This window comes from Trachypithecus francoisi, unplaced genomic scaffold, assembly GCF_009764315.1.
Source record: "Trachypithecus francoisi isolate TF-2019V2 unplaced genomic scaffold, Tfra_2.0 Lachesis_group16, whole genome shotgun sequence".
NCBI lineage: Eukaryota > Metazoa > Chordata > Mammalia > Primates > Cercopithecidae > Trachypithecus > Trachypithecus francoisi.
This window is the reverse complement of record NW_022681461.1, coordinates 22,720,621-22,964,413: the sequence shown is the minus strand read 5'-3', so window position 1 is coordinate 22,964,413 and position 243,793 is coordinate 22,720,621. Positions and strand designations below refer to the sequence as shown.

Below are 243,793 nucleotides of genomic sequence, written 5' to 3'. Positions count from 1 at the left end.
TAAAATATATACTCCATGTATATTGTATATATTATATATGGAAGGGTATTTGTTTTAAATTTCCCTTTCCTTTACAGAAACCTGAAATATCCAGGCATTATATGATTAACTGACAATATCTGAAACCCATCTAGATTTTGCCAGTATACTTGGTAGTTTGTGCAGGAATGTGCTCCAATCTGTGCAAATCCACCCTCATTCCACTGTTTTTCCTATCACTGCTATTCCAAGTCCTGTGCCGTCGAAAAGACAGAGGAGGAAATCACACAACTTTTTATGAACACATATATAGACATAAATACAATCTGTGGGTGAGGTGACAAAGAGCAGTAGGGGGTCCGGTCTGCACACATAGTAAGAAAATAAAATAAATGTATCTCCCCCTCACCCCATCCTTTAATGTGCAGGATTCTGCTCCAAGGTTCCAAGTGACCAGCTAAAGCAATGAGGTATACAAGAACAATATTCCCAGCTGACTCATCCAAGCGTCTTCATGTGGAACTTGAGGATGGAGCTGCAAAGTGCCCTGGACAGAGGTCAGTGTCTAGGAGAACCCATTGATCATATACCAATGAGGCCTTTGGACAGAAGGAGATGTGAGGCTCAGAAGGCGTGTTCCAAGGAGATGCTGCTGTAATCAATGTCACATCAATCAATCTATGTTATCACAGAGTTCCTGGCAGGCAGGGCAAGCACTGGGATCTTCTTGCTCCTCCCTTTTTATAGTTGCATATCATCTTCTGGGGAATTTGTACCCCTCTCCCTTGCTGGAGGCTCCTCAGCTGATTCTATTTTTATCTCAAGTCCAAAGGTGGAATTAATCCTTTCAGGGGAATAGTCATTTCTTTTTAAATCTGAAAGGAGGACAAGTAAAAAGGTTATAGTGGAACTCCAATAACCCACTGCTCATGAAGACAAATGGGACTTTAGGCTTTGCCAAGTGTTCAGAGAGATCTCCTCTTCCTCAGACCATAGATATGTGGAACTCAAACCCTCGACCATGTCTAAATTAAGCCTCCTTTCCCACCCCAATGTCCCCTCTCCCTTCCCTATGCTGTTTGGGCACTGTTTATGGGGGCAGGGAAGATAGACTTGGTTGCTTGCTTCAATACACAGTGCCCTATAAGGCATAATCCGGCCAGAGTTAAGTGAGACCAAATGGGAAACGGGGCATTTTACTGTTGAATGACAGGCAGAGGCAGAGAGGTCAGCCAAGAAGGCTGACTCCTCATCTCAGTGGTCAGTTTTCTGTGACAAAACCTGCACCTCAGATTTGGTACAGCCAATAAAAGTTCCATCCAGTTATCAGATCCTATGCTTCCTAAGCCCTCCTTCCATCTGAAAAGAAAAAAGTTAAAAGAAAATATTAAGAGGCATAACCTTTGTAAGATAGGTATGGAGGAAAACGGGGTTAAAATGTTTGTGACCTTTTTGTGCTATACTGATTGTATTTGCTAGCCTAGAACATGTATTTCTTGTATTATTTTTAATGCTAAATGAGGATTATGTGGACATAAAACTAATACATATTATGTATTAATAATAAAACAATCAACATTTATTGAACATGTATGTTGATATGGTTTGGCTGTGTCCCCTCCCCAGATTTCATCTTGACTTGTAACTCCCACAATTCCCACATGTCATGGGGGAATCCAGTGGGAGGTGATTGAATTATGGGGATGGATCTTTCCGGCACTCTTTTCGTGATAGTGAATGAGTCTCACAAGATCTGATAGTTTTAAAAGCGAGAGTTTCCCTACACAAGCTCTCTCTTTGCCTGCTGCCATCCATGTGAGAAGAGACTTGTTCCTCCTTGTCTTCTGCCATGATTGTGAGGCCTCCCCAGCCATGTGAAACTGTAAGCTCATTAAACCTTTCTCTTATAAATTGCCCAGTCTCACGTATTTTCTTTATCAACAGCATAAAAACAGACTAATACGTATACTACATAATTCAATCTTCACACAAACTTTATGAAACAGGTGCTATTATGCCTGTTTTACAGATGAGGAAACTGAAGCCCAAGGTCATACAGCTGGTAAAAAACAGAACTGAAATGTGAGTTCAGCCTCTCTGGCTACAGGGCCTATGCCCTTTATACTATCCTAAACTGCCTCTCATATAAAAAAATATGAAGGGAAATGTAATCAAACAAAAATGAAAAATCACCTCTAATCCTATTTTCCAGACAAAACTCTTTTTTATTTAGATTACCAAGTGTCTGAATAAACAAGGATATTTCTTATTTCCACTTAAATGTCGGTCAAAAACTAAGGTTTTGAAAGAAAAGATGAATTAGGACTAGAGATGGTGGAATTGCTGAATTACTCAAAACCTACCAGTCTATCATGCTTGTAATCCCAGCACTTTGGGAGGCCAAGGCAGGTGGATAACCTGATGTCAAGAGTTCGAGACCAGCCTGGCCAACATGGTGAAACCCCATCTCTACTAAAAATACAAAAATTAACTGGGCGTGGCAGCAGGCACCTGTAATCCCAGCTACTCGGGAGGCTGAGCCAGGAGAATCACTTGAACCCGGGAGGCGGAGGTTGCAGTGAGCCGAGATTGCCCCACTACACTCCAGCCTGGGCGACAAGAGCAAAACTCTGTCTCAAACAAATAAACAAAACACCTACCAGTGTAATGTAAAAAAATTATCTCAAGTTTAATCCTACAGGACTACTAACTGAGCTCAAGGAATGAGCCGGACTCCAGCCTGCCATCAAGGAATGACTCTGATCATTGTCAGCTCCTGCCTTCCAGAGGGCCCTCACCTGGAGGTCCTGATGACTCTCAGTCCAGTCCCAGCCCCTTCCTGAGCTCCTTTTGACCACAGAAGTCAGCGGGCAGCTCAGTTGTGCACAATCTCTTTGCCACGTCAGGTACGTGATTTGTGAGAGTGAGTCCTGGCCAGTTGTGAGAGTTATGGCCCTCCCCTCTCTGACTGCTGCATTTTGATCTCCCCACCACTGACTGACCACTATATTCCCAGTGGAACTGGAAGCCTGCTCCAGCTCTGTCTCTCTATGCCTTTACCACAGGAGCTCCCCCTACCTCTAACTCCAACAAGATTAGAAATCACCCTCGTGGCTGGGCGCAGTGGCTCATACCTGTAATCCCAGCACTTTGGGGGAGGCTGAGGTGGGCGGATCACGAGGTCAGGAGTTTGAGACCATCCTGGCCAACATGGTGAAACCCTGTCTCTACCAAAAATACAAAAAATTAGCTGGGCGTGGTAGTGAGCGTCTGTAGTCCCAGCTACTCAGGAAGCTGAGGCAGGAGAATCGTTTGAACCTGGGAGGCGGAGGTTGCAGTGAGCCGATACTGCGATACTGCACTCCAGCCTGGGCGACATAGTGAGACTCCATCTCAAAAAAAAAAAAATCACCTTTGTTTGTTGTAAATTTACACCTGCCCCATCCCAGGTTACGATGGATGGTGCTCTTTCACTGACTTCAAATTCAGGGTATGATCATTTATTATAAGGCAAAAGAGCTACTTGCTTAAGATATGTGAAATCCCACTGTAAGGACAAGTTTGGTGTGACCAAAAGTAGTGGGCAAGGTGAGGCACACATGACGCTTCCCTTCTGGGACAAAAGAAAGGAATGCAACAGGGCTGGGACTGCCCATTTGGAGGGCACAGACCTCCAGCTGCTTGCTTTTATAGTAGGAATTTTTAAGTATGTCATGTTATCAAATCAGATTTTTAAAAATACATGTTGCAATGCGTGTTTAAAGTAGCAGATTTTTACAGTAAAAAGCACTACTTTGATTGAGGGTGTCATTTCCCTCCATACCACACCCTCCCAAGTACCCAATGGGTAAGTTAGAATAGAATAGAAATAGAAATGCTGTGGACAACACCCTGAGGCCACCGGCAGCTGGCAGGACCCAAAGTTGGGGGTGGGGAGGACAAAGACCTGCCTCGGTCAGATTTCATCCCATTTAAAGTCAGTGGAACTTTTCCTTTGGAGTGACTGTGACAACTATTGGGCCCCATGTTGTTTTATCACATTTTGGCAGAACCCAAAGTAAATCCCTGTCCTTTTAATCCCTTTAGATACTTGAAAATTTTGCAGTCAGAAAGTCAGGCCCTGCGAATGACTGTGAATGAGATAAAAATGTGATTACAATTTTCTACTTTATCCCAGGTTACAAAGGATGTTGTTCTACGAGAGATTTACTTAGAGAAAAACAGAACTGTTAGTGGCATACCCGGGAGTTTGAGCTTCCGGCAGCAGGAGTTACAATTATGTTTTGCAATGAAGTTTCTAATTGCATCTTCCCCCAAATTGGCCGGTCCAAACACCATTCCTCTTGATCTAGAGGAAATATCAGAATATCAATTAGATCACAGCTAAGAAAAAGGAGCTCAACTAGGATTCTCTGAGATACCGAACAGTATCCCATAGTAACCCAGTAAACTTAAAGGAGCCAACAAAGAACAGAGCACTTTGGGGAAACAACAATGTTAGGTTTGCAAATTTAAAATTCAAATGCACTTAAATCTTTGTTCCCAACTCCAAGACCTACTGTGAAACACATTTCAACACTAATCTGATAGAAGAGTGAATTTTCTATGTACCACATTAAAACAAAATACAGTGAAATCCTTTTTAATGTACATGGGGTGAAAGAGTAACATTCATTATCAAATGTTTTACCAGAATACCCCAAAGGTAAGATATAAAGTAAAATATATTTGCTTTTGGGACACGCGTCTAAAACGATGCATAGACATTGCTTCCAACCCAAATACTTTTCCGAAAATAACCATCCTCAAAAACAAATACCCTACTAAACCCTAGATCCGTACTCATGGCTTTTTCAAAGCCACTTGCTCTCCGGCAAACTGCTCTAGCTGGGCTTTTTGTGGAAAGACAAGACTATGACACAATGTGTTGGTGGAAGTAAAGTACATATGCTCGATGTAGGTGACAGAGTTACAAATAGAATCAGTATATATAAGGCACCTTTTGAATACTCTATAATCATAACAAATTCCCAGCAGATTCTAAGATCAGTGTTCATCCGTTATCATATCAAAGGCGACCATCAATCTTTGGATGTTGACACAGCACACCACAGAGCAGAGCACACCAGAAACATTTCCCAAGAAACTTTATGAAAGCTAATATTTTATTTTAATGACAAGCAGAGTGGAAACAGCACATTTTAAAATCTGAACTCAATTACCGCTCTTAAATACCACGTCTTAAGAAAAAAGAAAAGCAAACTATCACAAAAGGAAACAATAAACTTCGCTTCTAAGGAATGCGGTTTTTCAAAAGGGACGTGGTGTAAAAATGGACTTTTTTCCATCCAAGGATTGAAACATTTATCTCAATTTCCACTTCCTTTTGGCAGAATAACAGTAGCTGCTCTGAAGATGTGCCAAGCTCAGAATGAGGGCTGATGTCAGTTTGATCTCAGATTGCCTCTTTGCTCCGAGGCGAGTAGGTGGAGGAACTCTCTCGGGAAGACCAAGTGAATAGACACCCAGGATTAACTTTCCTGGTCACTCAATCGCTCTTACAGAGCACAGCTCTGGTGGTATTTACCCGGCTGCATAAGCTGCCTCTTGTTAACTATTCCTCTCTCTCTGTCCATCTGGCAAGGTACCACTTCAATAAGGTGAAACTGAAGGTGGCAAAAAAGTCAAAGCACTCAGCATTTAGACTGGGATTCTACGATGCCAATAAAGTGAAACACAGTGTTATTTTAGTTGTTTAAATTGAAGAATGCCTTTTCATAGTCTCTCCAACATGACCCTGTTAGAATATTTCATTCATTTGCTTTCAATACCTGCCATTTCTTTCTCCCAGTAAAACACAAAAATCCCCAACTCAGAGATGCAACACTAAATCTCAGATAAAAGCTGTAAGTTAAATGATTTCCCTCTATGAGCTCTGGGAAAGTTAAGACAAAAGAATCAAAATTACTACAAAATGCATATAGCAGGAGTTCGACCACTCCCAGTGCAGGGGAGAATGAAGGGGAGTTGTAGGGAAATTCATTTACATCTACCCGCTACAGCACGCCTAGAGCCTTGCAGTCTTAGACAACCAGGTTTTAAAAAAAATACAAGTAGCTGTTTTCCAGATTTTTCACAACACAGGAAAAGCAGGTGGTAGCTTGGTTCCACATGCGAGGAAACGCTAATTAGTGCCATCTATACATAGATTTACTAAAGAACATCTCATCATCGTTTCATACTTGTCAAATGCCCAAAACTATCAAAGCAGTAAGCTAAAAAACTGTAATCCCAAATGACCAATAACCAAGGCAGAAGGTTAGGGAAAGTTAAGAGACAACAAGCATTTGAAATGATATGAGAATTTACACCACAAGAATATCTTCTCTTTTGGTAGAGGGTTGTCCTCTCATTGACCCCTTCTCCTCATAGGAAAGTTACCATCTTCACTGAGCCTAAGTTTTCTCATTTGTGAACTGGGATTGAAAATGGTTCCTTTCATTGTTGTTGCAAAGGTTAAAATAAATAACCTGAAAGCACTTGCTTAAATCAGTGCTTCCCAAACTTTAATTCACATCGGATCACCTGAGGATCTTGTGGAAATTCAGATTTTGATTCAGTATGTCTGGGCAGGGTCCTGAGATTCTGCATGTCTAACCCTCTTCCTGATGATGCTGACCTTGTTGGTCCATGTCCCCTGCTTCGTGTAGCAAGTGCTTCAGACACATAAGGCATTCGAAATGTGAGCCCCATGGAACTAATCGGACATAATTCCTCATGAGCAGGAGAAAATAGTAGTTCTTGTTATCTTGACCATGAAGGCCAACTGCATCCAAAATTGGGTCACCCCACAAAACCGGGCAAAAAAAAAAAACGAAGCCGTCCTATCAGTTTCCAGAGTTACTATCCTTAAGTCATAAAAAAATAAAGTTGCCATAAGACAGAGTTTCTCAACCCTGGTTGCCCATAGAATCACATGAGGAACTTTAAAAAAATACAGATATCAGGGCCCTATCTCCAGAGATTCTAATTTGATGCCAATCCTTGGCAATTTTTTTTAAGTTCCCCAGGTGACTTTAACAGAAATTGAGGCCCACTGGCCTATAGCATGCAATTAAATACCTACCTGTCAAGGGGGATAATATAATCTTAGAATTCTAAATGATAGCATATTCAGGTCATATTAAGTGACATATGACAAGGTCAAAATTTAATAAATGATAGATGGGGTATACATAAACTTGGTTCATTATATATGCAAAAAATTTCCCCTGCAAAATTATAAAGTACTTTCAGTATAAGATTCTTACTACTAACCCTTAGGCATACAGGGCTACTGAAGAAATAATATTCTTAGCTAAAAACACCTTAGCAGAGCGTAAGTGAAAAATAATAAAGTCTTTATGTACGTAGCGTGGTAACATGGATGCCACAGTCAAATAAATATCATAGGAATTAAATGTGTATGTTCAATACGGATCACCTTTATGTTCTCTAGTTCACCTAGTCCAATTAAATATCTAATACACTTTTAGATGGGCCTCTTTGCATAGAAGCCTACATATTTAGATTAAATCACTCAGTAAAATAACAGAGCACTAAAGCAGTGAATATTTATGAGTTCTTGGGGAGGGAAAGTAAAAATTTCAGATTTTATTGATTGCCCACTTTTGTAGTTATATACATATACCTACTACCCAGGGGCCAAGTGTACACAATTATGACAACTAAGAAGTAAAAATGTATGCTGGCAGTTCTCAAGAGTGGTCTCTGGACCAGCAGCATCATAATTCCCTGGGAGCTTGTAAGAAATGCAGATTATTTGGCCCTACCCCAAACCTACTGAAGCAGAAACTCTGGGAGTGAGGCCCAGCAATCTGTGTTTTCACAGGCTCTCCTGGTGATTGTGATGTAAGCTCTTATTTGAGAACCATTGTTGCCTGCCATATTGATCAGTGTTTAAACCTCACCATCACTTCTTTCTACCCCACCTTTAATACAAGAATACAACCTGAGATCCTTTACTGCCAAGTCTTCCCAAAAGCCTGCTTCTGGGATAAAATACCCATGGGAATTCAAGGGACAAGTTGAGTCATCTCTCTATAGAATTTAAAATTCAGCTCTTAATTAAGTCAGATTATCTGATGGTTCATATTTAAACTACATTGTTTTGTCCTCTCATAAGATTTGCTGTTACTAAATAGCACACTTTATGCCCTCAGCTTTCATTTTATAAGCATATGAATGAAGATGCTGCCCATGATAAGATGCAATGACTCCATTGTGAAGACAACAAAGGAAACTGTGCTTCCACTATGACATTGTTCTCATATCAAACCCTCAGAAGCTAAACTTGCACATTGGAAACCCAGTCGAATTTGCATTAATCCTTATAATTTCCATTTATGTGTACAAATCTAACTGCAGATTTAATATCATTTTACATATTTCTGTATTTTCTTTTTGCCCCCATTTCCTAACCTATGCTTTTTTATAATCATATTGTTTTTGGTCTATATACATAAGCTACCTAAAAACCTTTCTAGAATCTAGGCAGGGAACATATATGTTTGCAAATTATTTTTAAAACCATTTACTATGTGTTAAATGCAATTTTCTAAATGATAACATATAAATTAACTTACTGTTTGACTTCAGGTTTTATAACAGATGGATCTGTCAAATTTTCTCCAACACCTCAAAAGAAGAAACAAAATTCGTTTAGCAAATGGAGATTTCATTTTCTTAGAAATTCAAGAAAATAATAATTAAATTCTAATTTCTTAATTTAAAACTCACAGTCACTCTGTAGTAAATCAAACATCATGAGCCCATACTTCACCACTAAGCAACACTGGCATGTAAGAAATTTGGCTGGGCACGGTGGCTCACGCCTGTAATCCCAGCTCTTTGGGAGGTGCAGGCGGGGAGATGACCTGAGATTAAGAGTTTGAGATCAGCCTGGCCAACAAGGTGAAACCCCATCTCTACTAAAAGTACAAAAATTAGCCGGGTTTGATGGCGCTTGCCTGTAATCTCAGCTACTTGGGAGGCTGAGGCAGAAGAATCATTTGAACCAGAGAGGCAGAGGTTGCAGTGAGTTGAGATCACGCCACTGCACTCAAGCCTGGGCAGCAGAGCTTAACTCCACCTCAAAGAAAAAAAAAAAAAAAAGCATGTAAAAAAAAATTTGTACTTGTACCCCCTAAATATATAAAGATATATAAAAACTAAATATAAAAAAATTAAATATTTTAATTCTCAAAAAAATCATGTAAATTAAATGCACTATAAAAATTGTTCAGAAATGTTTGAAAATTTTAGTTAATGCGCTGTTTCCCACAAACCCTCTGTTATAATAAACTTCTAGGCCATAAATGATTGTTTTAGTGGTGTGTTCACAGTTACTGATAGTGGCATCTGTCATTCATTCACCACTTGCATATATCAGATATTCTAATTTTATTTTCTCTAATTCTCAGCAATTATAAAAGAAAAGTGTTCTCCTCATAGCCTCATTTTACATTTTATCTTCATTTACATCAATGAGTACACCGATGTTCAAACCAATTATGTTATCTGTCAGAGGTTGCACAGTCCATACATGGTCATAACAGGATTAACGCTGAGCCAAAGTTTGTGTTCCTAACATTGGTCTCTGGTCTCCTTGGATGGATACCATCAGTGCTCAGCAAGGTGCATGGTGCTGCATGGTTTTGCAGGTACAGCCTCTGCTCCATCAAAGAGACACATACTTATACTTTTTTTTTTTTTTGAGACGGAGTTTTGATCTTGTTGCCCAGGCTGGAGTGCAGTGGCACGATCTCGGCTCACCACAACCTCCGCCTCCCGGGTTCAAGCGATTCTCCTGCCTCAGCCTCCTGAGTAGCTGGACTACAGGCATGCGCCACCATGCCCAGCTAATATTGCATTTTTAGTAGAGACAGGGCTTCTCCATGTTGGTCAAGCTGGTCTCGATCTCCCGACCTTAGATGATCTGCCCACCTCGACCTTCCAAAGTGCTGGGATTACAAGCCTGAGCCACCACACCTGGTCACATACTTATACTTTTATTCTACTTATAAACAGTAGAATAGAAACCACTAAATTATTGATCTCAGTGATGGTTACAACTGTGTATTCAGTTGTGAAAATTCTTTGAGATGTATGCTTATGCTATGTGAATTTTCTAAATGTATATAAGTCTTCAATAAAATTTACCTTTGAAAAAAAGATGACACTAAAGCCTAAAAAGGTAACATAGGTGCAATGTAAAGTTAAAATTTATCAAAACAGGAATCAGCACCTAAAGTGAATCTCTTATAAAATACTAGTGGTGAGGAGGCTGATTTCCACTGGTGGAAATATTCCAAGCCAGCCAGTAAGATTTGGGCACAATCCAGTGATTTCTGAGATCATTCTCTAGTCAGCTCTGCTTCTCTTTGCTTGAAAGCAACTAACCTTGTGGGAAGATTATTTTAACATTATATAAAATTCGTAAATTTTAGTGTATTTCTACTTGTTGAGAAAACTCATGTTTTCTAGCCAATGTTTTAAAAAGATTTTTGCTATTGTCTGTATGTTTTACAATACACTAAACCTTTCATAAGAAAATGTAATCCTTATAGACTTTTACCCTATGAAACTGACTTCCTTAGAAAAATAACCTAGAGCTTGAAATTGGGTGACCTGGATAGCTCCCTTAATCTCTCTGAACCTCAGTTTTGTCATCTGAAATTGTGAATAATAATGGGCCTTATCTTAAAGGGTTACTGAGAGGATTAAATGAACTATTGGACACAAACTGCTTAGCAAAGTGTCTGCCCCCTAGAAAGCTGAAAAATGTTCACTGTTACTTGTATCATTCTTCTACTATCAAGAACTTCTTGTGAAGTGAAATTTTATTTCCTTACCACTAGTAAAATCATGTTTCTGATTGATTATCTCATTTCCCTAAAGTACTATGTTCCCTAAGGAACAGAACTCCTTGTAAGAACGAGGGTAAAGAGTATCCACAAACCTTTATACCCCTAAACCCAATCTGACAGTCCAAAGATTAATATAGACATATTTTGGGGCACACAAATGGCAGAAGGACCTTTCAATGTGTGAAAATAGACAATTGGCCAGGCACGGTGGCTCATACCTGTAATCCCAGCACTTGGGGAGGCAGAGGCAGGCAGATCTCTTGAGCCCAGGAGTTTGAGACTGGCCTGGCCAACATAGTGAAACCCCATCACTACACATACAAAAATTGGCCAGGTATGGCAGCACGCGCCTATGGTCCCAGCTATTCGGGAAGCTGAGGTGGAGTATTGTTTGAGCCCAGGAAGGCTGAAGCTGCAGTGAGCCATGATCGTCCGACTGCACTCCAGCCAGCCTTGGCTACGCAGGGAGACCTTGTCCCCCCACCAAAAAAAAAGAAAGAAAGAAAAAAGAAAAGAAAAGAAAAGAAGGTAAGGAAAGAGAAGAGAAGAGAAAAAAGAAAAGAAGAAAAAAAGAAAAAAGAAAAGAAAAGAAAAAGAGCAGCCTCAAATACCAATCTGACTTAAAGAGAGTAAATGCTCATGTCAGGTAATATGCGGCATGCCTTTATGAGGAACTCAGAGATTGACATTCTGATCCCAACCACTTTTGAGTACATCAATGAACTTGTACATTGGTGGAAAGGAGCTACCTTTTTTGTAGTAGCAGAATTTATGATGATGATGACGTCGATGCCAATGCTGCCATTCTGGAAACTGCTTTGTTGAATAAAAAATTAATAACTCTAAAACTTATATCTCCAAATTAATGTTGAAAAATACAATGAGCTAAAAAATACTATAAACCACTGGAATTTGAAATACAATTGTTTTCAATTTCTGTTGCTGGGAACTAAATGTTGGATTTTAATTATGATGATTCAGGCCCTCACATGTAGGGTTTTTTTAAGTGGAAAGAGACCAAAAACCTTCAGCGTAATTACAAGTGATTGGAAATTGGTCAAGTCTCTCCTTAGAGTACAGTTTCTGGCCTGGTGTGGCAGCTTCTGGGGTTAGTTATTGGTACTCCCTTGGAAGAAAGCAAAGAGGAGAAGAAAAGAAACTGAAAGAATAAACTCCTCGAGTGTTTTACACTCCTTCTCTCTCTCAAAGCAGTAGGGAACCACAGCACACCGAGCAGAGCCTTCTATAGAAGCAGAGGCTGCAGTCTCTGCAGCACCAACAGGACCACAGACTGCTGCAACTGCAGATTAACCTCCATATTAAAGAGTCACACAGAGATCAATGCTAACAGCAACAATTACTAACATTTACTGAAGGCTGTGGATCAGGAACCTGTCTCAATTCTTGCCCTTAACAACTCTATGGCTTAAGTGCCTAATATTATTTTCCCCATTTACAAATGAGGGAAGTGGGACTCAAAGTGGTTGCTCCTCCGTGTTATGCAGCTAATTCACAGTGGAGCCAGAAGTCAGACTCCGGCATTGCAACTCTAGAGCTCCTCCTCCTAACTGCTGCTGGTGAGCCTCTGTCTCCACTTACACCACCCAGACAAGACAAGGTGCATCATCTCTCCAAAGACTAGAAATACAAATAAATTAAAGATAATATAAAACTGAACCAAAAACCATTAAGAGATTTTTAAATTACATTCTATTTTCCCTTTCCAACCTAGTTTGGATTAAATATAATAATGCACATAAGCCTTTAGCCAAGTGCCTGGCACAAACATAGTAAATGTTAGCTAGTAGTAGTAGTGTAACTGTTCATAATTACTATTATAGGATTCACATTCTTCCATAAATCCAGGTCTAACCAATTGACCAAAACTCTCCGATAAGTATCTCAAATTTCATCACACTCATTCTATGATGTCCACTCCTCCCTTCTTTGAAGGTCAATGTTTTGACATTGTTTATTTGGAGTGGCCTATTTCTGCAATTCACATAATTGCCCAGTAAAAGAATAAAGTTAATTCTCTTTTTCCCTCAAGACTGTCAACACAGCATTTGTTCTGTTTAATGTTACTTCAGATTACTAAGAGACATAAAAATTCCCAAACATAAACATCATTAAACAAAAACCTATTCAAGTGGAATACAAAACACACTGAAGAGTCATCATTAATTCCTTAAAGTTTTTCTTTGGTTGTTTTGTTTCGTGTTTCTGTTTTTCTTTTTTAAACAACTCCACCCAAAACTCAAAGCACAGTCAAATACAGATGAAAACAATCAACCTCTCTCCAATTTGAGCTACAAAAATAGATGCCTTGGGCATCAATGCTCTGGGTTTATATGGATCAAGTACTTGCTGGTTTAAAAGCTGAATCAACTTGGTCATTTTAACTTTGTTTATATTACTTCCTAAAATATTGGGTTTGAATTGAATTAGAAATATAATTCAACTCTGTGAACAGCATCAGTCTGAAAGGACAGAAGCACTTATATGTCATTTAAAAAATGCACTTATATGTAGTTTAAAAATTTGTGTCACATCCTTGAGCATGTGACAGAAGTTTCAAAGTGACTTTGCAGTCTTAACAGACATGGCTCACGATGCCCCAGGACTGTCTGCTTATCTCTACATTCTCCAACCTCCAAACCCAGCTTTCAGCATAGAATCCCAGAACCAGAGGCTGGGAAAGTCAGACAGGACAAGAAAAAGGCCCAAGTTGTTCAAACAAACCGTAAGATGGTTATACCCTCTACATATGAAACTCTTAAAAGAAATAAAAGAGCAGTGAAAAGAAAAGAACAGGGATGTGTTAAGAATAGCTTAAGTCTGCATCCTGGCTCCCCCTTAAGTAGCTGTGCAACTCTGGGCAAGTCATTAAACTTTCTGGGCCTAAATTCCCATAATATTTACCTCAAGGTGCTGCTTCTAGGATTAAAATGAGGTAACTTCTAGGAAACTTCCTGGACTACATATCTTATTTAAAACCAAAGCCCCAGTCAGTGAGCCTAAGGACTAAACTTTGACCTCAATACATATTTTGTTCTGTCCCTGCTAGGCAAGCCTGCTGGAGACACTCTGTTTTGTGCCGCAGGATTATAAGTCACATGTGAGGTGTTGATATCAGATGTGCTGATCAAAGGCTTCCATTAAATAAGAGTATGCTGCATTGCCTCTCTCAGTCTGTGTATTTTCATGAACTGTTATAACAAGGGACACAGCAAAGAGAGCAAGCTAAATTATAAATTGCTAAAGCAATGAGCTCAAAATCATGAAAAACACTCAGAATTTAAATGTTCCTATGCGTATAAATGCATGCCTAAATATTAACATAAGACTAAGGTGAGGTCATAAAACTGAAAAATTTGTTACAAAAATCATTTCTCATTTTGCTCAAAAATTTAGATGTCTTTACATTTTAAACAGATAATCATCTGCCTACATTTTCCCCTCTACCTAAGTGGGAAATAACACAGCAGATTCCACGATTATCACTTTACAATGTCTCGAAATAAATGTGCCCACCTCCCTTCAAAGCTAAACAGAGCAACTCCATATATTACCCATCCTTGCTCTTGCAAGATCTCTTTACACTTTGCCTCATGCTTGTTGTATCAAATCCTACATCATCAATCACCTTGCAAATCTAAAACCAGCAGCTCTCCCCGAGTGTACTCATAGGTCCAGTGAGAGAAAGCCAACATCAGCTCCTCCAGGGTGTTGGTGGGGGTGATTTCATCACCGTTGTTGTTGTTGTACTTCCGGAACTCCCCTGTCATATACTTCTCAATGGTCAACCACTGATTGGCTGAATGGCAGTAGATTAAGAAAACTTCCAGGAACCTGTCAGGGAAAAAGAGGCCACTGATCCCCGACAATACAGCAAAAGTGGGACTTACTTTACTGAACAGTCATCAGCAGGAAAGATTACCTAACTCTGGTATGATGCAGCCTCAATGCACATGCCCTTGCCCTTTCTATGGAAGGGATAGGATGCAAATATTGTTAATTTTTCTTTCCATGCTTACCCACCTCCCTTCGCTTTGAGGCAACTTTCCAACTCTTTCATGAGTACCAGACCCAACTTTTCTTGCTGTGCTCTATAAAGTTCCTTGTAAATGAAAGAATGAAGCTTTACTCTAAGTCCAGCACCAAATTATGATCTCTGTCTCAATAAATGAATCCAAGTGTATGAAGACACTCAAGTGAAAGTAACAAGAGTTTATTCTTACAAAATTCTTACTTTCTATAAGACATTGGGGGAAGAGACCGTGCTTACAATAAGAATAATTTTTCTGCCATAATGCCCCTGCATATTAATAATAACACCCAAGATCTGTCTGTTTCCCATAACTGAAATCTTAGTTATAGCCTCTGAATCTCTTTTTTCCACTCATGTTTAAGTCCAATGATCAACACCAAGGTATCTCTGGGGTCTCTAATTCTCCTTTTGCCAGTCTCTGAAATTACAGAAGGAAGAATCCAAAAATAAGATCATGGGGAATTTCCCGATGGATAAGATTTCTCATAAGTAATGGGCTGAGATGAGATACATAGAAATTCCTACTTAAAATAAAGGGCCAAGATGCCCAGATTTTCTTACCTTGGTGTGTAGGGAATGGTTTGTGGTTTCACTTGGTTGAAGATATAGATCAATTTTTGAGCAGCTCTTTGTTGTTGAATTTCCTACAAAATAGGGAGCACTGATAAAAATATTGGTTTACTGTTGTACAGCTATGATCATGAAATTACGATAGGCTACCCAAATGTGATTTTTAGCCTTATTCAACTCCCACCACTGCCTGTCCCAAAAGCAAAAGTCCTACAAAACAATACTACCTCCAAAAAATAATAGGCTCCCTTTTGGGTTGAAGATAATAGCCTCAGATAAGGATGTAACCAGATCTCTTTTCTTTGACCTGTCCCTCTGGGCTATGGGTCTCCGAGTTTCAGACTTACCCTGAGGCAAAGATGAAGCACAGTGCTCTCCTGGAAGATTTTATGCCATGTCCGCACAACCTCAGGAAGAAAGGACTTGACAATGAAAACCTGTCCCGGCTTGAGAATGTCATCCTCAGACCAAGTGCTGATGACTCTCATAGCTTTACGGAGGCCCCCATCCATCTCTTCTCGGGACAACACCTGTATCATTGCAGCCCTCCCACGCTGAGACCAAGAGGACATGCTTTTATCAAGGTTTAAAGGGGAACTCTCCTCCAACCTGTAGACAGTTATTTCTTCCCCTGCTGCAAAGAGAAGTGAAGGCAAGGAATTCAGTAAGATCGCCATGTCTGTGACATGGATAGTATCCTAAATATCAATGCAGAATCAGTTCAGTTACCCAAACGACCAGAGGAGGATGGGACTAGCAGGGAACAGAACAGAATAAGGACATGGATCTGGCCATGTTTCGATGTTATTTATTGTCTAATAGATGTGGGGAAGGGGAGAAGGGACAAGTATCAGAGGATACAAAAGAATTAAGCTGTTCATACTGCAGACTATAACTGGACAAAAGCAAAGTAGTAAGGATATGCTTCTTCTGTTAAAGATAAATCCTTCTAAAGAGACGGTTTAACCTGATGGTGTTGCTCATTATCATCCCCCTAAGGAGTCTAATTAGACATTCTTTTCTAATTGTTCTTCTCACGACCTATTAATACAGGTTGCATATCCTTTATCCAAAATGCTTAGGACCAGAAGTGTTTCAAATTTCAGGTTCTTTCAGATTTTTGGAATATGTGTGTATATATAATGACATATCTTGGGGATGGGGCCCAAGCCCAAACACAAAATTCGTTTGTTTCACATACACCTTATACATATAGCCTCATAGTAATGGTATACAGTATTTTTAATAATCTTGTGCACGAAACAAAGTTTTGAAAGTGTCTTGACTCTGACCTGTCACAGGAGGTCAGGTGTGGGAGTTTTCCACTTGTGGCATCACATTAGCACTCAAAAAGTTTCAGACTTTGGAGCATTTTAGATTTCAGATGCATTTCAGCTTGAATTTAATACAAGCTCAACTTGTATTTAAAAATTCTGTATATCTGCTTATGTGTACTCTATGTAGATCTGTGCTTTATATCATTAAAAAAAAAAACTTATTTTTTTCTAGGGGTGATAATACTCCATTGAAAATGCATAGTGTAACTCAGCTGGAGTCAAATAGTATCAATGTCATATCCTAGAGCCTCTCCTTCCTTCCTTTGTGCCTTTGGACAAGTTACTTAAAACCTCAATTTCCCCATCAGAAAAATGGGGATGAAAATACTGTTTTCATTGGGCTGTTGTAAAGGTTAAATAGGCTACCATGGCCAAAGTGAATTACAACCTCAGATACAAACTCAGTCCCACTTAAAGGATTTTAGACACAAAATATTACTTAACTGCTACATAGCTTCCACTTTTAGGCTGTTGAAGAGGGAAAATTTCCTATTGAACCTAAACGCTACCAAGTCAGTGTTTAATGTTTCTTAACAGAGCAACATACTCTATACACAACTTCTGTCCAGTTTCAGCTGGTGTTTCATTTCCCCCTTACACCTTTGCTTCATTTTTTTTTTTTTTTTTTTTTTTAATGAACACGGTACTGGTTTACCAAGAAAGGAATCCAATCCCTCACTCTTGCATCTAATTCCTCACCAATAAACACATCTAGGTAATGCTCAGTAACAACTTTTCAAACCTTTCAAATATTTATTCTTGGTGCCCAGATAAATGCCACTGAAGATCTCTTTGAAGTTCTAAATCCTTAGAGGTTTTAGAGCAGAGCTATTGATTTGCAAAGCCAGTCAGGGGGCCAAATGGAAGGGGAAGGTATCTGCATTAACAGTCAGAAGCCAGGCCGAGTGTGGTGGCTCACGCCTGTAATCCCAGCACTTTGGGAGGCTGGGCCGGGTGGATCACCTGAGGTTAGGAGTTTGAGACCAGCCTGACTAACATGGTGAAACCCCGTCTCTACTAAAAATACAAAAATTAGCTGGGCATGGTGGTGCATGCCTGTAATCCCAGCTGCATGGGAGGCTGAGGCAGGAGAATCACTTGAACCCAGGAGGCAGAGGTTGCAGTGAGCCGAGATCCCACCATTGCACTCCAGCCTGGGCAACGAGAGCAAAACTCCATCTCAAAAAAAATATTAAAATAAAAATAAATAAATAAATACAAACAATCAAAAGTCAACCCAGTCTGTGCCCATGTGAACAGTGTGAGAAGAATCAAGCTCAAGGACACTTTGGGGACCCTTGCTATACTGTCAACTTGCTCATGCCTTATCCTGCCAGACAGAGAAATTTTGGTAGGCTTCGCCAGTGTGAGCTTGTTTTTCTTTACTACTCTAGACTTTTAAAACGACATTTGCAGTCTGAGGTAAGAGCAATTAGTGTACACAAAACAAAATAAACAAAAAACAATACACAAAACATTTCTCTTCAGATGCCTGTTGGCTTTCACCATATTGACATTTATCGCTTTCTCCTGTGCTTATTATAAATGGTTGGTTTGTTCTTTTCTTTCCTACTTACTTCCAGTCTTGAGTCAGTGAATGCCAGGTGCAATATTATTGCTTTCCTCCCAACTGCTGCTCATTATAGGTCTTCTTCCCATAGTATTAGATTTTGTCCCTGAATGCTGGCCATGACAGTTAACAAGAGTTTCCATTTTAGGAAATGAATCTCACTAAACTACAACCATCGACAAAACGAAATGTTCAACTAAAATAATGCAATGTGGTTTCTCCTGTGATTCACTCAGATTTAATGCCTCTGTCCTGGCATAACCTCAAGAAGGTAGAAATGCTACTCACCAAACAGTTGGATTGGTGTAAATGGTATGGTCTGAGAAAGCCTCATTAAATTATTCCTTTCAATGGCTGCAAACAAAAACAGATTTTCCATTTTAAGTATGCATCAATGGGCTGAATTTACAGAAAGCCTCTCCACATCAATATATTCATATAATGCTATTTAATTTCAAAGACCTCTTATTTCTGCCATTATCAAAAATATAATCTATAATATAGTATAAAAAATAAACTATGCCTTAAACAGGAAAGAAATCCCAATTTTAGAGGCATTTAATGTGAGATTATGTCACATGATCTGAGGTAGGACTGTCACCTCCACTCTCCTGAATACCAAATCACATACTAATCCATACATATGTGGAACTTTCTTTTAAATGGCATTTTAATCTGTGAACTTTGGTTTTCCTTTCCAAAGCAAATCCAAAGCACAGTGGACTGTGGGGACACCTATTGTTCACTTTGCACAGTTCATCTTCTTTTTCCAGAGAGAGCTGAAGACCGATTTTAATTAGAAGCGAGTGATCTGCATTTTCCTGTTAAGAGCTATAGCCTAACAGATCAGAGTCAACATGAGTTACAGTATTCCTCACTAGAGACTTTCTTAAGTTGACGGCTGGAGTCAAAATAATAGATTACTGCAGAGCTGAAAGACTCAGTTGTAAGAGCCCGGATTGAGGAGTCTGGAATCCACTGCAACTCCATTCACTACAAAGGAGAATTCAGGATAAGGCAATCTATTACTAGACCCTGAACAAACAACCTCATATAATTATAACAGTAATTATCACACCAATAAGTTCTTACTCATGTATTGAGCTTTAGATTTGTAAAAGGCTTACCCATGTATTATCTCGTCCAACGCTGAGAGCAATGACTCCCAAGAAACCACCCAATGGCACCAGTCCAGTTGGTTTTTATATTGCTTTGCATTTCAAAGTGTTTTCCTCTTAATTCTCAACTAGCCCTTTGGCAGACTGTTCCTCAGGAAGGGCAAGTACAATTATTCCCACTTTGAAAGAAAGACAACTGAAGCACTGTGAAGTGATGTTGCTTAAGAGAGTCAAGACCCTTGACATCTTTGTTTAATAACATCTTTGTTGAACTCACTCCGTGGGGTTGGCATTCATTCAGTGATCATACTCACTGAGGCCCCATTGAGGTTACAAAACCCTCCCTCAAGGAACTACTTTCAGGTCTGCCTTTTCCCCAGTCCAAAACATTGAGATCTCTGGTTTGGGGCTGGCTTTGAGCTTGCAAAGAATTTTTAGATCTCAAGGTCATCTTTCTACTTCGCAATCTGGGACTTGAGAATGCAAACATTTTGCAAAAATCCAAATTCTCTTAAATTCTGAAAACTTGTTTTCCCAAGTCAATGGCAAAGTTAGACATTGGAATGTTCTTCCCATCAAAGCAAACAATAACTTTTCAAGTTGGGAGCCATGTCAGTAACATGGAATTTGTCAATGTTTCTGTTTACAAATGCAGAAGCACAGATGTTTAGCTCAGCTGACATGTCTACGTGCACGTGCATCCTACCTGAATAATGATGGTGAGGCTCTTGAGGGCTTTTTAAGGAGGCTGAGATCTCTGAAATTAGAGAGAAGATTGGCATTTTAATTATGTGGCTGGAGATAAATACATGCTTATGAATATACTGCCTTCAAAGTTATTATTGAACAGGTTAATCAGAATGGCTTCTCAGTATTAGAAAAAGCTTGCCTAATATCTTTTAACCACATTATTGCGCATGGTACCCTGACAGCTTCCAATCATCAATGTAATATCTCCAAACATATTTATATAGGGAATTGAAGAAAGACAGGTAATATTAGCCTCAAAGATGTATTTCCTCTGAACCAATTACACCTCTGGGTTGCAGAAGGCACTCAGCTGCCCATCATACTTCACGACATCCCAGAAGCATGATTCTCTGAGCTCCCTACCAAGATGCAGTACCCGTAGAAAGACAGTATTAATACCAAGTTATTAACAGACTACTTCACTGACCTAAAATAACAACAAAATGCTGAAAACACATTAAGAGCTATATACTGGAAACAAAGAAGAGGGTGGATAATATAGCACCAAGAGATTTGTTTGGTTACACAAAGACTATGTGTTGGGAACACCTCTTCCAAGTTTAACTCATTCTCTTCTGTCTGCTTCAGTCCTAAATTACAAGGCTCTAGAGAAATCCCTTGCAACAGTTTTGCTATTTCATAAAATCAAAATTAAAGTGGAGAACTTTGGTCTCATGATGGCAACTGCTTTATACCTAGTAGAGTAAGCAGCATAATGAGCCCAATTTTGCACATCTCTCTGGGTTTTTGTTGCTGCATAAGGAAAGGAACGAAAATCACTTCCTTTGGGGAGTGTTGGCAAAAAGTAAGATCAGCAGGAAAGATGGCTCCTTTCTGAAGTCATCACTAAAAACAAAAAGTATTCCACTCCCACTATGGATCATATTAGGTGTGAGAGATATGGGTAAGATGTGGTTCCCACCTTACAGAAAAGCAAATGTATTAAGACAGAGAGACAGGTAACTATAATCACAACACAGTTAAAGTAACATATGTAATAAAGGTATATACAGAGGTTTATGGAACACATTAATTCCACCTGGAAGGTAGGGCCTTCATAAACAGTGTGAAATGCTTAAAGTGTATGGGCATCTGAGTCTGATAAAACTGAGTTTCAGTCTTGGCTTCACTACTTCAGGAGTTGTGAGACTATATTCATATTTACTCATTATACATTTATTGAGTACCTACTATGTGCCAGGCACTGGTCTATGCTCAAGAGGAAGAGCGGTAATCAAAACAGATAAAGTTTCTAGTTACATTCTAGTAAAAGGAAATAGAAAATAAATATATAGTACATATAGTATAGTGTGGGTGTGTGTATGTGTGTGTGTGTGTGTGTGTGTACGCATCAACTTAAGAGTTAGAAAGCACTGGGAATAGGAAAGTTCCTGTTTTATATAGGATGGTTAGGCAAAGTCTCTCTCATAAGGTGAAATTTGAGCACAGAGTTGAAGGAAGAGGGGCAGCAATATGAATAAATGAAGAGTATTCCAGTGATAGGTAACAGCAAGTGCCAATGTCCTGGGGCAGGTCCATGCTTGTCATGTTTAAGGAGGAGGGTGTAGCCACATTGAAATGCACTGAGAGAAATGAGGTTGGGGGGTGGCTGGAAAGCAGAACAGGGTGTTGTAGACTCTGTTGGACTTTGCTTTTGCAAAGTGAGGAGGAATGCCATTTAAGCAAGAGTGACTCAGTTCAACTTTCAGTTTAAAAGGATTATTCTGGCTGTTTCTGGAAAAAGACTACTAGAGAGCAATAGTTTGGAGGCCATACTATAATCCAAGGAAGAGATTATGATTGCTTAAAAACGGTGTTATGTGGAAGTAGCAGAACATGATCAGAGTCTTGATATATTTTGAAAGATTTACTGATAGATGGGATGTAGGGATGTGAAAAAACGGAGGACAAGTATTGCAAAACTTTAGCCTCAGGCACTGCGAGGACAGAGTTGCCATTTCCTGAGATGAGAGAGGACAGTGTTGGAACATTTTGTTTGAGACACCTTTTAGACCTCCACAGGGAGGTGTTACTATGTGGTCAGTCATATTCTGCAAGGCAGAAATAGTGAATGAAAGAGATCATGCTTATGGGCCTGGAAATCTGAATTGAGATCCAGCTTTCAAGAGCATTGAGGAAAAACTCAGGGGGTTTGCAGTCTGTCTTTGGGTAACAGGAAGTCATTGAAGGCTTCTACCTGAGTGACAATTCAGCATTCATAAAGATATTCTGATAGAAACATAGGAAAGTTTAAAAGGAGACAACCCAATCAGAATGCTAAGACAAACTCAAGGGCAAATGAAAGTATACACTTTTGTTTTGGGAAATAAATAATGGTGGTTTTAAGGTAGGAGCAGTAGGGTAGACCAAACAGATCGCTTTGAAGATGTAGGGGTGGGGAATGGCTGGGGAGGGACGGAGTTAGAAGTCAAGGTTAATAGCTAAGAGCAATGGGGTGGGAAGGAGATTGTAAATGACTAAGATTTCCAGCTTGCATGAAGGAACAAGAGGCTCTCAGAAAGACCAAAAGTAAGTCGACAAAGAAGTAGAACAGCCAAAGAAGAAGAGCCTTAAGGAAACATAGAAAAGAGAGGGTGCCATGAAGGAAAAATGGTCAATATCAACTGCCACGAGTTCAGCGAGAACTGAGAAGAGTCAAGCGAGTTGGTAGTCGTAGTAGAGTTTCAGGAAAGTGATGGGGCATACTCCATGGGCTGAAGATCAAATGTTAATTGCTCTTTCAATTAATCTGGAGGTGAAGGGTTACAGTGGCAGCTTGAAAGCTAGGTAAATCAAGAAAAAGACTATTTGTTTCTTTTGTATAGAAAACAACCTAAATTTGTTAGTAGGCTGAGGAGAAGGAATCAACTGCAAAGCAGGTGGGGGAGTACTAGAAACCCAAGAAAGTGTGATGGAACAAGAATACAGAAGATGAAGGTGCCTTTACATCAAGGAGTCAAGAATATGGAAAGGAGTTTGTAAATTGTAGTCAAGTTTGAGAGTAACTATAGTGGCTTCACCAGGCAGCTATCTCACATGACCTAGTTCTATTTAGCCATGTGGGGCCCCAGATTCTACTAAAACCCTATAGGAAAAGGCACCCATGTAACAATCTTATAAATGGCTCTGAATGAGTAATGTGTGAAAAAACAAAAGGACAGTAAGAGTTGGTGAGCAAAATGAGCTCAGTGGTTATACTCTCATTCACACAGAAAATGGGGAAATGACAGTCAGAAACAGGTCATTCAAAAAGTTTTAAACCAGACATCAATCCCAATTTGTCTGAAGAAAGATATTCAAATTTCTACTCTTCTACTGAACTTTCTACATTGCATAGTGGACAAAAATCATAAACAAAATTTCAAGAATGACAAAAATATCAGCAGGACAGTGAAACCCAGCATTAAAAATATGAAAAAATAAAAAATAAAATGTTTAAATAGAAAAACTTACTGTCAACTCCATTTGAACTTTTCAGCCTGTTTGGGAAAAAAAATGAAGTTGTTTAGATAATGCTGCCTTAAATCTTACGATTATCAAAAAAAAAAGAAGAAAACAGCACATGAAACAGAAACAACACAGAGTGTATATTTTATATAAGTGTAAAATACATATACAGTCAAGCACTGCATAATGATATTTTGGTCAATGACAGACAGCATATATTACAATGGTCCCACAGATTATAATGGAGCTGAAAAATTCCCAACACCTAGTGACATCTTAGCCATTGTAATGTCACAGTGCAATGCATTACTTATGTGTTTGTGATTATGCTGGTGTAAATAAGCCTGCTGTGCTGCCAGTCATATAAAAATAAGTACATGCAACTGTGTACAGCACATAATACTTGATGATCATGATGGATGACTATGTTACTGGTTTATGTATTTATTGTATTATGCTCTTTTTCATTCTTTTAGCATGTATTCCTTCTACTTGTGTGTGTTTTTTTTTAAGTTAACTGTAAACAGCTTCTGGCAGGTCCTTCAGGAGGTATCCAGAAAAGGTATTGTTATCATAGAAGGTGATAGCTCCGGCCGGGCGCCGTGGCTCAACCCTGTAATCCCAGCACTTTGGGAGGCCGAGACGGGCGGATCACGAGGTCAGGAGATCGAGACCATCCTGGCTAACATGGTGAAACCCCGTCTCTACTAAAAATACAAAAAACTAGCCGGGCGAGGTGGCGGCGCCTGTAGTCCCAGCTACTCGGGAGGCTGAGGCAGGAGAATGGCATGAACCCGGGAGGCGGAGCTTGCAGTGAGCTGAGATCTGGCCACTGCACTCCAGCCTGGGTGACAAAGCGAGACTCCACCTCAAAAAAAAAAAAAAAAAAAAAAAAGAAGGTGATAGCTCCATGCATGTTATTGCCCCTGAAGACCTTCCAGTGGGACAAGATGAGGAGGTAGGAGACACTGACATTGATGATCCTAATCCTGTGTGTGTAGGTCTAGGCTAATGTGTGTATTTGTGTCTTCATATTTTTTAAAAGTTTAAGAAGTAAAAATAAATAAATAAATAATTTAAAAACAGAAAATGGCTTCTAGAATAAGGATATAAAAAAAGATATTTTTGTACAGCCATACAATGTATTCGTGTTTTAAGCTAAATGTTATTGTAAAAGAGTCAAAAAGATTTTTAAATTTTTTAAAGTTATAAAGATACAGTAAAGCTAAGGTTAATTATTTAAAAAAGAAAAAAAATTGTATAAATTTAGTGTAGCCTACACTATGTAGTGTATGCATAAAGTCTCCGGTCATGTAGAGTAATGTCCGAGGCCTTCACATTCTTCCACCACTCATTCACTCTGACACCCAGAGCAAGCTTCCAGTCCTGCAAGCTCCATTCATTGTAAGCGTCCTATACAGGTGTACCATTTTCTATATTCTATACTGTATTTTTACTGTACCTTTTTTGTGTTTAGATACACAAATACCATAATTTACAGTAGTCAGTATGGTAACACACTGTACAGGTTTGTAGCCTAGGAACAATAAGCTAGACCATATTATAGCCTAGGTGTGTAGTAGGCTAGACCATCTAGGTTTGTGTAAATGCACTCTATGATGTTTGTACAAGGATGAAATCACCTAATGACACATTTCTCAGGATGTATCCTGTCGTTAATTGATGCATGACTGTATATATATTTGAAAGAGAAGTATTAGTTACATCTAATCCTTATTGTATCAGTAAAGAAGTACGTTTTCAGCCCTGCAAGTGTTTTTATAGAAAAATGAGCACCAGATCTGTATGTAAGTCATTTACTGTGTACACCCTAAGCTAATTGAAAAGCAGTTGTTTTTTAATTAGCTTTGTGATCACACAATATATATAAGATGTAACTGTGTTTGTATTCTTCTGGATCAATTAAACTAAAAGGTTCCTGAACTATGCAAAGCAGATGCCTACAAATGAGTCTGTGAATGTCTCTGGACAAGCCTACAAATCAGTTTCATTAGCCCACGTGGCCCCTAAATGTTCACAGGCTGAAATTAGTTCTCTTTAAATTGTTACTTGCCCTGCTCAAATGCACAAGTGGCCACAGGCGAGTCTGAATAAATACATTCAAATAATATCTTCAGTATTTAAGGTCCTTAAGAAAGAAAGTACAATTACGATTATTGTTCAATTTCATGCTGCAATAACCCACTACTCCGCATGAGCACAAACTACTGAACCTTTGGGAGAAGAAAGTCATGTGTCCTTTAAGTCTGGAGGCAGGCTTGCACAGGGTCCATGATGGGAGGCCTAGAGAAAGACCATCTCTAAACAGAGCTGACTGCAAACTGAAAGTCACCTTCTACCTGCTGGGTATCAATTGGCACTTCCATAGAGTAGATGGTTTTGAATTCTACCTGTATGAACAGTTAATTTGATGATGCAACTAGGAAAGTCCAGAAAATACTACAAATAAAATAGGATAATGTTTGCTTGGTTGGTTTACAACTTTCATTTCTCTAAATATATACTAATAAAATTCCAGGAAGATACTCAAGTCTACAACCACGTGAGTTCTCTATATTCTTTCTCCCTCCATCCTGACTTCCTCTCCCTCTCTGTCTCAATCTTTCTCAGAGTTATTGCTTTGGTGATTAGGATGTTACTGAGAAACCAAAAACAAAAAAGACATATTTATTTCTACTCTTTTATGCAAATTCACAATCTTAGCTATCCAAAAAGATATGGTAATCATTATTCCATGCGTGTTTTGACACTGAAAAGGCAAATGTTTAATTTGTTATAGGAGTATGTGTTTCGTTATATTGTTAAAAGGCACTCAGGTGAGATCTTGTTGCCAGAAACAGGAAAACTTGGAGAAGAAATCATTTTCATTCTGCTAACAAAAGAACAATATTGTCATTTGACACACACTTCTTTTTTCTCCCTTTCTGACTAAATTAAACCTTTGTTTCTAACCAAGTTAAAAAAAAAAAAAAATAGAAGCCAAAGACTCTTAACGATAAACATTTAGAAATACTCACAGGGAGTTCCTATTGAGGTTGATACTCCTGGAATTCCACAAAGAGTTTTTGCTGAGATCCTAAGCAGAAGGGAAAGGTCATTACGTGTGTGCTCAACATAATCCCACCCCAAGTTTTTAGGAATGATCTGCCAAACACACTCCTTGGAGAACCTTTCTTTTTTCGTCATCTACCTGAATATTCTTCTTTTAAAAAACATACTAAACCCAAGCTAGAAAGATGCATAATGTTAGGGCAATGTCAGAGAACTCAGTGTGTTGATGGACTTTAACAGAATGAAATTAGCTTTAAGGAGATATCAAACAGAAAACGTAATATATGAAATTTTTTACAGACCAAACATAGAAAATCAGGACTAAACATACACAGTTAATGTGGATTGAACATACACAATCAGCTAATGACATGGAGACAAATGAAAGTACAAGTTGACAGACAACACGGATCGTCACATTGTTATGTCTTATGAAAAGATTCTCATCTCAGGTCATGATGATTGTTCACAATAACATTACCTTGGATTTATCTCATCTGATTTCCTACTCAAATTCAATTATTTCCCGAGACCTAGTATACTCCAGGCATTACTCTAGGTAGGCCTTTTCATAGTCGTTATTTTTGCTGTCCATTAGCAATAATCTCATAAGGATGGCATTAGTCCCACTTTAGAGATACAGCCAATGAAGCTTGTAGGTTAACCGACTTTGAAACGTAGAAAGTGGCAGAGCCAGAATTCGAACACAGGTCCCTGCTTCCAATTATCCTCAAGTATTCTGACATTTTACTTTGAAAATCTTTCACAGATCCTATTCCTACAAGAATATCTAAGGTTGTTAGTATACAGTCATGTCCCAACAGTTCTCAAGTTCAAACAGGTAATATTCAAAGACTTAAAATTAGGTTTCTTGGGTTAAGCTAATTATTCACACTTCCCACATGGCGGATGGCACAAAACAAGGCCCATATTTTTAGACAGCAAGAAAAACAGACTGCAAAACCAGAGAATCTCAGCACTGAAGAAACACTAAGGGTCCTTTACCCTGCAAGGCTTGAATCCCCTCCATCATGCCTGCGAAGAGGTTTGTTCAGCCTATGCTTGACTGATCGCACTAGTGAGGGACTCACTACTTCCAGAAATAAATCATTCCATGCTTGGAAAGCTCCAATTGCTAAAAATTTCTCCTCAGATTGGGCTGAAATCTGTCTCCCAGTAGCTTCTATATGTTGATTCTAGATCTACCTCTTAAAAGAGTATAGAAAATAGCTTATTTTTCTTCCACATGACAACTTTCATATATTTGAAAACAGTTTCAAAAACTCCTGAATTCTTTCTCTCTCATGCTAAACATCCCCAGGATAAGTTACTGAGCGGATAGGTAAATTGCATAAAGAAGAATGTCAAAGAAAGAATAACATGGAGGGGATTGAAAAAATAGAACAGGAATTCAACTGAGCATAGCTTCAAAACAAAGATTAAACAGACTGTCAATAAAAAGCAGGAGCCAATTAAGGGACATAAAGGTAAACTGGGCGTAGTCAAGAGAAGCACTGCATGTTCGAATGTGTTTTTTTAATTCCTAAAACATTTTTTACCTCTTGAGACTGCTTTAGGTAATCACTGATTTGTACAGCATATTGCCCAATGTCTTTAGTTTTCGTTTTCTGATGTATGTAAGGTTTAACTCCTTGTAAAGAGGAAGAGAAAGATTAGAAAATACATGAAAATGTGTTACATTCAAATCACAGTTCCCAAATAGAAAAATCTGAACACAGTACATTCATTTAAACTTGGATATAGTTTTCTCTTTCTGTTTTTAGCAAGTTTTACCAAGTTTCCTTTATCCTTTTTTTCCTCAAGAGGTTGAAAACCATATATTCTACTTCTATTCTTCTATAGTTACTTTCACATTTATAACAACTTACACTTCTCTATCGAAGCCGAGAATTAAACGATCCATAAACTGACCTCTTATAAGACAACACCTTTAGTAATTTTTTATATCTACCTTCTCCCTGCACACTATTGCACATGCTTTATTTAAAATATATGAAATTTAATTCCTTTCCTAGTCTAATTAGGAGCCCTTCCTTAGCAACTGCATCAAACATCATAGTAGGCTACTTAAAAAGAACAACAACAAAAGAATGATAGAGGCCAGGTGCCGTGCCTCATGCCTGTAATCCCAACACTTTGGGAGGCCAAGGCAGATGGATCACCTGAGGTCAGGAGTTTAAGACCAGCCTGACCAACATGGAGAAACTCTGTCTCTACTAAAAATATAAAAATGAGCCAGGTGTGGTGGCGCATAACTGTAATCCTAGCTACTCAGGAGGCTGAGGCAAGAGAATCTCTTGAATCCGGGAGGCAGAGGTTGCAGTGAGCCAAGATTGTACCACTGCTCTTCAGCCTGGGCAACAGAGTGAGACTGTCTCAAAAAAAAAAAAAAAAAAAAAAAAAGAAAGGAATGCTATCAAATAGATTTAATTTTTAGTCTTTTATTAAAAAGGATGATGAGGATGATTACTGTTATTATTTTTGTAGCTGGTACCTACAGAGTTACTACATATAGTAGATGCATAATAAATATTTAATGAATACTTGGTTGGATTAATTCTGAGAATAATACTTACTAGGAGTCCTGACTAAAAATAGGAGATAACGGTTGCATTTTTCCCTAATGATTTTGTGCTGGGGGAAAAAAAAAGTATACAAGAAGTGTAAAAAATACTATTTGAAGGCCAAGTGTAGTAACTGGCACATGCCTGTAATCCTAGCACTTTAGGAAGCCAAGACAGGAGCATTGCTTGAGGACAGGAGTTTGAGACCTGCCTGGGTGACATAGCGAGACCCCCATCTCTACAAAAAATAAACAAAATTAGCCAAGCATGGTGGTACACACTATAGTCCCAGCTACTCGGGAGGCTGAGGTGGAAGGATCACTTGAGCCCAGGAGGTCAAGGCTGCAGTGAGCTGTGATCACGTAACTATACTCCAGCTTGGGTGATGGAGCCAGAACCTGTCTTTAAAAAAAAAAAAAAAAACAGAGAGAGAGAGAATGCTACCTGACAGGGCATCTGCCTATCCACAAACTTTTATTTTTTAAATTCTTTTTCAATTAATTATTAAGCCAGACACGTTTCAAAAAAATAAGGTTCCCAACTGCGAATGTGGTTCAAGGAAGACAGTGGGCCTCAATACTCACTCAGATTAGCCAGGCACTCGGATCAACCTATTTCCCTAGCCTTACCTCCCCATCTGATCATCTGACTTAATGAGATTCTTTCCCAGAAACCTCCTGTCATTTGCATCTCTCTATGTTTGAAATTCATTGGAAAGAACTTAAATGATTTAAGAATGATATATAACATCCTAAACATAAATTATACTATTTATAAAAAATATAATACCTAATATATATAATATAAATGTATGACATTTATAAATAAAATGAATCTATTTATAATTGGTACTGGAGTCATGTCTTTAGGTGTGGGATTTGATTTATTCAAATTTATGGTCTCTAGTAAACGGTATGATTAAAGTCAAGGCAAATTAAGCTCTCAAGCTAATCTATAAATTGAAGGGGTGCTGACTAATTTAATTTCTAAATGTCTCTTTCAGCTTAGAGTCCACTTGATTCTCAGTGATTTAACAGACAAGTGAGTATTTTTAAACCAAAAATCAAGGTTTCTCCACCTTAGCAATGACATTTTGGGCTGGATAATTGTCACGAGGACTTATCTCTCCAGTTCATTGTAAGACGTTTAACAGTATCCCTGTCCTCTACTCACTGGATGGCAAGAGCATTCCCCCCATTTTAGTTATGAAACAAAAATATCTCCAGACATTCCCAAGTGTCCCATGGGGAAAGTGAGGGGAACGTGTAAAATTACCCCTTGGTTGAGAACCATTTACCATACGAACAAGCAGATTTTTAGAAAAGTCTGACAGCATAAATTTCAATACAATGTCTACTTATACCTTAAGGTTAGTATTTTAAATATTTTTAAAACCTATGACTCCTTAATCACTTAGTCCTTTCTGTTTAAAAACTGGTAAAGGTCTCTTATCTAATGCAAGAAGTCCAAAGTTCTGATCATTGCTATCTTTTCTGTTCACAATCTGCCCTCATCTTACCTGTCTAGACTTATTTCACTGTCCAGGCCTAGCCCACAGTATTCATTCTTGGCTGGTTGATCCATCTTCTCTCCTCTACAAGCACCATTATTAAGCTTAAGAGATAATTTCAGTGTCACATGTACTTTAAGAATTTATAAAATTAGACAATCCCCTATCTATAAATCAGACTAAATGAATGCTGTCTGGATAAAACACTCTGAGTAAGGTTCAACAGCTTTGAATACAAGAGACTATCTAAATCTTAATTTTTCTTTTCTGGAGTCCTTTAGGCAAATAAAATTTTGTCCCTTTCATAAAAATCAAAAGCAAAAAAATGCTATTTTCCTTACAGAGTGTAACTACCTTCTCTTTCCCTCATCTCCATGTGAAAGAACAGGAGGGACCGCCAATGGTCTAAAGACTGTACCCTGAGAAAATTCCACCAGGTATTTTGGGATCCAAGAGTGTAGATGTTACATACTTGTCTGACTGCATTTGGACACTGTGAACCAGTTCTTGCTGTACTCCTCAGAGATGCTGTTTTCTCCTGGCTCTGGATTCAATTGTTCACTCTGAGAGCAGGCATTAACTGTTATGATCTGGAGATAAAGACACTTGTTGGAACACAGTGACATTAATTCAAAAGCACAGTGAGTCACACTAATAGAAGAACCATGGTGAAGGGCAGTGTCTGTTAACACTGGCTGCATATTACAATTGCCTGGGAAGTGCTGACAAATCCCATCACTTAGGCTAGCAGGACACAAGCATCCACGTGATTTCTCTTTGCAGTCATGACTGAGAACCCCTGCTCCACACCTTAGTTCTTAATCTTGAGTGCACATCAGAATCACCCAGGGCTTAGGGGCTGGTTTAAGCTACAGGTCACTGGATCCCACCCCTGGAATCTCTAATGCAACAGGTCTGGAAGGAGGGAGAATTTGAATCTCTAATTCCCAGGTGATGCTCATGCTGCTAATAGGATATCATATTTTCAGAAAATATTTGAATCCAAAGAATTTGTGTTGGAATTCTAGCTCTGTCATTTAGAAGCCATGTGAATTTGGGAAAATCACGTAATGTCTCTAGCCCCTTTTCCTTCATTACTAAAACAATAGATAGCCAATAATATGACTGTCCCACATATTTCCGAGCTGCAGAACAAACAGGGTAAATTGGTAACTCAAAAGCAATAAATAAATAAATGCAAGCTTGAATTACTGAACTCAGTTGCAATTTCTAGTTGAACACTGGACATTTGAACTATTCCAAAAATAAATCTGCTTAAGTGCATATTTCTTGGGATTGCAGAAACTCACGGTATTTTCCCTGAAAGAATAGCCTTCCTTATCTCTCCCCTAAAAGGTGCTTTTACATAATTGTCTCAATACTAATCTCTTTGTTTCTGCTTCTCATTCTAAAAAAAAGGCTAAGGTATTTTTTTAATGCATCCAGATTATTATTTAGAAAAATAAGTGTAAAAGTTTTTAAAATTAGGCAGAGCATTAAGATCATGAAAGGTGAATTCTTACAGAATTGCTACTTGAGATCTAAAATTTCCTAATGATATATAAAAAGACTCACTGAATGAAAATAAAAACAACACATCAAAATTTGTAGGAAAGAGCTCAAACAGTGCTTAGAGGGAATTTTATAGCACTAAATGACTACATTAGAAAAGAAGGCCGGGCACAGTGGCTCACACCTATAATCCCAGCACTTTGGGAGGCTGAGGCAGGTGAATAGCTTGAGTTTAGGAGTTTAAGAAACAGTCTGGGCAACATGAAGAAATCCCATCTCTACAAAAAAAAAAAATTAGCCGAATGTGGTGGCACACCTGGGGGCCCAGGTGCTCAAGGGGCTGGGGTGAGGGGATCACTTGAGACTGGGAGACAGAGGTTGCAATGAGCCGAAATGACAACTGCACTCCAGCCTGTGTCAAGAGTGAAACCCTGTCTCGAAAAAAAAATTTAAGAAGGAAGTCTCAAATCAATGACCAAAGTTTCTACCTCAACAAACTAGAGGCCAGGCGTGGTGTCTCACACCTGTAATCTCAGTACTTTGGGAGGCCGAGGCAGGCAGATCACCCGAGGTCAGGAGTTCGAGACTAACCTGGCCAAAATGGCAAAACCCCGTCTCTACTGAAAATACAAAAGCTAGCCAAGCGTGGTGGTGTGTGCCTATAGTCCCAGCTACTTGGGAGGCTGAGGCAGGAGAATCACTTGAACCCGGGAGGTGGAGGATGCAGTGAGCCAATATCGTGCCACTGCATTCCAGCCTGCGCTACAGAGAGAGACTTTGTCTGAAAAACAAACAAACAAACAAACCTAGAAAGAGAAGAGCAAAGTTAAACCCAAAGTAAATAGAACAAAAGAAATAACAAAGATAAGAGCAAGCATGAATGAAACAGAAATCAGAGGCTGGGCGTGGTGGCTCATGCCTGTAATCCCAGCAATTTGGGAGGCTGAGGCAGGCGGATCAACTGAGGCCAGCCTGGCCAACGTGTCAAAAACCTGTCTCTACTAAAAATACAAACATCAGCTGGGCATGGTGGCACAGGCCTGTAATCCCAGCTACTCAGGAGGCTGAGGCAAGAGAATTGCTTGACCCTGGGAGACAGAGTTTGCAGTGAGCCGAGATTGTACCACTGCACTCCAGCCTGGGCGACAGAGAAAGACCCTGTCTCAAAAAAAAAAGGAGGGGGGGTGGCGTGCAGGGAAGGGAATCAAAGAAAAATCATTGAAAACAAGAGCTGGTTCTTTGAGATGATCAATAAAACAGATAAACCTGTAGCCAGACTGATTATGAAACAATGAGAGAAAATCCAAATTTAAAATGTTAGGAACGGGCCGGCCAGCATGGTGGCTCGCCCCTGTAATCCCAGCACTTGGGAAACCAAGGTGGGCAGGTCACCTGAGGTCAGGAGTTCGAGACCAGGCTGGTCAATATGCAGGCTGGTCAATATGGTCAAACTCCATCTCTACTAAAAATACAAAAATTAGCCAGGTGTGGTGGTAGGCACCTGTAATCCCAGCTACTTGGGAGGCTGAAGTGGAAGAATCGCTTGAACCTGAGGCAGAGGATGCAGTGAGCCAAGATCAAGCCATTGCACTCCAGCCTGGGCGACAGAGCAAGATTCCATCTCAAAAATAAATAAATGACTAAACGAAATAAAATGTTAGGAACAAAACAAGTGATGTCACTACCCACAGATCTCAAAGGCAATAAATGAATAATGAGATAAAATTATGAACATTATGCCAATAAAGTAAACAACTTAAACAAAATGGATAAATTCTTTGACACACACAAAAAAAGCTCATTCAAGAAGAATTACATAACCTAAATAGCTCTATATCTATTACAGAAACTGAATTTGTAGTTAAAAGCTTTCCCACAAAGATGGTTTCATTGGTTAATTCTACCGAATACTTCAGACTGAAATAATATCAATTCCTTACAAATTCACCCAGAAAACTGAAGAGGAGGGAATACTTTCCAACTCACTAAATAAACCAAGCATCATCCTGATACCAAAACCAGACAAAGATATTACAATAAAAGTGAACTAAAGACAACTATCCCTCAATAATTGATGCAAAAATACTAATGAAAATTTTAGCAAAATGAAACAATATGAAAAAAAAAATCATGACCAAGTGGGATTCATCCCAGCAAGGTAATTTAATATTCTAAGAATTCTAACATTATAAAATTAATTAATGAAATTCACTATAAAATAACACAATCAAAAGGAGAAATATCTGATCACCTAAGTAGATACAGAAAAAGCATTTGACAAAGGCTTATATCCATGAATGATAAAAATTCTCTGAAAACTAAAAACAGAAGGAAAGTTTTCAGCCTGATAAAGCGCATCTATAGAAAAACCTATAACTCACCTCATTCTTAATAGTAAAGGATTAAATGCTTTTCCCCGAAGAACAGATACAGGAAAAGATATCTGCTTTTATCACTTCTAGTCACTATCATACCAGAGGTTCTGGTCAGTGTAATCAGGCAAGAAAAAGAAATACAACGTGTCCAGATTGAAAGGAAGAAGTAAAACTATCTATGTTTGTACATGACATGGTCATGTATATAGAAAATTCTTAAAAAGTTACACAAAAACTACTCAAGTAAGGAAGCTTATCAAGGTTGCAAAATATAAGACCAGTATCAAAAAACTTCCATATACCATAAACAAATAATCAGATATTAAAATTGTTAACTAATTACAGTTATAATAAAATCAAAAATATGAAATAGGGATGCATTTAACAAAACATGTGCAAGATCTGTACTCTAAAAACTATAAAATATTACTTCAAGAAATCAAAGAAGACCTAAATGGAGAAATACATCATGTTCGTGAATCAGAAGATTCATTATTGTTAAGATGTCAACTTTCCCGACATTGACATACACATTTATGGCAATTCCATTCATAATCCTAGCCCACTTCTCTATAAAAATTGACAAGCTGATTCTAAATTTATAAGGAAATGCAAAGAACACAAAATAGCCAAACTTCTTGAAAAAGAAAAAAATTGACCTTTAATATATGACTCAAAAATTATCATAAACTTGTATTCAAAATAGGATAATACTGGCATAGAGATAGAAATTGATCCATACATATTGTGATCTATATGGTCAACTAATTTTTGACAAAGATGTCAAGGCAACTCAATAGAGGAAAAGATATCTTCTATTATTGTTAATATGGTCAAGAACAGAATTGAAAAAGATATCTTTCTACCAAAAAGTAGTAGAAAATTTTGATATTCATATTCAAGAAAGAAAGAGGACAGAAGAAACTCAACTCTTAGCTATCTTCATATACAAAAATTACCTCAAAATAGACTATAGACCTACATGCAAGAGCTAAAACTATAAAATTCCTAGAAGAAAACATGAGAATATGTCTTAGTGATCCTGGCAAAAATATTTTAAATGTGATACAAAAATCACAGACTATAACAGAAAAGAATCAAACACTTCATCAAAAAAAATATATGGCTTCAAAGGACATTTACGAAAATTAAAAGGCAAACCACTGAGACAAAATATTTGCAAAAACATCTACTCAAAAAAGGATTTGAACATATATTTTTAAATGCTCACAACTTTATAATAAGACAACAACCCAATTTTTTAAATGGGCAAAGATCTGAACAAACATGTCACCAAAAAAGATATACTGCCATGCCCCTCATAACAGTACTTCAGCCAATGACAGACCACTAATACAATGGTGGTCCTTTAAGATTATAACGGAACTGAAAAATGCCTGTCACCTAGTGACACTACAGCTGTGATAACATCGTAGCACATTTTGTTTTTTTATAAATTTAGTGTAGCCTAAGTGTACAGTGTTTATAAAGTCTACAGTAGTGTACAGTAATGTCCTAGGCCTTTGCATTCACTCACCGCTCACTCACTGACACTCCTAGAGCAACCTTCAAGTCCTGCAAGTAAGTGCCCTATACAGGTGCACCAATTTTTATATTTTATACTGTACTTTTACTGACTTTCTATGTTTAGATACGCTTAGATACACAAATATCATTGCGTTACAATTACCTAAAGTGTTCAGTACAGTAACATGCTGTACAAGTTAATAACCTAGGAGCAACAGGCTACATGGTACAGCCTAGGCATGTGGTAGCTTAGACCATCTAGGTTTGTGTAAGTACATTCCATGATGTTTGTGCCATGATGAAATCACCTAATGACACCTTTCTTAGAAAGTATCCCCATCATTAAGCATGCAAGACTGTACAGAAAGCAAATAAACACATGAAAAGATGTCTAGTAGCATTCGTCACTATGGAAATACAAATGAAATCGTACCATGAGATACCACTACACATTCATTAATATGGCTAAAATTTAAAAGATTGAGTATGCTGAATTGGTGACTGCCATGATTTGAATGTTTTTTCCTTCCAAAACTCATGTTAAAACTTAATTCCCAGTGTAATCATATTAAGAGACGGAGCCTTTAAGAGGTGACTGGATCATGAGGGCTCTGGCTCACGAATAGATTAATTCATTCATGAGTTAATGGATTATGGAGGGGATGGGTTATTTATCATGACAATGGATCTGTTATAAAAGCCTGTTTGGCTCTCTCAGGAGCCCCCCTCGCCATGTGCCACCTAGGATTCTGCAGAGAGTCTCTATCAGCAAGAAGTCCCTACCAGATGTGTTCCCTCCACCTTGGACTACCCAGCCTCCAGAACTGTAAGAAATAAACTTCTTTTCTTTATTAACCATGCAGCCTTCGGTTTCTATTATAGCAACACAAAACAAACTAAGACAGTGAGGATCTGGAACAGCTGAAATGCTCACAAATTACTGGTGGGCATGTAAAATATTATGATTACCTTGGAAAGCAGTTTGGAAGTTTCTTCAAAAATTAAAAAACACTTACCATATGACTCTGACATTCCATTCCTAAGTATTTTACCAAGGAGAAATTAAAACATATGTCCACAAAAAGACTTGTACACAAATGTTCATGATAGTTTTTTTGGAAGAGCCAAAAATTGAAAACAACCCAAATGTCCTTCAACATGTTAGCAGATAAATAAATTGCAGTATATCCACTCTAATGACTCTTAAATTTATATCTGGGTGTGATTGTGTACACCTGTAGTCCCAGTTACTTGGAAGGCTGAGGTGGAAGGATTAATTGTGCCCAGATGTTCAAGATCAGCCTGGACAACATAGCAAGACCCCATCTCTTAAAAAGAGGAACAAATTATATTTTCAAACCTTTCAATACAATGTTATTTTGTGTAGATGACACTTTACAATAAAGATAAATCAAACTAAGACCACTACCTTGACTGCTCAAAACCTAAAAGATGGAATAACAGTACACTTACTGGCACCCGGAGTCCTTGAGTATTCTTCTTTTTCTTTGACAGTCTCCTGTCTTTGGTTAGCATTTTTGCTTTGACCCATGCTCCCTGCCCTATTTCTGAAGAGCTTGAAAGATCTGTAAGGGAAATGGTCTACATGAGAAAGTTGACAACAGTAAGGAGGGGCCATTTTGTTTTACAGAAAAAGCTGACAGAACAGGGAGAATGACAATGTGGTTAAGAGTCATAGATTTAAAAAAAAAAAAAAAAACTGGTAGCAATGCAAAGGACTTAACGCTGTTTTTTTAATGTTTATTCCTTACTTTTAATCTTACAGATCTTCAACAATTTCTTCTCCTTATGGAATCTAAAACTATGACTCCTAGCGAAGGGCCTGTCTCTGCGGAGAAGATTGATCCAAAAGGATGTGTTTGGCTGAAGCCATGGTCCCACCTCTGAGCATTCACTATTCTGGGCCAATCTCATTGAGTTATCAGATAGGGAGTTGCCCTGGGTCTGCTTCTGGTGCTGTTCACTCCAAGCGGAATCACTGTCACAAGTGGAGGGCAAGGAGGTTTGCCATTTTTTCTTGATGCTAAACACACCAGTTTCATCGCCTTCTGAAAATGCCCAGTTTACATATCCACCTCCAGTTTGCATGATCTTGGCTTGGGAAAGAGGGGAGGTTACTGTCATGGGTTCAGGTGTGCAACTCAAAGTGGGTAGCACTTGCTCCGACTTGTCTTGTCCATCCACTAAGTGAGCAATTGGCTCGTGCTGTTCCTTGGGTTCATCCACTGATGCCTGGTCAGAGACAACTTGGGTCTGCCCAGTCAGATGAACAAGAACCTCAGTATGGATGTCCTGTTCATTTGCCAGCACATCTGCATCTGCTTCCACAGAGGGTCTGGATAGAGGCAAGACAGTTTCTGCTAAAAAAGGAACTCGCTTTAGATTAGAAGGGACCAGAAGAAATTGGCCATACTTTGAGTGTGCTTGCTTGTTAGGAGACACCCCAGAAGCCACTATAATACTTTCTGTTTTTTGCTTTTCCTGGTCATTTCTTACATTTGCAGCCTCTCTTTTACTGTCTGTAATCTCAAGAAGTGCCCCACTCTGCACTCTTGGGGGATGCCGGCCTCCAGCCAGGCTCCTCAGCAAAGAAGAGGGCATGCTATAATACTGGTATTTCTTCTCTCCAGCGATCTCCATGCTGCCTAGAACCTCTGCACAGATGACATTGCTCCAGCTGTGGGGAAGTTTTTTGCAAGTGGAATGCTTTCTCTTGGCCAGGAGAGCCTCATCCTCTTGCAAGGTGTCAACAGCAGAAAGGACTTTTAGGGTATCCACAGTCAGGGCAGAGAGATCCTGCAGGTGTCCCACCTGGCTATCCAAAGACAGTAAGGAGTCCTTTATAAAAGACACCTTTTCATTCATTTCTTTCAGTTGGAAGTACATCTCTGTAACCCTAGTGGTGAAGGGAGGGAGAAAACCAACAAGCACATTAAGCCAGTGGGAATTTGCTCTCTTCCTACCCTACTTCCATCCTTAAATGGTTCCTGAGTCTCAGCTGCTTCCCTAGGTTAAGTCTGTCTTTTGCCTTCTTCTTCCCCTAATACATAACTCTCATCTCAGGTGATCTCATCCACTCCTATAATGCCCACTACTACCCATAGGAGAGGACAAATCACAAATCTACATTTCTAGTCCTTCTTTCTTTTTAATATTTCAGAACCACATTTCCAGTTCCAGCTAATGATTCCTTCAATTGTGATCAATCATCCCATTTTTATTCATTAACATATTTATTCATTTACATAACAAACACTTGAATACTTCCTAATAGCAAGCATTGTACAATTTTAATGTGTACAGGAGATCCTGAGGAAGAAAGAAGAATGATAGAAACAGAATCAATAATCAAATATGTAATTAAGAAGAAAAAAACACGGATCTTTAAAATTAAAAAAAAAAAAATCTCTAACTCTACTGTTCAAACAGGCTTCCCAAGTTTCAAACAAAATCCGTTTTAGAAGACCTATATTCAGAAAAAGCCTAATGCAAATTTTTAAAGTTGTTTGAATACTTTAACCGAAGTTTATGATGTTCAGTCACTGATTCATGTAAAAGCAGCACAAGGCATCTTCACCTATTCAAATGTAAATATAAGTTGCAAGCAAATTGAATTAAATGTAACAATTAGTCCAGGTGCAATGGCTCAGGCCTATAATCCCAGCACTGTGGGAGGCGGGTGGATCACTTGAAGTCAAGAGTTTGTGACCAGCCTGGCCAACATGGTGAAACCCCATCTCTACTAAAAATACAAAAATTAGCTTGGCATGGTGGCGGGCACCTATAATCCCTGCTACTCAGGAGACTGAGGCGGAGGTTGCAGTGAGCCCAGATCATGCCACTGCACTCCAGCCTGAGTGACAGAAAAAGACTCCATCTCAAAAAAAAAAAAAAAAAAAGTAAAAATTAATTTAATTGAGAGATGGTTACTATATGTCTGTACATTTCCTTGTAATTATCTCTGTATATGGATGAGGTTGGTTTTGTATCCCCCAAAAAGGATATGTTGAAGCCTTAACCCCAGAACCATAGAATGTGACCTTATTTGGAAATCAGATATTGATAGAGTAATCAAGTTAAAATATGATAATCAGGCTGAACCCTAATCCAGTTTGACTAGTGTCCTTATAATGTGAAATTCTGACATGGACACACACAGAAGGAAGACGATGTGAAGACACACAGGGATAAAATGGCCATATGACTGGAGTGATGCATCTACAAGCCAAGGAACACCCATGGTTGCCAGCAAACACCAGAAGCTAGAAGAGGCAAGGAAGGATAGCGACACCTTGAATTTGGACTTCTAGCTTCCAGAAGTATGAGACAATAAAGTCCTGTTATTCTAAGACACCCAGTTTTTGGTATTTTGCTGCAGCAGCCCTGGGAAACTAATGCAGCTATCTAAACTTCACTAGCAACAGAATAAATTACAACATGTATGAGTTGATTACATAAAAAGAAACTTGTATGCAAAAATAGAATACAAAAGTTTAAAACACAAATAAATTGGAAAACTAGTATTCTAATAAATTTGATGAGGCATTGATATCCCTTGATTAAGCAAAAACTTCCATATTTATTGAGGGAAAAAAAATTACCAAGACTCCCAAGGACACGAACAGATGAAAAGATAAAATACAAAAGGTAAGGAAACCCAGTAAAATAGTCAACCTCATTAGGCAATCAGAGATGAAAATTAAGATAATAATGAGTTCATCTATATCATAACAGCATTCATTTTATTTAAAAAAGAAGAAGTGAAACAACTCTGTGATAGCAAGGATGGAACACAGGGACACAATAAATATAAAGGAAATGTAATCTTACCATGCTAAAACAGACAGATATTTGTTATATTATGAGACAGAATATTATGTAGCCTTTAAAAATCATACTCACATTGTTGATAATTATTTTATAAGGCTATTTCTGGTGGTAGAGGCAGGGCTGGGGATGTCTACTATGTTCGGCATTATGTTTTTAAAATTGGTATAAAACGTTTAATTCAGAAACAACAGTTAAAATATATTTACAAAGTATATATAATTAATTGGAGAAAATATTTTTGATGTGTAAGAGCGGGAAAAAAAACAGGATACAAAATAGTATCATTTAAATGGAAATATGTAAAAGACTACATTTTAAAAAGCCAAAATTTTCACAGTGAACTCTGGCATATCACATTCCTTTTTTCTTTCTTTTCTTCCCTTGTTCTATTGTTTGGGGGAGAGGAGGTATAGTTTCAGTTTCTCAATAATGAAAATCTTCGATAAACAAGATTAAAGTAAAAAACAGCGTGGGAAGGAACGTAACCAACTGTGTCATGGCTGACATGACCATTGCAGAAATGAAAAATGATTCCCGCTCTTATGTGAGGGCAGGGAGAAGTCGTGATTATGCCATGAAGAGTTTAACACTCAGCTGTAACAAGCACTTCCCAAAATAGTGTTAGACTTCCCATCTTTAGAACACATCTCAAGTCACAGGGATTGAAAGATTTTCCACTTCCTCTTTCTGGGACCTTTGTAAATAGAAATTAAAGAATAAAAAGAGTGGTATCTTCCATGTTTATTATATTCTATGTGAGTAGAACCCTCTGTTTCTTGCTTCTGCTATAGAATTCAACTTCTGTAACTCAATAGAGGCTTAACAAATGCTTCCTGACCTTCTGGAATCTGCAAAATTAGAACTGGCAAGGATGATGTGGGAAACAGCACAAAATATATGTATACTCCCTTCCAAATATGCTTAATTAGAGCCTCTCCATCCAGTGCACTGTTTCATCTAATTCAAAAACAGTACAATCTGAACACCAGTAATGGAGACTCATTAAGTTCCATTAGCAGCAGTCACATCGAATGATACAATAGAAACCAGCAACTATTCACAGCCACAGGTAACACGCTACAATAGAAACCTGTTAGACAAATAACCTGGTCACCCTCAAATCAGGTCCCTTGCTTTTATAGGTACTTAATTTCTAAAACTTGATGTCCTGTGAAACATATTTTGATTATATTGCTGGACCACTAGTGACATTAATTTAATCTAGTCTTTCAGTCATTCTGACACATAAAATTTATAATTTTAGTTTCTCCCATGCAAGGTACGAGGAGGACGGAAGAAAGATGAGAATGGTAATTGTTTTATTACAGGCCTTTAGGCAAGATGCCTTAAAATGAGATAACAGCAAGTACAATTACAGTCATCATGAAAATCACCATATTCACTGAGTGCTCACTATGAGCCAAGCATTTTATAAAGATCTACCTGCACTATTTTATTTAATCCATGTAACAAATCTATAAGGTAGGCATTACTATTATCCTTTCATAGAAAAGAGCTTGGGTCGGCCAGGCACGGTGGCTCACGCCTGTAATCCCAGCACTTTGGGAGGCTGAGGCAGGTGGATCATCTAAGGTCAGGAGTTCAAGACCAGCCTGGCCAATATGGTGAAACCTCGTCTCTACAAAAAAAAAAAAAAATTAGCCGGGCATGGTGCCAGGCACCTGTAATCCCAGCTACAGGGGAGGCTGAGGCAGAAGAATCATTTGAACCCAGGGGGCAGAGGTTGCAGTGAGCTGAGATCATGCCATTTGCACTCCAGCCTGGGCAACAAGAGCGAAACTCTGTCTAAAAAAAAAAAAAAGGGTTAGGTCACATAGCCAGAGTCACATGGCCCATGAAAACATCAGGCATCAAACCCAGACAGGCCGACTCCATATTCAGTGGCATTGACCACCGCCTTCTGGTACCTCTCAGCAACTCACCTAGGATCTAGTCAAAATCTTTTGGGGATTCCGAGAGTACCATGAAGTACTACATGAACTACACCAACAATTCCCATGCTGGGAGGTGTCACAGATGTTCCTCAGTAAGGTTTCATGGTCATATAGTGGTAGGACCTGCTTAAGCTATAACTCTGTACTGACAAATTACAATGCACATTATGTTACAGTGTTTATACTTTTTAAAATCACAGTATTTCCCAAATATAATGTACCAAGACATGCTTAATGTGGAAAAATACCTAAAAGCATCTTACTCCACAGAACAGAGAAAGGGAAAAGCTGACTTACACTACTAGGATCAAAAAAGAAGTTAGAGTCCCAAATAGGGAAAGTAAGATTTAAAACAGCCTCATTATGTTCTCTTTTTCCACTGCCACAACTCACTTGATTCTAGGAGGATATAGCAATCTCTTCTTCAGAGGTAGGCTAACATGCAAAATCCACCGAATCTTCTTCCCCTCGCTCTTCACACCATTGCTCAGTTACCTCAGGAAATATTCTCCCCTCTTTCCCATACCTCATTTATGAGGTCCCCACAAATGACCTCAACAAATATGACAGTATAAAAACAGTGCCACTGAGATAGCTCCATCAAGAGGGAAAATGGATTGCATTTTGAAGTTTAATTAGAGCTGCAGGCTCAGATGCAGTAACTCATGCCTGTAATCCCAGCACTTTGGGAGACTGAGGCAGATGGGTTGCTTGAGGCCAGGAGTTCAAGACCAGCCTGGGCAGCATTAGCAAGACCCTGCCTCTACAAAAAAATTAGCTCAGTGTGGTAGCATGTGCCTATAGTCCTAGCTACTTGGAAGGCTGAGGCAGGAGGATCGTTTGAGCCCAGGAGTTCAAGACTGCATGAGCTCTGATCACTCCACTGTATATCAGCCTGGGCGACAGAGCAAGACTCTACCTAAAATAATAATAATAATAATAATAATAATAATAATAATAATAAATTAGAGCTTCATAACCAAATTCTAAACCTCTTGGAAGTACCCATAATTTTCAGAAGGTACATATCCATTTAACTTCTAACCCTCTACTCAAATCCCAAGAAAAGAATCCAAGAGAAATACAATGCTTTATGATGGTTAATGTTTTTAGGATTTTATCATTGAATTACTGGTTTATAAAAGTCTGGTTCTCAATTTTCACTCTGTGCTCGCTTAGCTTGTGATACCACCTTCTTCTAGTTCTCTTTATACTCCTCTGAATGGTTATTTATGGTCTTCTTCATGAGTTTCTCTTTCTTTGCCCATTACAGGTGTTGGCGCCTCCCAGGATTTAACTCTCAGCTCACTAGGTTCCCTCACTCTTACTTCCTGGGCATAATCGCTTCCTCTGTCATACTTTTAGTTTCCTACAGAAGGCAGGTGACTCCTACAGTTGACTGTCCCAATAAGCAGATGAGCTCCTCCACTAGCGCAAATGCTCCCCAGGGCCTTCAGATGCACACATCCAAAGCCTCCTGAACATCTCTGGCTAAATATACTACAAGAATCTCAGCTCAAGAAATCTAAACCTCATTGCTTTCTCCTCATACCTCCTGTGCCTTCTTTATCTCGGTGGTGCCAGCTTTTACCTGATTACCCCACTCTGGTCTGAAAGTCGTTGTGGACTCTATGCTCTCCCTTAGCTCCACATCTGATCTGTAACATGCCTAATGAATTGTTCTTTCTAAATGTCATATCCACCCCTTCCTTTCAATCCCACCACCACCAACCTTGGCAAGGCTGTGGACACATCAGTGTGCTGCACTGTTCTCTCAAATGGTCTTCCTGGTTCCCATTCTGACCCCTCAAATCCACATCATTATTGAAGGTAAATCCGTCCGTATCTCTGACCACCTAAAATCCTTCCTTATAGTTTAGAGTAACCAGCTCTCCATAAACTTATCCCAGTTCATAATCTTATCTGTTCATTCCCCTTTCCTTAAGGGTTGGAGGGGAAGTTGTATTTAAAAAGAAATTATACTCACAATTTTGAGAGGCCCATTTTTACTTAATAACAGATAACTTTCATTGTACCCTTTCTATGAGTCAGCATTCTGCCACACAGTTCATCTATATTAGCTCATTTAATCATCACAACATTTCTAAGAGGTAGGGCTATTTCCATGGTTTCTTTGTTTGTTTGAGACACAGTCTCGTTCTCTTGCCCAGGCTGGAGTACAGTGGTGCGATTTCAGCTCACTGCAACCTCCGCCTCCCGGGTTCAAGCGATTGTCCTGCCTCAGCCTCCTGAGTAGCTGGGACTACAGGCATGTGCCACCACACCCAGCTACTTTTCTTTGTATTTTTAGTAGAGACGGGGTTTTGCCACGTTGGCCAGACTAGTTTTGAGCTCCTGATGTCAAGGGATTCACCTGCCTTGGCCTCCAAAAGTGTTGGGATTACAGGAGTGGGCCACCTTGCCAGGCCTCCATGTCTATTTTATAAATAAGAAAACAGCCCAGCACGGTGGATTACGCCTGTAATCCCAGCATTTGGGAGGCTGAGATGGGCGGGTCAGGAGATAGAGAGCATCCTGGCTAACACTGTGAAACCCCGTCTCTACTAAAAATGCAAAAAATTAGCCGGGTGTGGTGGCGCACACCTGTAATCCCAGTTACTCGGGAGGCTGAGGCAGGAGACTCACTTGAACCTGGGAGGCAGAGGTTGCAGTGAGCCAAGATCACACCACTGCACTCCAGCCTGGCGACAGAGTGAGACTCCGTCTCAAAAAAGAAAGTAAAGAAAAAAGAAAACCAAGACTCAAAGGGGTTCAGTAAATTTGCCCATGTCCACATAACTAGTAAGTGCCTGAAGTAGGACTTCATCCCAGCTCCGTAAGTGCCTAATATGGGTCTATGCTTCACACAAAATGGAGAACCAAGCTTGCCTGTTGCAATCAGTGAGCATAGCTATAAAGGGGGCAGAACGTATAGAAGAAGGAAAGAGAAATTCATATAACTATGGACTAAAGATATTATGTAGGTGAAATCAAATTTTGTGGGCTCAAACTTTGATACTCAATTTTTTCTCAATATTAAATTTGATCTGAAATTCAATCAGGCACAGAAACACAGATTTATATAAATATGGTACCAAGAGAGAAGTCCAGGTTTATATAAACACGACTTATGCCCATCGTGAACCATTTAGAAAGTTCTTCATGTGATTCAGTTTAAGTAAAGCCATATTTAAGGATTCACATCTCTCTATCTGACATACGCACATCAGAAAAAAACATGTATAATTAGGTATAATACGTCATAGTCAGTTCCATGTATGTTCAAAAATGAAGGAACACATTTAACTTCTGTCAATTTGCTTCCATTTACAAGAACAATTCTGTGTTTTAAAAAAGTGCATTTCATCTCATGTAGCCTTCCGTATTTTCACACAATGCCATGCACCCACAATTCGTCATAAATCCACAGTAACTCAGATCACATTATAGCTTCCTAATATGTTCACTCTCTCCAATACATCTCCTCTTCTTTCCTCAAACCTCTGAATGCCCCTCATACCGCCTGCCCCCCTCAAAATCCCACCCACAGGCACACCCAGTCGACGACTTTGCCTCAAGACCTGGGTGCCCCCCAACCCTGTCTGCATTCCCATCTATTCTGGCCATATCGCGTCCCATTCCCCAGCTTCAGGGCAAAGCCGAGACCCTCCATTTTCCCAGTTTCTTAGGGACGTCTCTTCAGCACATGGCCTCCTCCCTCGTGCTCCTGAGTTTCTCCCTTGCTGGTGGATCATTTCCAGGACCATGCTGTTTCATTTATCGCCACATGAAACAAAATCCAACAAAAAAAAACCTCACCAGGTCCCCATACCTCATTATGCTTCCCTGCACAGTAACACTTCTCCCAAAAGCCACCTGTAATTGCAGTCTCTGCTTCTCTTATTCTCTCTTCACCCACTTCAGTGAAGCAGCCGCCAACTCCACTGTACACCCACCTCCGGTCAGACACCCTAAGAACCCCACGACTCCCCATCCAACCAGCACCCTCCATCTACCTCCTCCTCCTCCCCTCTGGCTGCGTGCGGCCAGACACAACGTGCTGCCTCAGGCGGCTGCGCTTGCTGTTCCTTCCGCCAGAGGCGCTATTCCACCAGACGCCCCCGCCTGGCCCACTGCCTCACGTCCTTCAGGCCTCTACTCCAATCCATCAGAGCGGCCTTCTAGGACCAGATCATCTAAACAGTCCACTGAACCCCCAACTCCGCTAGATTTCACACCACCATCATCTCCTATTCTCTCCAACCACTTTATTTTTCTTCATAGCTCTTTTACTGCCTGATATTAAATTACAAATTTATTTTTGTGTTTCCTTGCTTAGGTTTTGTTCTCCACTCACTTCATTTCTCTCACCACCTACACACATGCACGCACACACACACGCACGCATGAAGGTAAGTCCCATGAGGACAAGGATTATTGTGTCTTATTAACCGCTTACTCTTAGTAACCAAAAGAGTGCCTGGAATATAGTAGATGCTCAATAAATATACTTTGATTACATGAATATTCTATGTTATTAAATATTTCAAATTATAAAGAACTCAAACCTCTGGGATTTGAAAGTATGTCTTTCTACTCCTTTAGATATTCTAGTGGAATCACGTTTTGGTAGTGGTTTCAGAATGGAAAAGATTTATATATTTTACCTTTCTGATGTCACTCGGATTCGTTCCTCACAGCTACAGTTCACAACTTCCATCTTCTCATGGAAGTATTTTTCCACACACTGCTCCTCAAAATCATGCAGTTTTTTCAGATCCTCCTTACTCAGGTAGAGTTCTATAGAAATAAGTATGAAACACAGAAAGAATCATTATTCATCTCAGGGCATGAGTGGCTTTTCTTCCACTTGTATTGAAAATGAGAAACGGTAGCCTGTTGTGATAAAAGTTTGTCACCTTGTCAAACTATTTCTAATATTAATGCAGAAACAGCACCAATAAACAACTGGAAGCCGGGCGCAGTGGCTCACACCTATAATCCCAACACTTTAGGAGGCTGAGGGGGGCGGATCCCTTGAGCTCAGGAATTAGAAACCAGCCTGGACAACATAGGCAGACTCTCTCTCTACAAAATAATTTAAAAATTAGCTAGGCGCCTGTGGTCCCAGCTACGCAGGAAGTTGAGGAAGGAGGACGGCTTGAGCCTCGGAGGTCAAGGCTGCAGGAGCCGTGATCACGCCACTATACTCCAGCATGGGCTACAAAGCGAGACCCCGTCTCAAAAAAGGAAAAGAAAAGAAAGAACTGGAAACACTAGCCTGGGTCTCTCCTATTCATTCTTTGAAAATGACTCATATGTAGAATTCTTTCTCTTCAATATTTTCACAGGTAGGAATGTTTCGCATTTAACAAAAATTCACCGCATTTATATGAAAATGGGGAATCTGTCTTCTTTTCTCTCTGCCAACACTTTCTAAAATTAATTAAATTTTAATTGATTCATATTAGACGTACATATTTTCGAGATACATGTGATAATTTGATACATTCATATAATCAAATCAGGGTAATTGGTGGCATAAGCCTGTAGTCACTGTTAGGAGGCTGAAGTAGATCACCTTAGATATTTACCTGTCCTTTAAGATAGAAACATTTGAATTATTCTCTTCTAGCTATTTTGAAATGTATAATCAATTAATTTTAACTGTAGTCAAACTACTGATGGCAGGGCATGGTGGCTCATGCCTGTAATCCCAGCACTTTGGGAGGCCGAAGCAGGTGGATCACTTGAGACCAGGAATTCAATCACACCAGTCTGGCCAACATGGTGAAACCCCACCTCGATCAAAAATACAAAAATTGGGGGTTTCCTTTCTCGGCTTTGGAGTCCCCCTCCCTCTGTCTCTGTATGGGGGAGCTTCCTCCTTCTTATTTGCCTATTAAACTCTCCGCTCCTTAAAACAAATAAACAAACAAAAAAAATTAGCTGGGTGTGGTGGTCCATGCCTATAATCCCAGCTATTCAGGAGGCTGAGGTGGGAGAAACATTTGAACCCATGAGGCAGAGGTTACAGTGAGCTGAGATCGCTCCACTGCACTCCAGCCTGGGCAACAGAGATTGCAACCCCATCTCTAAAAACAACAACAACAACAACAACAACAACAAAAACCCTACCAAACTATTGAACACTAGGTCTTATTTCTTCTATCAAAGTGCATATTTGTACTCACTAATTAACCTCTTTTCCAACTCTTTTAGCTATTACAATGACAGTAAATAACCAATAGGTTAAATGCAAGATTAGAAGGCAGCCTGTTGAAATTAATCCAGTAAGTATAAGAAAGTTTTACCTTGTTACACAGAGTTTGTGCATACTAAGTCCTTCTACTGAAGAATGGGATGTTATTATTACCATTCAATGGCCAATCACGGCTGTATACCTTCTCTGACACAATCATAAATAACTCATTAAAAAGACACATTACTAAGTGATATTATAAGGCTAACGCAATTCTTCATCAAACTCCAGCATTCACATTTGGTCTATTACCTTGGCTTTCACTCCTGCCTAATAGAATAATACACCATCTTTTAAGTAAGTTTATAATGCTTAGAAAATATATAAATGAAATGATGCTGCTAAATGGATTAAATTGGAAAGTTCTCTTTCTTGAATGGTTTTGCTTACATTAGGACAAAAAGAACTAACATGGTTCTCCAGAATTTATTTAAAATGCAATTGTTACATTATTTTCTGAAAAAAATGACAAAAAATCTTAATTCTAAATTGAAAACATGGCTAAAAGTATTATTCAGCTGTAAAATGTATTCACAACTCAGATATGCAGTGCTTTCTGATTTAAATGGCAGGAAAAATTTTTTCAGACACTGAAAAGATTTGGTATCTCCCACCCCCTACCCAACTCTAAAGTCTTCTTTCATTGACGAATCTCCCATGAGCAAGAAACTTAACAGGTGTCATGATGTGAACCTTATGTGGGTCCCTGAGAGCAAACAATCCAGAGTAATTCCAATGACAGGTGCACCTTGCAGTATGTGGCGCTTTCCTGTAATTGTCCGCAAGGTGGCACTGCTGCCCCTTGTGTAAATGTCTTTATCCTCAATATAAAGGATCAGAAGCAATGTTACGAAAATTCAAGAATGTTCCAGAAAGCTCAGGGTGAATTCATTGTAAACTTTACTCGAGTTTTTATGAAATCATCCTATAAGCACAGACCAAGGTGAACCCAGGAAACGTTCTTTCATGTGGTACTAGGAAGTCTGGGCAAATCCTAGTCAATTCCAGGATTTATCAAGCAATTCACACTCTGCTATTAGGTTGCAATGGTTCTGCAGCCAAAGCCTGGGACGTCTCTCTACTAGCAGCCTGAAATTTACAGTATAATTATAAGCCTTCAAGTTAACTTCAGTTATGCTTTGGCTTTCGTACAAAGGCTGAATCTCTTTTTTTTTTTTTTTTTGAGACGGAGTCTCGCTCTGTCGCCCAGGCTGGAGTGCAGTGGCCGGATCTCAGCTCACTGCAAGCTCCGCCTCCCGGGTTCGCGCCATTCTCCTGCCTCAGCCTCGGAGTAGCTGGGACTACAGGCGCCCGCCACCGCGCCCGGCTAGTTTTTTTTTTTTTGTATTTTTTTAGTAGAGACGGGGTTTCACCGTATTAGCCAGGATGGTCTCCATCTCCTGACCTCGTGATCCGCCCGTCTCGGCCTCCCAAAGTGCTGCGATTACAGGCTTGAGCCACCGCGCCCGGCCAAGGCTGAATCTCTTGATCAGGGAGTGGGGTATGAAAAAGAAAAGAAAAAATCTTCAAAGTGACTTAGGAGGAGAAAAAATACGTCACAGAGTCACCTACCATCAGCAAAAGCATATCACCCTGTCAACCCCATAATATACTGCAGGGGATGACCTGTCCCCCTAAGGACCCACCTAAACACATAAACAGCCCACTGTCCCTTAGCTGAAACTCCTGGAATCCAGAGTATTTTATAATTCAGAACTGTTCTTTTCTAGTTTCAGAAAGTTAATATAGTGAATATATCATAAATGAAGTGAAATCCCTAGTTAAGGTTAAAGCAATCCCTAAAATCAAACATATTACTATTTTCTTCAGCAACATCAATGAATATTCATACTCCAAGAAATAAAGAAAATAAATGGCTTCACATCAATTCTTATCAGCCTTTTTTTTTTTGCCAAATAAGTATTTCCTCAATTTATGAAGAAAAAAGGCTTTCAGTTTTCAGAGGTATTTCAGATTTAGGAATTGGGAAAAGGATTGTGTATTTATGCCACCTGCTTCCTGTATTTCTGGGAACTATCTAGAAATGGGCCTGGTACCAACTGTGGAATTGCTTGATAGGAACTACAGAAGATTTGTAAAACCACCAAACGCAATGTTCTCTGACAACAATTAGTATGATAGTCATATCACACAGTGAAGATCTGGCTAAACAAGATGAATTAGGAAAACCTCAAAATATATAGGCTTATGCTTTGAAAAAACAGAAGTCAGAATCTCTATTTCCGCATCCTGACTCACAATGTTGCCCAGGCTGAAGTGCAGTGGCTATTCACAGGCGCGATCATGGCGCACCCCAGCTTTAAACTTCTGAGCTCAAGCAATTCTTGTGCCTCAGCCTCCTGAGTAGCTAGGACTACAGGCATGCACTACCGCATTCTGAGTTGAGGTTCTTGAAAATAAGAAACATCCATTTCAGAATCACCTCCATGCTCAGTAGATTAGAGAATCAGAGGACCATGACTCCGGTTAATAAGTTAAGCCCAGCTTTGCTTATCTTTTCTCTCAGACCCCAAGGCTTTCTGTAACTCCATTCTGTCTGAATTCCATCTTCCACAACAAGGAGAACAGTACAGGACACATGACTACTCTCTAGGAGTTATTCTGATGAGTTCTCTGGTCAGCAGAGAAAATACAGGTTTTCCATGTAACCTAAAGCCTTTACACAATCGAGCAGAGATTCTCCTCCTACCTATTCCTTTCTAAGTATCCGTTCATCTTGGCAAAAGGCACTGCGACCTCATAATGAGGTCAATATATTTACTTAGACCCAGGGCATCAGCTGATATTCTATTGTCAGGGAACTCCCAGAGCCCCCCAGTGCCCTGAACTTAACTTATAATACTCCGGTGCATCTTCGCCTTGAATCTCTACTTTTTGCTCTCTTCCTCCTGCCTCACACAGAACAACTTACTTAATCCAACGTCACCTTCTTCTTGGTCGTGAGGAGCTCGATGAGAGCACAGGCGGCGGAGGAGAAGGCCCACGTGGCTCAGCAGGATGAGAGGTGGGGGCAGCCAGGGCTTCTCCAGATACGTCATGATATAGCGATAGCGGTTGTATTTCCACAGGTTATTTGAAATGGATTCCATATCTAAGTAAACGTTGCTGTAAGATGAAGTAAGGGAGGGACAATGTTTTAATATGAAGTCTTGAAAGGTAACAGATTCTATATTTTCCAGCATTTATGATTGGTTCACCTGACATTACTGGCAGTTACCCAATACAAATACTATCCACTGTGTTTACGATTCTTCTTCCACCAAACAAAATATATTAGCTACCTTCTACAATCAAACATGCTAATCAGAATAACAGGCAAAAGGCAGACATTACAATCAGAGAAAAGAAAATGTCAACATTTTCAGTGTAATGAACAGAAAATCCGTTCTGGAACTCAACACTATTCTCAAGTCACCATCTCTTCTCACATAAAAGCTCTTTTTCAGTCCATAATTCATCGTTTATGGGAAACAGATTTAATGTTCCTCTGTATCATCTATCTAATGTCAAATGTGAGAACTGCTAGGAAAATCCCAGTTAAAACACTCAAACAGAATACTGTAAATGAAGAAATGGAAGAAGAATCAATTCATCTTAAATCAAAAAGCAGAGCTTCTATGAAAATCCAGACAAATTATTTAGATTAACTTTACAATAAAAGTAACTCCTTATTGGTAGGTCACTTTGTAGCTGTAACATGGAGATAGAACGGTGAATATTGATATTATAGAACTTGTCATGGGGGTAATGATTGGGGCTACAGTTATTCTGAAACAATAGATCATCCTTAACTACTTAAGTATATAATATGATATAAGAGGAACACAGTAAAATGTCCATCTTAATATTGTGCATAGACTAACAAAATTTAGTTTCTTTTTTAAAAAATTCTTCTTGCAATGTCAAAATTTTAGTTTCTTTAGAGAAAGATAGCAGAGTAGAACTTGAGGAAGGTAGCCAAATTTAGCAAATAAAAACACAGATAACCCTAAACTTGAACAGTGATAAAGGAAAGGAACCAGGATTATCCTAGAGAACGCCATCTTTGGGTAAGAATAGAAGTTTCTCAGAATCCATACAGAAGGTGATTGAAACATAGATGACTGGGTTATCTCAGTAGTTCTCAAGCATGTTCTCTGAACCAGCAGCGTCAGCATCACCTGAGAACATGTCAGAAATGCACATTTTGGGGTCCAGGTCAATGAGTGAGAAACTCTAGGGTTGCACATGCTATTAATAGTTGTTTCACTCCAACATGACAACAGCCTTCTACCAGCAGGTGGCGAACTTCACAGTGTATTTAATTTTGTTTGTTTGTTTTTGTTTTTTTCAATTATTTTATAAAGAATTGTCTGTAACCGGCTCCTGGAGAAGTAGTCAGATCTGGGGTTGGTCAGTTTGTATGGTCTTCAGTGTGTTCATCTCTAACATGAGAAATTTGTCCTATGCGAGGATTTCTCAACTTCTTTTTCGACACTGGACGTTTGTTTTTGTTGTTGTTGCTGGCCAGGAGGCTCAAAAAGAGGCCTTTGTTTATCTAGCTCAAAGTATACACTATCAGAGTCTTGTTTGGTACTCCTTCTACTAAAATAATTCAAATCAATGTTTCTACCACTCTATCAAAAAGTTCTATTTCTTTTTGTCTCCCCACATCAGACTGGTTGAATAGAAGGGAGAAACAGGCCGAGAGTCCATAGGCTCCCAGCTCTAAACAGCGCCAGGGCAGGAAGGGGTGGCTCCGGGTCTCACTGTGGCATCTTCTACAGAAAATAGACATAGCTGCCGGGCCGGGGGACAGAAACCAGACATTCCAGTCCATCTCCAAAAAGCAGCACAAATACTTTCCCCCCACTGTATGAAAAATACACACCTCTAGCACTCTGCAGTTATGCATTTAGTTTTCTTTAAGAAAAAAATAAATCAGTAGTATGTATCCTGTTTCCTCAAGTTTCAAGAAAAAAAAGTGAAAGGTCACTTTTTTCTCTTTAAACATTGATGTGTAGCTAGTAACTTGGATAAAAAGGTGCCACCCTACAAAATGTGCTCAGCATGTTCTGATGCCAGGATAGGTTTGGCTGCCTGGGCTAGGGCTAGAAAGGAGACCTCCATCCATCCCAGTGGAAACGGAAATCAAGTGTCCGTGCTGCATTTGGTTTCAAGATCGAGAATCAGAGCCTTTGAAATGGAGAGGGGCCATCTGAAAGGGCACCCCCACTGGGGGCTTTCAGAGCTAAGGCTCCAGAATGAAGGGGTCGCCCTGCCAGTGACAGAGCTGGGAGTCACTCTGAGCTGCAGCGCCCCCAGGATCCCCCTGTGGGAGGCCCCATCTGACCCTCTCCAGCCCATGGCTCTCTGCAACTGCCACCTGTACTCAGGTATATGGCTTCGCTGCTGCTGGCTTTTAAAATCAGCTATTATATTTGAGATGTGACTGTCACCAACAGAGTTCTCTCCTAAAAAGCCATTCCAGTGCCATGTTGGCTCAGGGGGCACCGGCTTTGTGCTGCCTCTGTAACAGGCAGGAGAGTTCTCAAAGCAATGTTCCCCTGATCCCTGGACGCCACTGCAGCGTTAGGGACAGGATCAGTCCCCTGGAGGGGAAAGGTGGCTTCAAGGCTGTTCTCTGGGCCATTTGCAGGAGAATTGCAGGTACCAGGAGCCCGTACTTATTGCTTCTTTCAGTGGTGGCCAAGTCAACCAGACCCGAACATGAGGCACACGGGCTCCCTGACTTGGCCGCCACTCAAAATTGACCCACACCCCTTGGGCTGCTCTGCAGTTCTTTGGACTCCAAGACCCAGAGGGGCCTCTGTTCAGCTGCCCACTTGGGCAAGACTCACTGGGTACCATGACCAGCAGGTGTTCACCCAACCTCGAGTGTACACCCCTAGTGACTGAGAGCACACCACCTGACCAGGTGACACTCCTTCCCAAAGAGTCCAAAGAGCCTCCTGGTGACACTCATAGCAGGATCGTCACGCCATCCCATCACCAGCACCCACTTACCTTCCTGGGGCTAAGATGGGGGGGGTGTGAGCCTTTCCCCTGAGAGCAAATGGGCGATGAGACACTGGACATTTTTAATAAATAAAAATCTCAGACTACCAGCCTGGGCAACATGGCGAAACCCCGTCTCTACCAAAAATACGAAATTCAGCTGGGCATGATGGCACGCACCTGTGGCCCCAGCTACTCGGGAGGCTGAGGTGGGAGGATCGCTTGAACCAGGGAGGTGGAGGTTACAGTGAACTGAGATCACACCATTGTACCACTCCAGCCTGAGTGACAGAGTGAGACCCTGTCTCCCCTCACGCCCCCCCAAAAAACTCAGACCCTTTTATTATTTGATATATAAAAGTAGCTATTATAACTAAACACCAGCAAATATTCTAAGTTCCTAAAATGGTTGGGCTAAGAGAACTGATGACTATCATATAACAAGCAGGAAGGTATGTCTTCCCCATGTATAGGTAACAACACAGCAGTCACTTTTTTTTTTTTAAGAATTCTGATTTACTTTGCCTAACTCTCAACCCGTGTCTTCCCTACTTTCGTTACTTATACTGCATAAACTGATTTTCTCTTTTCTTATCTTTTTCTCTTCGGTAAGGTAAACAAGGAATCAAATACCTAGCACAGTGTCTGACATTTAAGAGGCATCTAGAAAATAGGAGTTTCTTCCCATTGCTTCACTTGGTTTCTTTTGTCTACAAAACAAATACGTGTCAGGCACTCTTTTCAGTGTCTGAGATAAATTGCTTGCTTCTGAGCAAGACGAGAAGAGGTGAGGAAGTGGGCCACACCGGTAGCTGCAGGAAGAGCATTCTAGGCAGAGGGAACAGCAAGCACAAAGGCACCTGTGTGGTCTGGAAACCTGAGGGCCAATGTGGTCTGGAAACCTGAGGGCCAATGTGGTCTGGAAACCTGAGGGCCAATGTGGTCTGGAAACCTGAGGGCCAATGTGGTCTGGAAAACTGAGGGGCCAATGTGGTCTGGAAACCTGAGGGCCAATGTGGTCTGGAAGACTGAGGGCCAATGTGGTCTGGAAACCTGAGGGCCAATGTGGTCTGGAAGACTGAGGGGCCAATGTGGTCTGGAAACCTGAGGGCCAATGTGGTCTGGAAAACTGAGGGGCCAATGTGGTCTGGAAACCTGAGGGCCAATGTGGTCTGGAAAACTGAGGGGCCAATGTGGTCTGGAAAACTGAGGGGCCAATGTGGTCTGGAAACCTGAGGGCCAATGTGGTCTGGAAACCTGAGGGCCAATGTGGTCTGGAAAACTGAGGGGCCAATGTGGTCTGGAAACCTGAGGGCCATGTGGTCTGGAAAACTGAGGGGCCAATGTGGTCTGGAAACCTGAGGGCCAATGTGGTCTGGAAAACTGAGGGGCCAATGTAGTCTGGAAAACTGAGGGGCCAATGTGGTCTGGAAAACTGAGGGGCCAATGTGGTCTGGAAACCTGAGGGCCAGTGTGGTCTGGAAACCTGAGGGCCAATGTGGTTGGAGAGGAATGGGTCAGGGGAAGAGTAGCGTGATGCATGATTTAGGAAGTGACAGCCGGGCGCGATGGCTCATGCCTGTAAGCCCAACACTTTGGGAGGCCAAGGCAGGTGGATCATGAGGTCAGGAGTTCGAGACCAGCCTGGCCAACATGGTGAAACCCTGTCTCTGCTAAAAATACAAAAAGTAGCCGGGTGTGGTGGCGTGCACCTGTAGTCCCAGCTACTGAGGAGGCTGAGGCAGAAGAATCACTTGAACTCGGGAGGCAAAGGTTGCAGTGAGCCAAGATCACACCTCTGCAGTCCAGCCTGGGCAACAGAGAGACTCTATCAAAAAAAAAAAAAAAAAAGAGAAGTGACAGGGGTCATGCGTGGTGGCTCACGCCTGTAATCCCAGCACTTTGGGAGGCTGAGGCGGGTGGAGGAATTCAAGACCAGCCTGGCCAGCAGGGTGAAACCTTGTTTGTACTAAAAGTACAAAAATTAGCCAGGTGTGTGGCACACACCTGCAATCCCAGCTACTCAGGAGACTGAGGTAGGAGACCTGCTTGAACCTAGGAGGCAGAGGTTGCAGCGAGCTGAGATCACACCATTGCACTCCAGCTTGGATGACAAAAGTGAAACTCCATCTCAAAAAAAAAAAAAAAGAAGAAGAAGAAGAAGTGACAGGAAAGCCAACTCCCATGGGGCCATATAAGTCATTGTAGTGACTTAAACTTTTACCCAGAAGTAAAATGGGAGGCATTGAAGAGTTTGGAGCAGAAGAGTAATATCCTCTGATGTCTGCTTTTAAAGGGTCATTTGGACTACTGTGTTGAGAAAAGAATATAGGGTGTCAAAGACAGAAGCAGAGAGATAAATTAGAAACTCTGTGATAACAGTGGGGTAGTGAAAGGTAATTAAATCAGTTACCTACTTGAAGGCTGAGTTAACAGAAGTTCCTGAGAGTTTAGAGGGAGAGGTTCAAGAGAAATTAAGAATGACTCCATGTACAGAATCATGGTGTGGAGTAGAGAAAAATTAAGAATAACTACTCAGTTTTCGGTGTAAACGACTGAAAAGTTGGAACATCAACATAAACTCATGTTCTTCCTCGCAGATTTGGGAAAGACTACATTAAATAGTATAAATAAAAGTATGTTGGGAAAGAGGGGAGATAAAGAGTTTGGGTATTTTAAATTTTAGAAATCTATTAAATTTCTAACTGGTGAAGGAAGGGGCCAGTTGGATCTCCATGGCTGGAGTTTAAGAAAGCGAGCTGGGCTGGAGATATTAATTGGATGTGCTCAGGATATACAGGAAACTGAAAGAGATCACAAAAAGCATAAATAAAGGAAGAGGCAGGTCCGGGCTCAGGGACATTCCAATGTTAAAAGGTTGAGGAGAAGATGATCCAGAACAGAAGACTGAGAAGCAGTGAGAAGTGACAGAGAAGAAAACAGAGGGCCTGGTGCAGTGGCTCACTCCTGTAATCCCAGCACTTAGGGAGGCAGAGGCAGGTGGATCACTTGAGGTCAGGAGTTTGAGACCAGCCTGGTCAACATGGTGAAACCCCATCTCTACTAAAAAAGCAAAAATTAGCCAGGTGTGGTGGCAGGCACCTGTAATCCCAGCTACTTGGGAGGCTGAGGCAGGAGAATTGCTTGAACCCAGGAGGCAGAGGTTGTGGTGAGTTGGGGTCACACCACTGCACTCCAGCCTGAGCAACAGAGCAAGACTCCATCTCAAAAAGAAAAAACAAAGAAAGGAAAAGGAAAAGGAAAGGAAAGGAAAGGAAAAGAAGAAAGGAAGAGAGAGAGAGAAAGAGAAAACAGAGAATAGGGGAAGCTGGGAGCAAGTGAAGAAAGCATATCAAGAACTCCTTTGCCAACCTGCAATTCCATCACTTGCTATCCTTTCATAATTCGAACTTACTGCCTAATCACAACTCAAGATCTCCTTGCATTTTGATGTTGTTACATTGTACTTTCCCTCCACAGTCAGTCCTTCATATCTGTGGGTTCTGCATCTGTGGATTCAAACAACCACAGATTGAAAATATTTGGGGAAAAGAAAAGGATGATTGTGTCTGTGCTGAACATGCAGAGACATTTTATCTTTGTCATTATTCCCTCAACAATACAATACAGCAACCATTTGCGTTGAGTTTACACTATATTAGGTATCATAGATAATTTAGAGATGTTTTAAAGTATACAGGAGGATATGTGTAGGTTATATGAAACACTACACCATTTTCTATAAGGGACTGGAGCATCCATAGAATTTAGTATCCGCAGGGGGTCCTGGAACCAGACCTCCACAGATAACGATGGATGACTGCATTTATTATTTCACCATTTCCCACGCTCTGCATCCTTCTTACCAGTAGTTTTATGCACATATTTCAAAACAATAATAATAAAACATAGAACACACAAAAATCAAAGGTTACATACTCAAAGTACATGTGAATCTACTCAACATATCTGCCCACATTTCTTATTTAAATAAAATAATCATATTTAATAGAAATAACCTACTTGAAGAAAGCAATCAACAGGTTCACCATGATGATGTATTGCACGAAGAGGTAGACAGCTTGCAAGAATGGAGTAAGAAAAGAACCAGGAGGGCAGGATGGCTGGCTTGAACAAACTACAAACAAAGAATTTTAAAAGAATGAGAGATAAGATGAATCACAGTCCTGCCACTCTAGACAAACATTTAGCACATTAACTGCACAGAATACCATACATTCAAACATTTTTAGATTTAGATGATTGTTTTTCAGATTTATTTTACTCTTGTTAACTATGAAGGCACAATTTCTGCATGATGGCAAAATCCCGTACATACCATCTATGTCTCCAGCATAGACTTCTCCATATATCATCCAGTATGGCTCAAATACAATATCTCGAGCTAGGCTCCAAGATGGTGGCTCCTTTGGTGAAAGGATGGCCTTGCGTGCCACTCCAAAGCTCAGCAAGACTATGGCCATGATGATCACAATATAGAACATGTTTGCTGTCTGCAAAAGAGCAACCAGAATTTTACCATAGATTTGAAGTTCAAAGGAAACCAAACACCAGCAACCATCACAATTATACCTGCAAATAATAAGATTGTCTAGTCATTGACTAGAACACCCTTGCCCACGAACAGCTAGACTTTCTTTGGCTAAACTCTTTTGTTTTCTCACACAGCATATATTTCAAGACAATGTGGTCTATGGAATAACATAAATGTGCTGAGAGGAGAGAATCTGTTCTTCTTTGTTTAAGCAGTAATGAATTGTGAACACTTTTTGATTAGCTAATATCCAACTTTGCCCCCACTTGGACCAGAGGTTAGGAAAATAAATGAAAAAAAAAAGGGTATTGTTGAATTCATCCAAAGGCTCCTTATTCCCAGAATTGTCTTCAGGAATTGATTAGGGTCTAAGAAACTGATCAAGCCAGTTTAATTCCATCTATTAAATGTACATCAATTCAATCCATTAGTTTACTGTAACAGAGAGAGCATTCACCACAATTCCCATCAGTATTGCAAGAGGTGCTCTACGTCTCTTAGCTTCCCTTCCATTAGGCTGGGGCTGTGAAACCTGTTCCAACCAGTGGGCTGTGGTCTGATGGTGACTTGGGCACTTCTTATCCAGAGCAGTTAAAAGCCATTAGACTTTCTCCATCTCTCTCACTCCCTGCCATAGACCTCAGGAGCCAAATGTTCACATAGCTATGTCACAAGACAAAGGGATCCCAGATTCCTGAGTCACTGCATAGAAGACAGCCCCCAGGAACTCTCACCAAACCTTGCATTAGGGAGAAATACCTTTGTGCTAAGTCACTGAAATATATTGGTTATCTCGGCATAGCCTGTCTCATAAATACTAATGTCACCAAGACAAGAGAAAACCTTTCTGGTCTAAGAGAAAAATGTCAAATACGAAAAATCTTTGGAGTTCTGGAGGTTGTCTCTTTTCTGTCTTCTTTGTTTGTCTTAGCACTACCCTTCATTCTCCAGAACTTGCTCCTTCCCTGCCAGTAAGTATTCTAGAAGGAAAAGCCAAAGCTGATCTTGAGACACTGTACTTATTAAAGGGTAGGTCTTAGGTCCTTGTGAATAGCCAGATGGAAAAAGTCAGCCAGGCTCAGTAGCTCACGCCTGTAATCCCAGCACTTTGGGAGGTGGAGGTAAGCGGATCACTTGAGGTCAAGAGTTTGAGACTAGCCTGGCCAACATGGTGAAACCTCGTTTCTACTAAAAAATAAAAAATTAACTGGGCATGGTGGCAAGCACCTGTGGTCCCTACTATAGGCTACTCGGGAGGTTGAGGCAGGAGAATCACTTGAACGCAGGAGGCGGAGGTTGCAGTGAGCGGAGATCACACCACTGCACTCTATCCTGGACAACAGAGCAAGACTCCATCTCAGAAAAAAAAAATAAAGAAAAAAGAAAAAGTTGACACAACTGTACGGCAAGCTCAGATGACAGACTGGAGCTAGGTGGCCCAATTTTGAATCTCGGCTCCCCATATATTCCTTTGAGGAATTTACTTAACCTCCATTACCTTGTATGTAAATGTGTGTAATAATACTACCTGTCTCCTAAAGTTGTTGCTAAGATGAAATGAGTTAATATACACTGAGTACCTAGAACAGTGTGTGGCCTATAGTAAGCACAATTTAAGAGCGTGATGGTAGGGGAGAGTCAGTGAGCGATACAAGAATAAACGGATATTGTAGCAGAAAATATCATTGGTAGTAGCCTCACATGAATCTGGTCCTCAGGAATTACTGTGCTCAGAGACAGATTTGACTCAATGTCATACCATCTGGCCCTAATCAAAAGGGTAAGCTGAGTGTCCCAATCAACTAACTATGCAATACACTATCCAAGGTCGTTTGCTAAATACTAGTTTGTGGTTACATGGAAGGCAGTGGTGACATGATCTTGCTCGCTGTGCTTCTATAAATAATTCCAAAATGGCCAGGCACAATGGCTCATGCCTGTAATCCCAGCACTTCAGGAGGCTGAGGCAGGAGGATCATTTGAGCTCAGGAGTTTGAAACCAGCCTGGGCAACATAGTGAGACCCTCTCTATATAAATAACAAAAAAGAATTAGCTTGGCACGATGGTGTGTGCCTCTGGTCCCAGCTACTCAGGAGGTTGAGGATTTCTTGAGCCCGGGAGGGTGAGGCTGCAGTGACCCGTGATCACACCACTGCACTCCAGTCTAGGTGACAGAGCAAGACCCTGTCTCAAATAATGATGATAATAATAATAATAATTTCAAAAGTTAAACTATTGGATATAAACCATGAAGAACCATTAAAAAGAAGCCAGGCATGGTGGTGTATGCCTATAGTCTCAGGTACTCAGGAGGCTGAGATGGGAGGATCCCTTGAGCCCAGCAGTACAAATCTAGCCTGCACAACATAGCATGTTTACAAAGAACACTAGAACAACAGGGTGACTATAGCTAATAATTAATTGTACATTTAAAAATAACTGAAAGAGTATATGTGAGTTGTTTGCAACACAAAGGATTAACGCTCGAGGTGATGAAAACCCCATTTACCCTGATGTGATTATTATGCATTGTATGCCTGTATCAAAATATTCCATATACCTCATAAATACATACAGCTACTTATGTACCCATAAGAATTCTTTTAAAAACAATTTTAAAAAAGAATACCAGGATATAAAACTAGACTGTACTCACCATTTTTGCAATCATGGTCACATATGGACCTGCATGTTGATTCACAGCAAAGAAGTCCAGGAGCCGTGAGAACCAGAATATGATGTCTATGCAGTAGATCAGTCTTCCCGCTGTGTGAAAAGGAGGGTCACCCCATCGAAGGGCGAAGCCAACTGAAAACAGGCCAATGGCCACAGTTTCTGTTAAGTTCCAGTACTCACTAATCCATACCTTCACCTTTTGAGTAAACTTCCCAGGCTCTGAAATACAGATCTAAAAGAAGGAAGAAGGAAACTTAAAAAAGGAGGTATAACCAAAGAACCCCGTTAATATGATCTTCTTAAATACACAAACTATTCATTTAAAGAGTAATCTAAACCATGCCAAATCTTAAATCACTCGGGAATTTCAGAGACTTAAGTTATCAGTAATGATTTAAACAATGCTATAAAGATATAATTTAATGCATTCGATAATGCTAGATTGTCACTTGAAACCCCAACTGGAACTAAAAAAAAAATAGAAAGCACTTTCTCTGGCTTTCAATAATCCTGAAATAGCATGAGGAAACACCAAGACATTTTAAAACTCAATATTGCAGTAGATCTGTATAGCTACGATTTCATTTCAGGAGGCACAGCAGGGTGCAAAGAACACTGGATGGAGCAAGGAATCCTGTAATCCAGTCCGACTACTGCTATTTAGTGAGATTCTGCTAAGAATGTGATATTGGGCTGGGTGCAGTGGCATACGCCTGTCATCCCAACACTTTGGGAGGCCGAGCCAGGAGGATCACTTGAGGTCAGGAGTTCGAGACCATTCTGGTCAACATGGTGAAACCCTGTCTCTGCTAAAAATACAAAAATTAGCCAGGTGTGGTGGCAGGCACCTGTAATCCCAGCTACTCTGGAGGCTGAAGCAGGAGAATTGCCTGAACCTGGGAGGCACAGGTTGCAGTGAGCCAAGATCTCACCACTGCACTCCATGCACTCCAGCCTGGGTGACAGAGCAAGATTCCATCTCAAAAAAAAAAAAAAAAAGAATGTGACATTGGAACTCACTAAGAAAAGAAAATACTCCTGAAACACCATATCAGATAAACGGAAATGTAAAATAGTACACCTATTTTCCCTGAAGCATTAAAAAAGTAGTACAATTCAGATAACTATCTGTTTCTCTCTTGACTTATTTTCTATAATCTATAAACTCCACATAGGAATTAGCAGGCAACATAGGTATAATTACAAAGAATATAACTATATAATGTTGGTTATATTAACTCCAGGACAAAATAAATATAGGTAAATACACAGACACAGAGACATATATTGACATCTAAAACAGTCTAAGTCATAAATATTTATGATTGCAGTTATAACTTACAGGAATGTTAGTTTTTGGTTTTGGTTTTGTTTTTGTTTGAGACGGAGTCTTGCTCTGTCACCCAGGCTGGAGGGCAGTGGCGCGATCTCGGCTCACTGCAACCTCCACTTCCTGGATTCAAGCAATTCTCCTGCCTTAGCCTCCCAAGTAGCTGGGATTACAGGTGCATGCCACCATGCTCGGCTAATTTTTTGTATTTTTAGTAGAGATGGGGTTTCACCATGTAGCCAAGATAGTCTTGATCTCCTGACCTCATGATCTGCCTGCCTCAGCCTCCCAAAGTGCTGGGATTACAAGCATGAGCCACCACACCCGGACCCCCCCCCTTTTTTTTTAAGTAAGTCATTACAAACTAGAAATTTTTACAAGTTTTGGTTTTTTGCTTCTTGGATTATCTGCCTCAGAGAGATTTCCAGCTTCAATGTTCAAAGTGCTTGGTAGGAGCTTTCAAAAGCTATAAACATATTCCTTACACATTGCACAACTTCAGCCATTATGCCACTCATTAGATGAAATTGATCATATGAAAGTAATGTAAGGCAATAAAAATCAACCCCACCAAAAAAAAAAAAAACCTTGGGGAAATCAAATAGTTGGAGGGTTTAATACAATTCCAAGGCATCATCTATCCTTTAGGATTGGTAAACACACCAAGATATCTGCTTCAAAGATAACTGCTTCCAAAGTGCACCAACGAACAGAAAGCAGCTGACAAGATAAAGGGCTGGAATCAAGGATTCTCCCCCAAATAAACTTCGTGCAGCATGTAAGTCAAGGTCAGTGTTTCCTGTCTTCCCCCATTCTTGACATGTCCATTTTCATCACCAGAGCCAAGGAGTCTTTTAGTGGACACCTACAGAAGCCGAGGACATATGTGGAAGATAAAGGTAGATGGCAGAACTCACCTCCCTGACCGCCTCAATAGCATTGGTGAAGATGTAAATGCTAATAAGCCACTCCTGCACGCTGGGCTGGGGCTGCATCTCCACCAACACGGTGTAAGTGAACAGCATGAGGAATGCCAAATACGCCATCTGTGAGGAGGACACACATTCCCCAGACGTGAGTGAGAGCAAGCACAGAGCACGCCAAGCAGACGCAAATGGAGCAGAAACCCAGGCATGAACTTCAACACGATAACACGAACACATAACTAGGACCACCCTTTGGGTTATCGATGACCTAGTATCAAGGAAAGCACAACAATCCATAGTCTTCTAGTCTAGGGTTTAGAGGCAGGAATGAAATCACTGTTCTCAGATGCATGGAAGGACACATTGTATTGTTCTGCTGGCTCGTGACTGGCATTTCCAGGACCCTGCATGTCCAACAGGGGTGCTGGCAAGGTAACAGCAAGCCCAGGAGGAATCACAGGCCTTCCCCTTCATCTCAAACATAGAAAGAAAACGTGTGTGAAGCATGCCAGATCTGCAGTGGCAATAGATGCTTATTTTCAAATACAATGAACTGTGGCATTTACCACTGCTGGGAGTTCTATTTTATGTTGATTAAAATGCTGTTTAATAGAAAAGTTGTATCCAACTGTGAGCCCTTTTAATTAAGGACTGTTTGTCAATATTTATATCTTCAGCACTCAGCACTCAGCACTCTGACACATGGTAGACATTCAATAAATGTTTGTCTAATTACTGTGTATATATATGTATGTCTAGATTTCCAAAGTCTTGAAAGAATTAAGACATAGTGATCACACATATAGATACATAGTGATTAATAGCTTTGTAATCTTATCTAATATTCTTATCTTCTTAAGATATATTCCCAGAAGCAGAATATCTATCCATGCACATTGAAAACTGTGACAAATATTACTAAATTTTCTGGCAGAAAGGCTTTACCAAAGTCCATGCACATTGAAAACTGTGACAAATATTACTAAATTTTCTGACAGAAAGGCTTTACCAATTTACACTATTATCAACAATGTATGAGACTGCAGTCCTCTAAATAGCCTCAGAGACAACACACAGTGCTCACTGATCAATACTTGCATTTAAAAACCTTGTATCGGCTGGACACGGTGGCTCACGCCTATAATTCCAGCCCTTTGGGAGGCCAAGGTGGGTGGATCACCTGAGGTTAGGACTTCAAGACCGGCCTGGCCAACATGGTGAAACCCCGTCTCTACTAAAAATACAAAAATTTAGCTGGGCATGGTGGTGTGCACCTGAAACCCCAGCCACTCAGGAGGCTGAGGCAAGAGAATCTTTTGAACCCAGAAGACCAAGGTTGCAGTGAGCTGAGATCGCGCCATTGCACTCCAGCCTGGGTGACAGAGAGAGACTCCATCTCAAAAAAAAAAAAAAAAAATCAGTTGAGAGAAAAATGTGTGTGTGTGTGTGTTCATTCTCATAAAAGCGTATTATTTTAACCTTGATCCCTATTTCTCATATATTTTTATCTACCTACATGGGTAAGTCTGCTTCTAACTTTAGTTCTGCACAGATAACATAGAGAATAGCTTAAACCATTTCTAATTATATAAGAATGGTATTATTGACAATAGGTGGTCTTTCAGGTAGTCATAATGGATATTAGTGCCTATCATTTAAGGAGGTGTAGAAGAGAAGCATATAAGAAAGTAAAGGTAAATTTCAACAATTCTATACTTCTCTTGATCTATATCTCAAAGTCTGAGTATTTTTGATGACTCCTTAAGGACATACTTTAAGTTAATTTGTTCTATCAAGCATTTAAGCTTTTTTGTCATTGGTTTCAGCATGGCTAGACAATTGACTCCTTAACTTTTACTCTGAGGTTCAGACCTTAGCCCATTTGTCTGTATATATTTTATTATTTGTATTTTACTATCTCCATATACTGATTCCTTATACTGGACTCATTTACATACATAAATATTCTCCCCTACATAACTGTAAGCTGCTTGAAGTCAGCATTGATGTTTGGCAATGTCTTCTTCTCACCGCCCCCTCTGCTGCCTAGTATACTATGTCTTAAAGACAGCAGTCAGCTCTCCGTAAAATCAAATTGAATGTCCTGAACCTTAGGTTACCCTCAGCCATAACTTTCTTTCTAATATGTATAGTGTAAGACTATCTGAATCCGGAAGATTTATAAGCAAAAGACTACAAACAAATTCGATAAGTAGATATTCAGATTGAGAAAGTAGCCCACAATTCCTCTACTTGAGAACAGGTTGGATTCCTAAAGGCTATGTTAAGTCCACTTACTCGTTAGTCCAAAGTGGCATTACACAAAGGCTACAAGCAACCAACGCACTCACACCTCGGTAAAATTAAGCACTAAACACTCTGGACATTGGCAGTATTGCTTTTGACTCTTTTTGTTTCGTTCCAATTATTACACCATGGTGAGCAGATCTGGCTGGTTTTGCGCTATTGCTTAGCTTTGTTCCTGTTTCTTAAAGCTCCTGAGCTAGAAATTTCCAAGGGAAGAAATGCCTGAATACGCTTTTCCCAATGGTATGACGATGGTAAAAACTCTCCCAGCACTCCTGTCAGAGTCTTTCGTATATGTTGTTGCATGTTACAAAAATAGCAAAACCTCATTGTTTGAAAGCAGATGTGATTTTTGGAAACAGATAAAAATCATACACAGCTATGTACTTATTCAATAAGTATAGGAAATAAGTGTGTGGTTGGCCAGGTAAATATTTGGAAATACAACACATTTAGATAAATATCCTTTTATAGTCACACTTCAAATGTTTTAGATGTACAAACTCTTGGCCATGAGCTATTTATAGAGAAGCATTAGAAAAATAAATGCTATGGGAGCACATGTTCTCAGGATCTCCAGAGGGCTGTGTCATGGAAAAAAATACTTAAAAGAAAAGAAAATTCTATGAAATAAATGTGAAAAGCACTCAACACATCTAAAGCATAAGAAAGTTCATGCTTTCTCTGTCACTCTACTATCCATAATAGATTTAGTATTTGTTCACACAGTTCAGCTTCTAAAATATTTCATTTTCTCTATATATTTATAAGCATATACTACTGAAGGCAAAAAAACAAACACTTGCATCATTTTCTATCTATATAACACATTCCTATGAAGAAAATGCGGATTCAATTGCTGATTTTCTAAGAATTCACCCACCTATTGCTTAATTCTACAAACACTGCTGTTAATTTGGTTGTTCTACAGATCTTTGAATGCTCAGTCTCCCTTCAAACGGTGAGGTTTTACCATTTTGTGAATGTGCAACAACATATTTGAGGGACTCTGATAGGAGCGCCAAGAGGGTTTTAACCACACTTACATTGTTAAGAAAAGAATATTCCAGTGTTTCTTTCCATGGAAATTCCTAGCTTAGGAGTTTTTAGAGACAGAAGCAACACTAACCAGTAGGGCAAAGGCAGCTAGATCTTCCCACAATAACAGTGCTAACTCTTAGCACTCAAAGAGAGAAGAAAATGCTTGTTCTCAAACTCCAAAAGGTAGGCAAGCTCTACCCTAACCTCTCCCTGCCTTCCTCCAGTCTTTTTTGCTACCTCCTTTGTCATGCCCTCACTTTTTTTTAACTAGGTTTCTACATTTTTATTGCAAAGTGGCAAATCAGGCATATTATCAATTTCATCATTAGCTATCAACCATCATTCATCCGACATATATTGTTGTAATGAGACCAACCGTATAAAACCAAAACTTGACAATTGGAGCACTGTAGAACTCATAGACTTTCCTGCTCCATGGAAGGTGCTGGAGCCCACTTTCCAAACCAAAATGCTGATTTTCATCCAGTTTCTCATCATGGCCCCTTTCCAAATCATACTCTTTCTATAAAATAAACAAACAATCATTTTCTTGTCAGCAGCTTAACTAAAATAGTGACAAGCATGAACATCCAAAAAATAGCATAGATAATATATTAGAAATTAATTGGCTGGGCACAGTGGCTCACACCTGTAATCCCAGCACTTCGGGAGGCCGAAGTGGGCAGATCACCTGAGGTCAGGAGTTCGAGACCAGCCTGGCCAACATGGAGAAACCCTGCCTCTACTAAAAATATAAAAATGAGTCGAGTGTGGTGGCACATATCTATAATCCCAGCTACTTGGGAGGTTGAGGCAGGAGAATCGCTTGAACCTGGGAGGCAGAGGTTGCAGTGAGCTGAGATCATGCCACCGCACTCCAGCCTGAGTGACAGAATGAGACTCTGTCTCAAAATAATAATAATAATAATAATTGGGCACCCACATGCCAAATTATAATCTTACCTTTGAAGGGAGAGAAAACTGTATGTATTGTATAAATTATTGACCAGGTAAAACATATGAGGTATTTCTGAAACGCAAGCTGACTCTGTAGTAATTAAATTCAAAGTAAGAGTAGTTCTAAGGATTTAAAAATTGGTCCCTGTTCTCAATCTCCCTTTTTTTTTTTTTTTTTTTTTGAGATGAAGTCTTGCTCTTGTCACCCAGGCTGGAGTGCAATGGCGCGGTCTCAGTTCACTGCAACCTCCACCTCCCAGGTTCAAGAGATTCTCGTACGTCAGCCTCCCAAGTAACTGGACTTACAGTCACCTGCCACCACACCTGGCTAAATTTTGTATGTTTTTAAATTTTGGAACCTAAGGATACTCATAAAATCCCTGTGAAATAAGTAATGAACAATACAGTGATTTCCTTAACACATAAGAACAAATTGAGCATACATTGATGATGCATGGCCATTCCTTGTCATAGGAAATTCACGCACTGCGTTAGTTTTAGGATTCTGACCTTCTATAGCTTCCCCACTGATTTATAGCAGAGGGTCTGTTTGCCTGCAGTTCACGTGCTTTCTGAGCTTCTAGAGTTCCTTGAACACCCTGCAACCATGTGCAAGTATTTGTGTTGTACATGCATTTTTCTGGGGAAAGAATCAGATTTTTCATCAACTACCCAAAAGGTATGTGTCAGTCCAAGGGAATTAACTCATGTACAGAATTAGCAATGAGTATATGTAAGGCAGAGCAGGAGATGACTGAATGTGACTACACAAACACCCACATAGAATGAGCTTTCAAAAGAGGAAGGAAAAGAAAAGAGAAGAGAGGAAAAGAAAAGAAAAGAAAAAAAAAGAAAAGAAAAGAAAAAAGAAAAAAAGAAAAGAAGCAATTACAGGCTGGCTACCTTAGAGAAGCAGCAATATAAGGGTAGCAAAAAGGAAGCAAAAGCAACATCACTCTACTGTATAGATTTCTAGGTGATTTTAGTTTTTTAATAGGAAACGTGTACTTTTTAATTTTTTAAAGTAATATTAAAAGAAAGGAATGTTCTCTGCTGCCTCTCAAACTAGTCCATTCTTGCAACCTAGCCACAAAAGTTATCTCTTTAATGTCAGACCTGCAAGATTAGCAAAATTTTTTAAGCCAAGGAATGAATCAAATTTTGCTTGAGCTGTCCATATAATTGCAGAAAAATGTGATGTTTAAGGCCTCGGGCATCTAGATGGGTTATCATCAGTGCCTGATTAATTATTCAGTCATTTATTTCACTTTGGGCAGTGGGGTTGGGATTGTGACTTAGAAATGTAGGAATCGGCCCAGTTCCTAGCAGGTTTGAACCAGCCTAGAATTAAAATGGCGTAAAACCAATTAGAAAAGTCATCACTTATGAGCTTTTAATGACATCAATACCACATCAGAAAGACCCCAGAAAGCAATTTAAGTAATGACTTTATTATTAAATAACTTCTCTTATTATTTCTCTAGGAGTGTTTCATTAGCTCTTAATTGCTTTTGACAGTTTGGAGTGGATTATAAAGTGCTGATGGGGCCTGTCTCTGAGTTGAATTCAAAGACACCAGTTGCTATGATGAAGAAAACCTGAGAATATAACAGATATTTTTTTTACTGAGAAGAAGGTAAAGACAAAAACATTTGGCTTGAATAACTTTTATTATATATATATATATATATATATGGCTCCCCTTACCCCCACACCCCCTGACCACCCCACACTCTTTTTTTCTAATTGTAATCTGATACCAGCAGGTACACAGATTAAAGTTGTAACTACAACAATAAGTCTACTATAATCCATATCTGTTTTGCATTGCATTGCAGTCATCTTTCCCACTTAATGATGCTCTGATAGAACAGATTTTGTTATACAGCTTTCTTAGTATTTCACTGTGATTTATTAACCTGTCTAAGACCGAGCTCATCTTTCCCCTTCTGAACCCACTCCCTCTCCAATTATCCTCGTGTCCCTTCAAGACAGCCTTGTATAAAAGACCCTCTTCCTCTCCATGTCCATTGCTACTGACTCTGGTTAAAGGACTTATTGTTTCTTACCTGGATGGCTACCCTGGCCTATGATGTTCCCCCTGCTTCCAGCCAGTCTTCTTGCTAAACCATCCTATGCCCTGGAGGCAGAATAATTTCTCTAATAGTCAGATCATCTCACTACTCTGGCATACACATTCACTGGCTCTCCATAACTTACAGAATAAAAATCATACTCCTTTACAGGATATACAAGAGTCTACATGATCTAGCCTTAGTCTACTTTCGTCATTCCTACAAGTACTCCCAGCTTGTTACATAACCCTCCTAACCTAGATTCCAGCTGAACCATACCACTTGTGATGCTTTACATATGCCTTGCCACTTCCCAACTCCATGACCCTGCTTATAGTCTCCTTCCCACTGACATGCTCTTTTCCCTCTCCACATCCTCAAGTCAAGCTCAAACACCACCTCAGTCATAAAACTGTCACCAAGCCCTAATCCTCATCTACTGACTCCTAATGGGAAGAGTCTTCTTCTGCTGTTGATTAACCCATTCTGCCATCTTACTATAATTTAGTCCTAAGAAAACTCATGTCATCAAAGGTCATGTTTTCAAGAGGTTATCAGCTAAAAAGATCTAAATTTCACATGGCATAGTTATTCTGCGTGTAGAAATTTCAATAAGGAGTTTTATAAAACCTCAGTGAGCAAATGCAGTATTTGATGCTATACAGCTTCAGCTCCAGAATAATGGCTTTGCTTCTCCAATTACCAGAAGTGCCTTCTTTATATTCATTGTTACCCACTATTACCACAAGAAGACAACACAGTGACACTCTAAAGAGCATCTATGCATCACCTGCCTTCAGTTTCCTGCCACAATACACAATGCAAATTACACTCCTCAGCTAATAAATTGCATGACTTAATTAGTATTATGAAATCTTATCTATCCCATCAAAAGTGCTGCCTCCACCCCTTACACCATGCCTAGAAAAATTCTAAAAACAGCAGCTTATTAATAATTACTGCTTAAGTTAAATTTAAAGGCAAAAGGAAGATTGTTGTTATGATTATAAGCCATTTATAATGAACAAACTTGAAACACTATTTTTTTTTTTTTTGAGACGGAGTCTCACTCTGTCACCCAGGCTGGAGTGCAGTGGCGTGATCTCGGCTCACTGCAAGCTCCACCTCCCGGGTTCACGCCACTCTCCTGCCTCAGCCTCCCAAGTAGCTGGGACTACAGGCGCCCACCACTACGCCCGGTTAATTTTTGTATTTTTAGTAGAGACGGGGTTTCACCGTGTTAGCCAGGATGGTCTCGATCTCCTGACCTCGTGATCCGCCCACCTCGGCCTCCCAAACTGCTGGGATTACAGGTGTGAGCCACCGTGCCCGGCCGAAACACTTTTTCAACACCTGTTTTAATTGAACAATGGTGACATACTGTGGATACTCTGTCTGATTATAAGCCCCGCAGTGGAAGAGGTTGCATCTGCCTTAATTAATTCAGTGTCCACAGAACGTCTAGCACATGTAAAGTGGCCACTAACAAGTCATTGAATTAATAAATTGGTATACAGCTATGTCCAAACCACATCTTTGATTTTGGCTTTGAAGTAGAAATAAGATATTTTGCTTAATCGTATATGGGGGTTAATTAGGTCTATTGTACATAATAAACCTGACCATAGCATAATATTATTAAGATTATACAAGAGAACTAAATGCTTGATTGGTTAGTCAGAGGCATTTTAAAATAACGTATAACCCCAGGACCATCTGTCATCGCTGGCCTGAAATAGAGGCAATGTAACTTTTGTTTAAAAGATGGCTATATAAGTAAACTTTAAGGATGTGTATGTTTGCGTGCAGTCAATACAGTAAAATTCAGTTCATGATGATTTTGCACTAACCACAGAAGCACTTTCTTTGGAACTGCTGGCATTCTGGTCACTGTAATACCACATAAATTGGAAGTCCTGGGACTGGGGAACATGTGACATCTCAGCTTTGCTTTTAAATTCCAACGTCAAAATGGTGGGTGGTAAAATAATGCTTATAATAATCTGTAAAAGAAAAAAAAGCAAAACAAAGTAGTAGGGACTACAAAAGCACATACTAGACAAATAATGAAATTAAGAATTTCAGTGTATAGAAAATGCCAGACTCATCCCAGTTCAATTTTCATCCCGTTTCTACAAATAATTTTTTGACTCAGCAACTTCAGTTTTAGTGTCTCCCTCAGAAATACTCATGAGTACAAGCGTTTGAGGATAAGAGTGTTCACTGCAGGACTATTTGTAAAAGCAAAACACTGGTGTCAACCTAAATGTCTATCTAGAGAGGGACAGCTGGTCTGGAATAACCTTTCCTCCTGTGCAACCATTAAAAAGACAAAGGCAATATTGAATATAATGAAAAGGTAGCCATGCTATATTGTTAAGTGAAAAAATCAAATTACAGTTATCTCTTGGTATCCAAGGCGGATTGGTGCCAGGACACCCCTGACCTCCGACCCCAAGGATACCAAAATCCAAGGCTGCTCAAGTCCCTGGTATAAAACAGTGTTGTATTTCCATATAACCTGTGCACATCCTACCCTATACTTTAAACCATCTCTAGATTACTTATAATACCTAATACAGTGTAAATGCTATATAAATAGTTGTTATACTGTATTGACTTTTCATTTGTATAACTTTTAATGTATTGTTATTTATTTGGGGGTGTTTTTCCAAATATTTTTTATCTGAAGTTGATTAAATCTGCAGATGTGGAACCCATGGATATGAAGAGCCAACTGTATAGAAGAACATAGAGTGATCCCATTTTTGTTAAAAAATAAAAGTAAAAACCTTAGCTATTTATATGCATATATATATGCATTTAAAAGTTTAAAAATATGTATACTACACTGTAATTATTTACCTCTAGCAGCAGCAGGACAGGGCAGTGACAAGTATTATTTTTCAATGAGCACACTGCTTAAAAATATTTTAAAGCCATTAAGTACATATTACCACATAAAACACATTAAAATTTGTTGATATTATAAAATCAAGAATCTAAAACTATACCATCACCTTCTGTTAGATCCATCTCCCATCCCTCACGCGTCTTTTCCCTACTAGTAAAACCCAAGGAAGGTATAGATCCAGATATACACAAGTTATTTTCATTATATTGCTATTATTCATGAATTACTAACAGTCTTTTCAAAAAAAATTTTTTAAGTTCAACTTGTATGGTCTTCCAAGGTAAAGAGTTTAAAAGATTTAATAAATGCTCTGATATCAACCTGATGAACACTACCTCTTTCAAGCTAAAAGTAGGCCTTAGTATTCTGGTATTCAGTGACCAAAAAGAAGATTTAACCTATTTGACATTCATCAAGTATGGTAAACTGAAGTCATATCCTTGTCGACCTTTTTTTTTTCATGATGAAATTATCTTTTGTCATCCTGTTTTAAAGCTTGATCTCCTGTGAAGATTCTCTGGACTTTCTCCAGTTCTAATAGGATTTTATTTGTGTGTTTGTTTTTTGTCCAGATGTAGAACCCAAAATACATGCAATCTTCTAGGTCTGGAAAAATTGCAGTTACCATGCCCAGTGGTAATACTGTACTAATTAATCTCTAGTCAACTTCCTGAAGAGGCCCCACATTCTGTTGCCTTTGTCCATTGCAGAACAACTGGCTTATGAGATAGTATTCAACAACATTGGTATCCCATCTCTAAGGGATAATATGGAGATGAGTTTTCCCATCCACATCTCTCTACATGGCTTTTCTTTTTTTTTTGAGACGGAGTCTTGCTCTGCCGCCCAGGCTGGAGTGCAGTGGCCGGGTCTCAGCTCACTGCAAGCTCCGCCTCCTGGGTTTACGCCATTCTCCTGCCTCAGCCTCCCAAGCAGCTGGGACTACAGGCGCCCGCCATGTCGCCCGGCTAGTTTTTTGTATTTTTTAGTAGAGACGGGGTTTCACCATGTTAGCCAGGATGGTCTCGATCTCCTGACCTCGTGATCCGCCCGTCTCATGGCTTTTCTACAGTCTTTTTCTACTTGGAATTAGCCTAGCCAGGACATCTTACAATTATTTGCAAATCTGTTTCTAAAATTCACCAACCAAGCACTGACAGAGTAGGATCTAGACACTGCAGAAGAACATTTACTGCAGCTTACAGACTTTAAGTAGATAACTCAACCTTTTTTATTAACTCACTCTATGTTTTGGGGTAAAACATTTAGTCTTACATCACTTAAGTCTTCTTTTTGGTATGAAGTATATGAAGAACAAGAATTCATTAAGTTCTCAAAAATAAGGATTTCTAGTAAACTGGAGTATATACAGGACACAAACATGAGGAAAATTATTTCTCAAACTACCAGCTCTCTATATCTTATCTCACTCCCTGAACGTTGAACTTATGTAGCTAGAGGTGAACCCATTCACATCTCTAGTTCCTCAGTTCCAAGGGTGCAATCAAAGCAGATCATTGGAGAACTTCTGAAAACAATTATTGTTTCTGATAGTTTCTTTAAAAGGATTTATGTTGAGATCCTTTTTGGTTGACATTTCTCTTATTTCTACAATTTCATCAGTGGAAAAATAGTCATTATGTTTGGGACACATCATATTTTTAAGAACTCTAGGAAAAATAAAATTAAAATATAAAATACAGACTTATGTAGCTCTTAATACTCACTCTTTGTCTCATTTTATTTGGTTTCATAAGTATGTGTACTCCTTAAGCTTGGCCATAACCTAAAGCCTTTAGACTTAGGTTTGATGTCAAAGGTAAATGTCCTTAGCAGTCAACTAAATTATTATTGATAATTTAAGATAACAGATGAGGCTGAGAATTTTGAGATGGTTAGTCATGTGAACAAATGTATTGGAGGGCAGCCTTATGAAACAGTCACTTATTTTCTCAAAAAAAGAAAAGAAAAGAAAACCACACACACACCCACACACACACACACACACACACACACACACACACACTGGGTGAGCAGAACAACAGAAGTTATTAATTTTATTTAGTTTATTATCTGTTAGTATTCTTACACTGAAAAAAAATTCACTAAAAAGTCTAATTTACTTTTGTTGTAATTATTAGAGGCAATAGCAACTAGTAATAATGAAATCTTACATATGTTTGTCTATGCTTTTAACTTCTTCTAACCACCCTCATCTTTGTGGTGGACAGGGCAGGTACAATTATATCCATTATTCAAAAGGAAACTGTGGCCACGGGAGATAAAAGTCATCTTCACAGATTCCTCTGGGAAGACCCCAGATCTTCTGTGAGAATTAAAGATATTAACTGGGATGTGAGGCCGATCTGGCTGTGCCATCTGTCACCCCATTGATCGCCAGGGTTGATTCGGCTGATCTGGCCGGCTAGGCAGGTATCCCCTTCCTGTCTCACCACTCCATGTTCATCCCTCCCAAAGCTGCGCGCTCCGGCAGTCGCTCAGTCGCAAAAGACGACCATCCTCGACAGAGGACCAATCTTCCGTCAAGTGTATAGGAGTAGCTGCGCTCCCCTGCTAGAACCTCCAAACGAGCTCTCAAAGATACTAACTGGTTCTCCTGAAGACACACTTCTGGAAGAAAATGTAACTCGAGTACAGAATTTTATACAAAACTAACATTAAACTCCATAAAGCAAGTAAAGTAAATTTACCTTTAACCAAGAGTTTTTCCTCATTTTCAGGCGCCCCATCCACATGTCCGTCAGTAGCATTTGGGTACAAGTATGTGAAACAAAGGGTCGTAATCCTCCCGAAACGGCCAGTTTCAGGCAGGTCGAATTGCTCCAGTTCCCGAGTTCATATGTCAACAGCGTCATGGCCATGCGCTCATTCTGCTTGAATGCCTTCTCCAACAAGTCCAGAGCCAGCTGGCCAAACTGTCTGCCATGAAGGTGGCAAATGAAGAAAACAAAGGCAGGTGAGAGAGCTGCATTATTAGAAACATTTTAGAACATTTAGAAACATTGTAAAAGATTAGATGTGAGGCTCAGAAAATATCAATCATAAGGCTTCCTTCAAAAAAAAAAAAAAAAGCCAACAACACCAAACAGCAGATTAATAATCTTAGTTTCCAGAAACTATTTGAAAGGAATTACTACTCAGGAATGGGATTTTTCTCCCTTTCCTGTAGGAACAGAACTAGGAGGTTTACATTGTAGCATACAGAATTTAATTTACACCTGAGCTATTCATGGGGAGTAGCCACTCCACATTATTGGACATAGCTTGGTTTGGGACTTATACATAGGCTTATACATAGCTTGGTTGGGACTCCCTCATAAGACCTAATAAAGTTTTGTTTTTGTTTGTTTTGTTTTGTTTTGTTGTTTTTTTGGACAAAAAAGACCATTCAGAACCCAACTAGCAAGTAAGGAAAGCTATGGAATCACTTTTTTAAAAAAAGATTTTATAAAATACCTACATGACTTAAGAAAGCTATAGACCTAGACCTAGAGACACCCTCATGTGATTTTCAAGGAGAATGTTTCCTCTGAAAGGTAGACATTGTCATTCTCTGGAATTTGGGTTTTTTTTTTTTGGTAGAGACAGGGTCTTCCTATGTTGCCCAGGCTGGTCTTGAACTCCCAAAGTACTGAGATTACAGGTGTGAGCCACTACACCCAGCCTGGGAATTTTTTCTTTTTTTTTTTTTTGATGGAGTCTTGCTCTGTCGCCAGGCTGGAGTACAGTGGCACAATCTCAGCTCACTGCAACCTCTGCCTCCAGCCTGGGAATTTTTTAAATTAAAATTATAAATTAGTTTCCATTGATTCTAGTTTTCATTCTTTCTTCACTACTGTAACACTTTAGTAACTTAAAAACCGAAAGCATTTTTAACTTCTATTTTCCACCATTACTCTCTGGTTCTTTAATAAAATGCATTTATTTGTTTTTCCTCCTGAGAGATACTTAATGAAAACAATGTCTTACTTTAATTTAGCATCAGAGTTCTGAGTTAGGGGGAGCTTTCAAAATCATTAATTGAACATTTCATAGTTAGGAGACTAAAGCCCTGAAATCTGGTCAACTGACTTGTCTAATTAGTCAACAGCTGGACTAGAACTCAAGTCCCCTGACTTGAAGGCCACCTCTCCTTCCTTTACTTCACAAAGCTCCTTAGAATACTTGAAGATCCTTTTAATAGGAGAGTCCATAAAATGCATGGCAGTAAGTCCATTTGTCCTACAAGTTTAAAGATGAGAGAGATAAAAGTGTCTAACCATTCTAAGAAGTGTTGATGTTTAGTATGAAGTGAGAGAACACTTACTTTGAGTAATTCTTCAACTCTTCTGAGGCATCAGCCACCATGTGACTCTCCTTAGCTTCATGGGCCATTGCCCGGTAGAGGATACATGCAATCACTGCTTTAACCGTGGCCTCCTCTCCATGCTGCCAGAAGAACATGGCCATCTTCTGCCTTTTCATAAGCACAGCCCAAACCAGCAGGTCACTGTAAGGGTAAATAAAGCCAGTAGACTCAGGGTCATCTGATACATTTTGTTCTTTTGACTTCTTCCTTGATTTATGAAGGACTACAGACTTTTCCTGTTGGAAAATAAAATAGGAATGAGTTTTCAAATACTCAGATGCATGATGTTTTACCTAATTCAACACAGCAGGTGTCCGACAGATTTGTTTTAAATCACTACTGAAAAAGAGATGGAAATAATAATAAGATTCTATAAGCCAGCAAGCAAAATTTAGACCATAAAAGGTAATCTATTTCTTGTTGCATTTAACAGATCCAGAGTCGCTTGAACTGATATATCTTAAGGTCATTTAGCATAACTTAACCCAGTACCTCTTTAGGATATACCCAGAGTGCTTAATATGAATTTGAAAGATGGGTGGATAGGGGGAGATATAACAATACCTGAGAAATGGTTCCATCTTACTCAAAATAATAACCACAGTGCAGTACGATGAGTGCTGAATTAGAGACTACATGATAACTTTTAATTTCTCAAGGAAATGGGTCAAAATAACATATTGGATACATGAGAATGATGTATTTTTAAAAAGCTCTAACCTCACTTAGCAAATAGATTCATTATCTTTCCTTTGGGAAAACATCCCTAGTGTAGCCAACATGTATTCAAATAGATTGATTTGAAGTTTCTTTCCCTTTAATTCTGATTATATTTATCAGCAATGGTAACAGATGATCATGAAATACCATTCTCCACCTGATAAATCCCCACTCACCATGCCACTCTACCTCCTCACGTACTCCTATATCATTTTGTGTGTCTCTATCTCTGGGCTCATCATACTGCACTATGGTTATGACTTTGAGGGAGATGAGACCATTTCTCAGACACTGTTATATCCTCCCCTCCCCACCTACCTTCCAAGTTCAACCAAGCACTCAGTATAATACCTGGCAAATACTAAAGATTCAATCATTATTCTTTTTAATTTGAGAGACCATAGCAAAAAATGATAATCCATTTCCTCTATTTCTTTTTTTTTTTTTTTTTTTTGAGACGGAGTCTCGCAGTCGCCCAGGCTGGAGTGCAGTGGCCGGATCTCAGCTCACTGCAAGCTCCGCCTCCCGGGTTTACGCCATTCTCCTGCCTCAGCCTCCGGAGTAGCTGGGACTACAGGCGCCCGCCACCTCGCCCGGCTAGTTTTTTCTATTTTTTAGTAGAGACGGGGTTTCACCGTGTTAGCCAGGATGGTCTCGATCTCCTGACCTCGCGATCCACCCGTCTCAGCCTCCCAAAGTGCTGGGATTACAGGCTTGAGCCACCGCGCCCGGCCAATCCATTTCCTCTATTTCTATAAATAAAAGGAATTCATGTTCACTGATGATGACCAGTGGTAATTTTATGAAATACCTTTTCATACCAGGGACTATGGAAAGCAAACCTCTTTCAGCTAACATAATAACCATTTGCATGGAAATTCTTGAGCAAAAGCATTTATTCTTAGAGTAAAGTGGGATTGGAGGAGTTTGAGACTAGGAGGAATAACAATGTTGTACACACACACACACTCATCATCATCATCATTATCATATTGTAATATTAGATTTATGTTAATTTCAAGAAAGCCTCAAAAAGGAAAAAATTTAAAAATGAAGATGCAAAAGGTCAGTGCAACAGAGAAGTGAAGGAAAAGAAGGAAACAGACTTCACATCCAACTGGCCTTGGGGAACAGGACATCAGAGTATGGTGTTGGGTTAATGATCACATTTTTAAAGTACCATCCCATAGATTACCTGACTGAGTCACTGTCTAGACACAGCAGGGATGGCAACACGGAAGAGAGGCTAAAGTGCAAGTCCAGAGCATCACTGTGCCTCTGCTCACTGTTGGTACTGGACAGCTGTGTTATGCTTTTGACTTGCACCATCTGTTTATGGCACTTATAAATGGTCCCTCTATTTACACCTCCCTTTCTTTGACGTAAATGAAGAAACAGTCTCGAGTTGTAAAAAACATTTTTTTTGCAAGTCAAAAAACAAGTAAATGGTACCGTGAATTTGTATGGCTGTGCAGTTCTAATGAACTGGGAGTGCGGCGTGCTTTCTGCAGACTCATTTCTATTTCCTGAGGAGCGTCTCCGGTGCTGGGAAAGGTTTGGAACAAAGCTGGTCACTCTCTGGCACATGTTATTATTTCATTTTTAAAATAAGACAAAATGAGGGGAGAAGATTATAGTGGTCACAATATTTTATTTCTAGACAATAATAAAAAACAAATATAATGTTGTGTCCTACCAAATATCCATGCCTCTGTCTCTCATCCATGATTAGCACCCAACAAGAGCCTCTAATGATCTCATTGTGCATTTTGTTATTTCCTAACATCTTAGAGAACACACTCTTTTGTTCCCTATTATATATCTGCATTCCTTCACTATGTGGAAATTCCATTAGAATGAATGGATGTTCTCTCCCTGGAACTAGTTCAGAATAGGCAATAAAGATTTACAGTTCTGATAAGAAAAAATTCCCATTCACAAGCAGCTCCAAGGTTAAGGTTAAGACAGGAAGTTATGGAATTTCTCAGGTATTATATAATATCTCCACCAGAACTCCAGTGGCCACGCCCAACAACAACACAACTCATTGCCATTAGTATGAAATTTTCATCAACAAGAAACAAAAACAAAAGAAACATTCTTAAAGGGACTAACATAAAATATGATAAAAACCATAGGCTTTGTTTTTTAAAATGTATTTATTTATTTATTTAGAGACTGTGTCTCACTGTGTTGCCCAGGCTGGTCTCGAATTCCTGGGCTCAAGCAATCCTCCTGCCTTGGCCTCCCAAAGTCTTGGGATTATAGGCGTGAGCCACCATGCCCAACCCAAACTATAGGCTTTGAACTGCTTTATTTCAGTTTCTGATTTGTTGAAAAAATCGAGCATAGAAATGATGAGGTGAAGACTTTTTAAAGGCAACACCCAAATTATTATTACTATTGTAATATAGAATTAATAGTGTCATTATAGTAATTATCATAATGACCATTATTATTAACGATGACTCTGCACCCTCTGTGTACCAGGAGCATGGATTTTTCATGTATTATTTTATGTAATCCTTCTGACAAATTTATAAAAGGAGTATTACTATTCCCATTTATAGATGAGGAAACATGCACAGAGAAGTTGAGCTTATTGTTCAAGATTACTCAGCAACTAAAGAGCAAAACTAGGAGGCAATCCTAGCCAGATGTCTCTGACTCCAAAATCATGTGCTTGTAACTACTACAATCTCGTTTAATATGACACACAATCAACTCTGCACTCCACTGGAAGACAATCCAAGAAACAGGTGACTTAATACTGGCAGGCCATTTGAAGAAAGGGCACTAAGGGATCTTCCCTAGCAAGCTCCACACTGAGCTGCACCAACGCCACAGTCAGTCCTCCTACTTGCCACTGGAGATCTCACAGCAATGTCTATTATAGTTAAATGAAGTAGCTGATACCTCCTTAAGTGTATCCTTATGCCTTTGAAATCTTAATAATTTTTCTGTGTCAGATTTGGGTTTCCTGTTTTGCTTTTTCATTTCTGAAAGCTAAGCTGGGCTTTCACGTCACTTGACTCTTTATAAAGGAACTCAAGTAGCTTGATATTCTATGCTCTTTATGGGATCTTACCCCAAACTGCCTTTCCAGTCTCCTTCCTTAAAACCATATGACACTGATTCTCCAGCAACGAAGGTCTCCTTGTCACAGTGGAAACATACCTGAATATCCAAAGGCTGTGCCCTTTACTGCTCCTTCTCTTCTCTCAACAAAAATACCCAAAACTACATTTTCTAATCTTCCCCTCATCTTCTAATAAGAATGAGTTTCCTCAGGTTGCTAATCCATAGTGGCAATTTCAAGAAATAGGCAATGTTTCCTCTGCTAATTACTAACCAACAACTCTAATTTTACATTCCTAGACTCTTCAAACTATCATGGAAAATAAAATATGTATCACTTGTGTTTTTAAGGACAGTCTACACACATCTGTCATATAATCACTACAGGCTTATACCAAGTTTGTTATCTCCAGATTATGGACTGTGATGAGTTTACATATCTAATCTGATTAAGCTTTTGATATCAGTATTTTCAGAAGAAAAAGAAAGAAAAGGAAAAAAAAAGAACTGGTCATCTCTCCCTCTAACCTGCCTCATCACATCCCTTCTAAGTCACTCTAGCATGTATTATATACTGTTTTATATTATGGCTAGTTATTCATAAATCTGTTGAAGAGTTTCTAAACTTCTGATCCTTATGCATCCCAGGCCAACACTGCAACACTTAGTACAGTATACTTCACATACAGCAGATAACAAATGTCCATAAATAAAACGACCATTTTAGGAGCTATTTTTGTCTGAACTTCCCAGGCCATTTTTCTAAAACAATTCCTAACCATTCTCAATTTTACTTAGGCACTTTTCAATTACTCTACCTTTTGATTTCTGTAGAGGTTGTTGTAGAGGGCTCTGAAATGTTTTCTAGTGTAGCTGCTGCGATATGCTCTACCAATGAGGTATTCTACTACCAATCCAATGTCAATCAAGGTTATTCGGTAGCCTGAGAGAAGAGTATGCTGCAACAAAAACATGCGACGACTTTTAACGTTTAGTTATCTTCTTCCATTTCTCTTGCCATGCCATTAGAACATAATCAAATTAATTGCAAAGAGGTAGACATATCTTTTAAATATCTTTACAAACTGATTAATTTAAGTGACCAGCTATTGATGCAATCTGCCAGTTCAGAAGGAAAAATATCTTAGCCTTAATATGCTTTCTCATTTCATAGACATTAAATGTGTGCTTCCATCTATGCATGCTCTCTCTCTCTAACTCTTGCTCTCACTCTACTTATGCACACAAACATATATACACACACGTTTGAGTAAAATACATTTAAATTTTTTTATTCCATATGGAGTTCCTAATTGGAAGTAAGAGAAAAACATTAAACAAGTAGAAACAAACAAATATGTATATAGAGAGTTTTTTTAACTAGAAATAATATAGCTACTCCAACAGAAGTAAAAATCATAAAGTCTACACTGAATGTGTGTGATCCAAAATCAACATTGGATTAGCTTTTCAGCTTCTCTCTTTGTTGAAACGGATATAACACTTTGCACTGCACTGAGTATATCATATGTAAAACAAGAATATGGGAGGAAGTAGAACAAATGAAAACAAGGAATATAGAACGACAGAGTCAAATTCGATATTAAAACATAAGGCTTAGGCAGCCAGGTTCTTCTTTGAATTGAACTTAATCCAGTATAGACAGTATAGTGTTTTCTACATTTCAGGACATATTTGGGGGTCTTTGTGTCTATAATCTACTTTCCCTATGATCCAAAATCCCACAGGATATATTACAAGGATATTGAAGTTGTCAGCTTACATGTCTGTCCTCCTTTACAGACTGTGTGGAAGGGTCTGTCTTTGTCTACCCAGAGTTTAGCATATGCGCTTGGCTGAGCTGAGCAACTATCTGAAACTCTATACAGGCATACCTTAGAGACATTGTGGGTGCAGTTTGATACCACCACAATAAAGAGAATATTGCAATAAAGCAAAACAAACAAACAAACGAACAAACAAAACCGTGAGGCTGTACCAAGACAAGTGTTATGGTTGGTTGGCAGGAGGGCTGAGTGGTAGATTTCCATGTATGTGGGTCTTAGTCTAAATAAAAATTATTTTGACTCCTTAAATCGCACTTTACTACCTCTTCACTTTTGAACTGCCCATTTATAGTAAATTTTTAAAGGCACACAGAGTGTTGAACAAGGTCTCTGAAATGAAGATTGCGACTAATGTTCACAAAGCTTGGAACAAGAAATAAGGCTATATACATCTGAATGTAAATAATTTAATTTTTCTTTTTTACATTCATAATTTACTTTTTTCAAGGAATGCCAAAAGTAATGCTCTTATTGCTGCTAGTTAGAACATATTTAACCTAGTTCATCACTTTTTTTCAGTTTTCTGTGGCAGAGTTTAAGAAAAAAATTAAAGAAAATCATTTTCATATTGCATAAATCAATACAAACTAAATTTACATGAGTATGGACACTTTTGCTTACTGCTAATTTGCCAAGGAATAGGTGGGACACGGTGGCTCACGCCTGTAATCGCAGCACTTTGGGAGGCCAAGGCGGGTGGATCACCTGAGGTCAGGAGTTTCAGACCACCCTGGCCAACATGGTGAAACCCCATCTCTACTAAAAATACAAAAAAGTAGCTGGGCACGGTGGCAGGCGCCTATAGTCCCAGCTACTCGGGAGGCTGAGGCAGGAGAATCGCTTGAACCTGAGAGGTGGAGGTTGCAGTGAGCTGAGATTGTGCCATTGCACTCCAGCCTGGGCAACAAGAGCAAAACTCCATATCAAAAAAAAAAATTACCAAGGAAATGTCTTCCTTTCACTCTGACTCTCCCGCCACATCAACATAACCTGAAAGCTCACACTCTTTCGAACAAAATATCAGACTTTGGAAAAATAAGAGAATTTTTAAAATGTACCTTGGATTTTAACCATAGTGACAAATAAAAAGTACTCCCAGTGTTCAGGGGATGTGGATAAAAGTCATTGGTAATGGAAAGACAAGAAACTGAGGTATAAAAGTTTGTTAAAGTTGGCCGGGCGCGGTGGCTCAAGCCTGTAATCCCAGCACTTTGGGAGGCTGAGACGGGCGGATCACGAGGTCAGGAGATCGAGACCATCCTGGCTAACACGGTGAAACCCCATCTCTACTAAAAATACAAAAACTAGCCGGGCGAGGTGGCGGACGCCTGTAGTCCCTACTCGGGAGGCTGAGGCAGGAGAATGGCGTAAACCCGGGAGGCGGAGCTTGCAGTGAGCTGAGATCCGGCCACTGCACTCCAGTCCCGGCGACAGAGCGAGACTCCGCCTCAAAAAAAAAAAAAAAAAGTTTGGTAAAGTTGGCAGGTTTTGGTAACTAATGGGGAATCAAATACTTTAAGTTTGACCTAAATCACAGTTCATTGAGAACACCATAAGCAAAACGTGACCAAGAGTATAGAATAGGGAGGGGAGCCACCTGACTGCCTAGAACAATGCAGACTCACAAAAGCAGCAAGAGAGGGCTGGAACTATCACTGATATCAAAAAACAATGGAAATCACATATTAGTCCTCCAATAAGGATAACGCAACCACAAAGTTCTTTATTTCCAGCTGGTATCATCATCATAGGCACCATCATAGTATCGTGGTAGCTGAAGTCTGGTTAGAAGCATTGCATGTCTCTGATTCATGGCTTTTTATTAGCAAATATCACCTAACTGGTGGATCAAGTCTTTTAAAACATAAAGCAAATTAAGGAAAAAAGTGTAAGAGTGTGGTTTGTTGATGAAATTGTTCAAATCAAGGTAAAGAAGATAGGTAATTAACAAAACCATCCAAATCTGCATTTTACAAAGCAAAATTCAGTGACTCCTCCAACACAAAGCTAAGGCAATATACAAAGACATGTTCACGCCTTCTTAATTAGGTTACCTGTTTCACATCTTGGACAAGATGGTGCAAGAGTGTGTTAGTAGGTCCTTGTTTCTGAAATAAAGAACAAAAGGAAGAATTATTCACTTTAATTACCATGTGCTGGGGGGTAAAACCTTTATTTCAGAATGCATAAGTAACTCAGAATACTGAAAGTTTTGTTCAACATTTTTAGTAACGAAGCTTAAGCCAATTAATTCTAAAGGTATTTTCCAAGAGAAGATGTAATTATATGAAATATTTTTCAAAGCAAGATGCAAATATGTAGATAGTAAAGACTTCATGTGATAAGAGACAGAAATGAATCTTAGGTAATTTATTACCATCCTTTAACATACAATTACAAATCCTATCACACAAGCACATTCTATCAATAAATATTTATTGAAAACTTACTACATTCAATCAGGGATTCAGACAAATATAAGCACTATTTTCCTGGAGTGTTTATAATAATAGAAAAGAGTGGCTACTTATACTAAAAAATAACCAACAATATATGTGTGGGTTCAAAAAGAGTTACAAATAATTGGTACTCTAGGAACAAATCATTGTGAACTAACTGTAGTAATCAAGAAGACAAGACTTGAATAAATCATTGAAGAAAGAATAAGATTTAAAGGACAAGGAAGGCTATTTCGAGAAGTGTGCACGGCTTGAGCAATTGGTATTTTCACAGTGTGTGAGCCAGGCTAGTTTCAACAAAGGGTTTACATGGGAAAGGTACAGGAACAGTATTTTAATAGTAGCCTTAGGTTGGGATACTTCCAATAACTCAATAAAAGGCAATTTGTTCTTATTCACATTTTAGTCTTTATGTTTTTACTAGGATAAAACAGAATTGGTAAGAATGTTTCTCATTTGGTTGAAGAGTCTATCTATAAACTATCTTTGTACAAGAACATTCAAGGAGGTAAACAAGTCTTAAGCTGATCAATAAATAATTACCAGGCAAGGTGTCAGATCCCTGGCAACAGGAAGTCACTGGTTCACAGGTAGTAGGAAGAATTTACTGACAACAGTATAGGTTTTGAATAAGAAGTTTTATTACAAAGAAAGCTAGAGAAGAGTGCAGAAGGGAGCTTCAGCAAGACAGAACTGAGCTCACAGCAGTGAATTTTCCTCAGGAGTATTTATGGACCTTAAAGTGGGAGTTTAATGGTAACTGGAACCATGTTAGCCATGTAGGTAATGATAAATGATTGCATTTGTAGACATGTGCCTTCATGTCAGGAAGGGTTGCACGACGAGTTTTAACATGCACGCAGTTTGAGGATGTATAGAAATTCTAGTTACTTATAAATGTTGGGGAAAGAAGCCTGGAACTAGATCCAGCTTCAGATAATAGGGAAGTCCAATTACTTCTCACTTCCTCAGATAAGGAGTTTTGCCTTGATGGTCTGCTTGATGATCATTGCTCTTCTCGAATCTGGAGGGAAATGATTGATGAAATGCTCCATACTCACCGTATTATAGAGCTCTTCCAGTCGAGGGATGGTAAGAAAGCAATGGAGGTTCACTCCATATTCTATTAAGAGCTTCACAAAATCCACTCGATCCATCACTAAAGCATCTAACATTGCTTGTTCCAGGGCATCAGGCTTCAGAAAGTACAAATAAGAAATGTAAAGACAATTAAGAAAGTAGAAATAACTAAAGAATTACATGTTTTTGAACTCAAAATTACACAAACACAACAATTTTAAAATAAAGTCCTGCCATCAGTGGGTACAGAAAAAAAAAGGAAAAAAAAATTAATTACAGTATTACTAGGCCAGACTCAGGGGCACACACCTGTAATCATAGCACTCTTGGAGGCTGAGGCAGGTGGATTGCTTGAGTTTAGGTGTTCCAAACCAGCCTTGTCAACACAGCAAAACCATGTCTCTACCAAAAATACAAAAATTATCCAGGCATAGTGGAATGCACCAGTGGTCCCAACTAATTGGGAGGCTGATGTGGGAGGAACAATTGAGCCCAAGGGGTCAAGGCTGCAGTGAGCCATGAATGCACCACTACACTTCAACCTGGGCAACAGGGCGATACCCTGTCTTGAATGGATGAGTGAATGGATGAATGAGTGAATGAATGAATGAATGAAGGAAGGAATGAATAGTCTTACTAAGAACTGTGCAGGACTTAAGTGAAGACATCTTGAATAAATAAAAAAGTCCCATGTAGTTGGATGGGAAAACTGATTATTGTAAAGATTTCAAAGCTTCCCAAATGAACGTACAGGCTTAATGCAATTCTGATAGATATTCAAGGTTTCTTCTTCTTCTTTTGTTTTTGTTATTTGTCATGTGTCCATTTAAACTCTACCTGGCTTCTGGGTACAAATGGCAAGTTGAACACGCTCATCTAATTTTTCTCCCACTCAAAACTTCATTAAAACCACAGTAAAGATTTTTGTTATGAAATAAATCTACAAGGACAAGGAGGACAAGAGTGGAGACAAGAATGCAACATTTTGGAAGCTGGAAAGCAATGGTCAAGTCATAATTGACTGAGCAGTCACCAAAAAGCCAAATAGTAGAAGTGGAAAATGTCAAGAGACAAACAGATACTTACTACAGAATTCCAGCAGCAACAAAATACATGCATACATGCTGAATCCCTAATGGTGGGGTCTCTCCAGTCATCTTTCCCCTTTAATTCCCATAACACTAGCAACAAGGCTTACACCTTCCAGTCAGGGAATTAGAGGATTCTTTTCTGGTGGTAATGTCACCAATACAAGAGAAAAGACATGAATATGTTGGTATCTGGGGGCCCCTAAACTAAGGGCAGTCAGAACACCCTACTGTGAAACTCAAACCTATAAGCAAGCTCCAACTGCAGGCTCGGAATTTCCAAAGAGCTTTTGATCCACTACACTTAAACAAAAAGACCAAAACAAACAGATCAAAAAACATCAACTAGCAGGAAGCAGACAATGCAAGAAGAAGAAAACTTCAAAAGAGCTCTCATTAATATCCTCAAAAAGATAAAAGAAGATATTGTATTCTGGGCTGGGCACAGGGGCTCATGCCTGTAATCCCAGCACTTTGGGAGGCTGAGGAGGGCAGATCACCTGAGGTCAGGAGTTTGAAACCAGCCTGGCCAACATGGTGAAACCCCATCTCTACTAAAAATACAAAAATTAGCCGGTTGTGGTGGCAGGAACCTGTAATCTCAGCTACTTGGGAAGCTGAGGCAGGAGAATTGCTTGAATCTGGGAGGTGGACATTGCAGTAAGCCAAGATTGCACCACTGCACTCCAGCCTGGGCCACAGAGCAAGACTCCATCTGGAAAAGAAAATATTGGATTCTGGATGCTAATGAAAAACACAGGGGAGGGTGCTAACAGGAAGTAAATTTGCTCTCACAAATTAATAGACTGCCAGGCACAGAAAGACAAATTTACATGTGCTCACTCATTTGTGGGAGCTGAAAATTAAAACAATTGAATCCATGGAGATGGAGAGCAGAAGGATGGTTACCAGAAGCTAGGAAGAATACTGAGGGGGATAAGGGGGATGATTAATGGGTACCAAAAAATAGGAAGAATGAATAAGATCTAGTATTTGATAGCACAACAGAATGACTATAGTCAATAATAACTTAATTGTACATTTTAAAATAATTAAGGATTATAATTGGATTGTTTGTAACACAAAGGATAAATGCTCGAGGGGATGGATACCTCATTTATCTTGATGTGATTATTATACATTGTATGCCTGTATCAAAATATCCCAGATACCCCATAAATATATACACCCACTATGAACCCACAAAAACTAAAAACTAAAAAAAAAAAGAAATTAATAGATTCATAGTACGCTACCAGAAAAAGAGAAGCTTAATAGAAGCCTTAAAAATTAAAGTTAAGGCTCAGACCTGTAATCCCAGAACTCTGGGAGGCTGAGGCAGGTGGACTGCTTGAGCCCAGGAGTTCAAGACCAGCCTAGTCAACATGGCAAACCCCCATCTCTACTAAAAATACAAAAACTAGCCTGGCGTAGTGGCACACACCTGTGGTCCCAGCTACTCAGGAGGCTGAGGTGGAAGGATTGCTTGTGTGTGGGAGGTGGAGGTTGCAGTGAGCCGAGATCATGCCACTGCACTTCAGTCTAGGTAACAGAGTGAGACCCTATCTCAAAAATAAATAAATAAATAAATTATTAAAATTAAAATAAAAAAATAAAGTCGAGCAAAGTTACCAAAGTAAAGATAGGAAACATGGGAGGAAAAAGATAAGAATATTAGAGGAGCAGTCCATAAGGTCCAATATTCAAATAATAGGAATTACAAAAGAGAACAACAGCGGGGTGTTACGGGACAGAATGGAATGGAATGCAATGAAAACATATGATTGGCAGGTTGAAATCATGTGCCCAAGAAAATGGATACACAGACTCACAACAACACACATCATAACACTGGAAAAGAAAGACTTTTTTTTTTTTTTTTAATTTCCAGAGAGGAAAAAAAAATGGTGGCAAAGAATCTGGAAAACAAAAACAAAAACAAAAACGTGTTTACTTCTCAATAGAAATTCTGGGTGCTGCAAGCTAGGCATTCAAATTTCTGTAGTAAAAAATAGTTTAAATCATGAATTAAAATACAGTCAAACAGGTAAGTCCTCAAAATATGTATCTCTCATACTCCCTTTCTCAGGAACTTACTGAAACATGTATACCATCAAAATAAATGAGTAAACAAAGAGGAAGACAAGGGACATAGAAGACATGCCATCTAACATGGGAAAGAGGCAAGGGAATCCTCAAGATGATGAGGGTGCATCCCGGGATGACAGCTGCGCACCAGGAGGAGAGGCAACCGGTCCACATTGCAGCCGTGAGGCCCACAAGACAGAAGTGTTGAAAAATTTCTAAAACTGATGAACCAAAATACAGCAATATGACATTATTTAGAAATATGGAGATTTATAAGCGTTAGAAAAATCAAAAATGTCCTAGGTACTAGCTCTTGTGATTAACAGGGCAGAGAACTACCATCTTTTAAAATTGCCTTTTAATATCATTTTATATTTTAAACAATGTGCATGTATTAATTAGCTTGACCCAAAAATAATATACCTGTATTATAGCCACAACTATCATTTTTTAAAATGAAATATTAATAGTGATTATCATTAGCATTATGGGTAATCTTTCTTCTTTTTTATGTTTTCACTAATTTCTAATGTGAACACTTACTACATTTTAAAGCAGAAAGTAAACTTTGAGTTTTAAATAACAAGATAGAAATCTATCCAAAAATCAATTAAAAATCGTACGCCAGGCACAGTGGCTCATGCCTGTAATCCTGGTACTTTGGGAGACCAAGGTAGCAAGATCATTTGAGGCCAGGAGTTCAAGACCAGTCTGGGCAATATAGCAAATCATTGTCTCAATAAAATAAAATACATTTTACAAAGAAATTAATTGGGCATGATGGCATGCGCCTGTGGTTCCGGTTACAGTGAGCTATGATCATACCATTGCATGACATTCTGGGCAACAGAGTAAGCCCTTGTGTCTAAAAGTAAAATAACATAAATAAAATAAAATTAAAACCTTTCATTCTGTCTTTCCCTCAACTTCCCTTTTCAGCTTCAGCTAGATTGCAGAGCCAGGAAAAAAAAAAGAAGGTTTTCAGGAAGGCAAAGTCGATGGGAGAAGTGTCTTAGCTATCCCACCTACAGAGATGCTACCCCACACTTCTATCAAACCAATCAGTATCTCCTCTCATTTTCTCTTTTGCCTCTTCCTAACAGATCATCACACAAAATATTTTTTCCAAATAACTTCATTTTCACTATACCTTCCAGTGTTGTTCATAAATTAGGATATGTTTCTTGGCAATGTCCACCCTGTCCCAAGCCATTGCCAGATTTAATTGCTCTGATGCTGATAAATTTGTGCCTAGGGTAAAAGAAAGGAACAATCATATATTCTTTTGAAGATATCTACGCAAGAAGCACAGAGTACTGTGGAACATGAGAAGCGTAAGTGAGGAACAATTGCAACCCCATCCAGATACTCACCCTTCAGCAAAGCTGTTAGGATTGCTAAGTCAAGGTCTTGCTGCTCTTCAGAGTCAGCATCAAATATGGTAATCTACAACAGTGAAAAACAGAGAGCCATACATTTGGGGAACTAACAAATAAATGCTTTCAAAGAGTACCTGCAGAATTCAGAGTGGAGCTAGTGAATTGAGGAAAACATTCTTCTTTAAAACCTTTTTTTACTTATAGGAGAGAAAACTTTTAAACAGAGTAACAAAGAATTATGGGCACTTGGGGGAAAAAAACTAAAAATTCCACATGTACAGAGGAAACATTTATGAAGGAATGTTATTACATTAATTTACTATGTACATGCTACAACAAAAAGAACCTCAATGTTAATTTCCGATATAAATAAAACCACGTCTCCTTTCAAAGAGATAATAAATGAAATCCTCCATTCACCTAGCCTTGGAAACTAAGACTTTTGCTTTTTTTTTTCTCTTTTCTTAATTTTTATAGAGACAAGGTCTCACTATATTGCCCAGGCTGGTCTGGAATTCCTGGGCTCAGGCGATCCTCCGGTCTCAGCCTCCCAAAGTGCTGGGATTACAGGCGAGTCACCACGCCCAGCCAGACTTGTTTTTTTATGAGAAATGAATCCTCAAGGGTCTCTCATAAAATAATTAAGGTAATTACAGTGTACCCAATGAGCAAGTACCCTGGGCAACACAGACAGTCTTTGACTCTTTTAAAAACAAGTAAGTTCGTGACTTAGGTTCCAAAGGGTCACCTGCGGGCGCTTAAGGCTTAATTAAGTTCCACCCTGTGGAGCATGCTTTCACTTTCAATAAATCTCTGCTTTTGTTGCTTCAAAAAAAAGTGGGGGGGAGTCACCTGATATTAATGACTATATCTCAGTCTTTTTAAATTAAAGTACATTTCATACAGTAGAAGTAGCTGTTTTAATGCAAAAGCCAAGACCGGCAAGACCTGGTTCCAAGTATGCCACTAACAAGCTAGTCCTAGGTAAATATCGTGAGGCTACTGAATCTCAGGCTCCTCATCCATAAAATAAGAGGAACCTGCTGAATAATTTCTAAGGTATCATCAAGATAAAAAACTATGCATCTGTAACTTCACACATTGTTTCCTTTCACCTGACACGCCCTCTATGTGCATGAATAAAATCAACCCTCAATTGTACCACCCAATTCCTATCATCTACAAGCCTTTTGCTGCCTTCTCTTGCCCTCATTGGTCATTACATTGCTTATTAATTATTCTGCTTGATGGCAGGAAGAGGCAAACACAAGGGCAATCTCTTTAACACGTCCTTTTCTTAACTTACTGATTATTGTGGCAAATAGAAAGTGTAGTAGATTAAGAAGATTTCAACTCTTCTGAAACTCAAGTTTCAGATCTATCTTTTTTTTTTTTTTCTTTCACTCTTGTTGCCCAGGCTGGAGTGCAATGGTGCAATCTGGGCTCACTGCAACTTCCGCCTCCTGGGTTCAAGCGATTCTCCTGCCTAAGCCTCCCAAGTAGCTGGGATTATAGGCACCCACCACCATGCCCAGTTAATTTTTGCATTTTTGGTAGAAACAGGGTTTCACCATGTTGGCCAGGCTGGTCTCAAACTTCTGATCTCAGGTGATCCACCCGCCTCGGCCTCCCAAAGTGCTGGGATTACAGGCATGAGCCACCACGCCCAGGCAGATCTGTCATTTCTTAGCTGCATGACTGCAAATCCCTTAAATTCTCTAGCCTTCTGCTTCATCATTTCCAAAATGGAAATAAACAACCACTGCCATATTGAAGTTGCTCACAGGGCTATTTCAAATGAAAAGAATATATTTAGAGGCATGCTGCTAATTATAAACATGGTTGCTATTATTGTTGTTATTGGGCCAACTAAAACCCCAAACAGTTTTCCACATAGATTTTGTCATGCTTCGTCTAGCCAGAACATTTCAGTTGGTTTTCCTGAGGCCAGGTACTTAAATATTACCAAAAATCTTATACAATTTGGTCCAGCCCTCAGATTCTAGAAAGATCACCTTGAATCATGACATATCTGCATATTTACTGTAACTGTCAGCTTCATTTCATCTGAGTCATTGATATGAATTGATAATCCAGGCTGTGCACAGTGGCTTCAGCCTGTAATCCCAGCACTTTGGGAGGCCGAGACAGGCGGATCCCTTGAGGCCAGGAATTCAAGACCAGCTTGGCCAACACAGTGAAACCCCATCTCTACCAAAACATGCAAAACTTAGCCAGGCATGGTGGCATGCACCTGTAGTCCCAGCTACTCAGGAGGCTGAGGCATGAGAATCACTTGAGCCTAGGAGGTGGAGGTTGCAGCAAGCCAAAATCTCGCCACTGCACTCCAGCCTGGGTGACAGAGTGAGGCCCTGTCTCAAAAATAAAAAAAATTTAAAAAAAAAAGAATTGATAATTCATATCATCCAAGTCATTTTGTTCATTGGCTGGGCATGGTAGCTTATCCCTATAATCCCAGCATTTTGGGAGGCCAAGGCAAGAGGATCACTTGAGTCCAGGAATTCAAGGCTGCAGTGAGCTATGGCTGCACCACTGCACTCCAGCCTGGGCAAAAGAGCAAGACCCTGTCTTTACCAAATAAATTAATTAATCAAATAAATTAATCTTTTTATCACAGTACCCTAAAACACTAAAACACTAAAAACTTTTCCTGAGTCTACATTATGGCAATAGCCCGTAGTTTGTGGGCTCCATTTTTTAGCCCAGAGTTTATTCTCACTTTTCCCATTGTCCTATACATTCCCAATGATTTCCTGCAGGATTTGCTCAGGATGCTGTGAGGCCGTCATATAACTCAGTGCCATGAAGCTGTGTTCATTGAAGACACGGAGCTGTTCCTTTACCCTCTGAAAATACGTCTGTGTAATTTTCACTAAATCTGATAACTTTTCCGGAACATTGTTATACTTAGTGCTTTTTCTGTAGTAGAGTCCAGAATCTGAAGCACGGGGAGTACAGACAGCAATGACCATAAGAAGCCAAGTTTACTCAACTAAGAATCAAATTCTGTAGAGTTAGATATACCCAAAATCAAAATGAAAAAAATCCATATTTTTTATTTTTAATTAATTTAATTTAAAAAATTTTTACTTTAAGTTCTGGGATACATGTGCAGGATGTGCAGGTTTGTTACATAGGTAAATGTGTGCCATGGTGGTTTGCTGCACAGATCAACCCATCACCTAGGTATTAAGGCCTGCATGCATTAGCTATTTATCCTGATTCTCTCCCTCCCTGCTCCTTCCCCGACAGGCCCCTGTGTGTTGTTCCCCTTCCTGTGTCCATCATATTTTTTTTAATTGTGAAAATAAATACTACAATATTTATAAATTAGCAGTTCTTAAGTCAGTTGAATCATCAACTCGTCATACTCACACAATCCCTGTGAACCATACACTCCATTAGAATTTGGAAAAGGTGCTTGGACTGTTTAAGACTAAAGTTGAAAGTGTTCTGAATCATGCAGATGATCTCCTCTTTCACCTGAGGTCGCAGCATCCTGGAAGAGAAATAAATGGTCTTGACACAACCCAGAGAGGGGAATGAGCCGGTAACATCAGTACAAGAAAACACCCCACAAGCTCCCCAGACTGAAAAGGTGTCTATGGTCAGTTCTGCCAGGAGAGCAAATGAGGGGGAGCAAATGGAAGCAGGAGCTCAAGAAGAAGGCTGAATTTGAAAGTGAGAATGGAGCCGGGCATGGTGGCTCACACCTGTAATCCCAGCACTTTGGGAGGCCCAGGTGGAGGATCACCTGAGGCCAGGAGTTCGAGGCCAGCTTGGGCAACATAGCAAGACTCTGCCTCTATTTTCACATTTATAAAATAAAGAAAGAAAGTGATAATGGGTTGATCTGCCACATCCTGAAAAGAATATACCCTGAAGTGGAGTTCTGAAGCTGGTAGATTTCCAGCGGCCTGGGAATCTCCAGAAATTATAGGTATTATGTTCTCTAAAGGATCTGAAACCCTAAAAGGTTTAATAACCACACATCCAGGGTGATTTTAGAAAAGGCAGAGGAGTGAAAGCAGAGGAAGATGGTAGAGGCGGAAGTGGAGGCAGGAGGGATGAACAGGGAGAGCAACCGTAAGCAAAGGCACTCCGGAGAGCTGTTACAGCATAAGCAGCGGATAACTGTTTACTAAATTAAATTAGGAGGGTCAACATTTTAGTTCTTAGGCACCGTACTTATTTATACAGTATAAATATCATGCTTTTGAAATTGAAAGAATCACACTGGATAGAGGGATGGCAAGAGAAAAAGTTATCTTCTTATTTGAAAAGGTGAAAGAATTAAAGCCTGAAATAAGCACGACATATGCTATGAAAATGTCAGGATATAGATCTCCCCAGTTTCTGCTATTTCCATCAAGGGCAAATGAACTTGAAGGTGCTCTGGGCCCAACACTGGCCACCTCCCTTACAGAAAGGTCCTTACGGCTGTAATGGCCAATTGCTAGAGCCACACCTCCCTCACTCCCCCTGCAAACACCTTTTCCCAAAGTTCAAGCAAGACTCAAGCTTTCCTTTAAAGGCAGGCCATTCTTCAGCTAAGAAAATAACAACTGTTATCGTTGAAGGGCATTTTGTTGTTGAACAACAAACAAGTCACTGAGAAATAAAATCCAGTCTCAACTTCTATAATCCAAGAATATCTGGCCCACATAAATGCACAGCCAAAAGAACTAAAATGGAGGAATAAATAGCCCCTATAGTTTCAAAAAGGAAGAACCAACAACTCACCCTTCATCTGCCAGGTGTTTGTGTGTGAAGGCCAGGAGGTCTGCTGCCCTGCCTGTGCCCTCACACACCACCACCGGGTCCTTGTCCTTGACAGTCTCCCACACTGACAGGATGACGTTGGGACCGCCTTCCACCACCAGCCCCACCACGGGCACTCCTTGTCTTGAGCCTATTCCAGACCACAAACAATACCACACTGTTAGAGAATCCCTATCTCAGCCAGTCGACCATTTTGACTTCCAGACACAAGTCTCTCAATTACCATCTATGTTCATTCCTCGCACTGGTGCCTCTCTCATTTAACCCTGGTTTGCTTAGATCAAGACCAAGCCGGAAACTTGGACTTCAAATAAAATGTGGCATAAATATGGTGAAAGCATCTTCAAGCTTTATCAGGTAAAAAGGTTTTCAATAATTTTTTTAAAAATTGGTATTCCTTAAGAAATTGTAACTTTCCATTATGGGAAACTCTGAAAGTATCTAAAAGTAAACAGAACAATATAATAGATCCCAATGTGTTCATCACTCATCTCCAAAAATGAGCAACCTTAACCAGTTCAATAAACATTTTAATTACTACTTATTTATTTATTTTATATAAGACTAGGTCTCACTCTGTCACCTAGGCTGGAATGCAGTGCTGTGATCACAACTCACTGCAGCCTCGACTTTCTGGGCTCAGGCAATCCTCCTGTCTCAGCATTCTGAGTAGATGGGACCACAGGTGTGTACCACCACACCTAGCTCTTTTTTTTTTTTTTTTTTAGTTATTTGTACAAATGCGGTCTCCCTATGTTGCTCAGGCTGATCTCAAGCTCCTGGTCTCAAGTGATCTTCCTGCCTCAGACTTTCAAAGTCTTGGAATTACAGGCGTGAGCCACCACAGCCAGACTCTATAAACTTTTAATGGTGGTTATTTCTATGAACAAGGTAGGACGACAACCCTCAAAGACTTTTGCATTTCCATTTATTTCATTTTTTATTATTTGAATTTTTTATCATGACTATATATTACCTTTTCTTTTTGCAGACTACGTGACCCAAGGCAGTCTCTCTCTCTCTATATATATACACACATATATATTACTTTATTCAAGTGAGAGAAAGAACAAAAAGGAATAACTGCAGAGTCATTCTTTTAAAAAAGATGTAAACAAAAAAGCTTACAGAATAATATGCACAGTATTATCCTATGTATATTTTTAAAACAATATACAGACACATATTTTATATGTATATGTGCACATACCTATATGTATAGCATGTTATATAAATGACCAGAAAATTCTGGAAGGATACACATCACACTATGAACAATGGAAAAGAGAGGGGAAGGTTTAGGAAAATGTTGAAAAGGGACCTTGACTATTTATTCTATAGATTTCTTATTTGCTTTATGTTTCCACACCACACATATATTGATATACTACATTTAAATAACTATATTTTATTTACTTTCCAAAAGAAGAAAATTTGGCAAGCAATGCCACACTCATCCCTGAGCAAAAGAGGACTATACTCTGGGTCCCATGTTTTCGGGGGCCCACACTGGCCTTCCTCTGGCCACACCCCTGCCCTCATGGTGAGGCATCTACAGGGTCAAGGGTCAAGGGAAACCTGTGCTCTCTCTCCAGCTTACTAGGATGTCCAAAAAACACCATGTTGCTCAGTACTTCCAAAAATCCAAAGTTTCCAAACTCAAGTCTGGCCTTCCAGCTATATGTGTCAAGATAAAAGTCTAGGACATATTTTATACAGTAAGCTAGATTTAAGGCATTTAAATCTCTAGATATATAGTATGTGGCCTTCTACGTGTATCCTGTGTCAGGCTCTCACATGTTAGGGATGGGTCGGTTAGCAACCATCAACCATCCAAAAACTTCATTCCATCGATTTAGTAGCTTTGACATTCTACTCTTTTTCCATACACCTCCACCTCATTATTTTCTCCATATCACTAAAAAGCATATCTATGATGTACCAACTAATAGACATAGGGTTTCTCTAAATAGATAGTCTTACAAAAGCCAAATGAAGTGGCAAAAATAGTATGAGGCACAAAAGTAATGGAAGAAAATTTCGATTAATATTGTATTGATTTTGGAATTAAAACACCTGTAAGGGAATTTTTTGTATCTTGTGTAATAAAATGTCATTCAGCCATTAAAATGTACTAAATTATACTCATTGACATAGAAATATGACCATGCTTAGTAGGAACAACTACAAAAGAAGCATTATGAAATCATCCCAGTTTTTGCTTAAAAGATGTTGCTTGTGTGTGTGTGTGTCTGCATGTGTGTGTAAAAAATTTGTGAAAATATACATATGAAAAGGGTAAGAATGGTTAGTTTTGATGGTGAGATTATGGAAAACCGTCCCTTTCTTCTGTTACATTCTTTCTTTGCGTTACCTGAATGTGGAAGTATATAATACTTTTACCATTTGAAAAAGAAAAAGAAATCAATATGGGCATTTTTGTGGAAGAGGAAGAGAATTCAATTTCTGTTAGGTACACTTTTAAAAAATTTTTTATGGAATCTCACTCTGTTGCCCAGGCTGGAGTGCAGTGGCACTATCTTAGCTCACTGCAACCTCCGCCTCCTGGGTTCTAGTGATTCTCCTGCCTCAGCCTCCTGAGTATCTGGGATTACAGCCACGTGCCACTACGCCCGGCTACTTTTTTGTATTTGTAGTAGAGACAGGGTGTCACCATGTTGGTCAGGCTGGTCTTGAACTCCTGACCTCAGGTGATCCATCTGCCTCGGCCTCCCAAAGTGCTGGAATTACAGGTGTGAGCCACCATGCCTGGCCCACTTTTCTTGAAGTAATAACTTATTCCTACAAAATCAAATATATTTATGGCTTTTTCTGAAAAAAAAAAAAAATCTTACTGATGTGCTAGTAAAAATTGGTTTGAAAAGAAAAAAAATGTAAAATTCTTGCTGAGAAATCTCGCTAGACAGCTGCCTTTACTGTAAGGTCCCAGGGTGAGGCAGGAATACAATATTAGACTCCAAATTAAAAGTTCCTAGAACAGACATTCCAGGAAAGGGCACTCTTCTCCCTTGAGACTTGCATTACTAAAAGATACAGAGGCATCAGAGCCTAGGTTTCCTATCTTGAAATTACATCCTTAGAGTCTTACAAAACAGAAGCTGACATTGGCCACATTTCAAATGGCTGAAAGCCAGCAACTTTATAATGTGAGTCTTTTTTTTTTTTTTTTCTTTTTAAAGTATTCTCTGCCAACAACAAGGGTTTGCCAGGGATGCCAAGAAGAGACTGGCTGAAAAGCAATAAAATAAATCAAACACAGGTTGGGCACGGTGGCTCACACCTGTAATTCCAGCACTTTGGGAGGCCAAGGTAGGCGGATCACTTGAGGTCAGGAGTTCGAGACCAGCCTGGCCAACATGGTGAAATCCTGTCACTACTAAAAACATAAAAAAATTAGCCAGGCATAGTGGCAGGCGCCTGTAATCCCAGCTACTCAGGAGGCTGGGGCAGGAGAATTGCTTGAACCAGGGAGGCAGAGGTTGCAGTGAACTGAGATCACACCACTGCACTCTAGCCTGGGTGGCAGAGCAAGACTCAGTCTCCAGAAAAAACAAAAACGTCAAATAAATCAACCACATATTTAAGTATTTTCATGCCATCAAAAATAAATCCCTTTTTGATCATATCAACAACAAACACAAACATGGTAGCCAACTTCCCTCATAAATATGTTAGGTATGAAGATCAGCTTGATACATAAGAATTTTGAGTTTCTTGAGGGCATGTCTTCTCTTTCTTCCGTGTGTGTGTGTGTGTGTGTGTGTGTGTGTATGTGTGTGTGTGTATAGGTGGCTTCTTGTTTTTGCTGTTTTTATATGGGTTCTCCTTAGAATAATAAATGTTACTAGTTCACTGGAATTGATTCCAAAGTCAGCAAAAGCCTCCAGATAAATCCTAAGTTTCAAGGTCTTTGAAAGTGGAAATGTCATCTGCTACTATAAGCACACTCAGGGTTGTTGCATTCATACTAAAATGGGCAATCAACAGGGAATAAGGAAGACAAAGACTCTTACACCTTTCATGGGGCATACATTATAGCACTGCACAGAACCCCACAAAGTAAGTGGTGGGCAAAGGTCAACAGAGGCAACGGGACATTTCCGGTAATATTTCAGGCCCCCAGTGGATCCTTCTTTATATGGATTCTTCTTCAAGGCCCTTCTCTGACCTCTCTTTCTTCCCTCTGCTCTGCTGGTCTCCCTTCTCCCAGCCATCCCTTCCCCGCAGAAAACCACATACCTGATCCTCTCTCCCCTTTTCCTGACTGCATAAGCCTCAGAACCCTTATTCACACTAAGAGTTAAGTGAATGACCACAAATCCCGGAGTCCCTCCTCTCCTTCTACCCCACAACCAGGAGATGACCACTGTACCAAAGGAGGGAGAAAGGAAGGAAAGAAATAGACAATTATTAAAGACACACCGTGCACCCAACATAATTCTAGACATCCCTAATACACATCTTCTCAATTGTCACAACAAACATTAGAAGTAGATAGTTCTTTCCATTTTATAATAAGAAAATAGTTTGACAGATGTTAATGCCATTGGCCAAGGTCACAGGCACAAAATGACAGAGCTTCAATCTGTCTGATTTCACTACATTCTGCTGCCTCCAGGGATCAAGGCCAAAACGAAATGGACTTCCAGTCTTTCATTTTTTCAGCCAATGATCAAAGGCTGAAGAGGACTTGAGCCTCCTAAAGGCATTCCCGCTCCCTGGCCCTTTGTCCCAAAGAAGTATTTTGTGGAAGATTTAATTCGGCACAAGAGGCAGGGGTTCACTTTCTGGTGCCTTGAACCAAAAGTCTCCAATTTTCCAGGCAGCACTCAGCCCCCCTGCCCTCTGTAAAGAATTTACACTTCCCTGCCCACTGGTGCATGCTGATTCTGGCACTCCCTTCTCCTCTCCCTCTTCGAGATAAAACTACCAAAATGTCCCTCTTGAAGCACCATTGTGAGCATGACACAAACTTGACACTTTCCAAGGTCCTATTTCTTTCTTTCTTTCTTTTTTTTGAGACAGTCTCTGTCACCCAGGCTGAAGTGCAGTGGTGTGATCTTAGCTCACTATAACCTCTGCCTCCCAGGTTCAAGCGATTCTCCTGCCTCAGCCTCCTGAATAGCTGGGATTACAGGCATGCACCACCACACCTGGCTAACTTTTGTATTTTTGGCAGAGATGGGGTTTCACCATGTTAGCCAGGCTGGTCTCCACTCCTGACCTCAGGTGATCCGCCCGCCTCAGCCTCCCAAAGCGCTGAGATTACAGGCGTGAGCCACCACACCCGGCCCCAAGGTCCCTATTTCTAAAAATCTTGTCAGGTCTTAACCTCTTCCCTGCCTAGGGCCACCCCACCCACACATGGAATGTCATCTTCCCTGACCATCAAAGCTCACACCCCTAGTACCCTCAAGCTAGTCTCTTTCATGCTCTTCAGCCACCCCCCTTCTCACAGGGGTATCTCCCCTGCTCTCTCCCTCCATCTGTCCAACCCAAATGACTCTTCAAGGATCCACTAAAGTCTTCATCCCTCCAACATCCCCCAAACACTTCTTCTCTCTCAACTGTCACCTACAAGTCTGCACTGTCTTATGTTCTGCTTTCTTCTGGCTGTGGGTTCACTATGTTTACTTAATCCCTCTGGCTGCTCTAAGGCAGGGGCCAACTTGGACTTCTCTACTCTGTGCAGGTGGTAAGTGAGCACCTTGACCACAGTGAACCCACAGCCGGAAGAATGCAGGAATCAGATGGTAGAGACTTGTGGGTGACAGCTAAGAGAGAGGAAGACATTTTTGGGGGGATCATGGAAGGATAAAGACTTTAGTGGATCCTCGAAGAGTCACTCGGTTTGGAGAGATGGAGGGAGAGGAGGGGAGATACTCATGGGGGAAGGGGGGTGGCTAAAAAGCATTAAGGAGACTAGCTGGAGGGGACTAGGGGTGTGAGCTTTGATGGTCATGGAAGACCATGAAAGACCTCAGCAGACTTGCAACCAGACCAGTTGACTGAGCCCCTGTGATACTCACGGCAGTGTATTTTCTGCAGAGAGAGGTACTTCTCCAGGTTCCTTCTGAGCTTCATTTCATTTCCATACTTGCCCACAGTCCCATCATCAGACAGGATGAAGTGCGAGTGCATGCTGTTGAGTGTTGTGAGCTTGCTGAGGGGGTTACCCAGAGTCTGGTACAGGCACACCACCTGAGAGACAGCAAGGACAAGGGAGGGTCAGAGCTCTAGATCTATCCCCAGGCTCACCTGCTCCAAAGGCCTATCTTTATGTGCTAACAGAATTCCTATCTAGTTCAAAAAGCATTACTTGTGGCCAGGCATGGTGGCTCACGCCTGTAATCCCAGCACTTTGGGAAGCCGAGGTGGGAAGATCACAAGGTCAGGAGATCGAGACCATCCTGGCTAACACGGTGAAACCCCGTCTCTACTAAATATACAAAAAATTGGCCAGGCATGGTGGCGGGTGCCTGTAGTCCCAGCTACTTGGGGGGCTGAAGCAGGAGAATTGCTTGAACCCCAGGAAGCGGAAGTTGCCATGAGCCGAGATCGTGCCATTGCACTCCAGCCTGAGCAACAGAGTGAGGCTCCATCTCAAAAAGAAAAAAAAAAGTATTACTTGCAATTTAGAGCAGTGCTTCTCAAACTATCTGTGGTATCAATTTTTTAGACTTCCCATGTTTTAATGGACCAATATGTGATCCTACTATGAATAATTAGTAGACAGCTTGTGGTACATGAGAGTCACAACACAAGTTCAACAATATTGAAACATACCCTGTTCAGCAAGATTAGCCTGCTTTCCAGGTGTTTGAATGACCACAGCATGGTCACATTGCTGACAGTGGTTCTAAATATTTTTTTCTTTTTTATTTATTTATATTTTTTTGAGGCGGAGTCTTGCTCTGTCACCCAGGCTGGATTGCATCTCGGCTCACTGCAAACTCTGCCTTGTGGGTTCAAGCGATTCTCCTGTCACAGCCTCCCAAGTAGCATATGCACACCTCCATGCCTGGCTAATTTTTGTATTTTTAGTAGAGACGGGGTTTCAATCCTGGTCTTCTTTTTCATTTCTGTGCTTACCTTGTTTCAACCCATTAAAAAACAGTTCAAGAACTGGCACCGGTACATAGACCACACCATTATTCAAAACTACTGTCTTTTAATAGATTTATTCCAGAATAATATTTTGACACTGACTTTTCTCTAGTATTCCAAACAAAATAAAGACTAACAGCCGGCCAGGTGCAGTGGTTCATGCCTATAACACCAGCACTTTCGGAGGCCGAGGCTGGCGGATCAATTGAGGTTAGGAGTTCAACACCAGCCTGGCCAACATGGTAAAACCCTGTCTCTACTAAAAATACAAAAATTAGCCAGGCATGGTGGCATGTGCCTGTAGTCCCAGCTACTTGGGAGGCTGAAGCACAAAGAATCATTCGAACCTAAGAAGCAGAGCTTGCAGTGAGCTGAGATCTCGCCACTGCACTCCAGCCTGGGCTACATAGTGAGACTCCATCTCAAAAAAATAAATAAAACAGTAGAACAGCCAACCAGCCAAATAGCATTTCATTCATTATAAAACATCAAAATCTTTATTACATTAATGGACACTTTCTTAAGCTGCTCCACTTAGTATTTGCTGTTAGAGGCAAGAGCACAGTATATAGAGTAAGAAAGCCCAAGTTTAAGTCAAGGCTCTTCTACTTACTAACCTTAACTCTGAGTAATTCTTGCCTTCTTTCTCAGGCCTATTTTCCTCAGCTATAGGTAAGGATGATAATAATGATAATTTTTATTCAGAGGGTTGTTGTGAGGCTTCAAAGAAATAATGGATGCAAAAAGCACTGTGAACTTTATAAACATTAGACTTTAAATGCTACCTTTATAATTTTGAAGCATGACACTGAGGCAAGAAACCAAAAGGAAAATGATTGAGAGATTTAATACATATTTTGTATTTATTTTAAAAAGATTAAAAATAATATAAAATAAAAACTATGAGAAATGCAGCATACTTGACAAACAAAATTGTTAGTAGGCTGAATAGGCACAGAGAAAGGCTCACGCCTGTAATCCCAACACTTTGGGAGGCCAAGGCAGGAGGATCACTTGAGGCCAAGGGTTCAAGACCAGTCTGAGCAACATAGCAAGGCCCCATCTCTAAAAAAAAAAAAATTTTAAGAATTAGTTGGGTGTGGTGGTGCATGCATGTAGTACCAAGTACTCTGGAGGCTGAGATGGCAGGATCACTTGAGCCCAAGAGTTCAAGGCTGCAGTAAGCTATGATCGTGCCATTGTACTCTAGTCTTGGTAAGAGAGCAGATTTTGTCTTAAAAAAAAAAAAAAAAAAAATTGAAGGTTAAGAAGTCTAAAACCCCTGCTTGAAAATGTACAAAAACCATGTGAAGAGACGTTGAACCTCACTAGCAATCATGGAAATGTAAATAAGAAAAATTAGGTATTATTGTATACCTTAACCGAATGGCATCGCTTGAAGAAAACAGAATACTCAGAACTCAGTGGGCATCCACATACCCTGTTGATAAGAATATGAATTGTTTTGTTTTCGGGGTTTTTTTGTTTTTTTGGGGGGTGGTTTTTGTTTTTTGGTTTTGTTGTTGTTGTTGTCGTTGTTGTTGTTGTTTTTAGACAGGTTCTAATTCTGTCACCCAGGCTGGAGTGCAGTAGTGCCAATCTGGGCTCACTGCAACCTCTGCCTCCCAGGCTCAAGCAATCCTCCCACCTCAGCCTCCTGAGTAGCTAAGATCAGAGGCACACACTGCCATGCTGGCTATTTTTGTTGTTGTTGTTGCTGCTGTTATTGTTGTTGTTTGTTTGTTTGAGAAAGGGTCTCACTCTGTTGCCCAGGCTGGAGTGCAGTGGTGCGATCACGGCTCACTGCAGCTTCAACTTCCCAGGTTCAAGCGATCCTTCCACCTCAGTCCCCTAAGTAGCTGAGACTATAGGCGCGTACCACCATGCCCAGCTAATTTTTGCATTTTTTTTTTTTGTAGAGACAGGGTTTCACCATGTTCCTCAGGCAAGTCTCAAACTCCTGGGCTCAAGCAATCTGCCAGCCTCGGCCTCGGCCTCCCAAAGTGTTGGGATTATAGGCATGAGCCACCATGCCCGGCAAGAATGTGAATTTTTACCACCTTTCCAGAAGGCAATGTGTCACATTTTAAATGGTTATACAGACTGGTCCAAGCATTCCACTTTGAGAATTACTTCTAGGGAAATAAGCAAGCTAGTATCAAAGATTTACATATCTTATCACAATATTATTATTATTATCCTCAAAACTGAAAAACAGAACATGACCTAAATGGACAATAATAGAGGAAACATTGATTCAATACAGTACAGTATGATACTAGCCGACATGAAAAATCAAAATGTTTCCTTGGCCTCCAGATGTGCTCTGCTAATACTGGGTCCCACTGGCCGGTCACAGTGGCCCGCGCCTGTAATCCCAACACTTTGGGAGGCTGAGGTGAGTGGATCACGAGGTCATGAATTCGAGACCAGCCTGGCCAACATGGTGAAACCCCTTCTCTACCAAAATTACAAAAATTAGCTGGGCATGGTGGCAAGTGCCTGTAATCCCAGCTACCTGGGAGGCTGAGGCAGGAGAATTGCTTGAACCTGGGAGGTGGAGGTTGCAGTGAGCCGAGATCGTGCCACCGCACTCCAGCCTGGGTGACAGAGCAAGACTCCATCTCGGGCGAGGCAGGGGGAAAATACTATGTCCCGGCCGGGCGCGGTGGCTCAAGCCTGTAATCCCAGCACTTTGGGAGGCCGAGACGGGCGGATCACGAGGTCAGGAGATCGAGACCATCCTGGCTAACACGGCGAAACCCCGTCTCTACTAAAAAAACACAAAAAACTAGCCGGGCGAGGTGGCGGGCGCCTGTAGTCCTAGCTACTCGGGAGGCTGAGGCAGGAAAATGGCGTGAACCCGGGAGGCGGAGCTTGCAGTGAGCTGAGATCCGGCCACTGCACTCCAGTTCGGGCGACAGAGCAAGACTCCGTCTCAAAAAAAAAAAAAAAAGAAAAGAAAATACTATGTCCCACTAAAAGCAAGCAGCCTTTTCTCTAGGGAACAAAAAATGAGCCTGGAATATTTTTTCCATACTAAAAAGCAAGGAAGTCATGATAGATAATAGAATTGTGTGAAAGGACTGAGGAGACAACTTGGAAACACTCCCCTGGCCAAAATGGGACAATTTGAACATTATTAAGAATAATAACTGTATTGATTAATGGATTGAAATATGACAAATATGTTTAAATTTATGAGTTAAGAAAACTCATCATTCACCTTTCATTATTTTGAAAACTGGCAAATAAAAAGAAAGAGTCAAGCATTTATTCAGCCCTTCCTATACAACTGTACCACAAGGTGATTGGTGAGAAAACATTTATCTATATGGAATATTTAAGTATTAGAGTGTTAAGTACATACAGCAGGTAAGCTAATAAACAAAGAAGGACATTATCATTAAATGTCAGCATGTTGGAACTCTGTTGAAATAATGAATCTATGCAATGACTGCTAACATTATAAAAAGAGAGACCACCATATATTACAAGGGAAAGACATACATCCTCCTATGGTATAAACTTACACAGAAAACCTGAACCTGATCATACCTCTCGATCAAACTACCAATTTACAGAAAAGAAGCAAAGAAACATGCTAAACCCTACTACAAAAGATAAAATCTGGAAAATCCAAGCTGTAGGAAACTCTTCAGAACAAATGACCCAGTTTCCTCAATAAATAAATTATACACACATAAAAAAATGAGATGGAGGTAAAATCCACAGATTAAAAGTGACAAAAATAAAAAGCAAGTCAAGAGACATATCAACCCATCACAATGTATGAAACTTTTTTGGATAATGAAATCACATCATTAAATAATGAAGACTTAAGAAATCATGTTTTTGAAAAAAACACTATGAAGCAACGAAAATTTTGACTAGACTGGATAGTGAGTGATACTCAGACATTCCTGCTAATTTTTTAGATATAATAACTTCATTGTGATTATATATTTTTCATTGTCCATATATTTTAGAAATAACTACTGAAATATTTATAGATGAAATTATTTGATATCTCAAATTTGCTTCAAAATAACAAGGGTGTCAGCTGAATGGATGAGGGAAGAGGGGAAACAAAACTGGCTATGAGCTGGTAACTGTTGAAGCTGGAGATAAATACACAGGAAAGAGTTCATTTTTTAAATTTCTCTACTGCCTAATATGTTTGAAGTTTTCCAAAATAAAAGTTAAAACACGCTGGGTGCGGTGGTTCACACCTGTAATCCCAACACTTTGGGAGGCCGAGGCAGGAGATCATCCAGGGTCAGGAGTTCGAGACCAGCCTGGCCAACATGATGAAACCCCATCTCTACTAAAAATACAAAAATTAGCCAGGCCTGGTGGTGGGCGCTTGTAATCCCAGCTACTCGGGAGGCTGAGGCAAGAGAATTGCTTGAATCCAGGAGGTGGAGGTTGCAGTGAGCCGAGACTGTGCCGCTGCACTCCAGCCTGGGCAACAGAGCCAGACTCCATCTCAGAAAAAAAAAAAAAGTTAAAAAACCCATAAGCATGTCTGTATTAACCGATATGGAGAAACAACTATGGCAAATAGGTAAGCTAAAAAAAAAAGCAGATTTATAGCAGTCAGTTCTGTTGTTACTATTTTTAAATATACACTTTTTTTACTGCACATATACACACATACATAGAAAAAATTCTGAAATAATCCTCACAGAAATATTAACAGTAGTCATCTTTCTTCTTTAGAACATTTTCTTATATCTGATATTTTACCGAAAAATTATATTAGTCTTACAAAGAGACTGAGACAAGACCATTCCCTTTAAAAGAATACATAGGATCAAAGAATCAATACACAAGAAGGAACGAAGCAGAGTAATACAAGATAACAGATGAGAACTAGGAGGGCCAAATTAAGAATGCCCCTTGTTTCGCTATGGGCAAACCACTTCAAGAACCTTGACTACGACCTTAAGTGAGACAGAAGTCCTTGAAGGGTTTTGCACAGAGGAATAGCATGATTTGACTTGTATATTTTAAAAGAATCATTCTGGCTACTATGTTGAGACTACGCTGTTAGGAGACAAAAGTAAGAGTAAAGATGGCTATTGCAATCATTCAGGAGACAGATAATGGTGGCTCAGATTCACTCAGTAACAGCAAAGGTAGTGAGAAGAAGAAATCAGATTTTAGATATATTTTTAAAGTGGAACTGATGGATCAAGTTTGAGTTTAAGAGAAAGATCACTCCAGGATTAGTCCAAGGCTTTTGACTTGAGCAACTGCAAGGGTGGGACTGTCATCTTCTAAGATAGGGTGAGGGAAGCAGCAGAAAGTCAGGACTTGGTTGTGAATATATTACATCTGTGATGTTCATTCATTAGACATCCAGGTACAGTGTTAAGCTGGCAATTTGCACACGTGTTCATTTGCTTTTGTTATGAAAGGATTGTCTACTTACATCTTTTCCAATAAGGTCTCTCTGGTTCTCAATGATACCCCAAGGAGGGATTCCAACTGTCCAGATTTTTCTCAAGGAATGAGAGGAATGGGATTTCAAGGCATCCCCAACATGCTTGGACACTCCTATGAACAACCAGTTTAGAAGTCAAACTTTAAGTCACAAATCGTGTAAAACAAAGAGACTGCCAGAAAGAGACAAATAAATAGGCAAGCATATGTAAGGGGCTATTCTTAGGGCGAGTTGCTGGCACAGTGGAATTAGTTTCTGATACTTTGGCTTCCTCTATTCTTTCTGGACACCTCTTCCTCTTATCATTACCCCTCTCTACCTGAACAATGTTCCTCTGAGCACTTTGGGCAATTTCCGCCTACAACTTCAGATCCGACCCTACTCTTGCCTAAGCAAAATGCTGTGCACTGTCCTTCCTCAGCAAGCCCAGCCCTAACATTATGAATGGTTTATTATTATTATTATTATTATTATTATTATTATTGTTGTACTTTAAGCTCTGGGGTACCTGTGCACAACAAGCAGGTTTGTTACATACGTATACATGTTCCACGTTGGTTTGCTGCACCCTTTAGCTCATCCTTTACATTAGGTATTTCTCCTAATGCTATCCTTCTCCCAGTATCCCATCATCCCCTGACAGGCCCCAGTGTGTGATGTTCCCTGCCCTGTGTCCAAGTAATCTCATCGTTCAATTCCCACCTATGAGTGAGAACATGCGGTGTTTGGTTTTCTGTTCTTGTGATAGTTTGCTCAGAATGATGTTTTCCAGCTTCTTCCATGTCCCTACAAAGGACATGAACTCATCTCTTTTTATGGCTGCATAGTATTCCAAGGTGTATATGTGCCACATTTTCTTAATCCAGTCTATTATTGATGGACATTTGGGTTGGTTCCAAGTCTTTGCTATTGTGAATAGTGCCACAATAAACATACGTGTGCATGTGTCTTTATAATAGCATGATTTATAATCCTTTGGGTATATACCCAGTAATGGAATTGCTGGATCAAATGGTATTTCTAGTTCTAGATCCTTAAGGAATTGCCACACTGTCTTCCACAATGGTTGAACCAGTTTACAGTCCCACCAACAGTGTAAATGTGTTCCTATTTCTCCACATCCTCTCCAGCACCTGTTGTTTCCTGACTTTTTAAATAATCACCATTCTAACTGGTGTGAGATGGTATCTCATTGTGGTTTTGATTTGCATTTCTCTGATGGCCAGTGATGATGAGCTTTTTTTTATGTGTCTGTTGGCTGCATAAATGTCTTCTTTTGAAAAGTGTCTGTTCATAACCTTTGCCCACTTTTTGATGGGGTTGATTTTTTCTTGTAAATTTGTTTAAGTTCTTTGTAGATTTTGGATATTAGCCCTTTGTCAGATGGGTAGATTGCAAAGATTTTCTCCTATTAAGAATGGTGTTTTTTAATCCCTAATCTTACCCAATGTTCCAGCAAAACATCCTGCAGATATGTCCCTTGCTCATTAAGGCAAACTAATTTAATAGTTTTATATACACAAATATTTCAAAGCTCATACATTGAGGAGTAATACGTTAATGTTTTCCCTTCTGGAATTAATACTAGTAATTAGTACAGTAACCAACACTTACTGACACACAGTAAGATTTCAGTAAGTGTTGGCTACCTTTGTATGTATTCACACTTTAAGTAGGAACTTTTTAAATCCACTTTATAGGCAAAAATTGTGGCAATGAGAGTTTAAATAAATTGTCCAAGGTTGTAGAGCTTTGGACAATTTATTTAGAGCTTGGATTTTGTAGAGATTGGATTCCAATTTAGGCAATCTGACCCTTTTTAAGAATAGACTTTATTTTTTAGAGTAGTTTTGGGTTCACAGCAAAACTGAATGAAAAGTATAGAGAAGTCCCATGCCACACCCTGCTCCCACACAAACACAGCCTCCCCGACTATCAGCATCCCCCATGAGACTGGTACATCTGTTACAATTGATGACCCTACATTATAGGGTCATGACTAATAGAATATGACTATTCTCCATAGTCCACAGTTTACATTAGGGTTCACTCTTGCTGCTGTACATTCTATGAGTTTTGACAAAGAGATAATGATGTATATCCACCATGTTAGTATCACTGCCCTGAAAATATTCTGTGCTCTGCCTACTCATCCCTCTCTCCCCTCAGCTTTTGGCAGCTGCTAATCTTTCTACTGTCTCCATAGATTTGCCTTTTCCAGAATGTCATATACTGTAGTTGGAATCATACAGTAAGTAGCCTTTGAGATTGGCTTGATCGGACCTTTAAATAACTATACTGCATTGTAAGAGTTATTCTTCCTATGTGTGGTACTGACCCTATATGTGTCATTAGCACAGAAGGAAAAGTAACCTGCATATGGCATGGATCTGATGCTTAGCAGCTAAATCACTTCCTCTTTCCTGGCATCTTCCCTTCCAACTCATTTTTTGAACCTCTCCCAGAGCCATCTCTAGAATCTAGGATCTGGATCACAGGCACACATCAGTATCAAGCGTGAAGCCATCCACCCCAGTAGAGATTCCGATTCCATGGATTGGCATGGTGTGCCAACATTGTTGTTATTGTTTTAAGCTAACCTTATATGTGATCCTAATACATGTCATTGGTTGAGACTCTCCATAAAACCCAATCTGACCATGTTATCCCCCTATTCATCCTGCTGTTTAAATTCCTTTCAGGGCTCCTTGCTATGTAGAGAATAAGACTTCAGAATGGCACCCAAACTGGCTCCAGTCTCCTGTGCAGTCCCTGTCCCCTGCCACATGGCACACACTCCAGCCAGGAGTTTTATCACTTCTTTCTACACATGCCTTCATCTCTAGCTGTGTCCTAACCCTGAGCTGCCACATCTTACTAATGCCACTTCCTACCGTTCCCCACAAGACCAATGCAAAGTGCTGTATCCTTCCCAAGACTTCCAAGGTGCCCTCAGTTGACACTAGAATTCATCTCCCTCTTCCTTGTATTCTCAAAACACTTCCTTTGAATCTCAACTATAACCCAGTCAGCATCAATTTCTCACTAGTTGCTTTTTGTCTGTTACAGCCCAACCCATCACTAAATCTGGGGTCCACGTTACTCCTCTTTCATTCCTAACACCTATCCAAATGCTTTTCACATAGTAGATTCTTAAGGCTTGTGGCATTCAATTTAAGTAAATGTCAAAGATTCATGCGAAATTATGTTCAACTATGGTTGAGAAGCCTGTCAAGAATAGACAGAAGCTCATAAACAGAGTTCAAATTTAAACGTGCACGGGAATCATCTGGGTATGTTGTTAAAATGCAGGTTCTGATTCTGCAGGTCTGGGGTGGGGCCTGAAATAGGCACTTTCAGCAAGCTCTCAGTCCATGGTGATGCTGCTGGTCCAGGGACTAATCCTTAAGCAGCCAGGCCACAGAGGAGCTGTGGTTGAATCAGGTCAGACTGATTGTTTTATGTTGTTGTTGTTTTCTTTTTTTGTTTGTTTTTAAGGCAGAGTCTCACTCTGTCACCCAGGCTGGAGTGCAGTGGCATTATCTCGGCTCACTGCAAGCTCTGCCTCCCGGGTTCACACCATTCTCCTGCCTCAGTCTCCCGAGTAGCTGGGACTACAGGCGCCTGCCACCACGCCCAGCTAATTTTTTGTATTTTTAGTAGAAACAGGGTTTCACCATGTTAGCTAAGATGGTCTCAATCTCCTGACCTTGTGATCCACCTGCCTCAGCCTCCCAAAGTGCCGGGATTACAGGTGTGAGCCACCATGCCCGGCCCTTTTTTTTTTTTTTTTTTTTGGACAAGGTCTTGCTTTGCCACCCAGGCTGGGTGCAGTGACATGATCATAACTCACTGCAGCCTTGACCTCCCAGGTTCAAGAAAGCCTCCCACCTCAGCCTCCCCAGTAGCTGGGTCTACAGGTGCACACCACCATGTCCAGCTAATTTCTGTAATTTTTTAAAGATGGGGTTTTGCCATGTTGCCCAGGCTGGTCTCGAACTCCCAAGCCCAGGTAACTCACTAGCTCTCAGTTTCCCAAAAGGCTGGGAATGAACCACTGCATCTGGCCTGACTATTGTTTAGCGGAGATCCAAGTATTTCTCATTTCCCATTTCTTTTATTTATATGAAGTATTCCAATCATCTTCACACTACTCTATTTGCGTTCCTTTAGGTTAGCTGGCCATAAACTCAATGATCTTTTTAAGGCATTAAGTAAAATGAAGCATGACATCCAGTTAGTTATTCAAAGAAAAAGCCTTGCCCAAGCCTGTCTGTTTAATGACTGATGTGAAACTTCCCTACCCACCCACTTTTTTACTGGAAATCAAATAAGGACTATACAATGGACTTAGAATTCTGCCAACTTCAGTTTCTTCCAAGAATGTGAAACAAGCTCTATAAAACAGGTACAATAAACTATGCGTTACCTATTTGTGACGGGCCAAATCCCTTGGTTTTATTTTGCTTTGTTTTTTCAGTTATTCACTTCCTTCATTCCTTTTCAGCCAAAAGAAACTTTGTTACCTCAGTACAAGGTGCTAAATACTTAGGCAGATAGATGTTCAGGCCCTGGCCTCTAGTACACAACCAGAAGGAGAGCTAACACATTGACTCATCCTAGCCTGTAAGGCAAAATATCAACATTCTACAAGTGCTACAGGCAGTAAATGCTGTAGAAATTAAAAGACAAAAGTGAGTAGCTCTAGTGGAGATATTCAGGAGGCTGTTTCATGGGTGTGTTGGCATCTCGTGTAGATCTTAAAACATGGGCAAAATTTGATAGGAGACGCTGGGCAGGCCATGCCAAACCAAAAGAGAAAAAAGTAAAGGGAAGATAGAAAACCACAGGTTAGGCTGGACACGGTGGCTCATGCCTGTAACCCCAGCACTTTGGGAGGCCAAGGTGGGCAGATCGCCTGAGGTTAGGAGTTCGAGGCCAGCCTGGCCAATATGGCTTCTCTACTACAAATACAAAAATTAGCCGGGCATGGTGACAGGTGACTGTAATCCCAGCTACTCGGGAGGCTGAGGCAGGAGAATCGCTTGAACCCGGGAGGTGGAGGTTACAGTGAGTCAACATTGCATCATTGCACTCCAGCCTGGGTGACAAGAGCGAGACTTCATTTCAAAAAAAAAAGAAAGAAAACCACAGGTTAGTAATAAATTGGTAAGAGACACGAGTTTATGGAATCACTAGTTCTCAATCCTGGCTGACATGCTTCAGTAGCTCTGGACAAAAGCCTCTAATTCATCTGGGGAAGAGCCTGTACGTCAGTATTTTAAAAGCTCCCCAGGTTGTCCTTACGTGCAGACAGTTCACACACACTGAATCAAAGAAATATGGTCAGAGCCCACCGGATAAAGTTCTTGAATTTCAGATTTCAAGGAATGTAAAAGAGTCAGTGATTGAGATGGTGAGTGTTTTGGCAATCATGCAGTTAAAAAGAAAAAGTATTTACTCATGCCCAAAACACACAATGCAAATTTTACCCACATCACTGATTTCCCAAATCTGAGAAACTGACAATGATTACAAGAGTTAGCGAAAGTCCAGGCCCACACACACTATGCACTTGCATGGATTCATGTCCCTTCTAGCCTTACTGTAGTTGGGAGCTCAGGAAAGACTATTTTCTTTTCCAGAGGTTTATCTGAAGTTACATTAAAATAGTATATTCTGGCAAAGGTAAAAACACATTCCAGGAAAAACCTACGATTCTTCTGGTTTATTTTCTAGTCACTAGGATCTTTCTTCCTCACCACCCCACATATCCTAGGAATGAATGCTACAGAGCAGAGATTATGTGGCACACTACGTGATTCACAGTTAGAAAGGAGAAAAAAAAGAGAAGAAAGAAAAGAAAGAAAGAAGAAAGAAAGAAAGAAAGAAAGAAAGAAAGAAAGAAGAAAAAGAAAGAAAGAAAAGGAAGGAAGGAGAGAGAAAGAAAAGAAAGAAAGAAAAAGAGAAAGAAAGAAAAAGAAAGAAAGAAAGAAGGAAAGAAAGAAGGAAGGAAGGAAGGAAGGAAGGAAGGAGGGAGGGAGGGAGGGAGGGAATGAGGGAGGGAGGAAGGGAGGGAAGGAGAAAGGGAGGGTGGAAGAGAGGGAGGGAGGGAGGTGGGAGAAAGGGAGGGAGGGAGCTTTACCTGTATTGATGCCTTCAGTTATTATCCATGCTCCTGTTGTCTCTGCAGCTTTAACCAAACCTTGGTTGAAAATCTCTCTAAATTTAGAGGGCATAGTAAAGTTCTGGATGCCCCCATGGACTGAGATCACCAGCTTGGGCAGTTCCATTTTCCACTCTTTCAACATTAAATGTAACAGATGATCCAATTTAGTATCATAAGAAGTTCTAATATACTGCAAGAAAAGCACATGTAGGTGAACAGAACATTGTAAAAAAGATAGGCCAGACACAGAAACAATGAGCACCCAGCAGGGCAACTGAAATGCCCAAAATCTAAAAGGAAGTATGTGGGATCTCTTTAAAGTTCATCTTCATATAATGGAAATATTTACTTTTAAAAGATCCCACACTCCCATTAAGTTCCTTCTGGGAATTACAAGTCACTGTAGGAAAGCTTCCTTTGGTTTTCAGGGCTGGCCCTCCAATGCTCTCCAAAGAACCTGGGGTGAGGCAGAAATACTTCAAACAGGCAGGGTGCAGTGGCTCACGCCTGTAATTCTGGCACTTTGGGAGGCCGAGGTGGGTGGATCACCTGAGGTCAGGAGTTCAAGACCAGCCTGGCCAACATGGTGAAACCCCGTTTCTACTAAAAATACAAAAAATTAGCCAGGCATGGTGGCACATGCCTGTAATCCCAGCTACCTGGGAGACAGAAGCAGGAGAATTGCTTGAGCCCAGGAGGCAGAGGTTGCAGTGAGCTAAGATCACTCACTGCACGCCACTGCACTCCAGCCTGAGTGACAGAGCAGGACTGTGTCTCAAAAAAAAAGAGAGAGAGAGAGAGAGAGAAAGAGAGAAAGAGAGAAAGAAAGACTTCAAACAACTGGCCAAAATCACTATGTCAGCAAACCTTTTCATCAGAAGCTATAACAAATAGGTGAAATGGGATTTTTCATAAATGCTATGGCTTTCCATTTACTTACTTAACCATTTCACATATTTGCATTATTTAAATTAAAATTCAAGAGCATGGACACTTAATTTATTGTAAATTTTACCTTCTGATCATTCCCTTAAAATTGTAAATTTTACCTTTTAACCATTATTCCTCTGAAAACACTCTCGTTCCAAAATACTTTTCACAAAATAGTCATCTCTTTAATAGTCAATGTAAGCAAAAGAAAAGATGAGGGAAATCAAAGCCAGCAGGTAGCCCCAGAATCATTTTTTATTTTACCTAAGATTGTATTGCATGGCTGGCTTCCTTCTTCCCGCAAATGCAGATCATTCAAATGACACTGAGATGAATTTGCCTCCCTCGAACTTATGTGAATCAACAGCAAGAATAAGTCAGATTTATAGGAAGAAGTAAGGACAATAAGAAACCATGAATTATGAAACAAAAATAACCACAGGCAAAGATCTCCACACATGCAAATAGGAATTAACACATGATCCTCCAGAACGTGACAGTAAATTAAAACAATTTCCAATTCATCTTTGAACTTCTTTTTTTTTTTTTTTTTTTTTGAGACGAAGTCTCATTCTGTCACCCAGGCTGGAGTGCAGGGGTGCAAACTTGGCTCACTGCAACCTTGGCTCACTGCAACCTCCGCCTCCCAGGTTCAAGTGATTCTCCAGCCTCAGCCTCCTGAGTAGTTGGGATTACAGGCCCGTGCCACCACACCCAGCGAAATTTTGTATTTTTTAGTAGAGACAGGGTTTCGCCATGTTGGCCAGGCTGGTCTCAAACTCCTGACGTCAGGTGATCCACCTGCCTTGGCCTCCCAGAGTTCTGGGATTACAGGCATGAGCCAACGTGCCCAGTGTGAACTTCTTGATACATAATTCCTTTATTCCAAAATTAAAATATTAAAATTTCTGAACATCAGGAATGGTGCAGTTATTGAAAAATGTGAAGGCAGAAATACTTCAAACAGGCAGAAACCTGTTAGTAGAAACCCCATCTCTACTAAAAATACAAAATTAGCCAGGCGTGGTGGTGGGCGCCTGTAGTCCCAGCTACTTGGGAGGCTGAGGCAGGAGAATCGCTTGAACCCAGGAGGCAGAGGTTGCAGTGAGCTGAGATCCCGCCATTGCACTCCAGCCTGGGCGACAAAAGCAAAACTCCGTCTCAAAAAAAAGAAACCAGCAAAACAATTTGGGTTATTAGCAAACCTTGGCATGGGAAGTGTGCTCTCCATCTTGGAAATTAATCGTGCCAAAAGTATCTGTTGGACTTCTCATTGTGTGCTTTTCAACAGACCATTGTTCACTTTCTTTACCCTTGGCAGCTGAGATGGTCCAGGAATAATCTATCCCAGTATGGTCTCCAATCAGTCGGCCACAGTAACACCTTAAATTCAAGACCAAAAAAAACTCAACTTCAAAATAGAAAATAGATGCAATGTTTCTATCTTTTTCTAAAGCAATGTATAGATGCCATATGGTATTTCTTAAAACTTCACATTAAGGTTTATATTAGATTTCTAACATAGGACTGTCTTCTAAGTTTAGAAACACTATTAGTGGGTCTCTCCCTTGGCTGCACATTAGGATAATTTGGGGAATACTTTTTTTTAAACGCAGGAATACTTTGGAGATATTGAAAGTTTGGTTCCAGTCCACTGCAATAAAGTAAATATGGCAATAAAACTGGTCACACAAATAGTTTGGTTTCCCAGTGCATATAGAAGTTATGCTGACACTATACTGTAGTCTATTAAGTGTTCAATAGCATTATGTCTAAAAAACAACGTACATACCTTAATTAAAATAATTTATTTCTAAAAAATGCTACCGACCATCTGAGCCTTCAGTGAGTTGTAATCTATGTGCTGGTGAAGGATCTTGTCTCAATGTTGGTAGTTGCTAACTGATCAGAATGGTGGTTGCTGAAGGTTAAGGTGGCTGGGGCACTATGTCTTAAAATAAGACAACAATGAAGTTTGCCACATTGATTGACTCTTCCTTTCACAAAAGATTTCTCTGTAGCATGTGATGCTGTTTGATAGCATTTTGCCCACAGTAGAACTTATTTCAAAACCGGGGCAATCCTCTCAAACTCTGCCACTGTTTTATCAATTAGGTTTACGTCATATTCTAAATCTTTTGCTGTCATTTCTACAATGGTCAATCTTCATCAGTAGGTTCCATTTCAATGAATCATTTTCTTTGTTCATCCATAAGAAGCAACTCCTCATCTAATCAAGTTTTTTAATGAGATTCAGTCACACCCTTCAAGCTCCAGTTTTGATCCTAGATGTCTTGCTATTTCCAGCACCTTCTACAGTGACTTCCTCCACTGAAGTCTTGAACCTCTCAAAGTCATCCATGAAAGCTGGGATCAACTTCTCCAAAACTCTCATTAATGTTGCATTTTGACCTCCTCCTATGAATCACGAATGTTCTTAATGGCATCTAGAATGGTGAATCCTTTCCAGAAGGTTTTCAATTTACTTTGTCCGGATCCATCAGAGGAATCACTATCTATAGCAGCTAAAGCCATACAAAATATATTTCTTAAATAATAAGAGTTGAAATTCAAAATTATTTCTTGATCCATGGGCTGCAGAATGGATGTTGTGTTAGCAGGCATGAAAACAACATTCATCTCCTTGTAATATTTCTGTTAGAGCTCTTGGGTAACCAGGTGTGTGGTCAATGAGCAGAAATATATTTAAAGGAATCTTTTTTTTTTTAAGCAGTAGATCTCAACAGTGGGCTTAAAATATTCAGTAAACCATACTAAAAACAAATGTACTGACAATCAGGCTTTGTTGTTCCATTTATAGAGCACAAGTAGAGTAAATTCAGCGTAATTATTAAGGGACCTAAAATTTTGGCATGGTAAATGAGGGCTGGCTTTAACACAAAGTCACCAGCACTGGTGCTGATAGACTTGCTCGATCCAAGGTTCCTACAAACCTCCAATTGTCTCCTAACAAGAGAGTCAGCCTGTCCTTTGAAGCTTTGAAGCCAGGCATTGACTTCTCTCTAGCTATGGAAGTCTTAGATGGCATCTTCTTCCAACATAAGGCTGTTTGTCTACATTGAACATCTTTGTTTAGCATAGGTACCTCATCAACAATCTTAGCTAGATCCTCTAAATAACTTGCTGCAGCTCCTGTGTTAGCATTTATTGCTTCACCCTGAACTTTTATATTACAGAGGCTGCTTTTTTCTTGAAATCTCATGAACCAACATCTGCTAGGTTCAAACTTTTCTCCTGAAGCTTTCTCACCTCTCTCAGATTTGACAGAATTGAAAAGAGTTAGGACCTTGCTCTGGATTAGTCTTTCATTTAGGGGAATGGTGTGGCTGGTTTGATCTTCTATCTAGACCACTCAAATTTTCTTCATATCAGCAATAAAGCTGCTTCTTTTCTTATCATCTGTGCATTCACTGGAGTAGCACTTATAGTTTCCATCAAGCACCTTTGCTTTGCATTCACAACTTGGCTAATTGTTTGGCACAAAAGGTCTAGCTTTCAGCCTATCTCAGCTTTCAACATGCCTTCCTCACTAAGCTTAATTATTTCTAGCCTTTGATTTAAACTGAGATATGTGAGACTCTTTATTTCATTTTGTTTCATTAAGTGGCCATTATAGGATTATTAATTGGCCTAATTTCAACATTGTGGCATCTCAAGGTAGAGGGAGGCGCAAGGAGAGGGAAAGAGACAGGATCGGTCAGTGGAATAGTCAGAACATATATAACATTTATCTAATTGTTTGCCCCATCTTATATGGGTGCAGTTCATGACACTCCAAAACAATTATAATAGTGACATCAAAGATCACCGATTAAAGATTGTCATAACAGATACAATAATGATAAGATGAAAAAGTTTGAAATATTGCAAGAATTATTAAAATGTGATGCAGAGACAAGAAATTAGCATGTGCCATTGGAAAAATGGCACTGATAGACTTGCTCAATGCAAGGTTCCCACAAACCTCCACATTATACAAAATGCAATATCAGTAAAACACAATGAAGTAACACACATGAGGTATATGCCTGTACTAAAAATCTCTTGCATGCTCATGTTCATAGCAGCATTATTCTGAATATTCACAAAGTGGAAGCAACACAAATGTCTATCAGTGGAGGAGTGGACAAACAAAATGTGGTATATAAATACCACGGTATATGATTCAGCCTTTAAAAGGAAGAAAATACTGACACATGCTATAACATGGAAAAACCTTGAAGACATTATGCTAATTAAAAGAAGTCAATCACAAAAAGATAAACAGGCCAAGTGTAGTGGCTCATGCCTGTAATTCCATGTTGGGAGGGCAGGGTGGGAGGATCGCTTGAGGCCAAGAGTTCACGACTAGCCTGGGCAACACAGTACAGCAAAACCCTGTCTCTACAAAAAATATAAAAATTAGCCCCGCATGGTGGCACAAGTCTGTAATCTCACCTACTAAGGAAGCAGGAAAATCACTTGAGCCTGGGAGGCAGAGGCTGCAGTGACCTGAGATTACATCACTGCACTCCAGCCTGGGCAACAAAGTCAGAATCTGTCTCAAACAAAACGAAAAGTAAAAATAATTTATCATTTTATGCATTATCTACAACGTGTTGAATAAAACTAACAAAAATACAAATATAGAGGGAAAGACTTATAATTTAGATGAGTAAAAAGAACCTCTCTGACATTTTGGGATGGATGATTTAAAAAAAATTTACATAAAAAATAAATAAAAAGAGCCTCTCTAGGAAATCAGTTTGACATCAAGAGAGTTCTTATCTCTTCAAAATAAATATCGAGACGCAGAGAAAATTTGTCATTTATTATAAATAATTGAGTACAGTTCCTACTGTGACTTTCACCTCACCTTGATTAATCAATCAACAGATAAGTTGATTCTGCTTAGCTGCCTGGATATTAAATTTCTGTTTTCTTTAGATTTCTTGTCAATACAAACAAGTCAATTTATGGCCCAGTATATGAATAGACATTTAAGGGGTAAATTGTTTGCTTCTTTCTTTTCCCTATAATTAAAGCTCATTCTCTTCTTAAAGCGAAATTCATATTTCTAAATTTATGTGCCTCCTTTGCAAGAAGGGCCCTATTATATTATTTTAAAGTTCTTGCTATACCTATCTAATTCTCATTTAAAACAATTACATTATTTTCTGGTATGAACTTCAGTGACCAATTTTTAAATGAGAATTAGATAAGTATAGCAGGAACTTTAAAAACTGAAAACATTTTTCTTATTGAATTTTTTTTTTTTTTTTTGAGACAGAGTCCCGCTCTGTTGCCCAGGCTGGAGTGCAGTGGCACACACGATCTCTGCTCACTGCCCCCTCCACCTCCTGGATTCAAGCAATTCTCCTGCCTCAGCCTCCCAAGTAGCTTGGTTTACAGGGGTGTGTCACCATGCCCAGACAACTTTTTTGCATTTTTAGTAGAAACGGGGTTTCACCATGTTGCCCAGGCTGGTCTTGAACTGTTGACCTCAGGTGATCCACCCACTTTGACCTTCCAAAGTGCTGGGATTACAGTCGTGAGCCACCACGCCCGGTTATTTTACAATATTTTTCTAAAATGTACACTTTTAAGAAGTTATCTTCATCTATTAAAATCTTCAGACCTGGGTTTGTTTACAAGTTCCAAAAAGCCTAGTCATCAATCCTATGAGTCTACAAACCACACATGGCTCCATGCACTAATTCACCATGACATTATTCCTTTCCTACCTTGAGTATATAGATGAGGTGTTCTGCAAGCTAACAATGGTCTTTTCACAATTAGATGCTACTATGTACCCATCATCAAGTTTTAACCAAAAATGGCTGACAATGTCAAGTATTAGCAAGGACATATTTCTTTTGTAAAAAAATTTTTTTAAATTATTATTAGTTTTAACATTCTCACTTTTTAAAATTTTTACTTTTTAGTTTGAGATAAGTTCTTAATCTGTCACCCAGGCTGGAGTGCAGTGGTGTGACCATGGCTCACTGCAGGCTCGACTTCCCGTGCTCAATTAATCCTTCCACCTCAGCATCCCGTGCAGCTGGAATTACAGGCATGGACTATCACATCTGGCTAATTTGGGGTTCTGCCATGTTGCTCAAGCTGGCGTTGAACTCCTGGGGTCCAGCAATCCTTCTGCCTCAGTCTCTCAAAGTGCTGGGATTTTTAATCATTATTTTAAGATGTTAATTTGCATTCAATATTGTCAAAGGCAGGCTGGTCTGATGGTAGTAGATTATCAGAACTTACTAACATTAGTGTCACTAAAGTTGGTGTACAATCCCCCACTGCTAAATTTGACTGGCTTTAAATATATATAATATATATAGTCATATATCTATGTAGTCAAAGACAAAGTATACTCTAAACCACTGTCATTCTTGATTTTAAGGGCCATAAATAACTTTGTGTCTCTGATTAAAGTTATGAAGCCTACACTCAGGAATTCTGAAAAATAAATAAATAATGCAGTTATGAAGCCAGTCTCAAGAAATAATATATACGTAGTAGTAGTTCCCCCTTATCTTCAGGGCATATGTTCCGAGACCTCCAGTGGGTGCCCAAAACCTCAGACAGTACCAAACCTAATTGCTGTCAATCAGAACAGGTTTCTGTTCGTGTCTTCCACCCACAAATGCAACAACTGTTTCATTTTAACTAAGCACTTATCAAAATTATGGCCCTGTGGCCATAATTTTGCAACTGAAGGTCCAGCAGTAAAACTAGCATGAATTTCTTTTTCCTTCTTCACAATTTCATGGATAGAAGATGGGTTCATACCACAGATATTAGCAACTTCAGGTAACTTTTATTCTTACCTTATTAAGCTGAGAACTTTCACCTTTTCACTTAAAGAAAGCACTTTATGGCTCTTTGGCACATCCAAATTGCCTGCATCACTACTCTTGCACTTTGGAGCCATTATGAAGGGTGACTTGGATCCAAGTACTGCAACACCAAGATAGTCAACCTGATAACCCTGACAGCTACTAAGCCATTAACAGGTGGGGAGCGTCTGTAGCATGGCTAGGCCGGATAAAGGAATGATTCATGTCCCAGGCTGGACAAAGCAAATGGCAAGAGATTTTATCAGGCCACTCAGAATGGCACACAATTTTAAAACTATAAATAGTTTTATTTTGGGATTTTCTATTTAATATTTTTGGCCCATGAGAAACTGAAACAATGGAAAGTAAAATGGGAGAAAATGGAGGACTACTCCTTTCAAATTTCTAAACCTTCTTTAATTAAAAATCGCATCCTGATCCACAGTTTTCCCCAACTGCCCTGCCTCCAGCTAGATGGTAATGCCTGCAATGCCTCACCTGAGTCAATATTCTTCTTGACAGCTTTTCATTCTAAATTTCAGTGTCTATATTCTGATGCACAATTAATTGCATAAACTACGTAAGGTGCAGTATACATTAGCAAATGTTATATTTAACTTCTATATATCTGCTTATCTGATAACAAATATATCCAGTGAGAAGAAAAAAACGTAAAGAAATCTAGACAGGGCCAGAGCTCAATTTCCAAACTGTTCTAAAGAGACGACAGAGACAAATATATTTGAGTACAAGGTAGAGAAATGTGGCTAGCTGTTATGGACTGAATTGTGTTCCAAAAAATTCATATGCTGAAGCCCTGACCCCAATGTGACTGTATTAATTACCTCCTTAAAGTTAAATTAAGTTAAATTCAGCAGGGCGCGGTGTCTCACGCCTTTCATCCCAGCACTTTGGGAGGCCCGGGGGGCAGATCACCTGAGGTCAGGAGTTTTAGATCAGCCTGGCCAACATGGTGAAACCTCATCTCTACTAAAAATACAAAAAATTAGCCAGGTGTGGTGGCAGGTGCCTGTAATCCCAGCTACTCGGGAGGCTAACACAGGAGAATCGCTTGAACCCAGGAGGTGGAGGTTGCAGTGAACTGAGATCGCACCATTGCACTCCAGCCTGGGCAATAAGAGTGAAACTTCGTCTCAAAAAAAAAAAAAAAGTTAAGTTAAATTAAGTCATAAAGGTGGAGGACTAATTTGATAGAAATGATGTCCTTAGAAGAGGGAGAGATCCCAAGGATGTGTGCACACAGAGAAAAACTATCTGAAGACACAGTAAGAAGGTGGCCATCTGCAAGCCAAGGAGAGACCACAAGAGAAACCAACCCTGCAAACAACCTGGTCTTGGATTTCCGACCTCTAGAACTGTGAAAAATTCATTTCTGTTGTTTAAACCATCTAGTTTGTGGTATTTTGTTATGGCAGCTCTAGATGACTAAAATCCTGGTTATATATAGAACAGTAGGTTGTACCTGACAAGCAGGGGTACCCAAAAACAAGAGCTGAAGCGCAGGCAGCTAGACCATAAACAGGAAGCATCTAGGAAGCGATGTGTCCTGGAGCAAAAGCACTAGACCAGGAAATGGCCAACGCCATGCAAATCCCTACTCTCCCAAAGCCTCTATTTCTTCAACTGCAGTAATGTAAGCATTGGTTGGACAACGTGGTCTCTAATGCCTTTCCTTTCCTTTCATTGTGTAACTGAGAACATGTAGCAACGCTCACTGAGCAGGACCCTGCTCTGAAAGAGCTGATCAGTGGGCTTAGGATACTTATTGTGCAGCTACTGTACTGAGCAGCATGTCACGTAGCACATGGTGAGAAGTTACAGGGGAAACAGAAGTGTCTACAACTTACAGTCTCTTCAGAGAACTAGAACAGGGCTGGGCGCAGTGGCTCACACCTGTAATGCCAGCACTTTGGGAGGCCAAGGCAGGCGGATCACTTGAGGTCAGGCATTCTAGACCAGCCTGGACAACATGGTGAAACCCCATCTCTACTAAAAATACAAAAATCAGCTGGGCGTGGTGGCATGTGCCTGTAATCCCAGTTACTCAGAAGGCTGAAGCATGAGAATCACTTGAACCCGGGAGGCGGAAGTTATAGTGAGGCGAGACTGGGCCACTGCCCTCCAGCCTGGGCGACAGAGGGAGACTCCGTGTCAAAAAAAAAGATAACCAGAACAAGCACAGGTGATGAAAACTTCAGTATATGCAAAAACCAGCGTAAGGCCAGGCGTGGTGACTCACGCCTGTAACCTCACCACTTTGGGAGGCTGATGTGGGTGGATCACCTGAGGTCAGGAGTTCGAGACCAGCCTGGCCAACATGGTAAAACCCTGTCTCCACTAAAAATACAGAAATAATCCAGGTGTGGTGGCATGTGCCTGTAATGCCAGCTTCTTGGGAGGGGGAAGCAGAAGAATTGCTTGAATCTAGGAGGCAGAGGTTGCCGTGAGCAGAGATCGCACCATTGTACTTCAGCCTGGGTAACAAGAGTGAAACTTCGTCTCAAAAAACAAAACAAAACAAAAAGTCAAAGTAAGAATATTGGGGTTCCATATGGAAAGGTTCTTAATGTAAAGGGAGGCACAGTAATCACAAAAGTACAGCATATACATAATCAGGATCTACTAGTTAGAATGGTGTCATCTGACCATCTTTTGGGACAAGGGTCACCCTTCAACATGAAATTGAAGGAGCATCTATTCAAATACAAGACAAATAATGATTCATCTGCCTGGCTTTTTCTCCGCAGAACATAAATTTAGGTAACCACATCTGGAGAAATAACTCATTATGCTTTTATAAGGCAGTTCTTTAGTGCAAACCAACTTTCAGATTAAGTATATTTCTATTCTAATTATCTATTTGATTTGAGTTGACATTTTATTCTTTTTTTCCCCCAGTTCATTAAATTGTAGCAAGGTCCCATAGAAGAAACAGATCTCCAAAATTAAAAAATACGTATTTATGTTTGTCCCTTTAATTACAACTTTTGAAGTCTCAAAGAACATATCCCCAACAAGTACTAAAAGTTCACTTTATATAAATGTCAATTCCAGGAGGGGGGTAAAAACAAAAAAGTTAATTCCCTCTCAAATTGTTTTATAAATTCAGTAAAATACCCATCACTCAGAGCATTTCACAGCCATGTTAAAAACAAAACATAAAATTTAAAAAGAAAGAAAAAAAAATCAAAATCTCAAAATATTTTTCAGGGAACATGACAAGGTGATTCTAAAATTTATATTATATCAGCCGGGCACGGTGGCTCACGCCTATAATCCCAGCACTTTGGGAGGCCGAGGAGGGCAGCCCACTTGAGGTCAGGAGTTCGAGATCACCCTGGCCAACATGGTGAAACCCTGTCTCTGCTAAAAATACAAAAAATTAGCCAGGTGTGGTGGCGTGCACCTGTAATCCCAGCTACTCGGGAGGCTGAGGCACGAGAATCGCTTGAACCTAGGAGGCGGAGGTTGTATGAACCAAGATTGCACCACTGCGCTCCAGCTTGGGCGACAGAGCTAGACTCTGTCTCAAAAAAAAAAAAACCAAAAACAAACAAACAAAATATATATATATTATACAATCACTTATTGACAAAGAGATTTAGGATTATTTTAAAGTATTGCAATACAGTCCAGGTGCAGTGGATCCCAGCACTTTGGGAGGCTGAGGCAGGAGGATTGCTCAAGGCCAGGAGTTCTAGAATAGCCTGGACAACATAGCAAGAACCCATCTCTATAAAAAACAAAAAACATCAGCCAGGCACAGTGGTACATTCCAGGAGTTAGGCAGCTACTCAGGAGGCTGAGGAGTGGGGATCACTTGAGTCCAAGAGTTTGAGGTTGCAATGAGCTATGATTGCACCACTGCACTTCAGCCTGGGAAACACAGCAAGACCTTGCCTTTAAAAATTAGAATTTTTTTTTTAAAGATAGTATTGCAATGTAGTGGAACTGCTTTTTAAAACATACTATTTTAAATAAAATGTTTTCTTTTTCTTTTTGAGACAGGGTCTTGCTGTGTTGCCCAGGCTGAATGTGAACTCCTTGGCTCAAGCTATCCCCCAACCTCAATCTCCTGAGTAGCTAGGACTACAGGCATGTGCCCACCACACTTGGTTAAAATTTTCTTTCAATAAAATAAAATTTGTATAAATGCATAAAAGTCTTTTGAAAAGTAAAAAGAATTTTTAAAAAGATAAATAAAGGATAGGAAACTTGCCCTATCAGATATCAAGACATATATTACAAGATTATAATAATGAAACAGAGCGGCATTTGACAAGTGTAAAAGTAGATCAAAAGCACTGAAAAGAAAGCTCAGAAACAAAGCCATAGACAGACGGAAATGTGGTATATAACACAGACAGCACCAGAAATGAATGAGACTAGGGGAGACTGCTCAGTAACTTGTATTAGGACATTTGGCTCTCCCTATCAAAAAAAATAAAACTAGTCTCAGCTAGGTGCAAAAATGACTAGTTTGTAACCATTTTTAATTTCTGAGAGGTATAAAAGTGGATGCTTTTCCAGTATTTTCACATTTAATTATCTCTGAAGGTTGTGGGGTTGAGATTTTGGAGGACATTGACAAGCAGAGTTTCTGAAGAATACAGTAGGAGCTAGGGAGAATAAATGAAGTCTTTTCTTTTTATTATATCCTTATTTTGCTTTGCATTTTATTAGGTTCGTGCAACAGTAATTGTGGTTTTCACCATCACTTTCTTTCTTTCTTTTTTTTTTTTTTGAGACGGAGTCTCCCTCTGGAGTGCAGTGGCACGATCTCGGCTTACTGCAAGCTCCCGGGTTCAAGCCATTCTCCTGTCTCAGCCTCCCAACCAGCTGGGACTACAGGTGCCCGCCACCACGCCCAGCTAATTTTTTGTATTTTCAGTAGAGATGGGGTTTCACCATGTTAGCCAGGATGGTCTCGATCTTCTGACCTCGTGATCTACCCGCCTGGGTCTCCCAAAGTGCCGGGATTACAGGCGTAAGCCACCGCGTCCGGCATTCACCATTACTTTCAATAGCAAACCCCACAATTACGTTTGCACCAACCTAAGAGCAAAATTTGAAATAATTACTAAAAGGAAAGAAAAAAATTGAAGAAAAAGTGAGAGGTCAGCCAAGTAGAAATTCTTCTTTCAGATACCTCCTCCTTCTCCTTCTTGTTCCATATCTGTGGATGCTGGTTTCCTCTCCCCATGATTTGCTAAACTGAAGGTTCCAATTTTTTATTTTATTATTTTATTTTATTTTATTTTCTGAGACAGGGTCTCACTCTGCCACCCAGGCTGGTGCAGTGGCATAATCACAGCTCACTGCAGCCTTGACCTCCCAAATTGAAGCAATCCTCTTACCTCAGCCTTCCAAGTAGCTGGGTCTACAGGCACACACCAACACGTCCGGCTACAATTTTTGGGGTTTTGTTTTTGCTTCTGTATGTCGAGACAGGGTTTTACCATGTTGTCCAAACTGGTCTCAAATCAGAGCTCAAGCAGTCCACCCGCCTTGGCCTCCCAAAATCCTGGGATTACAGGTGCGAGTGACCGTGTCTAGCCTCAAATGTTTTTTTTCCAAGAATAAATTTAACTTTGGTTCAATCCATTATATAAACTTCAGGCTATGATCAAAATTAAGGAAATTTCATTTTCTTCCACTTACAAAAGAGAAAGGTAAAAACAGTCATGTAGTTTAAAATGCAAATCACTGTTAAAATTTCTATTGCACTAAAGAGCTGTTTTTGTCTATAAGCTTAGTATGCATACACAGCACCTGCAAGTCATACATCAATTATAGTCCCATATGTGCATGCAGCATCTTCATTATCCAAATGTGATCATAAAACTAAAATGTAATGCTTTACAAGTGTTTCCATCGGTAGAAATTCTTGTCGAAGGGCCTTAGCCAATTTACATGTCTCAGTAATTCAAGTAGTCTATTACGTTCGAATACTCACTCTCCATCAAAAACATCTTTTTAAAACTTCCCTTGGAAAGGTAAATCGTATGCACCATTTACTGAGTCCATTCAAGATATGAGGAAACTGTCCCAGTGAATTTTAAATAGGATGCCTAAAAGCTAAAAGTAATCTTGCTTATCTAAGTCTTACCTGATTAAATTATGGCAGAACTGGCATGCTGGAGTACACCTAAATTAAAGAAATAAAACCTCTGTTAGTTTGTTGGTGTATTTGAAAACACATTTAATGCTTGTACAGTAAATATCTATTCTTTTCCACGATCTATAAAACAAGGTTTGCTGAAATTCATATACCATGTTCCAAATATTCCATTATGGCATTTACCACATGTAATTACTGCAGCAACTATGATCTAATTAATACAACATTCAGTTTAGAACCAAAATACCTCAATTTAAATCTCAGATAATAATATGTAATGTGTCTTATGGTACCTGGTAGACAGTGTGTACAATAATGGTAGCTATTATTATTATTAAACTATGAAGATAACACAGATTTCTTGAGAATCAAGACAATATACACATGTAAACCACTTTAAAACCATAAAGCACTATCAAATAAGGGACATTTGGTATAATCATAAATTATCCTTTATTAATCTTTCTTTTTTATGATTCAGAAGAACCTTATGGATTTAGGGGTTAGCACTGTGGTCATCAATTATATTTTTGGGCCAGGCACAGTGGCTTATGCCTGTAATTGCAGCACTTTGGAAGGCTGAGGTGGGAGGATTGCTTGAGTTCGGGAGTCCAAGACCAGCCTGGGCAACATAATAAGACCTTGACTCTTATAAAAAATTCAAAAAATGAGCCCTGTGTGCTGATGTGTGCCTGTGATCCCAGCTCTTTGGGAGGCTAAGGTGGGAGGATTGCTTGAGTCCTGGAGGTTGAGGCTTCAGTAAGCCAAGATCATGCCACTGCACTGCAACATGGGGGACACAGCAAGATCTTGTCTCAAAATGTGTGTGTGTGTGTGTGTGTGTGTGTGTGTGTGTGCGTGAAGAAGTATTAACAGGGAATTCTAGTTAAAATAATGGAAGAAAAGGTAATGTTCATAAAATAAGGGTCGCTCTAAGTTATTCAGAAACTAATATTCAGGACTTTTATTTCTTCCTGTCCCAGTCTTTCTGGAATGCCTTTTCTCAGAAGCTTTCTTTCAACAGTAAATTGAATATGAGAAGGAAAAATATGTTATAATCAAGTGTATCACATTTGTTTCTTATTGGGAGCTACAAAAAGAATAAAAGAAAGAAACTTTTATCGATATTTTAAAAACTGAATTATCACTGTCTTCTAGTGCACCAAAATGAAGAAAACCGCATAAAAGCTACAATTCTGAGAATTTTACTAGAATCTAAGAAAAAGGCTGGCATAGAAGAAATAGCCATAATCATCCACTAACTTTTATCTACAAACCCACAATATAGAGACTGTTTTTTCACTTGCTAAAGTATACCATGCCTTAGAACATTCGTGGAATTAACAATCATTGATATTCTTCTTCAGTCTATGGGCTAGTAAAAGAGTAATTTCATCACTTTTTTTGAGATTCAAGATTATTGTGAAAATGATTTTTTTATTCACAGACACAAAATGAACCACCTGAATCAATTTGCATTCCAGTCACCACCACACGATGTCATAAAAGACAAAGGGGAAAAACAAGGTTATCCTGGCATACCATAAACTTTTTTTAAGCAGGTAAAATGAGAATTTCCAATCACAAGACTTACAAATCATAGGTAATTCAGTAAGGGTGGAACTAGTAAATATTTAACAAAGGCAAGGAAAACTATTTCAGTCATCTCCAAAGAACTAGAATTTCAAAAACCTTGCCATGCTACCCTTCGTAAGCACATAGTTATGAGTTCTAAACCTTAAAGGAATAAAAGGACAAATGCTCAAAAATATCTAAAAATAGAGTGGTTCCCTTACTTAAAATATTACTCTTCTATTTTCCTTTTAATTTATTTTTCCAAGGGCAATGTCAATCTTAATTTCACAGACCTGATTACCCAGAGGAATTTTCCATAGCCCTTTCTTCCCCTATCTTTCACTAGTTGCTTTTGTGACCTTCGTTCTACAAGTAGAGCTTCCAAAGCGTTGTCAAGAACTCAGTAGTCAAACTCAAATTATTCCATTTGCTGCCGATTATCTGCTCAATCCAAAAGCCTACGGGCGCTCGCTTCGGCAGCACACATACTAAAACTGGAATGATTCAGAGAAGATTAGCATGGCCCCTGCTCAAGGATGACATGCAAATTCATAAAGCATTCCATAAAAATAAAGTCTATGGAAGGAAAATGGAACAGAAATTACCTGTTCGTCTAATCTGGGCACAGTGTAATGAAATATACCAGTCACTATTTTCCACAGATACTTCAGTTGAGGATAAGAAACACTCACAATATTTGGAATATTCAGTATTCAGAAAATGTAAATTATTGATTCCAATCCAGTGAAACGGATGTAACACTAGATATTTCTGTAACATCTATCCCCCCATCAAGAGGAACAGAAGCATCAAGTAGAATGAAATCCACGACAATATTAACAGTGACGGCATTGAGAAAAACTTCTTTATACCTCATTAAATTCCTTAAACAGATATTTATCACCGGGCGCAGTGGCTCATGCCTGTAATCCCAGCACTTTGGGAGGCCGAGGTGGGTGGATCACAAGGTCAAGAGATCAAGTCCATCCTGGCTAACATGGTGAAATCCCATCTACTAAAAATACAAAAATTAGCCAGGCATGGTGGCAGGCACTTGTAATCCCAGCTACTCAGGAGGCTGAGGCAGGAGAATCGCTTGAACCCGGGGGGTGGTGGTTGCAGGGAGTTGCGATTGAGCCATTGCACTCTAGCCTGGGGGACAAGAGCGAGACTTCGTCTCAAAAAAAATAAAAAAAAAACAAAACACAGATGTTTATCAAGAGCCTACTATGTGGCAGGCACTGTCACAGACACTGGAGTAAAAGTAAGGTACAAATTAACAAGGTCCCTGTTCTTCCCAGATTTTCTACGGTAATCATGTATTATTTTTATAAAGTGAAAGAAATAAACATTGAAAATTCTAACTTTATAGATATAATCAAATCTTCTAAACAAGTCATATTTCTAAAATTCTAATTTTATAGATATAATCAAATCTTCTAAACAAGTCATATTTCTAAAATTCTAATTTTATAGATATAATCAAATCTTCTAAACAAGTCATATTTCTAAGTTTCTATAAACAGTCCTCCAGGTAGTGTTGCTTTTAAAAGAAGAATGTAATTGAAAATTTTACCTGTGAGGATTTTTTGAGCTGGGTATGACTGTGCTACATTCTCTCTTGTCAAATACTCCTTTAATCCAGGATTTCTGGGACTAAAAAGAAAGTGTCATTATTTTATACTCAATTATGTGACAAAACAATGTAACCATAGTAGTTCGGGCAGGTAAGAAATACTCAAGTATCATGAATGCTAATTAAAATGCCAAGATCAACCCCACACAGGCTAAGCATTTACCAGTTTCTATTACAGATAACATAGGCACAAATAAGCCAAATGTGAACATTAAACGACACACAAAGTGAATGTGTCCACGACCCCACTTTGAGTAACCAAAGCCCTACCTGAACAAACCCCTAGCAAGGAAGTAAAGATATAACTGATTTATCCTCTTAAATCTACCAAAAGTCACTTTTACATCTTGTACCATAATCCTATGGAATAAATACAAAGCTCCCAAAACTTCAAAATCTTTACCTATCAAGTCCCACTTTGGCAAAGATTTCACAGGAAACTGGAAAGAGTGTCTCTGACTTCAGCAAGATTTGATACACATTCTGCAAGCATAGTTTACCACTGGCTGTGTTGTTTCAGGTTGCACAGCCTATAACTGTCCCTAAATCCAAGTGAGACATTGATACCTACTCTTCCTCCTAATAAACTCTCTCCCATTCTACAGAATCCATGTCACAGCCAAGCTCCTCCATAAGCTATATTACAAGTCCAGTGGCAGAGGACACTGGATCGACTATACAGCCCAACTACTTATGAGCCTGGCCTCGTCCTAATATAAAAATATTTTGGCTCTAAATGGTATAAGAATATGTGTCCTAGCTGGGCATGGTGGCTCACACCTGTAATCCCAACACTTTTGGGAGGCCGAGGCAGGTGGATCACTTGAAGTCAGGAGTTCGAGACCATACTGGCCAATATGGTGAAACCCCGTCTCTACTAGAAATATAAAAAATTAGCTGGGCATGGTGGCGGGCAACTGTAATCCCAGCTACTTGGGAGGCTGAGGCATGAGAATCGCTTGAACCTGGGAGGTGGAGATTGCAGTGAGTCGAAATTGCGCCACTGTACTCCGGCCTGGGTGGCAGAGCGAGACTCTTTGTCTCAAAAAAAAAAAAAAAAGTATATATATATATATATGTTTCCATATTACTTTATATACACATAGATATTAGAACAGAGATGAAACGAAGGCTTTCTAAAAGGGAGCTTTTTCAAACTCCATGTCAGTGCAGTCCCCATCTCACTCTTATATCTACTCCCATTCTACCGTGGAGGGAAATGTACTGGGCCAGAAAATATGCTACAAATCCAGCTGTGGTACCTCATTATCACACTATCCTCAAAAAAAGTTCCGTGGATCTTGTCCAATATGCACCAATCCTAAACATAAGTGTCCATCACCAAACAGAACTGTAGATAATTGAAATCCAGACTTTTTAAAGTAAAATAGAAAGGAGAAAAACAGAGATTAGTTGATGGGTTCCTGTATATTTAAATCTTATCTATAAACAAGGAAAACTTCCTAGATCAAGGCCAGAGTCATCTTAAATCCTTTTACTCTCTTATTCTTTTTGCATGGTCAGCAGCATTTTCTATGTACTAAAAGACATTCACTAAATTGGCAAAACACTAAAAACATAAACTCGGGAAAATTCAGAGTCACAGAATTTATTTATTTAGTTAGTTAGTTAGTTTCATTTTTTTGAGACGGAGTCTTGCTCTGTCGCCCAGGCTGGAGTGCAACAGCGCAATTTTGGCTCACTGCAACTTCCACCTCTTGGTTTCAAGTGATTCTCCTGCCTCAGCCTCCTGAGTAGCTGTGACGACAGGTGTGCACCACCATGCCTGGTTAATTTTTGTATTTTTAGTAGCAACAGGGTTTCACCATGTTGGTCAGATTGGTCTCAAACTCCTGATCTCAAGTGGTCTGCCTGCCTTGGCCTCCCAAAGTGCCAGGATAACAGGCGTGAGCCACCGTGCCCAGCCCAGAGTCATACAATTTAAAAGGAACTAAATGAATAGAGAATTCAAAATCTATTTATTTCAACAAGAAATGACACAATCTGGCCGAGCACGGTGGCCCACACCTGTAATCCCAGTACTTTGTGAGGCCAAGGCAGGTGGATCACTTGAGCCCAGGAGTTCCAGACTAGCCTAGACAACATGGTGAAACTGTGTCTCTACAAAATACAAGAATAAAAACCGCCGTGCGTGCTGGCATGTGCCTACAATTCCCAGTAACTCAGGAGACTGAGGTGGGAGGATTGCTTAAGTCCAGGGAAGTCGAGGCTGCAGGGAGCCATAATTGTGCCATTGCACTCCAGCCTAGGTGACAGAGTGAGACCCTGTCACAAAAAAAAAGAAAGAAAGAAAGAGAGAGAGAAAGAAAAGAAAAGAAAGAAAGAAAACAATCTTTTTGAGTCAGTCAGCCCTGTCCCCTATTCAAAAACGTTAACAATTTGATTTATTCATTCTCCAAACATTTATTAAATACCTAATTTTTGCAAAGCACTGACAAACGTGTTACAAAAAGTCAGTATGTCCTCAAAGAATTCTTCATTCTGAATTTCAAAATACCTGAATCTATGAATTCATTCATCAAGTATTTTGGATAGGCCTCCATGCTGCAATGCTGGGACTTCTACTGCAAACGAGACAAAGTTCCTGCTCTCAAGGAAGTTAGAATAAAAAGGAGGAAACAGATAAGAAACTGATATTATTAAACTTTATGTGCACCAATTAACTATTTTTAAATTTTTAAAAAAATTTGTCATGCCTCTGAGACAAGTTCAAGACCAATTAACTATTAAAAACAGATGTAAAAAGGGTATCTAATGTAGAAGCCTATATAGACAAAATAGGCAAGCTGTGCTCAACAACTCCCTTCTTTCGAAATGCTGAATGGCAGCTTTGTAGTAGGACTACCTGAACAAATTATTCAATTTCTTCATGTCTGTCTATCAAAATGGGGATAATAATAGTACCTCGGCCGGGCGTGGTGGCTCACGCCTGTAATCCCAGCACTTTGGGAGGCCGAGACGGGCGGATCACGAGGTCAGGAGATCGAGACAATCCTGGCTAACACGGTGAAACCCCATCTCTACTAAAAATAAAAAAAATTAGCCGAGCACGGTGGCGGGCGCCTGTGGTCCCAGCTCCACGGGAGGCTGAGGCAGGAGAATGGCGTGAACCCGGGAGGCGGAGCTTGCAGTGAGCCGAGATTCGCCACTGCACTCCAGCCTGGGCGACACAGCCAGACTCCGTCTCAAAAAAAAAAAAAAAAAAGGACCTCATAGAACTATTGAAAGGATTAGATAAAGGTTTAGAATTATTCCTGGGACTTATCAAGTCTGAATAAAGCTTAGGTATTATTATTAGTAATATCAAAGGTAAAAATTGGCTTGGGTTAATGGTCTGAGAACTTAACTTTGATGTATTTTTTTTTTTTTTCATAGAAAAATGCCTCCTGACCTCCAAATTTGCCTCACAGTCGCTCTCATACTACGATTTAATGACCTTTACAGGTTCACATCTTCCCTGGACTCTAGCTCCTATAGGCCCCATGCCAGTCATTTTTATTGCCCCAGGGCCTAACCCAGTGATTGTTGAATAAGCAACAAACATGCTGAAAATAGAACTTCAGGAACCCATGTATACCATTTTCCCTCCAAAGGTGTAAACAGGAAGCCCATGCCATAACAAGAATGTGGAAACTTTCCTCCTTCCACTCCTGGTTATCTTATCTCAAAACTACCAGAAGGAAAAAAAAAGCAGCCTTAGCTTGAAAAGGTTTCAAATAATTCTCAGTTTAGAACTTTACTTCCCGCCCTGCCAACCTCGTAATAGTTCCTTTGCAATATACTCTCCAGCAGACTTCGGAGAGACCTCCATGTTCAGTTCAACAGAGAACCAAATGTTTGTTGGTTCTGATGGGACAAACACCCAATGCGCTAGCTTCGGCCACTAGAGCAGCAAATCTGTTGTGGTCGTGGTAGTTGAGAGTAAGGATTTTGACATTTCTGCAGGTATCATGGCAGTCTTCATAGACTAGATGTTTTCTGCTTTTTAATTGTTGTAATTTAGGGGAAGGAAAGGCAAAGGAGAAAGAAGGGAAATAGTGTGTTGGTCTCAATTTGCGTCATCCTAAAACATAATCAGATTTTATATCTAATCTTTGGCCTGAGGTCAGGCTGGGGAATTGCAATGAAATGTTCAAAAACTGATATAGTGAGATATCTTGGTGAGGGATCCAAGTCCGAATGTGAAATTCATTTATGTTTCATGTACACCTTATATGCATAGCCAAAAGGTAATTTTACACAATATTTTTTTTTTTAATTATACATCAAATTGTCCAGGTGTGGTGGCTCATGCCGGTAATCCCAGCACTTTGGGAGGCCAAGGCAGACAAGTCACTTGAGGTCAGGAGTTCGAGACCAGCCTGGACAACATGGCAAAACTCCATCTCTACTAAAGATACAAAAATTAGCCAGGCGTGGTGGTGGGCATTTGTAGTCCCAGTTATGCAGGAGGCTGAGGCCACGAGTCAGAGGTTGCAGCGAGCTGAGATCATGCCACTGCACTCCAGCCTGGGCGACAGAACAGGATTCTGTCTCCAAATAAATAAATAAGTAGTTTTATGCATGCAACGAAGTTTTTTGTTTTGTTTTGTTTTCTTGAGACAGAGTTTCTCTCTTGTTTCCCAGACTGGAGAGCAGTGGCGCGATCTTGGCTCACTGCAACCTTTGCCTCCTGGTTCAAGCAATTCTCCTGCCTCAGCCTCCCGAGTCGCTGGGATTACAGGCATGCACCACCACACCCGGCTAATTTTTGTATTTTTAGTAGAGATGGGGTTTCACCATGTTGGCCAGGCTGGTCTCAAACTCCTGACCTCAGGTGATCCACCCACCTCGGCCTCCCAGAGTGCTCATTACAGGCATGAGCCACTGTGTCTGGCCGAAACAAAGTTTGAACTGCATTTCAACTGCCACCTGCCACATGAGGTCAGATGTGAAATTTTCCACTCATGGCACTCAAAAATCAGATTTTAGAGCATTTCACATTTCAGATTTTCAGATTAGGGATGTTCAACCTGTATTTCTGCTCTATGGCTTTTTAGGGTTCCCAGATAAATTATCTTAGGGTACTCGCTAAGAAAGCATAATTTCACAGGTGTTCCTTAATTTTCAAAACAGTGACCTTTTTTGTAAAAAAAAAATCCACAAGGCTGCATGATTGGAGGTAAAGGGAGACAAAGATAACAGGTCATTTGTTTTCTTTCTACAACTTTTTTGCACCTTAAAAAAAAATCTATCATCTAACAACTACTTCTTCAGTGGAACTGATAACTTACTCCCATTTTGATTTCCTGCATTCTCTCTTACACACATCACAGCACTAACAATGTTTACTTGCATTCACTGGGCCATCTCTCTCTCTCTCTTAACCTTACTGTAATCCACATCAAAAGAGGGCATTATTTTATTTATTTTGGAATCCACAACACTAGAATGGGTCAAATAGATAATATTTTCAGACTCCATCCAGATCAACATTTGTTACTTTCTCTTCAGAGCTCCTCCCTTGAAGGAAGAACCCCTTCAAAGTGCCAGGTAGATGGACTTCAGGAAGTACCATCAATCAATCTGTTGGCTCAGGGAAACCATCAGTGCAAAGCCAGTCCGTCCACTTTCAAGTGTCAGCTCAGGGCCTTCTATCAGGTTCTGTCCAAATTCTGTAAGGATACCTGCCTGACACTTGATCCAAGAGGGACAGTCTCAGAAAAACAGCATCCAAGCTCAAAATATCTAAAAACCAAGCTCCTGTTCCACCAACACTGCCACAAGGTGTGTTGACTGATTTTCCACTAAATACTCTGTCCAGAAGGCAGAGAACACAAAGTAACCTTACACCTTCATCTCATTTTGCTGGTAAAAGGTGAGCACTATTTAGCTGGTAGTGATGTATTTTTGGTAACATCTCTAAAACTTGAATGTCAACTAAATAATTCACGATTCCGTAAAATGCCATGTCTCCTGGGTAGGTGAGAAATTTTACTAACATTTTCACATATAGTGCTTCGCTAAACAAAGGCATTTAGAACCTTGGAAGGAGGTCTGGTGCAGTGGCTCATACCTGAATCCCTGTACTTTGGGAGGCCGAGGTGGGTGGATCACCTGAGGTCAGGAGTTCGAGACCAGCCTGGCCAACATAGTGAAACACTGTCTCTACTAAAAATACAAAAAATTAGCCACGCATGGTGGTGGGCGCCTGTAATCCCAGCTACTCAAGAGGCTGAAGCAAGAGAATCGTTTGAACCCAGGAGGTGAAGGTTGCAGTGAGCTGAGATCATGCCACTGCACTCCAGCCTGGGCAACAACAACAGAGAAATTCCATCTCAAAAAAAAAAAAAAAAAAAAAAACAGAACCTAAGAATGAATTTCTAGATAATATAAACTCATGAGTAAGGGAGTAAAACCTTTATAAGTCTTCCTGGAGCCAAATGCGGGATTAGAGGAACTCAACAGTAACCTTGCAAGTAGAGTGTATCAGAAAGGTGAAAAGTGAAGTTATATCATACCCCTTCCTTTCTTTTTCTAAATTGGTTAAAGCCCTCATTATTTCAGCCCCAAAACCCAATTTCAAAATAGCAGTGAAAGACATCCTTTTCCTCAGTTGTCACTCATGCTTCAGGGTTTAACCAATCTCCTGGGGAATAAAACATGCCAATGAAACATTTGTAATTTCAGATCTTGTTAAATCATTCTGATAAAAAGTGAACAGGAAATGAAAGGCTCCTTTATGAGTGTTCTTTACAACTGTCCCTTGATAGTAAAATACAGAGATTTAACTGAATGCTGGGCCTATTTGTGGTACAATCACTCTAATCTGGTTAGATTTTCCACCGACATGCACGCAATTCTCTCCAATTTCAAAGCTCCAAAATACTTGTAAATTTGTTATCTATGTACAGAGATAGTCTTCATTTATGCTCCAAATATTTTGTTAAATTATCCAAAACTTTACTAGTACTACATACAAATGAACTACATAGCCTTAAAAAAAGTCTTTTTTGGAGTGGCTCGTGAAACTATGTTTTCATTTTTGTTTTAATACAGAATCTTGCTGTGTTGCCCAGGCTGAAGTGCAGTGGCTATTCACAGACATGATCACAGTGCACTGTGGCCTCAAAATCCTAGGCTCAAGTGATCCTCCTGCCTCAGCTCCCTGAGAAACTGGGACTATGGATATGTACCACTAGGTCTGGGGAAAATATACTGTTAAATAATTGACTTTTAGGAAACTTACCATCCTCTCAGACGATAAAGCCTTTATTAAAAATTACAGGTTTGGCCAAGCGTGGTGGGCTCAAGTCTAGAACCCCAGCACTTTGGGAGGCCAAGGTGGGAGGATCACTTGAGCCCAGGAGATCAAGGCCAGCCTGGACAACATATTGAGATACCATCTCTGCTTCTAATAACAGAAACAAGTATAAATATTTTTAAAAATAAGTTACAGGCTAAATTTTATTTATGACATTCATAGTAAGGTTTATATACACAATGATTATTTGTCTTTTTTTTTTCAGTATAGCACAGCAGAAAGAAAACACAACTGAACTTTGCTCCTTCAAATTTGGTGGACACTCATATCACATATGTAACTTAGACAAATTCAAAAGCTTTGTTAAAAGAATGAGAGAAGGCTAGAAGGTGAAAAATAAGACAGAGAAACAATTTTAATAGTGTGGGCAGACACTGTCATTCCACAATCAGTAGATTTTTGTTTGTTTGTTTCTTTGAGACAGTTTTGCTCTCGTTGCCCAGGCTGGAGTGCAATGGCATGATGTGGGCTCACTGCAACCTTTGCCTCCTGGTTGCAAGCAATTCTCCTGCCTCAGCCTCCCAAGTAGCTGGGATTACAGGCATGTGCCACCACACCCGGCTAATTTTGTATTTTCAGTAGAGACGGGGTTTCACCAAGTTGGCCAGGCTGGTCTTGAACTCTTGACCTCAGGTGATCCAACCACCTCAGTCTCCCAAAGTGTAGGGATTACAGGCATGAGCCACCATGCCTGGCCTCAGAAGTATCTTACATCCAAAAGCAGCAGTTCTGAAACCTCTTAGGCTTAGGATCCCTTCATAATCATAAAAATTACCAAGGACTCCAAAAATTTTTTGTTTATTTAAATTATGTCTACCAATATTTATCACATAAGAAATTAAAATTGAGACATTTTAAAATATTTACTGGGCCAGGGCATGGTGGCTCACACCTGTAATCCCAGCACTTTGGGAGGCCGAGGCAGGTGGATTACGAGGTCAGGAAATCAAGACCATCCTGGTTAACATGGTAAAACGCTGTCTCTACTAAAAATACAAAAAACTAGCCGGGCGAGGTGGCGGATGCCTGTAGTCCCAGCTACTCGGGAGGCTGAGGCAGGAGAATGGCATGAACCCAGGAGGCAGAGCTTGCAGTGAGCCGAGATCATGCCACTGCACTCCAGCCTGGGCAACAGAGCAATACTCCGTCTCAAAAAAAAAAAAAGAAAAAAAATTTACTCCTTAGTTCATTTTAACCTGTTACATGTTAACACAAAAATTTTCCAAAAAAGTTCATAAACAGAGCATTGTCTTATATTTTTGCAACTCTCTTTCATGTCTGGCTAAAGATGGCTAGATTCTCATGTTTGCTTCAGGACTCAATCCTTTGCAATAAGTGGCTTTGCTTGAAGTATACAAAGAAAATGTGCGTCACAGAGACATGTAGTTGAAAAGGGAGAGCATTTTAATGGCCTTTTTAGATCATTGTGTATTTATCATGTACCCTTGGGAAAACTCCACTGTACACTCATGAGAGAATATGTCAAAAGGGCAAATAGCATCTTAGTACCATTTTGAAAATAATTTTGACTCTGAGGACCCTCTGAAAGGGTCTTAAGAGACCTCTAGGGGATCACATATAGAGAACTACTGCACGCAAGTGACTGTGTGTAGACACTAGAGTGGAGTCTGTGAGAGCAAGAATATACTATTTCCCAGATGGTCTCAGTTCCCCCATGCATATGTTAGTCTGCATACCTCATCTTAATGAGTAGATTCTAGTACTTCAAGATCCCCTGTTTAATCTGGTACTCAAATGAAGAAAGTTCCAACACAAGATAAAATCTTCATGTACTGTATTTTATGCTCAATGAAAGGGACTTTGCAAGAGTAGTTTGGAATGCATTCAATTTCTAAACTTACAGCCAACCTTAATGCCAACCACACCCATGCTCCCGAAGATGTCGTTAAATTCAGTGACCTTGGGAAGCTTGTGAAGTGTGGAACCAGCCCTTTACAATCCATAGGCAGGACACATGCTATCAGTTTATCCACCTCTTTTAAAACATTGAAACCTCGAAAGGAAAAAACAAATGAAAAGAAAAATTGATACTTAGAATAATGGGTTTATTCATTCATTAAAAAAAAAAAAAAAAAAAAATACTTTGACGGCCAGACGTAGTGGCTCATGTCTGTAATCCCAGCACTTTGGGAAGCCGATGTACGGGGTCACCTGAGGTCAGGAGTTCCAGATCAGCCTGGCCAACATGGCAAAACCCCAACTCTATTAAAAACAAAAAAAATTAGCTGGGCACGGTGGCACAGGCCTGTAATCCCAGCTACTCAGGAGGCTGAGGCAGGAGAATCACTTGAACCTGGGAGACAGAGGTTGCAGTGGGCTGAGATTTTGCCCCTGCACTCCAGCCTGACAGAGCGAGACTCCGCAAAAAAAAAAAAAAAAAAATACTTTGACAACTCATATTATTCTAATTAAAATAAATAAAATAAAATAGTGTCCCACCGGGTGCGTGGCTCACGCCTCTAATCCCAACACTTTGGGAGGCTTTATGAAAGTTCCTGAAAGACAACAAAGGTTTTAAAAGGTGGTGAGGAAGTCCATGGTGGTTAGAAACACAAGAGATTTCAGCCTAGAGGAAAATTTAGAAGAGGTTCACTTTAAGGTAATGATGAAAGCCATGAGGTCACTGAAGGACAGAGAACAGAGAAGATCAAAGAGTCAAGAACTTTCAGAAACATCTAAACAAGAATGCAGAAGAAAGAGTTTGGGGAATAAAGAATAGAGACTTACTAGCCAGGATGGTGGTTTGATCCCTGAATTAGGAAAGGGATAAAGTTTCTCACTTTAGTAAAATGTCTGCATCATTACAAAAGTAGAAAATTTCAAAGAACAACGGATAAGACATATTTAATACCAAAAAGAAGATAAGGAGAATGGCAATTTTGTCCATGATGAACAAACCAATTTCAAAAGATTCAGGAAAAAGGTTGTAAAACAGAGGAGATAGCTAGTTAGTGTAAGATTCTCTTGGGAGAAGCAATACTGAAAACAAGAGTCAGGGCCAGCCTGTAATCCCAGCACTCTGGGAGGCTGAGGCAGGTGGATCACGAGGTCAGGAGATCGAGACCATCCTGACTAACATGGTGAAACCCCGTCACTAGTAAAAATACAAAAAATCAGCCAGGCATAGTGGCATGCACCTGTAGTCCCAGCTACTTGGGAGGCAGGAGAATCGCCTGAACCCAGGAGGCAGAGGTTGTAATGAGCCGAGATCACGCCACTGCACTCCAGCCTGGGCAACAGAGTGAGATTCCATGTCAAAAAAAAAAAAAAAAGTCATAAATGGACGATATAAAGCAAAAGCCAACATTAAAGTAGTCTATCATATCTGCCACGGTCTGGGTGGGCTAAATGTCTTAGGTGCTTTAGCTAAAGCAATATGAACAATTCTGTGGCTCATCACAATACCATTTATTCCCTCTTCACCAGGGAGGAACAGGTTCTAATGTTAGTGCCGGAGATCTTTTACATGATGTTTTATAGGCACAGTTTATTTTATGTTGAGAAAACAGGACTTTGTAGACTGAAGGAGAAGTCAACAAAAAGAGAGAGAGTGAAGATGCAATAAGAGAATGGAAATGACTGTAGAGATCGCGGAGAGGGGTGGGGAGGGAAGGAAGGAAGGAAATGGTATGGACAGCTGAAGGTTCTGCCTTGAAGTAATCTTATATCTCTGATAGATATCAGAAAGAATGACAAATTTTCCTTCTTGGTGAATTTGCCCAAGACCTTATTATCCATGTTCCATAGAAACTGATAGCCCATTTAGCTCTGAAGTTTGCAAACTTCAGCATTTACTTTTGTTCCTCTTACCCAGAGAGAGAAAGGATGGTAGGAAACACCCATGTGCATTCACAGACCCCCTTTTTATTACCAGCACTTTACAGTATACCAGCACAGTATAGGACATTTCCCAAAGTCGGTTCTATGGATCACAAAGCATATGAAATCCTCTCTCAGCAAAGTATCTGCTAAATTTAAAATAGTTGAAAAAAATAATGAATTCAATTAAATATATAGGGAACACCTGTAGTATCCCATTAGATGTCCCATGGGGAATATAATATTCCTGAAACACAACATTGCAGGGATTTCCCTAATAAGCTAATAACCTAAAAACATGTACCTTTGAATATGTGGGTCTGCAGACATCTACACTAACGGAATACAGGTTTGGGATAAAGGATAAGAGTAAATGTAATTGGGAATCATGGGCATTCAGTAAATGATATCAAGTTATAATGAAAGGAAAAAAGAGAGGAAAAACAAGATAGCACTGTTTTCTTCTGTAGCCTGTAGGTAATCTCTATCAGCAAACTAGAGAAATCTTGTTCTCCCTGGGTGAGTGACCCCAGGAATTGTTAATTTCCAGCCATCCAGCTATAAAGTTTCATGAACATTCCTTTAGCTGCACTTAGAAATAGGCACTCCACAGGCTGGGCACAGTGGCTCACGCCTGTAATCCCAGCACTTTCGGAGTCCGAGGTGGGCAGATCATAAGGTCAGGAGTTCGAGACCAGTCTGACCAACATGGCGAAACCCCATCTCTACTAAAAATACAAAAATTAGCCGGGCATGGTGGTGTGCACCTGTAATCCCAGCTACTCAGGAGGCTGAGGCAGGAGAATCGCTTGATTTGGGAGGCTTGAATTCGGGAGGTTGCAGTGAGCCATGATCGTGCCATGGCACTCCAGCATAGGTGACAGAGTGAGACTCCGTCTCAAAAAAAAAAAAAAAAGAAAAAGAAATAGGCATTCCACTTCTATTTTCAAAAAATAATAATAATTACAGTAGCTTCAAGTAAACCCTCTATAACTGTGTGCCTACATTGCCACACAGCAAAAAACAAACACAACAGAGAGTTACAATGTTATAACTGACAAAGCTGCACTTAGTTCTTATGTAAGTCCTCACTATATCAACCATGGAATATGCTAAACCAGCTCCTGGCAATTTTTTTCTAATAGATAATATTGCAAATGGTATAAAATCCAGGAGGTACATCAGGTGATACAGGGAAAAGTTAAATTTCCCTCTCACCCCCGTTCCCCAGCCATCCAGTTTCCCTCTCGAAAGTTAACCTCTATTACAGTTTGTTGTGCATTCCTCTAAAGACAGTAAATGTGTTTATAGGTATATCCCCCCAAAAATTCTTACACAGATACAGGAAAATTATACATGCTGTTCTGCATCTTGTTTTTTTTCCTGATTAATAATGATATGTAATAACCTCATATATAGAATTGTTCATTTTATGAGGCTGACCAGTATTCCCTAATATGGAAGTCCCATAATTGACTTAGCCAAGCACCTGGTCATGTATATCTGTTATTTTTCATCTTACACAACATATATACAGCATAGCTTTCATGTTCATGTATATCTTCAGAATATACACCTGCAAGTAAAATTTCTAAGTCAACTCAGATTTCCACATTCCCCTCCATAGAGAGGAACCAATTTATAAGCACAATACATGACTTACGAGCAACTTTTTTTTTTGAGGGGGTCTCACTATATTGCCCAGGCTAGTCTTGAACTCCTGGGCTCAAGCAGTCCTCCCACCTTCACCTCCCCAGTATGGGATTACAGGCATGTGCCACCATACTCAACTCAGTAGTAACTTTTGTTTTGTTTTGTTTCGTTTGAGACAGAATTTCGCTCTTTTGCCCAGGCTGGAGTGAACTGGCACAATCTTGGCTCACTGCAACCTCCGCTTCCCGGATTTAAGCAATTCTCCTGCCTCAGTCTCCTGAGTAGCTGGGATTACTGGTGTGCGCCATCACTCCCAGCTAATTTTTGTTTGTTTGTTTGTTTTTGAGATGGAGTCTCACTCTGTCGCCCAGGTTGGAGTGCAGTGGCACAATCTCGGCTCACTGCAAGCTCTGCCTCCCGGGTTCATGCCATTCTCCTGCCTCAGCCTCCTGAGTAGCTGGGACTACAGGCGCCCGCCACCATGCCTGGCTAATTTTTTGTATTTTTAGTAGAGATGGGGTTTCACCGTGTTAGCCAGGATGGTTTCGATCTCCTGACCTCGTGATCCGCCCGCCTCGGCCTCCCAAAGTGCTGGGATTACAGGCGTGAGCCACTGCGCCCAGCCTAATTTTTGTATTTTTAGTAGAGGCAGAGTTCTGCTATGTTGGCCAGGCTGGTCTCAAACTCCTGACCTCAAGTGATCCACCCTCCCCGGCCTCCTAAACTGCTAGGATTACAGGTGTCAGCCACCAGGCCTGGTCGCAACTTTTTAAAAATAGTGACAGGGTCTTGTTATGTTGGCCAGGGTAGCCTTGAAATCCTGGCCTCAAGCAATCATCCTGCCTTGTCCTCCCAAACTGCTGCAATTACAGGCATGAGCCACCATGCTCAGCCAACAGTAGCAGTTTTTAAGCATTAAGGAATACACTGAGATGGGATCTTGCTTTGTTGGCCAGGCTAGTCTCAAACTCCTGGCCTCAAGCAATACTCCCACTGCAGCCTCCCAAGTGGCTGGGATTGCAAGCATGAGCTGCCATGCCTGTGAGCTCTTTTTGAGACAGGGTTTCTCATTCCTGTTGCCCAAGCTAGAGTGCAGTGGCACGATCTTGGCTTACTGCAACCTCTGCCTTGCGGCGCTCAAGCAATTCTCCTGCCTCATCCTCCCAAGTAGCTGGGACCATAGGTGCACGCCACCGCACCCAGTGAATTGTGTGTGTGTGTGTGTGTGTGTGTGTGTGTGTGTGTGTGTTTTGTAGAGATAGGGTTTCCCTGTGTTGGCCAGGCTGATTTCAAACTCCTGAGCTCAAGTGATCTGCCAGCCTCAGCCTCTCAAAGTGCTGGGATTACAGGCATGAACCACTGTGCAGGGCCTGATTCTATCTCTCAAATATCTCTTCTATCTGCCTACCTCTCTGCATCTGTATTGCCACAGCCCTAGTTAAAGTCTCCATAAACTCTTGCCTACATTTCCTCCCAGGCCTTTCTGCCTCTAATTTTCTCTTCAATTCATTCTCTATAATAAAGCTTATAATCTTTTAAAATAAATAAAGTGAACAAGTCATTATCACATAAAACCTTCCAAGGGCTCGCCATTATCCTCAAGATAAAGTTGTAAAGTCCTTCACACGCTTTACAGAGCACTACCTGCCACATCTTGGGTGCTCCAGCTCCTACCTGGTCTCTTGCTCCTCCCTGCCTCCATCTCTACATTCTAAATATACTGAGCAACTTTGAATTGTCTGAATTCACCTACAGGTATTCTCTACACACTGTTCTCTCCACCTAGAATACTCTCCACTCCCTTCCTTTCTCCGCCAACTTAGACATCATGCCTCCTAGAAAAGTTCTGGAAACTCTCAAGTCTGAATCAGGACCTCCTTCCCCGTGCTCTCTGAGCCTGAGCCTTCTGTGCTTATCCCCTGCACTGTACTGTCATGACCTAGTGAGACCCACTGTACTCTTCATCTCCAAAGACAGGGAACTGTCTGAAGTACAGCCTGAAGAAGATACTGTATTTCATTGGAGAAAAAGAAAATGTGCTCCCCTGGGCAGCACATATACTAAAATTGGAAAGGAAAATGTTTTGTGGCTGTATAAGCACATACGAGAATTGTGATTGTCCAGAAGGGATACACTGTCTGTTTCCCAAAATATATTTGATCAAGGATTTTCTCTGAGGGTATTACAGACTTGTTTGCACAGGATGCAACTTCAGGAGACTCTTTTCTAAGAGATTTCCAACAATGATCAATTAAGAATATCCCTTCCCCTAAATCATTCACCTCAAGATTCTTACCTATCTTCAAGGGACTCATCTTAAAGTATAAAGATTTTTTATCTTAACATTTAGAATTTTTAACTTTTTAACAGAAAAAACAATCTTTTAATTTAAAAGATCTTAAAAATCTTTGAGACTTTTATTGTAACTTAAAGATTTAGGGTAGGGTACAGACACATTTTTTATTCAGAAAAAAAAAAACCTCACATTCGAAATAACTGATTCCCCTAACATTTTAGGAGAAAAAGATGTTTTAATAGAATTAGGGCAGTCCAGGCTGGGCATGGTGACTCACACCTGTAATGCTAGCACATTGGGAGGCCAAGGCAGGCAGATCACCTGAGGTCAGGAGTTCAAGACCAGCCTGGACAACATGATGAAACTCTGTCTCTACAAAAAATACAAAAATTTGCTGGGCATGGTGGTACATGCCTGTAATTCCAGCTACTCGGAAGGCTGAGGGAGGAGAATCACTTGAACCTAGGAGGCAGAGATTGCCATGAGCCGAGATTGTGCCACTGCACTCCAGCCTGGGCGACAGAGTGAGAATCTGTCTAAAAAAACACAACAACAACAAGAATTAGAGTTGTCCAGGAAATTGAGACTCAGAAGGCTGTCAGTGGGATACCAAGAAGCCTATGCGTTAACAGAGATTGGCAGATAGGACACTATCATTTGCTAGGCTGAAATTTCCCAACTTCTCTTTCTTGCTGGAATACATGATATTCAAAGTTCCAGAGTTGTTGTTTAGAGACTGCCTGTGCTTTCCGTGCAATTCAGGAAGGAAAGGAGAGCACAGCTACCTACATCATGCCTTTCTTTAAGTCACTGAGGGGCGCAACTCCAGAACAGATTTCCAAGTTTCCATTTTCACTGGGTTTTGATGCTGAAGATGTTTCTTCGGTATTTAATTTCTTCTGATATTGTAAAGTGAGATGAAATATATTTTATCCATAAGAAAGACTTTGAAATGACCCAAAAAGGCAATCATAAAAGAGGGATTAAACAAAAGCAGTTTTTGTTTTTTTTTTTTAAGAATATGTCACTCAAATGCTCATAACATTTTGTAATTGTATTTTTTTTTCTTTTTTTTCTTTTTTTTGAGGCAGAGTTTCACTGTGTCACCCAGGCTGGAGTGTAGTGGTGCGATGTCAGCTTACTGCAACCTCCACCTCCCAAGTTCAAGTGATTCTCCTGCCTTAGCCTCCAGAGTAGCCAAGATTACAGGCATGCACCACCATGCCCAGCTTTTTTTTTTTTTTTTTTTTTTTTTTTTTTTGGTACTTTTAGTAGAGACGGGTTTTGTCATGTTGGCCAAGCTGGTCTCAAACTCCTGACCTCAGGTGATCTGCCCACCTCAGCCTCCCAAAATGCTGGGATTACAGGCATAAGCCACCACGACTGGCCTGTAATTATAAGAAGGAATATTTTATCTTAGCCTCTTCCAGTTGCAAACCCAGACCACCAAATAAGTAAATAATTTTTAAAACCACCATCATCATCTGTAGGTCAGAGAACAAAACTGATAAAACACTGAATTCAGAGACATTGGCATGCACCTTATAGCAACTCTTCCCTTCCATTAAACTTGAAGGAGGGCTGGGTGTGGTGGCTCATGCCTGTAATCCCAGCACTTTGGGAGACCGAGGTGGGTGGATCACCTGAGGTCAGGAGTTCGAGACCAGCCTGGCCAGCATGGTGAAACCCCGTCTCTACTAAAAATACAAAAATTAGCCAGGAGTGGTGGTGCATGCCTATAGTTACAACTATTCAGGAGACTGAGGCAGGAGAATTGCTCAAACCTGAGAGATGGAGGTTGCAGTGAGCCAAGATCGTGCCACTGCACTCCAGCCTGGGCGATTGAGCTTGATTCTACCTGAAAAAAAAATAATGAAAAAAAAATAAAGATGCAGTCTATAAAGCCTTATGTCAATTCATTATTCCCTCCTAGTTTGCCTTTCTTAAGGCTGTCCTAAAAATTCTTATTTTAGAAAGATTTTAAAAGTTGAAGACTTTGGACCCCATTCTCTCTATTTGCTTGACCTTGGGGTGAAAGAGCAAAAACTGCCTATTTGGAAGGCTGTTTCTCTGGGCCAGATAAGGACAAAGGCTAAAATTTGTTTTATTTTGTTTTAAAATCCCTCTAAAGCAGACACTAACAGTGGTGACAAAGGTTAGAAAGGATTAATTTAAACAGGCCAAGGATCTGTAAAGTACCCTGTAAACTTAAGCTTATCTAAGAAGAAAATTCTCTTTCCTGAGATTACAAGATTCAACTTGCAAAAACTTCTTGGCCCTTTTTAAGATCAATAAAAGATATCTACATCCCCCAAGAAAAGAAAGGTATTTTCATATTCAAAGTCAACTTGGTCTGTCATATAATATTAACTGCAAGGTAACTATTTATTTACTTATTTTTGGAGATGGATTTTCGCTGTTGTCGCCCAGGCTGGAATGCAATGGCATGATCATGTCTCACTGCAACCTCCGCCTCCCAGGTTCAAGCAATTCTCCTGCCTTAGCTTCCCAAGTAGCTGGGATTACAGGCATGTGTCACCATGCCTGGTCAAATTTTGTATTTTTAGTAGAGACAGGGTTTCATCATGCTAGTCAGGCTAGTCTCAAACTCCTGACCTCAGGTGATCCACCCACCTCGGCCTCCCAGAGTGCTGGGATTACAGGCATGAGCCACCGCGCCCAGCCGGGGTAACAATTTATTCAGCACTTTCTATGTGCCCACCTGGACAATGTAAAACATTTTGTTTATTAACTCATTTAAATTGCCCAAGAGTGCCTAGGTGCAGTTATTAAACTCATTTTATGAAAGAGGATGCTGAATCTTAGAGAGGTTGAGTAATTTCCCTAAGGGACACAACAGCTCATAAAAGTGACACCAGGATTCATATATAGGCGGTCTGATTTGAGTTCATTCCCTTAGCAACTTCACTTTACCATCGCTTACGCACGACACTTGTGCTAATACCAATCCCTGAAGCAGTGTAGTGTTTGAGGGTCGGCCAATCATTTTCCTGAATATCTGATCATCACACAAATCTGGTACATAATAATTATGGGTGAGACCAAGCATATCAAATGCCCTGAAAAACATCTGCCACATAGCAGGTTCTCTGTGAGAAGCCTCAGGCCCTTGCAGATACTGGGAGGGTCATGAACCCTTAGAAACGGTATACTAACTTTTGTGTGGATGTGCACATTTTCTGAGAGACAATCTGAAGCACTGGATCAAAAATAAGTGCCACACAAAGGATCTAAATAGTTCTCCAAAGAACAAATGTCACACAAACCCATGAAAAGATGCTCAAAATCATTAGTCATAAGGGAAATGCAAAACCATGTTTCTTCATACCGGCTAGGATGGCTATAACAAAAAAATCAGACAACACAAAAAATAGAGAAACTGGAACTATCATGGATTGCTGGTGATAATGTAAAATGATACCATTGCTTTGAAATAAAGTCTGGCAGTTCCTCAAAAGGCCAAACACAAGAGTTATCATATGACCCAGAAATTCCACTCCTAGGTGTTGCCCCAAAAGAAATGAAAACATATGTCTATACAAAAACTTGTATACAAATGTTCATACCAGCATTATTCATAATTGTCAAAAAGTAGAAACAACACAAATATCCATCAACCGATTAATGGACAAATAATATACAATGTAGCCACAGGAAAAAAGCGTCTGGACTCCAGTGGGCCCTGAGACTAACAGGGAGCTACCTAGAGACCGTGTGATGGCATTGCTCCGGAGATGGAGCTCACACTGAGTCCCACACACACTATGAATTCTAAGCAGCTACAGCAAGGTGCCATTTTTACAGCCCAGCCCCCACCAGACTGTATCCTGTCCTGGGGACCAACAGTCCCACATCTCCATATCCCTGGAGTCCCACTGATATCCCCTGCCCACAGTCCACCTCCACTGTTTGCTGCTGCCTACCGGGCCAAACCATGAGCCATTGGCACTGACCCCACCATGCTCCATATTGAGGTCACCACACATTTAAAAGTGCCCTGAGGAAAGGCAGCCTCATTTAAAGCCACAATCTGGAGCCAAGCTAGCTTTCCCCTGCTGCCTGTTTACAGCTTCTGCCACTGAAACAACTCTGCCCTCCCCAGCAGCAGGGCCACAATGCAGCCACTGCCACCCCAACTCAAGCATTCCACCAGGGGCCTGGGGATCACCTAACCCCTCCTACCACAGCCAGTGGCCACATGCACCATGAGGGGCCTGAGGAGAAGCCCACCCTCCCCAATTCCATCCCACCCAGTGCTGGAGCACACCATCCAGGGGCCTAGGGAACACCTGCCCCAACCACCACAGTTGGCACCTGAGCACTCCTCCCAGAAGCCTGAGAATGGGCTCACCCAACCTGCCACCACCCACCAGAGCTGACACCCACACACACCACCTGCAGGCCTAGGGAGTGACCCACCTAGCCCATTACAGCCACTTACAACATCATCATGGATCACTCGGGAACCAGAGGATTGTCTCCCCACTGCTACTGTCGTGACTCACCACACCCACTGTCCAAGGGCTCAGGGACACACCAACCTGCCCATCCCACCACTGCCACTGCCAGCACCCAAGAAAGTCACCTGCATGCCCAAGAATCAGCTCACCTGGCCCACTAACATCAGTGCCAGCATATGCCAGCCAGGGGCCCAAGGACTGGCACATTCAGCTCACTGCTATCACCACTGGGGCCCAAGGACTGGCCCACCTTATGTCCCCATCCCCAGCAAAACCTCCTCACAGCCTCCACTAACAATCACACCTGAAGCCACTGAGCAAATCTCAGACACTACTGACACTGTTTACAGCTGAAGAAATTATACCGAGACTATACTACTGCACACACCCAGAATCAAAGCCAAAGTGCCCAACCTAAACACCACCAAATAAACATCTTCAGAATACAATCTTCCCCTGTGCAAGCAAGTTCAAAAGACTGGAAGAAGCAATGGTTATGCCAGATGCACAGATATCAATGTAAGGACACAAGAAACAAGAAAAAGCAAGGAAAAATTATACCTCCTAAGGAACATAATAATTCTCCGGCAATATATTTCAGTGAAGAAATTCATAAAATCGATGAAACAGAATTCAAACTAATGACATTAAAGAAGTTCAACCAGGTGTGGTGGCTCATTCCTATAATCTTAGCTACTCGTGACCTCAGGAGTTCAGGAGTTCAATCTGCCATTGAGCTATGATTGTACCACTGGAATCCAGCCTGGGCAAGAGAGTGAAACCTCATCTCAAAAAAATTTCTTTTTAATTTTAAAAAGGTTTTATTTAAAAAGCTCTGTGAGATACAAGAGAACTTGGAAATACAATACAAAGAAATCAGAAAATTCAAGAAACAAATGAAAAATTGACCAAAGATGTAAATATCATTAAAAAAGAACCAAAAGAAATTCTAGAATTAAAGAATTCTCTCAATGAAATACAAAATATATTAGAAAGCTTCAACAATAGACTCAATCAAGCAGAAAGAATTTGAGAACTTGAAAACAAGTGTGATGAAATAATGCAGTCAATGTGGTGTAATGATTTAAATACATATATATGCATATGATTTATATATATGATTTATATACATATATATAACAAGGAATCATTTTATATTTTATATATATATATATATATATATATGAATCATGGATATTTATAGAGTTTTACCCATGGTTCCTTCTTAATAACTCCCATATCCTTTCTTTGAGTCTTTTGTTATAATGTCAGGTGTGTTAGGCCTCAGGGGAAGGTCTGAGGAAATAGAATCTCTCTCCTGCCCTTCTTCTCCAATGCAGGATTCTAATCTTTCTACTCCTTTCTGATTGTGGGCCTTAAGACCCTTCCCAGAGAGGGCCACACCCTATGCCCTGGGAGAAGAAATTCTGACATCATGAAGCTTCCATAAAAACTCAAGAGGACAAGGTTTGGTGAACTCCTGGATAGCTGAACACATAGAGGTTCTAAAGGGTAATATGCCCAGGGAGGGCATGGAAGCCGTGCACGCCTTCCACCATATCTAGCCCTGTGCATCTCTTCATCTATATCCTTTAAAGTGTCCTCTGGAATTAACTAGCAAATGTGTTTCCCTAAGTTCTGTGAGCCACTCCAGTAAATTAATCAAATCCAAAGAGGAGGTCATGGGAACCCCAACTTGAAGACAGTCAGTTAGAATTTCCATCCGAAGGAGGCAGGTGTAGTCTTGGGGAATGAGTCCCCAACTTGTGTGATCTAGCACTATCTTCAGGTAGATAGTGTCAGAACTGAATTGGAAGACACCTACCTGGTGTCTACTGCTTGATGTGTGGGGAAAACTCCCACACACATATTTGTCACAGAAGTCCTCTGTGCTGATTGTCGCGGTGTAAAAGTAGAGGAGAAATGAAGATTTTTCCTGACACAGACAAAAATAAAGAAAAAATAATTTAGAAGAATAAACAAAGTCTACGTGATATATAAGGCACCATAAAGAAGCCAAATATTCAAAATTTTGGTGCTCTGAAAAGTGAAGAGGAAACAAAAGGAATGGAACACCTATTTAATGAAATAATAGCTGAAAACTTCCCAGGTCTAGCAAGAGATTTAGACATCCGGAAACAGGAAGATCAGAGATTGCCAAAAAGATACAATTCAAAAAGATCTTTTCCAGAGCACATTATAGTCAAACTGAGAGAATTCTAAATTCTAAAAACAGCAAAAGAAAAATGTCCAGTGATTTACACCAGAACCCCCATCAGACTAACAGCAAATTTCTCAACAGAAACTTCACAAGCCAGGAGAGAATGAACTGATATATTTAAAATACCAAAAAAAGAAAAAAGCATTGCCATCCAAGGATACTATTCCTAGCAATGTTATCCTTCATAAATAAATGAGAAGTGAAGTCTTTCCCAGATAAGCAAAAGCTGAAGAAATTCATCACCACTAAACGAGCCCTATAAGAAATGTTTTTTTTGTTTTGTTTTGTTTTTTTTTTTTGAGACGGAGTCTCGCTCTGCTGCCCAGGCTGGAGTGCTGTGGCCAGATCTCAGCTCACTGCAAGCTCCGCCTCCCGGGTTCACGCCATTCTCCTGTCTCAGCCTCCCGAGTAGCTGGGATTATAGGCGCCCGCCACCTCGCCCGGCTAATTTTTTTGTATTTTTTAGTAGAGACGGTGTTTCACCGTGTTAGCCAGGATGGTCTCGATCTCCTGACCTCGTGATCCGCCCGTTTCGGCCTCCCAAAGTGCTGGGATTACAGGCTTGAGCCACCGCGCCCGGCCAAGAAATGTTTAAGCAAGTCATGCACACAGAAGCAAAAAGACAGTATCTACCATCATGAAAATACACAAAAGTATAAAACCCACTAATAGGGCAAACACACAAATAAGAAAGTGAAAGTGCTTAAATGTTACCACTACAGAATACCACCACACCACAATGATAAACAATAAGAGAGAAAGAAAAGAACTAAGGATATGCAAAACAAGCAGACATCAATTAATAAAATGACAAGAATAAATGCTCCCAGATCAATAATAACCGTGAAAGTAAATGGATTAAATTTTCCACTTAAAACATGTAGATTGGCTGAATGGATTGGAAAAAAACAATGACCCTGGCTGGACGTGGTGGCTTGCACCTGTAATCCTAGCACTTTGGGAGGTCCAAATGGGAGGATCACTTGAGGCCAGGAGTTCAAGACCAGCCTGATCAACATAGTGAGACCCCATCTCTATAAAAAAAATTTTGTTAATTAAAAAAAAGACACAACTATATCCTACCTGTAAGAAATTCATCTCACCTATAAAGACAGATATAGACTGAAAGTAAAGGAGTGGAAAAAGATGTTCCATGCAAACAGAAACCAAACGCAAGCATAAATAACTATACTTATATCAGATGAAACAAACTTTAAGTTAAAAAAAAGTTAAAAGAGACAAAAAGGTCATTATATAATTATAATTATATAAGGCAATCAATTCAGCAAGAAAGTATAACAATTCTACACATATATGCACCCAACAAAGCATGCACCCCAATATATAAAGCAAATATTATTTGATCAAAAGGGACAAATAGACTCCAACACAGTAATGGTTGGGGACTTCAACACCCCACTCTGAGCATTAGACAGATTATCTAAACAGAAAATTTAAATTACACTTAAACTGTACTTTAGACCAAATGGATCTAATAGATATTGACAGAACATCTCATCCAACAGCTCCAGAATACACATTTTTATCAGCATGTGGGACATTCTCCAGAACAGACTATATGGTAAAACACAAAACACATCTCAACTAATTTTAAAAAATCAAAATCACATCATGTATCTTCTCAGACCACAGATAAAATAAAACTAGAAATCAATAATAAGAGGAACTTTGGAAACTGTACAAAAGTATTCTTATAGCTATAGTAACCAAAACAGCATGCTATTGGTATAAAAAGACACATAGACCAATGGAACAAATAGAGAACACAGAAGTAATTCCACATTTTTACAGCCAACTGAATTTTGACAAAGGCGTCAAGAACATACATTGGTTACAGGATACCCTCTTCAATAAATCATGCTGGGAAAACTGGATATTTATATGCAGAAGAATGAAACTGAACTCCTATCTCTCACCATATACAAAAGTCAACTCAAGATGCATTAAAAACTTAAATGGATCCCAGCACTTTGGGAGGCCGAGGCGGGCGGATCACAAGGTCAGGAGATCGAGACCACAGTGAAACCCTGTCTCTACTAAAAATACAAAAAAAATTAGCCGGGCGCAGTGGTGGGCGCCTGTAGTCCCAGCTACTCGGGAGGCTGAGGCAGGAGAATGGCGTGAACCCAGGAGACGGAGCTTGCAGTGAGCCGAGATTGCGCCACTCCACTCCAGCCTGGGCAACAGAGCGAGACTCCGTCTCAAAAAAAAAAAAAAAAAAAACTTAAATGGAAGACTTCAACTATAAAAATACTAGAAGGAAATATAAGGGAAACACTTCAGGACACTGATCAAGGCAAAGATTTTGCAGTTAAGACCTCATAAGCACAGACAACAAAAACAAAAGTACACAAATGATTCAGTGCTTCTTATTGGTTGGTTAAAAAGAAAAAAGAGAAACAAAAATATACAAATGAGACCATATTAAACTAAAAAGTTTCTGCACAGTGAAGGAAACAATCAACAAAATGAAGTGACAATCTGTTGAGTTGGAGAAAATATTTGCAAACTATTTATTCGATACGGTACTAATATCCAGAACATAAAAAGAACTCAAACAACTCAACAGTAAAAACAAAACAAATAAGCCTGTTGAAGAGTGGGCAAAGGACATGAATCAACATTTCTCAAAAGGATACACACAAACAGCCAACATGCATATGAAAATATGCTCAACATCACTAATCATCAGTAAAATGCAAATCAAAACCACAATGAGATATCATCTCGCTCCAGTTAAAATGGTTATTATAAAGAAGACAAAAAATAACAAATACTGGCCAGGATGCAGAGAAAGGGGACCCTCTGATAGAAATGTAATTCCTTATGTTATGGAAAACAGTAGTGGAGGTTCCTCAAAAAAACTAAAAATGGAATTACCATTCAATCCTGCAATCCCACTACTGAGTATTCATCCAGCTGAAAGCAGACTGAACCACCTATTCAAAGTGTAAGACAAAGCCCTCTACAAAGGAGTCTGTATGAGAATCTTTTTCCGTTTTTGTTTTAATTGTGGTAAAATATACAATGTAAAATTTGCCATCCTCACCATTTTTAAGTGTGTAGCTCAGTTTTGCTAAGTATATTCACATTGTTGTGCAACCAATCTCTAGAACCTTTTCATCTCGAAAAACTGAAACTCTATACCCATTAAACAACTAAACATTTTCCCTCCCCTAGCCCTGCCAACCATAATCCCATTTTCTGTTTGTATGAATTTGATTTCTATAGATGCCTCATAAGTAGAATCACACAGTATTTATCTTTTTGTGATTGGTTTATTTCACTTAGCATTATGTCCTCAAGGTTCATCCATGTTGTAGCATGTGTCAGAATTTCCCTCCATTTTAAGACTGAATAATATTCCCTTGTGTATATGTGCCATAGTTTGTTTATCCATTCAGAAAATCTATTTCTATATCAGTGGTATTGTTCTGTTGATCTGGTGGCACACCAGGTATTTAGCTCAATTTGTAATGACTGTGATTTTATACCAAGAGAAAAAGAGATGTGATTGTATATTTGCACTCTAGGAAAGGAAAAACAAACTAAAGCTGAAACTGAGCTCAGTTGCATCAAGAAGCATCTCACTATCCCTTTCTATCTCAAAAATAAAAGTTTTGTTCACTGTATATTCCCAGATTCTGGAACACAGCTTGGCACATAACACTCAGTCAGTATTTGTGACTGATCATGAAGAGAAAATGCTATACCTATGATCTTGACCACTCCAGTTCATATGAACATACTATTCAAGAAAGCACTAATGTGTATTGACATGGGAAAATCTCCAGGAACTACTGTTAAGTGAAACAAGTTACAGATCAATATATACAATATGATTCAATTTATGTAAAAACACATGCAAAGTCAGGCACGGTGTCATGTGCCTGTAATCCCAGATACTTGAGAGGTTGAGGTAGGAGGATCCTTTGAGCTCAGGAGTTCAAGACTAGTGTGGGCAACATAGTGAGATTCCATCTCAATAAAATTAAATTAAATTAAAATAAATAGCCCGGGTGTAGTGGCTCATGCCTGTAATCCCAGCACTTTCGAAGGCCGAGGCAGGTGGATCACCTGAGGTTGGGAGTTCAAGACCATCCTGACCAACATGGAGAAACCCTGTCTCTACTAAAAGTACAAAATTAGCCGGGCATGGTGGCACATGCCTGTAATCCCAGCTACTCAGGAGGCTGAGACAGGAGAATCGCTTGAACCTGGAAGGCAGAGGTTGCGGTGAGCCAAGATTGTGCCATTGCACTCCAGCCTGGGCAACAAGAGTGAAACTCCATCTCAAAAAATAAAGTAAGTTAATAAATAAAAGTACATGCACAAATCAAAATAATAAATACATTTGTATGGCCGGGCGCAGTGGCTCATGCCTGTAATCCCAGCACTCTGGGAGGCCAAGGCAGGTGGATCACGAGGTCAGGAGATCTAGACTATCCTGGATAAGAGAGTGAAATCCCATCTCTACGAAAAATACAAAAAATGAGCCGGGCGTGGTGGCAGGTGCCTATAGTCCCAGCTATTTGGGAGGCTGAGGCAGGAGAATGGCATGAACCCAGGAGACAGAGCTTGCAGTGAGCTGAGATCACACTACTGCACTCCACCCTGGGCGACAGAGCAAGACTCCATCTCAAAAATAAATACATACATATATACATACATACATACATATATACATATATATATATATATAAGCACATCTAAATAATATGCTCCAAATCCACAGTTTGATTACCTCTGGGTCAGAGGGGGAGTGGTTGAGGGGTAGAAAGGGAACTTTCTATTTGGATTTCTATTTGTAGTATTTGAGTTACTTACAACAAGAAATTATTTTTATATTGTTAGTGACAAAGTTTTTAAGGGAAAAACATCTGGACAATTATTTTCTGTGATACAGAATCAAGGAAAAAAATATATTCAATTCTGTTTACCTTACATGTACCTTTTCTTAGAAAGCTACTGGAGAATGTGCTCCATCAAAATGACAGAAGAAATCAAAACAGACTAAGGTGTGGGATACAGGAAACAGGAGCCAGCATAACAGAGATGCAAAGTGAATCAATCCCCAAATGATGGTGAAAAGAGAGCCCAAGGTAATAGCTATGCATCAAACATCAAGAGCAACCAGTCTGGACTGGCAAAGCAGGTAAGAAAGCTGTGCTAGAAATAAAATTGATTAAAATAACTGTTGCATTGGACATCTTGGGGGAAGATTTAGACAACTGGCAAAGAACTTGTGGTTCCACTGGTGAAAACTTTGCAAACACAGAGAGACAACTCTGGAAAAAAAAAAAAAACAAGGAAGGAAGCTCTTAATAGCATGTAGACAGGCATAATAATGTTGACCTAACTAAATATTGACCTAACCAAAAATTAGGAGATAACTATATTCAGAAAATCTATGGAAGGAACAGGTAGGATACATGTAAGTGATAGTGGCAAGAAAGCAGAAAAGAGTTAAATCCACACATTTCATGCAGGAAAGCCAATGCATGATGACTAAACCTGAAAAACCAAGAAGGAGCAATTATAAGGAATATCTAGAGATACAGACTAATAGTAACTAGTTAAAAGAGATGAACATGATTATTTCTCTTAAAAAGCAGGAAATGATGGAGAGTTCTACTGTTTTTAGATATTAACCCTATGGAATCAATTGATTCTGAACAATGAGAATGTAAAACTTCAATAAAACTAAGAAGTAAAGAGAAAAAAGGCACTACTGAGACTGACATCATAATATCTTACCTAACAGTGATAGATTTTACAGAAAATAGTTGCCATGTAGACTTCTGATGTGTCACAAAGAAACAACTGAGTTACAGGTAGGATGGTCACTTTCAGTTCCAGCATGGTATGATTCTACCAGAAGTATAATGAAAACCACTCAGATTATTTGGGCTGTTTATATTGAAAACTCATAATTTAAAAACACAGTGAGGCCAGGCACAGTGGCTCCGGCCTGTAATCTTAGCACTTTGTGAGGCCAAAGAGGATTGCTTGAGCCCAGGAGTTCAAGACCAGACTGGGCACCACAGCGAGACCCTGTCTCAAAAAAATGAAATAAAATAAAAAGTGAGAAATTTGAAAAAGAAGGAAAAAGAGAGAAGCCATATTTCAGGCACAGTATTTACCAAATGCTTGATAGTTTTGGCATAGATGTGCTATCCAAAAAATTAGCTATGATAGAGAATTGTAAATAGCCAAAATAAGAGCAAAATTTGTGGCAAATTTCAACATATTGCACGATTCTTTCCCTTCTCCTCTGGTATAATCATCTCAAATGCTATTCATGCCCTTGTCTATCAAGACAAGTGTAATACTACCAAAGGGTACTAGCCTCCAGTTTTGGCTCAAAAAAACAAAACTCATGCGAACTCCTACCCTGGATGGTTACCACTCCTGGTGGGAAACACAAGAAACAACCAGATTCTTAAAGTCAAGCCCAGATTCCAGTCTGACCAAAATAGCTAACGCTTTATCAGTCCTATAAGAACCCAAAGCAGATGACAGTGAAACATCAAAATCTGTACACAGGGGGAAAGAAATTGAATAACTCGTTTCCCACTTCAACAATTAAAGGTGATCATTTCTCCCTAGAACAAATAATCACAATGATGTGTGTGACTAGAACATCCATTTCCTCAGTGTCTTTCTCTCTCTCTCTCTCTCTTTTTTTCTCTCTCTCTCTCTCTCTCTTTTTCTTTTTTATGTTCTCAGTGTCTTAAAGCACTGACCTGAGCTCAAATCTCAAATCTGTTTTTCTCCTTTGGCTTCATTTTCCTCACCTGTAAACCGGTGGGGATAGGAGAGAAAGGATACTTGGACTTTACAGGATTACTGCCAGGATTAAATAGTTAAGAATCCCAAACTCTTACGACTTGCTAAATACGTTAGGCATTATTCTAAGTACAAATGGCACATAGCATTTCATTTCATCTTGAAACTACAAATCGTATTATCCCATTTTCCAGGTGAGAAAGCCGAAGCACAGCTGTTAACTCGCCCAAGATCACAGGTAGTGATGCAGCTGGGATGCTAACTCAGGCTACCTAGCTCCAGAGCATGTGCTCTTATCAGAGCAAGTTGAAATGAGCTAACGTTTGCTAAGCGGCCTGTACTATTCCTGAAATACAATGTGTTCAATGATACTTATTTTTCATACACAGTGTGAGAAAGTCCACACAAAATAGGCGAGACCAAGGAATGACCAGGATCTCCACTACTCTCCCAAGCGTTGCCAGCCCTCTCCCAGCGGCCAGGAGCACCCTCCCTCTCCAAGCCCCCAGAACTTCCTGTTGCGCCGCATGCCAGCGGTGGAGAGGAGCCAGCGCGGATTCCTGCAGTTGCAAGTCCGGGGGGCGCCGCGTTGGGGAAGGAAGCGGACTGCGGCGGGGCGGGCGTTTACCGTAACCGGCGCTGTCATCGCTCCGGGACTCCGGCACTGGGCGCACGGGGGCGCACGGGGACGCGCAGGGGCGCAGAGGGACGGCGGTCTGGGCGCTTCTCCAGCTGCCTCGGAAATCCGCGACCCCCGGCTCGTCAGCGTCCCAGTCTGCGATCCGTACCCCTGGCCGCTCAGAAATGCGCCTTCTTTCCTCCAGGTTCTCAGCTCAAGCTACCTCCGAACTCCTCTCCCGCCGGCCCGAAGCGGAACCACAGACCTGTCTCCTCTCCCGGGGTGTTTCCCACCACCCTAAGCTGAAGCCCCGACCCCCGCTAGGTTTCCGTTCTGACACAACCTCCGCTATGGCCGCATCCCAGCTCTTGAAACCGCGGCTGCGGGACCTGCCCTGTGCCTTAGGTAGGATAATCATCTTTGGGTGGAGACCAGAGAACTTGAAAGCCGGTATTTCGTAAATCCTAGCTCTTCTAGATCCTTGTTAGATGTAGTGTCCCTGGCCCCACCCACTTGTATCTAAGGCCGGGGGCGCAGATCTAGTGAATCACCTAAGGTCCTTGTTCCCCGCCAGTCGAACAGCCTGAGCTTACCTGCAAGCGCTCCAAGATAGGTTGTTCTTTCATCTTTGATTTGCAGGCCCTGCTCCCAAAGCCCTGTCTGAGCTTTTAACTGTGGAGGCAGAAGCTCTGGGCTCCACCTCCACACGCTGCCTTTTACAGCCCAGTGGATTTGTCACAATACCTTTTGGCTTCGGTTACCTAACTGCCTAGAAAAGAAGGTGACTCCCACCTTCCTTCGATAAGAGAAGAATAATGATCAAATGGAATGGCCACTGTCATCACAGACATCCTTCGTGGTAATGTATTGTTATTATTGAGTCAGTGTGGGGCATGAGGATATCAGAGATTTAAGCTAACGCACTGCTTTTACTACCAGTTACTTATTGGGCATGTCAAGCCTCAGTTTATTTATCTATGCAATGGGAATAATAGGGACAAAAATCCAGTTCCCTCACAAGGTTACACTGAACAAAGGAAATCACTTAATGTGCTTCATGTGTAACATACAAATGCTTTCTTATTTCTGTTTTTTTGGTTTTTGTTGTTGTTGTTAATTCCTCTGGATAGGCAGTCTTTCTTTCTTTCTCTCATTCTTTCTTTCTTTCTTCTTTTTTTAGAGACAGGGTCTTGCTCTGTCACCCAGGCTGGAATGCAGTGGCAGGATCATGGCTCACTGCATCCTTGAGCTCCCAGGCTCAAGTGATCCTTCCACTTCAGGCTCCAGAGAGTAGCTAGGACGACAGGCACATACCACAGTGCCTGGCTAATTTTATTTATTTATTTATTTATTTATTTAAGAAATGAGGTCTCACTATGTTGCCCAGGCTGGTCTCAAACTCCTGGACTCAAGCGATCTTCGTGCCTCAGCCTTCCAGAGTGCTAGGATTATAGGCGTGAGCCACCATGCCCGGCCTAGGCAGTCTTGATTAAGGCTGTAGTCAGTGATTTGGGGTGGATCCCAGTGTGTTGGCAGAGGTGGCACAAAGCACACAGGCAAAATGATGCTCACATTATTACAAGTGTAACTAACAATGCTAGTCATTCATCCCTGACAACCGACTTAAAATTAGGGACACCTACTCATTTAGTTTATTAGGAATTTTTGCCTAGTGAACTCACATTTGCAGACAGTTTACAGGTTTTTTCCCCTCATTTCTCAATGTGGTTTTAATGAGCATTTCTTTGTTTATTGGAAAATTGTAGTCCCTCATATGCATATTGGCATTTTGTTGTTTTTCTTTTTGTTGTTGTTGCTGTCGTTATTGAGCCAGGGTCTCGCTCTGTCACCCAGGCTGGAGTGCAGTGGCACTATGTCGGCTCACTGCAACCTCCACCTCCTGGGCTTAAGCAGTCCTCCAGCCTCAGCCCCCACAAGTAGCTGGGATTACAGATGCAAGCCACTACACCTGGCTAATTTTTGTAATTTTTGTAGGAACAGGGTTTCACCATGTTGTTCAGGCTGGTCTCGAACTTCTGAACTCAAGCAATCGACCCACTTCAGCCTCCATAAGTGCTAGGATTACAGGCCATGGCCATTTGTTGTTCTTCTAGAAACACATTTAATCTCCTTTCCTCTCGTTAACCCATCTCCTTTAAAGAGTTAATCTATAAACAGTTAACAGGTTCTGAAAGCTCTTCTAAGGTAAGTAAATCCTTCTTGATCTATGTTTTCCATACAATTTCTTTGTTAGGTCTCTTACAGGGCCAGGGTCAGGGAGTTCTCAGAAATCTGCAGACACACCAAGAAGACTAGCCATTTGGAACCCAAGATTCTTGAGAAGTCTACCATCTTCTAGTTTACCATCTTTGGTAAATCTACATGTTAGGATAATCATTTATTCTTTTCAGATCAAGCTTCAAGGCATTTACTGCCTGAAACACAAGGGCAATTCGAAGTGCGTAAGACCTTGGATGTGCTAGTCTACAAGCTGCCTTTGGTTCCCAAGCTGTATTAGAAACATCTCAGGCATTTGTCAAAAGTGCAGATTCCCAGGCTCCAACCACCCTACCCAGCTCTCTTGTATAAGGATTTCTAGGGTGGGGCCCAGGAATCTGTATCTTTCACAAGCACTTTAATCAACTGTCAAACTTGCATATAAAACTCTTCTCGTCTGGGCATGGTTGCTCATGCCTGTAATCCCAGCAATTAGGGAGGCCGAGGCAGGAGAATCACTTGAACTCATGATTTCAAGACCAGCCTGGGCAACATGGCAAAACCCCATCTCTACAAAAAAATACAAAAATTATCCAGGCGTGGTGGCTCACACTTGTGGTCCCAGCTACTTGGATGGCTGAGGTGAAAGGATTGCTTGAGGAGGTTGGGGCTGCAGTGAGCTATGATGGCACCACTGCACTCCAGACTGGGCAACAGAGTAAGACCATATCTCAAAAAATAAATAAATAAAAATAAAACTATTCTGGGCACAAACACACCTATGCCCAGGGTAGCTGTGAAAAATAAATTTTAAAATATTCATTAGTAGTCTAGTGTGGTTTGATTCAGGCCAGCAAATATTTCCTGAACATAGACTGTTTGTCAGGCATCATGCTGGGCACCAGGAAAACAAAGATGAATAAGGCATTGTCCAGTCCACAAGGAGCTCAAGTTTATAAGAGGAAGATGAACAATCAAAAATGAAACTGGGAAGAGGCGGAGCAAGAAGGTGGAATAGAAGGCCCCGATCATCCCCTCTACAGGAACACCAAATTCAATAACTGTGTACACACAAAAAAAGCACCTTTCTAAGAACCAAAAATCAGGTGCGCACTCACAGTACCTGGTTTTAACTTCATATCACTGGAAGAGTTACTGAAGAGGTAGGAAAGACAGTCTTTTTTATTTTTAACTTTTATTTTAGGTTCAGGGGTACAGTGTAGGTTTGTTTTATAGGTAAAGTCATGTCATGGGGGTTTATTGTACAGATTATTTCGTCATCCAGGTACTAAGCCTAGTACCCAATAGTACTTTTTTATATCTCCAAATCAACAGTTTGAGTACCTCTGGGTCAGAAGTATCAATAGTTATTTTTTCTGATCCTCTCCCTCATCCCACCCTCCACTCTCAAGGGGCTCTAGTGTCTGTTCTTACCCCTTTGTGTCCATGTGTTCTCATCATTTAGCTCACAGTGAGCTTGTGAGAACATGTAGTATTTGGCTTTCTGTTCCTGCATTTGCTAAGGATAATGGCCTCCAGCTCCGTCCATTTCATGCAAAATATATGATCTTGTTCTTTTTTATGGCTGCATAGTATTCCATGGTGTATATGTACTACACTTTTTTAATCCAATCTGCCATTGATGAGATTTAGATTGGTTCTATGTCTTTGCTATTGCGAATAATGCTGGAGTGAACATGCATGTGCATGTGCCTTTATGGTACAACAATTGATGTTTCTTTGAGTATATACCCAGTAATGGGATTGCTGGTTTAGTGGTTGTTCTGTTTTTAGCTCTTTGAGGAACCATCACACTGCTTTCCACAATGGTTGAACTAATTTACACTCCCACCAACAGTCTATAAAAGACAGTATTGAATTGCGGATGCCACCCCTTCCCCACCCATTCACAGCAGCCACTTGGCATGGAGAAATCTGTGTGATTGGGAGAGGGAGAAAGCAGTGGTTGTGAGGCTTTGCATTGAACTCAGTGCTGCCTTGTCACAGGAGAAAGCAAAACCAGGCTGAGCTCAGCCAACGCCTGCCCACTGAGAGAACATTTAGACCAGCTCTAGATAAAGAGGAATCATCCATCTGAGCAGTCAGAACTCAAGTTCCAGCAAGCCTCGCCACACCACAGACTGGAGTGCTCTGAGGCTCTAAATATTCTTGAAAGGCAGTTTAGGCCTCAGGAACTGTAAATCCTACTGCTGAGCTGGGCTCAGACCAAGCGGACCTGGAGGGTGTGTCACCTACTGAGACACAAGGTAGGACAGCTAAGGGGGTGCTTGCGCCACCTCTCCCCCAACCCCAGGCAACACAGCTCCTGCCACAAGAGACCTCCTTCTTCCACTTGAGGAGAGGAGAAGGAAGAGTGAAGAGAGCTTTGTCTTGCACCTTGGATACCAGCTCAACCACAGTAAGACAGGACATCGGTCAGAGTCATGAGGCCCCCATTGCAGGCCCTAGGTCCCAGATGACATTTCCAGACACACCCTGGGCCAGAAAGGAACCCACTCCCTTGAAGGGAGGGACCCAGTCCTGGCAGGAACCATCACTTGCTGGCTAAAGAATCTTTGGGTCCTGAGTAACCAGCAGTGATACCCAAGCAGTAAGCCATGGGCCTTGGGTGAGACTCTGAGAGGTGCTGGTTTGAGGTGAGATCCAGCACATTCCCACCTGTGTTGACTACAGTGAGAGACTCCGTCTACTTGAGAAAAGCAGAGGGAAAAGTAAAGGGGACTTTGTCTTGCACCTTAGGTACCAGCTAGCCACAGTAGGATAGAGCACCAGGCAGGCTCTTGGGGTCCCTAATTCCAGACCTTGGCTCTTGGACAGCATTTCAGGACCAGCCCTGGACTGGAGAAGAGCCTACTACCCTGAAGCATGAGTCCCAGGCCTGGCAGCATTCACCACAAGTTGACTTCAGAAACCTTGGGTCGTAAGTGAACACCGGCAGTAACCTGGCAATACTCCTGATGGGCCTGTGGCAGAGGTGGCCATGGGATGAAGCTCCTCTGCCTGTGGCAAGGTGAAGGAAGAATGAGAAGGACTGTGTCTTGTGGTTTGAGGCCCAGCTCAGCCACAGTAGCATAGAACACCAGGTAAACTTCTAAGGTTTTCGACTCTAGTCTCTAGCTGCCAGACAGCATCTCTGGACCCACCCAAGGCCTGGGGGAATTCACCACCCTGAAAGGAAGGACACAACCCTGGCTGGCTTCACCACCTGCTGATCGTACAGCCCCAGGACCATGAGTAAACATAAGCCATAGCCAGGTAGTGGTTACAGTGGGCCTTGGGCAAGACCCAGTGCTGTGCTGGCTTTAGGTCTGACCCAGAGCAGTCCCAGTGGTGGTGGCCACAGGGGTGCTTACATCACCCCACCCCGAGCTCCAGGTAGCTCAGCACAAAGATAGAGAGACTCCCTCTGTTTGGAAGAAAGTAAGGGAAGGTAACAGGAGACTCTGCCTGGTAATCCAGAGAATTCTTCTAGATCTTATCCAAGATCGCCAAGGCAGTAATGTTAGGAGTCTGCAAGAACTATAGCATTACTGGGCTTTGGGTGCCCTCTAATGCAAATACAGCTTAGATTATAACATCCAAATCCTTTTGAATATCTGGAAAGCCTCCCCAATGACAAATGCAAACAAGCCCAGACTGTGAAGACTACAATAAATACCTAACTCTTCAATGCCCAGACACTGACAAATATCATCCACAGGCATTAAGACCATTCAGGAAAACATGACCTCACCAAAATAACTAAGGCTCCAGCGACCAATCCTGGGAAAACAGAGATATGTGACCTTTCATACAGAGAATTCAAAATAGCTGTTCTGAGAAACCCAAAGCTTGATACAGAGAAGTAATTTAGAATTCTGTCAGATAAACTTAACAAAGAGATTGAAATAATTTTTGAAAAATCATGGAGTGCAGTAGCTCATGCCTATAATCCTTGCACTTTGAGAGGCCAAGATGGGCAGATTGCTTGAGCTCAGGAGTTCGAGACTAGCCTGGGCAACATAACAAAACCCTGTTTCTACAATAAATACAAGAAATTAGCCAGGTGTAGTGTGCATGCCTGTAATGCCAGCTACCTAGGAGGCTGAGGTGGGAGATCACCTGACCCTGGGAAGTCAAGGCTGCGGTGAGCTATGATCACACCACTGCACTCCAGCCTGAATGACAACATGAGACCCTGTCTCAAAAAAAAAAAAAAAAAAAAAAAGAAGCAGAAATTGTGGAGTTGAAAATGCAATTGACATACTGAAGAATACTAAAAATCTTGGTATCTTTATTCTTTAACAAACTATCATACCTGTTCAAAATTATAATCTCTTACTTTAAAAGTTACCAAAAATGTGTCGGCCACAGTGGCTTATGCCTGTCATCCCAGCACTTTGGGAGGCTGAGGCAGGCGGATCATGAGGTCAGGAGTTCCAGACCAGCCTGGCCAATATGGTGAAACCCCATCTCTACTAAAAAAAAAAATACAAAAATTAGCCGGGTGTGGTGGCGCTCACCTGTAGTCCTAGCTACTCATGAGGCCAAGGCAGAAGAATCGCTTGAACCTGGGAGGCAAAGGTTGCAGTGAGCTGAGATAGTGCCACTGCACTCCAGCCTGGGTGACAGAGTGAGACTCCATCTCAAACCAAAAAATTAAAATTAAAAACAAAGTTACCAAAAATGGAGGCAAAGTGCTAAGCATTTATATTTAATAGAGCTCAGGAATTTATTTATTTATTTATTTTGAGTCAAGGTCTCGCTCTGTCACCAAGGCTGGAGTGCAGAGGTGTGAATACGGGTCACTGCAGCTTCAGCTTCCTGGGCTCATATGATCCCCCCACTTCAGTCTCCCAAGTAGCTGGTACTACAGGCACTCACCACCATGCCTGACTAATTTTTCTTTAATTTTTTGTAGAGATGAGGGGTCTCACCATGTTGCCCAGTCTGGTCTAGAACGCCTATGCTCAAATGACCCTCTCGCCTCAGCCTCCAAAAGTGCTGGGATACAGGCATGAGCCACCATGCCCTGCCAGAAATTCTTATTTAAAAAAAAAAAAAAAAAAAAGCATGAAGAATAAGCAATCTGAAGCATTGTAGTTTTTTTATGGCATTAGTATGCTTAGGCCAGCATGATTGTATCTACGGGGAGAAAAAGGACATTGCACAGGTAGTATCAAATTTCTCTAAAGTATTTTACAAAGTTGTATAGCATGGGGAAATCAAAAACCACAAAAGGAGAAAATCATTATTGCAAATAATGCAACTCATCATCAAGGTAAGCAGAGATTAGAAGACAAACACTCATATTTGGGCTGTAAACTCTATCTAAATGACATAGAGTAAGTATTTGTAAGTATTTATAGTCTTAGAATCCCATCTAGAACAACATAGGACCCAGGAAGCTGAATCACTGCTCTGTCAAGCTCAGGACAGAAATGGAAATGGTTCTATGATTATGATCATGGGACCAAGTTCACAATCAGGACCACCAGGAAAGCAAATGTATTTCAGGAAGACATTAGTTAGAGATATCCGGATACTTCCCTTCTTTTTCCCCTTGTTGAGGATGAGCACTTAATACCAGGTCTGGTTCAAGAAGTAGGAGAGCTGGATATTTGTCATCATTCCCTTAACAGAGGGCAAAGTTTTCAGTATAACTTCTGGAATAGTAATATAATCCCAGGGTTTAAAGGATTTGTGGTCCATAAGGAATTGGGTTCTTTTTTTGACTCTGGCAAGACGCCGTCTGAGGGTGTCAATGGTGACTCTGCATCCCATTGAGGGAAACAAGGAAAGGGAAGGGCAGAATTGGTTCTGTCTCTACGTAGATACTCCTTCTCTGTGAAGTTCTGAATGTGTGCCTGTGTGTCTGCTGCACTCAAAAGGTTCTCCTATGATGCTGCTGGACCTAGCAACAACCTCACCTCTACCTTAAAGGAGCACACTGCTCCATATTCCACCTCCCCACCTTCAACTAGTACTAGAAACTGCTTCCAAAAAGTTGCAAAGTTGCATGTGTCTCCCTCATTCCAGACGCATTCTTACTTTTCTTTTGTTTTTTGTTTGTTTATTTGTTTGTTTTGAGACAGAGTCTCACTCTGTCGCCCAGGCTGGAGTGCAGTGGTGCCATCTCAGCTCACTGCAACCTCCGCTTCCCAGGAGATTCAAGCGATTCTCCTGCCTCAGCCTCCGAGGTAGCTGGGATTACAAGTGGCCTCCACCAAGCTGGGCTCATTTTTCTAGTTTTAATAGAGAAGGGGTTTCACCATGTCAGCCAGGCTGGTCTCGAACTCCTGACTTCAGGTGATCTGCCCGCCTCGGCCTCCTGAAGTGCTGGGATTACAGGTGTGAGCCACCAAGCCTGGCCAGCATTCTTATTGTTCTGATTATAAAAGCAAAATGGGCCAGGAAAAAGCAAAAAGTAACGAGTGAAATTCCATCTCAAAAAAAAAAAAACAAAAAAGCAAAATGCTCCCACGTGGTAGATCATGCCTGTAATGCCAACACTTTACAAGACTGAGGCAGGAGAATTGCTTGAGGCCAGGAGTTCAAGACCAGGGCAACAGTTGAGCCTGGGCAACAAAGCAAGACTCCTATCTCTGCAAAAATAAATAAATAAATAAATAAAATAAAATAGCTGGCATGGTGGTATGCAGCTGTAGTCCTAGCTACTCAGGAGGATGAGGCAGGAGGCTCTCAGGAGCCCAGAAGTTCGAGGCTGCAGTGAGCTATGATCATGGCACTGCACTCCAGCCTGGAGAAAAAAGCAAGACCGTGTCTCTAGAAGAATAATAAGTACACCTTGGTTGTACAGAACTGGGGAAATTCAAAAGGGTACATGGGAAAGGGAGAAAGAGTGTTCTCCCACCATAGAGGGAGAAAGTGAATCACTGGTAATTCTACCTCTTCTAGACAACAACTGTCATTATTCTAGTGTATTTCCTTCTAGAAGCTCTCTTTTCAGTATTTCTTTGCCCACTTCTCATCAGCTCCCTGTCTTGCACTTTTAATGTCATGTTTTTAATAGAATTGATAGTTCAATGTGTAAATGCTTGGATTGGGAGAAATTTTACTTTGTGATGTTAAATGAAATGTATAGGAGGCCATTGGTTTGGACTGAGCTCCTGCACTAGACCTAACAGACCAAACCAAAATCGAGTCGCTCATGCTAAGGTTCCATACCACCAAGCTGAAACTAAGTTGTTTATCCTTTCTTATAAGAAATTAGCACAGTGAAAGATAATAACCAAATCCCCAAACAAGGCAGTTTTAGTGGGCATGAAAAGGATGTTTCTTCTGCTTCAACTTTACAAGGAAAGTCACTTTGTTTTTTGGGTTTTTTGTTTGTTTGTTTTTGAGACAGTTTCTGTCGCTCAGGCTGGAGTGCAGTGGCACATTCTTGATTCAGTACAGCCTCTGCCTCCTGGGTTCAAGCAAGTCTCGTGCCTCAGCCTCCCAGGTAGCTGGGATTAAAGGCACGGGAGGTCTCACCAAGGCTGGTGTATTTATATATACATTGCATATGTCAACAAATGTTGTTGTTGTTTTTTTCCATAGGCTTTTGGGGGAACAGGTGGTATTTGGTTACACGAGTAAGTTGTTTTTTTTTTGTTGTTGTTGTTGTTGTTTTTTGAGACAGAGTTTCACTCTTGTTGCTCAGGCTGGAGTGCAATGGTGCTATCTTGGCTCACCGCAACCTCCACCTTCCAGGTTCAAGCGATTCTCCTGCCTCAGCCTCCCGATGAGCTGGGATTACAGGCCTGTGCCACCATGCCCGGCTAATTTTGTATTTTTAGTAGAGACAGGGTCTCTCCATGTTGGTCAGGCTGATCTTCAATTGCTGACATCAGGTGATCTGCCTGTCTCGGCCTTCCAAAGTGCTGGGATTACAGGCATGAGCCACCGCGCCCGGTTGAGTAAGTTCTTTAGTGGTGATTTGTGAGGTTTTGGTGCGCCCATCACCCAAGTAGTATACACTGAACCTGATTTGTAGTCTTTTATCCCTCACCCCCAGTCAATATATGTTCTACATACATTGTGACTTAAACCCACAGACATATATAATACTGTCTTGTTTTCTAGCTCTGTTATATGGATACATATGTTGAATCTCCTAAGACTATAATCAGTAAGTCTTTATACTTCCCCCCTTTGTACCCTAGGGTACTGAGCATTGCTAACTCCCTGGTAGGTACTCAGAAAATACTATTCAGGTGCCTGAAAAAGTAAGAAATATTAAAGGAAATAAAGAGAGAGTTAAAACACTTGGCCAAGTTGTTTTTTTAAAAAAAAACTCAATATAATCTGGTGCCTAGAAAATATTTACTGGTTCAACATTACAGTTTAAAGGCTGTAGAAGCCTGTACATCTATCTCCTTTAATCCTAATTATTATCAGAAACAGGCTGTTATCAACAAAGAAGCACAAAGGTTAGTCACCAGTGTGTTGTTTTAATCCTTGCCATAAAATATGTCTGAGAATTCATCCAGGGAAATGCTGAAAAAGCAGTCTACTAACTTTACCATCCACCCTTCCCCCAGGTAATCTTGTCTGAATCAAAGTGTGAGCAGGTTTGTTTAAGCTGAGAACTTGGGGAGGAAAATGAACTCTCATTTTAAACTTCATGAGAAATGCATACCTTCAAAATGAATGTGCATGGTATCTCTTTTTTTTTTGAGATGGAGTCTCACTCTGTCACCCAGGCTGGAGTGCAGTAATGTGATCTCGGCTCAATGCAACCTCCGCCTCCCTGGTTTAAGCAATTCTCCTGCCTCAGCCTCCTGAGTAGCTGGGATTACAGGCGCGTGTCACCACGCCCGGCCAATTTTTGTATTTTTAGTAGAGACAGGGTTTCACCACATTGGTCAGGCTAGTCTCAAACTCCTGACCTTGTGATCCACCTGCCTCGGCCTCCCAAAGTGCTGGGATTACAGGCATGAGCCACCGTGCCCAGCCCACATGCTATCTCTATATTGAGACATCTTCTGACTTAATGGAATATATTCTTAGGAAAAAGTATCCACTTATTTAAACTGTTATTTGTAAGTTAAAATATATTGGTTCTAGCCTAGAAGTTGAGACTGAATTCTTATCCCATTTGGCCCTATTTGATACAGAATGATCTACAAAATAAAATATTCAGTAAAATAAGCAAAGATCAGAATATATGCATGGTATTGTAATTCTACCATTTATGCTTTTAAAATGAGAGAGGAAATTTTATACACACACACACTTTGAATATTTTACTACGTTCATGTATTATCTTCAGCAATGTTATTTTTTATTTTTATTGTAAAACTAAAACACAGATTCAGAAAAATCCCATAACTCAAATTAATGTCTTAGTGAATTATTGCCAGGTAAATGCTCTTGTAACTATCTACCAGGTCGAGAAATAAAACTGCCAGCCTCCCAGAAGCCTCTCTCCATGTGCCACATCTCTATCACTGTCTTGTCCCTCCCTCAAAAAGTAACAATGATCTTGACTTTTATAGAAATAATTTCCTTCCACTATTTAGACTTTTATACCTTCCTTGAATTTCTTTATGATTTTATCAATCAAGTGTACACTCCTCGCTTCTGGAGTTAGCCTGGACTATTTTTTTAAAAACATTGGGGCTAGGCGCAGTGGTTCACGCCTGTAATCCCAGCACTTTGGGTAGCCGAGGCAGGTGGATCACGAGGTCAGGAGTTCAAGACCAGCCTGGCCAAGATGGTGAAACCCCGTCTGTGCTAAAAAGTGCAAAAATTAGCCAGACACAATGGCAAGTGCCTGTAATCCCAGCTACTCGGGAGGCTGAGGCAGGAGAATTGCTTGAACCCTGGCGGCAGAGGTTGCAGTGAGCCAAGATCGCGCCACTGCACTCCAGCCTAGGCAACAGAGTGAGGCTCCATCTAAAAATAAATAAATAAATACATAAAAATTGTTCTTTTCTGTTTCTTTTAATGTCAGGGTTTCCCTCCATCTCTTTTCCTTACACTTTTTCTATTGAATAACCCAAGCCATTTGGCCAAAATCCATACAGCTAATTTTTTTGTATTTTTAGTAGAGACGGGGTTTCACCATGTTAGCCAGGATGGTCTCGATCTCCTGACCTCATGATCCACCCGCCTCGGCCTCCCAAAGTGCTGGGATTACAGGCGTGAGCCACCGTACCCAGCCAAACATAATTAGCCTCCTCATCAGGGAATCGAACCCTGGTCTCCCACATGACAGGCGGGGATATTCACCACTATACTAACGAGGACCCCCCGCCTTTTTTTTTTTTTTTTTTTTTTTTTGAGATAGAATCTCGCTGTGTCACCCAGGCTGGAGTGCAGTGGTGCAATCAGTCTCAACTCACTGCAACCTCTACCTCCCGGGTTCAAGCGATTCTCCTGCCTCAGCCTCCTGGATAGCTGGGACTACAGATGCATGCCACCACACCCAGCTAATTTTTTGTATTTTTTTTTTTTTACTAGAGACAGGCTTTCACCATGTTAGCCAGGATGGTCTCGCTCTCCTGACCTCGTGATCCACCCACCTCGGCCTCCCAAAGTGCTGGGATTACAGACATGAGCCACCGTGCCTGGCCCAGCTGAAATAATTTTATAAAGAGAAACTTTTACTCATCTATTGTTTGGTTTTTGCTGTTGTTGTTTTTGTTTTTTGGTTTTTTGAGTGATGTCTCACTCTGTTGCCCAGGCTGGAGTGCAGTGGCTCGATCTCAGCTCACTGCAACCTCCGCCTCCTGGTTTCAAGCGATTCTCCTGCCTCAGCCTCCCGGGTAGCTGGGACTACAGGCGCATGCCACCATGCCCAGCTAATTTTTTGTATTTTTATTAGAGACGGGGTTTCACCGTGTTAGCCAGGATGGTCTCAATCTCCTGACTTTGTGATCTGCCTACCTCAGCCTCCCCGAGTGCTGAGATTCTAGGTGTGAGCCACCGTGCCTGGCCCAGCTGAAATAATTTTATAAAGAGAAACTTTTACTCATCTATTCTTTGGTTTTTACTGTTGTTGTTTTGTTTTTTGTATTTTTGGTTTTTTTTTTAAGACGAAGTCTCACTCCGTTGCCCAGGCTGGAGAGCAATGGCACAATCTCGGCTCACCGCAACCTCCGCCTCCCGAGTTCAAGCGATTCTCTTCCCTCAGCCTCCCAAGTAGCTGGGATTACAGGTGCCTGCCATCATGCCTAGCTAATTTTTTGTATCTTTACTAGAGATGGGGTTTCACCATGTTGGTCAGTCTGGTCTCGAACTCCTGACCTCGTGATCCACCTACCCAAAGTGCTGGGATTACAGGCATGAGCCACCGCGCCCAGCCTACTTTCCCAGTTTTTAAGATAACGTATGGTTCTCTGTCATCCTTAGAAGAACAACTTTGTTTGTTTGTAGAGATGGAGTCTGCTATATTACCCAGGCGGGAGTGCAATGGCTATTTACAGGCACAGTCATAGTACACTATAGCCCCAAACTCCTGGGCTCAAATAATCCTCCTTCCTCAACCTCCTGAATAGCTGGGACTATAGGCGCTGACCACCGTGCCCAGCTGTTTGTTTTAAATATTGTTGTGAACTCATAGATTAAAGCATATCTGAAGGGTTTTGGACTGTGAGAGTCAGTTTCCAAGATGGTCCCCAATGACTCCTGTCCACACAGCCTTGTGTACTTCCCTCCCACATTGTACAAGCATTGGTCTGTATAGCCAATAAAATATAGCAGACATGATGCTGTGTCACGTCCGAGATTAGGTGGGCACTCGCTGGACAACTCCCACTTTCTCTCTATACTCACTCTGGGGGAAGCCGTGTTATAAACAGTCACGTGAAGAAGCACACATCATGAGGAACCGACGCCTCCTGCCAAAAGCTACATAAGGGAGTTTGAAAGCAGATCTTTCGGACCCAGATTCAGATTAATGTATCCCCAGCTCGCAGCCTAACTGCTGTGTCATTGGAGACCTTGAGACAGAATCACCAGGTAAGCTGCTCCTGGGTTCCTGATTCTCAGAAACTGTGTGATACAATAAATGTGTTGCCTTTAAGCAAAGCTCTACAGTAATTTGTTGTACAGTAATAGATAACTAATTGACAGTCTGTTGCAATTCTCATTGTTATTGAAATGTGATTCGTCCCATCTTTGGTCAGTGGGAGACTTTTCAAATTGTCTTCTGAGGCTGGGCGAGGTGGCTGGGCCTGGAGGCCCAGGGGTACTGAGGTCTCAGGAATACAACCTGATGATGCCTCTTGCCATCCTGAATGGCAGAGTAAATCCCCTCAAAGGAGCATGGAAAGGGTCACTGGGGCAAGGACTTCTCAGAGGTCAAAGAATATGGTGCCATGACATTGACACAGTCAAGAGCTCAGTTCTCAGCAATAAAGGACAAGCGAGATCAACACGTCACCAGCCTTAGGGTCTTACCAGAAGACCTGGCCTGGTTCTGGATGCCAGTGACGAAGAGGGCTGCCCCAGGACCCAGACAGCTGGAGAAGTGGGTGGGGCTGAGTACAAAGGTCTGAGTTGGGTTTGGGTACAGGCTGGGAAGTGAACAGATTCCAGATTGGGAGCAAGATGGTGCCCCATGGAGAGTCTGGGGTGGTGGCCCTGCCTGGACTTCCCTCCAGTTCCCTGCAACCTATTCAAATTCTGGCAGTCTTCGTGGCATCAGGTTGTGGGAGGAGTGATGTAAGAGAGACAAAGGAACCTGGAGAGAGGAGACAACGGCCCCACTAGGCCACCATGGATAAGAAGAGCAGGAGGCAGCTGCTGGGCGGCAGGATACCCTGGAAAGCGGCCGAGTCAGCACTGGCAAGTGCAGGCACTGAGGAAAGCACATCTGTTGGGTGTCTGAGCCATGGCTTAGGTGAGCTCCCATTGTCAGGTCTTGGGTCTCCTGCTGCCTGGCCCTGGCCCACCCTTACCTTGCAAAGCCAGAGCCTCCAGGCTTTCAGATTCCACTCCAGGCTGCAGGAGGAGCTGGCCACCTGTTGGCACCTTTGAGTCTCTCCTGTTCTCAGTCCACCTGTCACCCCATTGTTTCCTTCTGCTGTGTCCCAAATAGATGATAATAACATTCAGCCTGTGATCGTTGGTGATTGTAGTTTATAGGCACTCTTTGGTTGGTTGCAGGGGTCGGGGAGCAGGGAAGGAACAAATGTGTGTAGACTAGTACTTCCATTCAGCAGAGAAACCTGATACCTCTTATTCATATTAAACAAACATATGCTTTGTGATCCAGCAATCCCATTCCTGGATCTAGAGCCCAAATAAATTCCCACGCTAGATCTATGAAGGGACACTATGAGGAAGTTCATCATAGTTTGTAGTACAAGGAATTGGAGGTAATATTAATTTCCATCACTGGAGGTGCAAATAGGTACAATGAGTGAATTCACACCAGGGAGTGTATATATTATGTAGCAATTTGAAATAATAGATCTATACCACAGCAATATGTATAGATCCTAAAATCTGTAACATTTAGTGAAAAAAGTCAAAAGCAGATTAACATCCATAGCATATGAACATATTTATAAAAATTGTACAAATACTAAAAAAACAAAACTACAGATTTTACAAAACCACATACACAAAGAGGATGCACATTAACCTCATTAGAATGGCTGCTGTGGAAATAAGAGGGAATGACAATAGAGAATAGAGATAAAGTGGATTATATAAACAAATGAACAAACAGATACATAAATAAAAACAAGAAGAGAAATTGCACAGATAAATGATCATGAAGTGCCCAAAACTCAGAAGTAGTTAACTCGCTTCTCCACATCTGAGTTCCTAATTTAAATATTTTTCCTTAAAATTTGACCTTTTTAGAATACCTCTAACTGCAAAGTGAAAATTATTTTCCCTGTCCTATTAGCATCTTCTCTAATTATTTTCCATTTTCCAACTTCCTTTTTCAGCAGCGTTTTCAATCTTATAACATTTTATTCATCTGACTCATTCATTCATTTATTCAGTAAATGCTTAAGTGTTTACCCAAATATTAAGTGTACATAAAGTATTATTCTGGGTACTGAGAGAATATGAGGGAAATGTCTTATGTTCCCTATTTCTGGAAACCCACAACGTAACGGTGGATGCAAAGCATCATCCCATGAAACATTTCAAAATCATCCGAGGCAGCATTGATTCCATGTCTAAAATAAGTGGATGGGCCAGGCTCAGTGGCTCACAACTGTAATCCCAGCACTTTGGGAGGCCAAGGCAGGCAGATCACCTGAGGTCACGAGTTCGAGACCATCCTGGCCAACACGGTGAAACCCCGTCTCTACTAAAAATATAAAAATTAGCTGGGCATGGTGGCAAGTGCCTATAATCCCAGCTACTCAGGAGGCTGAGGCAGGAGAATTGCTTGAACCTGGGAGGCAGAGGTTGCAGTGAGCTGACTCCGTCTCAAAAATAATAATTTTTTAAAACAAGAAGCAGTTGATGGTTATAGGTGAAGGAATCCAAAAAAAAAAAAAAAAGTGGTTGATGGTTACAAGTAAAGGAATCCAAAAAAAAAAAGACATCGGTGAAGATTGATGTGGGTAGGCGAGATCTGTCAGAAAGGTCACAATTGCATCAGATCTTATCTAATGGGTAATGTAGATTAGAGAGAGAGAGGAATGGGCATCCCAAGGAGGTGAAATATCTTTTTAAAGACACCGGATTGAAAAAAAAGCAAAAAAAAGCACCATCGGGAAGCCTAAAACCAGATGGCAGGAGCTGAGTAAGGAAGTAAGGGAAGTAAGATTGAATCAGGCTGGGTGTGGTGGCTCGTGCCTATAATCCCAGCACTTTGGGAGGCCAAGGCAGGAGTTCAAGACCAGCCTGGAAAACATAGTGAGACCCCCATCTCTATTTAAACTTGAAAATATAAATTAAAAAAACAAGATTGAATCAACCTAGAATAAATTATAGAGGACTTGGCAGCTTCACCAAGAAGTCTTGATTTAATCCTGTCAGCAGCAGAAAGCCTCTGGAGGTTCTTCAGTTGGGAACTGAATAATTTTCTGTTATATCCCACATCAAATCTCCTACCAAATATGGCTGAGGACCTTAGTCCTCTTTTCCTCCAGCTGCACAGGGATACACCTTGTCCCAAGAAGGTCCACTGAACTCCTACTACAAACCCTCTCTCTTTGCTGGCCACCCCACTTTCAGCCTTTTCTCCTTTCACTTCTATACTTCTTCAACTTCACAGCCTGACTTCATCCCATCATAGTCTAGGTTATGTCTGTTACCTTGGCATCCTGTGCTTACCTCTACCACATTAATTGATTCATTAGTTCACTCATCAAGTATTTATTATTTTGATCCCCTATCGCCTTCTAGGCCCTCTGCCAAGGGTTGAGCTCACAACGGCTCACCACAACCTCCACCTCCCAGATTCAAGCAATTCTCCTGTCTCACCCCCCGGGTAGCTGGGATTACAGGCATGCAGAACCATGCCCGGCTACTTTTTTGTATTTTTAGTAGAAGTGGGGTTTCACCATGTTAGCCAGGCTGGTCTCAAACTCCTGACCTAAGGTGATCTGCCCGCCTCAGTCTCCGAAAGTGCTGGGATTACAGGCGTGAGCCACCACGCCCGGCCTCCAACTGTCTTCTGTAATCTTCACAATAGAATATGAGCTCATAGTGTCCAACACATTGCAGGTGCTCAATAAAGGTTTATTCAATAGACGAATGTATTGATGCTTGGGAGAATGCTACACATATAACCACAAGAATTGTCAACAGACCTGGATTGATAACGACAATCTCATCCCTTCTGAGAATAACTGACCACATAAAAATGTAAATGCTGGGTTATAAGTTGACACACATTTTCTGTGAAGTGCCAGATAGTAATATTTAGTGTTCACAAGCCATATGGTGTCTGTTGCAACTACTCAGCTACTGGGATACTCATCTGTACCTTTGTAATGCAAAAGCAGCCACTGACAATAGGTAAACAAACTAATGTGACTGTGTTCCAATGAAATTATATTTACAAAAGCATGCAGGAGGTTGGATTTGGCCCACAGGCCCTAGCTTGCCATCCCCTGTCCTGAATGACGCTACTTTTTGTCAATTTTCAGGACTGCCTTTGTGCCTAGTCCATACTCTATTCTTTAGTCAGGTAAATTGAGTTGCCACAGCCAATATCTGAGCTTATCTTTCAACTCATATCTGGTTTTTACAATTGTGGTATTATGAAAAGGTACGTAATTCAGAGCGCAACAGACTTGTTTTACTCATTGGTTGACTTTTTGGCAAGTTACTTAGCTTTTTTGAACCTCTATCTTGTAACTGTAAATGAAGATTTTTTTTTAATCCTGTGAAGATTGAGACATATATATTGAGAGCTGAATATGATGCCTAGTACACCGTAGGCTGAAAACAAATATCCCTTCCCCTTTGCCCAGTCATGTTCTTTTCCTCCTTTAAATAAATCAGCAGATATTAGTTAAGAATCTACTATATCCAAAGTATAATTTCAGGTACCTTTGAAACTGCTATATATCCTCTCTGATACCTCTTTTGACAGCAGGTTCTTTCCATCTGCCTTCTCCTTAACAGTTAGTACCTATATGTACCTCTTTATAGAGCTAGAGGTGATTAGGTTCTTGCATATATGAATTACTAATATTTGAATGTACTTAGGGGGAGTAGAACAGAAGAGAATGAAATAACCATCTTTACGCTTCACATTTATTGTTTAATGTCACTGATTTATTGTTAAGTGTCATTGACATTTATTACTTAACTTCCAGATATCCGTTCCTGATATGGCAACTGCCTTGATTTTTATTTGGGGATCCACCTTTCTCCCACCCTTCATCCAATGGTAAAGCTTGAGGCTTGAGTCCTAGAAGCTCATAAAACCAGTACATTAACTTCTCTGGCCATAGTTAGTGTTGACTAGAGTTCATTCACTCCGAGTGAGTGTTTTGATTTTGTTTCCTAGGAATGCTGAACAAAGACATTCTCTTTTTTCTGCTGGATTGAAAATAGCAAATAGGGCTTCTGGAGATTCTGGCAGCTATTTTACAACCTCAAGGAGAAAGCTTGTCTGAGAACAAAATAACAGATAACAGACAGACAGAGAGAGAGAGATCACTTTGAGCCAGTGTTTAGCTATTTTTCAAACCACGTGTACCACTGAACTGCTATTTGAGCCAATAAATTCTCTTTTGTTTCTGCTTCTGCCAGACTTAATCAAGTGTTCTGTTATTGGCAATCAAAAAATATCCCAAGTCACTCAGCCTCCTTCCATCTCCTTCAGAACTAAAGCTAACCACTCATATACACAGAGACTATGTGCCAGAGTCAAGCATCAACCATTCATTCAACAAACATATATTCAGTGCCTATTGGACACAATACATGGTCTTGGAGAGTTACAGCAGTATAACAGCATTAAGAACAGCACAAATGTTTGTAAAAAGAATATCCAGCAAAAAAATAAAAAAAACACATACTCCTACTGTGTATGAAGTCCTCTGCTAGGCACTGGGGACAGAAAGGGTCACAAGACAATCTGTATTCTCCACGGTTGGCCATAATATTGGAAAGATGTCATGCACATGAAAAGATAAGCAGAAATTGGCCAGGTGCAGTGGCTCACGCCTGTAATCCCAGCACTTTGGGAGGCCAAGGCAGGCGGATCACCTGAGGTTGGGAGTTGGAGACCAACCTGACCAACATGGAGAAACCCCTCTCTACTAAAGATACAAAATTAGCCGGACGTGGTGGCGCATACCTATAATCCCAGGTACTCAGGAGGCTAAAGCAAGATCTTACACAAATGACTTAAACGTATCTTCTAAAATCTATTAGGATAAATTCAGTTTTTTTTTTTAAGATAAATAATCAATAGCTATTTCCACAAAGTCTTCTATGTGCCCAGGATTTTACTATGCCTCAAAGAAAAATCATCTGTATTTTTCTTGAAATAAACATCATCGCAATTGAATGGGCAATAAAAGAACCAGTATTTTTCTAATGAAAGTCCTTTCATTATAACCAAATATAATTTTCCTTTTCAGGAAAGAAAATAACTGAGATATTGATAGAGGCTTTATTTATAAAACTGTCATGAAAAATCTATTTCAAATAGATTTCAAGAAACAAGAAAAAAGTCATTTGCTAAATGGAAACACACAGCCATAAAACAATATTTCTATTTGAACCAGAATTATTTGACATTTAAATCCTGCCTCCAAATGTTCTATCCAGTTTCCAACTTGACTGTTTCCAATAATAAAATTATTTGTCTTTTCGTTCACATAAAATGGTCTCTAGTCTGTTTACTGAACAGTCCAACATTACATCAATGCAGAAATACATTCCAATAACAGTTCAATTAACAAAACAAGCTGTTTAATTAATAAAAACATTTTTTTCGAGAAGAAACTGAAGTAATTTTGTCATGCATGCTTCATTGTGCATTTTAATTTCTTAGTTTTAGCCTGTGATCACTTAAACACAATTATCAAGCAAATCTAAATGGTTAACTATAATTGCAAGATTATGCTTTGTGCATTTTGTGGTGTATAAAATCTAGCATAACAGAAAATAAACATAAGTAAGAGCAACAGAGATGTTTATTCACTTACCCTCTTCATAACTACAGCCAGGGTAAACCTCGCTCAGCCTTCGGCCATTGAATTTTGTCCTGAATTTTCCATGTACCACACAATCAGATAAACTCCAGCTTGTGGGAGTAACAAATGGAAATAATGCTGTAAAAAGAATTGCCAAACAAATTTCCATGTGCTTAACCTAGAAGGGAGAAACTGCAACATAAACTAAGTTAAAAGTTTTTAACTGTGTTTAAACAGGAGGGCGTGATTTCACTTTTAGCAGGAACTTATGACTACTATTGCTTAGCAAGGAAATGATTAACACTCCTGTCGTCATCTGTTTGAGCTCTCTAGCTGCAGGAGATTAGCTAAGGGAACCTTATCAATCCTGGGTATGTGTGCTATGAATACCGTGTCCACTGAGCTGGCAGTTAGCGTCCTAAATTCAACTTCGATGTTAAGTTCTTCTTTCTTTCTTTCTTTTTTTTTTTTTTTTTTGATGGAGTTTTGCTCTGCAGCCCAGGCTAGAGTGCAATTGCGCAATCTTGGCTCACTGCAATCTCTGCCTCCACTGCAACCTCCGCCTCCCGGGTTCCAGCAATTCTCCTGCCTCAGCCTCACAAATAGCTGGGATTACAGGAATACACAACCACGCCTGGCTAACTTTTTGTATTTTTAGTAGAGACGGGGTTTCACCATGTTCACCAGGCTGGTGTCAAACTCCTGACCTCAGGTAATCCATCTGCCTTGCAAAGTGCTGGGATTACAGGCGTGAGCCACTGCACCTGAGGTCAGGCGTTTGAGACCAGCCTAGCCAACATGGTGAAACTCCGTCTCTACTAAAAATACCAAAAAAATTAGACGGGTGTGGTGGTATGCACCCGTAGTCCTAGCTATTCGGGAGGCTGAGGCAGGAGAATCGCTTGAACCCAGGAGGTGGAGGTTGCAGTGAGCCAAGATTGTGCCACTGCACTCCAGTCTGAGCAACAGAGTGAGACTCCATCATAAATAAATAAATAAATAAATCAAGATCTGAATTTGAGAACTGACTTTAGGATTCATGCAACCTTTAGCACATTCCTAACCTTCTTGGATGTCAGTATCCATCCCTGCCAAGCAGGAACAACAATTCCCATTTCACCAAACAACACCTTCACCTCATGTGGGGCTCATGTGTTGCAGAATATTTTGTTATAAAATGTTCTATTTCTACCTTTCATTTCTGAGCCCCACATTAAAAGATGGATTATCACTTACACACTTTTTTCTTAAAATTCCAGAGGTTTATAAGTAACATTAGCAGGATCTCTGTGTTCCCTCAGCCTTGTTTGTCTTCCCAACTATGCTCATTTCTAAAAACTTCAATGCTCTTTTGAATTGCGAGTAAGTACTCTTCTGGAGACCAAGGGTATGAAAAAAAGGGGAAGGACAAATTAATGGGTATACATAACTTGGAGGCACTAAAACCTCATCAAAGGATTATTATTTTTTCTTTAAATGGTTGTTATGAATAGCAATTATTATACTACACCATCAGTTCTTCATAAATGCATCTCAAAGAAAAAAACAAAACAACTCATCCAGGACAGAGGAATGGCAGATTTATTATATTTAGATAAATTTCTGCCTAGCATTCTGTGAAAAGCAGTTTGAGATGATATTGTAAATACATGGTTTCTCTTAGGACATACTGTGGAGTTCCACGCCACCAACAGGGTGAAGTGGATTGTGCATTTCCTGCCAAGCAACCAATGAGAGTCAGAACTGGGTCTAAAATATTGTGCTGTAAAAAGAACTTCAGAGCTAGTTGTCAGTTGTGTTTACTATGCTATAAACTTTTAAACGTCACTTTCCTGATTGCCCTTAGATTACTGACTTAGAAGGAGATTGATGATTCAGAGTTCTTATCATCCTTGCTGAGATATTCACCATGAATTGGCAAGTTAATTTTAAGAAATCAACACGTGGCAGGTGCGGTGGCTCATGCCTGTATTCCCACCACTTTGGGAGGCCAACGCAGGCAAATCACTTGAGGCCAGGAGTTCAAGACCATCCTGGCCAACATGATGAAACCCTGTCTCAACTAAAAATACAAAAATTAGCTGGGCATGGTGGTATGTGCCTTTAATCCCAGCTGCTCAAGAGGCTGAGACATGAGAATCGCTTGAACCTGGAAGGCGGAGGTTGCAGTGAGCTGAGATCACACTACTGCACTCCAGCCTGTACAACAGAGAAAGATTCTGTTCCCCCCCGGCCCCCGCAAAAAAAAGGAAGAAAAAAAAAATCAGTGGATCTTTCTTTCCCTACCTCACCTCCCCTCATCAAAGAAAACAAATTTTAACTATTTTAGTGTTGTAAAACTATTCTAAGTAAATTCAGCTAGTTCCTGTCTCTACACCCGTATACTGTTTTTGTCTGTAGAATATAACAAGTATTCTGGGTCAGTTTCTAATGTTCTATGCAGCACCTAAAATGATAGGCACTAGAAGGAGAAACTGAGGGATATGACTGACTAGAAGCCCCTAGCATTCATCCCTTCCACAATGAGAGACAAAACAACAAATAAACAACTACATTTTAAGAAAAATAATCAAAGGAGCATGCTGAAATATGTCAAAACAGCAACAGAAACCTTGGTGAGCACAGAAGCTCATGATATCCACGTAGAGAATGGAAGGAGGCACTGGGACCCCACCACCTCATTCTCTAGCCAGGATCAGCCAGGAATCAGGAGGAACTTTTCCCTAAAAAGGGAAGCAAGAGGATCCCAGAGCTCTCACCAACATCTTGGATACCTACAGTTTTCCCTGTTGGTATCCCCTACAGCCCTCATAGGCCCAGCTGAAGGAGCTGCCTAGAGGCCACATAGCAGCACTCCCCCAGAAAAGAAGCCAACACCGTGCCCCACCCGCTGTGGCCTGCACAGTTACTGCACTACGCCATCTTGAAACTAGAAATACCGCTGGAGTGTGTCTTGCTCCAGAGTTGAGTAGCCATGGCTCCTTTTCATTCTTGAGGTTAAGGAGCCATTGAATCACCCCAGCCTGGTGGCCTGACATCCTCAAGCCAAGCTGTGAGCAACTGCCAAACCCTTCCTCATGGGGCCATGCAGTGACAGAACTGTTCCATTATCCCTCTGCCACCCTCTGAACTGAGCTGAATCTGTATAGTCCCTCCTGAGGAAATGGTACTTTGGCAGAACAGCTCCGTCTACTGAATTCCAGAACCTGAGCTGCTGGGGAAGGGGCGTGCCTCAAAGACATAGATCCTGGTGCTGCGAGTTACCTACATCCAATCCTGCCCAGAACACAAACCTACCAAGACCCAGGTGACACAATAGGTTCATGAGACCCTAAGCCTAGGACCCTGGCCTCACAGCCACCCTAAGCACCTTGCATCTAGAACACAGCACCACAGCAGCTGCTTGTAAACAATGGCAGATGTAATACCAAGAGGGATCCACTTAGCTAAATCTCCCCATTGTGGGGAAAATGAGAATAGGAGAATCCCAAACTTGCCACCAAGGACATTAACAACCTATAGTGATGATAACAAAAACTTCTGCAGCCTGGCCTTCTGAGGTACCCACAGTTGTTAGTGACATTGAATGCAGCTGAAAATCTGCATGGAGACTGTACCACGTCATCTACTCATAAACAGAGTCACCACACCCTTCGCAACTGACACACTAAGACCCAATTGCAGGTGAAACTCTTCCTCTCCAAAAACCACTCTAGAAAGTTGGGAAGAAGTAATTCTTCCACCAGATGCGCAGACATCAATTCAGGAACACAAGAAACATAAAAAAGCAAGGAAATGTGACACCACCAAAGGAACATAATAACTCTCTATTAACAGACCCCAATAAAAAGGAAATCAACAAATTGCTATAAAAGGAACTCAGAGTAATGATCTGAAGGAAAATCAGTGTAATATAAGGAACTACAGATAGACAATTCAACGAAATCTGGAAAACAATTCATGGTATGAATGAGAAATTCAGCAAAGAGATAGATATCATTAAAAAAAACTCAGAAATCCTGCAACTGAAGAACTCAGTGAATGAAATAAAAATAAAATACAGAGCTTCAGTAGCAGACCTAATCAAGGAGAAGAAAGAATCTCTGAATCTGAAAATAGGTTGTTACTGGGCATGGTGGTTCACACCAGTAATACCAGCACTTTGGGAGACTGAGGTGAGAGGATTACTTGAGCCCAGGAGTTCAAGATCAGCCTGGGCAACATAATGAGACCTCATCTCTAACATAACATAACATAACATAACATAACATAACATAACATAACATAAAATAATCCAGTTAGATAATAAAAAAAGAAATAAGAGAAAAAGAGAGTGAAGAAAGGCTACTTATAGGACTTATAGGCCACTATTATAAAGTGAACAAATACTTGAATTTTGTGTATTCCAGAGGGAGAAAATATGGGAAAAGCCATAGAAAACCAATTTAAAGAACTAATAGCTGAACACTTCCCAAGTCTAGGGAACAGTATGGATGTCTACATCCAGAAATCTAAAAAGACTCAAATAAATTCACTCAAAGGGTCCCCCAACTTGAGATATATTAGTAGTCAGTGGTTAAAAGTCAAAGACAAGGACATAATTCAAAAAACTTCAGTAGAAAAGTGTTAAGTCACATATGAGAGAATTCCCATTCGGCTAACGGCAGAATTCTCAGCAGAAACCTTCAGGCCAGGCAATAAAAGAGATATATTCAAAGTATTGAAAGAAAAAAATTGCTACTCATGAATACTATATCCAGCAAAGCTATTCTTCAGAAACTGGGGAGAAATACTCTTTCCCAGATAAGCAAAAACTGAGGGAATTCCTCACCACTAGATTGGCCTTATGACAAATGTTCAAGGGAGGCCTGCATCTAGAAGTAAAAAGATGATAACCATCATAAAAATGTGAAAAAGTATAGATCCCAGCTACGAGGGAGGCTGAGGCAGAAGCATCACTTGAACCCAGGAGGCAGGAGGTTGCGGTGAGCACTGGACTCGCCACTGGACTCCAGCCTGGGTGATAGAGCAAGACTCAGTCTCAGAAAAAAAAAAAAAAAACTGGCAATAGATGTATTACATGATCTAGCAATCCACTACTGGGTTATATCCGAAAGAAAGAAAATCAGTATATGGAAGAGATAGCTGCACAACTATGTTTATTGCAGCACCATTCACAATAGCCAAATCAAACTAAGTGTCCATCAACAGATTAATTCAGTCATGAATTAATTCAAATTAATTCATAAAAATGAAATCCTGTCATTTGTCACAATGTGGATGGAATCAGAGGTCATTATATAAGTGAAATGAGCCAGGCAAATATCACTTGTTCTCACTCACATCAGTTTCATTAAAAAGTTGATCTCATGGAGATAGAGAGTGGAATGGTGGTTACCAAAGGCTGGGAAAGGTAGGTGAGGAGAGGGGGAAGAGAGGTTGGTTGGCTGGAAGCAGTGGCTCACGCCTGTAATCCTAGCACTTTTTGAAGCCAAGGTGTGTGGATCACTTGAGCTCAGGAGTTTAAGACCAGCCTAGGCAACATGGTGAAACCCCATGTCTACAAAAAAATACAAAAATTAGCTTGGCGTGGTGGTGTGTACCAGTAGTCCCAGTTACTCGGCAGGCTGAGGTAGGAGAATCACTTGAGCCCAGGAAGCAGAGGTTCCAGTGAGCCGAGGTGGCGCCACTGCACTCCAGCCTGGGCAACAGAGGGAGACCCTGTCTCAAACCAAAAAGAAACAAACAAACAAAAAAAGCGAGAGAGAGGGAAGTTGGTTAATGGGTACAAAAATACGGTTAAATAGAAGAAATACATTCTGGCATTTGTTAACACAGTAAGATGATGAAAGTAATTTATTGTGTGTGTATATACATAATTTTTTTTGTTTTTTTTTCTCGAGACAAGAGTCTCACTGTGTTGCCTGGGCTGGAGTGCAGTGGCGTGATCTCGGCTCACTGCAAGCTCCACCTCCTGGGTTCACGCCATTCTCCTACCTCAGCCTCCGACATAGTTGGGACTACAGGCGCCCGCCACCACGCCCAGCTAATTTTTTGTATTTTTAGTAGAGACGGGAGTTTCACCATGTTAGCCAGGATGGTCTCGATCTCCTGACTTCGTGATCCGCCCGCCTCGGCCTCCCAAAGTGCTAGGATCACAGGCATGAGCCACCATGCCCAGCCATTTATTGTGTATATTAAAAGAACAAGAAAAAATATTTGAGATGTTCCTAACACAAAAAAAGTAATAGATGTTTGAGGTGATGTATATCCTAATTACTCTGATTTGAGCAACACACATCAGACACATGTATCAAAATATCACATGGACCCCAAAATATGTACAATTATTATGTATCAATAAAAATGGGGGTACTTTATAGACGTAACTATGTTCTCATTTCTTTTTGTTGGGCTACATCAATTAGCTAAAAAGTTTGAGAAAAGTCACACACACACACACACACAAGCTTTAAGTCAACCTCATTGTTCAACATGATAACAGTGTCTGGCACTTTGTAAACACTGAATAATGTTTCCGTTACAGTTGTCACTCCGAATCTACAAGGGATAAGTTACAGGAACTCCCACAGATACCAAAATCCTTTTATGCTAAGGTCCCCTATATAAAATGGCATTGTGCTTGCATAAAACCCATGCACATTTGCCCATATACTTTAAATTATTTCTAGATTACTTATAATACCTAATACAATGTAAGTGCTATGTAATAGTTGTTATACTGTATTGTTTTTTATTGTCTTATTTTTCTTTTTTTTTTTTAACATTTTCAATCTGTGGTTGGTTGAATCTATGAACAAGGATCCCATGGATATGGAGGGCCAATTTAATTATTCAGTTATCTAAAGGTTGGTGTCTACATAAGCACATGAGAGAAAAAAAAAAAAACAAAATTTTCTGGAAAGGGAGTTTTCAATCTAGATTTTAAGGAGACCAAGTGTTCTGTGAACACCCTGAAATTGTACGTAAAATATGTGCTTGTGGCCAAGCGTGGTGGCCCACGCCTGTAATCCCAACACTTTGGGAGGCTGAGGCGGGCAGATCACTTGAGGCCAGGAGTTCCAGACCAGCCTGGCCAACATGGTGAAACCCTGTCTCTACTAAAAATGTAAAAATTAGCTGGACGTGCTGGTGCAAGCCTGTAGTCCCAGCTACTTGGGAGGCTGAGGCAGAAAAATGTCTGAAACCCTGGAGGCGGAGGTTACAGTGAGCTGAGATTGAGCCACTGCACTCCAGCCTGGGTGACAGAGCGAGACTCCATCTCAAAAAACAATACAAAAAAAATTATGTACTTCCTAGGGATAAGCTTGGGAAGTACACTCTGGACTTGGATTGCATCTTTCAGGGAAAGATTATATATTATCTCCATAATATGGCAAAGATCAATATTAACTATTTTGAGTGCAATATTACTCTTCTGCTTTTCGTTTTGTTTTGTTTTTGAGATGGAGTTTCTCTCTTGTTGCCCAGACTGGAGTGCAATGGCGCGATCTCGGCTCACAGCAATCTCTGCTTCCAGGGTTCAAGTGATTCTCCTGCCTCAACCTCCGGAGTAGCTGGAATTACAGGCTTGCGCCACAAAGCCCAGCTAATTTTGTATTTTTAATAGAGGCAGGGTTTCACCATGTTGGTCAGGCTGGTCTCGAACTCCTGGCCTCAGGTGATCTGGCTGCCTCAGCCTCTCAAAGTGCTGGGATGAGCTTGGGCATGAGCCACCGCGCCTGGCCTTTTTTTTTTTTTTTTTTTCCAATTACAAACATTATAAGATGACTAGTGTTACAGCATAATAAACACACATGAACAGATGATTGTGGTGCATGTTTAACTGAATTAGGGTCAATTAAGGATAGCCATACTCACAGTGTTACAAGGTAATTAAAGAGGATAATAAAATGTAAATGCCTGAAACCTCTGTTGCTTTTACATGGTCAAATCAAATATCTCTCTTCATATTTTAATTTTTGTAATAGCTACAGGTAACCCTAATGCCAAGAGTCCTACCTAAGATGATGTCGTCCTTACCTAGACAGGGAAATTGGTGTCAGGGAGCAGAGAACTCCCAAAGAAAAGAACTCTACATACCTGGTATTTAAGGAGAGAGAAGGAATTCCTTCCAGGTCCAAAAGATTATCCAGGGAGGGCAAAACATCAGGACAGGGAATGAAGGCCTGGAGCTGGCAGACAAAACTTAAGCAGGGAATGTCTCGTGCTAGCACACTGCTCCAAGTATCCCCGCAACACCTGGGTAACCACAGATCCTTGTGGAACGGGGTATCTGGAGGAGGATAGGGAATGTTTCTTCTCTTATATCCTCCCTCCCTTCCTAGAGAGACTTCATTAGATTTATCAGCTTCCACCTACCTGCACACACCCAAAATTCCTCCAACAGAAGAGAAAGCAGGTGTGCTCCTCCCCAACACATGCTACAGAGGCGAGAATCTGTATGAAGAGCCTCATCACCATCATTTATTGAGCAACTATTAAACATGGGGCACTTGCTTTACCTTCATTTTCTTATTTAATCCTCACAACAACACTATAAGGTAGACACTATGATTATTCCCATTCAATAGGCTGTATCTTCTCAGCTCAAAGTAGTGCAGTTTGAAGAGAACTATACCAGAGGTCGGTAATTTTTATTACAACGGCTCATCTATAATTTCTTATTTATTTTCCTTTGGTGTAAATCTTTACTTCTTCACTTCTGAACTACTAGACCTGCCTACCTGGTCTCCTATCCTCCATCATGTACATCCAGTTCATCCTCATCCTCCACGCGGTCATTGAAGCATAAGGTGAGCCAGCCTAGAGGCCTCACCACTGCTGCAAGGGGTTGGAGTAGCCAAAAACAAACACTTCTCTAGTTTAATACAAAAGACTGGGATTGTGAACACTCTAATACTCATGCTTCATTCATATTTTCAGTCAAATTTTCAGGTTTGTAAAAGGGAAAATGTGTTTTGGCATGTTTAATCTTTAGAACACATTGAATATTGTCAAGTACTTACTTAGAATAAATTAAATCTACTATGATTGTGATTATGGTTGAATGTAACACATGAGTAATTTTTCCTGCCAGGAAGGCTGCTCTAGAAGCCTTCTTATGACTTGGCATCACTGAGTGACATTTGGTCCAATGAGGCCATAAACACGGTCATGTGATGGTCATTTCCTGCAGGCTAGTTTGTTTCACAGCACTATCAGTACTCCACAGTAATGGAGTCATAGGTGGAGTATCACTTGATAAACAGCAAAGATAAGCTTTAAAAAAATTATCTTACACTTAATGACCAGCAATTAAAATAATAAAACAAGATCCATAGCAACACTGTGCACAGGTCAGAGAAAATGTGACAAATAAAATGCTCATAATATTTTGTGAAAAAAACAAATAGGAATATGTCTGGTCTCAAGTTTGACTTTTCTCTAGAATTTTCAAATCCTAGAACCATGCATATATCAATATAATATGTTGATGGGCTAAAAATAACTAATATGAATCATACATATTAATATATAACTGTGCAGTTGTCAACAGGTGCATGTTCTCAGATAATTACCTAATAGGGTTATCCTGCCTATCTTTCTAGTGGTTGAGAAACACCTAAGGGTGAGGATTCTGTGTCCTGATCACCTATCTCTAATGAACCTCTGGCTTTCATTCTAGAAAAAAAAATCATTCCTTTTTTTCTTGGAGAAATAAGCCAATAAAAACAAATAAAGAAAAAAGAAAAAAATCATTGTTGAAATACAGAAAAATCATTCTTGAAATCAATAACTTAATTTGACTTTTACTAAGACAAATCTTTCCAATCTTCCTTAATTTCTCTTGACCTCTATGACATGTCTCCAAGTAGAAATTCTCCCCATGCACCCAACCCCTACCTTGGCTTTAGAGATGCTGCCCTCTCTTCTTTCCTCTCTGACCACTCTTCTGCCTCCTACCATTTCTATAACTTAAATGAGGTGTTGGTCCTAGGTATGTGATAATAGTTTTCTTTCTGTCTTCTCCCTTAATATCTCAAAAACTCCTGTTGCTTCAGTGGACACGGCCAGGCTAATAACTCTAAAATAAATCTATTATTTCAGCCCAGAGACTTCTCCAGCCTGAGAGTCCTATGTGCTAAACATTTGCAACAACCACTGAGTGCAGTTCAATAATTCTAAGCTTGCCTATAATTATTCTCACCAAATTATCTTCCCATCCTCAAGTCCCTATTTCTAGCAATGATCCAGTTACACACCATCTTACCAAAACTTGAAACTTCAGTATCATATTTTATTCAACTCTCATTTTCATGGTCCCTTCCCACTCACTAGTATATCTTTTCACTGCAACCTCTGCCTCCCAGGTTCAAGAAATTCCCCTGCCTCAGCCTTCCGAGTAGTTGAATTACAGGCGCCCACCACCACGCCTGGCTAATTTTTGTATTTTCAGTAGAGACAGGGTTTTACCATGTTGGTCAGGCTGGTCTCAAACTCCTGACCTCAGGTGATCTGCCCACCTCGACCTCCCAAAGTGCTGGGATTACAGGCATGAGCCACCACACCCGGCCTACTATATCTACTAATAATCATTGCCAAATTTCAGTGGATTTTTTCCTGCCTTAGAAAGGCTTTTCTTGCCAGGCATGGTGATTCACACCTGTAATCCTGTAATCCCAGCACTTTTGCAGGGTGAAGCAGGAGGATCTCTTGAGCCCAGGAGTTCAAGATACAGCCTGGGCAATACAGTGAGACCTCGTCTCCACAAAAACCTTAAAAAATTAGCAGAGCGTGGTGTTACGTGTGCGTGGTCCCAGCTACTGGGGAGGCTGAAACACGAGGATCACTTGAGCCTGGGAGGCGGAGGTTATAGTGAGCCAAGATTGCACCATTGCAGTTCAGCCTGAGTGACAGAGATCCTGCCAAAAAAAAAAAGGGGGGGGGGGCTTTTCTTGCATTCCTTCGTTTTCATTTTTTTTTTTCATTGCCATTCTAGTTATCTTACTTCTGCCATTCAGCCCAAAATTTCTGGGTTACCATTACTTTCTCCTAGATGGTATCCTTTGTTTTTCTCTATTTTTTTTGTTTGTTGTTACCAAATGCAATTTCCTTAGCGCATCACTTTGATAGCATCCTTCTTCTGATCCATAAGCTTCAACAACAGTATATCATAGAGGTTTAGACTGGGGCTTCTCACATTTTAACATGTATACAAGTCAGCTGGGGCTCTTTCTAAAATGCAGATTGGGATTCCACTGACCTGTGGTGAGTCCTGAGGGTCTGCATTCCCAGCTCCACGGGGGTGGGGGAGGCGGGTGATATTGATACTGCAGGCTCATGGACCATGTTTTGAAGATTTATGACCGTGGTCATGTTCAAGTCTCATTTTCCTCATCTATCAAATGAGGAGAACAATAGCTGATAACAGGCCTCCTGCCCTCACCTTTGCTGTCATTCAATCTATTCTCAATATAGCAGATGGAATGATTTTGTTAATATGTAAGTCTGATCACTTCCTTCCTCTGAACAAAGACTCCCAGTGCCTTCATTCTCACTCAGGTAAAGCAAAGTACTTACCTTGGCCTGCAAGGCCTACATGATCTGATCCATCCTTCACCTCCCTGGCTGCAACTCCTAGCATCCTCCTTCTTGCTTATTCCATTCCGCCCTCGCTGCCTTCTTTGCTGTTTTTAAAACAAGAGCAAGCTTCTTCCTTTAGGGTTTCCTCTTGCCTTTTATTATGTCTAAAATGCTCTTCCTCCAGATAGTTGCACGGTATGCTCCCTCACTTCCTTTAAACTTGGACTTGAAGGTCATTTTCTCAATCACATCTTCCTTAGCCATGCTATCTAAAATTGCAAACATCCCCCTTCACCACCAGGTCCTCACATCCTCTTCCTTGCTTTATTTTTCTTGGTAACATGTATCCATATCTAATATAGCAAATATTTCGCTTACAGAATATAAGCTCCAGGACGGCACAGATTCTTGTTTCATTTAATTATTCTTACATTTCCATATGTTTTATTTAGCTGACCCCTCAAGAACTAGAAAAGTGCCTGGTACATAAATAAGTATTTGTTAACTGAGAAATAAATGGAGAATAATATCTACCTCAAATGATTATTATGATAATAAGATAGCACACATAAAGCATTTAACACAGTACTTTAAATAAAAACTAAAATTATTTGATTCTAATTTAGTTATCTTTCAATAATGAGATGGATAAATACATTGTGGTAAATCCATACTGTAGAATTCTATGAAGCCAAGGAAATAAATACTTATATGAATTAATATGGATAAATCTCAGTAACATAATGTTAGGTAAAAGAAGCAATGCAAAATAAAATTATATATATATATATTTGTGTATGTGTGTGAGTATATGTATATATTTAACACACAAAAACTAATCTAGACCAATGGACATCAGAATATTAGTTACCTTTGTAGGTGGGAGGAGAGACAGAGAATGCACGAAGCTGGCATCTGGGGTGCTGAAATGTTCAATTACTTAATCTGGGTGGTGCTTACACAACATTTTCACTGCTTAAGAATTCATTGAATTATATACCCATGATCTGTATACTTTTTGTGTGTATGTTATATTTCAATTAAAATGTTTTCTTTAAAAATGAGAAAATGGTCTTTATGCTAGGAAACACTAAGCATAATTGAGGAGAGAGAAATTAATTGAAAGTTTATGTAATAAATGTCAAAACTACCAGTCTTCTTTTTTTTCTTTTTTTTTTCAGATGGAGTCTCACCCTGTCACCCAGGCTGGAGTGCAGTGGTGAAATCTTGGCTCACTGCAACCTCCGCCTCTCAGGTTCACACAATCCTCCTGCTTCAGCCTCTCCAGTAGCTGGGACTACAGGTGCGTGCCATGACACCCAGCTAATTTTTTGTATTTTTAGTGGAGACCAGGTTTCACCGTGTTAGTCAGGATGGTCTTGATTTCCTGACGTTGAGATCTGCCCGCCTCAGCCTCCCAAAGTGCAGGGATTACAGGTGTGAGCCACCATGCCTGGCCCAGGCTTCCTTTTACTTGAATCCCAGAACTTAGTCAGCCAGGGCTTTCCCCTCCAGACAAGTTAGGTGATTCTTCTCTGTAGACTTTGACAAACTAGGAGAAAAGACTTGATATTACGGTTGGGCGCTATGGCTCACACCTATAATCCCAGCACTTTGGGAGACTGAGGTGGGCAGATCACCTGAGGTCAGGAGTTTGAGACCAGCCTAGCTAACATGGTGAAACCCCATCTCTACTAAAAATAGAAAAATTAGCCAGGCACGGTGGCGGGCACCTGTAATCACAGCTACTCAGGAGGCTGAGGCAGAAGAATTGCTTAAACCCAGGAGGCAGAGGTTGCAGTGAGCTGAGATCTCACCATTGCACTCCAGCCGGGCAACAGGATCAAGACTCTGTCTCAAAAAAAAAAAAAAAAAAAGACTTTATATTAGGAGTTCTCCAACATAAGGCTTAGCAGATCACTCTGCAATGAAGGCTCCCGCTGACAAGCCTCCCACATGTACACAGCATTAATTAGGTTTTGTTTCTTGTTTTCTGTTTTTGTCTTTTTTTTGACAGTCTCACTCTGTTGCCCAGGCTGGAGTGCTCTAGTGGCGTGATCTCAGCTCAGTGCAACCTCTGTCTCCCAGGTCCAGGCGATTCTTGTGCCTCAGCCTCCTGAGTAGCTAGGACTGCAGGCATGCACCACCACACCCAACTAATTTTTTTTTTTTTTTTTTTTTGTATTTTTAGTAGAGACAGGGTTTTGCAATGTTGGCCAGGCTGGTCTCAAACTACTGGCCTCGAGTGATCCACCCACCTTGGCCTCCCAAATAATTAGCTTTTTAATGTGCAAATCTTAAATATGCTCAGATAGCCAAAGGCTACTGGATATTTTAGAAAAAAATTTAATGTGAAGTAAAGAAGACAAAGCAGGGAGGAAAATATTGTCAAAAAATAAATCATTCCTGTGAGACTACATCAAACTAAAAAACTTCTGCAGAGCAAAGGAAGCATTCAACAAAATGAAAAGGTAACCTATAGATGAGGAGAAAATATGTGTGAACCATATATCTGATGAGTTAATATCCAAAATATATAAGGAACTTACACAACTCAATAGCAAAATAATAATAATAATAATAATAATAATAACCTAATTTAAAAATGGGCAAAGATCTGAATAGATATTTCTCCAATGAAGATGTAAAAATGTCCAACAGGTAGGAAAATGCAAATCAAAACCACAATGAGATATCACTTCACACCTGTTAAGATGGCCATTACCAAAAATACAAAAGATAACAAGTGGTGGTGAGGATGTGGAAATAAGGGAACACTTCCACACTGTTGATGAGAATGTAAACTGGAGCAATCACCATAAAAAAAAAAAACGGTTTCTCAAGAAATTAAAAATAAAATCACCATATGAACCCAGTAATCTCACTTCTAGGTATATATCCAAAGGAAATAAAATCAGCATCTCTGATATAAAATGACACCTAGGAGATATTTACATTCATATGTTCATTGCAGCATTATTCACAATAGTCAAGATATAGGGCTGGGCGTGGTGGCTCACACCTGTAATCCCAGCTCTTTAGGAGGCCGAAGCAGGCAGATCACGAGGTCAGGAGTTGGAGACTAGCCTGACCAATATGGTGAAACCCCGTCTCTACTAAAAATACAAAAATTAGCTGGGCATGGTGGTATGTGCCTATAATCCCAGCTACTCGGGAAGCTGCGGCAGGAGAATTGCTTGAACCCGGGAGGTGCAGGTTGCAGCAAGCTGAGATTGCGCCGCTGCACTGCAGCCTGGGTGACAGAGTGAGACTCCGTCTAAAAAAAAAAAAAAAAAAAAGATATAGAAATGACTTAAGTATCCATCAATGGATGGATGGTTAAAGAAATTGTGGAATATATACACAATGAAATATTATTCAACCTTTAAAAAAAGATCCTGGAATTTATGACAATGTGGATAAATCTGGAGGATGTTAAGCTAAGTGAAATAAGCAGGAGACAGAACAAGATTGCATAATCTCACTTATACATGGAATCGTTTTTGTTTTATTTTTATTTTTTATTTTTTAAAGACAGTATCTCACTCTGTCACCCAGGCTAGAGTGCAGTGGCCTAATCAAAGCTCACTGCAGCTTTGAATTCGTGGGCTCAAGCGACCCTTTAGCCTCTCAAGTAGCTGGAACTACAAGAATGCCCCACCGCGCCCCACTTATTTTTAAGAATTTTTGTAGAGACTTGGTCTCACTATGTTGCCCAGGCTTGTTTCGAACTCCTGTCCTCAAGGGATCCTCTCACTTCTACCTCCCAAAGTGCTAGGATTAGAGGCGTGAGTCACATGCTCAGCCTATGTGGAATCTTTAAAAGAGCTGAATACATAGAAACACAGAGTAGAACAGTGGTTCCCAGGGGCAGAGGAGGTAGAGTGGAAATAGGGTGAGGTCGATTGTTTTGAAAAAACTTCCGAATCTGTTTTTCCTCTGCTCTCCCCCAACAACGATCAACACAGACGAGTTCTATGACCCCAAAATATGTGGAGATTTCTCCCCATCTGCAAGCAAGCAAGCATTTCAGCAGCAGACACCAGCTGGGTGTCCTCCAATTGAGTTCTGACACAGTCTTCCTGGAGATAGCGTCAGATCCCACAGGCTGAGGGCTCTCTCCGCATGACTGTTCCCTCCTTCCCTCCAGTTACAAGTCCGGGCCTTCGGAACTTCTGACTGACTAGCTTCAAGTTGGAGTTCCTATGAGTCCCTCTTTGAGTTAATTTGCTAGAGCGACTCACAGAACTCAGGGAAACACTTACCTTCACCAGTTTATTACAAAGAAGATTTTAAAAGATACATATAAACAGCCAGATGAGGAGATACACAGGGCCAGGTCTGAAAGGGTCCTGAGTGCAAGAGTTTCTGTCCCTGTGGAGTTGGGGTGTGCCACCCTCCCAGCATATGAATGAGTTCTTGTTCACCTTCCTGTTGGCCTCCAAGTGTTCTGCTCCCCGGAAGTTCTCTGAACTCCCGCCTTTGGGCCTATTACGGCGATTTCATTGGTTGTTCATGGTTGAAGCACAAACAATCATGGCGAAATGTGATTGGATGGCCGGGCGCCGCGACTCCAGCCTGTAATCTCAGCACTTTGGGAGGCCGAGGCGGGTGGATTGCTTGAGGTGAGTAGTTTGAAACCAGCCTAACATGGTGAAACTCTGTCTCTACTAAAAATACAAAAATTAACTGGGCATAGTGGCCGGCGCTTGTAATCCCAGCTACTCAGAAGGCTGAGGCAGGAGAATCGCTTGAACCCGGGAGGCAGAGGTTGTAGTGAACTGAGATGGCGCCACGGCACTCCAGCCTGGCAACAAAGCAAGACTTCGTCTTAAAAAAAAAAAAAAAAAGATATGTGATCGGACAAAAAGGGTATGATTTAAACCCAGCAAGCTCTGTCTCTTCAGTTCAGATTCTTCTTGCTCTCCGTGCAGCATTCCTTCCTCCATAGTATGGAGCAGGACCGTATCTGGAATGAGGGTCTTAGGACCCACAATCGGATTCGAGTGCTGCCTTAGGACTCTAATGATAAAGAGGGCAGGAGAAGGTCAGAGGGAGAGATTCTGTCACTTGAGGCCTGCTTCTGAGTCTTAACAAAAGACTGTAACAAGGGCTATGGGAGTTATGAGCCAGGAACTGTGGATGAAAACATATATACATATTAGGCTGGTGCAAAAGTGATCGCAGTGTTTTGAGTTCTGTGAGCTGCACAGTGGCTTTCTCCTGTATTCCCAGTGCTTTGGAAGGCCAAGGTGGGAGGCTCACTTGAGGCCAGGAATTCGAGACTAGCCTGGGCAACATAGCGAGACTCCTGTCTCCACAGATAACGAAAATATTAGCCAGACATGGTGGCTCGCACCTGTAGTCCTAGCTACTCAGCAGGCTGAGGCAGGAGGACTGCTTGAGTCCAGGAGTTCAAGGTTGCAGCGAGCTATGATTGTGCCATTGCACTGTAGCCTGGGTGATGGTGTGACCTTGTCTTTAAAAAAAATCAATTAATTTAATTAATTAATCTTCCATAACTATCTTCCAGAAAGTAGGGCAAAAGACAATAATTTGAAAAATAGATGGAAAAGCTATGAAAACTTGTAGACCAACCCAAGGGTCCTAAGATAGAGAGAAGGGAAAAAACAGAGTCAAGGATGTTATCAAGAGATTGACTCAAGAAAATTTCCCAGCATATAAGTCTAAATTCTAAATTGAGCATCCACCACAGTGGATGAAAAGGAATTTAAATTATTGCGAAATTCTACAACAGTGGCAAAAAATAAAAGCCCTATATGCTTTTGTGATAAAAATGTCATACAAAGCTGAAGAATCAGAAAAGCATTGGATAACTCAACAGCAATACTGGAAACTAGAAGGCAATGGTCCAATGGCATCAAAAGTTTGAGGGAAAATTATTTCCAATGTAGAGTAACACATTCAGCTAGACAATAAAATGCAAAAGTAAATAAAAATATTTTCAGGTGTTCAGAACCTGAAATTTCCCTAACATGCTCACCTCTTAAGAATTGAACCTTGAACAAGCCAAGCAACACATATAAAAATGAACTTTAAAAAGCTACATATCTATGGACTGGGCACGGTGGCTCAAGCCTGTAATCCCAGCACTTTGGGAGGCTGAGGCGGGTGGATCACGAGGTCAAGAGATCAAGACAATCCTGGCCAAAATGGTGAAACCCCATCTGTACTAAAAATACAAAAATTAGCCAGGCGTGGTGGCCAGCACCTTTAGTCCCAGCTACTCAGGAGGCTGAGGCAGGAGAGTCACTTGAACCTGGGAGGCAGAGGTTGCAGTGAGCCAAGATTGCACCGCTGTACCCCAGCCTGGCAACAGAGTGAGACTCCGTCTCAACAAAACAAACAAACGAACAAAAAACTACATAGCAATGAAATCAGCCAGCCAGGAGATGAATTTTTTAAAATTGTGGGCCAGGCATGGTGGCTCACGTCTGTAACCCCAGCACTTTGGGAGGCTAAGGCAGGTGGATCATCTGAGGTCAGGAGTTCGAGACCAGCCTAACCAACATGGAGAAACCATGTCTTTACTAAAAATACAAACTTAGCCGGGCGTGATGGTACATACCTGTAATCCCAGCTAATCAGGAGGCTGAGACAGGAGAATCGCTTGAACCCGGGAGGCAGAGATTGCAGTGAACTGAAATTGTGCCATTGCACTCCAGCCTAGACAACAACAGCGAAACTCCGTCTCAATAAATAAATAAAATAAAATAAAATAAAATTGCCTAGAATAAATGGGATATGGCAAAAATATGTTAACAAGCATTTAATCTATTTAAATATGAGAATTACAATTACAGTGGGAATATAAATGTTTTTAAATTGACAGAGTAAAAGTAAGTAACAAAAAATTGGAGAAGGGAAATAGAAAAAAGTATAAGAGTGTTAATGTCCTTGTCTTTTACTGAAGGAAATTAGTCAATATGGTCTAAAACGGAAACACCTAGGTCACAGAATATCCCTCATGATCATTGCTTTTTAACTTTCGAATAATCTTTTATTAATTATGTAGTGGTGAAAATATGTAGTGATGAAAAATATGTAGTGGTGAAAAAAAGAACCACTTTTTTCTGGTGGGGATGTTAATATTGGGGGATACAATGCATGTGTGGGGTTAGGGAGTCCATAAGAAATGTCTGTACCTTCCTCTCAATTTTGTGTAGGAGTTCAAGACCAACCTGGTCAACATGGTGAAATCCCATCTCTACTAAAAATACAAAAAATTAGCCAGGTATGGTGGCATGGTCCTGTAGTCCCAGCTACTTGGGAGGCTGAGGCAGGAGAATGATTTGAACCCAGGAGGAGGAGGTTGCAGTAAGCCGAGATCACGCCACTGCACTCCAGCCTGGGCGACAGAGTAAGACTCTGTCTCAAAAAAAAAAAAAAAGTGTTTAAAAAAGGAACATCGTAGGAACACTAGAGGGCATTAGAAAATAAGAAAAAATTCAAATTTGAAAGAGAAACATCTGAGGTTTAGCAGTTTCTTCTATTTTACTTTAATTTTCTTACCTTCTATTAAATTCAAGTAAAATTGCATGTAATACCTTTTATTTTAAGTGGCTTATTAGATAATAAGCCAATAAGCATTTTATAAAATTCTTTCTATCTATCTTTCCTCTATGCATCTAAATATTTCAATTCACCGATCCCTCTGTCCATCAAGAAGTTCTAGATGTGATGCTCATCTAGTGTTACTAAACATTACTTCTAAATTACAGTGACATAATAAAATTCCTTTTTGTATTTATCTGTGTTGCTTAAATTTTTACAAGTATATTTCTTTTCCGTAACGTCAAAGCTCACAAAAGGTCACAAGAGTATGTTAAAACAATACAAGAGTGTTCTAAACACCGTCATACTGAACAGGCAAAAACTGGAAGCATTCCACTTGAGAACTGGAACAAGACAAGAATGCCCACTGTCATCACTCCTATTTCAAGTAGTACTAGAAGCTCTAGCCAGAGCAATAAGGCAAGAGAAAGATAAAAGGCATTCAAATAGGCAAGAGAAAGATAAAAGGCATTCAAATAGGAAAAGAAGTCGAACCATTTCTCTTTACGGAAAATGTGATCCTATAGCTAGAAAACCCTGAAGATTCTGCCAAAAGGCTCCTGGAACTGATAAACAACTTCAGTAAAGCTTCAGGATACAAAATCAATGTACAAAATAAATAGCATTTGTATATACCAGTCACGTTCAAGCTGAGAGCCAGATGAAGAATGCAATCCCATTTAAAATAGCCACACACACAAAATGAAATACCTAGGGACACATCTAACCAAGGAGGTGAAAGATCTCTACAAGGAGAACTAGAAAACACTGCTGAAAGATGTAAAACGTGACATAAACAAATGGAAAAACACTTCATTTCTAATGAATTGGAAGAATCAGTATCATTAAAATAGCTGTAGTGCCCAAAGCAATCTACAAATTCAACACTATTCCTATCAAACTACCAACATCTTTTTGCAGAACAGGAAAAACTATTCTAAAATTCACAAGGAACCAAAACAGGCCCCAAATAACCATAGCAATCCTAAGCAGAAAGAACAAAACTGGAGGCATCACATTGCCCATCTTCAGACTACACTATAAGGATTAGGTAAAGAAAACAGCATGGTACTGGTACAAAAACAGACACATAGACCAATTGAATAGCATAGGAAACCTAGAAATAAAGCCACAACCATCAGATCTTCAATAAAGCTGACCAAAATAAGCAATAGGGAAAAGACTTCCTATTTAGTAAATGGTGCTGGGATAGCGGGCTAGCTACATGCAGAATGAAACTGGACCCCTACCTTTTACCATATACAAAAATTAACTCAAGATAGATTAAGATTTAAATGTAAGACCTCAAACTGTAAGAATCCTAGAAAAAAGCATAGGAAACACCATTCTAGACATCAGCCTTGGGAAAGAATTTATGATGACTAAGTCTTCAAAAGCAATTGCAACAAAACCAAAAATTGACAAGTGGAACCTAATTAAACTAAAGAGCTTCTGCACAGCAAAAGAAACTATCAACAGAGTAAACAGACAACCTACAGAATGGGACAAAATATTCACAAACTATGCAGCCAACAATGGTGTAATATCCAGAATCTATAAGGAATGTAAATAACTGAACAAACAAAAACCAAATAATCCCATTTAAAAATGTGCAAAAGACATGAACAAACGCTTCTCAAAAGAAGACACACAAGTGGCCAACAAACATGAAAAAATGCTCCACATCACTAATCATCAGAGAAATTCAAATCAAAACCCCAATGAGATACCATCTCATGCCAGTCAGTATGGCTATCATTAAAAAGTCAAGGTCAACTGCAGTGGCTCATGCCCGTAGTCCCAGCACTTTGGGAGGCCAAGGTGGGCAGATCATGAGGTCAAGAGATCGAGACAATCCTGGCCAAAATGGTGAAACCCCATCTGTACTAAAAATACAAAAATTAGCCGGGCATGGTGGCAAGCACCTGTAATCCCAGCTACTCAGGAGGCTGAGGCAGGAGAATCACTTGAACCTGGGAGGCGGAGGTTGCAGTGAGCCGAGATCACGCCACTGCACTCTAGCCTGGTGACATAGAGACTCCGTCTCAAGAGAAAAAAAAAAGTCAAAAAACAGCCTGGCGCAGTGGCTCACGCCTGTAATCCTAGCACTTCAGGAGGCCAAAGTGGGTGGATTGCCCAAGCTCAGGAGTTTGAGACCAGCCTGGGCAACATGGCAAAACCCTGTCTCTACTAAAAATACAAAAAATTAGCCAGGCATAGTGGCACATGCCTGGAGTCCCAGCTACTCGGGAGGCTGAGGCACAAGGACTACTTGAACCTGGGAGGTTACAGTGAGCTGAGATTGTGCCACTGCACTCCAGCCTAGGCGACAGAGCGAGACTCTGTCTCCACACACACACACACCAAAAAAAAAAAAAAAAAGTCAAAAAACAACAGATGCTTGACAAGACTGCAGAGAAAAGGGAACACATATATATTGCTGGTGGGAATGTAAATTAGTTCAGCCAGTGTAGAAAGCAGTTTGGAGATTTCTCAAAGAACTCGGAACTACCAATCAGCCGAGAAATCCCATTAGGGTATACATCCAAAAGAAGACAAATCTGTCTACCAAACAGACACATGCACTTGCATGTTCTTTGCAGGACTATTAACAGTAGCAAAGACACAGAATCAATCTAGGTGCCCATCAAAAGTGAATTGGATAAAGAAAATGTGATACATATATACCATGGAATACCATGCAGCCATAAAAAAGAATGAAATCATAGCCTTTGCAGCAACATGGGTGCAGCTGGAGGCCATTATTCTAAGGGAATTAATGCAGAAACAGAAAACCAAATACCACGTTTTCATTTATAAGTGGGAGCTAAAGACTGAGTACTTACGGATATAAAAATGGCACAATAGAAACTGAGGACTTCTTGGGGCGAGGGTGGGCAAGGGGCAAGAGTTGGATAACTGTTGGGTTCTATGCTCAGTACCTGGGTGATGGACTCATTTGCACCCCAAACCTCAGCATCATGCAATATACCCAGGTAACCTGCACATGTAGCTCTTGAATCTAAAAAAAAGTTAAAAGAAAAAAAAGGAATGTTCTAAAAATCATGTGAATTTGGAAAAAAATAAATATAGGTTTAGCCATGTTCATATATTACTTTGATTTAACAAAAAATAATGATGAATTCAAATATATGTGTATAACTATAGGTAAGAAACAGTAAGTAAGCCAAAATATTAACTGTGGTTGTCTCTGGGAAATGACATTTTGATTTTTTCTTTTCTTTTTTTTTTTTTTGAGACGGAGTCTTGCTCTGTCACCCAGGCTGGAGTGCAGTGTCGCGGTTTCGCTCACTGCAAGCTCCGCCTCCTGGATTCACGCTATTCTCCCACCTCAGCCTCCCGAGTAGCTGGGACTACAGGCACCCACCACTACGCCCCGCTAATTTTTTATATTTTTAGTAGAGACGAGGTTTCACCTGTGTAGCCAGGATGGTCTCAATCTCCTAACCTAGTGATCCACCCTCCTCGGCCTCCCAAAGTGCTGGAATTACAGGCGTGAGCCACCGCGCCCAGCTGAGATTTTGATTTTTTCTATATCTTTTTGTGACTTTGTAAATTTCCACAGTGGGCACATATCATTTAAATAATCATAAAAACAATATTCATTATATAAAAAAAATCAATGGATTAGTTAAGTACAGATAGAGAGTTATGTACTAGGTTAACAACTTTGTCTGCTAGACTTTACAACTGGTTGTTTAACAATGGAACACAGTAATCAAAGAATGCCCGGAAAGCTTAGGGTGGGAATGCTTTTAGACACTATTGAATACACCCACAATTTTGCACCTGCAGTTTTACAAGATCAAGTTAGAAAACCTATCATGTTAATAAAAATAAAAATATTGGAGGGAGCGCCCTTCCAGGAGAGGGAGTGGTTGCCATAGTGAGAGGCTGGTGCTAGGGCTCTTTCCCTGCAGTCCTGAGGAGGAAGTGTGCGTCCCTGGTGCTTCCTTCTTCTGTTCGGGCGGAAAGCTTGAGATGTGGTAATGCCAGCTACAGTTCTTAGAGCCATACATGGCCAGATCTCACTGTATATTATCAAAAGCACATCAGTGCCGAAGAATTGGTCATCTCATGTTAAAACCACTTAAGGAGGCCGGGCGCGGTGGCTCAAGCCTTTAATCCCAGCACTTTGGGAGGCCGAGACGGGCGGATCACGAGGTCAGGAGATCGAGACCATCCTGGCTAACACGGTGAAACCCCGTCTCTACTAAAAATACAAAAACTAGCCGGGCGAGGTGGCGGGCGCCTGTAGTCCCAGCTACTCGGGAGGCTGAGGCAGGAGAATGGCGTAAACCCGGGAGGCGGAGCTTGCAGTGAGCTGAGATCCGGCCACTGCACTCCAGCCCGGGCGACAGAGCGAGGCTCCGCCTCAAAAAAAAAAACAAAAAAAAAAACCACTTAAGGAAATTTGAAAATACAACATGCAGCACACTGACAATACGTCAAAACTTGGATTTGTTCCTTCCTGATAAAATAGCTGGTGGTTTGAATACATCTCAGATCCTGGAAATGAACCAAAAAAAAAAAAAAAAAAAAAATCAAATACTAGCATGCTCTCTCCATTAAATGCTGCTCATTGCCAAGATGAAAAGGCACACCTTCCAACCATGAAGTCCTTTGGTACTCACAGGAGCGACCCACAAACCAAATCTATTGGGTTCTAAATTGTTTATTAAAATGTGAAAGAGGCATTTCTCATCTATATCAATGGAAACATTTGTTCCAAAACAAGACTTTCCACAGATCAAGAGACCACTAAAAGCATCCAGGACCAGGCAGCCATCCAGGACCAACCTTCCAGTTCTGTCTGTGAACGAGGTGGAGTGGGGGTGGCCATGGCTCTTGTGTTTGGTGAGCATTGCCCACACTAAACCAGCGTGAGTTGCATGCCAGCCTTACCACCAACATAAGAGAAATGGCAGTCAACTCAGACTTCTTCATCAAGATCTTTGAAGCCTAAAAAATATTCAAAGGGATTCAAAAGCTTAATTTTTAAGAATTAATGATACATATAAAAACAAAATACAGGCAATAAAACATGAAAATATAGTTTGTAAAAGATTTAGTTATTGGTCTAAGGAAACTGAAAAAGAGGACTAGTACTAAGTCCAGTCTAAGAATGGAACTGTAAAAAAAAAAAAAAAACCACTAGAAAAAAAAAGACTAGAAATTTTTCATCAAATTAAAAAATATTGTAACTCTTCAGACAGATAAGCCTTTATTAGCCTGTGGCAACTGTGCATGGATCGGTGAAATGACACTCTAGGGTAGACTCCAAAAGCAGCAGGGGAAGAGGGCCTTGCTTTTTTATCCTCTTAAGGTTTAAGGGGGTATTTTTATTTATCCTTAAGGGGTATATGGGAATTTTTCTGCTACAATTTGCATTTCTCCTTTAATAACAATTTAAGGGTCAAAATCAAGCCCTTGGTAACCTTTGTATCTTGCATAATACCTAGAACGGTGCCTCGTACTTAAATGTTGATTAAATTGGAAAGGATCGAAAAGAGGCAAGAGGATCTTTAATGTCGATAGTCATCAACATTAAAGATGTTTTAAACTTGATGGAGACTTCTGAATCTATCAGAAAACAGGTTAGAATGTCTGTCTTTAAGTCTTGATTCTGAAAAGTAACCCGAGCCTGTTTAATTTTGGCTGTGTTTTTATTACAGTGTGGCTGACACCCCTTAGAAAGGTATACATACCTTTACTCATCCTTAGATCCTGAAGCTAGGAATTAGTGAATACGTTTTTGTGTTGGATTCTGGAATGGTTTCAATTCTTGTGTGGTTTCTCTGAACCCAGGATGTGAAGGATGGAAGCATTGTGCAGGTACTACTCCCCCTTTCCTTTTGCTGGAGCTTTGGGGTAACCTGGGAAATTCAGTATTTAAGTGTCCGAGATGACATTAAGCATAAAAACCTGAATTCATGGCAGATCCAAAAAAGAAAAAGCTCAAATCATTTTGTTCTTTTGTTACATATAGCAGCACAGTGCACCAGGTTTCTTAGGAGGGAGCTGATACGGCCAGAGATGTCCCTAGGCTCTGTTCCTTTGGGCCACCCTTAGACTTGGAAGCAATTTTCCTAAATACCATTTCTTATTTTTCTTTAGGATTTTTTTTCTACTTCCTTCCAGGAAAGGATTTGAAGTAATTTTCAACATTCAATATAGTTTCAAATGAGATAATAAATATTTTCACATATTAGTCAAAGCAAATAGTTGACACGAACAGATAAATAACTGTTATAAATTACCTGAAATGAATAATCTAGTTGAACGTTTTGCTTTGAGAAGCCCAGTATTTAAAAGAGGAAATCCTCCTGGGATTTATTGTTTGCTGTTTATTGTTGTGGGGGAGAACAGAATAAAAACATAAAAATATCTTAAGAGAAATAACTTTTTCCAGGACTGAAATTAAGGAGTCAGTTATTTCATGAGTCCTGTTATAGAAGACATTATATAACACGATAGAAAATGACTTTAGCTGGAGTTTGGCAAAAAGAAGCCTATGCTGTCTTTCTGAAAGCACAGGAAAATAATAGAAAATCATATGTTTCTGGCTGGGTAGCGGCTCACACCTGTAATCCCAACAGTTTGGGAGGCCGAGGCAGGCGGATTACTTGAGGTCAGAAGTTCGAGACCAGCCTGACCAACATGGTGAAACCCCATCTCTACAAAAATACAAAAATTAGCCAGGCATGGTGGTGGTGTGTGCCTGTAATCCCAGCTGTTCAGGAGGCTGAGGCAGGAGAATCTCTTGAACCGAGGAGGCGGAGGTTGCAGTGAGCCGAGATCATGCCACTGCACTCCAGCCTGGGTGACAGAGCGAGACTCTGTCTCAAAAAAAAAAAGAAGAAGAAGAGGAAGAGGAAGAGGAGGAATAGGAAGAGGAAAAGAGGAAGAGGAAGAGGAGGAGGAAGAAGAGGAAGAGGAAGAAGGAGAAGGAGAAGGAGAAGGAGAAGAAGAAGAAGAAGAAGAAGAAGAAGAAGAAGAAGAAAGAAGAAAGAAGAAAGAAGAAAGAAGAAGAAGAAGAAGAAGAAGAAGAAGAAAGAAGAAAGAAGAAGAAGAAAGAAGAAAGAAGAAAGAAGAAGAAGAAAGAAGAAAGAAGAAAGAAGAAGAAGAAAGAAGAAAGAAGAAGAAGAAAGAAGAAAGAAGAAAGAGAAGAAGAAGAAGAAGAAGAAAGAAGAAGAAGAAGAAAGAGAAGAAAAGAAGAAAGAAGAAGAAAGAAAAAGAAGAAAGAAGAAGAAAAGAAGAAGAAGAAAGAAGAAAGAAGAAAGAAGAAGAAAGAAGAAAGAAGAAAGAAGAAGAAGAAAGAAGAAAGAAGAAAGAAGAAGAAGAAAGAAGAAAGAAGAAAGAAGAAGAAAGAAGAAAGAAGAAAGAAGAAGAAGAAAGAAGAAAGAAGAAAGAAGAAGAAGAAAGAAGAAAGAAGAAGAAGAAAGAAGAAAGAAGAAAGAAGAAGAAAGAAGAAAGAAGAAGAAGAAGAAAGAAGAAAGAAGAAGAAGAAAGAAGAAGAGAAGAAGAAGAAGAAGAAGAAAGAAGAAGAAGAAAGAGAAAGAGAAAGAAGAAGAAGAAAGAGAAAGAAGAAAGAAGAAGAAGAAAGAAGAAGAAGAAAGAAGAAGAAGAAAGAAGAAGAGAAGAAAGAAGAAAGAAGAAAAGAAGAAAGAAGAAAAGAAGAAGAAAAGAAGAAAGAAGAAAGAAGAAGAAGAAGAAGGAAGAAAGAAGAGAAAGAAGAAAGAAGAAGAAAGAGAAAGAAGAAAGAAGAAAGAAGAAAGAAGAAAAAGAAGAAGAAAGAAGAAAGAAGAAGAAGAAGAAGAAAGAGAAAGAGAAAGAAGAGAAGAAAGAAGAAAAGAAGAGAAGAAGAAAGAGAAAGAAGAAAAGAAGAAGAAGAAGAAGAAAGAAGAAGAAAGAAGAAGAAGGAAGAAAGAAGAAAGAAGAAAGAAGAAGAAGAAAGAAGAAAGAAGAAAGAAGAAGAAGAAAGAAGAAAGAAGAAAGAAGAGAAGAAGAAGAAAGAAGAAAGAAGAGAAGAAAGAAGAAGAAGAAGAAAAGAAGAAGAAAAGAAGAAAGAAGAAAAGAAGAAGAAGAAAGAGAAGAAGAAGAAGAAAGAAGAAAGAAGAAGAAGAAAGAAGAAAGAAGAAAGAAGAGAGAAGAAGAAAGAGAAGAAGAAGAAAAGAAGAAAGAGAAAGAAGAAGAAGAAAAGAAAGAGAAAGAAAGAAGAAAAGAAGAAGAAGAAGAAGAAAGAAGAAGAAGGAGAGGAGAAGGAGAAGGAGAAGGAGAAGGAGAAGGAGAAGGAGAAGGAGAAGAAGAAGAAGAAGAAGAAGAAGAGACATTTTGGAACATCATTTCTTGAAGATTTTACTTTTCATAGAGAAAGCAGTCTTGGCATGGCTAGGTGATATATCCCCAGGACCAAGACTGACTTTCATCTGCCCCAAACTGAGGGCCACCCCGTTTTCATACAGCCACTATAGTGCTGGTAAACCCTTTATACAACTCTTGACTGAGACAAGGAAAAGACTCTCCTTTGTGTCAGAAAGCATGTGGGCTTTGTTTTGTTCCCATGTTTGCACCAAGTTCATCTTTTTAGCTCTGCAGAACACCATGCATCTGGAGTTGGCTGAATGAGGTTTCAGTGACCCTCTCTGTCAAAATTAAATCTTTATCTGGTCTCATTTTCAGAGATCATAAACTGAGATATTCAAGCCACATCCCATTGGCTTACAATTCCTAAAAGCATTAGTGCGTGCAGTGGCTCATGCCTATAATTTCAGTGCTTTGGGAGGCTAATGCAGGAGGACCGCTTGAGGCCAGGAGTTGAAGACCAGCCTGGCAACATAGCAAGACTCCCATTTCTAAAAGACTTTAAAAAAAAATTAGCCGAGTGTGGTGGTGCGCACCTGTAGTCCTAGCTACTCAGGAGGCTGAGGTGGGAGGATCGCTTGAGCCTAGGGGTTCCAGGCTGCAGTGAGCCATGACTGTACCTAACTCCATCCAGCCTGGGCAACAGAATGAGACCCTCTCACTAAACAAACAAATGAAAAAACTATAATAGCAGCACTTCTAGTTAATGTCTAGTCTTTGAAGAGAACAGCAGAGGATGGGAACGGCAGGTCTGAGTAGCATGGAGCCTGACACTAGGGAGAGAGTTTTCAGGCTAATAGCACGGGGTGTTACAAAATCACTAGTGAAATGTTAACCATTTTTTTGAAAAATGAAATAGAATAGAAAATAACAATACACTGCTCATGATAAAGGTAAATACTGGTTTGTGAAGCTTTTGTGGCAATTATTGGTGTGTGAGCATATATGTGTATATGTACTGTGTATAATGATTTCTTATCATAGGTTGTAGTCAAGAAAACTCACAAGATAAAGCATAATACCGGTAACGTAAAAAAAAATTAAAAATGAAAATATTGTCTTCAATTTTTAATAAGCATTACAGAATTATGTATTATGTATTAATGCTCTCTGTAATTCTGATAGTTACCATCCTTCATCTAAAGAGCAAGCCAACATATTTTAATTAGTTGATTAAAAATATGAACTATTATATGGAATAAGCTATGAATTCAATTTTTAAAATAAACATAGGACTGTTCAGGTTATCATTTGTTTCTTTAATAAGTCTTGGCAGTTTATACCTTTAAAGAAATTTGTCGGCCGGGCACGGTGGCTCAAGCCTGTAATCCCAGCACTTTGGGAGGCTGAGACAGGCGGATCATGAGCTCAGGAGATCGAGACCATCCTGGCTAACACGGTGAAACCCCGTCTCTAAACCCCGTCTCTACTAAAAAAATACAAAAAACTAGCCGGGCGAGGTGGCGGGCGCCTGTAGTCCCAGCTACCCGGGAGGCTGAGTCAGGAGAATGGTGTAAACCCGGGAGGTGGAGCTTGCAGTGAGCTGAGATCCGGCCTCTGCACTCCAGCCTGGGTGACAGAGCGAGACTCCGCCTCAAAAAAAAAAAAAAAAATTGTCCACTTGATCTAAGTACTCCAATGCTATTTTTAAAATTCTAAATATTAAAAGCAATACTATTTTTAAAATTCTAAGTGTTCAAAAGACTCATTAAGCCTTAGAAATATTCTAATAAAATGTCCAGGAATAATAAAATCTTGGACTAAAAAACAAAATGAGCAGGCAGGCCGGGCGCGGTGGCTCAAGCCTGTAATCCCAGCACTTTGGGAGGCTGAGACGGGCAGATCACGATGTCAGGAGATCGAGACCATCCTGGCGAACACGGTGAAACCCCGTCTCTACTAAAAAAATACAAAAAACTAGCTGGGTGAGGTGGCGGGCGCCTGTAGTCCCAGCTACTCGGGAGGCTGAGGCAGGAGAATGGCGTAAACCCGGGAAGCGGAGCTTGTAGTGAGCTGAGATCCGGCCACTGCACTCCAGCCTGGGCAGCAGAGCGAGACTCTGTCTCAAAAAAAAAAATGAGCAGGCAAACAAAAAACAGAATTAGCTTATTATAAGGACAAAATAATAATGTTTATATGTATTACACTTATTCTAGTAGTCCAGAGAGGGATACATGTATGTTTATATACTGTCCTTTTAATATATTGTTAGATTTGTCAATATTTTGTAGAGGATTTATGTGTTTATGTTCATGAGGGATATTGTATTGATCTATAGTAGTCTTCTTCTCCTTCTCCTTCTTTTTTGAGACAGAGTCTCGCTCTGTCACCCAAGCTGGAGTGCAATGGCGCAATCATGACTCACTGCAACCTCCGCCTCCTGGGTTCAAGCGATTCTCCTGCCTCAGCCTCCTGAGTAGCTGGGATTACAGGCACGCACCACCATGCCCAGCTAATTTTTGTATTTTTAGTTAGAGACAGGGTTTCACCATTTTTGTCAGACTGGTCTCAAACTCCTGACCTCACGATCTGCCCGCCTCGGCCTCCCAAAGTGCTGGGATTACAGGAGTGAGCGAGCCACTGGGCTCGGCTTTCTTCTTCCTGTAATATGTTTGTCTGGATTTGGTATCAAAGTAATGCTGGTTCCCCAAAGTAAACTAGAAGGCATTTCCTAGTATTTTTCTGAGAAATAGTACGTTATTTCTTCCTCAAATGTTTGGCAGAATTTTCCAGTGAAATTATATGAGTCTGGAGTTTTATTGTTAGAAGGTTTTAAGCTATGAATTCCATTTTTAAAATAAACATAGGACTGTTCAAGTTATCTATTTGTTTCTTTAATAAGTCTTGGCAGTTTACATCTTTAAAGAAATTTGTCCACTCAAATTTATAGGAATAAAGTTGTTTGTAATATCTGGGACACCAATGACATGAATGTTGCACATTTTGATATTGTCTTAAAGGTTGATGAGGGTCTTCATTTTAAAATCTTTTTTCTTCCTGTTTTTCAAATGGTTTTCAAATAATTTCTATTGGGCTGTCTTCGAGTTCACTGATTTTTCCTGTCTTCCCAATTCTGCTACTTAGCACATGTACTGCATGTACTGAATCTTTTATATATTGTAATTTTTTCTTCTCAAATTTCCGTTTGATTTTTTCTTATAGTTGATTTTTCTGAAAAATAATATCTTTTCATTAAGTTTATTTTCTTTATGGATTATAATTATAATAGCTTTAAAATCTTTGATAATTCTAACATTTGTGTCATCTTGGGTTTGGCATCTGTTGATTGTCTTTTCCCTTGAAAACTAGTCACATTCTCCTAATTCTTTGTGTGTCAAGTATTTTGGATTGTGTCCTGGACATTTTGAATATTATGTTGTGAGAATCTGGGTCTTTTTAAAATCCTCTGGAGAGTATCGATTTTTAAATGAGTAATCAACCCAGTTGGGTTCAGGCTTTAAGTTCTGTCTCTTCTTCTGTGAACACGGTTCTAACATTACTTAAGTTTTCAAAGCCTTGGCTATGCTGCCTTGGGAATGTCCCATGCATGTATCACACTCTGGTGTTAGTATGGAGCTTGGGCAGAAGTTTGTATTGCAGTAGAGTTTTCAAAGGCTTCACTAGGTGGCTTTCAATCTGTCTCCTGTATCTGTACCTCAGGGATGAGGCTGGGACCATTGCCAGTTTATACACAGAATCATGGGACCCGTAATCCAGTCCTCTCTGCTCCGGAATTCCTCCTTACCTCTCCTGCTCAAAGTAGTCCCCCCTTTCTTAGACTCCTGGCCGAAAAATATAGGTTTTTATCAGTTTCTGCTGTTCATACTGCCCACTGCAGTTCTGCTAGGTGTTCACTCTTGCTTAAGAGCTGGGAGAGACAGGAAAAAAATGAAACTAGAAAACTGAACTCTACATGAGTTTCTTTGCCCAGTTCGACTTCCATTCCCAATCCAGTGATGCTTTCATTTACTTTTCAGAGACTACAAGTGTACTCTAGCCAGAGCTTTCACTTGTTTTTTGTTGTTGCTGTTGTTGTTGTTTGTTTGTTTGTATTGAGACTGAGTCTTGCTCTGTTGCCCTGGCTGGAGTGCAATGGTGCAGTCTTGGCTCACTGCAACCACTGCCTCCTAGGTTCAAGTGATTTTCATGCCTCAGTCTCCCAAGTAGCTGGGATTACAAACAGCGCTACCACACCTAGCTAATTTTTGTAAGTTTAGTAGAGACAGAGTTTCACTATGTTAGCCAGGCTGGTCTCGAACTCCTGACCTCAAGTGATCCACCTACCTTGGCCTCCCAAAGTGCTGGGATTACAGGTTTGAGCCACTGTGCCCGGCCACTTTTACTTGTAAGTAGAGAGACACATGGGGTATAGTAACTTACTTGATCAACTCTGAAAGTCCTTTTTTCACACTTACTTTTAAGCATTTTTCTATGCCATTAAAATTTTTTAAAATGCCATGTTATCATTTCATTATATTCCATTATATGTATTTTAATTATGCATCCATTCTCTTAAAACCGTTTTTGTTGTTGTTGTTTTAGATACAGTCTCACACCGCCATCCAGGCTGGAGTGCTATGGCACAATCACAACTCACTGCATCCCTGACCTTCTAGGCCCAAGTGATCCTCCCACCTCAGCCTCCCCAGTAGCTGGGATCACAGGCATGTGCCACCATGCCCGGCTAATTTATTATTATTATTATTGTTATTTTGTAGAGATGGGGTTTCCCTTTGTTGCTCAGGCTGGTCTCAGACTCCTGGGTTCAAGCAGTTGTCCCACGTTGGCCTCCCAAAGTGCTGGGATTACAGGAGGGAGCCACCATGCCCAGCCCAAAAGCTATTTTTGTTTATTTCTAATATATTACTATTACATATAACACTGTGACATAAATTTGCCTCTTGTTTTCTGATTATTTAACATGTATTTTTAGATACAGAATTACTAGTTCAAAGATCACAAAGATGGGCTGGGTTCAGTGGTTTATGCCTGTAATCTCAGTGTTTGGGGAGGCTGAGGCAGGAGGATTACTTGAGGTCAGGAGTTTGAGACCAACCTGGGCCTATCTACAGAAAAAAAAAAAAATAGCTAGGCATGGTGGTACATACCCGTGGTCCTATGGTTACTCAGGAGGCTGAGGCAGGAGGACTGCTTGAGCCCAGGAGTTCCAGGCTGCAGTGAGTTATGATGGGACTACTGCACTCAACCTAGGTAACAGAGTGAGACTGTTTTTGTTTTTGGTTTCCCTTGAGTTGGCCAGACTCTGTCTCTTAAGGAAAAAAAAAATCACAAAGCTGAAATTAAAGCACCAGCTAGTTTGTGTTCTTTTCTGGAGTATCTTAAGAAGAATACATTTTCAAGTTCCTTGAGTTTATTGGCTGAATCTAGATCTTTGAAATTGTAGGGCTGAAGTCCCTGTTTCTTTGCTGACCAGCCGCCAGGAATCTCTCAGCTCCTAGAAACCACTCTCAGGTTTTTGTCCCCTGGCTCCTTCCATCTTCAAAGCCAGCAGGGGAATTACTTTCACATCAAATCCCTTGCACACTGTGCCTCTTTCTGTCTTCCTGTCTCTGACCAATCCATCCTTATTGAAAGGGCTCATATGATTAGATTAGACCCACCTGGATAATCTCCCTATCTGAAGGTCAACTGGTTTGGGACAGTAATTAGTCCATTCTTGCACTGCTGTAAAGAAACACCTGAGACTGGGTAATTTATAAGGAAAAGAGGTTTAATTGGCTCACAGTTCCACAGGCTGTACAGGAAGCACAGCGGCTTCTGCTACTGGGGAGGTCTCAGGAAGCTTATAGTCATGGCAGAAGGCAAAGGGGGAGTGAGTCACTTCACATGGCAGGAGCAGGAGGAAGGGGGCCGGAGGTGCCACACACTTTTAAACAATCAGATCTCATGAGAACTCACTATCAGACAGCTCCAAGGGGGATGGTGTTAAACCATGAAACCACCTCCATGATTTAATTACCTCCCACCAGGCCCCACCTCCAGCATTGGGGATTGTATTTCAACATGAGATATGGGTGGGGACACAGATCCAAACAGTATCAGGGTCTTTAATTACATCTGCAAAATTCTTCACAGTAATGCCTCAACTAGCATTTGATTAAACAAGTGGATGTTACACCAGGGAATGAGAATCATCCTTTAGGGACCATCTTAGGATTCTGCCACTACAGGGTCACATCAGAAAGACACAAGATACAACAATCAATACATATAAATTGCTAGAGTATTATTGTTTAGGTCTGTGGACTCAAGAGACTCCAATAGCTAAACTTCTTTAAAAGTGACCTTAATCAGAATGTTTGCCTCAGTTCACGTCAGGTATTGCCAGATATCACTAATAGTTATCTGTCAATCATTATCTATCACAGACATAGCAAATACACACATTTCAAGTACTACAGAGAAGAGGGCCTGAAATGTTATTTAGTGTCCACTATGAGTTCCCTACAGCCATCATGTCATTCCATCCCCCTTCTGCTCCTAAGATGGGTATCAGTGTCCTCATTTTCTGAGAATTCCAAGGCTCAAATTGTTTAGTAAATGACAGTGTTGCACAGCCAACACTGACTTCCAGCCATGAAACATGTAAACATTAAAGTCCACTGTCAATGTTAACCAGTATTCACACAATAAATAATAAAATATATTGAAAAGTGGAGCAAGGAGGAACAAGAGTCAACTCGAAGGGCCTCCAACAGCTAAATCTGGGATCTGTGCCACAAAATGATAGCAATGGTAACTCAGAATAAATTATTGTCCATTAGTCTATATTGATGTCAATAAAGAAATAAATAAAGAAATAGGGCAAAAGGAAAGTTCTTCCTTTACAGCAGGGGTCCCCAACCCCTGAGCCATAGGCTACTACAAGTTCATGGCCTGTTAGGACCTGGGTTGCCCAGCAGGAGGCGAGTGGTAGGCAAGTGAGCAAAGCTTCATCCGTATTTATAGCCACTCTCCATCACTTGCATTACCACCTGAGCTCTGCTTCCTGTCAAGTTAGCAGCAGCATTACGTTCTCATAGGATTGCTAATCCTATTGTGAACTGTGCATGCAAGGCATCTTCTAGGTTGCAGGCTCTTTAGGAGTATTTAATGCCTGATTATCTGTCAGTGTCTCCCATCACCCCTAGATGGGACCATGTAGTTGCAGGAAAACAACCACTGATTCTACATTATAGTGAGTTGTATAATTATTTTATTATATATTACAATGTAATAATAATAAAGTGCAAAATAAATATAATGCACTTGAATCATCCCAAAACCATCCCCCACCCCCAGGTCTGTGGAAAAATTGTCTTCCATGAAACTAGTCTCTGATGCCAGAAAGGTTGTGGACCACTGTTTTACAGAAGTCCAATTAATATAGAAGGCATGATAAAAATAGAAAATTTTCCCTGATTCTCTTCCGCCTCCCACCCTCCACCTTCCGATACACCTCTGTACATCGTTCCCCTCTGTGTCCATGTATTCTCATCATTTAGCTCCCACTTATAAGAAAGAACACGTGGTATTTGGTTTTCTGTTCCTGTGTTAGTTTGCTAAGGATAGTAGCCTCCAGCTCCTAGATACTAGGCTTAATACCTGGGTGAAATGAAGTAATTGTGTACAACAAACCCCTATGACACGTGTTTACCTATGTAACAAACCTGCACATCCTGCACATGTACCCCTGAAATTAAGTTAAAAAAATTTTTTTATCAGCATGCAAGAAGAAATAGAGTATCTTTCTTTTCTTTTTCTTTTTCTTTTTTTTTTTTTTTTTGAGATGGATTGTTGCTGTCGCCCAGATTGGGGTGCAGTGGCGCGATCTCAGCTCACTGAAACCTCCACTTCCCAGGTTCAAGCAATTCTCCTGCCTCAGCCTCCCAAGTAGCTGGGACTACAGGCACACACCACCACATCCGGCTAATTTTTGAGTTTTTAGTAGAGACAGGGTTTCACCATATTGGTCAGGCTGGTCTCAAACTCCTGACCTCAGGCGATCCACCCACCTCGGCCTCCCAAAGTGCTGGGATTACAGGCATGAGCCACCGTGCCAGGCCAGAATAGAGTATCTTTCTATACTCCTATAGACAAGGATGTTACAAAATTATCATCCTATGAAAAGATAATTAGAGAGTAATCAGCCAAGAGAGGTAAGGAGAGAAAGCATTATAGAGATCTGTCAGGTAGTTAAATAATTTTTAAGTAAGCTATTTTTCTAAATAAAAAAAAAGAAAGAAAATTACCATTTGACATATACCAGAGCAGTACGGCAGTAAGGCAAGACTCATCAATCCTAAAATTTGTGGGCAGAGTATAAGGAATGGAGTATTTACTGTCTCAAAGTATTTTCCCAGAAGGCAATAATTACAAAAAGGAAAACAGTAACTTTACAAAACAGAAACTTGGCAGACACCATCTTAACCAAGTAATCAACATTATGATTACTGATGAGACAAGCTGAGATTCTTGTGCCTGTTGACGTGACGCATGGATATATCAACATCACTTCCACAAGTTCTTACCAAGGCATATTTTTAAGAAACATCAGACAAACCAAAATCGAGGGCCATCCTATGAAATACCTGAACAGTGCTCTTCAAAAGGTACCCAGGTCATGAAAAGCAAAGAAATTCTGAGTTTTTTTAGATTAAAGATGACTAAGGAGATACTGTAACTAAATATAGCATGTGAACCTGAATTGGATGCTGGGCTAGAAAAAGAATAGGACAATGGTGAAAGTTGAATAGTCTATAAATTTTATAACTTTTTTAGGTTTTTGACATATATCCTTTAAGAGTTATCTGAAGTCATTCTTTCCATGTCCTCATAATCATACAAGATAATTTTATCAATGTTAATTTCCTGATTTTCATAATTGCACTGTGGTAATTTAAGATGTTACATTAGGAAATTAGGGTGAAGAGTTATAAAACATTTAAAAACCTACATTTTACCTCAATTTATCCACAATGAAATTTTGCTGTTACCTCGTTTACTTAGAAAACAACTTTTTTAAAGGGATTATTTTAACTCTTTCTCTTTTCAATATATAGATTGCCCGACTTGATGGTTTGACAGGATTTTTCAGCTTTACCACAGTGTGAAAGTGATATAAATTCAGTATGTTTGACTAACCATGGGGTTATGTCCTGATAAACCCATCATAAGTTGAAAATATCATAAGCTGAAAGTTTCAATTCCAATTTCTATCCTGAAACTTCTAGAGGCAGTTAAAAACTTCAACTATAGGGAGCATGTTTATTCTAATGTTTTTTTTAACCTACCTTAACATAAGGTTGTTATGAGAACTAAACAAGATGATGCAAGTAAAGTACTTATAATATTGCTTGACAATAAACAGTCTCTCTGAGGTAGATACTATTTATTATTTCTCATTTTACAGGTGAGAAATTCAAGGCTTGGAGATGAAAAATAACTGGCTTAAAGTTACATAGGTAGGAAGTGGCAGTACAAGACTTTGAACCATGTCTGACCACAATGCTATACAGTTTGTCTTCTGTTCTAAAACATTCTTATTAATGTCAACCCATTCTTAAATCCTTCAGTACACACAAAAAATCAAGTTTTTCTCTTTCCCTCTCAATGGCATTTACCACTTTTCTTGAATTTTGGATCTAATGTCATCAGCAACAAAAAACACAAGCAAGAACCAGTTACTCAATTACAAAACCAACATTCTGGATGCAGTACAAAAGTTAGTTAACTTAATCACTGATACTCACATCACAAATTGCTTACTTTATTTCTTTAACAATGAAATAGTAATAACACAATAATTCAGTTGTAACAAAGCCACCAACAGAGCAAAACAAAAACAAAGCTAACTAAGAAGCATTGCTTCAGCTCAAATTAGTTATCTCCTTTAAACAGGAAAAACGACCATTAGTCTAGTGGTTCTCAACCCTGTCTGCACATGAGAAAAATGGAGGGAAATAGGACTGGTGCTTAAAAAAATAGTTATATCCAAGACCCACCTTAGAACTATTAAACAATAATCTCTCAAGAGTGAGGCCCAGGCAAAGATTTTTCAAGTGCTGTCAGTGTTGAGAACTACAGGTCTAAAGTAATAAGGAATAACACCATGCCTCGAAGCAATTGAAAACCAAGAAGTTGATCATATAATACATTTTTTCCTCTAATCCTGGGAAAAGAGGGGGAAGCAGGCACCAACTCAGTTTTCATTGTTCTTTATCCATCTTCAGTTGCCCATAGTAGAGCTTAACAAACATCAAATATTGGAACTTATGCAAACATGCTGCCCAAATTGAAATTCTCACTACTTTACATTTAGAAAGCTCTTTTAAAACAATAGCATTTACAACAATCCCGCCCATCTTAAGTTTGCATAGATGTTCAAGTCAGCTATTTGTTCAACTAACAGAGTCAATAGAATGTATTAGAAAGTACTTTATTAACAGTTATTATAAAACATTTTATACATATTCATTTTATGTACTACAAATAAACTTTTTGGTGCAGATAGAATATTTGAGTTTTTCCCACCTATTTCTAAAACTGCTAGAATTTCTTTTTATAAGATCAGTACCTTCAATTCTAGAATTTAAACAAAACTTTTTGCTCTAAGAATGCATACATAAAATACTTCCCCAACAACTGTACTCTATCCTTGACAAATCCTTAATAAGAGGTTCAGTAGTAACTGTAGGTATTTAATATCAGAACAATCTTTCTTCATTTCTCAGGTTTGGAAATATAACTTCAAGTATGGAAAATAACTTTTCCCTTAAGAATACGAGAATTCATTTAGAGACATCTCCTGAAATCAGCCAATCTCACTGCTTCAGCTCCTTACGTCAGGACTCCATGTCAACCTCGGCCCCTTCATTCCTGCCCTGAAGTGTTGCTTCTGTCAGGGTATCTTCATTTAAATCTTCAATGTCTGCCAGATCAATAGGTGGCAAAGGATTCCTCCAGTACTGGAAGGTATTATACTGCCAAAATTCGTCATTATGCTTCAGAGAAAAAAAAGAGAGAGATGAAAGTGCATCAGTAGCTTAGAAAAAAATTAAGGTTTTTTCACAAAACAAATGTGTTTTAAAGGTAAACTCATATAAGATTTTGTAGTCTTCTATTTTGTATTTTTAACAAATATACATTTTAAATTTTGTCTCATCTAAGTACTTCATGAACTCAATCAAATCTGTGCATTTTAATATTTACAATTTGTGAAAGTATTCGTTAAATTTAAAGGAATTTCCTCCAAGAGCATCTCTTTCCAGTTTTTCTCCCATTTTTCACCTAAAGAAAATTATCTAAAAACAGTCTTAAAATTTTTTATCTTTCAATAAGGAAAATAAGAATTTATTTTAAAAATATAAACACACACTCCTTATAACTTACTTTTGGTCTTGTTCCTAAGGTTTGGTATTTTAAGATATTTACTTTACATAGGCCAAAATATTTTGAAATCTTCAAAAAAGTATTAGGTTATAAACTAGATGAATAGCAAGAAAATGTTAAACTGATCATTTTGTTAAAGATAAAAATATCAAGTGCTCGATAGCCACATGACCTAGTGGCTACTGTGCTGGACAGCACAGGTCTGTAAGAAAGTCTCATTAGGAAGTTCATTGTCTTCTACGCTGAGCCTTAAAGAATTAGGTTTTGGGGGAATTTCTTAATATTGAGATAAACACATAATAAGTCAAAAGATATCAAGAAAAATTTCACTTTAATAAGGAAATGGGGTTAAAAACAAGGTTCTAGTTCTCTGCCTTTTGGGAAATCTACTGTACAAATTATCTACTTATAAACACGGGCTTAAAAAGTCTTTTAATTATGTTAGTAAAACCTAGTGACTAAGGGCACACAAACTTTGCCACCAGACAGACCTGGGTTTGCAAGATAAGTCGACCGCTCACTAAATCTGATCTTGACTTTATTGATAAAATGGAGGACTGTGGTTAAAAATTCAGGCTTGGCATAGTAATTGCTCAATATTGCTAGGTATTATATCCCAATAAGCCAATGAATCATTAATCACTGTCTCCTTAAAACATTTCTGCTTACTTTCTGTTAAGAATATCTAACAGTTGGCTGGGCATGATTACAGGGAGGCAGAAGCATCGCTTGAGCCCCAGAGTTTGAGACCAGCCCTGGCAACATAGCAGGACTCCATCTCAATTTATTAAAAACAAACAAACAAAAAACTAACAGGTGAGTCAACACTGACAGGGCAGTGAGTCTACATAGTGACACCAACCTGAAAAAAATACATGAATATTTAATGAATACCTGATTTTATTTCTCCAGTTAAAAAACATCTGAAACAGGAAATACTCTGAGGTTCCAGGACAGAAATGACATAACATTATCCTGCCTAGATTGCATTCTTAATGTAGAAAAAAGGTATTTGAGGTAGTATTTCCTAAATGAGGTCCCAAGGGTGAGGGCTGGGACTTAAGCCCTATTCTGAGCACAAAAGAAACCAGGCATTTACTGTATTTAACTGTTTTACATCTCTGTTTTTGTTATATTCAATTTTCCCTTGGTAATCAGGTATAAAATCTTTAAAACAAAAAGCCTGTGTCTTTGGAGGCAGGAAGGAAAAACAGAAGCTGGAGAGAGCATGTTTGCAAAAAAGAAGTGGCTCCAGAACAAATCCAACAAAAAGAAGAAACTAGGAGTGTTACTGGGCTTTCCTCAAAAGAGGGCCTGACGGTGGCTTGCGCCTGTAATTCCAACAATTTGGTAGGCAGAGGCGGAAGGATCACTTGAGCTCAGCCTGGGTAACATGGCAAAACCCCATCTCTACCAAAAAAAAAAAAATTAGTCCAGAATGGTAGCGTGCACTGTAGTCCCAACTGCTCAGGAGGCTAAGGTTGCAGTGAGCCGGGATGGTGCCACTGCACTCCAGCCTGGGCATGGGAGCGAGACCCCAAGACTCTTTTTTTAAAAACAACAAAGAGCACAAGGGGACTAGTCTTGGTGAAGAAAGAACCCCTGGAGCCAACCTTTTTCCCTGTCATGTGCTTGCAGCGACCATAGAAGTACAGAGCTGCCAGATCTAGTCACTGCTGTGGGGGAAGAGACAGTTGAGTCTAAGACTCTAAGCAAGCATCACATTTCAGGCTACTAGAGTATTCTTACTCTTTGCCTACTGTCATTTCCATATTTCCCTCTTATCAACTGTGTGGCATACCATAGACAGTGCATTCTGGTAGGTGACAAGCCTATGCATGAGTGGAGTACTAAAATGGTGTGAAGAGCTTTCAAAAAGTTTTCAAACTACACAGTCCCTAATCTCCATATCCATTAGGTTTAGAAGACTATCCATCTGTTTTCAGTTGATTTTGAATATCTGAGAGCAATTTGAAAAAAAAGTTTAAATAAGGCTCATGTTTCACTCATAGGCAAAAAAAAAAAAAAAAGTCTTTCCCAACTATAAAACTCTCGTTATTTTATTGAATTTTTCACATGAACAAGTCATGCCTAAGAAATTTCTTTTTTTTTTGGGGGGGGGGGAAGGCATTTGAAAACCCTGACATAAGATACTTAAGAAAACAGAAGGCCGGGCGCGGTGGCTCAAGCCTGTAATCCCAGCACTTTGGGAGGCCGAGACGGGTGGATCGCGAGGTCAGGAGATCGAGACCAACCTAGCTAACACGGCGAAACCCCGTCTCTACTAAAAAATACAAAAAACTAGCCGGGCGAGTTGGCGGGCGCCTGTAGTCCCAGCTACTTGGGAGGCTGAGGCAGGAGAATGGCGTAAACCCGGGAGGCGGAGCTTGCAGTGAGCTGAGATCCGGCCACTGCACTCCAGCCTGGGCGACAGAGCGAGACTCCGTCTCAAAAAAAAAAAAAAAAAAAAAAAAAAAAAAGAAAGAAAACAGAAAAACGTTGGGTGGATGCTATCAGATAGCTGAAGAGAATGTGGTGAATTCTGAGAAACCTGTACGTGGTTCTTCATCTTCCAAGTCCTCTGGTAAGTCACTGCAGGACTGTGAAAAAGCAGTATGAATTCCTAAGTCTAGACCAAAGCTGTCCAATAAATATATAATGCTCTAAAAACATAATTTAAAATTTTCTAGTAGCGGTATTTAAAAAGTAGAAGAAACTTCTGGTATTAATTTTATTTTCTTCAATATACCCAAGTTATTTCATGTGTAATCAATATAAAATTTTGAGCTATTTTATCTTTATTTCTTATTAAACCCACGAAATTTCGTGCATATTTTAAACTTAGAGCACATTCCCATTTGGACTAGTCACGTTTCAGGTGTTCTTACTGGCTAGCGGCTGGGCAGCAGAGATCTAGGCAAATCGAGGCATGTCTAGATCTTAGGATTCTCAGGTGCAGAGATGAGGCAGGCTCATGTCTTGAATAGGAACCCCCCCAATGATTCTCATATACGCTTTAAGGCCCAAATTAATTTTCTTTTTTTTGTTTTTGAGACAGAGTCTCACTCTGTTGCCCAGGCTGGAGTGCAGTGGCCCAATCTCAGCTTACTACAACCTCCATCTCCCAGGTTAAAATGATTCTTGTGCCTCAGCCTCCCAAGTAGCTGCGATTACTGGTGTGCACCATCACACCCATCTAATTTTTGTATTTTAACAGAGACAGAGTTTTACCCTATTGACCAGGCTGGTCTCAAACTCCCGACCTCAGGTGATCTACCCGCCATGGCCTCCCAAAGTCCTGGGATTACAGGTGTGAGACACCACGCCCCACCCCCAAATTAATTTTCAACGATACTTTTGCCTAGGATCAGATTTAACATTATGAGTTAAAACAAAGCTTTGCCCAAGGTATGGTGGTCCATCCTTTTCTCCAGAAGCTGTACCAGCTTGCAGGTCGTCCAATTAATCGACAGCTACCACATTGGTCTTCCTCTAGAAAAAGAATTCTATCCCGAATTCTAGACTAATCATCGTTAAACCCAGGAAGGCCCTCTACACCTTTGTCTGTCGTTTGTCGTTGGGCTGAACCTATCCCTTCACGGTCAGCGTCCTCACAGTGCTCACAGCCTGCCACAACCCACGGTCCCGTTTTCCTTTTACGGAGCGCGGGGCTGACGCCTAAGGCCACTTCTACCGCTCCAGACCACGATCTGTTTCCCCCTCGCCCAGCCCAGTGCTTTCTGCCCATCGGACTCTCGGGGTGTTTTCTGGCAGTCGGCGTCCTCTCCCGAAGCGGTGACCCCTTCTTTTCCCCCCCTCAGGCGTCTTAACCTACACAAGTCATGAGTGGGAACCGGGACGCTTTGTGTGTGAGGGGAAAAGGCAAGCCCCTTCGCCCCTCAGCCCACCCGCCCCCAGCCCCTACCTGGCGCGATGCGACCCCCCAGTCTCCCCGCGGGGGTCCTGCGCGCCCTGCCCCGTCGTCGCCACCGCCCCCCGGGGGCCGGGCGCCCGGGAGCTCCTCCCCCGGCCCCACGGGCGGCGGCGGCAGCTGCGGCGGATCGCCTGTCTCCAGGCTGTGGTCCTCACGCTCCTGGCCGCTCGGGGCGCTGTTGTCCCCGCTGTCACGGCGCTTGCTGGGCGAAGCCGAGGGCTCTGCCATGGTCCCTGCGTCGATTTTGCGCTTTCGGTGCTGCCCGGGGACGCTGGGGGGCTGCCCAGCATGCGCGACCCCGGGCGGCCGTATCCAGAGAGGCGGTGGCGGCGGCGGCTCAGCGAAGTCGCAGAGCAGGAGCCGCTTCCAAGGCACGTGGAACGTCACCGGCTCGGCCGCACGCCGCTTGGCCATGGGCCCAGAGGCTCGGGCGGAGCCCGCCAGGAGCGGTAGACCGAGTGCCGATAGCTGCGGGGGCGAAGAGCGAGGACTAAGCGCGTGAGAAAGGGATAGGCCGAAGTCGGGCGAGGAGGCGGCAGGACGCTGGAGGGGGTGGGGCGGGGCGGCTCGGGCACGAGCCAGGGCTGGGGCTCCGGCTCGGAGGCAGCTTCAGCGCTCAGCCCTCGCCGCCGCCGAGATGCGGCCCGGACGTTGAGAAGCAACCGCGAAGCGGCGGAGATTCGAACCTGCGCACAACGTGCGCGCGCGCACTCTGTGTGGCAAGGCGGAGCCGCTGGTTGGTGGAGGCTCGCGGGGCGCGCTCCCGAGCGCCCTCACGACCGGAAGTGCGTGCCCGGGGGTAGGCGGGAAGGCGGCGGCGGGATTAATTAAAGACGCGATCCTGCGGCCGGCAGAGGGGCGTGATCTTGTTTCCTCAGGGGTGTGGCGGTGGTCTTACTACTAAGTTCGGTATAGCGCGGTACGTTCTAGACCCTTCTATAGGAAATTTAAGGCCTTTATGTATTTCCTTCCTCCAGTCAGTGACCACGGGGGCGTCTCCATGAGATTAAGACAAAGATATAATAGAGTTCCAGACTATCCTGGGCAACATAGCAAGACCTCGTCTCTACAAAAAGTACAAAAATAGGCCAGGCTTGTTGGCCTGCCCCTCCCTGTGGTCCCAGCTACTCAGGAGGCCGAGGAGGAAGATTCACTTGAGCCTGGGAGGTGGAGGCTGTAGTGAGACAGAGATCGTACCCTACACTCCAGCCTGGGCAACAGAGTGAGACTCCGTATCAAAAACAAAAAAGGAAAGAAAGGATAATACAAACTTTAAGTAAACTAGTGTTTAAGAGGCTTCACAGTAGGTTGTTATTCAAAACAAACGACTGAAGGGAAGTCCAGGCTGAGGGAAGTAGTTAAAGCTAATATACAAAACACACACACAAATCGAAGTCTATGTTTTGCGCAGCTGCTGTGGAAGGTGAAGCAGGCACCACATTCCTGGAAGATCTCTTGATTAAAAACTTAGGGAGGAAGTTGCAGACAAGATGTGCAGCGCATCCAGAATAGCTGAGTAGTTGGCAAGAACCAAGCCTGAAGCACAGCTGTCCTTTCCAAATGAAACCTAAAATTGTTGAGCTCTTAAATTATGTTGGAAACCTGAGTTCCCTGCTTACTCTGGGCGGTGGTCAGATCAAGATTCCAAGGGCATTACAGCAAAACAGTGTTGTCAGGTGAAGTGAGGTGGAGACAACTGCAGTATATTTACTATTTTATTCTTTTTATTTTTTATTTTTTTTGGGACAGGGTCTCTCTCGGCCGCCTAGGTGGGAGTGCGATGGTGCCATCACGGCTTACTGCAGCCAGGCCCCACTGAGTTCAAGCGATCCTCCTGTCTGGGCCTCCTAAAGTGCTGGGTTTACAGGTGTGAGCCACCACATCTGGTAGTATTTACTATTTTAATAGTTTGATAAAGACAGTAACCAAGTAAGCAAAAATGGAAGGAAGAAAATAAGACTGTTACCAGTGCTTTGAAGGGAAAAACTATCCTCTGTAGAAAAAGTGTGCAAGGAAGATAATTCTATTTTAGTGCTAGGTACTATCTCAGTACTAATTACCCTGTACCTCTGCACCTCAAGGTGGTTGTGAGAGGACAAGTTAATTATTTAGTAATTAAGCACAGAAATGTACTAACTTAGGGTAGTAAGTAATAGCTTTTCTGTTTGGTTTTTACTTTTCTTGTTTGAAATTGATAACCAGCCGGGTGTGGTGGCTCACGCCTGTAATCCCAACACTTTTGGGAAGACGAGGTGTGCAGATCACCTGAGCCCAGGAGTTCCATACCAGCCTGGCCAACATGGTGAAAGCCCATCTCTACAAAAAATACAAAAATTAGCCAGAGGTGGTGCCCTGCACCTGTAGTCCCAGGGAGGCTGAGGTGAGAGGATGGCTTGAACCCTGGAGGCAGAGGCCAAGATTGCACCACTGCACTCCAGCCTGGGTGACAGTGTGAGACCCTGTCTCCAGAAAAAAATAAATTGAAAACCCATCTGTCTCAAACAGGAAGAGTTTTGCCATTTTTAAATGAGCAGGAAGATCTTAATCGTAGCCATCAGGTGCTGTTTGAAAGGTTTTGAAGGCCCCAAAATAATGAGTATAGTTTAGCTAATGGTTGATTCTTTCGTGTTCCTCTTTACAGACGCTCGTTTTTTCAAAATTGTGAAATTTATCATATATGCAAAAGGCTGTATAAAATACACGTGTAGTTAAAAGAGTGATAGTAAGACACACAGCATTCTGTTTCAGAAATAGAATACTACCTGTATTAGAATATGACAAGCTGCCTATGCACCCCTTCCCCACTGGCACATACCCTTCTGTTTCCTCACTCCCAGTAATTACTGTTTTGAATGCTGAGTTAATCATTCCTTTGCTTTTTAACTTCTCTATCTGTATGTATATTGCTAAATAACTTTTTTTTTTTTTTTTTTTTTTTTTTTTGGTGAGACGGGGCTTGCTCTGTTGCCCCAGCTGGAGAGCAGTGATATGATTACAGCTCACTGCAGCCCTGACCTCCCAGGGGCAAGCAATCCTCCCACCTCAGCCGCTTGAGTAGCTGAGACCACAGGTGTACATCACCACACCCAGCTAATTTTTAAAATTTTTTTGTAGAGCCAGGGTTTTGCCATGTTGCCCAGGCTAGTCTCAAAGTCCTGAACTCAAGCAATCCACCTGCCCTGGCCTCCCAAACAAAGTGTTGGAATTACAAGCATGAACCACCACGCCCGGCTTAATACATTTTTTGAGATGGGGTCTTGCTCTGTCGCCCAGGCTGGAATGTAGTGGCGTGATCACTGCTCACTGTAGCTTCAAACTCCTGGCTCAAGCAATCCTCCTGCCGCAGCCTCCCAAGTAGCTTGGCCTATGGCTTGTGCCACCACACCCAGCTAATTTTTTATTTTTAGGTCTCACTATGTTGCCCAGGCTTGTTTTGCCAGGTTTTTTCGTTTTTGTTTCTGTTTTGTTTTTTAAAACAGCTTTACCTAGGTCTAAATGACATACAATAATTTGCATATAAAGTGTACAATTTGACATTCATACACCTGTGAAACCATAAGCACAATCAAGATGATCAAAGTTTCGAGAGCAGTCTTTGACATCTTGTTCTTCAGGAATGTGACAACTATACTTGGCCCTTTGTTCTTCCATAATAGCATCTTCTGTAACATTTTGTTACCCTTTTGGAATTTTGGTTATAACCGCATTGAAATTATAGATCAATTTGGGAAGAATTGTTATCTTTACAATACCAAGCTCACTTCCTGTTCAAGAATGTAACTAAGTTTTAAAAATATCTGTCAACAAAGTTTTATGTTTCTCACCATAAAGAGCTTATATCTTTGTTAAGTTTATCCCTAGGCACTTTATAATTTTTGTAGACAATATTCTTTTTAAATAACATTTTCTGAGTTTTTGTTGCTGCTCTGGCTTCTTTTTTTAAAGGCCGGATAAGTAGAATTTGAAATTAGTTTACCCTAAGTTGTAAATAGTACCAGATCCACTTGTTCAAGGAATTTGTCCATTTCATTCATCAAATTTGTTGGAATATTTTCTTAGTTTCTCTTTTTCCCATTTCGTTGGCTTCTACTACATTTGGATTTACTTTGCTCTTCTTTCTCTAGCTGCTTCTGATAGCACCTAAGGTCACTGATTTTAGTCTTTGTTAATTTCTTTTTGGAGACAGTCGCTCTGACTGGAGTGAAGTAGTACGATCTTGGCTCACTGCTGCCTCTGCCTCCCAGGTTCAAGCGATTCTCCTGCCTCAGCCTCCCGTGTAGCTGGGACTACAGGTGCGTGACACTGCACCCAGCCAATTTTTGCATTTTTAGTAGAGACGGGGTTTTACCATGCTAGCCAGGTTGGTCTCAAACTCCTGACTTCAGGTGATCCACCCACCTTGGCCTCCCAAAGTGTTGGGATTACAGGCGTGAGCCACCGCGTCCAGCCGTCTTTGTTAGTTTCTAAAATAAACATTTAAAGCTATAACTTTCCCTGTAGCACTGCTTTGGCTACATCCTACAAATTTTGGTATGTTGTATTTTTATTATCTTTCAGTTTGAAATACTTTCAAAATTTCTTTTCTTGTTACTCTACCTCCTCCCATCATTATGAATTTCCTTTTAAGTTAACCTATTGGCATTTACTTACCTATACCTCTTTGAATTAATAATGTAGTTGTCATAAGGACTGTTCATATACATCTTTAGTTTTTTACAGTCTACTTCGAGCTAACATTGTAGCACTTTATGTAAAACATAAACACCTTGCACCCCTCCCCCGCCCTATCCAAATGCATTTTTTATTGACCTAATAGGATCATCTACCTGTTCTACATATCCCATAATTTTGTGGATAATAACTCAGAAGTCATTAGTTACAACAAAGCAACAAAGAAGGGAAACTTTTTCTCTTCTTACTGAAAAAGGAATACACTCAAACTTATTCTGCTTATCTTTAAACTCATGTGTTTCAGACTAACTGAAGCCTCACAGCAGCGTAGGGTGGGGAAGTCGTTTAAATTTTTTTAATTGCCAGACCTTTTACATATCTCATTTGATCCCAAAAACTTTGGGGCAAATTATTGCGAGTTTAGCAGATAAACCTCTCCTCTGAGCATCAGATCCATGTGACTTCTCATGAGTCTACCTTAACCACCTTATTTAAAATCGCAACTCACTTTACCTTTCTCCTGACTCTTGATTCCCCTCTTTTCCCCCATAGCATGATTACTTTCTAATCTATTATTTATTTCACTTACTTATTACTCTTATTGTCTCCCTTTCTAGAAAGTAAGCTCCTTGAAGGTAGGGTTCCGGTTTGTTTTTTGGGTTTTGTCCCCACTCATATACTCAAAGTGACTAGCATGTTAGGTGCTCAGTAAATATTTGTTGCCTGAATGAGTGTCCATTATTTCCACCTGGGTGTTCCATAGGCATCTCATATTCCATCCTCCAGTGTCATCAGTCATCTATACAGGTACCCATACCAGAAATATAATTGTATTCTTTAATAATCACATTCACTCAGTTTATTCTTTGAATACATATTTTAAGCATCTTCTATAGACCAGACAATTTCTAGGCACTGGGATTACAACAGTAAAACAAAAACCCCTACCCCATGACTGTCCAAGGAATCTTGGGGGAGACAGACAATAAATAAGTACATCTGTCAGGTGGTGCTGAGGAGAAATAAAAATAAAGCAGGATAAGAGGAATAAGAGGTCAAGATGGGCATCTCTGACAAGACTTTTGGGCCAAGACCTGAGGAAAGTGAGGGGCAAATCATGTGATCCTGGTCAGATGTAATAGCAACTATGAATGTCCAAAAGTGCAAAATAGCAAAAGCATGAGCAAAGGACAGGAAAAAAAAAAAAAAAGCCAGTGCTGCCTTTTTCTCAATGTTTTGTTTTGGGTAGTGTCTGTTTCTTCAAGTTCACTAGTTCGTTCTCTTGTACCTTATCTGCTGTTAACCCCACACACTATTTTTTCATCCTACATGATGTACTTTTCATCTCTAGTTCAATTTGGGTCTTTTTTTCTATCTTCCAAGTCTAGGTAACTTTTTGAACATATGGAATACAGTTACTCTGTTTTAATGCTCTCTGCTCATTCTAACATCTTTGTCAGTTCTGGTTTGGGTTCATCTGATCTTTCTCTTCTCTGTGGGTCATGTTTTCCTGTTTGTCAGCATACCTGGTAGTGTCTGATCAGACACCAGATATTGTTTTACTTTGTTGGGTGCTAAGTATTTTTGTATTTCAATAAGTATTCTTGAGATTTATTCTAGGATGCTGTTAAGTACATAGACATAGTTTGACCCATTTGGATCTTGCTTACAAGATTTGTCAAGTGGGACCTGAGCTTTTTTAGTCTAGGGCTAATGATTCCACATTATCAAGGCAAGACTTCTCTGTACCACACCTAGTGCCCTACACCTTTTGAGGTTTTATAGTCTGGGTGTGGTAACACTCTTCTGGCGCTGTGTGGGCCCTGGCTACTGTTCTAATACTTCAGGTGCTTTTTTTCTCTGGCCATGGTTCGCTTTCTCACACATGCGCTGATCAGTAGTACTCTGAAGATTACTCAAGGGGGACTGTCCTCATATCTCCAGTGTTCTATATGCAGCTACCAATGTTTGTATCATATTGGTTATTAAAATTTTAATATGTGATTGTGTTGGTAAGGAGATGCAGAAACAGATGCTCTCCTTGTTTTAAAGTGTAAGTTGGTATAACCTTTTAAGAGAGCAATCTGGGCAGGGTACAGTGGCTCACGCCTGTAATCCCAGCACTTTGGGAGGCCGAGCAGGGTGGATCACTTGAGGTCAGGAGTTCGAGACCAGTCTGACCAACATGGTGAAACCCCATCTCTACTAAAAAATACAAAATTAGCCAGGCGTGGGGGCACAGGCCTGTAATCCCAGCTACTTGGGAGACTGAGGCAGGAGAATTGCTTGAACCAGGGAGGCAGAGGTTGCGGTGAGCCAAGATTGCACCATTGCGCTACAGCCTGGGCAGCAATAAGAGCGAAATTCTGTCTCAAAAAAAAGAGCAATCTGACAGTATCTGTGAAAACTAAAAAATGCACACACACATTCAGAAACTCTAACTCTAGGAACTTATACTCCAGATATCTACTGACAATAGACATAAAACTGTGTACAGGATTATTATATTGTGGTATAATGCTGCATAGCAGAAGATTGAAAACAACTGAATGTTATTAGTAAAGTATGGCATATATTATGTTTTATATTAATAATTTTAGTATAATCAATATAATATGTATTTTATGTATAATGGAATGCTGTGCTTTTTTTTTTGAGTCAGTCTTGCTCTGTCACCCAGGCTGGAGTGCAGTGGTACGATCTCGGTTTACTGCAACCTCTGCCTCCTGGGTTCAAGCAGTTCTCCTGCCTCAGCTTCCCAAATAGCTGGGATTACAGGCATGCACCTCCAGGCCTGACTAATTTTTGTATTTTTAGTAGAGATGGGTTTCACCATGTTGGCCAGGCTGGTCTCATACTCCTGACCTCAGGTGATCTGCCTGCCTTGGCCTCCTAAATTGTTGGGATTACAGGTATGAGCCATCATGCCCAGCCTGTGCTTTTTAAATGAAGTAGATATGTATTTATGGATATAGAATAATTGTCAAAATATAACAAAAAAGGTGCACAATAGACTCTATTGGTCACAAATATATAGGCATTTCTCAGAGATACTGCATGTTCAGTTCCAGACCAACACGATAAAGCAATTATCATAACAAAGTGAGTCTCACAAATTTTTTGGTTTCCCAGTGCAAATAAAAGTTATGCTGGCCGGGGGCAGTAGCTTATGCCTGTAATCCCAGCACTTTGGGAGGCTGAGGTGGGTGGATCAGTTGAACTCAGGAGTTTGAGACCAGCCTGGGCAACACAGTGAAATCCTGTGTCGACTAAAATACAAAAAAAAAAAAAAAAATTAGCCAGGCGTGGCAGTGTGTGCCTGTAATCCCCACTACTCAGGAGGCTGAGACAGAATTCCTTGAGGCCGGGAGGCGGAGGTTGCAGTGAGCCAAGATCGTGCCATTGCACTCCAGCCTAGGCGACAGAGTGAGACTCCATCCCCCCCCAAAAAAAAAAATACAAAAATTAGCTGGGCGTGGTGGTGCACACCTGTAATTTCAGCTACGCAGGAGGCTGAGGCAGGAGGATCGCTTGAACCCAGGAGGTAGAGACTGCAGTGAGCCCAGATGGTGCCACTGCACTCCAGCCTGGGCACTAGAGCAAAACCCTGTCTCAAAAAATAAAAAGTGATGCTTACACTATACTATAGTCTATTAAGCATACAATAGCATATCAAAAAAGTACATACTGTTACTTACAAGTAATTTATTGCTACAAGATGCTAACAGTTATCTGAACCTGCAGTGAGCCATAATCTTTTTGCTCATGGAAGATGTTGCCTCAGTGTTGATAGCTGTTGACTGATCAGGGTGGTGGCTGCTGAAGATTGGAGTGGCTGTGCAATTTCTTAAGACAACAATGAAGTTTGCTGCATCAATTAATTCATCCTTTCACAAAAGTATCTGATGCTGTTTGATAGCATTCTATCCATAGAAGAACTTTTTCAAAACAGGAGTCAGTCCTCAAACCCTACCACTGCTTTATTGACTACATTTAAGTATCATTCTAAATTATTTGTTATGTCAGTAGTGTTCACAGCATCTTTATCAGGAATAGATTCCATCAAGAATTTTTTTGCCTAACTATAAGAAGCAACTCTTCACCTTTCAAGTTTTACCATAAGATTGTAGCAGTCGTCACATCTTCACTTATAAGCTTTTCTCATGGTATTCCATTGGGTGCTCAAGAGAGTGTGGGGGCATACATAGCAGGAGGCTGCTGCAATCCCCCCTGGAAAGCAAAGATATATGGTATAGCTGCCCCTGGGTTGGGGATAGGCACAAATACCCACCTGTTTCCCTGGTTCATTTTCTGCTATAAATGAAAGCCTTAAGCCACTGATGGAGGGTTAACATTTTCTGCTTTTGTGGGAGGAACAGAGGCAAAACCCCTCTGCCTCAGAAGGAAGGACAAAGGCAAAGATCTTTCATTTAAGAAGAAAAAGTAGAAGCACAAATCTTAATTTAGAGGAGAGAGACAGAAAATAGTTTGGCACCTAGCATCCTCCACTGATACTACTACTGGGAGAGGAGTAGGAAATTCCTGCTGAAGACCAGGCATAAATACATGAGGAGCAGTGATAGGAATGCTAAGAAAGACACAATTCTGAGGCCAGGTGCACAAAGCCTGCATAAGACTGAGGCTGAGCTAAGACAACAAAGATTCCTTATTGTCTCTACCATGAGCCTAACACAGACTAACAAGAAAATGCAGTCTATCTCTGAGGCGGGGGCAAGAGCATGGAGAGAGAACATCTTGGGAGCAAAGGCATACAGAGACAGCTGGAAGGTGGAGAGGGAGTGGAACATTGAGAAAAATACCCTCTGGCATCCTGCCCCTTAAGCGCACAGAAACAGCTCACTGCTAGAGGAATTTGAAATCTGTGATGTGCTGCAGATAACAGTAAGAAAACATAAACTCAGCTTCTTACAATACTGACAGCTTCCCATTCCAGCCTAACAGGCATGCATTTATAACCAGACATAAATACTGTTTACCTCAGTTTCTGTTTTTTTCTACACACGATAAATGAAATTCAATATTATAAGACTCAAGGAAAAAAAAGAAAAAAAAAAAACCTTGTCAAGAGATAAAGCAATTAATAGAACAAGATTTGGAGTTGACTCTGATAAAATTTGAATTATCAGTTAAGGACTAACATTAATATACTAATATTGAAGGATATAGTGGAATAGGAGGACAACACATTGATGCCAGGTGTTTTGGCAGAGATGAAAACTATAAAAATATAAATGGAAATGCTAGAAATAAAAAGCATGATATCAGAGATGAGAATCCCTTCAACAGGTTCATTAGTAAAATGGAGATAGCTGAGGAAAGATTCAATGTATTGGAAGATACACTTAAGTCATTCTGAAACACTGAGAAAAAAATGACAACAATAACAACCAAAAAAGCCGGGTGTGATGGCTCACACCTGTAATCCCAGCACTTTGGGAGGCCAAGATGGGCAGATCACTTAAGGTCAGGAGTTTGAGACCAGCCTGGCCAACATGGCAAAACCCCATCTCTATTAAAAATACAAAAATTAGCCAGGCATGGTGGCAGGTGTCTGGAATCCCAGCTACTTGGGAAGCTGAGGCAGGAGAATTGCTTGAACCCGGGAGGCAGAGGTTGCAGTAAGCTGAGATCCTGCCAGTGCGCTCCAGCCTGGGCACAAGAGTGAAACTCCGCCTTCAAAACAAAAACAATAAAAACAGTGCCCAGGAGCTATGGAATAATAACCAGCAGTCTAACATACATGTAATAAAAGTCTCAGAAGGAGAAGAGAAAACAGGAAATAATATTTTAGGAGATAATGGCAAGGAATTTTTCAGAAATAATAACAAAACATCAAACCACAGATCTAACCAGTTTAGAGAACACCAAGCAGGATAAATACCAAAACCAATTAAAGCAGCCAGAGGAAAAAAACACACTCAGAAGGACAAAGATAAGAATTATAGCAGAGTACTCATCAAAATAACAGAGTGACATATTTAAAGAAATAAACCCCCAATTTTGTATTCTGTGAATAAATCTTTGAAAAATAAAAGATGAAAGAAAGGCTTTTTAGACAAAAGCTGAAAGAATTCACTGTCAGCAGACCTATGGTAGAAGTGTGATGGCAAATAGAAACTTGGATACATAATGAAGAAATGACTAGTGCTTTATAACAAGTTATCCCCAAACTTAAGTGACTTAAAACAACATTTTCTCAAGTCTGTGGGTTAGAAATTCACCATCAGTTTGGCTGGGTGTTTCAGTGTGGCTCATGTGGTTACAATTATGTAGTTGGCTGGGTATGTAATCATAGGAAGGCTTGCCTGGGGTGAAGGATCCACTTCCAAACTCATTCAATTCATACCACTCTTTGGAGGAGGCCTAACTTCTTCACCAAGTGGGATTCTCCATAGGGGTATTTCAGTATCTTCATGACATGTCATCTGGCTTCCCCCAGTGCCAGAGATCAGAGAGAAAATGGAGGGTGCAAAGTCTTTTATGACCTAGCCTTAGAATCACACATTTCTACCACATTCTATTCATTTAGTAAATTACTACAGCGCACACTCAAGGGAATGGGAATTAGGCTGTTCCCAAGGTAGGAGTATTGAAGAATTTGTGGACATATTTTTAAAGCAACCCACACCAGAAAATTATTCAAAAATGACGGTAAATATAAAAGATTTTTTGTTAAAAGAATTTAGTCTAAAGCAAAAATATTACCACTGTATTCTGGGGTTTATTACACATATTAAGATGTATGACAATAGCATAAATGATGCAAGAGAAATTGGAAGTATATTGTTGCAAGGTTCTTCTAACTATACATGAAGTGGTATACCATTTGAAGTTTGTGTAAGTTGAACATGCATATTTTAAAACCTGGAGAAGCCACTGAAACCTTTTTTTAAATAAAGAGCTATAACAAGCCAGTAATGGAGATAAAATCAAGAGACTACTCAATCCAAAAGAAAGTGAGAAAAAAGAAAATGGGACAAGTAGAAAATAGCAAAATGGTGAGATTACATTCAACCATATCCATAATTACATTAAAATGTAAACTAATTTCCAATTAAAAGACATCAGATTGAATAAAAAAACAAGACCCATCAGTCTTCAGGATGGATGACTAGAGGCATCTAGTACTCACCTCCGTAAAGAACCAAAATAGTGAATAATCACAGTTGGAATAGGTTATCTAGGAGAGAACACTAAAATTCAACAGAGAAGTGAACAGGAAACACCTAAAACAAGGAAGGAGAGGGAGGTGAGGCAGCCTGCTCAGCTGGGATTGGCTGGGAGCCTGTAGAGACTTCCCAATGAAGAGAAAGGGTAAGGGATAGACCCCCCCAGTAGTCCACATTTTTTTTTTTTTTTTGAGACAGTCTTGCTCATCGTCCAGGCTGGAGTGCAGTGGCGCGATCTCAGCTCACTGCAAGCTCCGCTTCCCGGGTTCGCGCCATTCTCCTGCCTCAGCCTCCCGAGTAGCTGAGATTACAGGCGCCCGCCACCACGCCCAGCTAATTTTTTGTATTTTTAGTAGAGATGGGGTTTCACTGTGTTAGCCAGGATGGTCTCGATCTCCTGACCTCGTGATCAGCCCGTTTTGGCCTTCCAAAGAGCTGGGATTACAGTTGTGAGCCACCGTGCCTGGCCGCAGTCCACATTTTTTATTGCAGACTCCTACAATCCTAACCACAGGAAAGCCCCCTCGATCCTTGTGGACCCTGAGAGTAACTTAGGGAGCTGCTTGAAGACCATGTGATGGTATTGCTCCAGAAAGGGAGTTAAGGCTGAGTCTTGCACACCCTGAGTGCTAAGCAGCTACAGCAAGGTACCATTTTGAGAGCCAACACCTCCATGTGCCACCAGGCAGCCTGGGGACAGGTTTGCCTAGACTGGCACAGTGCCCTACCCAACCAACACCACATATACATCTTCAGGAAAAAGTCCTCCACTATGAAAGCAAATCCAAAAAAATCGGAGTAAGTGACTGTTAGACCAGATATGCGGAGAAAAATGTAAGGACACAACAAACATGAAAAAGCAGGGAAATATGACACCTTCAAAGGCACACAATAATTCTCCAGCAACAGATTCCAATGGAAAAGAAACTTATGAAGTCCCAGAAAAAGAATTCAAAGTAATGATATTAAAGAAGCTCAGTGAGATAGAAGAGCACACAACAAATACAAAAAATAATGAGAAATTTACCAAAGACATAACAATCATGAAAAAAAACCACCAAATTTTGGAACTGATGAATTCACTGAATGAAATACAATACACCTTTAAAACCTTCAAAAATAGAGTAGATCAAGTGAACAAAGAATTACAGAACTTGCAGACAGGTCTTTTGAAATAACCCAGTCAGATAAAAATAAAGAAAATAGAATGAACAAAGCCCATATGACATATGGGACACCATAAAATGACCAATATTCAAATTTTTGGTGTTCCAGAAGGCAAAGAGAAAAGGGATAGAAAATCCATTTAATGAAACAGTAGCTGAAAACTTCCCAAGTAAGAGATTTAAAGATCCAATACAGGAAGTTCAGAGGTCCCCAAACAGATGCAATTCAAAGAGATCTTCACGGCACATGGTTGTCAAATGTCAAAGACAGAGAATTGCAAAAACAGCAAGAGAATAGTGTCTAGTCACTTACAAGGGATCCCCCAACTGGCTAAGCAGAATTCTCAGTGGAAACCTTACAGGCCAGGAAAGAATGGGATGGTATAGACAATGAGCTGAGAAAAAAAAACTGCCAGCCAAGGACGCTACACCCAGCAAAGTTATCCTTCATAAATTGTCTTTCCCAAATAAGCATCAGTTGAGGGAATTCATCACACTAGGTGAGCCCTACAAGAAAATAAGAGAGTCGTGGAAGGAAAATGATGCACACCACCATAAAAACACAAAAATTACAAAACCCACTGGTAGAGCAAAGACACAAATGAGGAGAAAGGACTCAAACATTACCACTACAGAAAACCACCAAATCACAATAATAAGAGAGAAAGAGAGGAACAAGGGATATATAAAACAAGTAGCTATCAAGTAATAAAATTACAGGAATTAGCTCTCACATCAATAATAACCTTGAATGTAAACAGATTAAACTTACCACTTGAAAGTTACAGGGTGGCCGAATGGATTTAAAAAAACATGGCCCACCTATAAGCTGCCTACTTGTAAGAACATACACAGACAAAGTAAAGACATGGAAAAAGAGATTCCAATCAAATGGTAATCAAAAGAAAAAAGGGGTAGCTATACCAATGTTAGATAAAACAGACTTTAAGTCAAAAACTGTTAAAAGAGACGAAGAAGGTCACTATATAATGATAAGTGGATCAACACAGCAAGAGGATATAACAATTATATATGTACCCAACATTAGAGCACCCAGATATATAAAGCAAATATTAGATCTAAAGGGAGAGATGGACTGTAACATAGAGTTTGGGACTTCAACATACCACTTTCAGAATTAGACCAACTAGATGGAAAATTAAGAGACATTTACACTGCACTTTAGAACTAATGGACCTAAACAGAACGTTTCATCCTACAGTTGTAGAATACACTTTCTCCTCATCAGCACATGAAGCATTTTCCAGCACAGACCATATGTTAAGCCACAAAACAAGTCTCAACAAATTTTTAAAATAGAAATCAGTTATCTTCTTAGACCACAATGGGATAAAATAATAAATAAGTAGCATGGGCTGGGCGCGGTGGCTCATGCCTGTAATCCCGGCACTTTGGGAGGCCGAGGCAGGCGGATCATGAGGTCAGGAGTTCGAGACCAGCCTGGTCGACATGGTGAAACCCCATCTCTACTAAAAATACAAAAAATTAGCCGGGCATGGTGGCGCACACCTGTAATCCCAGCCACTTGGGGAGGTTCAGGCAGGAGAATTGCTTGAACCCAGGAGGCAGAGGTTGCAGTGAGCTGAGATGGTGCCACTACACTCCAGCATGGGTGACAGAGTGAGACTCTGTCTCAGAAAAAAGAAAAAAAGTAGCATGAGGAACGTTGGAAACTGTACAAATACATAGATTTGTATGAACATAAATAATATGTTCCTGAATGACCACTGGGTCAAGGAAGGAATTAATAAGGAAATTAAAAAGAAAACTTTTTTTGAGACAGGATCTCACTCTGTTGCTTAGGCTGCAGGGCAGTGGAACGAACATAGCTCACCACAGCCTCAACCTCCCAGGCTCAAGTGGTCTTCCAGCATCAACCTCCTTAGTAGCTGGGACCACAGCTGTGTGTCCCTATGCCCAGCTAATTTTTAATTTTTTATAGAGATGGGGTCTTGCCATGTTGCTTAGCCTGGTCTCGACTCCTGGGCTCAAGTGATCATCTTGCCTCAGCTTCCCAAGGTGCTAGGACTATAGGCGTGAGCCACCACACATGGCCAAAAAATCTCTTGAAACAAAAATTAAAACACAACATATTGGCTGGACATAGTGGCTCATGCCTGTAATCCCAGTTCTTCGGGAGGCTGAGGCGGAGGATCATTTGAGGTCAGTAGTTTAAGATCAGCCTATGCAACACAGCAAGACTCCATCTCTACAAACAACATTTTTTAAATTAGCTGGGCATGGTGGTGTGCACCTGTAGTCCTAGCTACTTGAGAGGCTGAGGCAGGAGGGTCACTTGAGCCCAGGAGTTCATGGTTAAAGTGAGCTACAATCACATGACTGCACTACAGCCAGAGTGACAGAGCAAGACCCTGTCTCTAAAACAGCAACATAAAAAAGCCTATGAGATACAGCAAAAACAGTGCTAAGAAGGGAGTTTATAGCAATAAACACCTACATCAAAAAAGTAGAAAAATTTCAAACAATCTAATGATGTACTTCAAGGAAATAGGAAGGCAACAAACCAAACCCCAAATTAGTAGAAGTTAAGAAATAATAAAGATCAGAGGAGAACTAAACAAATAGATAAAAGAGTAAGGCACAGTGGCGCAAGGCTGTATACTAGCTAATCTGGAAGCTGAGGAGGGAGGATTGTTTTTGCCCAGGAGTTTGAGACCAGCTGGGGTAACATAGCGAGCCCCCATCTTAAAAAAACAAAACAAAACAAACAAGCAAAACTGGCCAGAGTAATCAAACAAGAGAAAGAAGTAAAGGGCGTCGAAATTGGAAAAGAGAAAGTCAAACCATAGACGTTCACTGATGATATGATTGTATACCTAGAAAACTCTAAAGACTCATCCAAAAAGCTCCTAGATCTGATAAACAAACTCAGTAAAGTCTCAGGATACAAAATCAGTGTACATAAATCAGTAGCACTGCTATATGCCAACAACAATCAAGCTGAGAATCAAATCAAGAACTCAATCCCTTTTACAATAGCTGCAAAAAATAAAATACCTAGGAATATACTTAACCAAGGATGTGAAAGATGTTTATCAGGAAGACTACAAGCCGCTGCTGAAAGAAATAATAGATAACACAAATGGAAACACATTCCATGATCATGGATGGGTAGAATCAATATTGTGAAAATGACTACACTGCCTAAAGCATTCTACAGATTCAATGCAGTTCCCATCAAAATATCATCATTCTTCACAGAACTAGAAAAAACTCCTAAAATTTATATGGAACCCAAAATGAGCCTGCACAGCCAAAGCAATACTAAGCAAAAAGAACAAATCTATAGGCATCACATTACCCAACTTCGACTGTACTATAAGGCTAAAGCTACCAAAACAGCATGGAACCAGTATAAAAACAGGCACATAGACCAATGCAACGGAATAGAGAGCACAGAAATAAAACCAAATACTTACACCTAATTGATCATTGATGAAGCACACAAAAACATAAATTACAGAAGCGGTACCCTATTCAATGACTGGTACTGGAAAAATTGGCAAGCCACATGTAGAAGAATGAAACTGGATCCTCATCTCTCACCTTAAACAAAAATCAACTTAAGATGGATCAAAGACTTAAATCTAAAACCTGAAACCATAAAAATTCTAGAACATCAGAAAAACTGTTCTGGACGTTAGCTTAGGCAAACACTTATGACTAAGGCCCTAAAAGCAAATGCAACAACAATAAATATAAATAAATGGGACCTAATTAAACTAAAAAGCTTCTGCACAGCAAAAGAAATAGCAGAGATAACACACAGTGGGAGAAAATATTTGCAAACTATGCATCTGGAAAAGGACTAATATCCAGAATCTACAATGAATTTGAACAAATCAGCAAGAAAAAAACAAATAATCTCATCAAAAAGTGGGTAAAAGACACAAATAGACAATTTTCAAAAGAAGATATACAAACAGCCAACAAACGTATGAAAAATGCTTCACATCCTTAATTATCAGAGGAATGCAAATTAAAACCACAATGATACCACCTTACTCCTGCAAGAATGGTCATAATTAAAAAGTCAAAAAACAGTAGATATTGGTGTGGATTTGGTGAAAAGGGCATATTTTTATACTGCTGGTGGGAATGTAAACTAGTACAACCACTATGGGAAACAGTATGGAGATTCCTAAAAGTAGAATTACCACCTGATCCAGCAATCCCACTACTGGGTATCTACTCAAAGGAAAAGAAGTTATTATATGAAAAAGACACATGCACATGCATGTTTATAGTAGCACAGTTCACAATTGCAAACATAATGAACCCAACCTAAGTAACCCACCAACCAACAAATGGATAAAGAAAATGTGGTATATACACCCCATGGAATACTACTCAGCCACAGAAAGGGATACAATAATGTCTTCTGCAGCAAGTTGAATGGAGCTGGAGGCCATTATTCTAAGTGAGGTAATCAGGAATGGAAAACCAAATATGGCATGTTCTCACTTATAAGTGGGAGCTAAGCTATCAAGATGCAAAGGTAGAAGAATGATATAATGGACTTTGGGGATTCGGAGGGGGCAGTGCGGGATAAAAGACTACATATTGGGATGAAAGCAATGTACATTGCTTGAGTGATGAGTGTGCCAAAATCTCAGAAATCACCACTGAAGAACTTACCCATATAACCATGGATACTTTTGGTTACTTTTCCATGTAACCAAAAACCACCTGAACCCCAAAAACTATTGAAATAAAGAAAAGTTGGCTTTTAAAAGAGGATAAACAAAATGGATACTGTTAGCTAGACTAACCAAGAAAAAAAGAGATTGTATACCTAGAAAACCCTAAAGAAATAGAATA

At 40.4% G+C, this 243,793-nt stretch overlaps 2 protein-coding genes, 1 long non-coding RNA gene, 2 other non-coding genes and 1 pseudogene across 8 annotated transcripts; 3 read left to right on the top strand and 3 right to left on the bottom strand.

Moving 5' to 3' along the window:
* Positions 1-261: 261 nt before the first annotated feature.
* On the bottom strand, positions 262-162,706 carry TRPM6 (transient receptor potential cation channel subfamily M member 6). Of its 3 annotated transcripts, XM_033237089.1 has the most exons (39): positions 162,241-162,350; positions 132,928-133,007; positions 129,765-129,803; positions 117,992-118,169; positions 115,833-116,046; positions 109,676-109,800; positions 103,161-103,332; positions 97,072-97,240; positions 95,704-95,827; positions 92,302-92,374; positions 92,079-92,179; positions 87,734-87,868; positions 86,268-86,321; positions 83,185-83,325; positions 80,741-80,833; positions 78,527-78,804; positions 76,911-77,139; positions 73,136-73,288; positions 68,630-68,776; positions 64,897-65,025; positions 62,630-62,881; positions 59,757-59,931; positions 59,441-59,555; positions 52,332-52,525; positions 47,805-47,937; positions 38,104-39,248; positions 37,805-37,917; positions 31,390-31,507; positions 28,382-28,473; positions 26,789-26,847; positions 23,757-23,782; positions 20,260-20,310; positions 18,724-18,789; positions 15,876-16,162; positions 15,520-15,602; positions 14,554-14,759; positions 8,625-8,676; positions 4,221-4,327; positions 262-854 (listed from the first exon to the last, which is right to left on the bottom strand). In XM_033237089.1, exons 1-39 carry the CDS (start codon positions 162,256-162,258, stop codon positions 721-723), a joined length of 6,060 nt encoding a protein of 2,019 aa, XP_033092980.1. In that variant the 5' UTR covers positions 162,259-162,350; the 3' UTR covers positions 262-720. The 3 variants fall into 3 exon arrangements, with proteins under 3 accessions (XP_033092980.1, XP_033092981.1, XP_033092982.1); XM_033237090.1 differs by lacking the exon at positions 129,765-129,803 and having other exon boundaries at positions 80,741-80,866; positions 162,241-162,706; XM_033237091.1 differs by lacking the exons at positions 97,072-97,240; positions 109,676-109,800; positions 115,833-116,046; ... (2 more) ...; positions 132,928-133,007; positions 162,241-162,350 and having other exon boundaries at positions 80,741-80,866; positions 103,161-103,243.
* LOC117098461 lies at positions 52,331-76,866 on the top strand. Of its 2 annotated transcripts, none has more exons than XR_004443418.1 (3): positions 52,331-52,424; positions 70,729-70,846; positions 76,678-76,866. It is a non-coding gene; the product is annotated as an uncharacterized LOC117098461 (long non-coding RNA). The 2 variants fall into 2 exon arrangements; XR_004443417.1 differs by having other exon boundaries at positions 52,359-52,424; positions 70,695-70,846.
* On the top strand, positions 131,816-131,922 carry LOC117099556. The gene has a single exon (XR_004443880.1). It is a non-coding gene; the product is annotated as a U6 spliceosomal RNA (small nuclear RNA).
* An 11,926-nt stretch (positions 162,707-174,632) lies between the features above and the next one.
* On the bottom strand, positions 174,633-174,704 carry TRNAD-GUC. The gene has a single exon. It is a non-coding gene; the product is annotated as a tRNA-Asp (tRNA).
* Positions 174,705-206,124: 31,420 nt separating this feature from the next.
* On the top strand, positions 206,125-207,101 carry LOC117099225 (annotated as a pseudogene).
* Positions 207,102-219,954: 12,853 nt separating this feature from the next.
* Positions 219,955-226,640, bottom strand: CUNH9orf40 (chromosome unknown C9orf40 homolog). The gene is made up of 2 exons (XM_033237088.1): positions 225,895-226,640; positions 219,955-221,581 (listed from the first exon to the last, which is right to left on the bottom strand). The coding sequence occupies exons 1-2, from the start codon at positions 226,315-226,317 to the stop codon at positions 221,423-221,425; spliced, it is 582 nt and encodes a 193-aa protein (XP_033092979.1). The 5' UTR covers positions 226,318-226,640; the 3' UTR covers positions 219,955-221,422.
* Positions 226,641-243,793: the final 17,153 nt, after the last annotated feature.

Excerpts from the sequence above, each read along its gene's own strand:
- TRPM6 (XM_033237089.1), bottom strand. Across the intron at positions 118,170-129,764 it reads TTCTGCCATAATTTAATCAG|GTGTTACTGTGGCCGACTGA; the intron begins GTAAGACTTAGA and ends CTTGAATTTAAG. Across the intron at positions 39,249-47,804 it reads ATCCGAGTGACATCAGAAAG|GGTTACAGAGATGTACTTCC; the intron begins GTAAAATATATA and ends CTTCACCACTAG.
- CUNH9orf40 (XM_033237088.1), bottom strand. The coding sequence starts at position 226,317 with ATGGCCAAGCGGCGTGCGGCCGAGCCGGTGACGTTCCACGTGCCTTGG. Across the intron at positions 221,582-225,894 it reads GGGGGGTCGCATCGCGCCAG|CATAATGACGAATTTTGGCA; the intron begins GTAGGGGCTGGG and ends TTTTCTCTGAAG.